We start from the raw sequence: 236,578 nt of genomic DNA on the forward strand, positions 1-236,578 counted from the left end.
CTTTTGTCCTATTTTATTGAGTTTTCTTTCCGCCTCTGGTAAAATATTTTTGCCTAGGTGTTTGTGCCGCTTATGCAACAGCACTGGGAAGGATGCTGTCACATGTTTAGTGGTTTCAACTTCTTTCCTACAGAATGAAGTTTGATTATACTACACGAATCACAAATTGTAGTAGAAAAAAGTTTTTAATTGAACGAGTCTTCAAGACCCAACTAATTTTAAATTAAAGTATACAGTCTTGCTGCTAATTTTCAAATTTATTCCCATTAAAGCCTTAAAACATTCATATAACTTTTAAGTATTCCGAAATGAAAATATTATGAAAAGATTTTGTTTATTTATTTTTCGAAGAAATTCAAATAAAATTACATAAATGACAGAAAATAAAATATGAAAGAAAAATAATTCAAAAATCTCTAGAGAAAAAAGTTAACGATGAAAGCTACAAATTGCAAAACAGCAAAGATTTATTTAAAAACCAAAAACCAGTGAAGTAAACCAAAACCAAAAGCAAAGCAGAAATTAAAACAAATTAGCATAAAAAGAAAATAATTAAATGTGCCTCCTATGAAAAGAGAGAGATATGAAAAAATATATATAAAATATATTATTTACTCAAAACAACACAGACATACATATGTACGTATTTAAAAAACCAAAAAAAAAAAAAAACACAAAACACACAACCAAAAAATGTACGTACTTAAACATATAAAAACATGTTGTAAAATGAGAAACAAAAAATCACTTCAAAATTTAACTAAATATGTATTTATTTATATATATGTTATAGGCGACAAAATCGCTCACAAATAATTAAAGAATAAGTTAGCAAGGCAAATCCAGCAAATGTATCCAATAAAGTGAAAACAACGCTAAGCATTTAAATTATTTTGCGAAAAAAATTTAAATTATGAAAACCAAAAACAACTTATAAATAAAATATACACACAATTATTATATGCAAAATATACAAAAAGCAAATCTTCATTTATTCATATTATAGCAAAAAAAAAGCTAATGAAAGTTATGCATTCAAGCAAGCAGCTACATTCGAAAAAATTAAAATCGCATTTAAATATTGAGTTGAAAGGACTTTAAGTAGAAGCGGAAGTATGAGTGGAAGGTGAGAGGTTAACTGCAAACACAGCATGGTGAGAGCTTTTTCAGTCAGAAATTGCACGAGAGCTTTTCAAAGCTTAAATCACATTTTTTTTTTCACACGTTTAATGAGAGGTTTTCAAAAGCACGCCATACGTCACAGAGAGAAACCGGCATTCACTCAGTAACCAACCGAAAGCTCACCGAGAGCTGCGCACGTATTTCGAAAGTGTATTACGAAATCACATTGCAGATTTTTGAGTTAAAGGTACGCTGTGATGTGTAGTAATAAATCAGCAAAAATTTCAAGCACATAAGGTAGGCTCGCTCACCACATGCCGACTAGTAAGTAAATGGCATTAAAGCTTAGAAGGAAAAAAGAAAGTTTACAGGAGGATAATTGCAGCGAGCTTAAAGTATTGTGAAAGCTCCCTAACGGACTCAAGAAACTAATAAAAGCTCAACATGAGTCCAAAATTTGATGTACGCACTTCAAGATAACTGCAGTGGGCTAAAAGTCATGTAAGTGTTTGCACAGAGGCTCAAATAAGCTAGCAAAAGATGAATATGAGTTTCAAAGTCGATGTAATAAACCAATTTTGTGAAAACTTGCAAATTAGTAACACTTTAGCATGAGTCAGAAGTTCTGTGTAAGCTTTTCAAGACAATTTTAGTAGGCCAAAAGCTTTATGAAAGCTTTTCAAAGCACTCATGAAAACTAATAAAAGTGGAGCATGAGTACAGTTCAGTGAAAGCTCTTCAAGGTAATTTTAGTGGGCCAAAAGCTTTTTAAAGCACTCATGAAAACTAATGGAAGTTCAGTATGAGTCTGAAGTGTAGTGTAAGCTACTCAAGGAAATTTTAGCAGGCCAAAAGATGTATGGTAGCTTTCTAAATCACTCATGAACACTAATAAAAGTTGAGCATAGGTCTAAAGTTTGGTGAAAGCTCTTCAAGGTAATTTAAGTAGGTTCAAAGACTTATAAAAGCTTTCTAAAGCACAGATGAAAACTAATAAAAGTTGAGCATGAGTCCAAAGCTTGGTGTAAGCTCTTCAAAGTAATTCTAATAGGCTAAAAGTCATGTAAAGCTTTCTGAAGAATTCATGGAAACTAATAAAAGTTTAACATGAGTCCAAAGTTTAGTGAAAACTCTTCAAGGTAATAGTAGTGAGCTAAAAGTTTTATAAGAGCTGATAAAACAACTTTGGCAAATACAGCGGAGAGTTTACAATGAGACTGACTGATAAAGCTCCTTAAGTGAAGTACAAGGCGAGGAAAGCTTTGTGAAAGCTAGCAAGCTTTTTTTTAACTTCAAAAATATTATTACAGTAAAGCCACAAAGAATTTTCATTAAATCAGAGCATTCACTATTGACTGCGTAGGCTTACAAGATAGGGAGTGCAGAGAGGATATAGAGCAAACTTTAGTGCATCTTCTGTATCTCTATCTGGCATTATCAAAAACGCGCTCGAAAATCCTGGGAGTCCCGCAGTTTTAGGGTCTAGAGGATATCTCAAAAATTAATCTTCCAGCGCTGCTTAGATTTGCTAAAAGCGTTGACGTCCTACGTGGTGTCTACTTTAAATCTAAATAGAGGTCAGTCTCCATTGGGTATCACTAGGGAACAAAAGGTCTATGTCTGTGAAAATGTATGAGTCGGGAAGAAAAAAGCTTTTACGAATAGAAATCCCAATAGAGGTATTTCAGTAGATCTTTTTAAAATAAATGTCAACCAAAAAGTTGTTAGAATAAAATAGTTTAACTCAAACTAAATAGTGAAGGCTGGGCAAGGCCAATTTCATTTAACTGCGATTGAAGTATAGCAATCACTAGTGGAAGCTGCAATGAAGAAAAAACGTAAGCGATTAAAAGAAAGTAGGAATATTAAAAGGTAAAAGCTCACTAATTTCACAAAAGCCCATTTGAAGCTAGACCCAAAATACAAAGAGAGCTCAAGCTCTATAAATTATGATGAGCACAATTTTCACTTGGTACAAAGCAGTACTGAGCTGTGACGCAAATGAAAGCATTTGCTTCATAATGAAAGATTCATTTAATCAAGTGAATTTAAAAAATAAGTAAAAGCTAATGAAAGAGGCATTTGAATAAAAACTACAGAGCAGTGAGTGGTTGTAGGCAAAGGGGTGCACTTGCGAAACGCCTGAATTTCATTGCGTCACAGACGGAATATGCTTTTATGATGATTTCAGTGAAGTGAATATTTCGGCGACTTAGTGGGCGTTAAGCAGACTTTAAAGCTAATTTATTAAATTGTGGAGCAGAAAAATTGGATAGGGAAAAAGAACGAAAGCTTGATAGAAGTAGTGTAGATAACTTAAATAACGAAAAATAGTGAAAGCTTAATGAAAGCTGCAAATAGAACGGGCTAAGCCGCATCACCATGGAAGCTGATAGCTAGGAATTGATGTAGTATTTGTTGTTGGCGCTAAATTGATATTTTCAGAAGTTTTTGTGGTATGCTAAGTAAGTGCAAAGGTTTATCGAGAAAAAAGTTTTAAAAAAGCTCTATACACACGTCACTTACTAGGAGAGGCCCTGTGGCATGATAAAAATAACCGAAAAAAGTAACCAAAATCCAGGCCAATTTTAGAAAAGCGGACACAAAAAGCGCCAGATATACTTTGTTATAAATTCTCAAAGCTTGAGAGTTGCCTGAGCAGCAATTTCAAATGTTAGAGCAAAGCTTAAATAGAGGAAGCTTCTACTTTTAAAAAAGTTTGAGTGGAGAAATTTCAGGAATTTAATTTCGCAAATATATTTTCTAACGCTAAAGCTTTAAATGTAGTTTTCTTAAGTGTTTGTTGTGCAAGTTACAAAACTTTAGTTCTTTTTTTCTGATTATTTTCATAGGTATGTCAAGTTGTAAACCGAAATGGTGGCGCAGCGTTAATGCAAGACTTGTTGTTGTTGTTGAGTTGTAGGGCAGCTAAGTGTATACACATACAATTAGGATATAGGAAGCGATTGAGTAAACACTAAGCCGTAGGTATGCAAAGAAAAAATTTTAAATAAAAACCTAATAATATTTATAATAAATTTATAAGCAGGGAAATGACCGATGAAATGGATTTGATAACGTAACGAAGGTACCAGTTGGAGGCAAGCGAAGATAGATAGAGTGAATAAAGGTTTAACAAAGAAGTTTGAATGAATTCAAGGCTAATGCAAAGGATTCGATTTGAGGGACGAAAATATTTTATTTTTTTAAATATATGAATATGAAAACTTTTTTAATTTTTCATAATACATAGAACTAGAATAACAAATTGCAAATTAACAGTAAAAAAAACAAATAAATAAAAACAAACACTACTACTTAGTGCTAAGACAGTAAATACATAGAAAACCAATTATAAACAGCAAATAAAAATAAAAAAAATTCAAGCTAATCAAGCAAATCAACCAAGAGCACATAGTTGGCGCATAACGGTAAAAACAGGCAAGATAACCGTAGTAAAAAGTAAATAAAAGACAATTTTAATAAAACAAACAAACAAACAATATGCAGCAAACTTTTAGGCATTCAACATCAGAAACTTGGCAAAAGAGCTTTCCAGCTTTTGGGCTTTCATTATGATTTTCATCACAAAAAAATCAACTCGTTTTACGGTTATTCAATCATTAAAACAGCAGCATTTAGGCAAAGCAAAACATACAAACAAACATAAAAATATAAAATGTCATACCTTTTTTTACGCTAGCAGTAAAAGTATACAAATAGACGCATACATGCACACACACATACATACATATGTACGAATATGAATAAATGTGTAGTGCTGAGCCAAAATAGCCGAAAATGCTGGCCGTGAGACCGTCCAGGATATCTTTTTTGTTGTTGTTTTTCTTTTTTTAAGCATGCACACATACCAACAAATTTTCGCAGCATACTTTTGGGCTAATTAACGTACAGGCAACAAATTAAGTTGAAAACCAACGTCGATTAAGCGAGAAATAAGCAAATATGTGATAATAATAATTTTCACACATAGACACACACACACGCACGCATACTAGATGAGATTTTTTTGCAAAATTTTTACAATAAGCTTGAAAAAAATTTAATTAAGCGGAAGAGATTCGAAAGAGAGAGCGGGAGAGAGCGCGCTGGTGTTTAGAGTTTCAAATTTAAGTGGGAGGCGAAGAGGCAGTTATAATGAATAATAAACGGCGGATTAGCGAGTTTAGTAGGTAGATATGCGAAAGTTAAAAAAAAAATGAAAATTTGTTTAGCTCTTAAATTTAATTTTTTTTATTTTATTTTAGCGAAAATGCAAAATTCATATGAATCTTTTTTTATATACATACAATTTTTCAAACAAAAGAAAAATTTTCTTTATATATACAATTTTTCAAACAAAAAAAATGTTTCCTTTGTATATAAAAAATATTCAAAGACAAAAAAATGTGTTTTCTTTATATATAAAATTTTTCAAACAAACAAAAAAATTTTTTTTTATATATAAAATTTGTATGTATGTATATAAAAAAATTTCAAAGAAAAACATTTGTTTTTCTTTTACACCCATACTTGATTTCTAATTGATAAGCATTTGTTCAAAATCCATTACTTACTTTGCATCTAAGCACTAACCTCGAATTAAGCCATTAAGGCTTAAAGTGCATGAGAATTGCAGGCGTTGGGCGCGAAATAATTGTGAGAAAGCAAAATTTGCAAAGAAAGAAACAAAAATAATAAAAAAATTGCTATTTAAGCTATTTACAATTACTTACATATATGCATCTATAAATGTTAGCAACAAAAGCGAATATAAATGAAAAATTAAGTATGAAAAAACAAAACAAAAACCGTAAGCGATAAAAAAAAAAATTTTTCAAATTTAATAGCAATTTTTAGCGACACCTGCGAGGTTTAAAATAAATGAAATGGAAATAGTACATTTATTATTGTTACTTCTTATAAAAGCAGATACTTAAGGACAGATAAGTGGTTATAAAAAGAAAATAAAAAAAACAATAAAAAAACTATAAACTCTAAGAAGCGGAAGCAAATTAATTATGGAACTAATTATGGAAATACAAAATTCTTTGAAACAAAAGTGCAAGCAATGCCTAGTTGTGTTGTTGTAAACGAGTTTCTAATATTTTTTTTTTGTAGCTGATTTTTTTGTTTTATTTTTTCTTTTTTTCATTTTACTAATTACAATAATAATTTTTTTACTCTAAGAAGCGAAAGCAAATACTAATTCTCAAAATACAAAATCCTTTAAATTGAAAGGGCAAGCAATGCCTAGTTGTGTTGTTGTAAACGAGTTTCTATTAATTTTTGTTTTTCTTGTTGTTGATTTTGTTATTTTTTTTATTAATAATTTTTTTTTTGTGTTTTTTTAGTTGACTTCTTTTATCGCGAACAAATTGCAATTACTAATATTTTATTGTAATAAAACTCAGCAAAAATATTTAAACAAGAAATTGCCAACTCAGCTCCTCTTTCGATTCCTCCAAAACCAAAGCTCTTACAGGCCTTGTGTACAAGTTGCAAGGCTTTATTATCTATAAAAATAAATAATGAAAATTTGAAAATGTTTCCGTTCGCCACAAGAGTTTTCGCTCTCTAAGATCTGCCGTAAGAATCTGAGTTTTGTGAATTTGCTGAATATTCGTTTTAAAAATTTTCGAGATAAATTATTATATTTTTTTTCAGTTCTTTTTTTTTTTTTGTATTTTATTTTATTTATTTTTTTTTTTATTTTTGGGTTTAAAATGCGCAATGCAACTTCAAAGCTGCCGTCGCAGCAGTGGTATATCAAAGACTAAGAAACTTTCGTATTGCAAACCAATTTCATATTCCATCTTTCAGGCGCACGTTGGATTTATTTTGGCAATTTTGCTTACGACACACACTGGCATCGCACTGCTACATTTCAAAGTGGTAAAAATAAATAAATTTAAATAAAAATAAAAATATTTACAAACGTAATAGAAATTTATAAAAATAAAGAGGCACTTATAAAATTGAAACTTAAAAACATACAAAAAATAATATATGAAAGACCGTTGAAAGGTGCAAAAATTAACACTAACTCAAAAAACTAAAAGACAAATGAAAATAAATTAAATATACTTAAAAAAAATTAATAGACAAAATCGTAACATCATTATCTGTTGAAAAGAATAGCAATATATGAATGAATGTAATTCAAAAGTGCTTGAATAATATTTTCCTTGAATGTATTTTCCATCTGAGAGGCTGGGTAGTTGCTATTTCAATATTTTTAATTTCATTTATTGAGCAAATATTTTTTTCGTTTTTTTTTTTTTGGTACTTTAATAGATAATTGTTTTTATTGATTAAACATAATGAAAGTAAATTAATGAATTGAAATGATTTTTTTTATTTGTTTTTAGTTTTTTTTACTTTACATCCAATTTAATTTATTTATTTCTTTAGCATAGTTTTTTTTTTTGTTTTGATTTGGCTTGTAATTATTTTTAATACGCATTCATTTTTAAAATATTTTTATGTTATATTTAAAGCTTTTTTGTTTTAGATTCTTAAGATGGTATTTCTATTTGTTTTTAATTTTTTTATTTAAATTTTTTTCACTTGCTGTAATTTCTTTTTATATTAGCTTTCAATTGTTTTTGCATTACATTTTTTATTCATTTTTAACTTTTGCTTGTTTTAAAAAATTATAACATTTTTTTTTATATATAAAATTTACTTGTTTTTTTTTTATTAGCTTTCAATGTTTTTTTATTTTGTTAATAATATTTCTTAATTAACTAAACATTTTTACATATTTAATTTTTTTTATTTGTTTTTTTATATCAGCTTTTAATGTTTTTTTATTTTCTTAATACTATTTTTTAATTAACTAAACATTTTTTTATTTAATTATTTTTTACTTGTTTTTTTATATCAGCTTTTAATGTTTTTTTTATTTTCTTAATACTATTTTTTAATTAACTAAACATTTTTTTATTTAATTATTTTTTACTTGTTTTTTTATATCAGCTTTCAATGTATTTTTAGTTTCTTAATAGTATTTTCTATTTGTTTTTAAATGTTTTTTTTTTTTATTTAAATATTTTTTACTTGTTTCTTTTTATATTAGCTTTAAATTTTTTAGTTTCTTGGTTTTATTTTGTTATTTGTTGTTGATGTTATTTGATGTTTTTCTTTTAATTAAATTTCTTTGCGCATTTTATTTATTAATGTTTTTTTTGTATATTAGCCTTTTTTTATTTTTCTTATCTTACTTAATTTCTTAATTTTATTTTTGAATTAACTACAATTTTTTTTATTAATTATCTTTTAGCAGTTTGTTTTTTATATTAGCTTCCAATTTTATAGTTTCTTGGTTTCATTTTTTATTTGATTTAAAATTTTTTTATTAAATTTCTTTACGCGTTTTATTTATTTATATTTTTTTTTGCATATTAGCATCTTTAATTTTATTTATTTTTAATGGTTTTTTCTTTAGTTTCTTAATTTTATTTTTGAATTAACTACAAATTTTTGTTTATTTAATTATTGTCTACTTGTTTTTTTTTATATTAGCTTTCAATTTTTTAGTTTCTTGGTTTCATTTGTTATTTAAGTTTATTAATTATTTTAAATTAAATTTCTTTGCGCGTTTTATTTATTTTTTATTTTTGATTTCTATTTTTTTTTTTGTATATTCGCTTTGTTTTTTCTCTTATCTTTCAATGTATTTTCTTTAGTTTCTTATTCTTGTTTTTTAATTGTTTGTGATTACTTTTTATATTTTTTTTATATTAACATTAAAATTATTATTTGTTTTGAAGTGTTTTTCTGTTTTTTTACTTCTCTGAATTTTTTTATTAGCTTTCAATATTAGTTTTGCTTCACTGAATTTTTTTATGAACTTTCAGTGTGTTTTTTAAGTTTTTTAATTTTTTTATTTATTAAAAATTTATTTTTTTCAGTCTCATTTTTTCGATTTTTAATTTTTTTATTTCCCTTGTATATTTTCCTACAGCTTTTTACTTTTATTTAACAAAACATTATTTTGGTTTAACAATAAAAAAAATACATTAAGATGACCTCGAATTCGAGTTCGAAATATTTATTGAAAATAGCAATAATTATAGCTAATTGCTATTTTCAATAAATAAATAAAAAATGTCAATAAATTAAAAGCAATAATTGAATTTGTTGTCTTACTCCTACACCGGCCTTAAGCTTACAAACTAATATTATGAAAATTTAATATACTTTTTTGTTTTTTTTTTTGTTTTCACTTGCTCTTAATTTTTGTAAATTTTTTATTTGTTTCTATTCTTATTTTTCTTCTTATTTTTATTTTTAATTAATTTTTATCTTTTTTTACTTTTTTTTTACTAATTTTTATTTTATTTGTTACTTGCTTTCTAGTTTCACTTATTTATTTTTTAATATTTGTAATTTTTTTATTCTCATTTTTTATTATTATTTTCTTTTACGCCTTTTTTATATTTCATTTGGTTCCAAATTTTTTTACATGTACTTATCTTTTAATTTTTTTTATTTGTTTTCATTTTATTTATTTTGGTTATTCAATTTTTCTGTAACATGTTTTTAGTTTTTATTTTACATATTTTTTTAATTCTTCTATTTTATTTTGGGTCTGCTTTTAATTATTTTAATTTTTGTTTTTTTTTTTTTGATTTTTATTTAAATTCTTATTTTGCTTTTTATTTGTTTTTAATTTTTTTTTTACTAACAAAACATTTTCATTCACAGCTCTCAGCTCTTTGTGGAAAAATCGTTTTAGCAGCTTTCGTTCCATTTCTTATAGTAGGTTGAAGTAAAGTCTTCACACATACATACATGCATATATAGAAATATTTTGCGATTGCTTTCTATTTTTCGAATAATATTGCCAATAATTATGTGTATATGTAAATGTATAGCGAGCTTTAAGCGTCATATTTCTGTCGAGTGAATTTTCAATTGCCTTAAAACTGCATGTGTTTGTTAAAAAAAAATGTTTTCTTTTCGAAAAAAAAAACTAAAAAGCTTTCAGTATAATATTTTTAAGTATATCAAAGCTTGTGAAAGTCAAAATGAAAGCATACAAAAAATTATAAAGAAATTATAAAAAAATTTAAGAAAAATCTTATAACAAAAAACCTTTAAACTTAACTTAATTGACCTATTAAAAAAAAAAATATATAAAATCCTTCTCTTGCAGCACTTACGCCAAAAGCATTGGCAAATCAAAAATTTAAAAACTGCTGAGCCCCCTTCTTTTAATTAAAATATAAACCATAAAATATATAAACTAAAAAACTACGAATGTCAGGCAGCAAAATTGTCATTTCCAAATATTTAAAGAGATATTTTAGACTTACAAATAAGCACAGAAACAAAGTATTCATGCAAAAGCAAAGCAAAAAAAATCCGATTGATGGTCAAAAATTGTGTAAAAGCAAAAACCCCAACACAAAAAAATAAAAAACCACAAAAGCAGGCATTAAAAAATATGCGATGTCTATGAAATTAATTATATTCCATCATTAACGAAAATGAATGAAAAAAACAAAATCAGAAACACAAAATACTTAAAAACTGAAACTCTAAAAATTGTGAAACCAAAACAAAAAACAAATGTCATCAAGCTTATCTCAAATGAAATAAATAAAAAACCAAATATGTGAAACACAAACGAAACTATATCTCTGAGTTAATACTTGTACTGATTTTGAGGCAGAGAGAAAGAAAGAGAGTATTCTTTTTCTTAATTGGCGCGATAACAGCTTACACGAGTTTATCAAAGCACGCCAGTCGTTTGTTTCCCGTGCTAACCGGCGTCAATTGGGTACGCCAAGTGAAGCCAAGTCCTTCTCCACCTGACCTTTCCAACGCAGAGGAGGCCTTCCTCTTCCTCTGCTACCACCAGCTGGTACCGCATCGCATACTTTCAGAGCCGGAGCGTTTGTATACATTCAGACGAAATGACCCAGCCAACGTAGCCGCTGGATCTTTATTCGCTGCGCTATGTCTATGTCGTCGTAAAGCTCATACAATTCATCGTTCCATCGCCTGCGATATTCGCCGTTGCCAACGTGCAAAGGTCCAAAAATCTTACGCAGAATCTCACTCTCAAACACTCCAAGCGTCGCTTCATCGAATGTGGTCTTCGCCCACACTTCTGCGCCATACGTTAGGACGGGCATGATGAGAGCCTTATGGAGTGTTAGTTTTGTTTGTTGAGAGAAGATTTTACTAATAATTCGCCTACTTAGTCCACAGTAGCACTTGTTGGCAAAAGAGATTCTACGTTCAATCAGTTGAATCAGCCGACGCACACTTATCGCCTTATTACGTATATCGAATTCGTGTCACATTTTCGCGTAAAATAAAAATTTCCCGGTAAGTATCATTGCATACATTAAAGCGCGACAAATAACTACGCGGCAATTTGAAATAGGACAATGGGGGACTTTTTATTTCCAGCCCCAATATACTACACCCAGTGGCTAAATACATATTTCACTTACCTCGACGCCAAAGTGGCTCTACAGCGAGGTCAGATTAACTGAACTAAGGCTGGTTAAACTTCAGTAGTGGATTCGTGCCTTTTATGAAGTTGATTATTCATACTACCAAGCCCTATGTCCGACTGGGGATGGAAAAAATTAAGAAAACGTTTCAAACTACTGGCCGCCAGATTTAAAAAGGTGCGAATAGGCGATCCATCTCTTTCTGCGGCTTAAAGCTCTTTGACTTCTTTAGTTACTTCTAATCGCGCTTCATTCAGGAATGTCACTGACAAAGGGCTCAGTTTCTTCATCGTTCCACTTATTCCACTTCTGCGCCATGTATGTACTAAAGTGAAGTTTTCATCGCTCCGTATTGGAAATATTCCATAGACTAACGTTATGGGGCCTCCATTAATATCATAATTCGAACTCACCTAGACCCTGGAAATATTCCTTGAGCTCCTAAATTTTTTGGTGAAATCTTCGGACGTTTTGGTGTCGAGTTTCTGGCTATTGGGGTTCACTGGCTCACGCGTATTGACGTCAATGCTAAGAGTTATAATTTCGCTGTGGTAGAAGACTGAAATACGGCCGCAGTAGCCAAATGGGTTAGTGCGTGACTAGCATTCAGAAGTATCGAATCTCCGTGCATGAAACACTAAATTGATATGAAAGTTTTTGCTAATAGCGGTCGCTCCTCGGCAGTCAACGGAAAACTTCCAAGTGTATTTCTGTCATTAAAATCTCCTCATAAAAAACATTTGCCGTTCGAAGTCGGCTTAAAACTGTAGGTCTCTCTATAGCATCAAGGCATACACCACAAGTAGGAGGATGAGCTCGACTTTTAGATTACTAAAACAATCTGGAAACAAACTAGTCAATGAGGCGCCACTCGAGAGTTCATTGGAGAGGTTTGTATAAGCTCCACGATGGGACTGAAATTTTTCAGGCATTTAAAATTCACACATTTTCGTTTTCTAAGTCAAACAGCGAGAAGAAACGGATGTGGTATTTTGAGTAACTCGGCCAAAACGCTTAGAATAATCAGAGGGGACAGAAAAATGTACCATGTATAACGCAAAGGGCACATCTGGAGGGGCTATAGTAGACGACTCAGCTGCCAGGAAGTATCTGCTCGAGTGATGCTTCCGATAACAACTGGCGTTGACGAAGTACTGCAGGATGTACCCAATGATGTACCCAATGATGTACGAGACCACTGGAGTGGTCTACAGTTGAATGCCGCCCCTGAACGGCAAATAGTTTTTATGAGAAGTGCTTTCAATGGCAGACATTCACGCGGAGGTTTGTCACTGCCTCTCGACTTTTCTTATCATTTACCCAGGAACTACAGAATGTGGGCTTGCAAATAGTCAAGCACCATCATCGGCAAAAGGTGGACGCCATTAAATTTAGTGAAATCAGCTATCAGAGCCTCTGCCACATTTCAAATTTTCTCATTCACTGAGGAAGTATTGGGGCGTCCTATATTTTTACCGTTCTTCTTTTAGCTAAGCTATAATGGGTTGGTGCGTGACTACCACTCGGAATTCAGAGAGAACGTAGGTTCGAGTCTCGAAGAAAGACCAAAAATTAAGAAAACGTTTTTTCTAAAGCGGTCGCCCCTCGGCAGACAATGGCAAGTGTATTTCTACCATGAAAGACCTCACATATACGCCTTCTAATCACCAGTATATTACTAGAGCAAACACAAACATAGTATCAGCAGCCACACCTCTTTTAAGCGGGCGGAAACTTATTACCATACCCAATATTTATTTATTGTATTTTATAATAAAAATTATGTGAGACTTCGAACAGGTTTACTGATGCTCCTATATCTCTGGGCGTAAAACAACGCTGGCCTTAGCAAACTTTTATACATTCTCTGTTTTTAAAAATTGTATGAGTATGACAAGATTTGTTGCAATCGCTGTACAGATCTGTTAAAAATTGAAAAAAAAAAAAAATTTTTTCATTACTTGTGAAAGCCACTGTTGCATACCCACAGGCTTACCGACATAATCAGACGCAAGTCCAACACAAAGAATTGCTTGGCGGTTACCTCGATGCGTTGTAGTTGTAATTGTGTTGATAGCTGATGCACCACAGCACAATAACGCTGCGTTCGTTGCGTCGAAGTGACTGTAATGAGTCTGCTAACCAAATGCGCAATCGTATTACCCTAAAAGTATGTGCACGATTTGAATTGGAAACCAAATACACAAAATTTTAATCCCATACGAACCAATTGTTTGCATTTGTCACACACATAACACAGATAGCAGACAATCACGCTAAACGGCAAAACGGCTGGCAAGCCCACCATATAATTGTAGGGCGAATCGTAACCATCCAAACCGAGTAGTGTCCAATAGACGTGGCAAGTGAAATCCAACATATGACCAAAAATAATGCCGAAAAGCGACCAACCAGCAAAATCGTTCAACAACTGTATGGCCTTAAAGATCAGAGCATAGTTCTCTTTGATGGCCAGTAGCAGTTCCATAGATTCCAACTTCCCGTAGTTGATATCCAATAGTTGGCTTTGCGGTGAGGTACGGCATGCGACTACCTGCCGCAGTTTGACACACAAGCACTCCAAATAGTGTCGCATGATGCGCGTATAGATCAGCAATTGAAGTATTCGCACACGGAAAGTAACAACGGACCAGGCCGCATGGAATGCGTAACCAATGTCGTTCAGCAAAACCGAGACCGTCATAAAAACGGACAGTCCAACAAATGAAAGCAGCCCCGTACCCAACAAGAGGCGGCTCAAGCTCATCAGCAGTTGTCGCTTGCGCACATCACACTTTAGCCGCAACTTCAACCAAACTTCGATTTCCTGCAAGAGCAGCAGAAATCGTTCGTGTTGTTCCCTCTTCCACAGCGCTTCCATAAATATGAAAAGATGCGTAAACACTTGCGAGGTATAGACTAAAGTAGCCACCAGCCAAGTAAGTGCCAGTCCATTTTCTATATCACGCATGTACAGCCCATGCACGTAGAGTGTACAGACAGTTAAGGCGAGTGCTGCAAGATATAGACGCTGCAGCAGATAGGTATGGCATATGGGCTGACTAGACCAAGCCTGACGTCTGGTGTTGGACGCTTGTACGATCTTTGACTTTGCCAATATCGAAGTGTTTTCTTCCACAGGACTCAAGTAGATGCCGAGAATTGTACAGCAGCGCAGCCAATTACGCAGGTGTCTTTCCATTTTGAGCAGGCAGACGTATCTGCGAGCTTAAAACAGAATACAGCGAGTTATTGGAGGCTCTTAAACTATTTGTCTTAGACATTTTATGCAATTAATCACATTTGTTTTGCGGTAATTAGAGCTGTAATGCACTTAGACAAATTTAATGGCAACAATTCTTCCAGTAATTGCCACCCCATGTAAGTTGCGTGAACTGTCCTATGACCATTTGACTACCACTGAATCGGTAATGACGGAAATAAAGTTAGGTAAATAAATTTTTGCGCGCCACAACTCAGGAGTTAACAGATGAAATGCCGCTTGCCATTAAGAGAGTGCAACAAGCGACTGATATCCACCCCAGATAAGTCCACCCTCCTCCGAGCCGTATGGCACCAAATGAGATTTCAGACGAGGTGACTTGGTGTCACGTGACTTGATGCTGGAAAAGATCGTCCGAGCCAATTATAGGCGTATGCCGACATTATTGACCCCAATCGCGTTGTTAGTTCTGTCTTTTTCAAATTGAATAAAGAAATACTGGTGGGGAACGAGAACAAAACGAAGTACCTCCTGCCATCACACAAATAGTTGGCGCACTCGCGTATCGGCACCCACGCGTATTGAATTCCAACAACAAGTGCTACTTTGGACTAAGTAGGCAATTTAATAACGAAGACCTCTATCAATGAACAAAACTAACACTTTATAAGCCTCTCATCATGCCCGCCCTATCGTATGGTGCAGAAGTTTGGACGATGACAATATTCGATGAGGTATCCCTTGGAGTGTTGAGAGAAAGATTCTTCGGAAAAGAGGAGGAAAACCTGCTCTGCGTCGGAAATGGATAAGGCTTTCTCAAGTTGGCCACAAAATTACCAAAGTTAATATTTCCCGATGAAATTCAGCCAACACTGAGTTCTATCATCCAGAATCACACTCAGAAAATTTTGGTGAAAAATTCTAAATAGTTTTTTTTTTATTAACTATCGAAGTTTTTTGCAAAGATTGAATAATTATCACATTTCTCGTAAAGTAAGTATCCGATTACAACGATTTTTCAACTGCAGATTGATAAAGGATGATATTTTCCAAATACGTTATTTTTGTTCCGAAACTTGATGTTTTGTTGTTGTAAATAATTTTCTTTAATACACAATTTAATATTTAACTAAATTCTGCGCCTCTGGGATGAAAAATGTTTAAGGATATTTACGTAATAAACATCTGTGCATTTATGTATGGAAGGAAATGCGTGCTATTCGAAAAGGATTGACTACAATTAATTTTTTTGTGGCAGGATGCGCGCTCTGACTTGCGGGGAGATGCGAACTCGGGCGCTCCCGCGACGCGCACGAACACGCAAACGGCGGCTCGCGGGCGGCTTGCGAAAAACCGTGTTTTGGACACGTCTCAACGCGATATGCTTCCGGAAGATCAGTTTTGCCGACTTTGCCATTACTGATGTTTAGTTGTTTTTAAAGATTGACCATATAGATAATTTACGTATGACAGCATTTACGCTTTGACTGACGCAAATACCAGGTGGAGATGGACTTGACGTTTCGAACATGCGCCTATTAGCATGAGGAAGAAACAACTGGCGGCCTTTGTTAAACTCGGTCAAAATTGCGTAAGCGATTATCGCGCTAATCAAGAAGAAGAAGGAAGAAGAGAATTTTGGTTAGGCGATGGTACGCCCAAAGCTACGCTTCGAGAGAGAAGATGCTGAAATGGTTCCATTATATCGTCCTACAAAAGGTTGCCACCATATGTGCTGGAAGTCATAGTGAGCCTCAACTCATAAATTTGGAACGGACAGTGTCCAATCAAGAGCTCTACTAACATATTATTATTATTAGAAGGCCATTACGCACTGCGACCAGAGCTGATCTATTGTGAAAGGCCTATTTTGTAACCCTAGAGTTTTAGGCTTTTTAAAAATTTTATTTTTATATAATTGGCGCGTACACCCTTTTTGGGTGATGGGCCGAGCTCCTCCTCCTATTTGTGGTGTGCGTCTTGATGTTGTTCCCCAAATGGAGGGACCTACAGTTTCAAGCCGACTCATGGCAGAAATACACTCGGAGGTTTGCCATTGCCTGCCGAGGGGCGACCGCTATTAGAAAAAAATGTTTCTTAATTTTTTTATCTTTCACCGAGATTCGAATCGACTTTCTCTCTCTGAATTCCGAATGGTAGTCACGCACCAGCCCATTCGGCCACGGCGGCCGCCTAACATAAATACTATGGTTGCACCTTTTTCTGATATAAGAGATAATCTCGCTGAAAAGAATATTACAACTTGCACGTCCTAGCGCTCGCTAAGCTTAAATAAGACCCAATTTTTCAGGAGCAGCTCACAGATCGTTCAAGATTCCACTACATTTAACATCTTCTGTAAAGATAACTTGAGAGTGTGGCGAGCATAACCAGAGCCGGATTATGCGTAATTTGGTATACGCTAGCGGGAGGAAAAACCTGTTTCATCAAACTCAAATTTAATTTGAAGATTTGTATTCTCAATGACGCTATCATCATTTTTTTCTATATATATTTAATTGGCGCTTACACCATTTACTCGGTGTTTGACCGGGCTCCTCCTTCTATTAGTGGCGTGGGCCTTACTGTTATTCCACAGTTTTAATTCGATTCAGAATGGCAAATGGTTTTTTAAGCCACTCCTTATGACTGTTACCTTTCAAAGAAGGTGGAAAAGAGTATGAACGCCTACGTAAATTAGGTGAAAGCTAAATATAAATGAGACAGAATTATTGTGGATCAGATTATTTTGGCTTGGGATAGTTTAGATAAAGTTTTAGGTGGACTGCTCTTACAAGTATGCGTTACATTTTCTAGATAATTCCAAAAAGAATTTATCCCACATACCAACTCTTTTTACTAATCGCGTAAATAGTGAAGGGGTGGCAAAGGCGAAGGTCCGTCCAGTTGGGGGACCTACCCTAACCCATCAGCGTTCAGAAGATGTTTAAGCTAAAGTCAAACATGTAAAAGGTGACATGCCACGGCGCAATATGTTCTGTATGTATATGTATGTATGTATATACTGATTGATGACTTTTTAGATTATATGCAGGTAGTTATACAAATAAGCAACACTCACGTCGTACGTAAGAGGTCTAGAAGAAAAACCGACAGCGAACATACGTTAAGCGTGTATGTGCGTATATCCTTTTACGTATGGAAAATAAACTTAGACACATTAATCAATATACACACACGCTCACACCTGTACGAATACGTATATTCACACATGTCCCCGTGCTTATGAAATTTCCGATTACTCACCTCGAGCACTTTCAATACTTTTCATTCCACACCTACAAAATGGAGCTAAAGTTTCAAATTTGGTTGCGCTTGTGCATGTTTTTCGATATTTATGTATGTTTTGCCGCCCAATCGCAATTATAGTACAAATAGAACTTCACATTTATATTAACGCAATCTCGAAAGCCCTCGCACTTCTTTGCCATGAGTAGCAAGAGCATCTTTATGCTCCAACGTCTCTATATTTCCATCCTAACACTGATGATTTGCGCGCTCTACGTGCATGGATTAGCAAGACAAAACGTCTCACCCACACTACAACTCACCTGGGTGGCGACTGTAATACTCTTCAGTTGCCAAGTCCTTACAAATCTTCTGATTGTCATGGAAGCTATATGGAGGCGATCCCAGCATGCCGCTTTTCTTATGCTACTCGAAGAGATTGAAGTCTCCTTTAAGTTGCGGCTGCGTCAGGATGTGTAAAAGTTGACTTTGCTGCGGAGTTTGCAGTGCCTGATCGGCTGCTTCGCTGCACTTTCGCTAGTGGGATTTTTACTCTTCATGGTCACTTCAGTGTGGTTGAACTACATTGGCTACTTTTGGCATGGACTTTGGTCTATACTAACAGTGCGTGTGCGTGTGATTCAGCTATTGGTCTATGTGCGCATACTACGCCACTATTTGGAGTGCCTCTGCGTGAAGCTGCGTCAGATTGTGGCCTATCGTATGGCGCCGGAACAGCGTATGTTGGATATTAATTATGAGAAACTGGAATCACTTGAGTATCTGCTGGCCATCAAAGAGATCTAGGGACTTATTTTTAGAGCATGCCAATTACTGAATTACTTTACCGGTTGGTCGTTCCTTAGCATTGTCATTTGTTATATGTTTGATATAAGCTGCAACATCTATTGGACGCTGATGAGTATGGATGGGTCCCCCAACCGGCTATACTTTTATATTGCGCGACCTGTGTCGTTGCTGCCTCTTATCACTATCATCTGGCATATATGCTACTTGTGCGTAAAGTTTTTTGTTTATTTCTAATAGGGTATTACCGCGACGGCAACAAATTTGGTAGTGCTTATGCAATTTCTAATGCTCTGGTTAGAATGGGCGGGGGGTAATGTATTGCGAAATTTTGCTGGCGAAATGAGTAGAGCAGACTACACAATCAATTTTATTCATAAAGTATAAAGTAGTTTGGTAGTAAGTAGAATGTCTAGGTGAAATATAAGCAAAACCTACTTCTTTGTATTTGTATTTAAAAGAACTATATCTTTATAAAAAATAGAAAAATAGTGGTGCGTTTATAATTTTTTAACAGAGTGTATATGAGCATAAATTGCAGATGAACTAGTTAATAATATAATTAGGGCAAGTATAAGGTGTTTTTATACCTGCATGAGAACTATCGTTTTCGATAAGTATGGTGGGACAGCTGAGAATGGCAAACGGTGTTGACATTTCTGCTCATTAAGGTTTTGCAAGTCATCATGAATCGTTTCACGCCAGAGCAATGCTTCCTAATTGTAAAAATTAAAAAAAAATATAAATAAAAAAAATATATTCGCCAAGTTAATAGAGCTTTGGTGGCATCATCGGTCTTTATTTCTTTCGAAATGAGGAAGGAGCTGCCGTTACGGTGAATGGCGATCGCTATTGAGCCTTGCCGACTGAGTGTTAATTTCGAACGAATAATCAGCTAAACAACGACGACGTTTGGTGGCGCAACTTGCTAACAATCGATTTATTGCAAATTCAAGCCACCATTCACGCCATAAGGCTATATTTATTGGAAACAAAATATATATATATATATGTATATAATTCCTTTAGATCCTGTTGGGGCATAGGGCCAGAACAAAATGACTGAAATCAGTTCGATTGTGAGCAAGTTGGTTTAAGGAATTCCAAGTAGAGTTTAAGTTTAATACATTCGTATCCACCATACGTCGTCAGGAGGTCTTTGGCCCTCCACGGTTCCTTGCACCTTGCGGATTCCACCACAGAGCAGCTCTTCAAACTTTGCTCAAAGTGTGGTCTATCCAGCCAAATCGTCTGCCTTTGATGATGAGCTCGATTGGAAGTTCATTGATCGAAATAAGCAAATCCTGGTTTAAAATAACACGAGGCCATTAGATTCTCAAAATTTTGCGTAAGCACGCATTGACGAAAGATTTCAACCTTCGGAGGAGCACGTACAGTCTGTGCAAGAAAAAAGGAGACGGGATTATTCATGAAGTATAAAAGATATATATTTAAAATTTTTTTACATGAAAGTATGTACAAAACTACAAATCGCAATTACTCAATAAGCCGTGTAGTCTTCTTCGTTGTCGAGTATAGCCTGGCATCTTCTTCATGCTTTGTACCAGCTTTTCTGCGTAGCTCGTCGACAAACAGGTTTTGCGAACTTTACGTACGAGTTGCTTTAAATCGTGGACTGGCTTTCGGGCAAGATGCGTTTTCTTGTTTTGTGTTTCTCAATGTGTTTTTCTGAGAGCAGTGGTTTTGATGATGTGGGACGCTAGGATATGTTCGCCTCCTTCAGTCGACGTTCGATCGCGTTGATACTCACATCTATTCCCTTTTTAGCAAGAACTGATCCTTCTTGGCGTAGTCACAAAGAAGGTTTCCGCTTAAAAAGTTACCGCTGCTTCCACATCACAACAATGTTTTTTAATTATACAATTACTTTTGCAGCCGCGGCGTAAGATAACTTCGGGCCTTTCCAATGCGGGCATGAAAATACCGCCTCAAAACGCTTCGCGTACTTCTCACACATTTTTGTTTGGTTGCGTTTACGGGAAACTAACCTGAGTTAGCACTGGCGTCGTAGCCCTTGAGTGGGACTATTATGCAGCAAAAAGCAGAACAAAACATATCTTGAAGTTACAACTTATAACCGGTTCTTTTCTTCTGACACAGACTGTATGTAAGCGCTCCGGATTCGCAGCAGCGATTGTACGTTGGAATTAAAGATTCGAAGCTTAGTTTATTGGAAAAAGTGGTCAACAAATTGGACCATATAAACTCGTTGTAGCCGCGGTCGGATATCATATTCAAAATTAAATGCCATGAAATTATCCACCAGTTTATAATAAAAAAAATTAATTCCAACAATATTTCTGTTTTGTATCATCATTTTAAGTTCTTAAAAAAACACCTTTTATATGCAGATATAAAAAAATAACACGAATTTCGGAGCGATTTTAAGGAATTGGATAGTGACATCCACTGCTCATTCTCGCTACATTTCCTGCAAGCGCCTAAAACTGTTTAAGTATCACCAGATGCATAGCCGTGGCAGTGCAAATCTAAAAAGAAATAAATTTATTCAATGTTACTTGTTTGTACCAAACGTTCTGTGGCTTACCGATATAATAAAACGCACATCTATAACAAACATATTTTTTGACGTCACTTCAATATGCTGGAGCTGCAATTGCATGGAAAAATCGTGCAATACTAGGCGATAATGTGCCGCTGAGCTTGAGGAGCTCCTGGTTATTATTTTACTTAACAAATGTGCCACTGTGCGATCCTGTAACAATGTATTAATTAGTTTAGAAAAATCTTCAAATAATAAAAAAGTCTTAATTTAAATTTCAAACATTTCAAATAATCAAATCGTACCAATTGCTTGCAACAATTGCACCAGTAACACAAATACCCCACACACGAGATGACCGGTAGGAACCACCACAAATCGGCCCAGTAGTAAAAGCTTCGATTTTCCGCACCGTCGAAACTTAGCAACAGCCAATAGAAATTTGAGCTTATATCCAACATATAAGAGATGACAATACCGAATAGCGACCAGCCAGCAAAGTCATTCAACAAACGAAATGCCTTGTAGATTAGCGTATAAATCTCTCTGGCGGCTATGAAATACTCCAAGGTGCCCAGTTTGCCATAGTCTACGTCCAACAGCTGCCGACTTGGTGCCACGCGAATGGCCACAATCTGGTGCAACTTCTTACACAAGCCTTCCAAATAGTGATGCAATACATACAGATATACCAGAAGCTGCAGTGTGCGTACCCGTATGGCGCATATGAACCACATGCCACGCCACAGATATCCGCCATAATTCACAAATATAAAAGAAGCCGCCATGCTGGGAACTGTACCAATCAATGATAGCGCTATTTGGTATATTAGAAAGCGCTGTAAGTGTCTTAACAGCAATGGCCTTTGCGTATCCCATCTGAGGCGTAGCCTCAATGAGTCTTCGATCTCTTGCAGCAATATAAGAAAGGTATCATGTTGTTGTTTTCCCCAAAATGTTTCCATCAAAATAAGTAAATTCGTGAGAAATCGTGACGTGAAGAGTATGGTGGACGCTACCCAATTGAATCTGATATCTGGTGGATAGCTATACCAATAGATGCTGGCCACGAACGTAACACATGAGCCACACCATAGAAAGTAGTTGTAGCAGCGTTGAAAATAGTAAGTGCGATTTGATTGCTGCTTTGTTGTCCAGCAAATTGCTGAGCCCACTACTATGAGATGGGTTGAATTATTGCTGGAAGTGTTCTTGGTTGCACTTATATAGATTCCGAAGAATACGCAGACGCGCAACCAAATGCGGAGCTGTTGCTGCATGGCGCTTTGGCTGTGTTGAAGTGCGTGTTAAACAGTCGACTTTCTGTAGCTTTCGATACACTTGACAGCTGAATTGATGAGTTATTGAATTATTGATTGCAGGAGATAATGAATAATAGATTTTCCCCTGCTGAATAGAGTGTGCTTGAGAAAATGGATAAAATTCCTTGCGTAAAAGAGTTGCCCGGTTAGTAATTGAAAGCGGCGGCGGTGGAACAACTCGGGAAGATACCATTTTATTTTATTTTTGTTTTTTATTTTTTTTTTTATTTTTTATTTATTTATTTATTTTTTTTTTTTGTTTTTTAAATATTTTTTTTTATTATTTCTTTTTCATTTCATTTTTTTGTTTTTTATTTTATTTTATTTTATTTTATTTTATTTGAGCTTAATCCATCTCGGCTATTGCCGGAGATTACACATCCCGGATAAAATTTTCAAGGGATTGTGCTCTGGTGGAGCGTAGTCCAAGTTCTACGCCCATGCGATTACTATTGCTTAAATATTTAAAAATCTACGAACTATTGCACATGTGTCCAGTATGGTCGACTTCTGCATGTCTTCTAAGAGGTGTTGGCAGTCATACTTCTTAAAGTTTTTTATTAAATGCTTAGGCACTAATCCAGTGGACGATATAATTATTGGAATTATATTCACTTCCCTCGCTTTGTATATTACATCTGTATTTTATTTTATTTTATTTTATTTTATTTTATTTTATTTTATTTTATTTTATTTTATTTTATTTTATTTTATTTTATTTTATTTTATTTTATTTTATTTTATTTTATTTTATTTTATTTTATTTTATTTTATTTTATTTATTTTTTTTTTTTTATTGCATCCCAAAAAAGGAGTGTTTTACATTAATTGGCGACAGCTTAGCTGCAAGCCAATAATTTATAACAGGTACAAAATATTACAATTAAATATATATATAAATATTATACAAAATAGTTAACAAATTTACTAACAAGAAAAACGTTTACTGTAAAAAGTTTCGGACTATATGACAAGAATTGAGTAAAGCTGCTTTCCGCATGTCGAAAATTAAATATTCTGGGAGTTGAAGAGTTTTGACGATGTCTGCTAAGTTTTTATGCACTAGTCCGTGGGTTGAGATGATAATTGGTAGTATGTGCACCTTCCTTAGCTTCCACTGGCGTTTAACATCAATGCCTAAGTCAGAATATTTGGATATTTTTTCTGCATATGTTTTTTGCATGTTTCTGTTTAGGGGAACAGCAATATCAACTATATAACCAGTCACTTGAGATTTATCAATAAGGAAAATATCTGGTATATTGTGGTCTCTTGTGGCATTTGTTAAAATTGTTCGGTCGTAATATAGAAGGTAGTTGGAGTATTCTTGAAGAGGTTCTGGGGTGCATCTGAAGTACGGTATTTTGCTTGGATTGAAGTTGTACATCTGCGTCATTTTATTTTATTTTATTTTATTTTATTTTATTTTATTTTATTTTATTTTATTTTATTTTATTTTATTTTATTTTATTTTATTTTGTTTTATTTTATTTTATTTTATTTTATTTTATTTTATTTTATTTTATTTTATTTTATTTTATTTTATTTTATTTTATTTTATTTTATTTTATTTTATTTTATTTTATTTTATTTTATTTTATTTTATTTTATTTTATTTTATTTTATTTTATTTTATTTTATTTTATTTTATTTTATTTTATTTTATTTTATTTTATTTTATTTTATATTATATTTTTGTTTTTATTCTATTATTATTATTTTTTTTTTTACTTTTCTCCTGATTACTCTTTTGAGGAGCATAGTGTCACTACAATGCTTCTTCAACGCACGCGGCTAGATGCTTTCGTCTTAGCATTGCCCAACCCAGTGTGTATGGAGGATAAGTCATGCAGATTGGAAGTTTTCCGCGGCTTCTGCTTCCCCGGGGATTCCAATCTAGCGCAATTATTGCGATGCTGTGGGGCGGTTTACTAAGAGCGGGGCCTATCCAACTCCATTTCTTGCGTTTTAGCTAAGGTAAGATAGGCTCCTCGTTCGTTTGTCTGTAGAGTTCTGTATTACTTATCCTCAAGCATTTATTATCCCCACCTTATTCGATTGAGTTAGTGCGTGACTACTATTCGGGAGTGCGCAGTTTCGAATCCCGCGCGTGAAGCACCAAAATGAAAGAAAACGTTTTTTTCTAATAGCGGTTGCCCTTCAGCAGGCAATGGCAAGCCTCTAAGTATATTTAAAATGGCAGTTCGCTTGGAACTATGTCGTCCCTAATGAACTGAGTGGACTTTATAGACACAAAAAGACTGTATAAAACTTAATCTAAATTATGTAACTCAACCTAAACTAAGCTCAATTATAAATAATCCCGTCTGGCTTCGAGTTCTTACTCTCTTCCACCTTCAATAGATAACTGACTTTAGAAAGAAGTTGCTTAAAATAGCAATTCGCTCGGAAGTCTTCTCTGTGATGAAAGAGTAGAGATTCCATCCAATATTCGAGATTATTCCTATTCTCCTTTGTCTTCAATCGGTAACTGACTTCAGAGAAATGTTGCTGACAACAAAAATTCACTAGGAGGCCTTGTTTATAAGACCCTGGGATGCTAGTAAGTGAACTCTTTGTTTTCATAAATAACTAACATAGAAGGTCAGAAATTCACGCGGAGGCCTTGTCTATTATGACCTCGGAGATCACTGAGCGAACTCTCTATAAGAATAATCCATCTAAGCATTAATTCAACCTAACCCAACCTGTAGTATGATTATAAGTCGGATATGCCTTAACATTAATATTCATAAACATTTTGTTTTGGTTTTTAATTTATTGTCCACTTCTGCATTCACTTTGCTGTGCCGTTTAAATAGAGTATCAAATTTCTTAAAAGGTTCATTACACTTGAAACTAAACGCAAACATAGCTAACGTAATTATTTTATGTGCGGCGCGTGAATGCTAGAATCATATTACATAAGTAAACACCGAAAAATTGTTATTGGCTTGCATTGACAAAAATTACTATAAAAACGCTTGTACGTAGTATGTAAGACACAAGAAAGAAAACAATCGTTTTACAAGCTGGATGCCCGGCTTGAAACGATAAATAAATAAATATATCAAAAACAAATAACAAATACTTTCTTTACAAACCTAATCTGGTCTAACTCTTAAGTAATCCGCTCTATCTCAGACTGATCTTCCAGCTCATTAATGTAGTCTTCCTACTTTGTTGCGCCTTTCATTGAAAACTGACTTTCGAGCAACATCAGAAATTCACTCGGAAGAGGTGTCTATGATATGCGAATACTATTAGAAAAACTCTCTGTTATTTTTGAAATTTATTGTCCATGAAGTTGCCAACGAATCCGCAACCATTCGCACTCAAGAGTCGGATTACCATGCGGCAAACATACCCAGCTGCGACAGTCAACTTTCTAGCTCTCTCGTGCGCAAATTTGTAGTTTGAGTGATTATTTTACATCAGCATAATTTTTAATTTTTTATTACACTAATCTAATCGCGAAAACAATAAATCATCTATTAACCTGTCAATGAAATCAATAACCATTTTAAACGCAATGAATTCTCTGACTTAAAAGTGCTGCTCAGCCAGTTAAGTGCAAGTTATTCAAGTGGGCGCATAATGGAGCAACAATTACGAGTCTGGCTACGCTACACTGTAGTATTAGGGCTCTATGTGAGTCCGCGGAAGCGTCCACCAGCCAAGAAATCACCCCAATTATCAGCTGAAGCTGCAGCATCAGTGCATGGCAAACGTGTAGCGTGGGCAGGACGCTCGAAACTCGGTTTTCGTTATCGCTTGAAAATAGTTTACCTTCATGCGCTCTTACCTTGGATTTGTGTATTGTATGTGAATGCGCTGATTTGGCATGAACTTGTAGGGGAGGTCATGCTCAGTTGGTTGCTCACCATCCTGTTCTTTAGCTCACAAGCCTTTTCGAATTTACTCATTGCAGCTGAAGGGATTTGGCGGCGGCAGCAGCATGAAGAATTTCTAAGGCGATTGCAAGAGATTGAGCTATCGCTGAAATTGCGTCTCAAACAGGATGTTAATGTGGGTTGGTTAGTGAGACGAGTGCGTTGCCTCCTAGAATATCTACTATGGCTAACGTTTATCTGTTACGCCTTGTTCATTTACTATTTTGCATCCATGCAATATGTTGGCTATTTCTGGTATTCCATTTGGTTTATCATCACAATGCGTTTACGTTTGATACAACTACTGATTTATGTGCGAGTGCTGCAGCACTACATGAAGTGCCTTTGCATGAAGTTGCAACAGGTTGTAGCCTATCGCATGGCGCCTAATCGTCAACTGATGGACATCAACTACGAAAAGCTGCAATCGCTGGAGTATCTCTTGGCTATTAAAGAAGTTTATGCGTTGCTCTTCAAGGAATTTCAGTTGCTCAATGACTTTGCCGGTTGGTCGCTGTTCAGCATCGTACTCAGTTACATGTTGGACTGTGGCTGCACCCTCTATTGGACACTACTTAGTGGGGAAGCCTATGAGGAACGCCGCAAATACCGAATTGCTGGCTTTTGGTGGTTTGTGCCGATGACGGCGATCGTCTGGCATCTTTGCCTATTGTGTGACAATTGTATGAAACTGGTGGGTACAGAGGCGTTGTGCATATTTTTGGTTATGCCAATTTTATAACATATTTTCAGGATCGCGTCATAGCCGAATTACTTAGTAAAATCATTATAACGCGCCCTTCAAAGTCCCTACATAGTTATCGGCTTTTAGTGCATCAATTCTCCACACAACTACAGCTGCAATATATCGAGGTGACGGGAAAAAGTTTTTTCACTTTAAACTTGCGCTTGATTATGTCGGTAAGCCTAAGGGTATGCTTCATAGCGCATATTAATGGGCATGTGAATCATTTCTTGTTCTTGTTTTTTTTCAGATTGGTATAGCCATATCGACGTATATGGTGATAGCAATACAATTCTTAACCATTTGAGGATATACACACATACATACACAAATACAGTCATGTGAAAGATAATAAGAATACTTTGCGATATTGTAAAGAAATACAAAGAAAACGAATATTTCCAATTATTTTATTTCCAAGCCTCACTTCATGCATGCTACGCGGATAGTGGCATCATGTGAGGATACCCATGAAATTTGAGAACAGAGATTTTGTTATCCTTAGAAGATCCCTCGAAGGTCCACGCGGAAGGATTTTTCGAACTTACCAGTTTATGTACTTGCCTAGCGCTCGCCGAGTTTACGCGAAGCCCATCGTTTCAGGAGTACAGCGCAGGTAGTCAAGAAGATCTCTATCCTTTCCTTTAGCGGGGAAACTACCGCACAGGTCTCTTGTCTGGTCAGCAGCTTCCCGCAATGTCGCTATGACCAGGTACCCAGAGGTGCCTTATGTCAAAGAATTCGGATGCGCTCGAAAGTAAAACCTGGAGATCTCTGACCAGTTTCGAATATTAAGCACAGGGCCAAAATTGCCGCTTGTCTATGGAAATAAATATTTAAATATATTCTTTGATTTCGGCTACCTCTGCTTGGGTCTGGTAGCTTGAATTTGAGTCTGATGGAGAACTCTACGCAGAATACTCCTCCGTCAAACCTTCCGTTCAACTTCGAGCCATCCGTGAACAAATTCACCAAACCCTCTCTCCAAGTCATGCACCCAGTCCAATTCAGTCCAGAGAATGTTCCGCTTGGATTAAGCGAGGGTATAGCCTGATCCGTTGGCAGGCGGAAGAACTCAAAGTTTCTAAGGATACTTCACTATCCGCCAGCGAGCTCGAGCCAGCAGCACGAACTTCACAGCCTGATTGCGGTACGTGCAACGGCAGGTTTGCCCGCGATATCGACAGGTACCACATTTAACATTGCGTTGAGCGCTAAAATAGGAGTTGTTCGAAGTGACCCACCGATTCCAATGACTGCAGACCTATGAGCTGTCCCCAGCTTCTTCACCGATGTCATCGTCTCCAGTGGGTTCCTCCAGACAATGACTCCGTATAACAAAATTAGCTTTATAATGTTATTATAAAGTTCAAAATACAACTCTACAGTACTATTGTTGCTTTCCTTCCTCTCCTCAATGTTAAGTTTCTACGTCAGTCCTTCCAGCTTACTATCAAGGGTTAGACCTAGGTAATTCATCTTGTCAGAAAGCACCAATAGAGCGCCCCCTAATGAGGGGAGTTGATCTCTAGGTATTTTATATTTACTCGTGAATAGGACAAGCTCCGTCTTGAGAGGATTCACCGACAAGCTGCAATTCCTTGCCCTTCTAATAACTATGTTCCGATACTCCTGCATCAAATCGTACAGGATATCTACTTGCTAACTTCCCTGTAACAGGTAGTGGCACGTTGTCTACGAACACTCAAAGGACTGACAAGTTCGTCCGCTTAGGAGAGGTGGTATAAAGTATAAATAGAGGTCAGACAAATTTGTGATAGATGTTTGTTTAAACAGTTTTATTTCCAAAACAAGAACATAAATATTAGAGAAAGTCAAGATTTTAATCAATATTTTTGCAAGAATTAGAAACCAAAATTTTATATACCGATATTCAAAATGATTTAAAAAGTCTAAAGTTTTAGCTTTCTGAGTTTTACCCTTAACTTCGAGATAAAATGTATTTGAAGATCAGTAAGCAGTTCAACACCCGAAAAGTAGCTGGGATTCAAAGAAAAATCTTTTAGTTTTCTTATAGCCGCATGAGCCTCTTTATAAGAAGTTAAGTTGTCGTCAATCTCATTTTCTATTTCACCCTCAGAGGAAATGGCCAGCGATTCTTGGGAAACAGTTAACATTTCATTTCATCAGCTTGGATTTGGCGCTGAACTCGATTAATAACGTTGAAGAACTGAGCAAGTGCTGACATAGGAAAGGGCATTTCTGTTTTCCCAAACCCAGCTTTAATAAAATGATTTTGTAATATCTGTGAACTGATTATTGATTTTGAAACCTCCATAACAGAAGATGGCGCTTCCATTCGAAAAAAAAATGTGTTTTAAAAATAACGACTTTTACTTGAACTCAAACTTTTTTTGTAACGCTTTGGTCAAGCGGTTAACAAAATGCTGTTATGTTTTCTGGGAGAAAAATAACTTTAAAATGTTTCTACTTTTGACCGCGTGGAAGGAAAACCGCATTATCTATAAGCAGAAGTAGCACGACATTCCGTTCTTGAAGTTGCTTTTTCCTATCGAACTGCACGGGAAAATCTGTCATGAATTAGACGTCATCCAACCCTTTTTGTTTAATCGCCACGTAACTGGTGAATTGGTCAAATTATTGTTGCGAAACACCATAGGTGCTGCAGATTCACCAAAAACAAAATGGCGTTCTATTTCTCCAGCCATATTGACGCATTTTGAGTCTATCCTTAAGCTATTTTCCTCCTGTGCATTTTACACCTTGTAATGCAAATGTTTTTTCGGGTAATGCTCGGAAAACCAAGCCAGTCTCATGTACATACATTTTCAATTCTTCGCGAATCATACCCTTCAATCAAATATGGTATTTTTTCGGTAAAACTTTTGACATCATCATGCTTTAGACCATCAGCTTCTTCAGAAATTGTATGGCAGGTGAAGTGATGCAGTTTTTTGAGCCTCTCCAGCCAGCCGGATGATGCTTTGCTCCTTATAAGTGCACCTGACAGAGCAGTACCATCTTCATAAGCCATTCGTAGCAGAGTTTATCAATATTGAGGCCTTTGGGCTTCAGCAGATTTTTTTTTTCTTCTTCTATATTAAGTTTTTAATTTTTAAGGCCTTCGCCTCATTTGAAATCGGGTTTTCTGGGTGTTTCTTCAAAAGCGTGTAAAACGGAAATGAAAAAAAAAAATTTATTTTTCTTTTCAGTTTTTTATTTCCTGATCCATTGTTAAAAAATACAAATTTTTGTTTGGTCATGCAAGGTTCTTTCAAAAAGTTTGTAGCCTTCAAAAACTGGTCTTCAGATGGACAATTTTTGTGAACGAACCTCGATGGTCAAACATTTTTTATTTTTTAACACTCGTTCAAAAAATAAATTAGTCCAAACAAAAATAAAAAATCTTGTTTCGTTTCCCTTTTACACGCTTTTAAAGAAATTCCCAAAACCACCATTTCAAATGAGGCGTGGGCGTTAGTAATATTTTTTCTGCAAATACATAAAAATATGTTTTGCCTATATTCCCACTAGACATTCTACTTACTACCAAACTACTTTATACTTTATGAATAAAATTGATTGTGTAGTCTGCTCTACTCATTTCGCCAGCTAAATGGTTGAATTAAACCAACCTACGATTTTCAGCGTTCCAGTGCGCAATACATTACCCCCCGCCCATTCTAACCAGAGCATTAGAAATTGCATAAGCACTACTAAATTTGTTGCTGTCGCGGTAATTCCCTATAAGAAATAAACAAAAAACTTTATTGAATGCAAACAATTTTAGTTTAAAACATAGATTCCCCCTCTACGTACCGTCACCAGAAGGCGCAACTCCAAAGCAAAGAAATTTTGGGCCGTTACCTCAATGCGTTGTAGCTGTAATTGCGTGGAAAACTGATGTAATACTAGGCGATACGGTACCATAGACTTAGCGGTGCTCATTATTTTCAATCTGCACAGTAAACAACCGATGTTACGCGCCTAAAAGTATGCTATAAAATATTGAAATAGTTAAAAAAAACAAATTCATCGCACATACCAACTCTTTGCACTTATCGCACAAGTAGCATAAATGCCAGATGATAGTGATAAGAGGCAGCAACGACACAGGTCCCGCAATATAAAAGTATCGCCGGTTGGGGAACCCATCCAAACTCATCAACGTCCAATAGATGTTGCAGCTAATATCAAACATATAACAAATGACAATGCTAAGGAACGACCAACCGGCAAAGTAATTCAATAATTGGAATGCTCTAAAAATAAGTCCATAGGTCTCTTTGATGGCCAGCAGATACTCAAGTGATTCCAGTTTCTCATAATTAATATCCAACATACGCTGTTCCGGTGCCATACGATAGGCCACAATCTGACGCAGCTTCACGCAGAGACACTCCAAATAGTGACGTAGTATGCGCACATAGACCAATAGCTGAATCACACGCACACGCACTGTTAGTATAGACCAAAGTCCATGCCAAAAGTAGCCAATGTAGTTCAACCACACTGAAGTGACCATGAAGAGTAAAAATCCCACTAGCGAAAGTGCAGCGAAGCAGCCGATCAGGCACTGCAAACTCCGCAGCAAAGTCAACTTTTGCACATCCTGACGCAGGCGCAACTTAAAGGAGACTTCAATCTCTTCGAGTAGCATAAGAAAAGCGGCATGCTGGGATCGCCTCCATATAGCTTCCATGAGAATCAGAAGATTTGTAAGCACTTGGCAACTGAAGAGTATTACAGTCGCCACCCAGGTGAGTTGTAGTGTGGGTGAGACGTTTTGTCTTGGTAATCCGTGCACGTAGAGCGCGCAAATCATCAGTGTTAGGATGGAAATATAGAGACGTTGGAGCATAAAGATGCTCTTGCTACTCATGGCAAAGCAATGCGAGGGTTTTCGAGATTGCGTTAATATAAAATTTGAAGTTCTATTTGTACTATAATTGCGATTGGGCGGCAACACATAAATACCGAAAAATATGCACAAGCGGAACCAAATTTGAAACTTTTGCTCCATTTTGTAGGTGTAGAATGAAAAGTATTGAAAGTGCTCGAGGTGAGTAATCGGGAATTTCATAAGAACAGGGACATATATGAATCTACGTACTCGTACAGGTGTGAGCGTGTGTGTATATTGATTAATGTGTCTAAGTTTATTTTCCATACGTAAAAGGATATACGCACATACACACTTAACGTATGTTCGCTGTCGGTTTTTCTTCTAGACCTCTTACGTACGACGTGAGTGTTGCTTATTTGTATAACTACCTGCATATAATCTAAAAAGTCATCAATCAGTATATACATACACACATATACATACAGAACATATTGCGCCTTGGCATGTCACCTTTTACATGTTTGACTTAAGCTTTAACATCTTCTGAACGCTGATGGGTTAGGGTAGATCACCCAACTGGACGGACCTTCGCCTTTGCCACCCCTTCACTATTTGCGCGATTAGTGAAAAGAGTTGGTATGTGCAATAAATTCTTTTTGAAACTATCTAAAAAATGTAGTGCCATGAAAGCCACCAAATGAAGAGTAGTTCATCTAAAACTTAATCCAACCCACCCCAACTGAAACTGATCTAAGTCTTATGTAATCCCATTTAGCTTAAACAGAGGCTTTGTTTTGTTTTTCATTGGCGAAAGATTTTTACGTGGCGGGTTCCAAACCCAGCGCACAACCAACTATCCTGGGTCATCAACAACACAGTCGGTGCACTGGCGTATCGGCACCCACGTCACTATTGACAGTTTTGGTTTCGGGGTTGTAAGAGGCTTCGTTTATTTAGTAACTATGTATATAATAATGTCAGCCTGGAAATCCAACGAAGAATCTCTCTTACGAAGGAGTGCTACTTTGGACCAAGTAATCAATTGAGTAGTAAAGTCCTCTTACGACGAACAAAACTAGCACCCTACAAGGCTCTCATCATGCTCGTCCTAACATATGGCGCAGAAGCTAGGACGATGACAACATCCGATGAAGCGACGCTTGGAGTGTTTGAGAGAAAGATTCTCCAAGATTTTTGGACCTTTGCACGTTGGCAACGGCGAATATCGCAGACGATGGAACGATGAGCTGTATGAGCTTTACGACGACATAGACATAGCGCAGCGAATAAAGATCCAGCGGCTACGTTGGCTGGGTCATGTCATCTGAATGGATACAAACGCTCCGGCTCTGAAAGTATGCGATGCGGTAACAGCTGGTGGTAGCAGAGGAAGAGGAAGGCCTTCTCTGCGTTAAAAAGGTCAGGTGGAGAAGGGCTTGGCTTTGCTTGGTGTGTCCATCAGGCGCCGGTTAGCATGAGTGCTTTGTTATACTCAGCCAAGAGCGCTTAAGCGGTTATCGCACCAATCAAGAAGAATGAGAAGCTTACATAGAGTTTCCAGCTAACTCATGGTAACTCTTCTTTTCCGCATTTCACGCCTTCCATAGATAGCTAACCTTCAAAGAAGGTTGCTTAGAATAGAAATTCACTCAAAGGCCTTGTCCATGATGATCGCGGAGATCACTGAGTGACCTCTTTGTAAGAGCAGTCCATCTAAAACTGAATCTAAGCTAGGAAAAGCCTAACTTACTTCCTCCTCAATAATTCTATAGGGTTTATACCGAGCTATCACCCAATTTGTGGTCTCCTTCTCGCTCTCTACTACCTTAAATAGATAACTGGCTTTAGAGGAAGGTTGTTTAAAGTAGCAACTCGTTCGGAAATGTTGTCTATGATGGCCTCGGAGATCACTGACCGAGCGCTTTATAAGTGCAGCCCGGTTCATACTTAATCCAACTTAAGCTCGCCTAGCTCTTATATAAACCTCTCTAACTTAGACTGAGATTCCATTCAATTGATGATAGTCTTCCATATTTCATAGATAACTGACCTTAGAGGAATATCAGAAATTCACTCGGAGGAGGTGTCTATGAAATGCGAATACTATTAGAAAAACTCTCTGTTATTTTTGAAATTTATTATTCATCAAATTGCCATCGAACGCGCAACCATTCGGACTCAAGAGTCGGAATCCCATGCGGCAAACATACCCAGCTACGACCGTCAACTTTCTAGCTCTCTCGTGCGCAAATTTGTAGTTTGAGTGATTATTTTACATCAACATAATTTTTAATTTTTTATTACACTAATCTAATCGCGAAAGCAATAAATCATCCACTAACCTGTCAATGACATCAATAACTATTTTAAACGCAATGAAGTCACTGACTTTAAAAGCGCTGCTCAGCCAGTTAAGTGCAAGTTATTCAAGTGGACGCATAATGGAGCAACAATTACGAGTCTGGCTACGCTACACTGTAGTCTTAGGATTCTATGTGAGTCCGTGCAAGCATCAGCCAATCAAACATCTGGTATGGGCAGAGCGCCCAAAGGTCCGCTTCCGTTATCGCTTGAAAATAATTTACCTTTATGCGCTCTTACCTTGGATTTGTGTTTTGTATGTGAATGCGCTGATTTATCGTAAATTTGTAGCGGGCGTCATGCTCAGTTGGTTGCTGACGATGGTGTTCTTTAGCTCACAAGCCTTTTCGAATTTACTCATTGCAGCTGAAGGAATTTGGCGGCGACAGCAGCATGAAGAATTTCTAAGGCGATTGCAAGATATTGAGCTATCGCTGAAATTGCGTCTCAAACAGGATGTTAATGTGGGTTGGTTAGTGAGACGTGTGCGTTGCCTCCTAGAATATCTACTATGGCTAACGTTTATCTGTTACTGCTTGTTCATTTATAATTTTGCATACTTGCAATATGTTGGCTATTTCTGGTATTCCATTTGGTTTGCCATCACAATGCGTTTACGTTTGATACAACTAGTGATTTATGTGCGAGTGCTGCAGCACTACATGAAATGCCTTTGCATGAAGTTGCAACAGGTTGTAGCCTATCGCATGGCGCCTAATCGTCAACTGATGGACATCAACTACGAAAAGCTGCAATCGCTGGAGTATCTCTTGGCTATTAAAGAGATTTATGCGTTGCTCTTCAAGGAATTTCAGTTGCTAAATGACTTTGCCGGTTGGTCGCTGTTCAGCATCATACTCAGTTACATGTTGGACTATGGCTGCACCCTCTATTGGGCACTGCTTAGTTGGGAAGGCTATCAGGAACGCCGCAAATATTGCATTGCTTGCTTTTGGTGGTTTGTGCCGATGACGGCGATCGTCTGGCATCTTTGCCTATTGTGTGACAATTGTATGAAACTGGTGGGTACAGAGACGTTGTGCATATTTTTGGTTATGCCAATTTTATAACATATTTTCAGGATCGCGTCATAGCCGAATTACTTAGTAAAATCATTATAACGCGCTCTTCAAAGTCCCTACATAGTTATCGACTTTTGGTGCATCAATTCTCCGCACAACTACAGCTGCAATATATCGAGGTGACGGGAAAAAGTTTTTTCACATTAAACTTGCGCTTGCTTATGTCGGTAAGCCTAAGGGTATGCTTCATGGCGCATATTAATGTGAATCATTTCTTGTTCTTGTTTTTTTCAGATTGGTATAGCCATATCGACGTATATGGTGATAGTAATACAATTCTTAACCATTTGAGGATATACAGACATACATACACAAATACAGTCATGTGAAAGATAATAAGCATACTTTACGATATTGTAAAGAAATACAAAGAAAACGAATATTTCCAATTATTTTGTAAATAGTGGTTTTATTTTGTAATTGCCTTACATTATTTTTACAAAACCGCGAACGTTGTCTGAGTACCTGGACATTGTAAAAATTTCTAGAATTTGCTTCGCAGTTGAACTGACTAGGAAGGGAACTGATCTTAAATCAGTCCATTCTGCCCAATACATGGGCATCCCTTTATCCTCAACCAAGCTGTGGATCAGGGCGGTCTACATCGTGCAATCCACAGTCACATGAATCACGGAGCCCACTTGTAAGATTATTAACAGGTTTGGCCTGGAAGGAATGCGCGCAGAACGGACACTGCCTCATGGGAAGGAACGAGGAGAAAGTGGTATTCCAATTGTAGCCGGTTCTAAGTTACAGGAGGGGTTCGGGGTTTTCCCGACCCAGGGTTGCCGCCCCAGTAAACTAGTCATGTCTAGTGTACCGTACCTCAGTAGGTGAAGAGTTTTATAGACCTTCTCTGTCACTGCTTCGCTCTTGCCAGAACGCAACGTTGCTGGCTAAACACTAATTTCTTTGGATGTCTTAGAAACTTGGAATCCGCAGCCATTTAGAGTATTTTATCTTTTATCCGAGAGACGAAGTAGTTTCGCCAAATTGGGAATTAGTGAGCGAACTTGACTCCAAAATAGTGGTATCACACTGGACCTCCTAAGCCTAACTCAAACTTTTCAAATTCCTTGGTGGAACAAAGGGCCTCAGACGGTTCTAACAGGGTACGTACATTCCACGTTCCAATAACTGTTCTTTTTTCATGCTGAAGGTCGTAGTCATTTTATCGGGGTTTTCCTATTTTGCTTGTTTGCTTTAGATTCATTCATCAAACTTTAAAGAAGCGTAACTGATTGGTCTTCTGCACCCGAGTTTGATTCCGAGAACGCCGCCCATACATCTAAGCGGGAAAAGGGGCGAGGCATTTCCTTCTCGTCGACGATAAGTTTATGCCGCCTTTTACTCGGTCGACAAAGCCTCGTTGGCGGATGAAACAGGGGCCACCAAGTTTTTAAAGTTGGTGAGGTTAGTAATTGAAAAGGAGTGCGGATCGCCTTCGCATTAGCCCCCCTTCAACTACGGCGTTGCGCTTCACACCATGAAAAACTATGAAGAAAAATGGTTGCATTGCTTGCAAATTACGCTTAATTTCACTTGGCCGCTATCAGATGCAGGATAAAATCTAAGCGTAAAGGAACATAAATACATATGACAGTCCGTGTGGCTTATCACGCGCCCGAAGTAGTGTTCACTTTAAAGCGGAAAGCGGAGGTAAAAAAGTTCATTAGTTGGAATTTTCCACGGCGCAATGGAGAATCAGCTGCGTGCATGGTTGCGTTATTGCATATTTTTCGGCGTTTACCTCAACGCGTCCAATGAAAGCGCAAATCAATCAACACCACCACCACCATCCACACTTGAAGCGCCGCGCATACAAAGAAATAACCAAGCTTGGCTTAAAAATACAAAAACATATTCTTGCAATTTTTTTCTCCAACGATTTCATGTGTGCTTTTTGCTTAGCACTCTTTGTGGGCTCTACATACATGGGCTGTACTGGCGTGATTATATACCGGAACTTATGCTAACCTGGATAGCGGCCACAATGATTTTCACTTCGCAAGTGGGCACGAATTTCTTCATTATAATGGAAGCCGTGTGCAAGAGGTCCCAACATGAAGCCTTCCTCGTGCTGCTGGACGAGATTGAAGTGGCTTTGAAGTTACGCCTGCGGCAGGATGTGCAACCGATTGCGTTAGCTAAGAATGTGCGTACGTCTTTGCTATACCTCGTAACATTGTCACTCCTTGCGCTCGGTATCTTCATAGTAACTTCGATGTGGTTGAATTACATTGGTTACTTTTGGCATGGGCTCTGGTCCATATTAACAATGCGTGTGCGCATTATACAACTCGTGATTTATGTGCGTACTCTGCGCCACTATCTGGAATGTCTGTGCGTGAAATTGCGTCAGATTGTGGCCTATCGTATGGCGCCAGAGCAGCGTCTGTTGGATATCGACTATGAGAAACTGGAATCACTTGAATATCTGCTGGCCATCAAGGAGATCTATGCGCTACTTCACAAAGCATTTCAATTATTGAATAATTTTGCCGGTTGGTCGCTATTTAGTATTACGGTGTGCTATTTATTTGATTTCACATGCAATATGTATTGGACACTGTTGAGTTTGGATGGGTATGCAAGGCGGCGGTATTATTACATTGCAGGACCGGCCTCGATGATACCGCTCATCGTCATTGTGGGGCATTTGTGTTATTTGTGCGATAATTGCAAAAAGTTGGTGAGTACGAACAATGTCGTTTAAAAAAAATGTAATGAAGAAGAGATGAACCTATTGTGCATACTTTTAGGGTCACACTGTTGCACATTTATTATGCAAAATAATGGTAACTAATTCTACAAAGTCGCTCAATTCTTATCGTCTGGTTTTATATCAGTTCTCTTCACAATTACCACTACAATGCATTGAAGTAACAGCTCAACATTTCTACGCTCTGGAAATGCATTTACTGGTGACGGTAAGCCTAACAATATACTTTTGTTGAGTTATTAAGCGGGTGTAAAAATGTTCGTGGAAGGTTTGAGAAAGAGGTATTCACGGAAAGTTACTCACTATTCTGTGTGGCTTCTAATACAGGTAGGTAAGGGAAATGGCTAAAGTACCACTCTGGCACTCCCCAAGTAGCACTAAAGCGCCAATTTGGTACCACAATGAAACCACCAACAGGCAGATATCTACAGCCAGCGCTGTTGATGCAATAGAGAATATTGATGGGATTTAGGATGGGGCACTGCCCCAGGCTGTCGAAGAAAGGAATACCCAGTGGCATTAATCGTCTAGTTGCCAAACCAGGATCTTTACAGGGAAAGGGCTCAACAGTCTCCTCATCTGAAGGGTCCCCACAGCTTCTGCAATGGGGGTTAAATGGTAGACTTAGCTTTACCGCTCGTCCAATGCCCGGTAAACACAGCTACGAGTTTGGAAATTGAATGGTGTGGAGTCCCCAAGATTTACTGAGTCCTTCGTCTATTGTACTGGTGCCAAAAGGTTTTCGAAATAGCACATGAAGAAATGGGGCCCTATAGCTTCTGCGATTTCCTGAGAAACAAGTAGTGCAATTCTACTTTAACAACAGTCAGGGGATCCCGAGACCTGGTCGGAGGTCTCTGAGACCAATTCAGTCCGCTTTCTGGCATGCTCATCAGCGATTTCATTTATCTCTATGCTCCTATGTCCTGGAACCTAGGTCAGAGAAATGATACCTGCACACCCAAGAGATTTGATCTCCTCCTTACCGGAAGTGACTAGTTTGGACGTTATCAGAGACTTGATGGCGACTTGGCTATCGAACAAAATGTTAATGTCTCCCTCGTTCCCACGTTTCCTAAGCAGTATTCGACAATTTGAAGGAAAGGATAAGTTAGCTGATTTAGGGGAAACCCCTTGCTACGACTCCCGATTCCATCTCGGAGCTATCAGGAAAGCTAGAGGTACCAGCTTCGGTGCAGATTTTCCCCACGTTCTAGTCCTGCCTACTTGGAAAGCTTGCCCTGGCACGACCCTCAAATTCCAGTTTGCGAATAGAGGGATCAGTCCGAAATTCAGAGAAATACGGTGTTAACTGCTCAAAAATGTCACCATGTCCCTTGAGAGGTTGCCTCCAGAGGCGAACCTGCTTTAACTTGATTGCACTTTGAGCAGCGATGGAAATAACGTAAAAGTCGGTGGGAAGTAAGTGCAAAACGAAATTCAGGGTAGCACTGGGGCAAGTTCTACATGCTAGAAGCAATAACACCTGACCATTGCGACATAGAGAGGAACTGCAGGGCAGATGCACTAGTGAGACTCGACACCAAGTTGACTAATAAGTGCACAAACAATGGCGACGACGTACTCGTACAGACAGATTATCTACTTATTCTTGCGATTTTATGTGAACGAAAAGATTGCGTGACGAACCCACCTGAAGAATCGCCCGACTATTGCAGTCGACTCTCAACACAAAACACACAGCGACTCTGCTAAGCCGAAATATGCATTGTCTTCGGGTCCCATCATAACGGGACGCTGTCCAAAGGAGAACACTCCCAGGAGAGATGAGGACAAGTTCCCATGTGATGTCACAATGGGCTGTGAGGCTGACTAAATCCCAGAGCGAGTAAACGCTACAGTCCAGCCTAAGTTTTGAAGAGGCATTTTTGACACATTTCTGTGTAACAAAGATGCGAAAATAATCGAGTTTCCGCATCTTTATTCTAGATGTGAATTATATCAGTAAAGACGCGAGTCAGAGATTAGTAAAGGAATGGAAGCAATCTACATTTCAATGAGCATACGATCAAGCGTGTTTGAGGCTGAATTTCTGGCTATCACAAGCTGCGCTGACATAAACCTCTAAAAGGGTTGAAGTGCGCTAATAACTATTTTTTCAGATAGCCAAGCTTTCACCTCTCTATCAAACACGCTTACCGCCAGTTTTGCTAAGAAGTGCGGCAATGCCCTTCAGCTGCTGAACTATGGTATTGAAAACAATTAGGTTGTCAACAAGTTGAGAAGAATTGGTAAACGTTGGGGCCGAAAACAATGCATAGCCTTAGCCTTAGTGGTCTGGTAGATTTTCAATTATTGAATGGGTAAATTTAGAGAGATGTTGGGCATCGATTTGGTGGAAACGAACTCAAATCGTTAAGGGGTTATATACCTTGTGGTCCGGTGAAATTAGCGAAAGTTGGGTTTTTTTTAAAGATATGTAGCAATAATTTTATTGTATAAAAGTTTTTATTATTGGATATTACAATGTTTAAAGAAAAAAAAAGGCTTTGTTTGTGTAAAAATATTTAAAAATGGCGGAGTTATGGCGTTTTCCCCCAAGACCCTTTTTTTGGAAGAGGCTTGCGGTGGACGCGATTCAAGTCCACCAAGTCAACTGAAATCAAAAAATCGAAAAGATTTCATTAGTATAGGGTTATATCTTCTTAGTGAACGATCAATATATTAAATATTTTGATTTTTGTGAAAATAGGAACATGTTTTTAAAAAACTCCACTTCTACAGTCCTAAAATTGGCATTAAAAAATTCATATCTGCAAAATAAAAATTTATACATAAAAAGTTGATCGTTCACTAAGAGGCGACATCAATTACGAACAATTTAAAAAAAATATTATAAAAATCGGTTGAATACTTTTTTTGCAATCGCGTCCACCACAAAAGCATTTTTGGAAAAACACGTTTTTGAGATAAACGCGTTTAAAGTTTCAAGCGCCGCATGAGGCCGTACGCTCAGGACGTGACGACGCACAATTTAAAACGCTGTAACTTTCGATCTATTGCTCAGATCTCTATAAAATTTTTGGAAAATGTTCTCAAGGGATTGTAATATACTTTACGATAAAGAAATAAAATTTATTTTGATTTTTTTGAAAAACACAAGGTATATAACCCCTTAAGTAAGGCTGTCAATAGTCCTTTGTGGCTCTCTAATCGGTGTCTGTGTCAGCCAGGTTAGTTATGTCTATTGAGGCAGATTGGCGGCTCGGTTTTAAGAATGATAAGTTGCTCGCACTCGACGCCAAAAACTACTGACATTAATCAGCTAATAGTATTTGAAAGAAAAATATTATATATGGGCCTGTAAGACTGCAAGACGGTACCTATCGAATTAGACATAATCATGAGCTGAAAACGGAATTGTGATAAGATTTATAAAATCTCGGGGGATAAGAAGGTGTTTAGAATGCTCAAAGAGAGAACAACTCGAAAGACAGTTGAATTACGCCCGGTTGGAGGCCGAAGAAGAGGACGCTCACGAAAAGGATAGCTCGAAAACGTGGAAGTTGACCTTGAAAAACTAAAGATGCAGCGGTGGAAAGAGGTAGCTTCAGATAGAGACAGATGGCGCAAGGTTGTGAATGAAGCAATGATTCACAAAGGGCTGTGATGCTAATAAGAAAAAGAACAAGTTGATCATTCATATTTGGAATAAATTTCCGCCCATGGACTAAGTTTGAAATATTTCCACTGCTTTATAGTCAATAGGAACAACCTAATTGCTTAGTTTTGCTTCTCCTTCTTCTCAGCTTTCCACCGAGGTTTCGACATATCGCTGGAAGCTTTGTTTCAAATGCGCTTTGTTAACATCCCATCTCCTTCTTATTGAAAACTTTCTAGCCTGAGGCTTTTCGTACTCCATAAGATGCATAGATTGAAGAATTGAGTACTTAGCATTCTTCTCTTCATAAACTACTAGAATTTTCTCATGTAATAGCTTACAACTAGAATCACCACTGGGTGCAACCAAGAAAGCAATCTCCTCGAAATATCAACAAATCGCGGATTGTAGATGGAGGGAGTGATAACTGGTTTCTGGTTCATAGGTGAGCAAGCAGCTAAAAGGGGTATCCCTTACAATAAAGTATATACTCTTGTAGCTATAATCAACCGAAGAAAAAGGAAACTATCGTCCACTTCCTCTATGAGTGCCCTGCCCTATAGAAGGCGACGATATTAACCCTTGGCAAACCGCTTTTTGAGAACCTGCAAGAGCTAGCTGATTTAGGCGTATAAGGACTCTCAATCGCACAGGCTGGATACAGTCGTGAAGGCATAACCCGCATAGCTTGTTGCTTTTTGATGGCGAGGATCTGATGGTGCGGAAGCGCTAATTAGATTCTTGGGGAATCACCACTTAAGCCAACCAACCAACCAAACAAGAATCAATTCATATCTCTGTGAATCCGCTCATCACTCGCTATCTCCATCGTTCACTAAAACTAGAATACATTTATGAGCTCCCGAAAATTTGATTAAACATTTACTGGACGAACATTTCTACTCCGTTTAATTTCTTGCCTACATAGATCAACAGAATTGCTTATAAAGGCTTATGAAGCACTAATTGATTAAAATTTTTCTTTAATTTCAGATGTTCACGGCGGTGACTATGAACTTGGTGATACTCATACAGTTTCTGACGTCTTAAAACCAAACTTTTGTTTTATATTTGCGTAACTTGAAGGCATAGAAATATAATTTACTTATAAAAAAAGAAAGAAATACTGAAAGACTTTGTGATCTGGCAGGTTTGAAATATAGTTCAGTTATCGATAGTCCAGAAAGATCCGGTACTCGTTTGCTAACTTTGCAGAGAGCCTGGCCCTTGAACCTGCCGTCTGAAAATCTAAATTCTTTCAGTCGAAGTTATATAAGGGTGAAAAACAAAAAAATCGGTTTAAAAAAATCGCACAAATGAGCCTACAGCCTCACACACAAATAAGAGAGTTGCTAAAACATTTCATTCTGATGGTAATGAGAAGTAAATAGATGAGAATTCGGATTGTAGCAAAGTATTTCGTTCGGATGATAGTTAGATGCTTATCCAGCGGATTGCATAACAGCACTTGGCAACTAATAACCCTCTCTTCTTCCTGAAGTCAGCTGGTAGCTCACAGCTCAAGTGTCTAAATATTATATTTTTCTTGCCTTGTCCCATTCATATCAAACTTTATGCACTGCCATGGTGCGGACAGCCTTAATCTACACGAGGATAATAATCAGCCAAGCACACGGAGCTTACAGCTCACAATAGAGCTACCTTCCGACAGTGGATGCTGGTAGAATGGGTAAAAACGAATATAACTGTACCGGCGATTTGAGAGTTTACGTCAGAACTTTATTTTTGAGAGAATCAAAGTTTTCAGCTTTTCGCAAATGCTTACGAAATTCGGCATAGGAAACTATAACCAAACCGCAGTCATGACCTCTGTTATGTGAGCTAATCAGCTGATACTTTCAAATTTGCTGAATCCCGGTAAACGGTCTGATTTTGACTACATCTCTGAAATCTTTTCACTGTGAGAATTAAATCGAAATGGAAAATGAATACAAATTACACAATTAACCTTTACAGATTTTCCACTATCGGAAACTTTTGTTTTTGTTTTTTTCTGATCGAAGACGTAAGATTCAGCACTGAGTGTGGTAGTGCAGTCTTACCCGTATTTCCAGCAGCACCTCCATACCTCATGCCCCGCACGCTTCACAAAATACTTTTAATAAGAGCTTTTATTAAAAGCGTTAGCTCATTCCTATTTATTTTTTATTTTGATGTCCCTGCCCTGCTGCCCAAAGAGAATGCAGCATAAAAAGTAAACAAAAGCATATATTTATGTATGTGTATGTGTCTATTTTTTACCGTATAATTACATACATACACTTGCAATTAAAGAAAAACAATTGAGACCTACGCTCGCACTAGTATGTCAATAACGGATGATGGATGGCCCCTCAAAATTTTCCTCCATAAATATTCTTACACACAACTTCTAGCGTAGACAATTGCATAGATGCCATATATGTTTATATATGTACATATATATATAGGCATAAGAGTGCACACCTCCAAACCCGGCAATAAAGCGAGTTTTAAGTGAGCGAAATGACTAGTTATATAACTAGTGATAAAAAACCACTCCTACCCCCATATAAGTTTGAACAAAAACTCAAAAAGAATTTTAAATCTGTTCATATAATTTTAATAAGGTTGTTTCCAGGCACTCAGATAAATAGGTAAACATAAAACTTGGGAAGCCACCTTAAATGACAGTAGTATGTGGTTAATACATTTGATCAATAGCCTTTCAGCGTCCCAATTGAATGTCAAAGGATTCTTGGAAACAAATTTCTAACACTTAAAGGTCTGACCATTTTTTGTATATCCCTATTCACTCCGCTCGGGGGCATAGGATCTCGACAAGACTCTTCCATCGTACACGGTTCGGCGCCTTCCATCATCCATCCATTGACATCACAATGTCAGCATCTGCAAGCTCGTGCAACATTGACCTTCTCCAAGTAATCTTTGGCCGACCGTGACCTCTACTCCCTAGCGGGTTCCAGTCCAGTACCATTCCCGCCGCTTTCGCGTTTGATTTGCCATAGAATGGGTTTCTCATTCGTTGATCTCCACAGCGCGTCATTGCTGATGGTATTCGACCACAATACAGATGGTGTGGAGGCATTTGTTGACGATAGATTGTAGCCTCTGTGTGATGGTATTAGAGACCAGCCTTGCTTCACTTCCGTACAACAATACTAAGTTCCCACATGAGCTGAGTATTCGCAGTTTAAAGCGCCTGAAGATTTGCGAACTCGCCCATACTGTATGCATTCACCTGAATGATGCCTTTGCTCTATTTAGCCTGCAGTTGACATATTCATCTGCTCTGCCGTCTATCGTAATAGTGTAACTGAGATAGCAGAAGCTTTCGACAAATTCCACCGGGCGCCCGTCAATCATTATATGTCTTGCTTTATTGTGGTTGACTCTCATAGTCTTCGTCTTGGCGATGTTGACCGTCTTCATTTGCATGCCAATGAGTTTGTGAGAGAAGAAGCTGATGTCATCGGCGAAGTCCAGATCCTCAAGATGTCTAGTGAAATTCCATAGGATACCTCTTTTGTGCAGGCTTAATTGGCTAATAACGTCGTTTGAGAAGATGGCGAAGAGAAGTGGCGACAGGGAATAACCTTGCCTTACGCTTGCTTGGTGCTGAATGGGTCACTGACGTTGCCGTTGTGAAACACTGCCAGTTCGGAGTTTTCGTAAAGGACTCTGATGATGCGGATTATCATAGCGAGAACTCACTTTCTACTTAACGCCAGCCATAGAGAGTTCAATTATTTGAACTTCTGTTTTGTCCCTTTCTACTCAACACCATCCATAGAGGAGTTGAATTATTTGAACTTCTGTCTTGTCAAGACATGACATTTACCTAAAACAATTAGGGATTGCGGTGAAACTTCAAGAAGGCGAATTTTTTTCAAAACATGATATCTTTGACTACGGTATAGCTACCTTGAAGCTGTAGAACTTCCATCAATCACCTCCCTACTTTATACTAAAATAGCCCATTGTTTCGTCGTTTCCCATTGTCCTTATGCCCAACGTTCCCCACTACTGGGATTAAGTTTTTTCTAATGACTAACGATTGCACCACAGACAAAGCTTCCCATAAAAATTCTACACTCTCCAAAGATTACAGAACTATGCGACTCTTCATTTGTGCGAAGTACATCAGAGGAAAACTCGAGTTCGTCACTACAATGAACTGAATCCACGACAAGGTAGAAATAGATGATACAAGGAAGTCTGCAATCCGTATCTGCATTGAACTGACTGATGAATTTATTTCATGGCATAGATCTATACAACTCTTACCCGGAATCTAAAGAGACAAATCAGACTAGAGACTTCCAGAGCGCTATAGTACGGAGAAGGTTGAGACATGTAGGCCAACTGCAGCCGGAAGAAATTCACTTACGCTCAATCCAACCCAGCTCTATCTTGAGTTTAATAAGGGAACATAATCTGGATGAGGGACTGTGAAGAGTGGAGGACACAAAAGAACAAGAGGTCATGATGCAAAGTTGGAAGTTATATAAAAACCTCTAGATGAGGCAGCAATTCCTGAACTCACTTTATTCATTAATACAGCGCTGCTTAGACGCCACTCTTGCAAAGTATTCATCTCATGGATTAGCTCTGTTTTTCGACGGAACTCAAAATGCGAGCGACCTCCCAGATAGAGAATAGCTGCGGACTACAATATAATCTGGCAACCACAGCTGAATTTGGAGTCATCTCGAACCCTACTATTCTCACGCTGAGGGTCCTTAACATAGAATATCTGTGGGCATCTCTAGGACACGGAGTAGTTTTTCGAACTATTCCCATTCAAGCAACCAAACTTATGTTGAAAAAATTTTATTATAGGGTCAGTGCGATATACCAACGTTCTTCATTCTTAGAGACCTCAGAATCAATATAGTCATTAGGGCACTGTTAGCAAGCCGGCAACTGTAGAGCGAAGGGAAGCTAAATGACCATAGTGTTGTGTAGACAGATAGATAACCGCGTTCACTGGCACTTAACTTCTCCATCAGAACTCTATAATTGTGCGCTGGAAACTAACGAGGAATTCACTTATTTCTTTTACGCGGAGATTCGAACGTACGTTATCCGGATTCCAAGTGGTAGTCACGTACAAATCCATTCCTATACGGTGACTGTCATTATATCTCCATGATTGTGGGCTGGAAATTAGCGAGGAACTCACTTATTTCTTTTACGCTGGAAGTGATGGGATAGTCGGAAAAGCTTTGACATGAGGCCGAAACTGCGTGAATTCACACAGAAATCCACAAGTTATTTTGATAAAAATTGCAATTTCGCGCTCAAAAAGTTAACAGAGACTGAGAATATCATCATCCCGTAAGGCTCCCCACGCGTAAATAATATCATAATTCGAAAAATGGAAAACTTACTTCTAAAATGAGTGTTGTGCTATTCAAATTGTGCGTAAGGGTGGTAAAATATAACCTTAATTACTTTAATTTCACTATGATTTACCTCTGGGGTTATTTAGAAAGTAACCAGTTAATAGACTACTTCTCAAACTAGTCTGATTATTTGCTGGGCGCAAATGGTTGCGATGCCTTTATCTGCAATGACTCGGTAAATATCAAAACAATTGTATTCACATTAGCTAAGAACAGAGCCCGCTGATGGCTAATTGTAAGTTGACAGTGGAAATGTAATACCAAGGACTTCTCAGTTCGAAGGTTAAGCTCGGTAACTGAAGTCGCTTTACGGGATAGGAAGTCATTGAGAAGTTAAGAAAAGGTGTGAAGTAAATGGAGGCTTTGAAAAATGGATTTCATACAAACAGCAGAAACACATAATAAAACGAGATTATATTAATTTAATATATAAAAAATATATAAAAAAAGCACAACACATCAAGGTGGTCCGCTTGATCAGAAGAATTCTTGTACTTATATATCATAAGAAGACTTTAAAAACTATCAACAAGTGGTTCGAACTCTAAAAATATTCTCTAAATTATTCTATATTAAATAAGGTAGTAATGCAAACAAAAATACCCAAAATTAAGAAAATATCTCTTTACTCGTCACATTTAGGGTGTGGATGATTCGAAAATATTAGGTCAATTAGGCCATATCTCACAGCACGTACATCGCATCGACCTACACTTTAAGATGATATTCTAATTCAAAAAAAGTTATCTGACAGTTTTGAGTTTAGCGAAGCCAGTTTTATTAGTTACAGCATTCCAAAGTCAACATAACACGATACACTCTTCAGTAACCCTACAACTAAGAAGAAAAGTCGGAGTGGACGGCCAAAAACAGGTATACTTTTTATGAACAGAATACAGTGGCGTATCAAATAAATAGTCAAACGGTAGTTTCAACAATTCCATTCTGTTCATATGGACGTTAAAGGTGATGATAACTCGGGTAGGCCAATCACCGAAAATCGGGATAAGATCAAAGAAATCGTGCATGGTAATGCGCATCTACTGAAGATTAGTCACAAAATCAGTGGGAACCATTTGTATAAGGCCGGTCTCAAAAAAGATAGTCGATGTATGGATGCACACCCAAAAGAAACTGCGGACCGAGTACACAACTTCGATTTTTTACTGAAACCTAATGCAGTTAACGCATTTTTCAAGCTGATCCTAGCTGGCGATAAAAAATGTGTCACTTACGAGAATAATAGAGAAAAAAGGTCGTATTCAAATCGTCGTTACTCGACCCAAATGATAGCCAGGCCCGAATTCATGGTCAAGAAAGTTTTCCTGCGATTTTTTTTGCGTGATTAGAAGCAAAGCATCCACTCTGAACTACCATTGGGCTAAACACTCAGTTTGGGCTTCTACTGCTAACATCTGACCAGATTGATCCATCGCGGACGAGCGAAAATAAGCGGAATAGTCGAAGAGGAGAGGTGCTGAATCTCATCAAGTCAACGCTACGCCGCACACAACTTTAATGGCGAGGCAGTAGCTCCAAGAACTTGGATGGGAAATTATATCGCATCCACCGTATAGATCAGACCTAGCGCCAAACGTTTGTAAAATTCAAGCATTTGCCAAATTTTCTTGACAGCACAAAACAGGCCTCAAAAGAGGTTTGCGCAAATGAGCAAATCAAGTTGTTTTTTTTTTTAATTTTATCGACGAAGTTATCAATAATAGGATGCCCACAAAATTCGAAAGCTGAGACTCTGTAGGACTTAAAAGTTCCTGCGAGTGCCTCCAACTGAGCTCCAGATGACGGATGATCAGAAAAATCTCGTGAACTTCATTTAACCTATATTCAAGAATCCAAACAGAGCCATTTTAATTCTATTTTGGCTAATTTTAACCACGTCAACAGTAACCATCTTGGTCGTAGCGCAAACAGCTTTAACGCCAAAAAAGTTTGATTGTCTGATGAGCTGTGTGACAAAATTCGCCATCCTACTGAAAGCAAAACTCGTTTAAGTTCATCTCATCCATTTCCCAAGTGGAAATTGTTTGATATAAAGACGGCAACAAACCTTTTACAAAGATTTCCTCTGAAGACTCCACTTTCTTCGATAGTCAGGCAGCACTAATAACTATAGCATTTAAGGCAGCGAACTCAAGACTTATGAAGAAGTCTTAAGCGCAGCAGCAATATCTGGGACACCTAAACCTCACTTTCTGCTCTCTACTACGTATATAGTCCGGCCCGGCATGGATCGGAAAAGCAATTATAATATGAGTTGTCCAGAGTTGGCTCGGAAATACAAATGAGTTAAGCAAATAGCAAATGAGTCGATCGAATCTCCGTGCATGTAACACCAAAATGGTAGAAAAAGTTTTTTCTATTGGCTGTCGCCCCTCCGAGTGTATTCCTGCCATTGTCTGCCGAGATCCTCAAGAAAAAAAATCTGCCTTGCGGAGTCGGCTTAAAACTGTAGGTCCCTCTATTTGTGAGTCGACAAATAGGAGGAGGAGCTCGGCCAAACACCCAAAAAGGATGTAAGCGCGAGTCATGTATAGCAAGTTTTTCATCTTAGCGCACACAGATGAGAGAGAAAAGAAGATCTTTCCTTTGTTTAAGGCAGACTAACTTGAAAAGGCAGATAGTAAAAAATATATTTGACAAACAATAACAGTCCAATTAAAATAACTCTATTAATCATTAAAAAAACTTTTCTAGGCACACGCGAGGTTAAAGTGAGCTATAACTAACCTAACCCCAGTCATCTACAATGGACATCGTGGAATCGTTGATTGCTTTGAATACCTGCATGCAAATTGGTGCACTCACCCAATGGCTGGTGGATGGTAAAAAGGGCAAAATTTATCTCTCACGTCTACTCGAATGCTATGCCGTTTGCACGATAATCGTCGCGCTCGTTCTCCTACTCTATGGCATTTTTACCTACGACGACGATTTTCATAAATCTGGCAATGATATTGGTCATACTGTGGACTATATACAAATAATTGGCATACGGGTGGCTCATGCGGTTACTATTTTGGAGGCTTTCCTACAGCGACACAGTCAAAGTCTGTTCGTCAAGCAGGTGCGAGAGATTGATCGAATATTCGAGTGTTCGCTAAATGTGGATGTGGATAATCGGTGAGTGGGTAAAAATGTGAGAAATAAAAGTGTGCAATAAAGAATACAAAATTTAGTTATAGCAAAATTCTTGCCATATTAGGGCGGTACTAACTTAGTTGCAAACCGATGAGATGCATGGCAATCGAATTTCAAAGAAGAGACTATTAAAATCGCAAGAGCCATGTGGCAATAAGTAGAATTTCTATCGATTCTGAACGCAAGTCTCAATCTCTCTTCCGTAAAATGTTGTTAAGCCAGTGGAAGCATAATGAATCCAGGAGGTGGTACACTTCCTGTATATGCTAAGGTACGACAAGGCCTTCAGATGGCTGAGTTGATAGACAGAGCCTGAAGTTGATTGTTTTTTCTTTTATTTATTTATCAAGCCAATGCCTATAATAGATTCTTATAGGCAAAGTTGACATATTTTAAAGTTAATAATAGGACTATTAATTAGTTCGTGCGGTTTTTTTTCGAAATTTGAAACTTTATTGACGTAAAATGGTTACAAATTTAATATTCAAAGTATTGTCCATCGCTTACTACTACTTTTTCCCATCTTTCTGGCAATTCACGGATTCCCTTTGTGAAAAATTCGGTCGGTTTTGCCGCAATCCACGAATCGATCCATTTTTTGACTTCATCGTAATTACGGAAGTGCTGGTCAGCCAGGCCATGTTGCATCGATCGGAAGAGATAGTAATCGGATGGCGCAAGGTCTGGACTATACGGCGGGTGGGGTAGGACATCCCATTTGAGCGTTTCTAAGTATGTTTTGACCACTTGTGCAACATGTGGCCGAGCATTGTCATGTTGCAAAATAACTTTGTCGTGTCTATCGGCGTATTGCGGCCGTTTTTCTCGCAGTGCTCGGCTCAAACGCATCAATTGTCGTCGGTAGACATCCCCCGTAATCGTTTCATTCGGTTTCAGTAGCTCATAATACACAACACCCAGCTGGTCCCACCAGATACACAGCATAACCTTCAGGCCATGAATATTCTGCGCCGACGTCGATGTTGAAGCATGGCCAGGGTATCCATACGTTGCCCGACGTTTTGGATTGTCGTAATGGACCCACTTTTCATCGCCAGTCACAATTCGATGCAAAAAACCCTTTCTTTTGTGCCGTTGAAGCAGTTGTTCGCATGCCATAAAACTGCGTTCAACGTCTCTTGGCTTCAATTCATACGGCACCCAATGGCCTACCTTTCGGATCATTCTCATGGCTTTTAAACGTTTGGAAATGGTTGATTGATCAACTCCCAAAGTTTTTGCAACCTCTTCTTGCGTTTGAGCCGGATCTTGATCGAGCAATTCCTCCAATTCGGTATCCATGAACTTTGGCGGCGCACCCTCGCGTTCTTCGTCTTCCAAGCCAAAATCACCACTTTTAAAGCGTGCAAACCACTTCTGGCACGTTCGCTCAGCTAGAGCATGCTCACCATAAACTTCCACCAAGATACGATGACTTTCGGCTGCTTTTTTCTTCATATTAAAAAATTCCCCGCAAAAACACATTATTTGGCACGAAATTCGACATTTTCAAGTGTGGTAAAAATATTGTTGTTTACGCTTCAAATAAAAAACTTATACTGACGTTTGTGCCTTACGACAGTAGCTCTCCAATGAATGTTTGGAAATGTGGATCGATGGAATAATAATCAAGTTACGCCATATGTTGTAAAACCGCACGAACTAATTAATAGACCTATTAATTATTAAAAAGAGAAAAAGGAAGTACAATTAAACTACTATTGGGTATGGGAATAAGTTTCCGCCCTCGTAAAAGAGGTGTCGCTGCTGATACTATTTTTGTGTTCGCTCTAGTAATATACTGATGAGTTGAAGGTGTATATGTAAGGTCTCGATCGCAATGGTTGGCATACGTTCCAAGCGTAAATCTCCTTTTTTATCTGATGTCAAAAATGTCTACGGCTCCGAAAAAACAGCATTTGCAGGAAGTCATGCTTCATGATTACCTTTTAAAGAAAAGTGCAGCTGAAACGTGTAGTATATTCATCAATATTTACGGTAATCACGCTCCATCAAAAACAACTTGTAAAGAGTGGTTTCGACGCTTCCAAAGTAGCAATTTCGACATGAATGAAGAAGATCGCGAAGGGGCACCGAAAAAGTTCAAAGATACTGAACTACAAAAAGTATTGGATGAAGACGCATTTTGAACCCTATATGATCTGTCTAAAGAGTTGGATGTTGACAGATCAACCGTTGGTAAACGTTTACACCTGCCACATCAATTAAAGGAGAGGGATATCGAGAGACGTTTGGGGACGTGTGAGATGCTTCTTGAACGTCAGAAAAGAAAAGATTTTCTGCATCGCCTCGTCAGTGCCGATGAAAAAATTGATCTAATAATGGATAATGGATAACCTTACGCGTCGAAAAAGTTGGAGTCTGCTACGTGAACCAGATCTATCAACAGCGAAAAAAAATTACTCATGCTGCAAAGAATATACAGTGCATCTGGTGAGATCAGAAGGGTGTCATCTATTATGAACTCCTTAAACCATCTCCGGTGATCGAGCTCTCAAAGAAAAGCAGCCGGAATGGGACGGTGGACATGACAAACTGATTTTGCTGCATGACAACGCCAGGCCACTCGTTGCTAAATCGGTCCAGAAATATTTAGAGGGACTGAATTGGGAAATCTTGCCACACCCGCCGCATTCCCCAGGCGTTGCATCTTCGAATTACCATCTGCTCCGATCAATACAGTTAGCCCTTATAGGAGATCCATTTCACTTCTTACGAGAGCATCGCAAACTGGCTCAATAAATGGATCAAGTCAAATGAAGTATGGGGTCAAGTTGCAGCTTCCAACGGCACATATATATATATATATATATATATACGGCACATACTTCACATAATATCATGTAAAATTTAATTGTTTAAATAATTCGTAACTTTGACTAAGAAAGGACGGAAACTTATTCCCGTATTTATAATAAATATTCAAAATCTTCAATAGGCTATATTTTGGAAATCAAAAAACTATCTAACTAAATAAATTTAGAGAGTTTGTCAAACTCAATTATGGCTCCAGTAATAAGAGCATTTCGAGCATAAAGAGATTTTAAGAGACCAACATAGATGGCCACCATGGCGGCGATCCAATATGCCGCCTGTCTTCTAGTTTTTTTTTTGTTTTGTTTTTTTTTTTATTGAAATGTTATAAATATTTAAATACATTTCATTCTATTACTCCTAGTTCACAAATATCAAGTAATATTATTTTATTAAATTCAACAGTATTTACAGGAAATACGTATATAACTGGAAGACAGCTGACAGAAATTTACATATATTTGTCAGTTATCAAAATTTCTGGAACAAGATCATTTGGTTTTTTTCGTTTAAGTCTCCGGCATTGGCCTGTCTTGTAGTGAAAATGAGAACACTGCAGAGCAGTTCCCTAGAATCAGACTTAGACTGTTGGAGTGCGATGTTCTGAGCAAGGATCAAATTCCCACTCTTCCTCTTCCGAATCTCTTAAGATTCATCAATGAATCCAAAAGATTCGCAGTGGAGTAACCTCCAAACAATTTTTCCGTCCCATCATCCGTACTGTATTTATCCTGTCCCTCTATTCCTTCCACTGTAATCTACCCGGGTGCGCTACAATGGTCTTCCCGACTGAGTGCTTGGACTTGTCTAACCCCCACAAATCTAATCTAACCTAATCTAATCTAATCTAATCCAAAAAACATAGAAGAACTCCGCACTACTAAGAGCTTTGGCTGGAATATAAAAAAAAAATCCTCTCAAGAAGCACCGTACAGACAACAGTACCACGGATCAAATCAAAAATAAAAGACAAAGATAAAATTATTCTCCTGTTCTGCAATGATTTTAAGTTAATCAGTAAGCATCGCGTTTCATACGTAGGGATAGGATCCGAAAAGCATAAATTATTCATTGCATTTTTTTTTATTATTTTCGCCACTGTTAGTTATGAAAATTAAAACTTGAACTTTTTTTTTAATATTCTTAACACAAAATTTTTCTTACCCTTCCAGCGCCCTACGCACTCAGCTCATACGTCGCGGCATTATTATGCTCGCCATATACTTAGCCTCCGAGCTATTTATACTCTTCGCGAAATTTCTCGTTAAAGATCGCCACTTCTCTATATATTGGTTATTCTATCTGCTACCGTTTTTTATTTGCGGTCTACGCTACTTTCAAATATTTGTCGCCATTACGATTATACGCCAACGTTTGGATAAATTGTTGTTGACCTTGAATGAACTTAATCTGTTAAACAGCAAGCAGAAGCAGGCTACAAATAGCAACTCTAATACGAATATAAAATTCATATCACAAACCTTGCCAATCTACGAAACGTCCGAGTACCTACATCGTCACTATGATATGGAAAATCCTGATATGAAACGTTTGCTAATCATACGCGATCTCTACAATCGTTTGTGGGAGTCAACGGGCACGCTTAATAGAGACTTTGGCATTTCGATATTGATAAATGTGGGCAATGACTTCATATCCATCACATCGAATTGTTATTGGATTTTCTTGAATTTTAAAGGTTACTCCGCTACCTTGAATGACTTTTTGCAAATCGCTAGTAGTGCAGTCTGGTCAGTGCCGCATGTCTTCAATGTGCTAATATTGGCATTACTCTGCGAGCGAACGGTCCAGAAGGTGAGTGGGGAACGAAAAAAATTATATGTGATTTTTCTTTTATTCTTTATTACTTACGTAGACAACTGCAATCGCACTGGGTCTTCATCGGATGGAAACAAATATATGGAACGATAATCACAATACTGTGGTGAGTAAGAAAATTAAAGTAAATAATTACGAGGGATCAGCAATTAAATTCAGGGAATTTCCAGTTCCAGTTGAAATTTGAAATCAATATTTGTGTTCATGTTTTTGGAATTAACTTTTAGTGGCGTCGTGAAAATGAATTACTCCCATTACGTGTTGTGATCCAATTTTTAGGGCAATCTGGCGCAAAACCATGGGAAATCCTTCGAAAATTTCAGGTTAAGCACGGATGTGAGTGCGTGTCAAAAGCGTACCACATTTTTGCGTATGCGAAGCAGTTCAGGGAAAAGCATACATCGCGCGTGACTACCATTCGGGAGTGCACAGGTTCGAATCTCAGTGCATGAACATCAAATAATAGAAAACGTTTTTTTCTAATAGCGGTCGCCCCTCGGCAGGCAATGGCAAACGTCCGAGTGTATTTCTGTCATGGAAAAGCTCCTCGTAAGAAATATCTGCCGTTCGGATTCGGCTTGAAACTGTGGAACAACATCAAGACGCACGTCACAAATAGGAGGAGGAGCTCGGCCAAACACTCAAAAAGGGTTTACGCGCCAATTATATATGTATATATATATATATATATATATATTAGGGCGGTTCGATTTAAAAATCGCTCATTGCTCTGTGAAAATCGTTTTCTAGGGATCAAAATAAGAAACTTTGCCGAAGGAACCATACCTCTAAAACGAATTCTGGTGTCCCCCAATTTAGGTCGAACGAAAAATCCCACTTTGACCCATTTAGAGTGCTCCAATCGAGTCCAAATGTATGACCGACCCCCAGTGGCACACCCCCTGGAACTTTCCTGGGAGGTTCCCCATACAATTATTTCAAAATATCACCATTTTTGGCCTTTACATGAGAAAAGAAACTAAAAAGTTCGACCCAAATTGGCCGACATCAGAATTCGTTTTAGAGGTATGGCTCCTTCGGCAAAGTTTCTTTTTTGATCCCTAGAATATGATTTTCACAGAGCAATGGGCGATTTTTTTGCCTCCCCAAAAAAGACACTAAAAGTTCGACCCAAATTGGGAGACATCAGAATTCGTATTAGAGGCATGGTTCCTTCGGAAAAGTTTCTTATTTTGATCCCTAGAATATGATTTTCACAGAGCAATGGGCGATTTGTTTGCCTCCGCACAAATCGACCCGGCCTAATATATATACATCGGTAGACGACGATCCGCGTGAAGGAGTAGGCGGCACCTCTCGTACCAACGCGAATGTCGGAATCTTCGCGCGCGCAACACGTTCACGTTCCTGCCTATGATTTGTCAGTTCTTTTCCCAGTCGTACTGAGTTCGAACTCTGAAGTTGCTGTGCGCATACATTTTCCGTAATCGGCCTGAACTCAGCGAGAATGCTTCATTCTTGATAAAATAATTGTCACTCCTTATACTCGTATACATAAGTACCTGTGCTCCATTTTCTGATGGTTTTTGCATTCGAAATATTCCCCGTTGTTCTTCTAAATCTGATAGCCAGACGGTAATCTAGACTCTATACCAACTGATGATGATGCACCCAAATTTAATCGTGGAAGGTCTCACTTCCCTTTCGCTTGCATATGAGTGGGCGTTTCCTTGCTTACCTGTGCTCTAGGAGGACATCGCGTCTGCTCAGAAAGAGGTAGGGAAAGATGCTAAAAAGTCAGGCTGATAAAAAGAAGGTAGCGAGATCATTTTCAACTCGTGTAGATTGAAGGCGATCAAAGGAGCTTCTAAGGCAGATAACACAATTCTCACGAAGGTGATGGTGCTCTTAATCGGGCACTATCTTATGGGCTTCCATTTTTGTGATGGCTGGCTGGAAAGTGATGAAGTTAAATCATCTCACTTTAAGTGCACAGCTTTTGTTAGACTGAGATTCAGACATTTCAGATATCAATTTTTACAATGACATTGGAGTTTTGAGGATTGGGTATCAACTGCTTGCTGAGCTCATCCATAAGCGCGCAGTATTTTTCACACGCGTAATTTCTTCCCTTCCTCTTGGCCCAGCTCTCCTTTTTCAATTGAATGGTCACAAAGGACGACTTCAAGTCATCAAAAGTGAGCTCTTCTTGCCAAATCATCTAACTTGACGGAATCTAACTTTTCAAATTCCTGTGGTCGGTATAATGAAACCACACTATCTAGTGGCTCTCATCATGCCCGTCCTATCGTATGGCGGTGGAACAATGAGCTGTATAAGCTTCAGCGGCTTCATTGACTGGGTCATGTCGTTCGAATGGATGCAAACGCTCCGGCTCTGAAAAAAATTCGATGCCGGTACCAGCTGGTGCTAACAGAGGAAGAGGAGGGCCACCTCTGCGTTGGAAAGTTCAAGTGGGTAAGGACTTGGCTCAACGACTGACGCGCTGTTAGACTCGGCCAAAATCGGCTTAGCGATTATCAGCGATCCAGAAGAGCTTTTGTACGTTACCTGCAGATAGTCGGATCCACGTTACCGAAACGACCCGGGCTTACTACATATCCGGCCAAGGACTATCACTCCAGCAGCACTCCCCGTTCATTTATGGGGAATGTTTTTGCTGCTAACTATTCCCACTCCAACCAACGCCAATGAGAACGACTACGCTATCAGAACGATTCGGGTTTAAATATGATGCATCAAACGACTGACACTTCAGCAGCACTCCCAAAAACTGCAAGTCGAATATTTTATGAGGTTACAACAAATGCAACCTTTTGTATTCCAATATCAGGTCTCTGACCGCCAATACCCAATACACCTTCAGGCTTCGCAATGAAGACTAACAGGTGATAACTAACTGATCCAGTCTTTTCGAAACATCTCGTTGTCCTCCAGGCAGTTCCATCCGTTGCAAGAGACTTACCCCTCCCTGAGTGTACTCAATTTCTTTAGTATTCTCCCAGACGTAGACCTGTTAAGATCTCACATTGGTTTCGTTCTTGAGAGAACTCGCTTGTTCTCCTCGTCCTAGCTAGCTGGAAACCTTGTTTCTTTTAAATGCGCCGTCGACAGGTAGATACATACCCAGCGTTAGTATATTTTTCATTGACAGCAGCTGATATGTGTCGATAGCATTCCTTTGCAAATCTTTATGGAATGGTGACATGGACACAGGCAGGAGCTCAGCATGGTCTTTAAGCAGAAGAGGGGTTTTTTTCTAATTTCAACTCAATTTTTATAAATTAGCACAGCACGTAAATAACATAAAATTTTCTTTCACAGATCGAGCAATTCTCCTTACAGCTGCTACATCAAAAGTTGGTCTTCTCTGCTGCCGGATTCTTCGATATCAATTGCACTCTGCTCTATGCGGTGAGAACTTGCAACATTTTTTTTTTATTTTTTTTTTATATTAAATTTTTCTTTGTAATCTTCAATAGGGAGAAATCGAAAGAACTGAAGTTGCATTGAATTTTTATAAAACTTGCACTGAATTTTGAAGCAACAGATTTTAAATGGTTATTTTTTAAATATTTTTTCGTGTTACTAAAAAATATTGATATACATTTTTTCTTATTTGTCCTATTGCAGATCGCTGGGGCCACCACAACTTATTTGATTATACTAATACAGTTCCATATGAGTGAAAATAGGGTAACAAGTTAAATAAAAGAAAAGAAAAGAAAACCGCTATTCCTTCGAAGCCTGATGACACAACTCAACAGTAATGCTGAATTATTATTATTATGTCTTGTCTGTCTGGAAGTATCGTAAAAGAATTTTTATGAAAATTTATGAATTAAGTGAATAAAAATTATGATTTTCGTTATGGATATGGTTTTTCTATTGAAATATCATCATCATCAATCATCAATTTCTTTCTCCCCGAAAGGAAAATTGGGCTCTAGAAGCTCGCAACGTCTGTATGAAAGCAAAAGGCAGCATGCACGTCAGATTTGGAGGTGCAGAATTGGTGTTAATTTCCATATAAATATTCCAATAAAATATGAAACTCCCAAATGCTTAAAGTTGGAATAAATTTAAAATACAGGGTGGCGCACGAATCGTGCTACAAAAACAAAACGTAATAACTTTTTTTCTAATCAATGTATTTAACTTTTTGTTTTTTTATTGTATAGATAATTCAATTTTATTTTATGTAACTAATTAGTTTTGAAAATAATAGAACGTAAATGACCTCCATGCTCATTCACGCATATGCGACACCTGATGAGAAAATTGTTCTTTGCGCACTGAAGGGTTGAAGTCGGGATCGCCTCAATTATTGTTGTAATGGACTGCTTCAATTCAGTCAAATTACTTGGTTTTGTTTTATACACCTCTTGTTTGAGATAACCCCATAAAAAAAAATCTGGTGCAGTGAGGTCAGATGACCTTGGGGGCCAGCGGAAAGTGAAATTTCTGGATATCAATTTATTTCTAAATTTTCGTTGGAGCTCCTCCATAACCGGTCTGGCTATATGTGCAGTTGCTCCATCTTGCTGGAACCAAATGCTGTTAAAAGGGATACGTCTTCGCCGCAGTTCTGGATAAAAAAACTCCTTCAACATGTTTAAATAACGGTCCCCATTTACAATCGCTGTTACACCGTTTTCTTCGAAGAAGTATGGCCCGACAATGCACCTTGATGAAACTGCGCACCACACTGTGACTCGTTCTGGGTGCAGTTCCATCTCATGGAGTATTTGCGGATTTGATTGACTCCATATACGGCAATTTTGCTTGTTTACATTGCCGTTTAGATCAAAATGGGCCTCATCAGACATAAACAAGCAATTTATGAAGTTGTTGTCTTCTTCGGCCATTTCAATAATTTTTTGGCAAAATTCCAGGCGAATAGGCAAATCCAGAGGGTTTAATTTGCTTGTGATTTGAACTTTGTACGGAAACAAGTTTAAGTCATCATGAACTATCCGCTGCAATGACCGTCTGCTAACTCCAATTTGCGCCGACAAGTTACGAGTCGAAACTCTTGGATTTGCCTGAATTGACGATGCTACAGCCGCGATTGTGGCCTCGACCCGAACATGGGGATCTCGATGGTACGGTCTGCGTGCGATGCTTCCAGATTCAGCAAACATGTTCACCAGCCTCATAATGGTCCATCTGCTCGGGGGAGTGCCGCCAAACTCCCGCCTAAATTCCCTTTGGACGGAAATGATGGACTGCAAAGCATGGTACCGCTGCACTATCCAAATCCTCTTTTCGGTATCCCAAGCCTCCATTTTTTGTAAATCTAAATACTAATCTGCAAAATAAAAAAAAAAAAAGCCGATTACTCACACAGAAAAAAAGTTATTACGTTTTGTTTTTGTAGCACGATTCGTGCGCCACCCTGTACTTTGTAAATCAATAAATTATGTGGAAATTTCAGTCGCCATACTCAAAACATCATTTTATCATCAACAGATGCGAGCCCATCTTGTCTCATCCTCCTCGTCATAAACTGGTCAGAGTACACTGTCTGAAATGCCCACCTTTTCCATGTGCTTCGCCCACAGAAAGTGGCCCGTTATCAGTCCAACCAGCTGTCTGCAGTCCCTTCTTCTTAATGAGAGTAGGATTTGCGACAGTCGGTCGGACATGACAGGTAACATCAGTTTAGTCGAACTGCAGCCTCTTTGCCAAGCTAGCTTGTGGGTTGCAGTAACCCATTTGCTAACAGTGGCTGTGATGGCTGCAGAAGGGAGTAGCAGAACAGGCCTCGGGCAAAAGAAGTTGGCCTCAGAGCCCATCCTAGCTAAGACGTCAGAGGTCTCGTTACCCACGTGTCGCGAGACTCATGTTAACATCAGGCTATTATGTCAACCGACAGCCTGGATTTACAAGTCTCGACAACCCCTGATGTGGTTGGGGGGCTGTCTAAGGCCATGAGCGCAGCTTGGCTGTCGCTGCAGACACATATAAATCTGCCTCTCCATCTATTTTCCACAACAAAGTTCATCGCTTCTTGAACACAGATACATGCTTTCTAAGAGCAAAGAGCAGTTTCGTCCCGCTAGATTCAATGTAGACCCCAGAGTCGGGAGCGTGCTCGTCCTGGAGCCATCCGTGAAAATGAGAAAACAGTGTTTGCCGGGCTCATTTTCAGAGTTTGACCACAATTGAGCCTCTGGCAGCACCACACTGTATCTCTTTTCATGTACGACACTTGATGGCATGGAGAGAATCGCTGGATCGAAGTCCACGTCTTCTCTGTTTTCCAATGCCGGACAGGGACCGTACCAGTTCCAATTGTGTTTCAGCCTGCAGATGGCCTCCTTGGATGAAAGCATCAAGTGGTGGTAGACCAACCAGAGCATCTAATGCCGGGCCTGAAGTAGTCGTAAGAGCTCCGGTGTAACAAATGGTTGATGGATGCGAGCACTTGCTATTTATTCGGTTCACAGATCGTCAATTTCGAACATTTCTATCTATTGAGAGCCAGCGGGAGATAAACAAGCGAATTATCTCAAGTTGAGTTGAGAAACGTTATAAATGCCCAACTCCAAAGTGGAATAACTTATCCGCAGGTATTTTGGACTTCAAGTTCCACTCTCTTTGTTCGATCAGGTGCGTAATTTTGGTAGTTATCCGCAGATATTTTGGACTCCAAGTTCCACTCTCTTTCTTCGATCAGGTACGTAGTTTTGGAACACCCGGTATTACCAAAGTAATTTTTAGCTCGCGTTCCCAAATGTTACTAAATTTTGAAATACTCTGTATTACCAAGTGAAAGGCTAAATAATTTTTGCACTACTTCAATAGTTGCAACAGCCTCACGTCGAGCAGTGAAAGGCTTAGGTAAGTTTAGTTTTGACTACCTATCTTATAAATGGTTCTCTCCTAAGATTATTTTGAGGTCATGCAAGAAAAATGCTATTTTCAGATCAAATCTCCTTGGTGTACAACCAACATTTCTCTGATCTGGGTTTAAGAACATAGCAACACAGAGGGAAATGAAATTGCTGGTGAGCTTGCCAAGAAGGAGACCTTCTACTCATGTCTCATGGACCTTCTAATCGGTCATCGGCGTCCCCCTGAATGTTGTTAAAGCGGAATTATGCTATTTTTTTCTTAGGAAAGCGCGGAAAAGAGGAGCTCCCACTTCGTCATGTGCTATTTCGAAAACCCTGTGGCCCCAGTACAATAGACGGAGGACTCAGAAAGTCTTAGAAACTCCACACCATTTAATTCTAAACTCGTAGCTGTGGTTACCGGTCATTAGAAGATCGGCCATTTAACTATTAACTCGCATTGCAGAAGCTGTGGGGACCTTTCAGAGGAGGAGACTGTTAAGCACTTTCTCTGAGGTTGAGGTACTCGTTTCTTCACCAGCAGTGCGCCATCCTAAATCCAATCAATATTCTCCATTACATCAACAGCTCTGGGTGGCTGTAAATATCTGCCTGTTGCTGGTCTCATAATTTTCCAATTTTTGTCATATTCATTTTTCTCAGCCTGTAGTGCTAGTCTCTCTATTGTCGGATTTGGCGACTATTAGCGCCTGGTGGCCTTTTCTTAAAATAGCGGTGGCCAAGTGGTGAGCATACAATTGACCTTCAGTTCAGTAGGCGATTAATCGATAAGATAAAACTCCATCATTTAAAAAGCATTTCCGCTCGAGCCATTAACGTCAAGTCATGTAATTGTTTTGAAAGCCAAAATAAATCTACGCATAACCAACTGAGCCAGTCAACATCGCACCACGACAATATAATGTGTTATCAGAAAATTTGCGCACATATTGCACATTACTGTTTCCAATTCTGGATGTACGTGTCACTCTTACAACCCCTACCACATCTACCGTGGCTCACGATAATCGGCCGAATAGCCTGGCTCGCATGGCTCGCAGTGCAGGCACATTCTATTTTATACGAAGTCGTAAATAACAGTTATGAGAAGCTTAGTCACTTTGTCGGCAACGCCTTATTCCTTTCCAATACTTTAACGAATATGGTGACTTTTTTCGAATTAATGTGTAAAGAAAAACACTACCACCAGCTAATGCGACTGGAACACGAAGTGGAGCGCTTACTGGAAAAACAAACCAACATCAGTTCAATTAAATCGAACGTGTGGTTCAAGGTATTTTTCCATATACTCATCCAAACCACCTACGATGTCATACATCTCGGAATCGCCGCTCGAAGTTACAGGTCACCTGTATTCTCTTACGTAATGCCATTAATAATAGTCGAACGTTTACGTTACGCCCAGATCTCCGTCATAATTGAGCGTCAAAATGAGCGAGCGCGGTGTTTGATTGCCGCACTCAAACTGTTGGTGCGAGCAAATCAACCAAAACTTAAATTCACAAGTGATATATGGCAGCCATATACGGTGTGGGAGTATGAGCATCTGAATTGGATACGTCTTATACAAGGACGCCTCTCTGAATTGCACCAATGTGTGAACAAGTGTTTCGGTTGGTCAGTCATTGCGCTATTCTTTAGCACATTCTTTACCATCGTAAGTAATCTCTTCTGGTGCATTGAAATTTCGTTGTATAAATTCCATCTGGGGCAATTCACCTACGATGCGCTCACCATGTTGCGTCTGGGCACTATGGTTGCAGTGCTGTTGGCCTCTGCCGAAAAAACAAAGACGAATGTGAGTCGCGAAGATAATGCTAGCTAAGGATAAGTAATATAATTGTTATCTATCTCTGTTTTATAGATTATGCAGATTAGCGGACTCATATTCAAATTGGCAAAACCTTTAGGCAACAAAGCTTACAATGATCTCGTATCGAATCTCTTACTGCAATGCCTGCATCAAAGATTCATCATAAACGTGAAGGGCTTTTTCACACTGAATATTTCGCTATTAGGAAATGTAAGTACCAAATACAGCTTAGAAGTAACCAAGTTTTGTAGTTTTTAAGACGGTTACACCATCCATAAAAGAAGTTGTTGCGAATATGCAAAAGGCATCGCGCATTGGGAACGGCATAAATCCGATTTACAAGGTGTGTTAAGCGGCCGCCGTAGCCGAATGGGCTGGTGCCTGACTACCATTCGGGAAGAGACGATCCCGCACCTTCTGTGCCACTGTCCGGCTCTATCCAGACGTAAACTCCCCATTTTGGGTAGACAATCCTTTAATGAATTAGAAAATCTCGGCTCTGTCTTACAACATTTTTTAAAAGTACACATTGATTTAAGGAGGAATAAGAGCTAGTTACCTACGCGGCATCACAATGGGCCATGAGCCTGAGTGTATCCCACCGTGGACAATCGCTTCAACCTAACCTAACCATTCGGGAGCGCGTAGGCTCGAATCTCCGTGCTTAAAACAGCAAAATGATAGAAACAATTTTTATCTAATAACGGTCGCCCCTCGGCAAGCAGTGGCACACTTCGGAGTGTATTTCTGCCATGAAAAAGCTCCTCATAAGAATCATTTGCCATTCGGAGTCGGCTGAAAACTGTAGATCCCTTTATTTGTGAAACAACATCAATGGAAGGAGGAGCTCCGCCAAACACCTAACAGAAGAAGTGTATACGCCAATTATTTACTTTTTTAGGTGTGTAGGTAAAACTCGTCCGCCCACTTACAGGTTAATGACTTTGTAAGTGATGATGGTGAGAGTAGGATGAGAATCCTTCGACTTAAGTCTGTTGACTTTTTAAAATCCCAGTTGGACTTGGACTGATTACCATGATTCTAACCATGAGAAAATACTTGGATCTCTTTTTAAATTGCGGGAGGTGCTGCTGAATTTTTCTCCACAGCTTATCGGCAATTTCGGTCGACTACTTAGGTACAATTTAGTACAACTTTGCTAAAAATACTTCTCTGTCAGGCATTAAAAATCCAAATATGGCCAAAAAAAAACTACGGGAGGGTTTTAAATGATCAGCTAGTAAAGAGACTATAGGCCTAACAGGACACAGGCCATAAATATTTGAAAAGGCTATTCGTCTTTCCTCATAGTTGACAATAAATGATACAGTTCGAAAGGGGAAGAGTGCTCGGCGATATAAGTAACCGGCTGAATCATAGATTCCTCACGATAGAGCTGCTCTCTGCTCACCACTCAAGAACCATTCGAGGCAACAGACTTGTCGTTGTACATCGACGTCGAAATAGGCTAAGGTGCGTATATCAACAACTTTTTAAGAGTCGACCAATGTCTTTCATATCAATTTTCTTGAAAAGCGTAAGAAGATTCTAATTTTATGGAAAGCGCGCTATGCCATTTGAATAAATTTCTTTGAAAAGGGGAAATCCACCTATGAATCTACTGCGCAGACAGCAAGAAATGGCTTGACGGTAAGAACTTTTTGGTCAAAAGAAGAGGTGATCAATGAAACCAAAGTCCAATGGAATTACTTGGAGGACTTTAAGTTTAGAGGACTATAACTTTGGAAGAAAAATTTAAGAAACGTTGTGTGAAGTCTATCGAACTAAAATGAGACTATTTTGAAAAATACACTTTTTTTAGCCAAAAGGGTTTCTTGTGAGTAAGACTTCGAGCAAAGTAAGCCAAACAATAAAATGTTTTCTTATAATAATATTTTATTAAGCCGCGTATTGTGGGCTCAGTTATGTTCATGGCAAGTTTGACAATGTGGCCTTCGTCTCTACGCATTGCGGGTTCGTATCATCTTAGCCTGCCTTCTCTCACTTTCTCCGTAATTGGTGCAATTTCATATACTCGTATACTCGTACCTTGATATTTTTCACTTTGTCTACGCGCGTTATCCCTGTTGCCCAGCGAAGCGTTTTCATTTCTGCCACGTGAACCTTCTGATTGTGCTTAGCTTGCGTTGGCCAACATTCTGACCCATGCAGCAGGTTTTGTTCACCTTTTCTTCAATCGTTAACGGCATTTTCCTGTCACATAAGACCCCCGTCAGGCTGCGCCACTTTAACCACGCCGTATTAACTCTGTGTGTCACATCTTCGTCTATGTTTCCATTTTTGCTCAGGATTGATCTTAGGTACTTGAAACTTGTTGTTACTGTTATTGGCTGCCGATTACTACAGGGGGCATTGGTTTGGTCGTTTGTTGGATTCGTTGGTCTGTTTCCTCTTCGCCAAACGGTAGGTGCAGGTATTCGGTTTTCACATTTATGCGCATTCCGTTGTTTGTCAATATTGCATTCCAAGTGGTTAGTTTTCTCTCCATGCAAGCGAGGTCCTCATTACTTAAGACTATATCGTCCGCGTAAAGGATGTTCCATAGCGGTTTGCCTTGAACTTTAGCTGTCAGATGATCCATAACACCTTGAACCGTGGTGCACACCGACCATCACTGGGAGCTTTTGTGTTAGTCCGTCAGGTGTACTCGTATATATGTACTTACATATTTGCGTGGTGGTTTCGTGGTACATGTCACGAATCAGGTTAATATATTGATCTAGTGTTCCTTTGGCTATTAAGAACAGCCATACTAATTGCCTAGGTACACTATCGTAGGTTTTATAGGTCAAAGTGTCTCTTATAATTTTTGTATTTCCAAAAACACTCATAACCCTACTTCCATTTTGCCTTCTTTTTACGGCGCTTTGCCTTCTTTTAATTTTCATGAACTTATTGAACTATTCTCACAATTTGATACCCCTGAGAAACTACTCCCCTTAAACACTCTTTAAATGCTTAGTTCCTTAAATGGTAATTTTCTAGGAATGTGCCTAAATTAGCATAATTAAAGACTTGTTGATAGGCGGCCCATATTTGCTTTGAATTCACATAATTGTAGCTCTTGGGTTGTTCCCAAGCCATTTCTCGTATACTGTATATAACTTGAAACTTCTTCTGCATATTGGTCTGGCACATCCACAATTTTTACCTGCCGCCTAGTTTCTTACTAAGCCTAGATTTGATTAGATTAGATTCTTTATGATGTTTGCACTCCGACCTCGTGGTCTTTTGTGCCCTCTTCTCATCACAGTGCCTCATCCAAGCCCAGTTCCCTTATTAAACTCAGGATAGGTATGTGAGCGCATGTGCCTTCCGCGCTGCATTCCAGGAGAAGGTGAATTGGAGTCTCCTGAGAGTGGTCGCAGAAACGGCAAGAGTCTGCAGACCAAATCCCGATCAAGTGCAGATGACTTCGCAGTTTGCAGTGGCTTGTGAGGATGTCCGTGAGCATTCTCAGATTATCCTTGGGGAGGATTATGAGTTTTTAAACCTCTTTTGGTTGTCTAAGAGGTTTGGTTGAGTAAGTCTTTTGATAATCCTAAAGCCAAACGGTATCTTTGAGCATAATTAATTTTTGGTTTATTTTCTTCCTGAATTCTGCTAAGAATTATATTTGTAAAAAAGCATTCATTTATTTATTTATTTTCAGATGATCGCCTCATCAGTCACATATCTGCTAATACTCGTTCAGTTTTTAGTCAGCGAGGAAGTTGATACGAAACAAACTTTAGGATATAAGTTGATGAGGAATGCAACGAATGGCTAGGGAAAATGAAAAATTCATGAGTGCAAAGTAATAACTTTGATGGGCATGCGCATTTCTATAACTAACTTTTTTCATAACCATAATTGTACTACCAGAATGGAAATACCTCGTAGTTGGTGAAGGCAGGAACTCGCTACACATATACTCGTACACATATTTTCATACATATTACTGTATTTAAAAATAATTTTAAAGAATAAAATTACGCCTTCTTAACTTTTCAAATTTACGAGTATAATAATTGAAATAAACTCTTTAACTGTCACCACGAACTTTGGGATGTACGGAGAATCGCATAGCGGAGAGATGAAAGATAACAGCAGCGACTCTTTATTCTTAAAAAAGACATATAAATTTACGATAGATATACATATGTAAATAACTAAACACCAACAACAAAGGTAGCTTAAAAATCCAGCGAAGAATCACTCACGTCAACAACTACTACTTTTGACTGAGCAGGAAGTGAAATAGTTAAGTTCTCTCCCGACGTACAAAAATCACACTCTACAGTATTCGAGAGAGACATTCGACTGTAATGTCATTCAATACATCCGTAATCGAGATACCCAGTATGCATGTACTGAATGTCAGTCAAGAGAGCAAAGTTGCCTAAGAGGAATGTATCTCCTTAACACGTTGACTGCCGCGCCGGCACCCATTGCCCGGCGCATGGCTTTTCAATGGCGCCGCGCCGGGCAATGGGTGCCGGCACATTGTTTTTGGTGTGGTGGTGATGCACACTTGCGGCGCTGTGTGATAACCAGCAAATTTCGCTCGGCAGTCAACGTGTTAATCAAACTATTGAATTGAAATTGCTTTAAATAAAATTTCTTTGTGTTGAAATGAAAGATGAAATATTTAAATTCTGTATAAATTTTGATTTCTCCCTCGGTTTCAATCATTTTCAATCAACCTGCACATAACTTACCTTTTTGGCTATCAAATTACACTGTGCGACAAAATGAGACGAAAAAAGACAAGAATGCTGCCTTCTTACCCGAAGCGTCACAATTTGCATTTTAGTTGCCTTAGCTTGGTATACAAATACATTTCCACTAATATTGTCTTTAAGAGTCTATGTATAATAAATTTTAGTGGCGCATATTTTTTCGGATGATTTTATACCAATATTTCCTACCTTTGTCAATATTTGGTTTTTAGCGTAGATGGAAGATTAAAATCTTCACCTGAAAATTTCAGTAGAAATCTTCCTAGACAATATTTAAATCAAAATTTAATAAAAGCCACCGATAATCTTGAATGGACTACTGTTTCTACGTATTTATAGCCCACTGTAATTCAAAATATATATATATAATCGCAGAACTAAGAATATGAAACATAAATTTTTCTGAGTTGTTGCTGTTTTTATTGATAAAATTCTTAAAAATTACATTTATTCTTGTAATTATTCTGAAATTATCAAATTTTTGAAATGCTTCTACTCGCTCGTTCTTACGGTGGTATTGCCAAAGTTCACAAACCTATTCACAATCAGTTTTGGCGCAGCTTTATTCTTGTCAGCGAACATGAACTGTACGAGTATGACCAGGTAGGTGACAGTGGATGCAATCATCTGGAAAAATAGGTATAGAATATTTTAAATATTACCCCTTTGGGAAAATCTAAGACAAAAATCGGTCCAGTTTGTTTAGCCTGATGAAAATAAAAATTAAAGACTGTAGTCCTTACAGTAGATCTAAACTGAACTAGCTTGCAACTAGTTTCGAACTAACGCCAACCCGTTTTTTATTAACAGAGAAAACAGAATAATAAGTATTACTAAAGACATGATTTAGATCTAGTTCCGAACTATTCAAAAATTGATCAATCTAAATTTTTGTTTATGCTTTTAAAAGAAAATGGATAAAACCGAAAATTGTGCTAAAGTACTAGTACTAAAGCATATGCTAAATAGTTACTATTGTAACTATTTCGTATAACAGCTAATCGTAATTAGTTACTATTTATAACTAGTTACTCTAGCTAGTCACTGTAACAATTAATTACTCCAATAACTAGTTACTTTTATACTGGTAGTAGTACTGTTGTATTAGTTGCTCTATTAACCAGTTGCTGGTGCACTAGTAACCAGTTACTATATTAACTAGTTACTCTAATAAGTAGTTTCAAAAATTACTTGTTACTATAATCACAAGTTACTATAACAACTAGTTCCTATAAAACTAGTTACTAGAATAGTAAGTTACCATAACAACTAGTTTCTCTAATAACTAGTTACTAATTAATTACCATAATAACTAGTTACCATATAATATCTATATATAATAAGTGTAAAACCTTTCCCTCCACCAAAAATTTACCAAATCCTAAAGCAGCCGTTCTCCCGTTAGGGCCATCAACTCTTATAATTACTTACACTGCCCAAAAGACTGAGATCCAAATTGAAGAATTGTTTCGCCGTAATGCTGAATTCTTGATGCAACACTTGCAACGAAAAATCAGTGACCAATTCATTGTAACTCTTATTACCCGACGGTTTAACGAGTTTATACATATTGCAACCAATTTGGTGGCTCTGAAAGTAAAAAACAAACAAGGCTTAAAAATAAATATTATATATCTCAAATCTCGAAGTAAAATACGTAACTCTTGATATTTGGGCTTTAAGCTATAGTGCGAGGTATGGCTACTAATTGTCCAAACTAGCGAATGCGGCAAATGTCAGTGACCGCTTGAATATATGCTATAATGGCAAGGAGGTGCAGCTTCCATTCCGTTCGGCTAACAAAACCTGGATACGAAATTCCACCTAAAAAAACCAATTGGAAGCATGTAATTAGATTCAGTTTAGAACAAATTAATTTTTGTGTGGTGCAATTCCCTGCCGGTGTTTGTTAGCAGAACGGTCTTCTTGTTTTTCTTATTCATGTTCAGTTTACGGTAAGACCTGCCCTTTCGAATGCAGTTATTCTCGCTTCTGTAAACAAATCATTGTACAAAATCATATTCTTCATCTTTAAGAATTAAAAATTTTCTTCAATTTGAATATTTTTATTTGCAAATTAAATATCTTCTTTCTCACGCAATTTAAGCCTGACTCCCGCTATACAGATTCCTGCTACACACTCACCTGTTCATGGCTATTTTGACACTGCCAACATAAAATCCACAATTGTACCACCACAATCATTAACATAATAAAAATTCTTATCATATCATTCTCCTCTTGGTTTTGTGATATAAGCCACACAACGACCCGATAAGAATTTATGATGACATAAAGAAAATACATCATCATGTAAAACAACAAGGACCAGCCGTAACATTCGTTAATAGTCTTGAACATAATAAAAATTTCGCCATAAAACTTTTTGTAGACTCTCAACTTTCGCTCATCTTCTTCTTCACTTGGCTGACTGGTCTTTGGTTTGACGCGTATAACATTCCCCTTTACAAATGATCGTCCAAGGAGATAAGGTCCGAAAACTCGACGTATATTTCTTTCACCCATTTCATTGAGATTATAACGCAATATAATAGCGAATTCATTCAAACCTGTTAAGTGGGTGATCAGCTCTAAGATCCGAAATTGCATAGCGAAAGCGCTAAGCAAGGCGTGCCACGATATGGTTTGTAATGTAGGTAACTCATAAACTGTCCACGAGATTATGATATGGACAATGCTTGTTATAAAAACCGTACAACATAGAATTGTCACAAGCCATCCCTGACTTTTGAAACGCCGATAATCATCGGTTGCGCATAATTCCTTATTAAAACGTTTTTCAAAGTCGACATATGTCTCATTGACGAGGCTGCATTTAGGACTCATAGCCAATGATTCCAGTATGACCATAAGGTGTGTAAACGTTTGGAATATGTAGAGTAGTACGAAAAGCTGTATATCCATGGAGAAAGCGGTACGATGCAAATCATGCGACAACGTAAAGATTAAAATAGATGTGATATACAAAATCCAATGCCCAGCGTAGACTTTATATACTAATCGAGATTTGGTGAAACTTCGGCAAGCAAAGAGCGCAGAGCCAAAATTTATAAATAATTTGAACGCTTTAAACAGGGTGAAAAGAAAACTTCTGTCTTGGTTGTTATTCGTGAGTGTCATTTTTACGCGTTAAAATAGTTTTGTACACGAAAGGATAACCGTTGAAACTAAAAACATCTGAAACCTGCAAGCAATACAGCAAACAACTATGGCCGCTTAAAAGGTTCTTAATTACATTTTTTGAAAGCGGTAATCAATCAAGTAATTATTATTTTCGAAAGTCATCAGATTTGTTCGAGCGCTCATACCAACTGTACCAAAGTGCGGTGCAGTTGATGGGAGTACTTTGCAGGCGATAATATTACTTTTGAGGAATGAACTAGTATTTTGAATTTTCTGAATTTATGTATTCCGGAAACTTTTAGATCAAGGTGGTATTTAAATGCCGTATAAATTTTGATTTCTCCCTCGGTTAATAGGTGTCGCTTTCCATAATTTTGAACCAACCTGCGCATAACTTGCCTTTTTGGCTACCAAATTATACTGTGCGACAACGTGGGATGAAAAAAGACAACAATGCGGTGTATAAACCATGAAAGTGGAAGAGCTATTTAGCCAATTTAACATAAGTGTCACAAATTCTTTACCGTGTATTGAAATTGCCTTAATTTGGTATACAAAAAAATAAATAAATATTTAGCGCGTACAATTCTGTTACGTGTTTTGCCGAGCTCCTATTTGTGTCGTGCGTCTTGTTGGGTTTCCCACAACTGGACGGACCTACAGTTTTAAGCCGACTCCGAATGGCAAATGGTTTTTCATGACAGAAATATACCCGGAGGTATTCACCGGAAAATTTTATTAGAACCAAAGCCACCGATACGCTTAAATTGACTCACTGTTTCTATGTATAGGACTAAGAATATGAAACATAAATTTTTCTGAATTGTTGCTGTTTTTATTGCTAAAATTCTCAAAAATTACATTTATTCTTGTAATTATTCTGAAATTATCAAATTTTTAAAATGCTTCTACTCGCTCGTTCTTACGGTGGTATTTCCAGCGTTCACCAAGCTATTCACAATCAGTTTTGGCTCAGCTTTATTCTTGTCAGCGAACATGAACTGTACGAGTATGACCAGGTAAGTGACAGTGGATGCAATCATCTGGAAATATAGATATAGAATATTTTAAATATTTCCCCTATGGAGAAAATCTGAGGCATTAAAGACAAGTTTTATAAGCGACAATCTACAAGTTCTAGTACAAAGAAAACTGTACGGTCCATCCAGAAACTAGTTCGGAACTAATCAAAAAAACATCAGTTCCAAACTTCCGTAGAGCTAAATATACGTACTTTATTCTATTAATATAGATAAGAAGATATAGCGAGTTAATCAATGCATGTATTATACCAGTATTATTTCAATGCATACTTCGCATATATGTGTACGAGGTGTGTTCAAAAAATAAGGTGAATTTTAATTTTTCTCAAAAAATATGTATTTATTCATCAATTTCTATTTTATCTCCTTCAAAGTAGTCCCCCCTCAGTTCTGATATGCACTTGGTCCACTTTTTGGTATGTCCTTAAGCTCTCTCAGCGATTTGGCTTTTATCTCCTCAATTGCCGCAAAATGCCGTCCTTTCACGGGTCTCTTCAATCTTGGGAACAGGAAAATGTTGCAGTGGACCAAATCTGGTAAATACGGTGCCTGAGGCATGATAACATTGTTGTTCTTGGACAAATAATCGTAGGTGCATTATCATGATGTAACAGCCATGCATTTTTATCCACATCCCACAAGGTAATACTCCTTATTTGTCGTACGACTTCGTGGTACGAACTCCTGATGCACTACGCCATGATAATCGAAGAAAACAGGGAGTAAAACCTTGACATTTGATCGAACTGGGCGTGCTTTTTTTGGTATTGGCTCTCTTGGAGTCCTCCATTGAGACGATTGGGCTTGGTTTCGAAGTCATAACCACACACCCATGATTCGTCCCCAGTTATGACCCTTTTAAGCAAATCTAGATCATCGTCGACGTCATTCAACAATTCCTGAGCGATGCTCATGGGACGTTGTTATTGGTAAAAATTCATCAATTTTGGAACGAACTTCCCTGTTACACGCTTGATGACCAAAATTTCCGAAGAGATTGCATGACATGAGCCAACCGATTAAATTCTAATAACAATTTTCTTCACTTTCTCAATATTTTCATCGATTGTTGAGGTGCTTCTCTTCTGTGAAAAGCTTGTACCACTTGCAAACAGTTTTTTGACTCAGAGAATATTTTACACAAATTTTGATGCAACTTTTTTTGGTTTCTTTCGTTAGCAGAAAATTGCCGAACACACAAAGCACTTGTTTTGTTAAGCCTCTCAGAAACAAACTAAACATGCCATATTACTAAAACCGTGAACATATCTTCGAGACGAGTGTTGGTTGTTTGGTTAGAGTGGTGATTCATCCAGAATCCAACTAGCGCTTCCGCACCATTTTGTTGCCACATCCTCGTACCAAATTGTTTAACAATTATTTACAGCAAGACTATATCCAGTCTGTGTGGTTTAGGAACCTTCTTAGGTTGTTGAAGTCTAAGCCAGACAGTTTCTCGAGACTCTCGAACAGCGGTTTGCCCAGGGTTAACATTCTGTCCTTCCATAGGGCAGGGCATTCACAGAGGAAATGGAAGATTGTTTCCTTTTTCTCCGGTTGTTGACAACTATGACAGTATGTGTTGTGAGGGATGCCCATTTTGGCGGCTTGTTTTCCGATAGACCAGAAGCCAGTTATGACTGCCATTAATCTGCAGGCGTCCCGTCGTTTCATGTTTATCAATGTCGACGATTGCTTGAGGTTGTAGATGGGTCATTAGAGACGAGTGTACTAACATAAAAAAAAAATAATATTCGAACGTCGAATGTGCGTAGCCCGAGAAATTTTAAACACTAGTTGAAACTAGTTACTATACTAACTAGTTACTTTTGTACTAGTAGAAGTACTGTTGTACTAGTCACTCTAATAACTAGCTTCTGGTCTACCTACTAGTAACCAGTTACTCTAATAACTAGTTATTATAATAACTAGTTACTCTAATAACTAGTTTCTGTAATCACTAGTTACTTTAACAACTAGTTATTAGAATAAGTAGTTACGGTAATACCTAGGTACTATAATTAATTCCTAAATAGAATTTAACCCACCATGAACTAAGAGGGAAGCTCCGTATGGGGATCGGTTAACCCACCACATGTATTACAACAAAAAACACATGGCCGTGATACAAAATTCAAAGGACGAATCACCTGTTAGGATGTTCTCGGCTAAACATCTCACGCAATCACTTACAGATCATTGGAAAGTAGGGCAGCATGCAGCCAAACAGGGGCGAAGTAAAGTCTTTTCCACTATTTATGTGAAATTCCGGGACTAGCTAAGGCACGACTCCGTTCCTTCGGTAAGCCTTTCTTACAGCAAATTAAGGAGATCTCAGACATCGAGATAAAGGATTTGCTGTTATACTTGGACTTCACTAAATGGATCTGACTTGGAAACAAAAACCAAAAAAAAAAGACATCAGCACACGAGACAGTGGTAGTAAAACGGTGCTGGTCACTAATTAGGATTACTCCAGTGGAAATATTCAACCACTTCAACAACAACCACAACAACAACATAACAACAAGGAACAATAACTCTAGTTACTAGACTAGTTAGTTACCATAATAACTAGTTTCTCTAATAACTCGTCAATAACTAGTTACTCCAATAACTAGTTGCAATAATAACTAGTTACTATAATAACTAGCTATCATAATAACTAGTTGCTATAATAACTAGTTACCATAACAACTACATATAATTTCTGTAAAATCTTTACTTCCTTTAGGAAGAGCAATCAACCATCATAATTACTTACACGGCCCAAAAGATTGAGATTCATATTGAAGAATTCTTTAGCCGTAATGGTGTATTCTTGATGTAACACTTGCAGCGAAAAATCAGTGACCAATTCATTGTAACTCTTATTACCCGACGGTTTGACGAGTTTATACATATTACAACCAATTTGGCGGCTCTGAAAGTAAAAAATAAACAAGGTTTAAAAATAATTATTATATATCTCAAATCTCGAAGTAAAATACGCAACTCTTGTTATTTGGGCTTTAAGCTACAGTGCGAGGTATGGCTACTAATTGTCCAAACTGACGAATGCGCCAAATGCCAGTGACCACTAGCAAAGAATGTATGATATAATGGCAAGGAGGTGCAGCTTCCATCCCGTTCGCTTAACAAAACCTGGATACGAAATTCCACCCAGAAAAACCAATTGGAACTAATTAGAGTCAGTTTAGAACAAATTGATTTTTGTGCGGTGAAAATTCCTGCCGGTGTTTTGTTAGCGGAACGGTCTTCTTGTTTTTCCTATTCATGTTCAGTTTACGTTAGGACCTGCCCTTTCGAATGCAGTTATTCTCGCTTCTGTGAACAAATCATTGTACAAAATCATCAACTGCACACCTCACAATTCGAGAATTAAAAAATTTCTTCAATTTGAATATTTTTATTTGCAAATGAAATATCTTTCTTTTCACGCAATCTAAGCCCGACTTCCTCTACTCAGATTCCTGCTACACACTCACCTGTTCGTGGCTATTTTGACACTGCGAACATAAAATCCACAATTGTGCCACCCCAATCATTAACATAATCAAAATTCTTATCATAGAATCCTCCCCTTTTTTTTGTGATATAAGCCACACAATGACCCGATAAGAATTTATGACGACATAAATGAAATACATCTTCATGTAAAACAACAAGGACCAGCCGTAACTTTCGTTAATAGTCTTGAACATAATATAAATTTCGCCATAAAACTTTTTGTAGACTCTCAACTTTCGCTCATCTTCTTCTTCACTTGGCTGACTGGTCTTTGGTTTGACGCGTATAACATTCCCCTTTACAAATGATCGTCCAAGTAGATAAGGTCTGAAAACTCGACGTATATTTCTTTCACCAATTTCGTTGAGATTGTCACGCAATATAATAGCGAATTCATTCAAACCTGTTAAGTGGGTGATCAGTTCTAAAATACGAAATTGCATAGCGAAAGAGCTAAGAAAACCGTGCCACGCTATGGTTTGTAATATAGGTAACTCATAAACTGTCAGCGAGATTATGATATGGGCACTGCTTGCTATGACCATCGTACCACATAGAATTGTCACAAGCCATCCCTGACTTTTGAAACGCCAATAATCATCGGTTGCGCATAATTCCTTATTAAAACGTTTTTCAAAGTCGACGTATGTCTCATTGGCGAGGCTGCATTTAGGACTCATAGCCAATGATTCCAGTATGACTATAAGGTGTGTAAACGTTTGGAATATATAGAGTAGTACGATAAGCAGTATATCCATGGAGAAAGCGGTACGATGCAAATCATGCGACAACGTAAAGATTAAAATAGATGTGATATACAAAATCCAATGCCCAGCGTAGACTTTATATACTAATCGAGATTTGGTGAAACTTCGGCAAGCAAAGAGCGCAGAGCCAAAATTTATAAATAATTTGAACGCTTTAAACAGGGTGAAAAGAAAACTTCTGTCCTGGTTTTTATTCGTGAGTGTCATTTTTATGCGTTAAAATAGTTTTGTACACGAAAGGATAACCGTTGAAACTAAAAACATCTGAGACCTGCAAGCAATACAGCAAACAACTATGGCCGCTTAAAAGGTTCTTAATTACATATTATGAGGCAATTAATCAATTAAAATGCTTCAATTACTGGCATGAATACTACACACTTTTATTATTTTCGCAAGTCATCAAATTTGTTCGAGCGCTCATACCAACTGTGCCAAAAGAATGCGCTAGTAAGAGCAGCATAACATCCAGTCTAGAGCTATGACGTGTGTGGCAAAGAAGAAAGATGTACCTATAAATCTCTAAATATATATCGTCGGCTTTAGTAGCATATCTTCTGATAATCTTTCTCCATTGTTTTACTTTATTTTATTTAATTATCTTAATTAGTATAACTTTCAGCATTCGACATTAACTGGCTGTAAAATTTTACCATTTTAAATTGTGTTCTACTTCTCACCAAGCAGAAACTGAATGAGTATGACAGAGTAGGTGATAATCGCACTTATCATCTGTAAGAGTAAATTATTCACTATTAATTATATTAATTATAAATTCTTAAGAATGCCACTTACGCTGCCCAGAAGCGTTCGATTTAAAACGCAAAAATGCTTAGCTTTTATGGAGAATTGCTGATGAAGTGTTTGAATTGAGAAGTTTGTAACGAGATCATTGTATGGCTTATTACCCAATGGTTTCGGCAGCCTGGAAATGAGACAGCCAATATAGCGACTCTGTAAATAGAAAATAATGGTATAAATTGTTAGGAAAATGGGAAAGTTTTTATTTACAATATAATGAACGACGCCAGTTGGACGCACCAAGTGAAGCCAAGTCCTTCTGCACCTGAGCTTTCATAAGACACTCTAAGAAATGTAACAAAATCAGGAGTACTCCTTCTGCAAGGCAAAACAGCCTAAATAAGCCTCCATATACTCTTACTTAAGCTTGCATAACCTAACCTCCCTGAATTGAGCTCACTGGTCAATAACAAGAGTGCTATTGTGGTAGCCGAAAGACCTAAACTTTAGACTCAGCATATCCCAATAACTCCCCTAAAAAGACGGTACTACGTAAAACAGTCGAGAACTAGAAGTCGGCCCTTTGGATGTCTCGAGTGGATGCGACTGACAAGACAAGATTGGAAGGCCGAAGTTTGAGCCTCTGTCTACACTCATACCTCCAAGATGGAATCGGGAGTCGGAGCGGGGGTTTTCTCTAAATCAGTCAATTTATCTATCTTCTTTAAACTGCCGATTAGTGCTTGTGTTTTTCAGGCAGAAGTCTTTACGATCCTGCAGACATGCAAAATGTTTAGGGAACACGGAACTAAGGGAGATATTAACATTTTCTCCGGTAGTCAAGCCGCGATCAAGGTTCTAACGTCGCCATGGTGCAGAACCAAACTAGTAAACTCCTGTAAGGAGATCAAATTTCTTGGGTGGGCAGGCAACGTTTCTCTGATCTGGGTTCCAGGACATAAGAACATAGACGGAAATGAAATTGCTGACGAGCATGTCAGAAAGAGGGCTGAATTGGCCTTAGGTCCCTCATCATTGGCATCCCTCTGATAGTTGTTAAAGCGGAACTGCACAAATTATTTCTCAGGAAAGCGCTGAAAAGATGGAGCTCCATTTCTTCATGTGCTATTTCGAAAACCCTTTGACCCCAGTACAATATACGGAGTAGTCTGAAAGTCTTGGGGATTCCACGCTATTCCATTTCTTAACTCGTCGCTATGTTTACCGGTCATTGGATGATCGGCACACACGCGAGGTTTACCATTTAACCCCCATTGCAGAAGCTGTGAGGACCTTTCAGAGAAGGAGACTGTTGAGCAGTCTCTCTGTAAAGGTCCGGGTTTGGCAGCTGGACGATTAAGGTAACTGGCTGCTCCTTTCTTCGACAGCCTGAGGCAGTGCGCAAACCTAAATCCCATCAATTTTCTCCACTACATCAACAGCTCTGGTCGGCTGTGTATATCCTCCTGTTATAGGTTTCATAATGGTATCAAAACGGCGCTTTAATGTTACTTGGAGAGTGCCCGTGTGCTACTTCAACCATTTCACTTACCTACCTACCCAGTCTGAACTTGGAATGATTTTCATTCTTCGTTTTTTCTCTGCAATAACAATGAATTCCATGACCCACTACACTGTACTTTTGTCTAGTTGAGAATTGGGATGAATTTGAATTCCTTATCACTCCTACTTCAAAAATACTTTTTAATTAAATATATTAAGGTTTTTAATTTATTTATTGGCATTTCAGTCCAGTTCAAAAATCATCAATAATTTGATTTGGCAGGGTGATGAAAATAAGATCTCAATAAGCAAGCAAAGTAGTAAAGGATATTATTATTAGTATGACTACCAAATGAAATGGCCTCTGGTGACGGTCAAGCATTGTTTGACAAGAACTTTATATGTGTGCGTGTCGGGTGCTTGACGCTAAAATCTAAAATTTTTGATTTTTACCGACAACAAGTATGTGTGACACGACGCCACCCGACTGCACTAACACATTCAAAGCGCAGTCAAGCATGCTGTATCGTCACCAGAGGCCAAAAGGGTTATTAAAGCGAAGGGTTTTGGGGAGGGTTTTAAGCCAGTGAATTGTTTCAACAGGGTTGCCACCTATGTAAAACTGAAAAGTTATTAAATAAGTCAAATAAAATATTGGGCTCAAGTGAAAGGTGTTTGGAAAGTCTTAAATACGAATATTTTTTTCCGTAAGATTGTCAACTGTCTAAAAATCAAAAATATTTAAATAAATCGACCAAAATATTAATATAGGTTATGGGTATCAAGTGAAAAGGGATTAAGAAAGCCTTAAACCAAACAATTTTTTCAACAGGATTGCCAACTGTTTAAAAATTAAAAGCAATTAAATAAATATGGCAAAGTATTAGGCTATGTGTTTGGAAAAGTTTCAATTCAGTCGTATTTTTAGGCCGGACTAAAATATTACAAGTACTCAAACCACTTGCTACATCATTAATAAATAAAAATATTTTCATAATTTTTTTTCGTGAAAAAGTTGAAATTCAAATGATGCAGTTGGTACTAAACGAAAGATATTTAAGAAACACAAATTTTGACGAAAGTCACCAATTTTCTTTAAATTTAGTAGTTAAATTAAAATTATATAATACATTATAATATAAAAAGTTAAATTCCATAAAGGTTTTGCATAATCCTTAAAAACAATTTAGTAGAGTGTCCATTTATTTTTTAATTACATATAAGAAATTCAATAATACCGTTTAATAAAAATTATTTCACTTCAGGTTGCTATTAAGAATGCTCATTGCGGTATTTTCAAGTTCCGAATATTTCGGGATTATCTTGTATTAATATCGGGATCCCGAAAATTTTTACGTATCGAATTTAAAGAAGTAAAGACTTCTTTACTTCAAAATTTGTTTACAATGTAAGCTGTATCATTGAAATTTATATATATTTATATTTATAAATAAATTAATTCAATCAATCGAACTAAGCAAACTTTTGTTGTTTACAAATTTTTACAAATCTAGATAAAAAAGCATTTAGCAAAACGAGTTCCATTATTTTTGCGTAAAATCTTTGCGCATATGGCTTCCAACTGTTTCATAGTCGATCTTTAGCGCCTGGGCGATACTTCGACTACAAATTCGATTATCTCTGTGATTTTATCGACATTTTCGACTTTTTCTTTAACATCAAAAATACCTGAACGGAATCGACAAAACCAAAATTGCGCATAATTAACGGTTACAGTATCGCCACCATAAACAGCATTCACAATTTCAGCGGTCTGGCTTGCATTTTCCCCCCTACTAAAGAAAAACTGTAAAATGTACCGAATTTTCTCCTTGTTGACTTCCATTGTTAACACCCTGTAACTCTGAACAACTGAATGGAACAAACGAAAAACTGCAAAAAACTATTTTTAGTGTGAAATGTCAACTGGACAAGGAGCTTAAACTTTCAATTCTTTGATCGATACTTAACAAGATATTTATCGATCTCTACCTTATCCACTAAGAAAAGAATGGCTCGCTTTCTTCCCAAACTAAAATTTTTCTACAATTATAATAATTCAAAAGCGTTAATTAGTCTGCTTGTAGGGAGAAAATTTTGCCATTTCAGGATTTCCATGACTTCAACAGGATTAATTTAGTATTTTACAGCTTTAAATAAATTCTTATTTAACTTATTTCTTAGTACTCACATAGTTTTCCACTTCAGAACCTATCGCACACAGCACCACTATTTGGAATCCTGCTTTTAGCGTTGACGATAAGTTGTAGAATATTTTAAAAATTGTTGGCTCTTCGAAAAACATCTGTGCACACCAATATAAATTACAAACAAGGAAAAAAAACTTTTCCATTATAAATAGAAGAATGCACCAAGCAAAACAATCATCCGCACAGCCATACGCCTTATAAAGGCGACCATACAACAGACGCAACAAATTCAGCTGCTCGTATTCCCGTGGCGTATATGGCATCCAAATATCACTGCCATATCTCGACTTATGCTTATTCTGTGCAACTAACTTCTCCAACAGTTTTGTGACATTTTGCGCCTCCTGATTCAAAGTCATAATGGTGTTAATGATTTGTAGGAAACGGGTTTGGGTGCCCAACTCAAGAAGCACAGAATAGTAGCTTACTGGTGTGCGGTAAGTCGTGAACATAACCCATAATCTTACTAATTCACAAAACAATGGCACGCTAAACACCAGAATCATACTCCGAACAGGATAAGCTGCTACTTCCGCTTTCGACAAATGATTTGCACCAAGTTCATGTAGTTGGCAACGCAGCGTAGTTAATTCACCAAAGCTGCGCTTCTTAACCATCGATTCGACTATCGCCACAACGTATATGAATAGGTCCAGATGAAAGTGTATCAGACCCAATATGTCGGCAAGATTAAAAATAACGTCTTCAAAGAAAAATGAGAACACCACATAAAAGTTGGCAGTAAGCCAAGCGAGCATAGCGAGACGTAAAAAAGTGCTGAGCAGTGGTAAATGCGGTATGGGCAGCAGTGTCGTCAAGCAACAGAGCGTACGTAGCACAGATTTTATTAGCCACTCCAAACGTTGCATTTTCGTTGATAATTGAAAGAAGACTGTTGAGAAAAGCAAATCATAATTGATAGTAGAGGAATACAGAATAAATGCCCCTTCTACTCTATGGAAGGGGGATATGCTCGGTCTAAAACAAGTTCATTCTGAAAATAAGTGAGGTATAATTATGCGTTTACACATAATAGTATATGAGTTGGCAAAAAATGGGGTAGAACAATGTAGTAATTAGCTAACAATTGGAATTTCTGTAGTTAGTAATAAAATTTTACAAAATAAAAGAAACTCGAAATAATTCATATCTAAACCTTGGAATAATTAAGTGTTCTAAGCAGTATATCCACATACATACATACATATGTATGTACGTCGCAGCCTAGTTACTTGCGCGTGGCTACCATTGGATTGGTCTCGAATTCATTTCCAGCATGTATAAAAATTTTGTCTTCAGAGCGGATACGCCTGGCAGCGTCAAAGATCCGGCTGTATTTCTGCTATGAAAAAACTGCTCATAAGAACAGATGGTTCTCATTCGGAGACAGTTTAATATGAACAATGAAATTACTAAACTTTTAGGAAAATCAAAAAGCGCGTCCATGAAAAAAAAGCGCGGCTAAAATCCTAATATTTATATTGGGTTGGGGAACAAGTTCGCAGCGTTTTTACCGAAGGCTTTTATTTAAACAAAAAAAATACCAGTCTAACGGTTAGACGCGATAGAAGTGAAACCTTCCGTAAAACAAACTGAGAGAGAATGAGACGAAGGCAGCATTAGGAGCGGGATAATTATAGGTTCATTATAATATTGCTATAAAGTTCATATTTTATTCATCCTCAATGTTTTCAATTTCAACAAATGATATGAGTGGCTTATGATAGCTAAAATATGATACAAATACTTTGGTTTCGATGTTGTCAACATCTCTTTGAAATACCGTGTCAATTGTTGTTTTTTTCTGTCGATATTCACGACACTTTTCTGCATAATTTTTCGGCATAATTGCGGTAAATGTTTAAAAATGAAAATATTTACGAATATAAAAATACGGACGCAATACAGCACACGCGGTTGCTATTATGAGCGTCGTAACGCGTATAATACACAGACGTACTAACATACACGCAAACATTCGTAGGACGCTTGGTTTGAATTTTTTATACATATGTATGTATGTATGCTATACTATGGCCTAGCCTATGTACGTACATACATATTTGTGTTCTGAACTTCCAGCAAAACAATGCTTATTAATATACACATATGCATCTACATACAACCGCACACACAGGCCACTCACTTTATTCCTGTAAATGCGTATGTCGTCCAAAGCTAAAATTCTATGCCTAGCGAGTACAAGAACAAAATGCATTAATAGGCGCAGGCGTAGCGGCCATCATCCTAGTTGCCATAGCGCTGAACAGTCGCGGCGGCGCCGAACAGTTTCAACTATTGTACTGTGCAACAAAAACTCATCATCAAAAAATTGATTTATAAATTCGAGCTCATAGTTCTAAGAGCAAGTACTTTCATTCATAAAACGAGCCACCCATATGCTAATTTTCTCGACAATTCGAAAATAGTCAATATTGGAATATTTCGCGTAGAATTATTTGCCAATATTCAATTTTTGTCAAGTCGAGTGCCCGCGGCTCCGTAAATATGTTTGCACCCATATATGTATGTAAATATAATATATGTTTCTAAATGCTCGACAACCGCAGCTGCCTGTTCAAGGTTACTGTACATTAGGCCGGGTCGATTTGTGGGAAGGCAAAAAAATCGCCCATTGCTCTGTGAAAATCATATTCTAGAAAATTATATTCAGAAATCGTTTTAGAGGTATGGTTTCTTCGGCAAAATTTCTTATTTTGATCCCTAGAATACGATTTTCATAGAGCAATGAGCGATTTTTAAATCGACCCGCCCTACTGTACATGCAATGCTGTGCCTATGAATGCGCGCTGGATTTCTTGAGAAATTTTACCGTATGTTTTGCTATATACATATATCCGCATATATTTATACATATATAAATTCACAAATTTAAATTTGCTTATGCCATCCTTCTGTGTGCCTGGTAATGAAGCATTTTCTATACATACATATATATACGTATATCTTTTTTCTTCTTCTTTTCGCTTTCTGTCGCTTTTTCGTTTCATCGAGTCTCAAATCACTGCCAACGATTCTAAAGAAGTTTTCACTTCAAAAACAATAATTATATCAATAAGTTAATCAATTATATATTCGCCGTTGCTGTTTACAACAACTCCCCACCTCTCGACCAATTGGTTGATGTCGTCCCGCCAAAAATCGCCTGGTCTGGTGTCAAAGAAATTGTTGAGCCAGTTTTTAAGAAGTTCTTTGTTAAGATAAGGAGCGGAAAAGATGTTAATTCGAGCTCTTTGAGTGTCGGTCTTGGTGTCTGGTGTTGTCGTGAATAAGTATGGTTTGAACATGTCGATCAGGTCTTTTCAGTCGAATAGCACCATTCACGCGTTGTAGTTGGCGAACATTTCCCAGTGCATCGTGGCCTCCCAGTCCCATCAAACACATATCATGATCTTCTTTGGATGAAGATCCGGCGTCACTCTCGGTTTTGGCGTATCTCCTGAGCCACCCACTCCTTTCTTTGCTACATATTGATGTATAGGCACCATTTCTTATCTCCCGTCACCATTTCCGGCCTTGTGTTGCTCGTTGGCGGGCGAGATGCTGAGAAGCAATTCGAAGAAGGCGACTTTCTTCGTTTTTTTCGTGGAGCTCGTGAGGCACTCGGGCTACCAATTTTTTGGTAAATCAAATTGAATGAAGGTGATTGAGAATACTTTTATGATCGCAGTTGTTTTTTCCCGAAAATTGACGACTAGTTTGGCGACCTTCTCTTTCAAAAGTGATTTGAGATGTTCCTCACCGCATTCAGAAGACCTTCCGTGCGGCGCGTGTCATCGACGTCAAAGTCGCCACTTTGAACTTTGCAAACCATTTACGTACTCTAGACTCGCCTATGACACCTTCTCCATATACGTCGCAAATGTCCCGGGCTGCTTCGGCAGCTTTTCACCTCAATGAAAAACAAAGAAGAGTAGGTGTCGAAAATGTTAATTTTTGTCTCCTGGCTATTCCATTTCTGAGCCTCAAAACTAATAAAAAATGCAATAACTCAAAAATACAATTAGCATAGTTTTGTAGTGCAGAAAGAGTTCTACCGAATGTATACTTACTTATTCCCCAACCCAATATATCAATATATCATACACTCGTAAAAAAAAGTTGCAAATTGAAACTTTGAATAGATGGCATCTTGTATTCTATCATCTGCTAAGCAGTGTTGCCCAACACCTAACGCATTCGTATTTTTCGCATACAGATAGCGCTATCTAATCGGACTACGGCCAACTCTCCAAAGCCGATCATAAATCAACAATGTATCGATGTTCTCCGGGCTCAACATCGATCTTTATGAACGATACATCGCTGTTTATAAACATTTGCATTCCTAGTCATCTACGCATAAAGTTGACAACGCTCAAAGCGCTTGGAAAGGAATGTTAAGGAAACTATTATATTGAAGTGAGTTAGTTGATTGGTGTTCAATATGAAATGCGAACTTTGCGACTCAGGCGAACGTGACGAAGTTCAATATGGCGAATTTTTCATTGAACACTGTAAAGCTGTGCATATGAATTGTTTGGTTAGTATTTGTATTCATAAATCGCCGAGTTATTTGTGGAATTAATCAAGTGTACTATATTCTGTTATTCTTGCATATTGTGTTGCGGATATGTAATCAAGACGAATCTATAAATATGTATGTCTTCGCCTTTCGGGGACTCCCGGTTTAGCGGGAAACAAGTGACGCTTGCAAAACACTCAAGTGTTGCCACTCAAACTAAAAATACAAAAACCATAACATGATTTCGTGGATCAGGAACTAATCTTGATGTTGGCTATCATATAGCATTTTTTTTGCATTTAATTTGCTGAAATAATTTTTTTTATCTGTTTCATGTTTCAGCTATTGTCTACTGGCTTGCAACGGAGGGGTTATAATGGTACTAACATTAACGGTTTTTTACTTAGTGATATTGCAAAGCAACGTCAATTGGCCTCTAAACACGTAAGTTGCAATAAAATAAACGCAATCATAAAAACAAACTTTGCTGTAGATTAGATTAGATTAAAAATTTCCAAATGAGAAGAATAGGAATCAATTATTTTAAAATATGTAATATTACTACATACAATGATGTTCAAAATAGTAGCACGCGATTTATTACTGAGCTTTGAATATTTTCTTTTTTAATTTTAAAATTTTTTATTTTTTTATTGTATAAAAATGTTTATTTAATTTTTTTACACAAATTTTTATTTTTATTTGTTTTTATTTATATTACTATTATTTTTATTATTTAATTTAATTTTATTTTATTTTAAAAAGCTTACATGACAATAAAATTATTAGGTAAACTGAAGCAAACGCAGCGCTAGCAGCAGAGACTTTCAGCTGGCTGGTGACGTGTATTTGGTCAGTTACGACAGAGTAGATCCGTGTCCTTTAGAAATTTATAATTTTTTTTACATTATCTTCAGTGGCGTCTTTTGAAAGTAGAATAGATAGTGGTGATATGCCATTGAGAAAAATATTCTTCATACTACAACTACATATTACTACATACTACAAGAAGAAAACGCATGTCTACAAAAAAAAATTTTTTTTTTTGTAAGTATTTTATTTGCAATCTATCTTAAAATAATGATATTCAGCAAATTAGGTCTTATTATCTAATAGCAGCGGTAGTATTTGCACAAATGCAAAACTACTTATAAAATTACGATATTTGTTCTAATATTTGATCTTAAATGTATTAAATTTCAATTGTACTAATGAGTTGCTTATCTTCATATAGGAACTTATGTATTTTGTTTTTTATTTAGTGTTGATTAAATAATTTAATTCAGGAAAATTAGAGAAATGGCAAGTCTAAGATATGATTACGCTTCAGTCGTATTGTTTCATTACTTGAGTCTAATAAGCATATAGCATTCGTATTTACATGGTTTGACAGCCGTGCAAGATATCTGTTAGAAAAGTTTGGAATTTCACTCTTTACAAATGGGATATCTAAGTCCTTATGCATTGCTTCATTTGTGACGAACCAAGGGGCGTTAACAAGTGCACGCAAAGTTTTTGATTGGTAGCGTTGCAGGATTTCTATATTCGATTTGCTAGCAGTTCCCCAAAGCTGTATACCGTAGGTCCATACAGGCTTTAAAATAGCTTTATATAGTCTTATTTTGTTTTCAAAACTAAGCTGAGATTTACGACCAAGCAGCCAGTGCATTCGCTTGGTTTTATTTTTAAACTGCTCTTGTTTGGCCTTAATATGGGATTTCCAAGTAAGGCGTCGATCTAAATGCATTCCTAAATATGTCACCTTGGTATTCATTGGTATTACAGCATTATTTAAAAATATTCTAGGGCAGTTATCTTTTCTTAACGTAAAGGTGACATGGGTAGACTTGTCGGAGTTAACTTTGATCCTCCATTTATCAAGCCAAATTTCTAATATATTTAATTGGTTTTGCAGCAAAGAGGACGCTGTTGCAGGTGAATCGCTAGAAGCTATGAAGGCTGTATCGTCAGCGTAAGTAGCCACTTCAACTTCTTCTGTTATTGGCATGTCGGAAGTAAATATTGTGAATAGGACGGGGCCCAACACACTACCCTGGGGCACACCAGCGCTAATATTATATATTAAAATTAAAATAAAAAAAATCGACGTTTCTTTTGAGCTACTTTAAACTTGCACAATATTAAACAATTTTTTTTTTTATTTAGAGTTGGTTTTTGTTGTAGTAAGAACTACATTTTTTATGAAAAGAAGTGATGAAAATTTGTAATTTTTTTTTTTAATTTAGAGTTTGTTGTTGTAGGATGAACTACATATTTTATGAAAAGAAGTGGTTACGGTGGCCATTTTTTTTTTTTTTTTTTTTTTTTTTAATATAATTTTAATTAAATCCAAATTGACGATTTGATAAAAATTAAAATTACTAGTCGAAAATATTTACCTTTTTAATGGATTGCGAACCACTATTAAACTGCAATGAAACTTCTTTCGAGAAAGAGGTCTCGCATGTGAAAATATTTTAAGTAAATATCAGGTCAATCCATAAGTTCTTACGTTTTTTAAAGGTGGTTTTAAAATTATATATTTTCCTTCATTTTTTACAATGTCTTCCCAACGTTTAGGCAAATTATTGATTCCTTCTCAAAAAATTCTTTGTCCTTGGAGCCAAAATACGCTTCGATATCCCTTTTTATAGCTTCTTTTGAGGAGTAGTTCTTGTTACTCGTATGGGATTGAACCGGCCCATGGCAGCCGGTTCTACGTACCGGAATGACTCGGGGGTTTTTCCCGACCAAGGGCTGCCGCTCCAGTATACCAGCCCTGTCTACTGAAACACACATCATCCCACCCCTTACGTCACGGGAGCAAACTCTCGCAGCAATCCTGCTCCAAATGCTTCTCCTCGGGGCTGGAATTGAATCCAACCCTGGGCCAGTGGATTGCGCAGCAGGTCCAACGTCGACAACCCCACGCGTCCCTCACCCCCCGAATCACACAGACCTCACCGAGAAGCTTCAAGCTTCTCCAATTCAACTGTAACGGACTTACGAGTAAGGTCGACGAGATAGTTGACTTTATGAGCTGGCACAGTATTAAAATAGCTGCGGTCCAAGAAACAAAACTGCACGCTAGGTCATCTCTGATCACCAAGGATGGCTATAACGTGCACAGACACGATCGCGAGCGAGACAACGGTGGTGGCCTAGCGTTTATAGTCCACCACACTGTACAGTATCGTCTTATCGATGAAGGAATCGACCGCAGGGACAGCACCTTAGAATGTCAAGGCATAGCTGTCCGGTCAGGCGATTCCGAGCTTGAAATATTTAACATATAAATACCCCCTGTCACCAGCAGCTCGCCTGACCTAACAATAGCTAGCGCGGGTCTGATAAATAGCATAACGTGGCGACCTATGCTATCGCTTGCATCAGACCATTTAACTTTAGAAAAGCTAATTGGGCCGGCTTCACGGAATTCACCGAGGACACCTTCGCCGCTCTTCCCAAATCCATTGATGTGCGCGTAGGCGAACGCGCATTCCGCAAGGTGCTCACATCTGCTGCGGCTCGCTTCATTCCAGCTGGAAGCTATAAGGACATCCGTCCTCATTTCCCAGCCGAAGCAGCCAGTTTAGCAAACGAGCGTGACCACCTACGCCAGGCCAGGGATCTCAATTTGGAGATCCGGCAACTGGTTAACCAGCATAAGTGGACTAAATGGGTTGAGCACCTGAAGACCTGCAACCTCACCTCTGGGATGAGTAAGCTCTGGTCCACCGTTAGGTCCCTGTCAAACCCGACGAAGCACAACGACAAGGTGGCTATCACCTTCAACGGTTGTACTTCGTCGGACCCGAAGAGATGCGCGAGCTATTTTAGCCGGCTTTTCATACTGCATCCTCCGGGCGACAGAACCAAACGTCGTGCTACCACAAGGCTGCACAAACTGACGAACGACAGTGCGCCACTTACTTTCTCCGGTGATGAGGTTCAGGGGGCCATCAACAAGTCGAAATCATCGAAAGCCATTGGCCCTGACGGTTTAAACGCGCTGATGCTGAAGCATCTGGGTCCCCTGGGAGTAGGATTCCTCACGAGGGTTTTCAATCTGTCCATGGCCACTCTCATCATCCCTGACAAGTGGAAAGCAGGGAGAGTGGTCCCACTACTGAAACCTGGGAAACCTGCCAACCAAGGGGAGTCTTATCGGCCGATAACTCTCCTTTCCCCAGTAGTGAAGACACTTGGAGCCCTCCTACTCCCTCTCTATACGAAACACCTGGCCCCAGCCCCACATCAGCACGGTTTCCGACGAGTGCACAGCACCACCACTGCACTCACCGCCATAAACGCCCAGGTAAATCGCGGGCTTAACCAAAACCGCCTCTGCGAGAGGACTGTCCTAGTAGCGTTGGACTTACAAAAGGCTTTCGATACAGTCAGCCACTCCACGCTACTAGATGACATTTATCAGTCGACACTCCCGCCAGGGCTGAAGAGGTGGTCCGCGAACAATCTGAGCGGTCGGCACTCGTCAGTGATATTTCGAGATCAAACGTCAAAGCAGAGAAAGATTAAGCAACGTGTACCGCAGGGTGGTGTCCTTTCTCCCTTGCTGTTCAATTTCTACATCTCGAAGCTCCCCCAACCACCAGCGGGAGTTTCCCTGATCTCATACGCTGACGACTGCACGATAATGGCGTCGGGCAATGACATCGTTGGCCTGTGTTCCAAAGTGAACAACTGCCTCACCGACCTTTCTCGCTTTTACACTGCGAGGAATCTCCAACTCTCCCCACTAAGTCCACGGCGACCCTCTTTACCACCTGGACAAAGGAGGTCAAGCTGTCCCTTAAGGTTAAAGTCGATGATACACCAATTCCGACGGTAAATAACCCCAAAATTTTGGGTGTAACCTTTGACAGCTTGCTCTCCTTCTCTGCGCACACAACCGCAATTTCCACTAAAGTCCAAAATCGCAACAAAGTCCTCAAATCGCTGGCCGGCAGCACTTGGGGCAAAGACAAAGAACTGTTGCTTTCGACATTAAGGGCAATTGGCCGGCCGGTTCTAAACTATGCTGCGCCTGTCTGGTCGCCTGGAACTAGTGATTCGCAGTGGACAAAGCTACAGACTTGTCAAAATACCGCCATTCGGACAGCGACCGGGTGCCTCCTGATGTCACCCATCCAACACCTACATGACGAGGCACAAATGCTCCCAGTAGTGGAGCATAACAAACTGCTCAGCAAGCAGTTTCTGCTTGGATGTTACCGTAGGTTTCACCCCTGCAGACACTTGCTTGAGTCTGAGCCGCCTCCCACGCACGTCAGGAGACATCTCCTAGACTACGCTGACGAAATCCAGGACAAAACTGACCGCAACCTACTGGACCGGACAGTATTTAGACAGTCAATAAACGACATTCATCGGGAGACCGTTACCACCTTCATGAACTCCCGTCCTGTGAATGCCGTAATCGGAGTCCAACCACCACCTATTGCAGATGAAGAGCTCCAGCTTCCCCGTGAGACTCGTGTAACACTGGCACAACTACGTTCTGGATACTTTAGCAGGTTAAACTCCTACATATCCAGAATCGACCCCGACATACCAAACACATGTCCGGCATGTGAAGGTACCCCGCACGACACTAACCACCTCTTCACATGCCCCCTCAAACCGTCTCATCTAACCCCCCTCTCCCTCTGGACCCAACCTGTCGAAACAGCATGTTTCCTGGGCCTACCCCTAGATGAGCTAGACGAAGACGAACGATGATGTGCCTACACTGACAGGGCTACCTATGCTGTTAAAACAACAACAACAATCACAGGGTGCAATATCCGGAGAGTATGGTGGATGCGGCATTAGCTCCCATCCGAGCTCGTTCAGCTTGCCTAATATTGCGTTGTCGTGGTGAAGCAAAACTTTGCGTCTATTCAGTAAAGACGGTCGATTTTTTTAAGTGCCTCATTCAGGTTTGATAGCTAATGGGAATAATAATCAACAGTTATCGTTTGGTTTGGTTCCAGAAGTTCATAATAAACAATACCTGTCATATCCCACCAAATTGACAGGAGAATCTTCTTGGGGTGAAGGCCATCTCTAGGTGTCGGTTCTGGTGTTTCATCTTTATCTAACCATTGATGTTTGCGAACAGGATTATTGTAAAGGGCCCATTTTCATCACCAGTAACGATACAGTTAAAAAAACTTTAATTTTCAAGCCGTTGCAGCAGCTGAGAACACACATTCACTCTCTGCTGAAAGTTGCCAGCTTTGAAACCTTTCCCAACTGAACCAAGTGCCTGTTAACTGTTCCATGCCATGAATTTAACCTCTGAGCTATCATATCGACTGTTAAATTCGGCTCAGTTTCCACGAGTTCGAGCAAGGCGTCGGAGTTAAAGACTTCAGAACGACCAGCGCGCGGGGCGTCCTCCACGTCGCAGTTACCACTTCGGAATTTCGAAAACCACTTTTGCGCAGTCCTGACACTCACGGTATCCTCCCCATGAACAGTGTTTATTTCTGCAGCAGCAGTTGTTGCATTTTTACCACTTTTATAAAAAAACACAAAATATGCCTTCGAAGATTCCATTTTATTTTTTAACAACATGTGCTTCTATCCGCGATTAAAATCACTTATTGAATGCACAATATATCAAAAAAAATATAAATAGTTCCGTTATATTCCGCGAATCATTTTTTGTATGCAAAAATCGTACAATACAAAAGAGAAATTATGGGTAAAATACGCACGAACTTATGGACTGACCTGATATGTATGTTTGTGCAACATCAAAATTATTTAGCCCTCAAAAATCCCTTAATAATATCAAAATAAATTTAATCATATGGACATTGTGAAATTCTTAATATATGTAAATTGTTTGGTTTTTGAGCAACAAATCTGCGTTATTGCATTCTTGAAAAGTTCAAAATGAAAAATACAAAAATTACGAGGTACTATATTTTAACAAAACACGAAAATTAAAAAAACAAAAAACATTTAAAAAAAATTAAGCGTTTTGTAAATAAAATTATTCTTTTTTTTTTAATAAAATTAATTAATTAATATAATAAAATTAAATTATTATTTTTTTAAACTAAATTTTTTTTTATAATTTTTTTAAATTAAATTATTTTTTTTTTATTGTATAATTTTCTTTAATTAAATTATTATTTTTTTATAATTTTTTTAAATTATTATAAATTATTATTTTTTTATAATTTTTTTAAATTAAATTATTATTTTTATTTTAATTTTTTTTTTTTAATTTCATTTTTTTTTTAGTTTTTTTAAATAAATTTTTTTTATAATAAACCTAATTTTGTTTTTGTAAACAAATTTTACAATTTTATTTTATTTTTCTTGCAAATTAAGAATAACAATTTTTTTTTTTAAATTAATAAACATTTTTGCTTTTCTTCACCTTTTTTTAAACTGTCCGACACCCTTGCTCAAAATATGGCCTGCCTCTTTTCACTTCTGCTTTCGTAATCTTTGTCGCTTATGTTCCCAATTAAAATTGTTTCACACCGAACTCAAGCTGTGTTTTTCAAAGTTATTAATACGAAAATTTTGGATGTTAAAAAAGTTGGGAGTGCCAAATGTACTCAGATTAATCAATTATACATACATACCTATCCTCAAAAGTTGCTCTTCGCTGCCAATGTTCTTCAGATTCAAGTGATGTCCAAGATCAGAAGATCACTGATTTATTTGTGACAAAGCCGAACTTATGATTGCGTGACAAGATACGATTCGAGCACGTTTACGGGCAGAAGACTCCAAATTCCGGAGCACATTGAAAAAACCGCTGCTTTCACCATAACATTGAAAAAAGGCTTGCATGAATTAAGGCAAATTAAGAACTGAATTGGGTAAACGTAATATTCACACATGAATCTCTCTCTTGGGCGAAAAGTTGCATACGTCCGTTCTGGTGCACTGCTGATAATCGATAACTTCAACGAACTGTTAAGCATCCAGTAAAGGTTCTTGTTTGGTGCTGCTTCTCGGAAAAAGGATTTACCAAAAACCATTTTTACCGTAAGCTGTGAAGATGTTTGAAAGAACTAACCAACCTTGGAAGGCACGAAGAAGGCAACGACCCCGAACATCGAAGCCGAAGGGTGTGTAGAGTCGCCTGCTGCCATCCCTATTAGAAATGTTTGGTCAATAGTTAAGCAAATACTCAATAGAAACGAAGTATGGATGGTCAGACAGTTATCAAGCCAAATTCGGCAAGATTACCTTCAAAACTTGCGCAGAAATTAATTAAAAGTATGACTCGTGAATGTGAAGCCATTATAGCTAATGGTGGTGACTAAATTTTATTGAAATATTGCGTATAATAAATATTATATACACATGCACAATGCAGTTTGTTAGAGCCGAATGGGTCAAATAGTTTTTAAGTTATGGCGGTCACGCCTGGAACAGACGGTACATAGGTCCTGCGACAAACGATAGCACAACAACATTTTGGCCGGTTTTGACTATTTTGTCGTGAATTTGTTATATGTGAGGAAAATGCGTTATTGCGCAAGGAAGGAAAAATATTATCAAAAATCAACTGAATTTTTTAGCAACTTCAAATTTGCACTTTCTTATTTGTTAAAATTAAGTAAGTTTTAAAACTGTATACCAAACATGTTTCACAAATTCTAATTACAAGCCGTTTATTGTGATAAAACATGTATGGAATTTATTACATTTTTGCATCGTATAAAATTGTATTACATGGTGTTTGTTAAAAGTTATGATTTGAACTAAAAAAATTGTGTTCATTCTAAAACAAAAAAAATATTAATCAAAAGCTGTCAAAATATTGATGTGCTATACTGTCGCGGGGTGTGTGTAATGTAATTATTTACCATTTCTCTATTTTGTGTAGAAATGTCATTACTGCGACACAGGAGGGGCTAATATTGCTTGTTGGAGAGTAAATTGCGAACGATGGTTTCACCTGGTGTGTGGCGTTAAAAACGGAGCCCGAAATCAATTTGTCGCACCCTACCGTTCATATTGCAATAGACATATAAAGAAGCCCACCTATCGACCAAAGCCCAATGAAATCTGTTGTATTTGCTATGAAAATTTGTTCACTGAAATGAATCGCTTTAATGTGGTGGACATGTTGCGTGCTCCTTGTTGCCGTAATGGTTGGTTCCATAAATTCTGCTTACAGAAATATGCTCAAACAGCTGGCAATTCATGTAAATGTCCGCTATGCAACAACGTAGAGATTTTTAGGAGCTGTTTGCCATATTGGGGCGTTGCTATCTATAACACGTGAGAGCGAAAATGTTTTGTGAGTAACAATTTTAACTTTTAATTTTTTCAGCATTCCTGAATGGGAATTGAGTTCCAGTGCGCCTGAGAATGTTGACGAACGCCACATAGTGTGTGGTGCCATTACATGCATTAATCAGTTGGGACGCAGTCACAATAGTGCTTTAAATCCAATAAATACTTGCATTATATGCGAATATGTGTCGCAACATTTTTTGTGTGCAAGATATCCAGATTCGCCTTTTGTGTGTGACTTCTGTATACAAGTTGGAAGGTATACGCGTAATGATAGGAGTGAAGAACTCATTTTATATGAAAATGACAGTTATAACAATTCACAAGAATCAACTGATAGCACTAGCAAAGGTTTGTATGCTTACTTTCTCGTAACTTGTCAAGAGCCTGATTTTCGGGTCGAGTTTCACTGGTTAAATTTTAAACTAACTTTGAAGAAACTTAACCAGCTTTTTAGGACTGATTGAACTGTAGCAAATTTTTAAGCTGAGAGCTTAGGATCTAGTTTTTCCGTGCTTGTTTAACAGTGAATCTCTAAACAGAATTTAAGCCTGCACATTTTAGTGTTTAAACTTAGTTTAGCTGAAAAGTAGAGTTAAACTTACGGTAAAAAAAGGAATGGAAGGAAAAAACGAATTAACTTGGCAGAAGTAGTATTTTTCGCCTATAAATATAGAATGTACACCTGTACAATAAAGTTTTATCAGTTTTGACAATTTTTTTCCGTAGTTTTCACAATTTGTTTTTTACAATTTTCATATAATAAATTTTTTTTCTGACATGTTGATCATATTTTTTTTTTCATATAACGAATGCGCACCAAAGTTTTTCCCCCATTAGGTGGAAAAATGATCTAAAATCAACGAAAATTTTGAACCACAGGGAACTTGCACTTTATTAATTAATCATCCAGTTTTGGTTTTGATTATCTTACTCAATTAAAACAAAGGACTTTGAATGGTGAAAATCTTGATTTTGGTCTGTACGTTGATTTTGATGACGTCCATTGACCTCCATTGCCTTGTCTGAATGTATACTGTAGCTCTCAAGTTCACAGGTGTCAAATATGATTGCAAAAATTATAAATCATCCGATGGGGTGATTCATTTTTCGCCACCTTGTACTAATCTTATTTTTTGTAATTTTTCCTAACTTAAGGGGGTGGTAGGGTTTAGCGCTAAAAAAAAACACTTTTTTTTGAATTTTTTACAGAAATATGGCTTAAGATACTTTAATAAAATCAGTTGCATGTTATTGTACATCTTTTCAATAAGTTTTTAAAAAATATTAATAATAAAATATTGACAAATAAGCCCATGACAGACTTTTTTTGGAGATATGTTTTTCGAGAGGTGCTCTACTGTGCCAATCGGCATTCGTCGTAGAATCATCTGAAACTATATTAATATAAAAAAGTCGAATTTTTCAGTTAAAGTATGACGTAATGCCCCCCCTCCCCATTAATAAATTTTTGGTGGCAAAAAAACTTAAAACGAGCACTTTTGGCGAAAAATTTCGCCATATTTGTAAGTGAAAAACAACCTTAAAAAAAAAAAAGATAAAAAAAAAAACAGTAGGGGGGGGAGGTACTTTTGATTTTGAAAACGTGTGCCAAATTTGAAAAGAATCGGTTGAATAGTTTCGGAGTTGTGATTGGCACCGACTTTTAAGAAGTCGTTTCGGGAAAAACGCGTTTGAAAAAATGACTCTGAAAAATTATCGATGCTCCGCATTCGAGGTAGAATGCCTACAAAGGCTATGACTTTGAGAGTTCTGCTCCGATCCACTTAAAATTTTGACACAACATTCTTGAAATGATTTACTATAAGATGAGTGAAGAAAAAAAATTTCGATTTTGTGACCCTACCCCCCCCTTAACTCTATACATAAAAAAATAAACCCCGGTAGATGAAGACAAACAAATTTAATGGGCACGCTATAAAACTGCGACCCCCATTTTTTCTTCACTTCGATAAAAAAAAATTGTACAATAGTTTTGATGAAAATTTTTAGAATTTTGTAAAAGTTGTCAGAACTGCTCATACCATGTATTTATTATTTTGCTCATGAGTGTATGTATGTATTTGTAAATACATCTAAGAAAATACTATGAGGCTTTGGTTTCTATACAATAAACATATTTTTTAATATTAGTGCCTGTTTTTGAGTGCAAGTTTGATTTCATTTTATTTATTTATTTTTTTTTTCAATATAAATTTCCACAATTTAGAAGTGTTGTTCTGGCGTTAAACAATTCATGATGATTTGCCAAACCTTACTGAAATGAAAATGTGAGCACAGTTTGTCATTCTCAACTAAAAAAACCTCCCGCTATTACAGTATAAGGCATAACTTTCTTATGAATTTCTTTTAACCACTTGCGCGTCTATCTCCCAATAGATTTGCATTGGTTCATCTGGATCGCTGACAATGTGGTCTGTCACCCTTTTATCGTACTGCGACGGCAATGCCAAATTTACAACGCTTCCAAGCGCTATCATTTACAGCCATTTTCTTTGGTGCCGATCATAATGCAATTGTATCGTCAAAAAGATGTCATCTCATTTTGGAATGGTTTGGGCGAATGCCTGATTTGCCGCTGCTTTTCGTGGGTATTGGACAAGATCTTCTACTTTTCCATAGGTTTGTTCAAATAAACATTATTTCATATTAAAATCATAAAGTAATTTTTCTATTAAATATTACAGAAAAAGATAACTTCTTCGGCTATTTCTTCGTTAAGAGGTATGCAATAAATGAAGCGAATTTGAATTTAAATAATGGAAATTTGCATTTAAAGCATTAACGTCGCATTTATGGTTTTTCCTAATATCGAGTGCTTGGTGGCTACCGTAGCCGGTACGGATAAATTGCCTATTTCACAACGGTTGCTACCGTGGTTTTGCATTTTTGTTCCTTGCCTGTGTATGGAAATCGCAAAAGATATATTTGGGTAAATCCAATAAATATGAATATGAAATATTTTTCGTTTATAATTCATATACCTACTTTTAGAGAGCTCATTAGAAATCGGGTATGGGCGATTATGCGAAAATCAAATCAACAGTTGTTTCAACGAGGAGACGATGGAGTAGAAAATCAAAAGGCGGAGATTTGCACAAATCTTATCACGCGAATTATTACCGAAATTGTATTTTATCCGTTTGAAACGGTTTTAAGTCGCATTCAGATACAAGGCACCAACAGCATTATAGATAATCTTGATAATGGTAAAACTAAAGTGCTTATACAAAGTGATTATAAAGGGGCCGTCGATTGTTGCCGAACTATAGTAAAAAATGAGGGCTTCTCTGGGCTTTACAAAGGATTTGGTGCCTTAACTTTGCAGTTTGCTGCACATATTGTCATCGTAAAGATTGCGAACTGGATTTTTTAAAAACCACGCTCAATACAAATGCGTTCTGTACAAACTAGAACCATTAACTGACTACAAATATACAATGGATACGGCTTTTAAAACGATAATAAATAATAAAAAATAATTTTAATAAAATTGAAAGAAAAATGTATGCAAAACAATGAAGTGGAGGGTAGATGAGTGAAGTTAGAGGTGTTGTTGTTGTTGTAGCCCTGTCACTGTAGTGCATATCACCGGTCGTCTTCATCTAACTCATTTAAAGGTATGCGCAGGAAACTTGCTAGTTCGACAGGTTGGGTCCAGAGGGAGAGGGATGTTAGATTAGTGGGTTAAGTGGGGCATGTGGAAAGGTTAATGTCGTGCGGGGGGCCTTCACATGCATGTCATATGTTTAGTATGTCGGGGCCAATTCTGGATAAGTAGGAGTTTACCCTGGTACAATATCCAGAACGTAATTGTGGCAGGTGAAGTTAGAGCTCTTACTATTCGGTTAATCGAATATTCGAATGCCATATGGTTCTTCTTGATTGGCGCGATAACCGCTTACGCGAATTTGGCCGAGTTTAACAAAACGCGCCAACCGTTTCTTGCTCGTGCTAACCGGTGCCAGTTGGACACACCAAGTGAAGCCAAGTCCTTCTCCACCTGATCCTTTCCAACGCAGAGGAGGCCTTTCTCTTCCTCTGCTACCACCAGCTGTAACCGCATCGCATACTTTCAGAGCCGAACCGTTTGTATCCATTCGAACAACATGACCCAGCCAGCGTAGCCGCTGGATTTTTATTCGTTGCACTATGTATATGCCGATGTAAAGCTCATACAGCTCATTGTTCCATTGTCTGCGATACTCGCCGTCGCCAACGTGCAAAGGTCCGAAAATTTTCAAAAGAAAATTTCTCTCAAAACTCCAAACGGCTCAAATAATTTTCGATTCTCCTTTCATGGTTCTTTTCCAAGACTTGTCAATATCTGGTCGGTTGTGGATTTTCCACGTCCAAGACCACACTAATAAGATCCAATCAGTTGGTTGATGGTCGGCTTCAGCCTTTTTCACAATACGCTCACTAGAAGCTTTCAAGCGATATTTAGAAGACTAATCCCGGCCGCCGTAGCCAAACGGGTTGGTGCGTGACTACCCTTCGGAATTCACAGAGAGAACGGCAGTTCGCATCTCGGTGAAACACCAGAATTAAGAAAAAGGTTTTTCTAATAGCGGTCGCCCCTTAGCAGTCAATGGCAAACCTCCGAGTGTATTTCTGCCATGAAAAAGCTCCTCATAAAAATATCTGCCGTTCGGAGTCGGCTTGAAACTGTAGGTCCCTCCATTTGTGAAACAAAATCAAGACGTGCACCACAAATAGGAGGAGGAGCTCGGCCAAACACCCAAAAAGGGTGTACGCGCCAATTATATATATATGTATATATTATATGATAGATTACCAGATGTGAGGGGAGCTTCGGCCTCCACGTCACGGGAATATTCGCCCGTTTTGGTATATCACTAACACATTCTTCAAAGAACTTCGCAAACAAACAAATTCATTACCCCTCTTACGTCAGCCCATCAGCTGATTCTTTTAAATTCGCTGACAGCCAGCAAACGGTCTGATATGGGCCACACCATTGAAAATCAATCTTGCAAAAAAAAATATCTTAAAATTACTAATGTGAAACATGAGTTTATTGCTGTGTTTATTAATACAATTGTAAATTAATTAATTATTTTGAAATTAACAAATTTTTTAAAATGCTTCTACTCGCTCGCTCTCACGGTACCACAAAGCTATTCATAATCAGTTTGCGCTCAGCTTTACTCTTTTCGGCGGGCATGAACTGGAGTATGACGAGATAGGTGACAGTGGGTACAATTATATAGAAAATATGTATGTAGATATGGAATATCTTAAATTTAAATTTAAAAATTATAAAAAAATTTATTAAAGAAATTTGGCTTGTTTTCATCCACTTGAAAGGAAATTTAATTAGAACATGAATGGAAAAGCGCAAATTGTGACTTTTTTGGAAAATTTACAATGAAATAAGTTTTCATAAAAAAGCTCATATGGAATAACTAGTTACCGTAAAATTTAGTTTCTGCAATAACTGTTATTGTAATCTTTTATGGTTGCTCTAATAACTAACTAGTTACTCTAATATGAGTTACTGTAATAACTCAGTACTAAAAGAAATACATACTTTAGAAACTAGCTGCTACAAAAATAGGTAACTGCAATAACTAGTCTCCCGACAACTAGTTACTATGAAACTAGTTACTCTGCATCCAGTCACTCTAAAGCTGGTTATTATAATATAAGTTACTGTACTACTTCACTACTAGTTACGATAATAACTAGTTACCGTAAAAACTAGTTTTTGTAATAATTAGTTGCAACAATTTCTACTTACTCTTATAACTAGTTACTATAATAAATAAGTAATAAATTAACTAGTTGCTACAAAACTAGTTACTGTAATAACTAGTTACTCTAACAACTAGTTAATCTAAACTGGTTAATCTAAAACGAGTTTCTGTTATAACCAGTTGCTAAAAACTAGTTCCTAGCTACTTAATATTCACTAGATAGTTAGTAACTAGTTACTTCATATTCAGTTATTGCAATAATTAGGCACTAAAATAATTGGTTACTTTAGAAATTATTTTCTGTAATCACTAGTTGCTGGAAAACTAGTTACTCTAAGAACTAACAAATCAGTTCTATCATAACTAAGTAATAAAATAATTAGTTGTTTTAGAAATTAGAATCTGTAATAACTAGTCGCTATTATAACTTTAGTAAAGGGTTTTCCAAAAACAGGTGTTATTTTAAATAGGATTGCGCTATCGTGAGATGATTAACGATTTTTTGTGGCCGGAATTGGATGGTATTGATCTGGACAACGTTTATTTTCAACAAGACGGCGCTACGTGCCACACAAGCAACGAAACCATTGATCTTTTACGGGAAAACTTTCCAGACCGTGTTATCTCTCGAAGAGGTGATCACAATTGGCCACCGAGATCTTGTGATTTAACACCTTGTGACTTTTTTCTTTGGGCCCACGTAAAAGAGAAGGTCTACGCCAACATCCCAGGGTCGAATCAAGACCTCAAAGATGGAATTCGTGAGGCTATCGAGGGCATAGGGCAGCCACTTTGCAATTCGGTTATGGAAAATTTCATGAAAAGGATATTGTCCTGTAAGCGTGGCCGTGGTGGTCATTTGCCTGATGTTATTTTCCACTATTAACGGCATACCTTCCTCTTTATAATGAAATAAACATCCGATCATTTATATTAAAAAATAGCATTTTTCTTTGAATATCAAAGTAACACCTCCTATTGGAAAATCCTTTATAAGAACCAATTACGGTAAATTTTCGTACTTCATTTGAAATCACTCAATTCTGAAGCAGTCCTTCTGTCGGTAGGGGAATCCACAAACATAGTTACTTCACGACCCAAAAGACTGATATTTACGTTGAAGAATTCTTTAGCCGTAATGATGAATTGTTGATGTAACGTTTGGAGCGAAAAATCAGTAATCAAATCATTGTAACTCTTATTACCCGACGGCTTGACGAGTTTAAATATATTACAACCAATTTGGCGGCTCTGAAAGTGAAAAAAAAACAAGGCTTAAAAACAATTATTATACATATATCTCAAATCTTCAAGTAATATACATACATAACACCTGATATTTGAGCTTCAAGCTACAGTGCGAGGTGTGGCTATTAAAGAACTACGCTAACGCTAGACTATGCGAATACACAAACTAACAGCTAAAGCCATTCTGCTAACAAAACCCAGTTTGGAAATTTCAGCACTCACCTGTTCAAGACTATTTTGGCTCTGCCCACATAGTATCTATAAATGTATCGCCACAATATAAATTTATCGCCACAATGGTCAAAAGTATCACATTCCTTATTACAATATCCTGCTGTTTTTTGTGTAGAATGAACAAGAAAGTGGAAGAATAGGAATTTTTGACGAAATAGATAAAGTATATCATCATGAAAACCAACAAGGACCAGCCATAATTTTCGTTAATAGTCTTGAACATAATATAAATTTCGCCATAAAACTTTTTGATGACTCTCAATTTTCCCTCATCCTCGTCTTCAATTGGCTGACTGGTCTTTGGTTTGACCCTTTACAGAGCTTCGTTCAAGTAGATAAGGTCCGAAAACTCGTCGTATATTTCTTTCACCCATTTCGTTGAGGTTGTAACGTAGTATATTAGCGAATTCATTCAAACCTACGATGCTGATGATCAATTCTAGAATACGAAATTGTAATGCCAACACGCACGGCAAAGACTGCCAGTTTATGTGCTTTAACAAAGGTGTTTGGGGAACTGTTGACAGGAGTGTGATATGAAAAACGGTTACTATTAAAGCAGTTAAATATAGGATTGTAAGAAACCATCCCTGACAACGTCGATAATCTTCGGTTGCGCATAATTCCTTGTTAAAACGTTTTTGAAAGTCGATGTACGCCTCATTAACTAGGCTGCGTTTAGGATTCATGGTCAATGATTCCAGCAGGACCACAAGGTGTTCAAGCATATGTGAAATACCGAGTAGGAGAATAATGAATCTCGGGGCACAGCGTAGAACAGCGTATAGAATAAATTAAATGTGATATACAAAATCCAATGGCCAGCGTAGATTTTATGTACTAATTGAGATTTGGTGAAACTTCGGCAGGCGAAGAGCGCATAACCAAAATGTATTAATAATTTTACAGCTTCAAATGGATGAAAGCTGAAAGTGCTTTCCTTTTTGTGGTTGCTGCATGCCATTTTTACGCGTTTGTACACAAAATAATAACTATTGAAACTAAAAACTTCTGAGATCTGTCAACAGTACAGTAGACAATTACAGCGGATGCTTTCCATTTCAATTCAACCGGGCTATTCGGGTCATGTTCTTCGATTTCGATGAAACTTAAATATGTTGCTCTCTGGTCAAAATAATGAGACACGTATTTTTTTGTTCGCCCGAAAAAAAATTTTTTCAAGAGTTATCGGCAATTTTTTTGTTCGGCTCGAACTCGATTTTTTTTAATTGTATACGAAAAAATTTTTTTTAAACGCCCATAACTTAGTCAAATATGAACCGATTTTAATAATTTTGGGTTCAAAATGATCGTAATTACTTACACGAGCGACTTCATGTAGAAACAATTGCAAAAAAGAAGTTGAAAATTTTTTATTTAGCAAAAAAGAAAAAAAATTGAAATTTTTTCAAAATTCAATATTTCAAAAAGTGTATTTTTTTTTTTTTATAACTTTTTCCAAATCAAGAGGACACCTCAAACTTCAATTAAGCTGAATGTCCAGTAGCTAAAATGAGTTGTTATTGAGTAATGAATTTTTGAGTAAAAAACCTGTTTCGCACTTTTTGTTTTTTGCAAACTAAAAAATTTTCAACTACTTTTTTGCAATTGTTTCTACATGAAATCGCTCGTGTAAGTAATGACAATCATTTTGAACCCAAAATTATTAAAATCGGTTTATTTTTGACTAAGTTATTAGGATTTAAAAAAAAAATTCTTATATTATTAAAAAAAAAATCGATTTTGAGCCGAAAAATAAAATTGCCGATAAAGCTTGAAAAATTTTGTTTTCGGGCGAACAAAAAAATACGGGTCTCATTATTTTGACCAGAGAGCAACATATTTGAGTTACATCGAAATCGAAGAACATGTCCCGAATAGCCCTTTTGAATTGAAATGGAAAGAATCTATATAAGAAAATTTTTTTAATTACTCATAACTTAGTCAAAAATAAGCCGATTTGAATGATTCTGGGTTCAAAATAATTGTAATTACTAACACGAGCGACTTCATGCAGAAACAATTGCAAAAAAGTAGTTGAAAATTTTTTATTTTGCAAAAAACAAAAAGTGCAAAACAGGTTTTTTACTCAAAAATTCATTACTCAATAACAACTCATTTTAGCTACTGGGCATTCAGCTTAATTGAAGTTTGAGGTGTCCTCTTGATTTGGAAAAAGTTATAAAAAAAAAAAAATACACTTTTTGAAATATTGAATTTTGAAAAAATTTCAATTTTTTTTCTTTTTTGCTAAATAAAAAATTTTCAACTTCTTTTTTGCAATTGTTTCTACATGAAGTCGCTCGTGTAAGTAATTACGATCATTTTGAACCCAAAATTATTAAAATCGGTTCATATTTGACTAAGTTATGGGCATTTAAAAAAAATTTTTTCTTATACAATTAAAAAAAATCGAGTTCGAGCCGAACAAAAAAATTGCCGATAACTCTTGAAAAAATTTTTTTTCGGGCGAACAAAAAAATGCGTGTCTCATTATTTTGACCAGAGAGCAACATATTTAAGTTTCATCGAAATCGAAGAACATGACCCGAATAGCCCGGTTGAATTGAAATGGAAAGCATCAGCGGCTTAAAAGGTTCTTAATGGAGGTATGAAGGGGCCAATAAATCATGTAGGTATGTAAAACAAAGTTAAGTACTGACAGTTAGAATTGAATGCTGCGCAATTACGTGTTTTTCGTGAGTCATTCGCTTGTGTACAAATTTTCTAATTCAGCATCTCCTTTACATACATATACAGCTCACTTAAATTTACTCGCTACATCAAATATGCCCTTTGAGCTGCCAGTGAGTCTAATTAAGTTTTTCTTAGAGTAATTGAGCTGACTCAAACTAATTTATTGCAGCTTTTAGTACATTTTAACTTAAATTGATCAAAATATTTGAGCAAATTCAGCACTATATTTAGTTGTCCAGAAATCCTAAAACTAGCTCTGATATTTAACGTCATTTAGAAAAGCATTAATTGGTGGTTGTAACTCAATTCAGCTTTCTTGAATGTAATTCAGCTGCCTTAAATATAATTCGGCTCGCATTTTCGTAGTTCATGTTATCATTTACCTAAATATCGTATAATTCAATTTACCAACAGTTTTTGTTAATACGAATTTTCATTCAGCTTGCTGTGTGCAGAAGTTTTAATAGTTAAGTAAAGTTAGTAAAGTTTTAATCTTACTTGAGCACCCGTCTAGTATTGCCGCGAATCAACTATATATGTATTAGGGCGGGTCGATTTAAAAATCGTTCATTGCTCTGTGAAAATCGTATTCTAGGGATCAAAATAAGAAACTTTGCCGAAGGAACCATACCTCTAAAACGAATTCTGATGTCCCCCAATTTCAAAATATCACCATTTTTGGCCTTTACATGAAAAAATCAGCTAAATGGCTATGTTTTTTCTTTATTTTTATTTATTTACAATATAATAATATTTATTATTTATTTATAATAATATCTATTTTTTCTCTTAAGAAATTTATTTAGTCAGAACATATGTAAATGAAAAAATTAATTTAAGTGAGTTATAGAAAAGAAACTAAAAAGTTCGACACAAATTGGGGGACATCAGAACTCGTTTTAGAGGTATGGTTCCTTCGGCAAAGTTTCTTATTTTGATCCCTAGAATATGATTTTCACAGAGCAATGGGGTTTTTTTTTTGCCTCCCCACAAATCGACGCGGCCTAATATGTATTTATGGACACATGATATATTCATTTCAAATAAGGAATTGAATGAATACTGCGCATGTCGCAGCATTTTAAAATGTTATAACTTAATGAATCAACACAATTGAACATCAAAACGTGGTAGACAATCGTAAAAGGTATATTCAGCGCATTTAAACTTAATTCGGCTGAATCTGTTTTGGGGTTACTAAATAATACTGCAAAAAGTGGTAGTCAACCTTAAAAAAAGGTCTATTCAGCGCAATTCAATTGAATTCATCTGAATTGGTTTTCAGCTCAGTCAACATTGAAAGGTCTATTCAACGCATTTAAATTGAACTCAGCTGAATCTGTTATGGGCTTTCTAAATAATACTGCGAATGTCCCAGCATTTTAAAATGTTATAACTTAATGAATGAACACATTTGGGCGTCAAAACGTGGTAGGCAAACTTATTACATCTAATCAGCGCATTTAAATTGAATTCAGCTAAATTTTTTGTGGGCTTACTAAATAAAACTGTGTTTAGTGCAACATTTTAAAAAAAGTTGAAACTTAATAAATTAACACATTTGAGTGTAAAAAAGTGGTAGGCAACCTTAAAAGGTCTATTCAGCGCATTTAAATTGAATTCAGCCCACTTAAATTGAATTCAGCTAAATTTGTTTTTCAGCTCAGTCAATATTAAAAGGTCTATTCAGCGCATTTAAATTGAATTCGGCTGAATTTTGTATGGGCATACTAAATAATACTGCGCATGCCGCAGCATTTTAAAATGCTATAACTTAAATAATCAACACATTTGAGTGTTATAAAGCGGTAGGCAACCTTAAAAGGTATATTTAGCGCATTTAAACTGAATTCAGATTATTTAAATCAAATTCAGCAGAATCTGTTTTCAACTCGTTTCATATTCAAATGCCTCACACTTTTAATAATTTAGTTAATGCACACATTTGTTAATCAGAAAGGAAAAACTTTGTACAACAAAATTAGTGCATAAATTTTCGAATTTAAAAATCCATCTTCCCAAAATGGCGTCAACTTTGAGCATAGCTGTCAGCAGAAATCGCCAGTAGAGGTTTAGAGCTTTGGCTCATAATGGTGTTTGGTAAGCTAAGCAGTGATGTAGCTTTTCGCGCGCTGTTGCCTATTTTATCTATGCTTCCATGCTTTAAAACAAATTAAATAAAAGTCAAAGGTCTTTGGTGATAACATAATTATTTATTTTTATAATAATTTAATATGATATTTTCGCATTCAATTGCATTTGTAAACATATTTGTATATTTATATGTATGTGTGTATGTATATTTTGACAATCATTTAAAATTTTTTTGTTTTGTGTAAAACAAATAAAAAAAATTAAAGTAAACTAAAAAACGGAAAACATTTAAAATAATTGAATTTAAGCAATAAAAAATTAAAAAATAAATATTTTTTTTTAAAGATATATAAAAATATTATAAAACGGTTCATATCTTTTAAAGAAAACAATTGAAAACAGAATGAAATTTATAAAAACAATTTTCATTAAAAAAAAAAACGTATAAAAACCAATTATAAAAACGATTCATATCTCATAAAGACAACAATTGAAAACACACTGAATTTACAAAAAAATAAAAAAGATCTATCAAAAAAATATTAAAAAAAAATAATTTTAAAAACGTTTATCTTATAAAAAACAATTGAAAATAGAACGAAATTTATAAAATTTTGTTTTAAAGATTTATAAAAAACATTTATAAAAACACTTCATATCTTCAAAGAAAATAATTGAAAACAGAACGAAACTTATAAAAAATTAAAAAAAAAGATGTATAAATAAAATTAAAAAAAAAGACAATAATTATAAAAACGGTTCATATCGCATAAAGAAAACAATAAAAACAGAACAAAATTTATAAAAAAATTAAAGAAGATCTATAAAAAACAAATTTTATAAAAAAAAAATTTTAAACGGTTCATATCTTATAAAGAAAAAAATTGAAAACGGAACGCAATTTATGAAAAAAAAAATTCAAAAGATTTATAAAATAAAAATTATAAAAATACAAAAAAACAATTGAAATCAAGTTATTAATTGTTTTTTTTTTTTTAATTTACAAAATATATAATTTATAATATAAAATAAATAAAAACAATTTTTTTATTTTTTCAAGTCGTAGAAGAAAGCTATATTTTTGTAAGTAAAAAACTAAAACACAGAAGATGATAAAGAAGAAGAAGCAAATGAATAAATGCAGCAGAAAATTTAAAATAACCTCGGCGCAAATTAAAGTTCAAAGTTATTGAAATGGAACTGCATATTATAAAAGACATGTGTATGTACATACACATACATATATATGTATATATTATATAAGCAAATATGTACTGATAAATAAATTGCAAATCCAAAATAAAGAAAAAAATTAAATTTTTGTATTATAAACTTTTTAAAACTTATATATTTACATATATTAATATTTCAAAATTCAATATTACACATTTTATGTATGTATGTATGTACAAATACAACTAGTAAATATGTGCACATACAAGTACACATATATTTTATATATTTCTATGCAAATTACGCATAAATAATTTTATATAACTTTTTTAATTCTTTTATTTTTATTTTTTTGTATTTTATTTTATTTATATTTCTTTTTTTTTTTGTCAGACAGTTTTCTTTAGCACATTTAAAATTCATAACAAACTTTTTTAATTTTATTTTGTGCAAATTTCGTTTGCTTTCAAGTGTCAGCTTCATGCAAATAGGGCTGCGTGTGTTTTCATTTTATTTCACACAAATTTTATGAAGAACGGTCACATGCATTTTTTCAATAAACCTAAAAATGGCATGAGTTTTTTAGTTAATTTGATTGATCCCACAAGCAACATTTACGTGAAGACTTTCACTTTTGTAAAAATAAAGAATTTTTCGAGGTTATCTCAAAGCATTTCGAACATATTTAGAGGCACTTTTAAGAAAAAAATATAGATATAAATTTTCTCTGCACTGTGTAGGGAAAGAATTTTTGAAAACTTTAGTTTTAAATGATACTTTTTTCTAGAACTTTTTCGACAAATAAATGTGTCAGTTATTACCACAAAAGGCCCTTTCAGTTTTTCGGTGCATGAAAAGAATTTCTAGGTAAGACACATATTAAAATATATTTGGTAAGCACGGTAAAGGCTCGGTGAAGTTATTAAATATGGTGCATAAAATTTTATTTGCTTGTTGTTATTCCCATTAAAGTTTTCCCCTTTATTTTTTGCGAAAGCTTTCAAAAAAAATCTGCTTGAATTTTTTAAAAATTAAGATTAAAATTTCTATATGCAGCTTTTTCATGAAAATTCCAATAAACACCTTTTCGAAAGTTTCTAATTATGATGTAAAAAAAGCTCTTTAGGTGTCTAAAATCTTTGCAAAATTCTCAATAGAAATTTAACTCTTTTTTTACCAATTAGTTATAGGCGTTACATTTTCCCATGAGCTAACGAAAGGTATAAAATTTTAGTTTGGAAATTCTTAAATTAAAACTGGTTATTTTTACCTTGATGCTAATTTTCATTCATATTTTCCACAAAGCTTTCTATTGTTTAGTTTTTTAAACTTTCAAAAAAGGAAACCTTCAAACTTTTAATTTTTACGATAGTTTTCATCAATATATTTTACAAAGCTTAAATTTGTTTTTCAGTTTTAAGGACTTTTTAAAAAGAAGCTGAAAAGCTCTTTCAAGTTATTAAAGATTGGGCATAAGATTCCAATAGAATTTTTTTTGCGAATTTCCGCACACGTTTCTCAGAAAGTCTTCGATCGCGCTTTAAAAATCGAGTAGGAATTCTTGGAACTCATAATGAGAGCTTTTCTCATGAATTCCAGATGCTATATTTTCAAGTGGGTCAACAAATAACTCAAAGTTTTAAATTTCAATTGGTAATTGTTTTTACTTACTTTCTGTTCATATTTTTGATAAAGCTTTGTTTTTGCTTCTAGAGCTTTCAAGAAAGCTCTTTGAAATTGTCCAAAAAATTCCATCGACACCTCTTCCAGTTTCATTGATAATTTTCTGAAAGCTTTCAATTACGATTTAAAAATCTCTTTGAAAGTTTTTGTGTGAGCTTTTTTATCAATTTCAAGAGTTATATTTCCCAGTGATTTAGTAAATAACTCAATTTTTTTTTTTTAATTTCGTGATAGTGTTCATTAATATATTTTACAGAGCTTTAATTTTTTTTACTTTCGTGATATATTAGTTTTCATTAACATATTTTACAGAGCTTTAAATTTGTTTTCCAGTTTAAAAAGCATAAGAAAAGCTCAAAAGCTCTTTGAAATTATTAAAGATTGTACATAAGATTCCTATCGACTTTCTTTCATGAGAGTTTCCGTAGACGTTTTTATGAAAGCTTTCAATTACGAATTAAAAAGCTCTTAAAAATATTTAAAGCTTACAGTAAGTACTTTTTTATAAAATTCATGCGATCATGTTCGAGTTGCTCAAATTTTTATGTCCATAGTGAAGTCATATAAAAGCAAAGTATTTCTAGTAAATAGAACAAGTCAGCCGAAAGCTTCGAGTTGAATTCACGAAAAGCTCTTTAAAATTATTAAAAACAGCACCAATTTAGTTTAAACATTATGTTTAGTAGATTTGAAAAGCTCATCTCAGCTTTTAAAAGCTTTTAATTTTTTTTGCTCGTAAACTTAATTTATATTTTTTATACTTACTCTCATGCCACAAAAAATATTTTTTATGAAGTTTTTAGAAAAAATTGCTTTGGCACATTTTTATAAAATGATAAAGTGTTATGCAGGTGTGTATACTAGTAAAATTGTGCATATGTAGAAAATAGCAAAAAGTCTTCCATTTCGCCCAACACAATTGATCTGCTTCTTCTTCTTGATATGTGCCACCTCCCAAATAGATTGAAAATAATTATTTCATGTACTCGTATGTATGTATGTATATTTGTATGTATGATTATATTTCCTTGTAAAATATTTCCTTGTGACTTTTGTTCTCTTTTATATAAATATATATGTATGTGTGCCTGTTTTATCATTTTTAAGATCTTTTACAAATACTTAATAAGAGTACAGTGTGTGAAATTTGTATTATGGCTTGTTAAAAATTTGTTTACATTCAAATTTAAAATGGACCATCAGACTATTTTTCTCTAAAAACTGGCTGACATTCGTTGGAAAAGCTCAAGCAATTTTTAGACAAAATTAAAGTACAAAAAAAACAAAATTTCGTTGTGTGAAAATATAATAAAAAAATTGTACGCATGAAAGCTTCATACAGCTTTGCCAAAAGCTTTTTTGTTTAAAGCAAAAATTAAAGAATAAAAACAGAAAAAAAAATGTGTAAAACTTCTGTGTTATTCTTGCACAACATTGGTATTTTTTTTTTTTTGCAAATTACATAATAATTATGATGTAACTTTTTTTGGTAATATTTATTGCTATAATAATTAACTTTTTTGCTTTTTGTATAAGTGCATTCGCGTGAAATATTTGTGATTAATTGGCTAATAGTTGTGACATATTTTAATTTATACTTTATTATTTGTAGTGATTTATTCTTTTTTTTTTTTGTAAATATTTTTTGCGCTTTAAAAATCTTGTACACCACAAATAGTATTTTAAGTCAATGCGCTTTTCACAAATAACATTTCAATTCTAAATAAATTTTTTCTGTATCTATGTATGTCAATTTGTGGAAGTACAGCGGTGAGCACACAATCAGCACAACACAAATATTTCATTAAATTTGAGAAATATTTCGTCACACCACGGTTTCGAAATTTTCTCATTGGTTTGTCAAGCTTTTTGCAGATTATTACGCAGCGTTTGTGGTAAAAGCTTCAGTGAAATAAAAATAAATCGTAAAAATATTAATAATCAAAGCATTGTTGCTAAAATTTATAAAAGCTTTCGGGAAAGATGAAAACTAAATAAATTTTACAAAAGCTTTCAAATCCACTTTTCGGAGTATTTAATAAATTTCCAAAGAAGACCTAAACGTCTACAATATATGCAAGTTTAAATGGCTTCTAAAATATTTTAGTGAGTCCTTCAAATCCTCTTGATGCCCCTAGAAAACACATAGGGAAAGCCGCATAGTGAATGAGAATTAAAATTAAATTAACGTGGCGAATGGGACATAATTATTTCTTCAATTTTTTCAATGAGAGAAGAAGCCTTTAAGAGCTTGACGAATTTTTAAACAAAGTTTTAAGCACAAATAAGCTTGCTCATATTGAAATCCCCTGTGAGGTAAAATTAGTTTGAAAACATACAAATCGGGTGTAAAATCATCTACTGTTATACTTTAAACACAAAAGCTTCGAGACGATTCAAAGCACAAAGGTTTGCAAAAATTTGCAAGATCATCTGCGGATACTTTTGAAACTTTTAAGCGCTAAAAGTGTTTATAAAAATTTTGAGGGCTTTAAAAAATATATAATATATATATTCAAGTTAATACTTGTAAATAAATCTTTATAAAATTACTGAACGCTTTCAAAAGGCGCATAAAATAATCGGAATCAAAAATTTTCGAAACCAAATTCCCAAAAATTATCTGTTTTATGTTTAAAAACTTCACAGACATAATTATGTAGTAAATCTTTCGTACTTATTTGACTTTTAGGCTGCCTATCTTGTGGCCGGTTACAGCTCTAGATCTTCTGAGAACACTTTAAACTACCAAAACCAGAAAACTAAATCTTTTAGAGCTAAAAAAACAACAACGCTTTTATAATGCAGCATAGAGAAAAAATCTTCAAAAGAGTAAAATATTAGCAAAAAGTAGCAAAATATTTATGAACTTATATATAAAATATTTGTTAATTGAAAGCTGAAGCTTTCATATGTTACAAAAGCTTTTCGAAACTACTCAAAGGACTTAAGAAACAGAAATTTTTGCAAAAACACGCAGGGTCAGCATTAAAGCTTCTGTAAAAAAAACGACCCGGATTTATATCCGGCCAAGGATTGTCACTCCAGCAGCATTCCCCGTATGTAAATATGGAGAAGGCTTATGCTTCTACAATAACAACATTGAAATATCGTATACAAATTTTGGTGAGCTTTTAAGCTTTCACTGATAAAATTTGTCGTTACGCAATATATATAGGTTGTATTAGGATGCTTTAATAGTTAGCAGCAGTTAGTCGAAATACGCGTATATATTTTACATAAACTTTGGGGGAGAAAAGCTGCAAAAAGCTTTATTTTATAAGCGGCCTTTTGGTGACATTTTCTCAACTTATTTTTTTGAAAGAAAATATAGAGCTTTTAGAAAAGTTCTAATTGGGCAAGTAAGCTTTGCAGCTTTTTTTCTTTTATAAAAAAAAACTTTTTCTCTTTTTTTATAAAAAAAACTTTGGAGCTTTTTTTATTTAAAATATGCACTTTCTGTGCAAGAGTAAAAAATAAAAGAAAAATGAAGAGATTTTAGAAAAGCTCTAATTGCGCAAGTAAGGTTTGGAGCTTTTTTTAATTTTTTTTTTATAGAAAACATACTTCTGTGCTAGTGTAGAAATATAAAAGAAAAATAAAGAGCTTTGAAAAAGCTCTAATGCAGAAATAAGCTTTGCAGCTTTTTTAATTTTTGCACAAGTAAACTTTAAACCGTTTTTAATTTTTTTTTTATAAAAAACGTACTTCTGTGCAATTGTAAAAATATAGAAGAAAAAGATAGAGCTGCGAAAAAATCTCTAATTGCGTGAGCAAACTTTGAAGTTTTTTAAATTGTTCTTTTTTCTTTAATTAAATATTCAACAATTCTCTAACTTCGCTCTTCAGTGTTACTAATTGTTTGCCCGTCACTGTACTGAAACTCAATTTTGCTGCTTTTATGAGATTTGCACTACATAACAAACATTTTCCTTTTCGAACCTACAAATACAATATTTTTTACTTTTTTATTTTGCCTTCAATATCAGTGTTAATATTTATTTTTAGTTAAAATGATTTTCATGTTTAGTCAGATACTCAACGTCACTCGTACCTAATATCGTGCTGCTGAGGCACTATAATTTGTGAATAAAATATGCAATTTGCGTTTGTATGTGTGAGTTTGTGTCAGAGCTTAAGTGCAACTGGCGAAGCGAAAAGTGCTTTCGGGATGGAGCTAAAAAAGGGATATTTTTCTTTTAACGCATTTTCATCAACTTTTCTGCTAAATTTAATTTTACTTCAACTTAATTTAGTATTATTTTCTGTTTCAACAAAATTACAGTTTTATGTTGTAAATTCCATTGTAGAGTTCGAGCTACTCGCTGATTGCAAAATGACTAAAAATTTGCTTAAAAGTTAATAGACATTTCAACAAATTAATTTTACGGAGCTTGCACGTTTTTAGGAGCACTTCAGTTTTTTGTTTTTTGCGTAAGCATAAATTGCGTTTTATTGAAAAGTAATTTTATAAATTCTTTCCTGTTCTTCTTGCTTAAACTTCGCCAGCTGTGCTCATAACACTTTTTCGTTTTATATTAAATTTTCATTTTCAATATTTTTTTAGTATTTAAAATTTTTCTTTCAATTTTTCTGCTTGGAATTAACAATATTTTTTTTTTTTAATTTAGTTTTCACTTGCAAGCAATGCCTCTACTAAAAATATTTGAGATATCATGAGAACAGCTAGCATTGTTGTAATTCTAAATTGTACTAAATTTAAATTTTATGTTTTAATAGATTTTTTTTTTTTATATTTTGTTTTATCTTTTTGTATATTAATTATTAAAAAAAAGAACAAATTAATTCAGAAAGCAGTCATGCAACTTTTCTACTTTTCGAAAAAAAATATTTTTCAGAAATATGCGTAAACTTGGAAGCGCTGCATAATAGGTCTGTTCCAGGGTAAATGCAGACAAAATTGTGCAACTACGATATTCGACAACTCAAACTTTGAAAAACAAAAAAATCCCTAATAAAGCTAACTTTTTATTCGTTGTTGAGTGTATTTTTAAACCTGTTAGGACACCACTTAGACGCAATCAAAGCTCTTTAAAGCTTTGGAAGACCATTTTTTGAAGGCTGACAACTTTTTGAACGAGCCTCGTATGGCCAAAATTTTTTTTTTATTTTTTAACAATGGATACAAAAATAAATAACTGAAAGCAAGAATAAAAAATCTTTTCTCGTTTCCGCTTTACACGCTTTTAAAGAAACACAAAAAAACCATTTCTCAAAAACTACTCCGCATTTATTGCTCTATTTTAGTACCGCGCAAATTCTTTTTCTGGGCCAACCGAAATAATTATAAGACCCAAAGCGCTTGTATTTAATTTAAAAGTGTAAAATATAATTTATTAAGTTGAAATTATTATATTAAAAGTGGTTTTGATCGCTTCAACTCGTTCTCATATTTATGTTGTTGTTTTGGTTTAGAAACAAAAACGCGTAAAAAATTTCCCTGAACTTGAAGAGGGGAAAAATATTAGCATATAGAAAAAGAGCCCTCTCGAGGCCTTACAATGCGAGAGATTGCTTCAAAATTAAAAAAAAGCAGAACTGTGATTTTGCATTACTTCCATTTGAAAGAAAAGTATAGATGTATTGTATTTGTATTTGCATTACTTCCATTTGAAAGAAAAGTATAGATGTACAAGTGGTGGAAAGCCAAAACTTACCGCCACAGATGTGCTGGAAATCGTCAGGAAACGTTTAGCTATAAATAAATCAAATAGCCCTGTTCAAATTAAACCCAGCCTTAATTTGGAAGTTACTACCCGTCGTGTGGAACAAATTGTGCAAGAAGAATATGTAAAATAAGAGCCTAAACCTAAGTTAACCACACGGCACAAACAGGCCAGATTAGCAATGCAGAAAAGTACCAATTTTGGGGAAACATTTTTTTTTAATTTTTTTTTAACTTTTTTTATTTTGAATTTTTTTAAATTTCCTTTTCTGTTAATTTTTTTTATTAAATTATTATTATTTTTTTTTAGATAATCATAAAAAAAAGTTAAACAATTTAAATTAATTTGAATTAAAATAAAATTAGATTTTTTTTTAATTTGTTTTTTAATATAACTTTTTTTATGTAAACTTCTTTTTTTTAATTTTCTTTTCTGTTAATTAAAATTAAAATTAAATAAAATTTTTTTTTTACTTTTTTTAATTTTTTTTTTACTTCTTTTATGTTAAATTTTTGTTTAATTTTCTTTTCTATTAATTTTGTTTTTGCTAATTTTTTTTTTTAAGCTTATACGACACTAATTTGAGAGCACATTTTTCCATGTTTCAACAAATCCCACACTCAATTTCAGGGAAAATAAATTCGAGTCAAGCATAAGAAAAGAGGAGCGTCAAACACACTCACACACAGTTTTACTAACAAACAGATAATTTAAAGAAAATTTTAAGACAATTTGGTCATATCCTGAATGCCTTTACATATTACAATTAAATACTGTTAACAAAAAAATTATGGTATTAAAAAATTTCTAAAAAATATATTAATGTAAAATGGGGGGAAAAATTATTTAATACTATATTAGCACAATAAATTAGAAAACGATGATTTAAATTTAATCATTTAAAGGATTTCGCGTTTTTTATTTATTAATATTTTTTTTTTTCTTTCAAAATCTTTCATCAAATATGTTTTGTGAACACACCTATGCTATGTTCAATTTAGTTCAATTCAGTGTTAAAGCTAAATGGTCTTTTATAAGTTAATTGGCATACAAAGTACGTGGAACGTTTTTGTGGAGGCGGACGTGCTAATAGGTGCCACCTAGAGCGAAAAATTGTTGCTTTCTTTTTCTCTTCTGATAAAGCACATCACAGTAAAACTGTCTAAATTCAAAATAAATTTTTAAGTAAAACATAGTACTAAACTAGCGCTTCACGTGAAATGGCTGTCAAAATCCTTACAAATTGAATTTCCGTGAAATATGCGTGAAATTTTCTATGTATCTCACGGCAAAGCAGTGCTCAGTTTATGCCGTGAAAACACCACGCAACATGATGCCAGCAAGATTGTAGTAAGCCGCTACAGCATCAACAATGCCAGCAACATTGTAGTAAACCGCTACAACAACAATGACAGCAACATTTTTTCACACCAATTTAAAATTCAAATGTCATTTAAAGTTGAGCGAAAACTGTCCGGGTTTGCGAGTGAAGTGTCTGAGTTCGCATACCCCGCAGATATGGCATTTTTCAGCGAAAAGTATTCGCAAAGAGTGTAAGTAAATCTTATTTATATATTTTTTGTGTCAATATATGCATGTATATATGTATTAATTTGTTTAAAAAGACGTTTCTTACCAAAATTTGCTAATTGTTTCTCGGGCGATACCCATAAATTTTACATTTCTTCTCATTTGACAATCAGTGTTGCCAGCAACATTCCACGGCAAATCAAATGCATATTCCCAGCAACATTTCACAGCACAGGTCTGTCACTTCAGCATCATTCCCCGTATATGTATGGGGTATGTTTATGCCACTACAACAACAACAACGGGCGTGTTATGTAGAAAGCGCTTTTTTTCTGAATAGGCTGCTTTACTGTTAGTTTTCCCAATTTAATACGCATTAGTGCAATTTAGAATAAAATTTCGGTCTTTGGTGTAATTACAATTATTTAGTGCATACAAATTTTGATAATGGCGACACATTTGCATGGTTTTTTTATTTTACTTGGTTTTTTTTTTGTGTTCGAGACATTCGAAAAAACAGTTTAGCACCTCACAAAATAATATAAAAAATAAATTACGAAATATTAAATAATACATATGTACGTGTTAGCATGCATAGGTGTGTACATATATATGTATGTGTGCTTAGACTTAATAGCATAAATAGCAAAATTGTGTATAAGACAATAAAGATATTTGCATGTATATAAAATAGAAAACACCTATAAACATATTTGGCTTTAATTTATGTATATTAAGGCGCGATAAATGAACAAAATGTAAATAGAATATCTAATTGCGTAACATTTAGGAGTGTTAATGCCCTTATTGCAGCAAAACAAAAAAATATTGTAGTTTAAAAATGTTTTAAACTTTCTAAAAAAAAAATAATAATTAAACCTAATTTTAAGTTATGAGGCTGCCTAACCTTCACACGGCTGACTAACATTTGTTTTGCTTACTCACATTTTTTTTACTTTTTCATTAAACCTTTAAGCACAAAAGTGCGCTATAGTAGCCTAAATAATACAATTTTAAACAATAGACGTCACTCTTTCGCTAAACTTCTCAAATTTTACATTTTTCACATAAGCTGGCAACAATATTCCAATCGTTAACCACATTTTTCTTGTACTCCAAGTTTTTACTTAACTCACGAGCCATTTTACACATTAAAATATTTCTCAACAGCCATCAAAACTTTTACGAATGCCATTACAATCTCTCAGAACATCACAATCTCTCAGAACATCACAAATTTTCAAAACATAAGCATAGAATAAAAAAAATGTTCATTTATCGCCCTTTTTGTGTTAATATTAACGCATTCACATATTTTATACTCTTCTTTTTACAATGTTTATTTTGCTGCAAAGGAATGTTTTTCACTTCCACAATTTTTTCTCTCAATTTGCGCCAACTCACTCTTTTACAAAAACAACAGTTGCAGCACTCCTACAAAACATTTGCATAGCAATTTACTTAACATCTCCATTGCCAGGTGTGGCGGAGAGCGCCATTTTCGATAGCGTAGCCAAGGAACGTTTGGAAGTATCCGAGGTGTCGGAAAACAGGCGGCGGAAGCTGGAAAGAAATTCATTGTTTAATAAAAATATTATTAGTGATTTGAATTTAAAACACACATATGAATTAAAATTTAATTTTATGACGGTTGGTGCATGACTACCATTCGGAAGAGCACAGGTTCGAAACACCAATTGATAGAAAACAGAGTTTTCTAAAAGCGATCACTCCTTGGCACACAATGACAACAAGCCGAGTGCATTTCTGCCATGAAAAAAACTCATCATAAAAAAGTCTGCCGTTCAAGGTCGGCGTAAAACTCTAGGTTCCTCCATTTGTGGAAAACTTCAAAAAGAACACCACAAATAAGAGGAAGAGCTCAACCAAACACCCAAACACGGTTTTTGCTCACAGCTACACCTACGTACGAAACACCTCTTCACAATCTACCACTCTCCACGCGGAAATGCCGAAAAGGTATTACCTCACGGAAGTGGTTAGCTCATAAGCTGCTAGTTATTACGTCTACAAAGCTCCACGCGTCTTAACTCATCGTAAATTCGCTTCCAGTTGTCACCCAATTTCAGCATAAAATGTGTAATATTTTCTCCGTTTAATATGTTACATGTTTCGGGAGCATAGCGTGGGCATTAGAACAAGACGTGATCAACGTCTTCTTCCCTCTCCGTGCAGATTGTGCAGTTTGGGGAACTATCATGGCCGAATCTATGGAGGTATTTTCGAAATACCTTGTGCTTTGAAGAAATCGGGTTAGGTGAAAGCTATTTCCTAGTTCCCTTATTAAACTTCAGATAGAGCTTGGGTGGACTGAGCATATGTGCCTTTCTTCTGGCTGAAAATGGCCGCGATTTCTCAACCTTCACTACGTCAAAGCACTGCATTCAAGAAGAAGGTGCATTGGAGTCTCCTGGGTTTGGTGGCAAAAACAGCTAGAGTCAGTGGACCATATCCCGATCATGTGCAGATGACTACGCAGTCTGCAGTGACCTGGTTGTACCCTCCCAGTAAGGATTTCACCTAGCTTAGTCCCATAGTTTGGTGCCAGCAAACCTAGTTTAGTCCTAGCTCAGCACTCATAAACTTCTCCTTGATGGTGTGTTGTCCCATAGCCTCTCTCGCCAATGCACCCCGCTATTTCGATCTCAGTGATACCTGTGTGTTCAGACACTCAAATTAGCCGGATGCGGTTGTGCGTTCCTAACAGATTAAGTTTCTCGATACACTCAAGGACCAGTGAAGGCTTGATCTCACAGGACGATAGGGCCGTGAGTGCCGCCTGACTGTCGCTCAGAATGACAATTCCCTAATTTCTCTCTAAGTTTATCTTTGTACATATACAGATGGCGTACATCTCCGTAAAGGGTACACTCCTGTAGTTTCTTTTCAAATGCAGGTCTACTCCTGTTTAACTTATCGTTCGGTTCAATTCTGAACTTCTTTTCGAAATTGGTGACTTAAGTGATGACTGTAGTGACTCTCAGCGCACAAGCGACCGCTCCATATGCCAACATTGGTCTTATTATCATGATGTACAGGATTTTATTGAAAAGTAATGAGCCTTCCCGCGCGGAGCATCTGCCAAGCGAGCAACTGAATCGGCTGGTGGGGACCGTTGGACCTTTCCCTTCCACTAGAAACCGGTCCCAGTTCGCTAGCAACAGCGGGGCAGTCAACATCACTCCGCGCGTGAAAGCTGTTTTAAAAGTGTGTTAGGATTTTGCAGTGACGAAAATGCAGCGATCATCTTTTTCGACTCTCGAGGCATGGTCCACAAGGAGTTTGTACATCCGGCATTTTACAAAGAAGTGCTCCTTCGGCTGAAAAACCGCGTCGCCCGGGAGCGGCCCGACCTCGTCAACAATTGCGCCCTCCATCACGACAATGCGCCGGCGCACACCGCCTTCCTCTGCACCTCTGCATTGACCAAGATAGGGGTTCCGGTGCTTTCCCACTCTCCCTACAGCCCAGCCTGCCCCCTCCGGACTTTTTCTTACACCCGCGCCTGAAACGAAAGCTGAAGGGGAGGCGTTTCGACTCCATCGAGGCGATCCAAAAAGCTGTGACAGCCAAATTGAACGCGATTCCGGCGGATGAGTTTACAAAATGTTTCCTGCAGTGAAGGACCGCTACCAGCGGTGTATTGACGCTCAAGGGTCCTATTTTGAAGAATATTAATTGTATAAGCCAAAAGGTTTAATAAAACTGCTTAAAAAAATAAGGCTCATTACTTTTCAATCAAACCCTGTATAACTATCTCAGGATTCTTGAGCTACAACTCCAGGATTTTCCTGCTAGACGTTTGCAGATCATGAGAGCCTTTGTAGCTTTGGACAAGGTGGCATCAGCATGCCTCTTCCAACTAAGCTTAGCATCCAGGACATAGACAAAATGTTTAACTTCGCTGACCAAACCAACAGCAACCCAGTCAATGCTGATCTCTTTACGCCTTGCTCTACCGGCGTGTTCTGATAGCTTTATACTCTCTGCATTTCTTTCGCCAAAATGTCTACGGCAACTAGTCATGCAATAACGAAGGAAGCGTTATCCGAAATTGTACAGAAGCCGCAGTTAGTCCGCAAAGTGCTTTGTTTAAATAGACGGCTATCAGTTTTTTTGTGCAGCTATTTATGTTCAATGCATCAGCTCAGATCGGTGCGGCATACAAAAACATGCAGGAACATCGCTTTGCCTCAATATACTGTACTTATACATGCCTTTGCTTGCATTTAACTTGGCATCTATTAAAGCCAAACCACTTTTCTTTATACAACAGTTACTCACAATTTGCGTATGCCCGATTCACTGCTCTTCTTCCAAGGAGCATCGTCTGGCTCGTAAGGTAAAGGCCCTTGTACGGGTGCATCATGGTCAGGTGGCCTGCAAAAGGTAAACGAACAAAAGTTACACGATAAATGGCTGAGCACATATAATATAAGGCCAAAAAAAAACTTTTTAAAAAGCAAAATTCAAAACAACAATGAAAAAAATTTAAACAAATGTAAAGAAACTTAAAGAAATATAAAGAAAAGAGCTTTAATTCGCACTAGCATTGTAAGGCACAATACGGGTAGCTACTCTCGCCACCACTAAAGCGTAGCCTACTCAACCCACACAGCAAAGTAAACTAAACGCCTCGTCACCCTACAAACTATTATCTGATTGTTACTCACGTGCCGCACTCCGCCTCATGCGCTTCCTGTGATTCATCATCAACCTCATCATCTTCGTCATCATAATCATACGAACTTGAATCACCACCACCACCACCGGCACCATTGTTGTTGCCTCCCCCACACGCTGCTGTCACTTTAGCATTGTTGGGTTTGAGTGCCTTCAACTCTTCGGTTAAATTGTCAACTGTACTGATTAATTCGTCGCGCTCACAAATTAACTCCTTCAACTGTAGAGTTGTGTACCGCGGACGATTCGGATCGTTCGGATCCTCGCTGCATGACTTTACCAAATCCTCATTCTCCTTTTCGGCCAGCCCAAGTTGCTTGCGTAATTGATTAATGTCGCGGTATTGGTCCTGCAGTTGGGCGAGAAAATCGGCGCGCTCCTCACACAGCGTCTTCACCTGAGACTGCAACATTTTGCGCCGACGATGCGCATCTCGCCCGGACGACTTTAACCGATCTATCTGTATGTGTAGCTGTAAAGAAATCAAAGCAAGCAGCAAGAATACCAAATAAATATAATAAATTGCCAAGGTAGTGGGAGTACAGGGTATGTAAAAAAGAGTCATAAAATGCCAGGATATACAAACAAATAAGAAAAAAAAAACAAATGCCCACACATTTAAGAATCCAATTATGGTGCGGAAAAACTTTTTCAAGTTAAGACTTCGTTGATGCTGCTGCACTGGCAGCTGCATATAATTGGCAACAAGTTGATTAAATTAGCAAAAGTTAACGAGCGTTAAATACACTTTATGATGACCTGAATAATGGGAAAAGTCGCCAAACTGCGCTGTGGCATAGCAGCGGTGACTAATTAATTTTTAGCAAAGTTTGAAAAGTTGTGGAAACACAAAAATGTGAAGGAATTGAGCGGGCGAAAAATGTAAATTTGCTTTAATTGATTAAAGTTTTTAGTTACGAGTTAGCAACGAACCATATTCATGTTAAGGTATTTCTTTCAACAGTGTGCGACTGGCGTTGAGACCTAAATATATATACAAGCAAAGCCAATTATATGAAATATAAATTTCTACTTAAGTCATTGTCTTATTCTAACTTAGAGAAAGATAGTAAAATTCCCATTTTGCAATGCACACATATCTGTGTAGTCCATAACAAAACTTATCTTCAGGCGCGTTATGGTAAGGGGTTAGGGGTAGTCAGAATTTTCAAAAAATTCAGAATTTCAGAATTCTTAAAAATATTGTGTGAAAATTTGAAGTGAATTCGACAAATAATTTTCGAGTTATTCAACAATTAACAAAGGGCGCTCGGGCAAAAACAAACAAAAACTTTAAATGAGTTTTTCTTAAAACTATGTTTTTTGAACTGGTGATCACCGCTCTACTAGATTTCAATAAAATGTATACTGCTTTTGAAAAAAAACACAAAAAACTCGTGCCTGATAGGATTTTTTTTTTCGCCAAAAATATCGATATTTTTTTAACAATTAATTGTCGATTTTTTCTCGAAAATCTGAAAAATATTTCCTGTCTATTAATAAAACTAATTTCTCTTGTCCGATTGTGATGATCACCGTAAGGGAGGTATGAGATTCTTAAAATGATCAGAGACTACAGGAGCAGCAATCAAAGATGTGTAAGCTGCTGCTTCATTGAGTGTTAACACGTTCCGTTGCGAAGTTCTTGTGATTGTGCACGAATTTTAATATGGATTTTTATAACCTCAATTATGGAAATTGTTTGAAAATTGTTGTACTTCCTTGCATTTTTTGGTGATTAGCCAGTAATTCTATATTGCCACCGCTTCAAATTAAATTAAATCCTCGCTCTTAGTATTGCACCCTTTATTTCGAACAACAAACTTACATTCTCGATTTCTCCATATTTTTCCTGCAACTCGTGTTCCTTCAGTTTCAACTCGTCACGCTGTTTATAAATTTGTTCCTTTAAACGTTGCAGTACTTGAGTATCCGTGAGCGCACTATTCAGTTCATTATTCGTTATACTAATAATACTTTCGGTTAAACTGGCACCTAGGCCCGATGACTGAGCCGAAGAGGATTGCAAATCTTGCGTCTGCTTGACGAGCCGCTTATTTTCATCTTGCAGAGTCTGTACCACTTCAACCAATTCATTGGTTTCAGTACGCCATTGTTCTTCAAGCACTTCCATTTCCTGTAAGCATAAAATAAATTATATAAATATGTTTATTCAAATTGTTCCACCATTGTTTACCCTTTCAAATCGCCTGCGATATTCGGCCTTTTCTGATTTTTCACTTTCAAGTTGTGCAATTTTTTCTCGCAATTCCTGTATAGTAGCATTTTCCCTCTCATTCTTGGTTGCCAGTGCCTCAAGCAGCTCCAGCGTATTGATGATCTTCGGCATGATTCCCGTAACTGCATCGGGTCCGTAACGATCAATAATTCTTTCATACTCCTTGCCAATATCCGATGCTAAATCGTAAACATCAACAACGGCGATGTCATCGATGGCATCCAGCACCATTTCGCCCATTTCATTGATGTGAAAACCGGGCATGTAGTTTTAAACTTGATAGAATATTCCCCACACACGAATCAATTGAAAGTTGTATACCAAATAAAAAATAAAAAAAGGAAATATTTTCGGTTTGAGATGTTCGCTTGCTACTATGCGACCGTTGCGCCTACAGCAAAATCCGCCTTGTCCGAGTTTTTTATATCTAAGGACGACTTTTATTGCGCGTGAACTTTTCAGCAGTAACACTTTTAATCTCTGCCAATGCACTACCGATACTACGCTGAGCCTACACTCGGAGCGCTATGGCGATATTCCTTTTAGTAACCAATTATTTTGAGGAGTATACACAAAACTTTTTTATAATAATTTATACACGTTTAAAAACTGGATTTCCGCACTGTAATATAGATTTCACGATTTTTCTTTATAAATATGTTCACTAAAAATTAGTTGTATATATAAGTGTTTAGTCCTCGCAGCAGCTGAAAATGTTTGACTACTCCTTTTTACAGTATTCGAAAAAATCGCATGAGTAATCTTTTTGGATCACAGATGACGACACACAGAGTTGCACTTGATAGTTGATATATACAATGAAAAATTATGAAAATTATTATAAAATTTTTAGTATTTAGCATACTATTTCAGGATAAATTAAAAAAAAATGTTGCCAACTATTTAGTTTCTTTAATTTTTTTGTATTTACTTCAATATATTATAGCGGTATTCACACCTAGCAGTTTGACTTTTTCCCAAGAACGATAGATTACAAGATTTCGCCTTCCGCATTCACTGCGATTTCATCGCTGCGAATATACAAACGAAAGGAAGGGAAATTACTTGTTTGTGACGAAAGCAATACAAATTGTCAAACACAAGAATTATACACAATCACACTTTCTTGTCACAGCATAATCGACAAAAAAACACAAAAGAAACTTCATTTGGAGGTATTTTTATAATACGTGCTTTCACAATTGAGCACTTAGAACTTTATTTTTATCAGTTTGCTTAATTTACTATTCCTAAATCTTAAAGTCATTTGGTTGCTTTTATGGGGTCACTCAATTGTCAAATTCACCATACGCAAATCAGCGATTTGCGGAAGGCGCCACCTTTTGTATTCTCTACATCGTGTTGAAATTTGGAGCTTGTAATGGGAAAGCACTCTTCATCTGTGTTGTTGCTTTGTTCGTTTGTTTACACTTTCATTGAAATTTTGATATACAAACCAACAAATTTTATAAACAAAATATATGTAAATCAGTGATGATAGAGTACAAGGCTGCGCCTTCCGTCCATGTGTCGTTAGGCTCCATGAATAAACAAACAATCGGAAGGCGAAATCAATAGGAACTACCAAACACAAGAAATTTTACATGCACACGCGCTCATTCTCGCCGCGGGATCATGCATATAAATTTGCAAAAAACTATATTAGGAGACTTTATATTCACTCGTGCCTTCACAATTTAAAACTCACAAAACACAATATTACCAAGCCATTCATTGAATTTCCACAAACATGTAATTTCTCTGCCTTGTGTTTGCTTTGTATTGGAAAGGAGCCTGACGTCAGATTTGCCGAACTCGTGAAAGAAATAAAGTAAGTGTTTCGGGTAAACGACACCTTCTGTAGTCAATTCGCCTTGTTGTGATTTGTGGTTTTGAATGTTAAAATGCACGGCTTCTTCGTTGGCGCTTTGTTTGTTTGCTAACATTTTCATTGAAATTTTTGTATTTAAAGCAACAAATTTTTAAAAACAAAATGCATGTAAATTTTGTTGTTGTTCTACCGAAGTCACATTCTATGAATTCGCCTTGCTCTGACCGTACGTCTGACAGAGAACGTACGTTATCTCGTTGCAATGTTGTCTGATTTGTTTTCTTCTTTGGTTTGCCTGTTTTAGTCGAGTGAAAATTTTTTAGCTCCTCTTAAAACTATCAATTCTAATTAGAAAAGTCATTGATAATAAAAACAACTTGTGTTTCGTGACAAAAGCAAATCAATTAAAATAAATGTTGAATCATTTGTGTGTTTTACAAACATTAAGGCGTGGTAGAGCAAATAACAGGAAATAGCTGGAAAAGCGGTGCTACGCGATCCCATTGTCTTTGTCTTGACATTCGTGGAATTTCATTAGCTGAAAACAAAGCAAGTTTTCTGTCTGCATATAACCAATCGCCAGCGACGCGGCGTTAAGTTTTATATTCCTTTTTTAAATCCTGTAGGCCAAGTTAAAACTGCTGTAAACAAAACGTGCTTCATAGTCTGTGAGTGTTGTTTTTTTTTGTTTTTGTTTTTCTACATATTAAACGTGTGAAAAATGTTCAATAAGAATTTATCGGTGAATTCGGCCATTATGGAAGCATTAGAAACGCCGCCTGGAATCGAGGTATTTATCAAAATAGATTATTTCTCAATTAACCAATAATATGTATTGCGTATGTACACAAGGTGCACTGGGTACCAGTTCAATTGCTTTAGAGAATAGTTCGTATAAGAAAAACAAAAACAAAACGTGCGCAGCAAATTGCGTATCAGAAATAAACCATTAATATAGTAAAAAGCTGCGATATTAATTTTTAATTCCATAAAAGAAAAACCATAAATATTACATGCTTTGTGATAAGTGAGCCGTATATAAACCACTAGCTGCGCTGATAACACAGCGGCTTTGACTAGTAAATTGCACGCTACTACAAAACTTACGGTAACAACAACATACAGTCGGTTCATGTGTTGGTATAGAAAGAAAAAGAAGATGAGCACGCATGCTGAAAGGAGGTGTGTCACGTAACTTCATACGTTTTATACATCACGTTCGTAAACTGTGCTGATAGCGGAGGATTTGCCTCCTTTGATTTCTAGTTTTCTTGCTAGAATAAGAATGCAGTTTTGTGCACTTGATAACCTTCTAGCTTGCACTGTCAATTAATATTGATTATTAAAAACACATAGATTCTCTGGGCGCAATACATTGCGAGAGTACATACAGCACGTGTATTTAAATAATGTGACAAACCTTCTTAATAAAAACAAAGGCGTATTTATTTTGTTTTACAAATATATATATGTACATAGTCGTACATCAATTTCCATAAAAGTAGCACACATTTACGTCAACGTTGGCACCTGAGTAATTTACCTTTTATGTTAATTTGGTATAAATATTTGCTAAATTTATAGTATTTGTATGTAACATAGTATTCCACCATGGTTGGATTGAGTAGGGCCTGTTGAAGAAAAACACGCATTCTGCAATATCAAATACTTCACATATTCTGTAACAATAAAAACAAGTTAAATCACATTAAAAATATTAATATTAAAAAAAAAAAACAAAGATTAGCCGTGTTTAATAACACAAAAATTCTTATTAGAAATTCGTAATATTTTCAAGTATCTAAGCGTTCGTTAACGCCGAAAAATTATCCACTACTCAAAAATTGAGAGGTTATCTATGATTGTGAGAGCGAAGTTGACATGATTGTGATATGATTGTGAGAGCGAAGTTGACAGTTTGATACCAGAGAAACGCTTATTTTATGCTAGAGAAGTTTCTAGCCCACAAAAATAGTCCGTCACGATAAAATTTGATCTGCAAGCATACGATTGAACTTTTTGTAAACAAACAAATGAAGTTTTTATGGAATTTCATATTTTGTGCGCATCTGTTCGGCTATCTGTCTTGCGCTGGTTTTCAAATGGGGGTTTATAGTTAGAAGCGATAAAGGGGAAAATGTATCAACGAGAAACCTGAGTATATAAAGTATATCTGTGGTAATTTTTTTGGGCAACTCAAGAATTTATAAGCCAACCCAGCTGATATATCTTCTTCTACCGGTTTTTGCAAGTGATGGCCAATTTTCCGTAACTTTTTTGCTTTTTCTTTATTCTCTTGGGAGAGAATTTTCACTTACGCTTTTGATTTTGATTGGTAGATGGTGGTGGCTAATTTTTGGTTTTGGAACATAACTATCGCGTGTTTTTTTAGCTGCGTGCGATCTATCGACATGAATAACTATTGTTTCATAGCTGAAAATGGCAAACTGTGTTCACATTTCTGTTCAGTAAGGTTCGGCAAGTCAACATGAATCGAACAATGATTTCGAATCGTGGAAATTTACTTTGAACAAAAAAAAAATCTGTTCTCGCAGTTCATAGAGCTTAGGCGGCATCATCGGTTCTTATTGCTTTCGAAATGAGAAAGGAGCTGCCGTTACGGTGAATGGCGAGTGCTATCGAGCCATGCTGACTAAATATTTATTTCCATAAATTAATCAGCTAAACATCGACGACATTTGGTTCCAACAACAATGGCCCAACTTGCCACACAGCGCGCTTATTAATCGATTTATTGTAATGTTCAAGCCACCATTGACCCGATTTACACGAGGAGACATCTGGAAGGGAAACATTTTGTTCGAGGGCGAAGGACGGTCGGGGAAGAGAGAAGGGATTTTGTCTCCCGTACTCGGCGACACGCTTTGCTCTTCTTATTCGTATTTCCAATCTTTCCAATTTTTGATAGTTGCTTCATTCGTTTTCTTCTTTTGTGGGAGAAGGTTCTGAGTTATGTGTTGGTTTTCAAGCAAACGGAAGATAACAACGATGACAAACATCCGAACGCTGCTTGGGTAATGCACGATTATTTTTGCTAGTAAAGTAGGTATAATTTAAAATATATTATGGGGCATGTTTATGTTGAATTCTAATTTTCCTCGCATTTCTAGTTACTCAAGTTAATTTTAAGTTAATTATTTACATATGAAGTATTTTTAATTTAATTTTTTTTATTCAAGTATAAGAATTTATAAATATATTTCAATAAAAAAACAACAAATTATTTATTATTTAACCAGTTTGCATTTTTCATTCATATATTTAAGAAACTGTTGTCGAACGCTCTCTGCTTTACATGTAAGCGCGTGCTAGAATACATCCGAACCAGACGATGCTAAAGTATTAAATGTCAAAATGTCGCGGAAACATTTTTGCCCGTGTGAACGCGAATGAAACTTCAAAAGAGAATTTCCAGTGTCTCCCTTCCAGATGTCTCCTCGTGTAAATCGGGTCATTGACGCCATACGGCCGGTTTTATTGAAAAAAGTAGTCAAAATATTGGACTGATCGAATGGACCATGTAACTCGTAGTAGCCTAGGCAGACATATGTCAGATATCATATCCAAAAAGTAAATACCATGAAATTATCTACCAGATTATGATAAAAAAATACATTACCATGGCAGTCGGTTCTACGTTACCGGAATGACTCGGGTTTTTTCCGACCAAGGGCCCTGTCTAATGAACCGTATAATACAAATATTTCTGTTCTGCATTATCGCTTTAAGTTCTCAAGCTTTTAAAAAAACTCCCGATATTATTATACGCTCTACTTCGTTACTACCGATGTACTACGTATGTATGTATTTACTTCAAAAACTGTTCAGTGTGATTTTTGTTATTTAAGTAACATTTTGTGGCTTTGACATTGACTTGCACAGCTGACCGAAACGTGATAACCGTATAGTGGTATTTGTATAAGTGTATCTACACACACATATGTAGATATTTAGGGTTAATTAACATGTTGCGTGGTTGCTTTTGGAAATATTTTTTGTTTATAAACAACCATATATTCCAGTTTCTTAGCTTGTGTTGTTATACCTAAATATGCTACTACTACATTAAAAAATGTTTGTTTAGTAAATAAACAATAAACTGTTGCATACATACACAAGTGTTGAATGATTTTACACGTGTATAGTGTACAATAGATTGTCAATAATGAAATGAAATTGAATAACTAAGTCAGGTTCATTATAAATTTGCTGCATTAAAATATGTTGTCAAATTGTAATAGAATTTAAATTTTAATTACCTACTATATATAAATATTTTGATCTTAAAAATAAGTTAAATTTGTTTATATTTCTGCATAATTTATAGGCTCATACATAAGTGCACTTGTATTTTAAGTTTATTTTACTATCACATTTATCAACTATCTTATATTAAAACCAGTTTTCAATGATTGCGCTAAATAGCGTTGGTGCGATTCTTTAAATTAAATTCAATAAAATGCACCAACGTAAGTGTGCATACAAAGGGTGTTTAAATATGATTAAGAGCATACCTATTGTACAGATCCATAAGTAAAAAATACTTTCAGCTGGTCGCCTAAAAATGCTCATAGCTATTATAAGATCACCTGAGTATGTAACATGGTTGCATAAAAAAATGATTAAATTTCATAGAAAATCGTATTAAAAAGTCCTAAAAATGTCGTACAATTTTAGATATTTCTTAAAAATTATTAATATTATTTATTAACAAATTAACTACATTCATATTGAATGAGGAAGGAGCTCTTGCGCAGTGTGCGCAGACTGGATGTGTCTCCCCGGTCAGAACAAGGATGATAGATACCAGGTTTGCTGTTGTTGTTGTTGTAACAGTAACTTTGCCCTGTCAGTGTAGTGTAATCACCAGTCGTCTTCGTCTAGCTCATCTAACGGTATACCCAGGAAACTAGCTGTTTCGACAGGTTAGGTCAAGAGGAAGAGGGGTGTTAGATGAGTGGCTTTGACTAGCTCTGTCTAGTGTACCAGTTTTCTTGTTGTTGTTGTTGTTGTTGTAGCAGCATAAACATTCCTCATACTTACGTACGGGGAATGCTGCTGGAGTGGCAATCCTTGGCCGGATATGAATCCGGGTCGTTTCGGTAACGTAGAACCGACTGCCGTGGAAACCAGGTTTGCTCGTTAGGTGTGGTGCAAAAAAATTTTTTGAGGGGAACTTTACATTCTACGTCATTCGTTTTGTGTTTCACAAAATTTAGATTTAGCTTAGGGAAACACAAAACGAATGACGCCGGCATATCTGTCAAATTCGCTCAGAGCCGAATAACGGTCTGCTAGGTAGTACACCTCTAAATATCTTTTCACCATGGGTGAGGACGTGCTCTTGAGTGTTAATACATAGTGTGGCCAAGTCGTAGACGGGAGAAAAGTTTTATTTGTGTTTTCTATACACCGGTGGGTTATTGTGGGGATATATGCTCTCGGTTTACAGTTTATTTTACATAGCAACCCAGCCAATAAGCTAAAGCAAAAAGACCAAGAACTCACGCCATCACACACCTAGGTGCATATCAAACTCGCACCTCAGTGCCTGTCAAAAAAATAGGAAGAAGGAGAGTGTTCTTACTTATTATTTTGTACAATGGAAATATCACCGTGATCATGGAATATATGGAATTCTGGAATATATTCAGAAAACTCAAAATGGCGCTGTGTGTCGGTGCGTTATCATGGTGCAGAATCCACAATTTTTTTCCCACAAATCCTTTTTTTGGCGAACTGCTTCACGTAAACGTCTCATAACGCCCAAATAATAGTTCTTATCAACTGTGTTGTTGTTGCAGCAAAAACATTCCTCATACATGAACGGGGAGTGCTGCTGGAGTAATAGTCCTTGGCCGGATATATAGTAAATCCGGGTTGTTCTTGTTACGTAGAATCTGTCTGACTTTCTGGTAAAAATTCGTGGTGTACAATGCCATTGTAATCCATAAAAATCGTGAGCGTCACTTTCGTTTTTGACTGAAAAGTGATTTGTTGTTGTTGTAGCAGCATACATATCCCCCATACATATACGGAGAATGCTGCTGATGTGACAGTCCTTGGCCGGATATATAGTAAATCCGTGTCGTTCCGGTTACCTGGAACCGAGTGTTGTGGGGACGATCGAAGTACTTTCTTTGGTATTGATTTAATCGGAGCTCTTCATTCACTCGCCTGATCTCTGGATTGCCTGTCGTATTCATAAATCCACGTCTCGTCTCCAGTAATGATGCGTTTGTTGATTGTTGGGTCGGACTCAACCTTGAAAATCATGTCTTTGTCGACAACAAATGTAACGATATTTCCAAAAGAGCTTGTGAATCATCAACGCCAATCAATACATTTTTCAAAATAAATTGAAATAATTAGCCTATTAATGTTGAACTGCCTAACAAAACTCTCCGGAAAATAAGCAAAAACTGTCAAATCGGCTGTCTCAGCCAATTTAAAGTTGTGCATCTCTAAAAAACAACCTATGTAATCTGTAATATTTTATATATTTGTGTATAGCAATCGCTATTATGATTGCTGATCGCTGGTGTCATAAAAATATAATGCAGTGATGTGTTTGGTTTCCTAGGTCAAATACATTTCGGACCATCTGCGTATTTTGTCAAATATTCATATGTACTATTATGTATGTATGTATGTATGCATGCCTGGATGCTCATACATTTTTATTTATATATGTAAGTGTATAAATGCATATTTGGGTTTTTGAACGCGCGCCTGTCGTTTGGCACGCCATATTTTGATAATTAAAATGTTAATTGCGCGTATTTATTGCGGTCTCATATATACATAGTACGTATATATACATACATATGTATGCATGTACTCTCTCGTATCTTAACAATTACAAAAGTAATTAAGTCTTTTGTCGTTAAAAGTTTACCCGCAAATTTTAAAAGGTGAAGTAATATACAGTCACTCACATTCAAAGTCGGGCAGATGCATACGAAAACTTCTAGTCATAATATCTATGTTTTGATGAAAGAAAACACTTTCTACCTTCTTCTGTTTTTTTACAAAAAGTGTTTTATTTAAAAGCAACAAAAAATATATGTATATTCCAAAGTCTCTTATAAAATACACACGAAGGCTTAACTTAAATAAGGTCACTTTTCAGTCTCACATTCAAAGTCGGGCACGACATAAAAAATCGAAAAAATTTGTACACAACGCAAAATTAATACTTCATTGCTCCACCTTTTTGCTTTTCAACAGTTTCCACTAACTTTTTGCAAACATCAGGTCTTATTTTATTCCATTCTTCCTGCAGAGCAATTTTCAAGAGTTGAATTGATGTACACTGCCTTTCCTGCATCCGGCGACCTAATTCACCCCACAAATGCTCAATGGCATTGAGATCGGGACTTTGTGCAGGGGTTTTTATTACCTTTGGACAGTTATATAACAACCAGCTCTTGACGTCATATGCGGAATGTTTGGGATCGTTGTCCTGGTAGAATTGAAAACTACTTTCGATGCCTAGTTTTCTCACGCTTTCTTTCAAATTTTGTTTAAAAATTGTTAAATAAACGTGTTTATTCATTATTCCATCAATGAAATGCAATTTTCCAACTCCTGACGCCGCCATGCATCCCCAAACCATTACAGATCCACCACAGTGTTTAACCGTTTTTCTTAAATTCTTGCCTTCCAGCTCCTTGTTTGGTTCGCGCCACACTTTACCCCTTCCATCACATCCAAATAAATTAAATTTACTTTCGTCAGTAAATAATACCTAAAGAATAAATATTAAAACCATGAAATTGTTATTTTTTCCCCCACTTACAGTGCTTCAAAAATCGAAATCCTTAGCCATATATTGGCGAGCAAAAACAAGACGGTCATTCTGGTTTTTCTTGCTTATTAGGGGCTTCTTCCGCGCAACTCGGCCGTGAAAATCATTTTTTCGAAGAAGTCTTCTTATTGTTTCGGGATTTACCTCCACCCCAGAAGCTTCTTTAACCATCGCAGTTAATTTTGGAGCAAAAATGAATGGATTTTTCTTCACTTCCCTTAACACCATGCTCTCATCTTTGGAGGAAAGCTTCTTTGGACGGGTTCCACGATGCTTATTTGCAATGAAATCATTTTTATTGTATCTAGCAATAATATCGTGCACTGTTGACTTGCTTTAAGTGCAGTTGAATTACTATTTTGCGTTCCTCCAATGTAGACTGTTTAACATTACGCGGCATTTTGCAAAATACTTTTATAAACTCACCCAATGATTGACAAGGCAAGAATGAACAATAACTTTTCATACAAATATAGAAAATTTAGAAATAACGGTATGCATATTTGCAAAATATGGTTTGCCCGACTTTAAATGTGAGGCAGAGAAGTGGCCTTTTTCAGTTTTTTATACATTAACATTTTATAAAGCAACTTGGAATATATTTTTTTTTTGTTGTTTTTAAATAAAACACTTTTTGTGAAAAAACAGAAAAAGGTAGAAAGTGTTTTCTTTCATCAAAACATAGATATTATGACTAGAAGTTTTCGTATGCATCTGCCCGACTTTGAATGTGAGTGATTGTATGTGTGTGTACATATAGGTACATACATGCAGGTACACATGCAAAATTAATATAAATAAATAAATAAAAGAATTTACGGAATAACATTACTACTCACTTTACATTTCCGATAAACACATTTTTTTTTTTTTAACTTGTAAAACTCTCGAGTGGATATAAATATTTATGTAAAGATGAAATTAGAGCGAATATACTCGTAACAGTTGTTGTTATAACAGCGCAAAACATTTGCCGTACATTTTTGGGGAATGCTGCTGGAGTGGTGTAAAGCCGTGTGTCCACTACCAAGTTTTCTTGCGGAAGTTGCTTCCAGAAGTCACGGCTCACAGAAGTTACTTGCAGCAATTATGTGGAAACACGAGTTTGTTGCTTGCTGGAAGTAACTTGAATGACTTGCTGTCAACTACAAGTGTTTTGAAGACTTGCAGAAGTAGTCGGGTATACGTTAGTAAACGGGTTGTGGTATTCTCTTCTGTTTTGAGTTTTGTTTTGTGTTTTTTTTTGAGTTCTTTTCAAAATTTATAAAAATGGACAAAAATAAATTCGTTTGGAGTAGTGAAAAACCTCATTTGTTAATTGAAAAACAAGAAAGTTCTCCTGAATTATGGGACACGTACTCAAAAGAGTAGCAATAGCCAATGACATAGACGCACCCGAATAAGAGGTCAAAAGGAAATTGCACAACCTCCGAACGCAGTTTGGTCAAGAAGTAAACAAAGAAAAGAAAAAAAAGTGGCCAAGGGGTTGATGATATATATGTTAGCAAGTGGGAGTTTTATAATGACATGAAATACATGACGTCATCTCATGTTCTTCAAGTAACGTATTTTGGAAACTTAAATCTACGCGCCGCAGGACCCAATTTTTCACCCAACACTTCTTTTTGTTTTTTTTTTTTTTAATTTGTTTCTTTTTAATTAAATATGCTGCGATGGCAGCTGCCAATCTTATTTTACCACAAGACATTTTTACACTGATATTCGTAAAAAAAGCAAACTACTTCAAGCTGTACTCATATTGTGTGGAAACACGTCTGCAATTTCTTACAGCAAGTTTGTCGGGATAACTTCTACAAACTACTTCTGGAAGCAGACTTCCGCAAGTTTTGGTTTGAATGGAAACACTTCAGCAAATATTTGCAGAAGTTCTTCCGCAAGTAACTTGCTAGTGGACACACGGCTTAAATACTATAGGGTTATTCAATAAGTGCGCTTCAACTTTTTTCCGATAGGGAGGGCGAACGACGCAATATTTTTTATTTTTCGCTTGTCATTTGTAAACTTCATTAGTATACATTTCATCAAGGAACGCTACACACTTGAGCAATGATTGCAAATCGTGCAAATTTTTTTATGAAAATAATCGTTCTGTTGCTGCTACTTTAAGAGCATTAACAAGCCGTCCCGTTTTGGGGTTATGTGAAGTCATTGGTCTACAGTAACAAGCCGGCGACGATTTGTGAGCCCAGAGCCAATATTGAACGCGAAATTGCTGGAATTTCGGCCGATTTATGCAAAAGAGTGGTCGAAAATTGGGTTCAACGATTGGACTTCGTAAAACGTGCACGCGGTGGTCATGCAAAAGAAATCGAATTTCATACTTAAATGTATATGTTCAAACTCGATAATAAAAAAAAAGTTAGTTAAAAAAGTCAAACCGTTTGTGTTTAATCAAAAAAGTTCAAAAGTTGAAGCGCTCTTACTGAAAAACCCTATATATAGATACTGGAAGTTAAAGCTTAAGAGGTCGCCGAAAATTTTTAGAAATCGTGAGATTTATCAAATAGTGAAATTTTTTTATGTAATTTTTGAATTTTTTGTGATGGTTTAAGGAAAACTTGAATGACAGATTTAGACTCCTAATTGAACATTGGAAATTTGTTCGTGCAGGTTTTGCGATTCATTTCCGACTGAATTTTAATGTAATGATACTTTTTTTTTTGTAATTGTTTTTATATAAAATAAAGAATTTTATATACAGAAACAGTTGTCTGTAGTATAAGGTAATGCATTTTTTAATTTACTGCCCCAGTAGAGGTTGGGTTTGTAGCTGCTACCTAACTTTTCTCAAATCAGTGTTTCATTAAGTGCAGCCATCGAGTTAGTCTCGTCATGGTCGTCATCTGCTACAATTAACCAAACTCAATCTTCTCATTTATGATCGGTCGTTAGTGCTCACCAATTACCGTCTACTAAGACGTTGATTGTCTCTCGGCTTATGACATTTAATGTTTGTCAATAGTTCGTCGCAAGGCGAATTTCTTACAGCTGATGGCATCCGCCCAGCTGATTTTTTCGCCGTGGACATGAATAACGTCAAAATTATTTGTTCTGTTTACTATAAATCTGTTTATTTACTTTGCTGATTCAAATATTATCTAAAATGAAATAATACAAAACCACATGGTGTATTGGACTTGAAAAACGTTAAGCGTGATAAAGAATCCGTTTTTGGCGTTCATCGAGGGGAACCGAAATGGCAATTTGGTGTGATGCTGATTTTGGGGTGATGGAATTCAAAAACCAAAAACAAAATACACGTACGCTTTTACTTATATGAGGATGCCGTCTCCTGTAATAAATTCGGTTTGGTTCGTCGGGTGTGGACTGTTGTGAACTTCGTATTTGAGCGTGAAGAGATTTTGATATTTCAGTAACAACATAAAACAATCCTCATAAGTTATTGGAAAATGCTGAAGGGAAAATGCTTGGCCGGATAAGAAATTTTCTTATTTCTTGCGATACTTAAAGCATGTGCTGATGGAGATGTTGTCTGAGTGACACAGCCCAGAACCAATTAGCACAAAGATGCCATTTTGATGCATCACTTGTAGAACCACTACTTTTTATTAGACGAACCATCTGGATTTGACTATGAATCTGACACTGGCTTTTTTCTTTTCTGCAATTTCTTTCAAGTTAACGATCGAGGATTCCCCCAGCATTCTTGTCGTAGAGAACCCCGACTTGGGCAAGCAAGGTTATGGGTGACTTTAAGGGGTTATTTACAGTTTGAAGGGCGAAAAAATCAAATTTTCCAGAATTTTTTCTGAGAAAACTTAAATTTATTAATCTAAAAATTTGTCCACATATTATGTTATCTTTTAACTGTATTTTAAGACTTAGTAATAGTAAAAATATTTATTAGGAAAGGAACTACAGCTGTCCTCCGGGAGCTCCTCTCAAAAAAGACGTTTTTCGGTGACCACTATATCTCTGAACTGGATCCTCTGAAATTAAGAAAACCAAGCAGATTTCGTTAAAGTAATGTTAAATCTAGTAATTAACCGAATGAATAAGCAAAATAAATTTTTTTGACAAAATGGGGGTTGCTCAAAAAACAAAAATCGATTTTTGACCAATTATACTAATGCTCCGTATAACATAATCGGTCTAACTATGCAAACCTCAGCTTGTACTGATAACCCTTCTACATTGTACCTCCAGTTAAACTTCGGATCTAGTACTACTCCTAGATATGTTGCCAAATTGATCGATGGTAGTCTTAACTGGGTAATATTGCTTTTAGTTGTAGATAACATTAATTGCGTTTTGCTTGGGCTAACATTAATTAATTAAATTTAACAAAATGTTTATAAAAAAACAGCGCGCTCCAATTAATTTTTTTTTTTTACCCTGTTTATGTCTTTTCCAATAATTTCGGTAGTTTTCGAATCAATCAGATTATCCCTGACCTTCACCCCAACTAAGCAGTTTTTGCTTGTGACTAACGCATATATGTAGTCGGAAGTAACACAAAATACCAACAAAATTGTTATCTGTAAAAGCGAAGTTTGATTGAGTGTGGAGAATATTTCTTAGAACAAAATAAACGATCAAGTGTAGAATTTCGTAAAAACGTAGATGAAACTGTATAGAAATGAGAAAGGTGTATTCACACATGGTAAAAGGGGTAAACACTGGCAAATTTTCCGTTCGTTAACTCGTTTTGCTTTTTCTTCTCTTTGGTGGAGAATTTTCACTTACTCTCTTAATTTTTATTGACAGCTGGTTTACCCATCAGTTGTCGAACACAATTATTAAAATAAGGGATTTTCGGGCCGAGTACGGTAACATCACAGTCACTCAATCCGCTGGTTAGCATTTGTCTCGATAAGTTTTATTTGTATACATAAAACAGTTGTTTGATTGGTTTAAATTATTTTTATTGACGGTCTGTTTTTATTATGAATTGCCATAGAAAATAGACGTGCTTTTTAAATTCATGCGCATGAGGAAATATTTGAAAAAACCTCAAGGTGGTATTTAAGGCGCTCGCCTCATTTGAAATGATGTTTTTTGGGTGTTTTTTTAAAAGCATGTAAAACGGAAACGAAAAAAAAGATTTCTTATTTTTGTTTTCAGTATTTTATTTTTCGATCCATTTTTAAAATATAAGGTTAAACGAGGTTTGGTCAAAAAGTTGTCAGCCTTCAAAAATGGTCTCGATTCTTTATTTTTCTTTCTTTTTTGTTCGCTCGAAAAATACCCTTACATGTGGAAGATGTGTGTGGTTATTGACCCAATTTTAAATACCAATCTACCTCGGATAATTGTGTTTGTATTATGTACCAAATTTCATTAAAATATTTTTATTTTTGCTTAAGCTATCGTGCGCACAAAGAGACAGACTAGGCTAAATCGGCGCCTCTTATCATTCTACGCCTTTTGGTATATGTATATGTATGTACATACATACATACATATGTATATATCAATGTTTGTCGCAATTCGCTCATGCTGTTACATATAACCGTTATGTGAGCAAAATTGTAATACTCTTGTGTACTCCACGTACACAAGTGCGTGGGTATAATGCAGTCCACACACGGAAAAAAAATTAAAAAATCTAAACAAACGGTTGAAGTAAATTTCGCCAAACACCTGTGGATTTATTGAAGATTTTAGTTTCGTTGCTGAGTAAACAAGGAACGCCGAAAAAAAATTTGTGTCAGGTATGTCATTTATTTGTGCTTGAAAAGAAGGGAGAATTATTTTCACACTTTATTATCGTTTATATCTGCTTCTTATATTTTTCTAATGAAATTTGCCACGATTTTAATTTAACACTTCTGTCTTTATATTCATTGCCCTTATTAGTCCACAACGATGGCTGGCTTTTGAATAAATCTATAAGTTCCTTTAAAAATATTTTGAGTAATATTGCCATTCGTCCGCTCTTGTGCACATTTCAAAATGATATGAATGAATTTCAAATGATAAAAATCGTAAACTTCGCCACACGCACGCAATAGATTGCAAATTTGAAAAAAAATGTGTCAATTTTCCAAGGCACATTCATTAAAGGTGGTGGCACTAGAGCAACAACAATTTTTTGTGCGTTTCATTGTCACGACAAAGTAGAAAAGAAAGAATAAATTCGCCTTGTTTCATCCTGTGCTGACAGTCACATGATACGGCGAAAGAAAAGAAAATAGAAAAACAAATCAGCTGATTTACCGATACCACCCAAGGATGATAGAGGAAAAGATTGTGCCTTCCGAATTCGCCGTGTCGTAATATCCATCAATAAACAAACAAAAGCAGGGGAAGAAGAAGAGTAGGCGAAAGCAATGGAAACAACCAAACGCAAAAAATTATACGCACATACACATACTTTCTAACCACGGAGTCTTCCGCATAAAAACGCAAACACACGGCGAAAGAAAAGAAAATAGAAAAACAAATCAGCTGATTTACCGATACCAACCAAGGATGATAGAGGAGAAGGTTGTGCCTTCCGAATTCGCCGTGTCGTAAAATCCATCAATAAACAAACAAAAGCAGGGGAAGAAGAAGAGTAGGCGAAAGCAATGGGAACAATCAAACGCAAAAAATTATACGCACATACACATACTTTCTAACCACGGAGTCTTCCGCATAAAAACGCAAACCACTAGATTTGAAGGCTTTATATTCATTTGTGCTTTAACAATTTAACACCCGGCACTTCGTGTGCATTAGTTTGTTTACTTTTAATCTCACAAATCACAATATTACCAAGCCATCCACTGAATTTTCACAAATATGCAATTTCTCCTACTTTTATTTATTTTGTTCGTTTGTTTTGTATTGCGAAGGGAGTTGACGTCAGAATAAAGTAACTTTTCAGTACTCAATTCGCCTTGGATACCACCTTTAATAGATTCGCCTTGCAATTTTCGATCGGTTTGCCATTTACGCCACACACAGCCCATTATCTCAATTTGTTTTTCGTCTGTGAACTGCATAATAAAAAAATCACAACAGCATGAAGTTGCGAAAATTATCATGTAAATTTTTTGTTTTTATCTTGCCAGCTATTCTGCCGTTTAAATAACGTTTTCCATTAACAGAATGGAAAAAGGTTTGATGCAAAATGCATTTTGTGTCAGTACTCAACGCTTTCCTCCTCATTATCAATCTCTCATTTTTATTTAATTTTTCTCTACTTTTATTATTATGTTATTTATTTATTTACCGCAACTCAGCTGTTCTTTTCTTTATTCATTTCTGTTTTCTTTATTTGTTAAAAGCAAAAGCGTCCTCTTCCAGCAACCAACCACAAATCGACAACAAAAACCTTTCGCTCAGCAAAACAGCAAGCCGCTCAAGTCAATGTTAAAATTTCAATTTTACTGTGCTGCGTATTAATATTTATTTGTATATTTATCGGTTCTTTATTTATATATTTTAATTTGTCTAATTTTTTTTTTGTCTTGTGATAATAATGCAATATTTTTCTACGATCTCAAGTGCAATTTATGACTGTAGATAAACGCGCACGCGAAATAAGGGTAATCAAATAGACAAATTTATGTCTGAAATTGTGCCAGCTTAGAATTTGAATTTCTTGTGTACACCAGTGCTTTATTATTGAAAAGAGTTTTGAAGTGCAGAAGTATGTGGTTTATTGTGCCGTTGGATGAGGTGGGTTGAAAAGCAAACTACTTGCATTTTGTAGTTTTTTGTTTACTTTGGATTTTTGCGTTCTAAAAATCCGCTAATATAAATCCAATGATATTTAAAGCGTATAAATAGTTAGTTTCATAGAATTTGTAAATCTATTCTTTTGATTTGCTAAAGAATAGCAATTTATGCTAAATACCTTAAATTTTAAATAAACCGCTAACGAAATTGATATGTTAGTATATTAAGTAAGAGGATATGTTATGAATGGTTTCGTAATTTCGCATTGTCAACATCCTGACATGTTGGAGTTAGGAGCATACGACATGGTGCGAATGTAACGGATTTTCGTCGTTTCATCCGATTGTATACGTCAAACAACGAAAAAAAAAATCAGCTGGTCTACCGGCACCACCTTTAATAGTTTCGCCTTGCTTATTTCCCTTTTATTTTTCGAATATTTTTCTCTTTGAGAGAGAGATGGCAATACCTCGGAACTTTGCTGCTAAATAATATCTACTGGAAAACTAATTGAACAAACCTATAATGAAGTGACATTTTTTTCGAGAACAAAGGCACCAATAAGTTTGAACGGTCAATTTTGTAGTTTAAACAAAACAATTAAGTTCGATACATTCCTCAATACCACTAAGGCTAACATGAAAACTCTGAGGAGGCGGCGAGAAATATGTATGCTTGCGGCTTATGAACCGAATTCAGCATCGAATGCAACAGCATGGAGGTATACCAACTATACCGTTCTGGGAATACGAGCGTTGAGAATTCTTGGCTTCACTTAATATTAAAGGGAAACATACTAAATATCACAAAGTTTCAAAACAAAGAAAAAGAACAAATATTTTATTTATTTTTAAATAAATGCATAACAATTTGTATATAAATACAATACAAATCTACAGTTTTATACCGCCTACGAAAGGTTTTTCGTGATAAGCTTTTTCAATGCAGAAATACACACGGAGCTTTGCCTTTGCCTGTCGAAGAGCGATCGCTATTAGAAAAACTTCTTTCTAGCATTTGTTGTTTCATGCCCGGGCCGAATGATGAGAGTCATGCACAAACCCATTCGGCTACGGTGGTCGAAAGTTTGAGTTGGTATTCGCAATTTTAAAGCTGCCATTAGTGGTGCCAAACTTGTGGGCATCGCTGTAAACGATCATAGATACTGCGTCATAACGCCGTAACCACAACCGTAGCCGTATGTGTCAATGCAAATGTTGTCATTAATTCTACTTAAATATCAGCTGTTTATGGATTTGTGTCAACATACATATTCACAATTGAATGTTCCTGGAGGGACGAAGTATCAAAAATATCGTGATTGTATGTCTTTAATTCAAAATGAACCAAATCACTTTCACGCCTTTCACAATATTTGGGAAATTTCAGCCCACATTAAGGCAAATTTTATCTAAAGATCTTGGAATACATCCTTACAAGTTCAAATTAGCTCAAGAAGTGAAGCCTTTGTGCGTTTAGAACTTTAAAGCTTCTCTAATTGGCCTCTGCAAAAGTCATCTTGCATCCCTATTAAAAAACCGCGTTACATATTTGTCAAGAAATACATTATTTTAATGTTTTATTTTGCGCAAATAGTTTTATGTGTTATACAATAGATCAATATGGTAGCAGTGCTAAAGGGCCATACCTTAACCCTTTACTACCATTTATGTTTTATAGTTGATCTTTAGATCCTTTGCGATTCTACGACTACTAGCATTATGGACATTTTCTTTAACATCAAATGTAGAATTTATTGACCTTAAAGCAAAACCTGTAAAATGTTCGTCAGTTGTTTTGCCAAAAGTCCACAGGTATACCTAATATACATTTCGTATACTCGTATAAACGATTTTTTAAGAACTCTAGAGAATCAATCAATTAGTACTTATTTTTTATGAGATATTTGGAATATATGGTAATTAAATTAAACTAATTTTCAATTATAAAAATCATGAATTTTTTATGGTCCATCTTGGATCTTGTTGTTGCCCTACAAATGAAGTGAAAAGAAATTTTTGCCGCACCGAAATTCGGAATTTTTTTAAAGAAATTTTTTAACTTTGTTTTATAAAATTTTGTTTATTAATAAATTTGTAAAATTTTTTTTTATATTTTTTTGTTTTTATAAATTTTTTTTCTACTTCTTTTTGTTTTGCTTTTATACATTTTTTTTTTTTTTAATTTTATTATACAATTTTTTAAATTAATTCTTTAAAATTATTTTTTATTCCATATTTGGAATATATTATAATTAAATTAAACTAATTTTTAATTATAAAAACCATTGAGTTTTTATTGTCCATCTTGTATTAGGCGGTTAGCGAAGTTTCTCGTCAAAATTATGGTGTGGATTTTGTTGTTTCCCTACAATTGAAGTGATTTGGAAATTTATACCGACTCCGAGTTTTAGAATTTTTTTACAAATTGTTTTCTATTCTTAGAAATATTTTTTATTAATTTTTTTTTTGTTATGTTTTTTTTTTATTAATTTTATTTTTTTATTTTTTTTATTTTTGTTTTGCCTTTATAAAGTTATTGTTTTTTTTTTTTGCTTTTATAAATTTTCATTTGTGTTTTCTAATTTTTTTTTATAAATTTATTAAATTTTTTTAAATTTTGGTTTTGTTTATGAGAAGTCTTTTCATGGCAAAAATGTGCATAATGTCAATGCTGTTAGCAAAAACTTTTTTTTATAATTTAATATTTCATGTGGACCACAGTGGACTTCGAACCCGGCCACCAAGTGTTAATCACTCAGAGAAGCCCTCTTCGATTCCATTATCCAACTACAGGGTGGGCCATGTAAAATTTGCTTTTTGAATCGGCTATAGAAAAAAAACTAATCAACTTTTTTTTTATTTTGAAGATTGAACATTGTCATTTATGAATGAAAAAAATATCGTTCAAATGACTGCCACGACTGGCTTTACAGTAGGCCATTCGATCAACCCAATTTTTAAGCACATTTTCGATTGTTTGGGCTCCAATTTCATGAATGGCAACTTCGATTTCGTGTTTTAAAGCATCAATCGTCTCTGGATGGTTCGCATAGCTTAAATCACAGCTCCGAGGCGGCCAATTGATATCGAAATTTCGGCTGATTATTCGGTTTTCAAAAACGGTAGCCAACAGTTCGAGTGTAACTTTGGCAGTGTGACAAGTTGCACCGTCCTGTTGAAACCAAATGTCGTCCATGTCATCCTCTTCAATTTTTGGAAACAACTCGTTGAGCATGTCACGGTAACGCTCGCCATTTACCATAACCGCAGCTCTTCGCTCATTTTTGAAAAAAATGGCCCGATGATGCCGCCAGACCAAAAACCGCACCAAACAGTGACTCGTTGTGGATCCATTCGCTTCTCTATAGTAACGTGAGGATTTTGTGAGCCCCAAATCCGACAATGTTGCTTATTGACGTAGCCACCGATGTGAAAATCAGAAAAGAAGAAGAAGACTCACCACTTTGGAAATAGGTTTTCAATATTTCCCAATTTTGTTCAAGCGTATAGCCATTTCGTAAATGACAAACATTTAAGTAAATTATGAACATATTTGACATGTCATTTGTGTTACCATTCTCAAAAAAATAGGTGGTTCAAAAAGCAAAGGCTACATGGCCCACCCTGTATGTGCATTAGAAATGCGACTGCATGATTTGCCACTAAATACATATATAATTTATTCAATCTAAATCCTAATAATTTTTTTTTTTGCCATTGTCAAAGTTGTCATTTTTATTTATAGTTGTTTGTCAATTATCATCATGGAACGACTCATGGGTCAATAGCGCTGCTGAATTCATGGAATCCCAATTTGATGTGGTCGCAGATTCTTTCTCTTTCTGAAATCCGTAGCCAGCAGACGTTATCACCGAATCATGATCAACAAATATGTATTCGAAAATCTGGTTACAAACGAAATTTAGTTTTAACTTCAGATTGAATGAGTTATAGGCGAGAGATAAGATCAAAGCATTTGCGGTCGAATTCCATTCATACAGAAACTTGAATGTGAGATTGGAGCGTAACGCGCGGTCGGTCAGTCGAGCGCTTTGTGGTGGAAAAAATGTAGTGTGGGAAAATTAGACTGACAGATTACAGCGCGAGGTGTTGATAATCCAGAAAAAATATATTCCACATATGTACCATACATCTACACTTGTGCTTAGATAATTAATTCACTTTATCATTTACAATATGCGCAATATTTTTTACGCTAAACTAAAAATTAATTCACTTTCTCTTTTACAATATCTGCAATATTTTTTAAGCGAAACTTTTTCGTAAATTTCTTATCAAAATATAGTTCATTATATAAAAAAGCTTAAAAAAAACAAATTTTTATCAAAATTTATAACCAAACCACAAAGGGTGCGTAGTTTTTTTCAACGGGTGTACTATATTTTATCGCTTTTTATATTTAAATTTTTTTTTCTTTTTCTTATTTATTATTTCAAAATGCAAATAATTTTTTATTATACTTTCTTCCCTTACACAGAATGATTCCCCTAATCGGAACCTGCCAATCAGCAATGATTTCAATTCAATTGATTGCTGCACCCCTGTCGCCAAATATGATCTACCCGACTACTCCACCGGTCAGTCGTTCTTGCTAATGGATGGCGAAGAGAATTTACGCATACCTACGCCAGAACTATTTCGCAAGAAACTCAAGTGCAACGATAATACAAAAATCAAAGTAATTTCCATATTCGGCAATACTGGCGACGGCAAATCGCATACGATGAATCATACATTCTTCGATGGTGCCGAGGTGTTTAAAACATCAGCTGAGCAGAATTCCTGTACGCTCGGTGTCTATGCGGCACTGCAACGCGACATGGATGTGTTGTGTCTGGATACCGAAGGCCTTTTGGGCACATCCCAACACAATAATCGACGCATACGTATGTTGTTGAAGGTAATGTGCTTGCAGATGAAGGTACGCCATTCCCTACATTTTCACGATTAATATTTTCTACAGATTCTCGCCATATCGGATATTGTTATATACCGCGCACGCTCTGAACGTTTACATAGCGATATGTTTCAGTTTTTGGGCTCAGCTTCGGAGGCGTTTTCCTTGCATTTTGCACAAGCACTCCAATCTTTGCCCGTACCAGGCACAGCACAGACACTTGGCCCCGCCGTCATTATCTTCCATGAGACACAGCACACAAATCCGCTTGTTGGTTGTAAGTAAACAAAAAGAAAAAAGAAAACCTTTTTTTTAATAAATATTATTTCTTTTATTTTTGCATTTGTTTAACTCCCAGCTGTGGCCGAGAGCCCCGAAGATAAACTACGTAAATATTTCGAGCGTAACCATCAGAAAATCAACGCTTTCAGCTCACTCCGTTATATTGGCATACAGACACCTAAGCATGTGGCCACCGATTACAGTAAACTGAAGGCGGCTATAAAATTGGAAATCGAAAACACCACCGTTCGTTCGCCACGGCAACCCAGCGTTGTATTCAAAGCAATGAATGCGCTCAATACGAAATTCTCCGGTGAAATTGTGGAAAAGTCAATAAATCCTTTTCCCGAACAATTTTTCACTTGTCCCATACGTTGTGAAGCATGCAACCAACGTTGCCAACGTTCTATGGGACATGTGAGCGATGGTGAATCGCACATGAATCAACAGCCGTGCAACTATCAGAATCAGTATGACAATAAGAAGTACCTGTGCAAAATGTGCTATAAAAATGGCAAAGAGGTGAGTGGAAACGTGGCCAAAATAAAATTAGTTTGAAGCTTTAAAAAATATCAAAGTGGGGTTGAAGTTATGCAATTCAAAGCAAAAAGGACTGGACTGACCTTTTTGTTTATTAATGAATTTACAAGAAAATCTAAGATGCCTCGCCCCCCAAAAAGATAAACAGAAGTTGCAAAGCTTTTTGGAGCTGCTGAATATTTTAACTAAATATGCACTCTTTTGCATTCAAATTTAACTTTTTTATTTTAATTTCAATGAAATTTCGCGCGCTTCACCCAAATTCGCTGATGTCCTATATAGGATAGGTTAGGTTAGGTAGTGCTGGCTGATCTGTTAAAAGATCTTACTTAGACCTCTGGGGCTCATTATGTTACCATGCTATGTATTTGGAGTCGAATTATTATTTTACGTAATTCTTGATGCACGTCATAGCGAATTTTAACAACCTATTCAGCCTTTTGTCTGCAATATCCTTCAAGAATGAAAAATATGCAGATCCTGGGCACATTTGTCGACTCCTATGTCCTACATACTTTTTATCTTTAAGTCCGTGGTTAGAAATGGACTTTAAAGGTAAACCTAAATTAAATGTTTATTAACACAAAAATTAGGGTCAGATGCTAATTTGATTAATTTGGCAAATATTTTTTTTTATCTTTTTTCTTAATTTTTGTTTTAACTAAGTTTCATTAAAAACACATACAGTTAATTTTTTAGCCAAAAGCAAATAAATTAAAATTTCAATCTTTGTGCAACTTTTAATTTTTTTTTTTAATTTCAACAAAATTTCGAACTTTTTATTCAGAACTAAAAACGAAAAATTTGGTTTGATTCAAAATTTGGCGCATTCATTAAAGATGATGGCACTAGACCAACAACAATGTTTTCTGCGTTTGATTGTCAAAGCAAAGTATTGGCAAAGTAAAAAACAAAGAATGAATTCGTCTTGTTTCATTCTGGACTGACAACCACATGGATACGGTGAAAGCAAAAAAAAATAATAATAATAAATCAGCTGATCACCTTTAAGGGGTTACATGGGTTTCGTCAGGTAAAAAAAGGCCTATTTTCAATTTTTTTTCTATATAAAAAATGATTTATTTAATTCTAACTTTTTTCTGTCTTATAGATACATATTTAAAGAATAATTTCTGAAATTTTCAAAAAAACAAAAATTTGAACTCCTCCATTGTGACGTCATTTCCGGTGACCCCTCGAAAAAAAGGTGCGTCCTCGTTGTCAGCATAATTCCTGACAGGATCATCTAAAATGAAAAAACAAAAATAAGTGTTTTAGTTAAGGCCATAAACTCCTGCTTGAACGAAGGAAAGAAAAAAAGTAAAAATTGGAATTTTGGCAGACATTTTACCAAAAAATGAAAATTTCGGTCAAATTTGCTTAAAATTTTTTTTTTTTTTTTAAATAGTTGTAATTGAAAAAAAAAACAAATCCTTCGTCCAAACACGAGTAAGTTGTATCTCGAACACCTGTGTAAAATTTCATCAAGATCGGTTGAGTAGTTTTCGAGAACATTTGACAACTGACTTTGAAATCACGGTTCCGAGAAAAACGTGTTTAAAGTTTTGAGTAACAATAAAGACTTCCAAAGGCTATATCTCTGAAACTATTATTCGGATCGACTTGAAAATTTAGGATAACATTCTTGAAATGTTGTAGAAATTGATAAGCAAAAAACATCGATTTTTTGAACCCAAGAAACCCATGTAACCCCTTAAGCGATTCGCACTGGGCCTGGGCCCATTTAATTCCGCTATAACTAAACTATTTCGAACATTCGCTGATCAAGGCGAATCTATTTGAGCTGGTGGCATTCGAGCAACAACTAGGGAAAGAGAATAGAGTAATGGAATAAATGACAACTAAATAAAATTAGTTTGTCGCTCATTCACAACACAACAACAAATTTTCGTCACTGCGTTTTACTGGCATTTCTAAAATAAAGGTGAATTGAAGAAAAAGAAATCAACTACTCTAATCACACCACCTTCTATAGATACGTTTTGCTTGTGATGTGGAATAAAAAGTCCGTCTATAAAAACAAAAAATGAATGAAAATGTTTAGCCACTTTAAACTCCAATAAAATACTTCTAAATTAAATACAAATATAAATCGGTGCCTACACCGTACTGTTGTTGTTGTTGTAGCAGCATAAACATTCCCCTTACTTACATACGGGGAATGCTGCTGGAGTGACAGTCCTTGGCCGGCTATAATATTCGGTAACGTAGAACCGACTGTCGTGGAACCGACCTACACCGTACAAAGAGGTGAGTGGAAACGTGGCCAAAATAGCATTAGTTTGAATCTTTAAAAAATATCAAAATGGGGTTGAAGTTATGCAATTCAATTATGTTTATTAATGAATTTACAAGAAAATCTAAGATGCCTCGCCACCCAAAAAAATAAACAGAATTTGCAAAGCTTTTTGGAGCTGCTGAATATTTTAATTAAATATGCACTCTTGTACATTCAAATTTAACTTTTTTATTTTACTTTCAATGAAATTTCGGGCGCTTCCTCCAAATTTACCGTACTGTTAGGCTCTAATGAAGTGCTACAACAACAACAAATGCGATATGGTGGGGGAAAGTTGGCAGGCTGTTCGAAAATATCGAGCGTTCCGAAAGTTATAATATGATCAGCTTCAATTGCAAGCTGCCCTCGAAAGTACTTTGACTTAAGTAAATTAATAATCGCGCATGAAAAAAATAATCATAGAAAAAAAAATTATTAAAAATCAACTATTGTGCACTAAATTTTTGTTTTTTATTCTGATTAAAAATTTTTCCAATTTTTTTCAAAGTTGGAAACTTAGATTTATTTGATATTTGTTGTAGAATATTTTTTATAAGTTTGAAATTTTCATGAAAATTTGTTAAATTTTTATAAGGAAGCTTAGATTTCTATGATATTTGGTGTTTAATAAGCTACTTAAAAAAATTAAAAAATAAAAATTATTAAATTTAATAAATAAATATATATAATAAAATAAAATTAAAATTAAATAATATAATAAATAAAAATTATAATATATTCTTTTTAATTCTGATTAAAAATTTTGAAATTTTGATGAAAATTTTTATAAATTTTTTTTAAAGTTTGAAATTTAGATTTATATGATATTTGTTGTAAAATGAGCTATATTTTTAATAAGGTTGAAAATTATTCGAATTTTCATAAGAAAGCTTTGATTTATTGGATATTTGTTGTAAAATAAACTACATAAAAAAATTAAAAAATAAAAATTATAATATGAAAAAATTATGAAAATTATTAAATCAATTAATATTTAAATATTTTTTCTGGTTCGAAATAAAAGGATCAGTAATATTTTTTATTTCTATATTTTTCTTTCTCAGAACGTCGTTTCATTTGGCACACAAGCAAGGAACGATAGCTCCTGGTCCGGACTCGCTAAATATGCCTGGAAAGGTGGCGTTATCGATTGTCCAAGTTGTGGAGAAATTTACAGATCACGCCAGTATTGGTATGGCAACAAGTCCCCGGAAGAGACATCTGTCAGGTAAAATAATTTAACAGATAAAATGTATAATTAAAAATATTTATTAAAATTCTTATTAAGTTGGTTGAAAAAGAGATTAGTGAACGACTCAGTGCAAGAAACCTAGGTTAGGTTAGGTTGAAGCGGGTGTCCACTATGGGGCATACTCAGGTTCATAGCCCATTGTACTTGTCTTTATTTTCCCTAAAATCGGTGTGTACTTTTAAAAGCTACTTTACAAGAAACCTAGAAAATAAATATATGAAACTTTTAACAAGCTGGAGAGAGAGTTTGCCCGTGATGACTTACAGATGCTTGCTAAGAAAAATCATTCATTAGATGTATGCAGTTATTTTCAAAGCTAAACAAATATATTTATAGTTATGTACAGTACTGAGAGAAAAAAACGATATATGTATGTATGTATATGTGTGAGCTTGCTAAGAAAATTGTGAACAAAAAGCAAGAAAATGGTAATTTTTCGCACAGAGCTTTTAACCCCCTTGTCTATAACCAACTTTTTCGACATTGTTCTATAACCGGGGTACCCGGGTACCCTCCTTATATAAAATGCGTATTTAGTGGTACCCACGGTTTTTTTTTATTGTTAATATAGGTATAATTGAAAGATCTGTAGCTACTTGAACAAGTACAGTATTTTTCAGATATTTTTTCTTTGGTCTATTCTTATAACGTGGGCGGCCGCCGTAGCCGAATGGGTTGGTGCGTGATTACCATTCGGAATTCACTGAGAGGTCGTTGGTTCGAATCTCGGTGAAAGCAAAATTAATAAAAACATTTTTCTAATAGCGGTCGCCCTCGGCAGGCAATGGCAAACCTCCGAGTGTATTTCTGCCATGAAAAAGCTCCTCATAAAAATATCTGCCGTTCGGAGTCGGCTTGAAACTGTAGGTCCCTCCATTTGTGGAACAACATCAAGACGCACACCACAAATAGGAGGAGGAGCTCGGCCAAATACCTAACAGAAGTGTACGCGCCAATCATTTATTTTTTATTTATTCTTATAACGTACCGGCTTTTCAGATAGTCGCACACTCCCCTACAAATGGTAGGCAGATGTGCGACTCCAGATGTGGGAAAACTCCCAAACTTGTTTTTGTATTGTATTTTAATTCTCTTGGAATGTGAGATAAACATAAATTTCGCGATAACTCTAATTATTAAAATTTCACATCTCAATACTAAATTTTTGCCTTCAATTACAGATCTATTATTGTTCACGTTTGGGAACCGAAAGGTCCCACACACTCGGCACAAATGGTACTGGATAAGATGTCAACGCTTGGCGAAGCACTACCAAAATTCCATCCGAATGCTGTAACCGGTTGGTTAGCCGATTGGGTCGCACCCAGCTATTGGAAACCAAACAGTGAAATTATTGTAAATATAAAAATAGAATAAAAGTCACATTTTATGAATTAATTTTATTAATATATTCTTTTTTGCAGAGCTGCCATGCATGCAAGAAAATATTCGAAAATACTGGTTTGCATAAGCATCACTGCCGCGGCTGTGGCGAAGGTTTTTGTCATGCATGTAGTCAAAAACAGATACCAGTGCCAGCGCGCGGCTGGGAAGAGCCAGTGCGTGTGTGTAATGCCTGCTATGCGCTGTTGCAAAAAGAGCCAAATGCAGTGCCGGGTAAGAAATGGGCACAAATAACCGGAAGATGAACTCAATAATTTTATTTAACCTTATAGATACATAATTAAAAACGAAATTATTCACCCAAAAAGAGCGCAAAGGACACGCTACCTAGCGTGAACGAAAATTGTAAAAGAAATTTTATTTGAATGATATTTTGAACATATTTTCCTTTATGAAAGTTTTCGAATTTAGTTTTCATACCCAACTACAGACTATTTTTCACACAACAGACGTATTACATTTTCCGTCAATCTCAAAGCGATGATTTAAGATTTGATTCATCCGTGGTAAAAAAAAAAATCCACTAAAAATATTTGTAACCGACTTGTTGTTGTTGCAGCAGCATAAACATTCCCCATATATATATATGAGGAATGCTGCTGAAGTGACAGTCCTTCGCCAAATATAAATCCGGGTCGTTCCGATTAAGTACAGGGTGAACGATATGACATGACAACAACACACTGCAGTTCAATATATTGTTTATAAGCCATCAAAAACATTTGCGTCTCAGTTTTGTTGAATTTTTTTTTTCTGTGATGGAATTCAAACGTAATAGTGTGATTGCGTTATATTTGGCTGGAAAATCACAACCAGCCATTGTTCGTGAGCTCAGTCACCTCAAAGTGAATAAAATGTTTGTGTATCGCACTATAAAACGTTACAATGATACTAGTAGCATTGCAAAACGCTATGGAGGTGGACCAAAAAAACCGCAACAACGCCAGAAATGGTTCGTAAAGTGAAGGCACATCTTGAACGAAATCCACGTCGCAGTGGAAGAAAAAGGCCAAAGAACTGAAAATATCGCAAGACAGCATTCGACGCATATTGAAAAATGAGCTCAAGGTCAAGGCTTACAAGTTCCAAAAAGCACACGATCTTTCACCCCAGCAAAAAAAAGTTCGGTGCGAAAGAGCAAAGGAGTTGTTGCGCTAACATTGTGTTTTCTGATGAAAAAAATTTCCCAATTGAGCAGTTCATAAACACTCAAAACGATCGTGTTTACTTGACCGAACGCTCATACGAGAATTTGAGCCTACGTATGGCCGCTCGAAGCAATTTCCCATCGCAAGTAATATTTTGGGCCGCAGTGACCGCTGATGGACGCTCTCCTATCGTTTTTATCGAGCCTCGTGTCAAAGTGAATGCGACTTATTATCGGGAAAATGTTTTAGAAGCTTTAGAGCCGTGGACACGCAAACATTTCGGTCGTAGACCATGGACGTTCCAACAGGACTCGTCACCGTCTCATAAAGCTCGTGTGAACCAAGAATGGTTAAAAAATAATGTTCCACACTTCATTTCGCCCACAGCATAGCTTTCGAATTCGCCAGACGCAAATCCGATGGATTATTCCATCTGGTCCATTTTGGAGAGCAAGATGAGGACTAAAAAATATGCCAGTATGCATGCATGCAACTCACTTTTTGACCGTTTGAAGGCTATAGTCGAGGCAAAAGGTGGTCATATCGTGCTAAAGTGAGTATATGTGAAATCAATAAAAACTAATTTCACACAAAAAAGTTATGGTGTTTCATATCGTTCACCCTATATAACTGACTGTCGTGGAAACGTATAACCCACTTGTAATAGACTTCTGTGTGATGGATGAACGAGTCATCACGAAAAGAGAGATCATACAAGAGGAGCGTTGCATTAACCAATCTTCTTAAGGACATAAAAGAAATTTTTTTGGTCATGTTGTTAGTAGACTTGAAGCTAAGGCTGTTGTTGTTGTAGCAGCATACACATTCCCCATACATGGACAGGGAATGCTGCTGAAGTGACAAGTCCTTGACTGGATAGAAATCCGAGTCATTCCGGTAACGTAGAACTAACTAACTGTGGTCGGAATGTTGAAGCTAATTCAATGCGCTCCCAGAAGAGCCAATGCCCTCTCTCCTATTCATTTGCAATTGCACAAAAGATTCACCAATTTTTTTTTTTTTTTTTTTAATGCCGGAGTGATGCTTATTAGCGTGATGTAAATCCGGATCGTTCCGTTGGCGTAAGCCCGACTGTCGTGAAAACTTTTCAATATTCAAAAAGCTGGCTAAAATTCTTCACGCGCACATTTATTTCTACTACAATTTTTCTTTTCGTTTCTGCAATTTAATTTCGTATTTTTAATTTTAATTAATCTTCACCCAACATATTTTCTAAAAAAAAAAATATATATATATATATGTATACAAATTTCTTATTGTACAGCAAATACAACCGAAGCATTTAATCATACCAATTCCAATTCAAATTCAAATCCAAATAATAATATCACAGGCCCACCAACGACTGAACAAGCTGACATAAGTGTACGCAAAATAGGTGAGGTAATCATCAATCCGTTGGGCAGCATAACCAAAGGAGCTTATGAATTTACCAAAGGTATATTTAGAATTTGTGTACAAATCAATAATTCGAACCGTCATTTTTTAATTATATTCCTTTTTTTTTGTCAACCGCTAGGAATCATCAAGGACACCGCTCGCCCAGGCTACTGGGTATCCGATAAGAAAGTATCAACTTGCTACATCTGTGAGACACTCTTCGGCACCGCTGAAGAGTTGGTCATTGCAAAAACAAAAGGTGTGCGTAGTAGCACGAGTAGCGCCGCAACAAAAACACAAGAAAATATTGCAAACGGTAATGTGGCGGAGAGTAGCACTAGCGCCATATCGAATACAACTTCAGAGATTGGCGATTGTCTACGTCATCACTGTCGACGCTGCGGTCAAATGGTATGCGAGCGCTGCTCACAACAACGTCAGACTGTGCCCGAGCGTGGCTGGAATGAACCAGTGCGTGTCTGTGATAAGTGTGCCGATCTGAAGCAGTGCGATGGGCAGACAGCCAGTGGGAGTAGTAATGCCAATGGCAAAAAAGAATGAATGTATATGCAACATTTCATGTGTCGAGTCTGAGGTTGCATTTAAAAACTGCGTGAGAGAAGAAGTCCGATGAAATTTTCGCATTTTTTTTGTTTTTGTTTCCTTTTTTATTTGGACTAAAAAACAACGAAAATAATAATCTCTCATAAAATTTCCATTTCTACATTTTTAAATTGATATCCATTTATACATATACAGTGTATTCTAAAACTATGCATGCATATACATACATATAAATATGAAGCGTGTAAGCGTTGACCTTTGATATTACAAACAAAAACCAAAAAAAAAAAAATTGCTTTTCGGATACCTTTTCTTTTAAATTTGGGAAGTCTTCATTTCGATTTCGCGGTTATACAAATTTTGTTAACGGTACAAAATAAGACTGTTAGAGGCACAAAATAAAATTAAGGCTTGGAAAAGTGAAAAAAGTGGAATGCATAGTAAATTTAACATAAAATTTTTATACATACATACATCTAGAATAGAAATTTCGTATTTGACTTTTTTCAAAATTACTTCTTTCTTACTGTTGTATGTCTACTTAAGTATATATACGCTTCATATTAAAAATTGGTTTAATTTACAAAGGAGAATGATTGTGATACTTGGTAAGAGTTTATATGTAGATATGTAGATGAATATGTATATATTGCATTTTGAAATGCTGATTTTTTTCCCACAATCTACTTACTGTTTAGTACTACGATAAGTGGTATGTAAAACGTGCATATGCACTCTCAGCGTCAAGAAAAGGGTGTACCGTATATTGATAAGCTTTGACTATTTATTTATTTATTTTGTAATTAATTTTTTTTTTTTGTTCATACTACAACAAGAACCATATGAAGCAAAGTTTTGAAGTTTGTATAAACCTTAAAAAAATCGGCAAATTTGCATCGAAATTTCAAACTTTTTACTCGGAAATTTTTCTGAAAATTCCGAGTATTCAATTTTATAGATCATCGAATCTTTTTAAAGTGCAGGTCGCAAATGGTTGAAAAATCTAATTGATTTGTCAAACTTTATATAAAATTTGTAAACTTTCGTCATATTTTCATCAAATCTTCAAACATTTTAAACAAAATGAGAAGTAGACGTTGAACGCTGAAAATGCGCAAGATCGCGACCGAAAAACATTCTCAAAAATCTGTGTGATTTTTAACCTACTTGAAATTTAGTGAGCTATAAAATGGCATACTTGAAATTTTTTCAAAAATTCTGCTTAAAAAGTTTGAAATTTTGATGAAAATTTTGTGAATTTTTATAGATTTCATACAAAGTTTGAAACTTTTCATTATATGGCTTTTGTAGTAGTATGAACTATGTTTTCGTATAAAATTAAAAATTAATAAATAGTCAAAACTTCTCAATATTTGGTGTGCACTTTCTGTCGACGTTGAATGTTGTGTATGTATGTAATGTTATTTGTTTGGCTAAAGCTCTACATAGCTGCAAATAGCTGTATATTCATACATACATACGCATAACAAAATTATAAAATTAAAAAAAAAAAATGTTTATACGATACTTTTATTAAAATGTTATGTTAATTTATGTAGTTAAAAATTGAAAGCAAATAATTCAATTGATTGTAAGATGAAATGAAAACTTGTCATGTATTTTAATAAATTTGTTTGCCTGAAAGTACGCTTCTAATATACATTTATACTTGCATGTGCATATGTTTGTGTGCTCTACATGGAACAGATGTTTGTCGAAACCGTAAGACTGACGGCAATCAAACTGTCCCTCTTACCAAACAAAAACAAAAAAAGTGTCTGTTACTACTCAAGTGAACGTAAGCAAAATACCAAACAAATATGGAAAATGAGTCAAAGCGAGCTTTTTATACCCAACGCAAATACTTTGCTAGCCATAACTTTACTTTTATACGCACACAGGCAATTATGTTGCCTGGAGAATAGTAAACGCGATCTACAAATGCTACGGCGTATTTTCGCAGTTAAACAGATCTACTTTTGGTAGAGTAATTGTGTATGCGAGAAAAGGAGATAGCTCTTAAAGGTTGTTGTTGTTGTTGTAGCAGTTCACTAGACCCTGTCTGTGCGATGTAGTCCCCAATCGTCGTAGGCCCAGGAGAGGTGCTGTTTCGACAGGTTGGATCCAGAGGAAGAGAGGTGCTAGGTGAGTGACTTCAAAAGGACAGGTGAATAGGGGGTTAGATGTCGTGTGGTATACCTTCACATGCTAGACGTATATTGGATATGTCAGGGTCGATTCTAATAGGGGTTTGACTGCTACAATATTCAAAATGTAATTGAGGCAAAATGAAGCTCTTCGTCTGCAATGGGTGGTGGTTGTAGTCCGATAACAGTATTCGACGATTGAGAGTTCAGGAAGTTGGTGAGCGTCTCCCAATGAATGTCGTCTAATCTCTGTCCGATCCAGTAGTTGCAGTCGTGTTTGGCCCTGAAATCTTGTCAGTGTAGTCGAAGAGATGTCTTCTGACTCACCTGGGAGGTGGCTCAGGCTCTAGGCAAATGTCTACAAGGGTGATTCCTACGGCAATACCCAAGTGTGCTCCATGACCGGGAGGCATCCCGTGGCACCCGTCCTGGTAGTAGTGTTTCTTAAGTAAGTAGTCAAATACGGACTAGAACTACGGTAAGATCCAAATTGGTATTTTGAACTAGTGAACTATGAACTTGCGCCTACTTCCACCACCACAACGTTCATGACCCTCCTGTCTTCAAAGGAAGAGTGGGAACGGAACGATTTATGACACGGCGAGTCCATTCTTATATGCACATATGATTTAGAGCTCGAGGGTAAGGTGGGTGTATTTCCCGATTATCTGGAGATTGCATGCCCGAATGAAATGCTTCTCTTTCATATTAACCATAACAGTATTAACTGCAGCCTTCAGAGAAAGAATGGTGTTATGAGGATGCTTATCAGCTTCGCGCTCAACTACGCCCCATACGTAGTACTCCAAAGGATTAAGATCTCGGGAGTTAGGTGCCCATAAGTACGGTGCTATGTGGTCATGGAAATCCTAACTTGTATCGCATTCTCACTGAAAGATTTATGGACTGTCTTTGCGTACACTATCAATTCAGGATTTCACTACCACCTCTAGAGCTCACTCAAAATCTATGAGTAAAGTAAAGTGTGGCGGGATGACCTTTCATTTGTTGCTCACAACACCTAAAACCAAAACAGTACCTGGAGACTTCGTGTGCATGACAACAGGAACCTCTGTATGATTGGCACATAGCCATCCGTCATTCTGGTAATATCTGCGCCAAAGTCTGTTACAACCTCGAAATCATAAATGTTAACAGTGACTCTACAAGACTGTCATCATGCCCGTCCTAACGTATGGCGCAGAAGCTTGGACGATGACAACATCCGATGAAGCGACGCTTGGAGTGTTCGAGAGAAAGATTCTGCGTAAAATTTTTGGACCTTTGCACGTTGGCAACGGCGAATATCGCAGACGATGGAACGATGAGCTGTATGAGCTTTACGACGACATAGACATAGCGCAGCGAATAAAGATCCAGCGGCTACGTTGGCTGGGTCATGTCGTCCGAATGGATACAAACGCTCCGGCTTTAAAAGTATTCGATGCGGTACCAGCTGGTGGTAGCAGAGGAAGAGGGCGGCCTCCTCTGCGTTGGAAAGATCAGGTGGAGAAGGACTTGGCTTCACTTGGTGTGTCCAACTGGCGCCGGTTAGCACGAGAAAGAAACGAGTGGCGCGCTTTGTTAAACTCGGCCAAAATCGCGTAAGCGGTTATAGCGCCAATTAAGAAGAGAAGACGTGGGTGCCGATACGCGAGTGCGCCGACTGTTCGTTTGATGACAGGAGGTACTTCGTTTTGTCCTCGGTCACCACCAGACCCATTCGCTTTGCCTCGTTTTGATCTTGATCAAAATATTGTTCAGCAGAAAAAAACCATCATATCTCAGGGGATTCATGGTGTTTAAGAAGTTTTGTTTAAAAGGCGTTTTGATCGGATAACTCGCTTTTCTTGTGTTTGCTCCGACTTAAATTTTCTTCTGCGCATAACGTAGGATTTATACCGGAAATTTTCATACACAACTCGACAGAAACATGAAGCTCTCTCCCAAGGACTCTCGTTGATATTGACGGGTCGAAGAAATTCTGCAAATCGAACAGTGTCACAACTCGTATTTCTTCAGTTTCGCAACAGATTCGGCATCGCCGCCTGATGCTACCAATTCACGGCCAGCCTTATGAACGAAAGAACGGGCGCACTTAAGAAAATTAGAGATTTCTAAATCGGCGTAATTTACACATATAGCACGATAACGGGCATGTCTTTTAATTTCTTGAGTTTAGTTGCAGTGCTTCATGTCTTATCTGGAAAAGAGCAAAAAGAAAAATAGTGGGTGTGGGAAGTTGTAACTCCTCAAATGCGTACAATCATCCTACACCTTGCTGGGAAACATGTTTAGAACATACATACATACATACAATTCTTTTTTTATTCGGTAAACCGGCTCAAAACCTTTGCAAAGTATGTTGCGGCTTTTTTAGTGAAAACAAAAACTGTTTCCAATGCACATTTGGTAAATATCTTTATTTTCGTCTTATACAATTAAATTCAGGAAGTTGTTTTTTCTTCATTTTCATAGAAGCTCAAGAGTATTTGATTATGTAGCTAGAGGCAGTATACATTTATAGAAAAAATATATATTAATGTGGGGGTGGGGGGATGTGGGAAATTATAAATTATTAAAGTAAAAGTAATTGCGCGCTTTAAAAGAAAGGAATCTAATTTTGCTATTTAATCTATAATTCAAAAAAATTTTTTTTGAGATACTAAAGTTTACATTTTTCAATTAGTTCTGATTTTTTTTTTATGTATTAAGTGAAATAAAACAAAGAAATGCAATATTTAATATTGATTGCTATTTGATTTTATAGCTTACCACAAGACATAAGGAAGATTTGGTTTCATTTAATTTTTCAGATTTTGAAACAAACCAAAAAAATGTATCATATTATATGCACCGTTTATTTTCTTCTTAAGCTACTTTTATCCTTATCTGCGAGCAACATTCGAAAGCAAATTTGAATTGTTAAGTAATTTTTATTCCATACCGATGTCTCGAAAAATCTTACATACACTATAGTTTTTAAGTTATTTGATTTCAAAATTTGTAAAATTTACCAAGAATTCTCCTATTTTGGTTATTTCAACAAGCAGAAGTGCTGCCAGACATCTTATAAATAAACAATATAAAACATTTTAGATGGGTATGGGTCGCGCGCAATTATGAATGTATTTTAAGACGTAGCCTTATTGTGGTGCAGACATCAAAAAATTTCACACCACAAATCTGGCATATTTTTAGGATTAGCATCTAGCAAGCAACGCTTAATAACTAGATAAATACTCGTAAATAATGAGCGTTCTACTAAACTAAAAAAATATGCAAAATTCTTCGATTCAATATAGCCGCGAAGCTTAAACTATAAATCCTACTTTCTATTTACTATTTACAAAATAAGCGCCAATAAATTACAAATAATAAATAATAATTCAACGCACATGAAAACGATGTCAAGTTATTTGTTTCAAGGCGTACGTTTTACACACTTCACTACTACTAGAGGCAGTCTAAAAATACTTAAAAAAAATACATTTTCGTTAATAATATGCGTGTATAAAAACTAGCACTCTTTGCTGCTGTTTAGCATTAGAACTAACTACGTATCTAGCTAAATTAACGTCATAAACGCTATCACTTGTTTGAACTCTGTATGTAGTCTAGACATGAATTAATTTTTGTTGGTATGCCAAAAAACAAAAACCAAGCTTAATTAAAGTTGCTTTGTCTTCTCTATGTAACTCAGTATTTTTGGACGTGATTTAAATGTGCCTTTGAATATGACAGCCGCATCGATTATCGCCTTTTGTGGTTCGGCATAGACATTCGCTTCATGTTTCTCGAAAACTTCTAAATCACCTGCCGTCGAAGAGCCACTATTGCTACTATTCGCCGAACTATTGCTATCGTCATCTGTGCTAATGCCCAAGCTTAGCGTTTCGTTGATGAGTTTGAAAATGTCTAAAATGTAATTATCATCGGCACGCATCGCTTCAAGTTTATCCGCTGTGGATTGCAGAAAGAGTCGCTGCGCCATGGTCGCGATAACGTTTGCTAAGAGGAGACAACGATGGTGAAGGCGAAAAGAAAAATAGATTATTATTATAATTTTTTTTCTAATTAATTAATATGCATCCTATACATACTTAATCCAATACTCTCGGGTAAGTTCGTTAAGACGACTTTGGCTGTAAAATCACGTATCTCGCTGTCATCATCCATTAGTAGCGCCAATGTAAGGCCAATATATAAGCGTAGAAAGGATAATCTCTTCTTCTCCAAAGCTTTATAAAAATGTACAGCTATGTGCGACAAAATTTTTGCGGCCTTCAATCTGGAAATGGAAAAGAGCATTTTTTTAGGTGCTTAGGTGCTTAAAAATTTGGTAACTTTAGATGCTCCTATGAGCTAAATCGTTAACTCTTCATTCCTAAACTAGTCAAAACGAATTGTCGTATACTAGGCTGTTCAATAAGTTATGCGGTTCGATTGGAAAAACAGAATTTTATGGTTGAAAATACACTTTATTATTCAGTATAGTCTCCCTGAACATCAATGCACTTGTTCCAACGAGATTCCAATTTATGAATTTAATTGCTAAAGTGAGAATCTGGAAGGGCTGCAAAATACGCTTGCACAGCTGTTATGACCTCATCACTTGATGAAAACCGCTTTCCACGCACGCATTTTTTTAGGGCTGGAAACATATGGAAATCGCTAGCGTCCAAATCTGGTGAATACGGTGAATGCTCCAACAATTCGAATTTTGATTCATGGATTTTAACTATTGTCAAAATGCTCTTGTGACACGGTGCATTGTCCTGATGGAAAAGAATTTTTTTCTTTTGCAAGCTGAGTATATTTTTTGCACGAATTTTCTTCCTTCAGCTGGTCTAATATTCAGAATTTATTGTTTTACCAGTTTGCATATAATCCACACACAAAATTCCTTTCGCATTCCAAAAAACTGATGCTGACACCTTCTTGGCCGATTTCTACATACGAACTCGTTTCGGCGCCAAAGAACCAGGTTCACAACACTCTTTAGCTTCTTGTTTTGATTTAGGATCATGATGAAAGGGCCAAGTCTCATCCATAGTAATGAATCGATGCACAAAATTCACTTTAACACTCTAAATGTTGCCGAGAAAATCACATTCCAATTTATTTTCGATCCATTGTTAGCGACTGCGGCACCGGTTGTGCACACAGCTTTCTGCAACCCAATACTTCAGTAAAAATATTGCTTACACTACCCAGTGAGATGCCTAGGGCTTCTACTAAATCTCCTTCAATCACTCGACGTTTTTCCAATTCGATATCGTGTATTTTTTCTACGATTTCTGGTGCTCTCGTTGTTTTTGGACATTCTTGACGTGGATCGACTTCAGGGCTTGTACGACCACGTTTGAATTCAGCAACCCATCTTTCTACTGTACTAATTGATGGCATGGATGTACGTACCTCCCCTACATTTTTGTGAAAAAACATGAAGACGCACGCCACAAATAGGAGGAGGATTTCAGCCAAACACCTAATAGAAGTGTACGTGCCAATTATTTATTAATTTAATTGATGGCAAAAAGTCCTTATACACTTTCAACATAAAAAATAAATAAATGATTGGCGCTTACACTCTTTCTCCTCCTCCTATTTGTGGAGTGCGTCTTGAATTTGTTCCACAAATAAAAGGGCCTGCAGTTTTACGTCGACTCCGAACGGCAAATAACTTTTATGAAGAGCTTTTGAAATACACTCGGAGGTTTGCCATTGCCTGAAGACGGGCGACCGCTATTACTTTTTCTATCATTTTTGGCGTTTGATGTACGGAAATTCGAAGCTACGCATTTCCGAATGCTAGCACATTCGGCTACGGCGGCCAACATACGTCGCTACTAAATGGCTTGTAAACAAAGAGTGAATTGACAGATTGAATTGAAACTTCACATGCGTTCATGTGAAGAGTGCACCAATTAAGGCGCATTCATTAAATGTGGTGGCACTAGACCAACAACAGTGTTTTGTACGTTTGATTGATTGTCAAACAAATCATTGGCAGAATAGAAAACAAAAAAAATAAAAATTTGGCTAGTAGCAATGCAATCTCTTATCGCACCGCAATACTTATTGAAAAACCTTGTATAAATGCTTTATTTGCGATTTTTCATTTTTTTTTTTTGTTTTTCTTTGCTCACCTCAAACAATCGGGATTCGATGCTTGCGCTATTTCCAACAAATACTCCAGACATGATTGTGAAATCTTTGAATCTACGCCACCTTGATTAAGCACCGCACGTTCTACGCACATCGTCAGCGCCGATTTAACATCAGCCGGATGCTTTTTAGACTCGTTCAGCAATTGATTTAGCGTAAAATCAAAATGATCCATTGAACTCAGTATTGCATACGCTTTCATCACACACTCCGGATAGAAGACATCCTTTTTGAGCACATCTTTTAATATACCATGTAAAACTTTACTCCGACGCAACTCTATGGCCAACTTTTCGCGTATTTCAGGTGCTAAAGTCTGTACAAACCACTGCTCTTCATTCGATATTTCAAACTCAGCCACATCCAATTCGCCAACCTTTAACAGCAACAATATAATATTAAGGCACACTTCCGCCTGTTCTAGTGGCATTGAGGCATGTGTAAGTGGTAGGCAAAGCAAATAGTTGGAGATTGCGCCGTATGGAAGTGTTAAGCGTAGCGTGTGTAAATTGTAAATATAGAAAGATTTGTGCAGCACCGGATAGTAAGAACTCAGTTCGGGAATTTGTAGCTCCAAGTGGGAGGTGTAGTAGAGCAAACCTGCTATAGTTTCCTGTGAGTAGTTGAGGTTCGAGTGGCTGCAAGGCATTGATAGAAAACAATTAAAAAGTTAATTCAATATATTTAACATGATTGACTTACTTTTGTAAAATCTCTAAGAAAATATCCATAATTAATTTTAGTATGATGGCATTTTTTATTTGCGTTTTTCCTTGAAAAGAAATCAATGTGTGTACAATATCGCCGACTAGCTCAGCATCAGGTAGCTTGTGCGCTTTTAGTAACATGTAAATCTGAATAGAGGAAGAAAATAGGTTATTTGTATTATTTTTTTTTTACTTGTTCACTCCTCTCGGGAGCATAGGGCCTCGACAACACTTAGTCTTGCGTTGGTTTCGTTAATCTATTTTCGTTTCTGACAGGGTAGGTGATTAGCCTGCCGCTACCAGTCCTAAGTAGTGGGAATGCCCACCTGTCGTTGCTTAGGAACAACGCCTTCTTACTGTTTTGAGCGCCATCTGCGTTTCACATTTTTTTGGCAGAAGGATCACACAGATGGTTGAGGACTTTGCTAAATTTGGGGTGTCAGCGCTATTACCGCGGTTGCCCGCTTCCTCTTGCTGGCGCCACTGATGCAATATAAAACTGTGTGTTTTTCTTTGTTTTGTTTGTTTTAGCAGTCACAATGCAAATAATGCGCTGACTATTGTGCGGGAGTAAGGATGGAAAGGATAAGGTTTTGGGGTTGAGGAATGAGATTGTTTTTTTTTAGTAACAGGGAGTTCTCTTCATTAATTAAAATGAGTTAATTTCCGCTTTTCAAATTAAATTAAACTCCTACTTTTTTTCAGATGCAAAATGACTTCTCGATAAGGTCGCATAGACTTTAGTTAAAAAAAATAATAAAATAAAATAAAATAAAAACTTAATTAAACTCAGTTCAAAATATAACTCAGTTCAAAATATAATAATACAGATAAGTAATATTCCATCGGACTATATAAACTAAAATAGGAAGTAGCTGCCGATATAACGTTTCTGTGAGCACTCCCAGGAGACTCCAATGCACCTTCTCTTTGAATGCAGCGCTATAGCGCGGAGAACGTTGAGACATTTCGGCCATGTGCAGCCAGAAGAGAGGCACATACGTCCAACGCAGCTCTAGCTTAGTTTAAGGGGAACTGGCTAACTATAATGAGGGAACTGGATCTGGATGAGTAGAGGGAACATCTAAAATCTAACATCTCAATCGAATAACTGAATAGACGAGTACAGTTTTATAAAGAAAAAGTTTTATAAAGAAGGGCTTGTGGATTTTCATCCCGTAAATAAAAAAAAAAAGGTTATCAGATTGTGGTTATTTTTCCAGGGGGAGTTTTTGACACGTCACGTGTGAGTACTGTTAAAACAACAACAACAACTGCTAAACTAACTACATAATTTTTTCCAGTATTGATTCATCTCTTTCTTTTCATCGTGGAAAAATTTACGCTTCAACGTTTACAAATCGTACGATTGTATTACGAAAATCGACGCGCTGTGCTCATCGCGCACTCAGACTAACTTATGGTGTACGTGACCGTCCTACAGGACGCACTATTCGGCAAACCATCGGCAAAATTGAGAATAATTTTACATTATTGCAGGATACTCGACCGATTAGACCACAATGAAGAGGATATTGCGGCTGTATAAAAGAGTTTTGCCGAAGACCCAGAAGAATCCATTCGGCGTCAATCTCAACAACTTGGCCTATCTTTGGGCACTAATTGGACGATTTTACGCAAAGATATTGGTTCGAAAGTTTATAAAATACAACCAGTCCAAGATATGAAGCTGGCCGATCTACCAAAGCGTCCGTCGTTAGGCTCTTGAAAAACTTGTCAAATATGCAATGAGGACCATTTTTGGCTTAAGGCCTACGTCAAAAAGCAAAATTGCCGTATTTGGGCTGAAGAGCAACCGGAAACCATGCAAGAACAGCCATTACAGCCATTGAAAACAACGGTTTGGTGCGGCCTATGGGATGGAGGAATCATCGGCCCATTTTTCTTCAAAGACGAGGCCGGCCCCAATGTAACAGTGAATGACAAACGATATCGCGCCATGATAAACGATTTTACTGCGTCGTTGTTTCGGTGAGCAATTTATCTCTCGTCTGGGATCAATGGTTTGACCGAGCTCCTCCTCCTATTTGTGGCCTACGTCTTGATTTTGTTTCAAAACTGGAGGGACCTACAGTTTCAAGCCGGCTCCGAACGGCAGATATTTTTTCATGACAAAAATACACTCGGAGGTTTGCCATTGCCTGCCGAGCGCAGAGAGCCCTACACCAAGAACTCTTGATTCAGCAGCATTCCACAAACATGTATGGGGAGTGTTTATGCTGTTACAACAACAACTTCTTTATATTATTATTCCAATTACCTGTATTAGTTGCCCATGTAATATGTTCAAATTCAAAGTGTTAGGACTATCGGCCGCTATCTGCGAATAAAAAAGAAAGAAATGATGGGTAAGAACTATGATGAAATTGTGTTAGCCCCATATAAAAGTTCACTAATAAATGAACAGTGCAATGCGACACTTTGACTCAACATAACAAATGCCTAGTTTGAAGCTATTTATTCGTGTGCAAAATCGTTTCTAACCTAGAAGTTAAAAAAAAAAAATTCGCGAAATAGGAAAAATGTAAAAAATGCCACATTTCTTGTAGTCGAACTCAGAGCGTATTTTTTATGCACTTTTATTAATACGCACCAAAACTTCAGCAGACATCCTCAATATTGTGGCCGGTATTGCATCTATGGAGATAAGCGCTACCACTGCTTTGGCCGCTAGGTAACGCGTTTGCATTTCAGGACAACTGGCACAACTCGAAATATACGGAATAAACTCGGTTAACTGCAAGAAAATACCAACAAATTTAATTTAAATATTATTAAGTATTTATTTCATTAATTCCAAGACACTTTCAAGCCCACCTTTAAACTCGATTCCGTACCCTCCAGCGCTGACGGATACAGCCGGCTAAATATAAGCAACAGTGAATGCAATTTATGAGCCTTCTGTTGTTTTTGCACCAAGTCGCTTGCTTCGCGAAGCTGCGCAAGGAAGAAATCATAAAGTTTGGGATAGCGCATAAAGAAAACACGTCCGGTCATTTTGTTGCGCACATTTAAATTCTCCGAATCACGCGTGCGTTGCACACCGAAAATTCGAGTGATGAGCGCCGAAAAGAGCAAAGTGGCAGAATTTTTTTCCGACCATGTTTCTGCCTCGTAACCGCGTATGGCACACATGACGCCGTCGCATACATACTCCACCACAGCTTCGTTCAGATCCGTACAACGGAAGAGCGCGCGCAATATGTTCATGGCATGCGTACGTGACTCGGCGCTGCGTTCACGTGAGGCACACAACTGCAGCAGATGTACCATGCAATAGTAGAGCGACTTTGTCGAGCCAACTTGTAATTCGGACGTGATAAGAGCCTGCACCATAAATGGCACACCAGCACTGCGACGTGTGGCGCAAATTTTTTCATTTAGTTGTTCATCTTTCGATATGATTGTGAGCAGATCACGCAACCATTGCATGGGAAGGGAATTCAAATCGACCACCTCTAAGCGCCAAAGGCGGCAACAAAGTTTTGAGAAGCCCACATAGGCTTGTTCGAAGGCACCACGGTGCTTTGTTTCGGCTAGCAGCTGCTTAAAATGTTCGGCAATTTCGAGTAGCTGTTCTTTGGTGATGAGAAACTGTTCGGTCAGCTTACTAAACTGTAACGGTGAACGCGATACGATATCACCGAGTAACAAAGAGACTTCCTTAACGGTACGCCAAGCGCATAGTAACACCATTTGTGGTGTAGTCTTAACATTCGACAAATCTGATTTCGCTAGTTTCGAAGAAAGTATTTTGCAGCTGGCGCCGGTGTTCTCTTTCTCGTTAGTCGTCGGTTCCTCGCCATACTCGGCGGGCAATTTACTGAAATCATTCGGCAAATGCCCTTCAGGTGATGAGCTATTCACTACTGGCGAAACTATCGTTGTCAGCTCCTTGCATACTACAATCAACTCAGCAATAACAATGCGCCAGGGAATCTCTTTTGCCAGTAATTTAAAATCTAATGTCTTTAACAAATGTCTTATTGCAAATAAAATGCCGTATAACGGATTGAATTTAGCCGCTTGAAGCAGGCTTTCTTTTGCCAATTTAAGTCCAGCTTTCAGTTCCTGCAACAACCAGCGTAGCGCCGCATAGTAGATGGCATTGTAGTTGGTTGGTTCGTATTTGCCAAAGCTACCGATATGTTCATAACGTTCGCAATAAAACTCCAATTGATATGAGCCGGTTACAGAATCGATTGGACGGACCGAGGTCAAAAGAGTGCAGATATGTGATAAACTGATATTTAATTTATGCTCCTGTATGAGATTGGAATTCAAACGTTGCTCGATGACTTTCAAAATATTCACTGCTAGTTCTTTATTGGCTTCGTATGAGTCTGAAAGCATTTCAGCTAACACTTTAACGGTATCTTTTGGTAGTATGTCATTAAATGGGATGCCACAATTACTTGAGATCTGTACACTCTGCTGCAACAGCTGTAGACATATTGAGCGGCGGCTGAAGTTAGCGCCCTAAAAGAGAGAGTATTTATACATACAAACTGAGGATACATACAAATGTTAGATTTTAATAAATACGTTATTGAAAAACATGAATTGCAATTCTCCTCAAAAATACAAAAAACCCATGCCAAAAAACAAACATCGTTCAAATAATAGGCTTCTATTCGCTATGCTCGATTAATTTAACGAAAAGTATTCCTATGAAAGCAACAACAAAGTTATCGAGTAAGATACGCCACTAGCGAGTATGGCTATACCTCAAAAAACTGGTAAAACTCACTATTTTACAAACAAATGTAATTTTGGGCAGATCTATTCCAGCCCTGCCAAGATATGCTTATTTATACCAGTTGCTTCATCTATTCGCCACTTGCTAACTCTTGACAAAAAGAAGAGGCCTAATAATTGATATTAGCCATCAAATTTCGACTTGGTAACAAAAAAAAACATTATATTGACTAGTAAACAAAAAACAATCGGAATTTTCTATAGCATCCAAAGCGAATCTGTTAAAGGAAGTATCGGTAGATCAACTGATTTGTTTTTTTTTTTTCTTCCGCAGTCCCCAGGTGGCAGTCACCACAGAATGAAACAAGGCGAATTCATTTTTTGTTTTCTACTTTGACGTAACAATCAAACGTTCAAAACATTATTGTTGGTCTAGTGCCACCACCTTTAATGACTGCGCCTTGCTCGTTCCCTCGACAGTCGGTTCTACGTAATCGGAACGACCCTACTTTATATCCGGTCAAGGACTGTCATTTCAGCAGCATTCTCCGTATTTGTATGGGGAATGCTTATGTTACTACAACAACAACAATAACAATAATGCTCCTTGTTAGCCTCTAAAGGAATTGCTACTCACCTGAAACAGATTTGCCACAAATTTTTTAATAATATCTCGCAAAAACTTCAGGTGCATCGGCGCATCATCGCCAATACCACCGCCTTTTCGCTTAGCGCCAATTGCTTTGGCCGGTTTATAATCCTTCATCGTTTTGAATAAATTCAATTCACAGCGTAGTAAAGCTTTGGTAAACAATGCCAACATCTTTTGGCGCGTTGCTGGACTTTGACAATTCGAATTGTATTCCAAGAAGTTAAGCAAGTTTTCACATTCCACTATCGTCAATGGCTCAGTGGTCTTATTTGTTTCCACCAAGAGGCGCAATGCCATGATACGTGTTTCGTCGAAAATCGAAAGTATACTCTGTATGAGATTAAGCTCGAATTGCTTCATAATTTCATTGAAATCCTCAACTTTAATTCCTGCTTTGCGTACTGCCGTTAGCGCCGATAATTTTGTGCTGATTGGTATTCGGGGGTCGTTATGCTTAATGATATGTTGCACAATTTTGGGTTCACAATTAACTGCTTTTACAATTAACATTTCGGTATCACCCAAACGAGCATCGTTGAAGATAGCAACTGCAAGCAGGTATTCAACCCAAAGACCAACCCACATGTCGTAGTTCAACTCCTTATAGCTGGCATACATAAGCGCTTTAAAAATACATACATATATAATTTGTTATGTGCGAAATTTTATGGTTCTATAATTCTTTATTTCTACTTACTCTCAAACAAATTATTCACCATGAAATCTCGTCCAAGCTGTTCGGCGAATACCGTTTCAAACAGCTCAGGACAATTATGTATTATGGCATCCGCCCCCACAATGGCTGTAGCCTGCTTCAATACCGCACATTTCATTGAAAGCGATAGGCGCTCAGAATTACAGGCATCATAGATTTTTTGTATGAGGAAATCAAATTTAATTTTCTTTGCAGCTGCGACTGTATTGCGCAGCATATCGCGACACAAATGCCGCACACTATCCATATGATGTTCCAAATAACCAAATGTGAATATTAAAAGCTTTCGCAATATCAGCTTGGCATCATCTGTGGACGGGGCTTGAGCCTTTAACTCAAAATTTAACAAAATTTTTGAGATCTGATAAAGTGCACGCGTGGCGCAAAGTAATATGTGTGATACCGTCGCATTAGCATTGGCGATTTCGTCTATCTTGCTACAAATGTCACGTATGTCAGCAGATATTTCGTGAAAGTCATGTTGATCAAAAGTGTTTACGATGCCCACACAAAGTGTAATCTCGTTAGGATTTTTGGTTAGCTTAACTTTTTGTATGAAGGCCTCGTAATTGGCATTCAATTTGGCATTGTGAGCCAAAAGAATACCACAATTAGTGCGCGGATCCATTGGCATTTCGTCGTCTAGTACGATTTGGTTACACAGTGCACTTAACTGTTTAAGCGTGTCAGTGTGTGCATCCCTGAGTTTGGTACCATGTTCTTGTATGCAACACAGAAGTAGACGTACAGCGTTGTGCACATAGAGATAATATTCATTGAGTACGGAAGGCGAGCTGAGCACGCTAAAACAGATTGGAAAGAAAATTATAATTATAATAATTTTATTATTTTTTCTTAGTAGGTATACCCCATACCCCAATTCGGTGAGATACTTCTGTACGGCTGCGCAGAGAAAAGGAAATATCTCGTCTATGCTTTGTTGAAATGCCCTCCGACCACATTCGAAATTTTCAAAGCATCCATTCATCGAAGTAACGGTAAAGTTCCATACGCTACTCTCGGTCTCTGCTCTGGTTTCCTCTACCAATCGCTGTAATGTTTGCGACAATGCGTTTTTAATAGATGATTCATCTGTGTCACCTGTTCCCACTTGCGCAGCTGTAATTAAAAGCCTGTTGGAAAGGAGAAAATATTGATTTTAGCTGCACAATCATACGTTGCTGAGATCAGCATTTTTTAATGCAATGTTTAGTATGTACGTGCATACATACATAAGTCACGCAAGCCTTGCACCTCGGTACTTACTTTACAATTTGATTACGCACTGGATGCTTAAGCGGGCAATGGAAGCATAAGTCTGCCAGAAATTGTAGCGCTTGCATATCATGACTAAGGTTTTTGAATGTCTAACCAAGTAAAAATTACTAAAACACATTTTTTATAGCAGATATATATGTAGCGGCAGCAACAACTACTATTGCACCCACCTCTCACCAACAACACTTACGTTTTTAACCGCCGCCACCTGCTCCGGTATAGATTTGGCGTACTTTAATTCCAGACAGTAGCTTACCTCGGCTGTTTTTTAAACAAATATTAAGTAACATTAATCATCCTAAGCATGTAGATACAATTTATTTAGTTCATGCTTGAAACTCACAGCTTTCGTAGTGTTTGGGCAACGTGACCAGCGCTGCGCGCAGCTCCGCATTTTTCTTAATATTCTCTGAAGTTTTCACCGTTGACACACGTAAATTTAAAGAATTCATTGCAGATTTTCCACTTATTTTACATTTATACCTGATTTATTGTTTAATTTTTTGCTAAAATCTTAAACATTAATAAGTATACCGATCCAAAAAACTAATAATATTCCAACCGCCAACAAGGCGAATGAGCAACCTATAACCGCAATAACGGAACCGACAGCTGTGCTGACAATGTTGCGAATCCTATAGTTGTTACCCGGTTTTTAGTTCAGATTAATATTCCCATGCTTTGGCAAGAAGCGGCAGCACTCGTGCAAGAGTCAGCTGTTGATTGGAGAGCTGCCAACATCTCGACATATACATAAATTACTGTAGACATACATTTTCTTGCAATAAAATATTTTTTTCTAAATATATATACGTATATATTCTATTATCTTTCCTTCCAGATCGTTTTTTAGAATTTTGCTTCGGTTTATTTCGTGAAGTTGACATAATGTGTGCAGTCCTTCAAATGCGTTATAAGAAGTTGGCAGGGCTGGAGTTTAGAACAGTGCCGATCTTGGAATTTCTGGCAAACTATAATGTTTTTTTTAATGAAACTTGGTGGAGATGTTAGTGAGGTGTTAAGTAACACTCTTTATAACTTTAAATTAATCGGGAAATAATAATTTTTTAATTATTTACATTCAAAATGCCCTTGGGAACATCAGTATAATTTGCCACATTACACTCTATATTTTTTAACATTTCACTATAAATCACCAAATATACACTCACACGCGTGTTTGTACCGATTTTTATGCTAATATTCTAATTATATCTATTAAAATTAAATGCAAATTCATTTCCCTATGCAATCACATTCCAATTTTAAGCGCGAACAAGAAGAAGTTGGAATTACAACAGTATGGTGTTGCCGGATGCCTACAAATGAAAACAAAAATTAAGTACTTGAGTTTAGTGTTAATGATGGGAATGGGGGTTATTGTGCCTGCTTACTACATACACGCATATGACGTTTTAATTTTGGGTTCAATGGTTTTAATACGGAAAGGAGTTTTACGCAAAAATACTGTGCATTGCGTAGCCGGAGTTGGACTGATGAGGGTTATTTTTTTGAAGTGCGGCCGAAGGCCGCCCACGCGAAAAGGAGTTTAACGCAAAAATACTGTGGATTGCGTAGCCGGAGTTGGACTGATGAGGGTAATTTTTTTGAAGTGCGGCCGAAGGCCGCCCACGCGAAAAGGAGTTCTACGCAAAAATACTGTGGATTGCGTAGCCGGAGTTGGACTGATGAGGGTTATTTTGTTGAAGCGCGGCCGAAGGCCGCCCATGCGAAAAGGAGTTCTACGCAAAAATACTGTGGATTGCGTAGCCGGAGTTGGACTGATGAGGGTTATTTTTTTGAAGTGCGGCCGAAGGCCGCCCACGCGAAAAGGAGTTCTACGCAAAAATACTGTGGATTGCGTAGCCGGAGTTGGACTGATGAGGGTTATTTTTTTGAAGCGCGGCCGAAGGCCGCCCACGCGAAAAGGAGTTCTACGCAAAAATACTGTGGATTGCGTAGCCGGAGTTGGACTGATGAGGGTTATTTTTTTGAAGCGCGGCCGAAGGCCGCCCATGCGAAAAGGAGTTCTACGCAAAAATACTGTGGATTGCGTAGCCGGAGTTGGACTGATGAGGGTTATTTTTATGAAGCGCGGCCGAAGGCCGCCTACGCGATAAAGAGTTCCACGCAAAAATACTGTGTTAATTAATTTAATTTAATTTTAATTACCTTATTATTTTTTGTGATACGCTTAATATCATTGTTTTTAAGTTTAAATGAGTTGTATGTTTTTATTTTCAAATTCATTTCTCAAGTTTAAATTACAGCAAAAAATACTGCAGTTTTACAATGAACCTTCCACTGAACATCCCTGCGTGCGAACTTCGTTTTCATTTCAGGTGTATGGCAACACCAACTTTTCGCTAAATTATAGAACTTTAACATTAAATTACTTAAAAACTATAAGCCTCCGGCAGGTTCTGTTTTCAGTTTTAAGATGGGGATACACCCCTCTATCACCCCCTTTTTACCGTTTTTTCCAAAGCGATCGGCACTATACTAAATTCTAGCCGTTGGCAGCCCTAACCATTGCGGTAAAGACTACACAACACGTGCATACCTCGTTTTTATTTGGTTTGTGTTTTTGTCGAATTTAGTAATTATCCTTTTCTGCATTGGACATAAATTTGGCCAAGTGTTTATTTAATACCCAGTTAGCAATATGGGCAAAAAAACTAAAGTTGGAAAAGCGCGTAAAGACAAATTCTACCAGCTCGCGAAGGAGACAGGTGAGGAGGACTCTTGACATGTATTTGCATACGCATTTTTTACTTATATATTTTTTGGTTCTCCACAGGCTTTCGTTCGCGTGCTGCTTTCAAATTAATACAGCTTAATCGTAAATTCGGCTTCCTTCAGCAATCACAAGTATGTATAGATTTGTGCGCCGCGCCTGGTGGTTGGATGCAGGTGGCCAAACAGAATATGCCTGTATCCAGCATTGTGATAGGTGTGGACTTATTTCCCATACGCCCTATACCTGGTTGCATTAGTCTTGTTGAGGACATTACTACGGAAAAGTGCAAACAATCCTTAACCAAAGAATTGCAGTCATGGAAAGTTGATGTTGTACTGAATGACGGTGCACCAAATGTGGGTCGCAATTGGTTGTTTGATGCGTATCAACAAATCTGCTTGACATTGAACGCTTTAAAACTAAGTACGCATTTTTTACGTGGTGGTGGCTGGTTTGTTACAAAGGTGTTCCGTTCAAAGGATTACAATGCTCTGCTGTGGGTGTTGAAACAGCTGTTCAAAAAAGTACATGCCACTAAACCAAGTGCTTCACGTAAAGAATCCGCCGAAATATTCATCGTTTGTCAAGGCTATTTGGCACCTACACGTATCGACCCTCGTCTGTTAGATCCGAAATATGTGTTTGAGGAATTGGATTTGGAAGGCAATAAAAAGAACTCTCTGTTACATCCCGAAAAACAGAAACGCGTTAAGGCTGAAGGCTACACCGAAGCTGATATAGCGCTGCGTAACGATTTGTCTGCTGTGGAATTCATGCAGGCAAGCAGCGGCTTGGGTGCGTTGCAAGGTATTAGATCGATAATTATTGACGATGAGCGTATAGCAAAGCATCCGAAAACAACACCGGAAATACTCGAATGCTGTAAAGATATTAAAGTGCTGGGTCGCAAGGATATTAAAGGACTATTGACATGGTGGAAAGCAGTAAAGGAAGACCTATTTAAAAAACCAGAAAAGGAGACAAGTGTTATAGAAGAAGATACGTCGAAAAAAGCGCTAACCCAAGATGAAATCGAGGATATGGAAGATGAAGAGTTGCAGCAGCAAATATCGGAGCTTGCTGTGGAAGAGCAACGTGAGTTAAAACGGAAGCGTAAGAAGGAGCTCAAATCAAAGCAAAAATTGCACGAGAAAATGAATTTGAACATGGTAATCAAAGGAGACGCTGGACCACACGAAGAGGCTGAATTAGAAATATTCGATTTGAAAAGTATCAAATCACAACGTGAACTAGACGAAATGTTGGACGTGGTGCCGAACTTTGACGTTGAGGCTGAAACAGAAGAATTGCCAAAATTACCAAAATATAAAGCATACAGCAAAGATGATAAACAGCTCGATGACGACGCCAACTATGAAAACGACGATGAACCAGAAGTTTCTGCTGATGAAGCTTCCGAAAGTGATTATGAAAGGGACGGTTTGGGCCTGAGCGAAGATGAGGATGACACAGATGAAGCGCAAAAGAAAAAGAAACGAAGCGAGCATCCGCTTATAAAATCAGGGGACTTCAGAGATAAGGATACAAAACGTCAACAGCGAGTGCAACTTTGGTTCGAAAAAGATAACCTGCAACAAATAGATACTGAAGACGACGAGGACTACGATTTGGATCGCTTGGCAAACGAATATAAGAACAAAGGTGTCGCAGTGTTGGGTGAGACACAGCAACAAGGTGATTCAGTGCAGTTACCACTAGGCAGGAAAGCAAAACGACGTGCTAGACACGACAATGCAAAAGAAGCGTCGACTTCGGAATCGAGTGATGACAGCGACTCGGAAGCTACAGTAAATGAAGATAGTGATGAAGGAAACACGAAAAAAACTGCCGGCAATATGGCTAAAGGTGTCTGATCGATTGAGTTAATTAATATAATAAGTAATATTTTAATTTTTTTTTTCTCTTTTATCGCCGTTATTTGTACTCTAGAGGCAAAAGCAAAAAAGGTACGTCTTTCCGAGGAAGAGCTTGCTCTTGGCGCAATGATGATTAAAGGGAAAAAAACTCGCCGGGATCTCATCGATGGTGCTTGGAATCGTTATGCATTCAACGATGAAAACCTACCGCATTGGTTCGTACAGGATGAAGACTTACATATGAGAAAACCAGTGCCAGTACCAAACGAAATCACAGAAGAGTATGAACGGAAAGTGCAAGAATTAAATGCACGTCCCATCAAGAAGGTTATGGAAGCTAAGGCACGAAAAAGAAAGCATGCACTCAAACGTTTAGCTAAAGCAAAGAAACAAGCTGAGAAAATAATGGACGATACAGATGCAACAGCACAAGAAAAAGCAAGACAATTAAGAAAGATCTACAAAAAAGCGCAAGAGAAGAAGAAAGAAATTACTTATGTGGTAGCGAAGAAGCATCAAGCTGCAAAACGAGCGAAACGGCCAGCAGGGTTAAAGGGACGTTACCGTGTAGTCGATCCACGCCAAAAGAAGGATAAGCGGTCAATAAATGCGAAATCCAAACGCGAAAAGAAGCGTAAGGGTAAAAAGTAGGAAAAAATGTATTTAAGTATGAAAAAAAAAAATTTTGCTTATAAATATTATGGGCAGAATTACGTAAATAGTTGTAGTTAATTGATAAAATGTACTCATACATTCATTTATCTCGCTTATTTTTGGAATGTGGCCATGAAAAACTGGATGTTTTGTCATTATTTACCTCATGAGCCAATTGAAAACTGGGTTTGAAATAAAAGGTATGTTCATAAAGCAAATAATTTGTAACAATTGCTACAAACTGTCAAGTTTTGGTGTTCAGGTATCCAAAAAAAAACTGTTAAAAGAGGGGGAAGTGAGAGAGCAAAAGGCATTTCATTTTGAGGGAAAGTTGCAAATTTTTACTGCATACATTTTTCTTCTTAATTCGCGCGATAACCGCTTACGCGATTTTGGCCGAGTTCAACAAAGCGCGCCAGTCGTTTCTTTCTCGTGCTTATCATTCCAGCGCAGAGGAGACCTTCCCCTACTACCACCAGCTGGTACCGCATCGAATATTATCAGAGCCGGAGCGTTTGTATCCATTCGGACGACATGACCCAGCCAACGTAGCCGCTGGATCTTTATTCGCTGCGCTATGCCTATGTCGTCGTAAAGCTCATACAGCTCATCGTTCCATCGTCTGCGATATTCGCCGTTGCCAACGTGCAAAGGTCCAAAAATCTTACGCAGAATCTTTCTCTCGAACACTCCAAGCGTCGCTTCATCGGATGTTGTCATCGTCCAAACTTCTGCGCCATACGTTAGGACGGGCATGATGAGAGTCTTGTAGAGTGTTAATTTTGTTCGTCGAGAGAGGACTTTACTGCTCAATTGCCTACTTAGTCCAAAGTAGCACTTGTTGGCAAGAGAGATTCTACGTTGGATTTCAAGGCTGACATTGTTATCGGTGTTAATGCTGGTTCCTAAATACACGAAGTCTTTTACAACCTCAAAATTATAACTGTCAACAGTGACGTGGGTGCCGATACGCGAGTGCGCCGACTGTTTGTTTGAAGACAGGAGGTACTTCGTTTTGTCCTCGTTCACCACCAAACCCATTCGCTTTGCCTCTTTATCCAGTTTGGAGAAGGCAGAACTAACAGCGCGGTTGTTAAGGCCAATGATGTCAATATCATCGGCATACGCCAGCAATTGTACGCTCTTATAAAAAATTGTGCCTGAGCGATTAAGTTCTGCGGCTCGTACGATGCTCTCCAACATCAGGTTAAAGAAGTCACACGACAGCGAGTCACCCTGTCTGAAACCTCGTTTGGTATCAAACGGCTCGGAGAGGTCCTTCCCAATTCTGACGGCGCTGCTGGTGTTGAACAACGCCATCTTACATAGTCGTATTAGTTTTGCGGGGATACCAAATTCAGACATCACGACATACAGGAAACTCCTTTTCGTACTGTCGAATGCAGATATGAAGTCGACGAAAAGATGGTGTGTGTCGATTCTCCTTTCATGGATCTTTTCCAAGATTTAGCGTATTGTGAATATTTGGTCGATGGTAGACTTTCCAGGTCTAAAGCCACACTGATAAGGTCCAATCAGTTGGTTGACGGTGGGCTTCAGCCTTTCACACAATACGCTCGTTAGAACCTTATAGGCGATATTTAGAAGACTAATCCCGCGGTAATTGGCACAGATTGCAGGATCGCCCTTTTTATGGATTGGGCAGAGCACACTTAAATTCCATGCATTTAAAATTTAAATTTAACTAAAATTCTGTATGCACCTTACCAGCTCCTCGCCGCCATGTCGCGCCCGCGGCTTTGTTGTTCTCTAGACGCGTTATCGCTATTCTCACCTCGTCATGATCGGGTAACGGAACGACAATTCCGTCAAGGTATCGGGATCTGCACATTCTCTGTGACATGCGTAGCTGTCACTATTTAAAAGGTTCGAGACGTGTTCCCTCCATAATTTAAAAATGCTCTGGATGTCTGTCACCAGATCGCCGTCTTTGTTCTTACAGGAAAACGCCCCGGTCTTAAAACCTTCTGTAAGCCGCCGAACTTTCTGGTAGAATTTTCGGGCGTTGATCCTATTGGCCAGCATCTCAAGCTCCTCGCACTGACACATTTCGGCCTCTCGTTTCTTCTGTCGGATAATACGTCTCTCTTCCTTTCTTAGCTCTCAGTAGCGATCCCACATGGCTCGCGTTGCGCCCGATCACAGCGTGGCTCTATAGGCAGCATCATTTCTTTCGGCAGCAGCATTACATTCCTCGTCGTAACAACTGTTTTTTCGGGCTAGCCGGAATCCGATTTCTTCTTCGGCGGCGGTACGTAGAGAACGAGAAATGTTGCTCCATTGCTCGTGCATGGCGGTTTTTTGGGCACTACTCTCTGAGAGCAGGAGTAAGAGTCGAGTGGCGAATCTTTTGGCTGTCTGTTCTGATTGCAGCTTTTCGATGTCGAACATTCTTTGTGTAGTTAGATGTACGCTTTTCGCTGCACAGAGGCGTGTGCGCAGTTTGGCTGCAACAAGGTAATGATCCGAGTCGCTGTTGGGTCCTCGGATCGTTCGTACATCTAAAACACTAGAAGCGTGTCTTCCATCTATCACAACATGATCGATTTGGTTTCGCGTTTTCCGATCAGGAGACAGCCACGTTGCTTGGAATCTGGTGCTGCAGACTACTATGTTTTGGGCTCCGGCGAAGTCGATCAGCTTCTGTCCGTTACCGGATATTTCGTTATGCAGGCTGAATTTTCCAACTGTTAGACCAAAAATTCCCTCCTTGCCCAGCCTGGCGTTGAAGTCGCCAAGCACGATTTTTATGTCGTGGCGGGGGCAGCGCTCATAGGAACGTTCCAAGCGCTCATAGAAGGAATCTTTGGTCGCACCATCCTTCTCTTCCGTCGGGGCGTGGGTGCAATTAGCGAGATGTTAAAAAACGGGCTTTGATGCAGATTGTTGCGAGACGCTTGTCCACCGGAGTGAACGACAGTACTTGGCGACGAAGTCTCTCTCCCACAACAAAACCGACACCGAATTTTCGCTCCTTTACATGGCAGCTGTAGTAGACGTCGCAAGGGGTTTTAAGTGGCGGGTCCCAAACCCAGCGCACAACCAGCTATCCTGGAATGTTTCGCCTTCTCACTTTAGCTCACTGCCGAACGGGTGTTTGAAAGCTACCCAGAGGATACTTGGGCTAATCCCGGGAGTTGTGAGCTGCTTGAACCATATGCAGAAGAATCGTCTTGGCCACGCCCAAGTGAATGGCGATCAGTAACATTCATACATTTTTACTTGTAAGAATTTGCATGTGAGAAAAACAACCATCGCATGGTAAAAATACACACAAATTAAAATTTGCAAATTGAGTCAAAATTCTAAATTTAAATAAATATGGTGATTAAAATGGAGAAATTAAGTATATATATTTTAGATAAAATTTATAAAGTTTATTTGATAATTTGAAATATAAATCGACCGATGATATAGAGATATGTATTTCTGAATAACAGCCTCCAGTCACTGTTGCTGCAGTTTCCGAAATACAAATCAAACGCATTGAAGTATCTCTTGTGTTTTAGGCTTGTACTAACTAAAAAAACAGTATTATTCGAATAACAAAAACTTAACAGTCAACAGAGTATTAAAAAATTAGCGGCTAACCGACTGGTCGATAGCGTTCAGCTATTCGATTAATGCCTATCGGATAATTTTATTCAACTAATATGGTATTCGAATATTCGGTTCACCGCATAGTAAGCGCTCTAGTACCTATCCTCAACTTTATTATTTTACATACAATACAATTATACAATTTTCTTTACTAAGCCCGTTTTCATTGAAAAGGGTTTTCCAACAACAGGTGTTATTTTGAATAGCCCGCTATTTCGGTAGATGTCACTTTTGAAGCTGTCATTTTTTGATATTTGACAAGTAGAAACTACGCCATTAATAAAAATGGAACGATTCACGCTTAAACAATACATTGAAATTATTAAAATTCACTATAAAAATGGTGAAAATCTGGCAGAGACGGTTCGTAAAGCTCGAACATTTTTGGATAATCGTGAAGCACCTTGTCGGGCCGCAATACAGAAATTGGTGAACAAATTCGAGCTGTTGGAACAAGTTACTGATGTGAAGAATAATATTGCTGTTGTAGGCGAAAGTATTGAAGAAAATCCAGGTTTGTCCATTCCTCGTCGGTCTTTGGAATTAGGCATTCCACAAACGTCATTACACCGTATTTTGCATAAAGAATTGGGTCTTAAGGCTTATAAAGTCCAGTTAACACAAGAACTCAAGCCGGCCGATCATCAACAACGTCGTATGTTTGCTGATTGGGTAGTTGAAATGCATGAAAATTATCCGGAATTCCATCGAAAAATCATCCTGAGTGATGAGGCCCATTTCCAACTCGGTGGTTTCGTCAACAAGCAAAATTGTCGGATCTGGGGCTCAGAGAATCCAAGAGTTATTGTTGAAAAGCCTCTCTATCCTCAACGTGCGACTGTTTGACGCGGTTTATGGTCCGGTGGAGTCATTGGATCTTACTTTTTCGAAAATGAAGCTGGAGCCACAGTTACGGTGAATGGATTGCGCTATAGAGAGATGATTAACGATTTTTTATGGCCGGAATTGGATGTTATTGATCTGGATAATGTTTATTTTCAACAAGACGGCGCTAGGTGCCACACAAGCAACGAAACCATTGATCTTTTATGAAAACAACACCTCTTATTGGAAAACCCTTTATATTAATAGTCAGTTAATGGTTCTAGTTTGTACAGAACGCATTTGTATTGAGCGTGGTTTTTAAAAAATCCAGTTTGCAATCTTTACGATGACAATATGTGCAGCAAACTGCAAAGTTAAGGCTCCAAATCCTTTGTAAAGCCCAGAGAAGCCCTCATTTTTTACTATAGTTCGGTAACAATCGGCGGCCCCTTTATAATCAGTGCGTATGAGCACCTTAGTTTTACCATTATCAAGATTATCTATAATGCTTTTGGTGCCTTGTATCTGAATGCGACTTAAAACCGTTTCAAACGGATAAAATACAACTTCGGTAATAATTCGCGTGATCAGATCTGTGCAAATTTCCGCCTTTTGATTTTCTACTCCATCATATTCGCGTCGACACACCTGTTGATTTGGTTTTCGCATAATCGCCCATACCCGTCTTCTAATGAACGCTCTAAAAGTAAGATAGGTACATGAACTATAAACGAAAAATATTTCATATTTTCAATGGATTTACCCAAATATATCTTTTGCGATTTCCATACACAGGCAAGGAACATAAATTGACATCAACGGTAGCAACCTTTGTGGAAAAAGCAATCCATCCGTACCTGCTACGGTGGCCACCAAGCAACCGGCATTAAAAAGAAACATTACTCCAACATTCACACTATAAATACAAATTTTGATTATTTAAATTAAATTTCTCTTCATTTATTGTTTACCTCTTAACCAACAAATAGCAGAAGAAGTTCTCTCTTTCTGTAATATTTAATAGAAAAATAACATTATGATTTTAATATGAAATAATGCTTATTTGGACAAACCTATGAAAAAGTAAAAGATATTGTCCAATACCCACGAAAAGCAGCGGCAAATCAGGCATTCGCCCAAACCATTCCAAAATGTGATGACATCTTTTCGACGATACAACTGCATTATGATCGGCACCAAAGAAAATGGCTGTAAATGATAGCGCCTGGAAGCATTGTAAATTTGGCATTGCCGTCGCAGTACAATAAAAGGGTGACAAAGCACATTCTCAGCGATCCGGATGAACCAATCCAAACCTATTAGAAGATAAAATAAATTCATAACAAAATTATGCCTTATATTGTAATTGCGGCTGTTTTTTTTTTAGCTGAGAATGGCAAACTGTGCTGACATTTTCGGTTCAATAAGGTTTGGCAAATCATCATGAAATTGTTTCACGCCAGAACAACACTTCTAAATTGTGGAAATTTATATTGAAAAAAATAAAATGAAATAAGTAGTAAAAATAAAGCGAAGTTCATAAATCTTTGGTGGCGTCATCGATCCTTATTTCTTTCTTTCTTCTTCTTCTTCTTAATTGGCGCGATAACCGCTTACGCGATTTTGGCCGAGTTTAACAAGGCGCGCCAGTCGTTTCTTTCTCGTGCTAACCGGTGCCAATTGGATACACCCAGTGAAGCCAAGTCCTTCTCGACCTGATCTTTCCAACGCAGAGGAGGCCTTCCTCTTCCTCTACTACCACCAGCTGGTACCGCATCGAATACTTTCAAAGCCGGAGCGTTTGTATCCATTCGGACGACATGACACAGCCAACGTATTTATTTCTTTCTACTCTCTTCTAAAAAGCCCGCAAATTTTGGGGCTGCAAAGTTGAACCATTGAACAATTGATCCGAAAGACCGTTACTTAATGCTTCGGAGTCAATACCTGTTCAAGTCCAAGTTTAAACCTTCGATCTTGCAGTGTGAAATCAAACTTGCACTCGAAAACTGGCACTTATGTATACTCTGTCAAAAAAGTACCGGGAATTGTTCAATAAAACGCAAAATATTTGTTTATTCATCAACATTTATTTTGTCGCCTTCAAAATAGGCTCTATTCGAAGCAAGACACCTATTTCAAGTTTTTTGTCAAAAAAGTGTTCACAATATGAGCATTGCGAGACGGTGCGTTATCATGGTGCAAGATCCATTAGTTTTTTTTCCACAAATTGGGCCGTTTCCAATGCACATTCTCTCTCAAACGTCGTAAAACTTCCAAATAATATTTTTTATTTACCGTAGAACCATTTGGAACGAGTTCCGAGTGCAAAACACCATGATAACCAAAGAAAAGGAGTAGGATGACTTTTACTTTCGACCGACTTTGACGTGGTTTTTTTAGGTTTGGGCTCATGTGGAAAGCGCCATTCAGCCGCTTGTTAACTGGTAGGCATGTCAAACTCATATAGCCACGTCACATCACCTGTTATGATGCGCTGGATAAACGTTGAGTCCGTATTCACTTGCTCAAGCATGTCTGCCACTTTCTTCCGATGAATTTTTTGAAAGAAATTCAACCCTCTTGGAACGAGTCGAGCAGTCACGCGTCTCATGCCCAATTGATGGTGTAAAGTGTTGCGAATTGATTTGTGAGACACGCAAAAGTCACGAGCTACCTCCTTCAAACTTAAATTATGTTTTTCCAGCACCATTTCTTTGACTTTGTCGACGTTTTCATTCTCGGCCCTCTGCAAAAGCCTTATACCACTCGTATATCCGTGTTTTTGATAAATCACACTCGCCATAGGCTTTCTGCAACATTTTCAATGATTCGGCACACGAAATCCCGTTCAAACACACAAAATTCTTTCAATTCAAATTCAAGATAAATTCTTTGTTCGATATTTTTATCCATAATGAAAATCGCAGAGCACACCTGCGGTCGACTAATATAGTTAAATGCCAAAAACAAGCTAACTGACAGATCACGCTCAAACTCTGCGACACTATAGAGGACAGTTGTTCCAACATTTCAACAACAAAAATTTAGACATATGTGTAACGCGCGCTCTTTAAATGAACAATTCCCGATATTTTTTTTAACTGAATGTATATTAAAAAAAGTTTATTGTATAGAAATCAAAACCTAAGGATATCGTAATGGTATTTTCTTAGATGTATTTACAAATACACACATACACTCATGGGTAAAATAATAAATACATGACATTTTGACCGGTTCTGACTTTGTTTTTGTAAAATTTTTTTGTTTTTCTAAAAATTTTCATTCATTTCATTTAATCAGAATTGAAGAAAAAATGGGGTTTATAGCCTGCCCATTAAATTTGTTGGTCTTCATCTATCGGGATTTATTTATTTATGTCTAGAGTTAAGTTAGGAAAAATTACAAAAAATAAGATTAGTACAAGGTGGCGAAAAATGAATCACCATCGGATGATTTATAATTTTTGCAATCATATTTGATACCTGTGAACTTGAGAGCTACAGTATACATTTAGACAAGGCAATGGAGGTCAATGGACGTCATCAAAATCAACGTACAGACCAAAATCAAGATTTTCATCATTCAAAGTCCTTTGTTTTAATTGAGTAAGATAATCAAAACCAAAACTGGATGATTAATTAATAAAGTGCAAGTTCCCTGTGGTTCAAAATTTTCGCTGATTTTCGATCATTTTTCCACCTAATGGGGGAAAAACTTTGGCGCGCATTCGTTATATGAAAAAAAATATGATCAACATGGTCAGAAAAAAAATGTATTATATGAAAATTGTAGAATTAACTATAGTTAAAAAAAAAAATTGTGAAAATTACGAAAAAAAATTGTAAAACCTGCTAAAACTTTATTGTAAGGGTGTACATTCTATGAAAAAATACTACTTATGCCAAATTCTCAGAACAAATTTATTTCCTTTTTCGCCTTCCGTTCCTTCTTTTCAACGTAAGTCTAACCCTACTTTTCAGCTAAACTAAGTTTAAACACTAAAATGGCAGGCTTAAAATCTGTTTAGAGATTCACTGTTAAACAAGCACTGAAAACCAGATCCTAAACTCAGTTTTAAAATTCGCTTCAATTCAATTAGCCCTACAAACTGGCTACTTTTCTACAAAGTTAGTTTAAAATTTGACCAGTTGAGCTCGGCTCTTGACAAGTTACGAGAAAGTAAGAATACAAACCTTTGCTAGTGCTATCAGTTGATTCCCGTGAATTGTTATAACTGCTATTTTGATAACCCGGATTTATATAGTCATCGAAAATTGATTCTTCACTCCTTTCACGCGTAAGCCTTCCACCTAGTATACAGAAGTCACACGCAAAAGGAGAATCTGAATATCTTGCACACAAAAAATGTTGCGTGACATTTCCGCATATAGTGCAAGTATATATTGGATTTGAGCCACTATGGTGAGTGCGTCCCAACGGATTAATGCATGTTAGGGCATCACACACGAAGTTACGTTCGAAAACATTCTCAGGCGCATTGGAAGTCAATTCCCACTCAGGAGTGCTGAAAAATTAAAATTAAAAATTAATACTTTTACTTACAAAACATTTTCGCTCTCACGTGTTGTAGATAGCCACGCCCCAATATGGCAAACAGCTCCTAAACCTCTCTACGTTGTTGCATAGCGGACATTTAAATGAATTACCAGCTGTTTGGGCATATTTCTGTAAGCAGAATTTATGGAACCAACCATTACGGCAACAAGGAGCACGCAACATGTCCACCGCATTAAAGCGATTCATTTCGGTGAATAAATTTTCATAGCAAATACAACAGATTTCATTGGGCTTTGGTCGATAGGTAGGCTTCTTTATATGTCTATTGCAATATGAACGGTAGGGTGCGATAAATTGATTCCTGGCACCGTTTTTAACGCCACAAACCAAGTGAAACCACCGTTCACAATTTACTCTCCAACAGGAAATATTAGCCCCTCTTTTGTCGCAGTAACAGCATTTCTACACAAAATAGAGAAATAATAAATAATTATAGGGTTGGGGAATAAGTTTATCGCGTTTTTATATTTTCTTTTATTTTACAATGATTTGTTTGCTGTTTGGCAAAGAGTAATTATTCATTCGGTAGAACTCTTTCTGCTCTACAAAACTATGTATGCTAATTGTATTTTTTAGTTATTTAATTTATTATTACTTTAGAGGCTTAGAAATGGCATACCCAATATTTTCGCCACCTGCTCTTCTTTGCTTTCCATCGAGTTTAAAAAGCTGCCGAAACAGTCTGGGACATTTACATTGCCCAGCTACACCGCGTGAATGAGGCTATTTGAGTGAAAAGGCCTGATCGACTTGTTCAAACCAAACTCCTTCACGACAACGCCAGCATTCCCATGGCAGCCGGTTCTACGTACCGGAATGACTCGGGTTTTTCCCGACCAAGGGCTGCCGCCCCAGTATACTAGCCCTGTCTAGTGAAACCCATACCATCCCTCGCCTTACGTCACAGGAGCAAACTCCCGCAGCAACCCTGCTCCAAATACTTCTCCTCAGAGCTGGAATCGAATCCAACCCTGGGCCAGAAGTATTCTACTGCTGCGTCTGCCACAAACGGCTTCACCCGAACTCCACCTCGGTTAGGTGCAACAAGTGCAACGGGTGGAGCCACCTTAAGACCTGCTCGGGTCTTAAGTCACATAGGGAGTGGTCCACACGGTATGTGGCCACGTGTTGCTCCCGCCAGCAGGCGTCTGATGCCTCCACGGCTAACACACCCCCTGATAGGCCGGCACTACCAACCGCCACCACGACAAACACCTCCACGGTGAGGAGCCTATCGGAGCAACACAACTCCCCCTTAATCCCTCCCCTTCCTTCCAGCTCCAACTCCAGTGCGGGGACAAACCAGCAGCTCCTGGTCCCCCGCACAGTCTGTTCCGTGTGTCAGGTCGTAATACCTCGGAATCTGGTAACAGTCCAGTGCAATTCCTGCAATGGCTGGTGCCATTTTCGGAGATGTTCCGGCCTGCGCACCACCCGTGAGTGGACAACTGCCTACGTTGCCCCCTGCTGCAGAGCTCTGCACCCACAACCGCCCTCGGAGGCGCGGCCGCCCACCACCATCAGGCCGCAACAGCCACAGTGGATTGCGCAGCAGGCCCAACGCAGACAACACCATGCGTCCCTCACCCCCCGGATTACACTGACCTCACCGAGAAGCTTCAAGCTTCTCCAGCTAAACTGCAACGGACTTACGAGTAAGGTCGACGAGATAGTCGACTTTATGAGCCGGCACAGTATCAAGATAGCTGCGGTCCAAGAAACAAAGTTGCACGCTAGGTCATCTCTGATCACCAGGGATGGCTATAACGTGCACAGACGTGATCGCGAGCGAGACAATGGCGGTGGCCTAGCGTTTATAGTCCACCACACTGTGCAGTATCGTCTTATCGATGAAGGAATCGACCGCAGGGACAGCACCTTAGAATGTCAAGGCATAGCTGTCCGGTCAGGCGATTCCGAGCTCGAAATATTTAATATATATATACCCCCTGTCACCCTGCTGCCCGGCTGGATATCACCCTGATATAGGTGCGCTCCTCAGAGGTGAAAACCGATTGGTTGTAGGTGACTTTAATGCGCATCACGATCTTTGGCATTCAAGCCTGCCAAATGATCGTAGGGGACAGCAACTGGCAGAGCAGATAGACGACTCGACATTCAGCACAGTAAACGACGACGCCCCCACCAGGGTAGTGGGCAATTGCAGCAGCTCGCCTGACCTAACAATTGCTAGCGCTGGTCTGATAAATAGCATAACGTGGCGACCTATGCTATCGCTTGCATCAGACCACTTGCCCATTATCGTCTCGATCGAGAGACCTGCCGACTTCGTTTCCGCGAATCACCGGTCCTATTTTAACTTTAAAAAAGCTAATTGGGCCGGCTTCACGGAATTTACCGAGGACACCTTCGCCGCTCTTCCCATCCCCACCGATGTGCGCGTAGGCGAACGCGCATTCCGCAGGGTGCTCACAGCTGCTGCGGCTCGCTTCATTCCTGCTGGAAGTTATAAGGACATTCGTCCTCATTTCCCAGCCGAAGCAGACAGTTTAGCAAACGAGCGTGACCACCTACGCCAGGCCGATCCCGGGGATCCCCGCATAAGGGATCTCAATTTGGAGATCCGGCAACTGGTAAACCAGCATAAGCGGACTAAATGGGTTGAGCACCTGAAGACCTGCAACCTCACCTCTGGGGTGAGTAAGCTCTGGTCCACCGTTAGGTCCCTGTCAAACCCGACGAAGCACAACGACAAGGTGGCTATCACCTTCAACGGTTGCACTTCGTCGGACCCGAAGAGATGCGCGAGCTATTTTAGCCGGCTTTTTATACTGCATCCTCCGGGCGACAGAACCAAGCGTCGTGCTACCAGAAGGCTGCACAAACTGACGAACAACAGTGCGCCACTTACTTTCTCCGGTGATGAGGTTCAGGGGGCCATCAACAGTTCGAAATCATCGAAAGCCATTGGCCCTGACGGCTTAAACGCGCTGATGCTGAAGCATCTGGGACCCCTGGGAGTAGGATTTCTCACAAGGGTTTTCAATATGTCTATGGCCACTCTCATCATCCCTGAAAAGTGGAAAGCAGGGAGAGTGGTCCCACTACTGAAACCTGGGAAACCCGCCAACCAAGGGGAGTCTTATCGGCCGATAACTCTCCTTTCCCCAGTAGTGAAGACACTTGAAGCCCTCCTACTCCCACTCTTCACGAAACACCTGGCCCCAGCCCCACATCAGCACGGTTTCCGACGAGTGCACAGCACCACCACTGCACTCACCGCCATAAACGCCCAGATAAATCGCGGGCTTAACCAAAACCGCCCCTGCGAGAGGACTGTCCTAGTAGCGTTGGACTTGAAAAAGGCTTTCGATACAGTCAGCCATTCCACGCTACTAGATGACATTTATCAGTCGACACTCCCGCCAGGGCTGAAGAGGTGGTCCGCGAACTACCTGAGCGGTCGGCACTCGTCAGTGATTTTTCGAGATCAAATGTCAAAGCAGAGGAAGATTAAGCAAGGCGTACCGCAGGGTGGTGTCCTTTCACCCTTGCTTTTTAACTTCTACATCTCGAAGCTCCCCCAACCACCAGCGGGAGTTTCCCTGATCTCATACGCTGACGATTGCACGATAATGGCGTCGGGCAATGACATCGATGGCCTGTGTTCCAAAGTGAACGATTACCTCACCGACCTTTCTCGCTTTTTCACTGCGAGGAATCTACAACTTTCCCCCACAAAGTCCACGGCGACCCTTTTCACCACCTGGACAAAGGAGGTCAAGCTGCCCCTTAAGGTAAAAGTCGATGACACACCAATTCCGACTGTGAATAACCCCAAAATTTTGGGTGTAACCTTTGACAGCTTGCTCTCCTTCTCTGCGCATACAACCGCAATTGCCACTAAGGTCCAAAATCGCAACAAGGTCCTCAAATCGCTGGCCGGCAGCACTTGGGGAAAAGACAAAGAACTGTTGCTTTCGACATTTAAGGCAATTGGCCGGCCGGTTCTCAACTATGCTGCGCCTATCTGGTCGCCTGGAACTAGTGATTCGCAGTGGACTAAGCTACAGACCTGTCAAAATACCGCCATTCGGACAGCGACCGGGTGCCTCCTGATGTCACCTATCCAACACCTTCACAACGAGGCACAAATGCTCCCAGTTGCGGAGCACAACAAATTGCTCAGCAAGCAGTTCCTGCTCGGATGTTACCGCAGGTCTCATCCCTGCAGACACCTGCTTGAGCCTGAGCCGCCTCCTAGGCACGTCAGGAGACACCTCTTTGACTACGCTGGCGATATCCAGGACAAGACCGACCGTAACCTACTGGACCGGACTGTATTTAGACAGTCTATAAACGACATTCACCGGGAGACCGTTACCACCTTCTTGAACTCCCGCCCTGTGAATGCCGTAATCGGAGTCCAACCACCACCTATTGCAGATGAAGAGCTCCAGCTTCCCCGTGAGACCCGTGTAACACTGGCACAACTACGCTCTGGATATTGTAGCAGGTTAAACTCCTACATATCCAGAATCGACCCCGACATACCAAACACATGTCCGGCATGTGAAGGTACCCCGCACGACACTAACCACCTCTTCACATGCCCCCTCAAACCGACTCATCTAACCCCCCTCTCCCTCTGGACCCAACCTGTCGAAACAGCATGTTTCCTGGGCCTACCCCTAGATGAGCTAGACGAAGACGAACGATGATATGCCTACACTGACAGGGCTACCTATGCTGTTAACAACATAACAACAACGACAACGCCAGGCCCCATGTTGCACAAGTCGCCAAAGCCACACTCGAACGGGAGGTCCTTCAGCATCCGTCGTATTCTCTGGACTTTGCACCGATCGCTTACCATCTTTTCCGCTCCTTTTAATACCATATGAAAGTCCATAACAAAGAGATCCTCAAAAACTGGCTCAACAACTTTTTCGACACCAGACCAGGCGACTTTTGGCGGAATGGCATTAACAAATTGGTCGAGAGGTGGTATTGTTTTTGTTTGGGCGTCCCTTGAAATCTGGTTTCTTCTTTTTCATGTTTCTCGAAACTAGATTTTTCAACACGGTGGATATGAAAGTCAAGTAGTATTCACCCGATGGAACTAAAAATAGGTATACATTTTACCTCGTATGTATGCCCAGAAGGTAGTATAATTTTTTCGATTGGTTAATTAACACAGCAAAAAAATAAATTTATAAGTGCTCCTGTTAAACGGTTAGGTCACTTTGTAGACAATTTGTCAAACTTTACTTTTAGAAGATAATTGTTTCATTCAAATATATATTTATTTTATAATGTGCAAAAATTCCGTTTTTCATTTTGACTTTTTCGAGAATGCAATACCACAGATTTTTTTGCTCAAAGGCCAAATACTTTACTTATATTAAGAATTTAAAATTTTTATGTGATTAAATTTGTTTTGCAATTTTTAATGAATTTGTTAAGGTTAAATAATTTGGATGTTACACAAACGTATTTACTTAAAATCTTTTCACATGGGACACCTTTTTCACGAAAAAACTTTCAATGCGGTTTATTTCCAAGTCACTTTTAATAGTGGTTCGCAATCAATTAAAAATGTATATATTTTCGACTAAATTAAAAAAAATTAACATATTTTCATCAAAACCCGTTCAGTTTTTGTATTTTTGTGCCAGTTTAAAGTAGCTCAAAACACACGTAAATTTTTTTATTTTCATTTTTTTTTTGTTGACAATGCGTTTCTTCGATATATCGAATTCTCTATCTTTTTGCTTTTTGTTGTAGTATAAACAATACTTTTATAAAAAAAATATTAAAAACAAAAAAAAAAAATTAACTAATTAAAAAAAAATATTTTAAAATAAATAAATCAAAATAAATAAATAAATAATAAATAAATAAATAAAATAAAACAAAAATAAATAAATAAAATAAAATAAAATATTCAAAGCTTAGTAATAAATCGCGTTGCTACTATTTTGAACGTCACTGTATGTAGTAGTATTACATATTTTAAAATAATTGATTCCTTTTCTTCTCATTTGGAAATTTTTAAACTTTTACTTTTTCTCTATGACAACTGAATTACAATATTTGTTAATTTATACCAAAGTTTGTTTTTATGATTGCGTTCATTTTATTGCAACTTACGTTTTTAGAGGCCAGTTGACGTTGCTTTGCAATATCACTAAGCAAAAAACCGTTAATGCTAGTACCACTATAACCCCTCCGTTCCAATCCAGTAGACAAAAGCTGAAACAGATAAAAAAAAATATATTAAGCAAAGATGCTTTCAATTGCAATTCAACCGGGCTATTCGGGACATGTTCTTCGATTTCGATGTAACTCAAATATGTTGCTCTCTGGTCAAAATAATGAGACACGTATTTTTTCGTCCGCTTGAAAAAATTTGTTTTCAAGATTTATCGGCTATTTTGTTTTTCGGCTCAAAATCGATTTTTTTAATTATGGTTATACAGTAGGTTCTGTTTTTATGCGGCTTTTTTTTATGCGGTTTTGAAATAGTGCGGTTTTTTTTTTTAAATTACAAAATGCATGTCGACCTATCGGGAATTATACATATAAACAAGATTCTAAGCCAGCTAAGCAAAAACTCATCACAGATTACATCAGAAATGCTAACCCTACAAGTATGGAACAGCCTGCATAACTATCTAGATCAGACGTGTACATTTCCTCAAGTGACGAAAGTGATTTTACGCCAAATCCTAAACGAACGCGCAACATGTGGGTATTGTCTGATTTTATTTCTGATTAATTAAATTTATTTTTCGATTCTGACGTTTCTTAAATAAAGATATAATTTTCAAAAATACAATATTTTGTTTGCGCGATTTTATTTAATTATTTCAGATTTATGCGGTTTTAGCACTTTTGAAACGTATCTATAGTTTTACTATAGAACTAGTAGCTTTTTTTATGCTGTTTTTTTTATGCTGTTTCTTGCGGAACGTATCTACCGCATAAAAACAGAACCTACTGTATAGCATTTTTTTTCTAATTGCTCATAACTCAGTCTAAAATGAACAGATTTTAATGATTCTGGGTTCAAAATGATCGTCATTACTTGCACGAGCGACTTCATGTACAAACAATAGCAAAAAAGTAGTTGAAAATTTTTATAATTCGCAAAAAACAAAAAGTGCGAAACAGGTTTTTTACTCAAAAACAACTGATTTTAGCAACTGGGCATTCAGCCCAATTGAAGTTTGAGGTGTCCTCTTGAGTTTGTTTGTACATGAAATCGCTCGTGCAAGTAATGACGATCATTTTGAACCCAGAATCATTAAAATCGGTTCATTAATTTTGACTAAGCTATTAGCAATTAAAAATAATTTCCTTATATAATTAAAAAAAAAATCGATTTTGAGCCGAAAAACAAAATTGCGGATAAATCTTGTCAAAAAAAAATTTCGGGCGAACAAAAAAATACGTGTCTCATTATTTTGACCAGACAGCAACATATTTGAGTTACATCGATATCGAAGAACATGTCCCAATAGCCCGGTTGAATTGAAATGGAAACAGTGTTGCCAACGCCAATAAATCTGAGTGGCTAGAGCCAATATCAAAAGTCGCTAGAAAATCGCTAACTCCATCAGGGTGGATCCTAAATCTCATTCTGAGAAGTGCACAAGAGGCCAGCTGTGGACTTAAAATTTTTAGATGAATAATAATGAAACCAGTAATACCAACTCTACTGAAATTTGAGATCAACGGAAGTTAGTTTCAATCTCCTGAAATACTGGTTTTTTTTATTATGATTCGATAAATCTACTAAATTTTCTAACGCTTTGTTAATTTGTGTCTGAAAAACATTCGTATCTTTAAAATATCATTGGAAAGCATGAGTGATTCAAGCAATGTTGAAAAAGTTATTCACGAAGTTGATCCAGTACTGGACTCAAATGGAAATTTGAAAATTTATAAAATTAATAATATTAACTATTATAATAAAACCAGACAAATCATATAACAATTTACTATATTTTTATTATTTAAAGTCTTGAAATAGATTTATAAAATATATTTAAGCATAGTAAAGAAAAAGTGGCATAAAAAAGCTACGCTTTAAGGAGGAACACCACTGTGACAGCCAAAGAAATAAGTGATTTTTTTAGGGGGAAAATGAAGGAATTTGTGGATCGGATTTTTTTATTTTATTAAGTGTCCATTAGAGACTGTCATCCTAAATTTTTATGGAAAAATATTAATTTATAAAAAAAGTTATAATCTCGTGGAGTATTTCCTCCTCCATGGTCGCATCGATTACTCAAAAACGGATCATCTGGAATTAAAAATTGAAACTGCTTGTTAATTTGTATAAGTGTAGTTATCGTTGTACGTACGGAATTTCGAAAATTTTCATATGAAAAAAAATGGCGACGGATTGCGTTATTTTATCTATAGTCAGTAAATTGATACTCTAGAGTATGGAAGGTTAAGCGCATTCACGGGTAATCAAGTTGACAGAAAAGTATCTATTGCCTAAAACGGTTTTGATTTGCTCTCCAAAAGTCGTCAGATAAGTCGCTAAATTATTTTTGTCGTCAAAACTTTTTTTTTGTCGCCAAGACTCAAGCAAAAGTCGTCAATTCTAGCGACAAAGTCGCTAAATTAGTAACACTGAATGGAAAGCATCCCAATTAAATGCAAAAAATATTCTATATGATAGCCAACATCAAGATTAGTTCCTGATCTGCGAAATCATGTTATGGTTTTTGTATTTTTAGTTGTGGCAACACTTAAATGTTTAGCAAACGACACTTGTTTCCCGCTAAACCGGGGAGTCCCCGAAAGGCGAAGATTACAGACCCATAATCAAGGCGAATTTATTATAATAAATCCATCTTGCCCATAACACAATATACAACTTTCTTGTCGCTTAGGTAAAGGGAATTTAACGTTGACACACCGTGTTCGATGTATACAGAATACACTTGAATAATTCCACAAATAACTCAGCCATTTATGTATACAAATACTAACCAAACAATTCATATGCACAGCTTTACAGTGTTCAATGTAAAAATTGCCATATTGAACCTGGTCACGTTCGCCTGAGTCGCAAAGTTCGCAATTCATATTGAACATCAATCAACTAAAACGGAATATATGCACTTCAATATTAAAACTTTCTTAACACTCCTGCAAAGCCATAGATGACTCCCAATTGCTTTACGCCTTGTCAACTTTACGCATAGATAACACTTCAAGTTTGCTACTTCTAGGGATGTGTAATTGAAACAACTATGTGTTATAATCGATAATCCAAATATAATGGGTTTTTCAGTAAGAGCGCTTCAACTTTTGAACTTTTTTGAATAAAACACAAACGGTTTGACTTTTTTAGCTAATTTTTTTTTTTATTATCGAGTTTGAACATATACATTTAAGTATGAAATTCGATTTCTTTTGCATGACCACCGCGTGCACGTTTTACGAAGTCCAATCGTTGAACCCAATTTTCGACCACTCTTTTGCATAAATCGGCCGAAATTCCAGCAATTTCGCGTTCAATATTGGCTCTGAGCTCACAAATCGTCGCCGGCTTGTTACTATAGACCAATGACTTCACATAACCCCAAAACGGGACGGCTTGTTAAATGGACCGTAAAATGGCCGTAATGCTCTTAAAGTAGCAGTAACAGAACGATTATTTTCATAAGAAATTTGCACGATTTGCAATCGTTGCTCAAGTGTGTAGCGTTCCATAATGAAATGTATACTAATGAAGTTTACAAATAACAAGCGAAAAATAAAAAATATTGCGTCGTACGCCCTCCCTATCGGAAAAAAGTTGAAGCGCACCTATTGAATAACCCTGTATATAGTAATACGGTTATATCGAAGTGCTGTACAAATAATCGGACATCGATGATTCGAAACATTTTATCCGCATGAAACCTGAGTAAACTGGGGTATTTTAAGCCTCTGGTGCCCAAATTTTATTTTTGAATGAAAAAAATTGCTTTGAGTGGGGATTATGGTAAAATTATAGGTTCTTTATCAAGAAAGTGAAATTTTGTTCCTTGATCCGATTATATAGGGATAAAACCTTACCCCGCCTGCAGGCGGCTTTGGGAAAGAACGGCAAAAAAAATTTAAATGAAAAACTTGCAAATTCAGTGTATTACGTACTTTTATTGAACAAAACAGAAAGTTTTTAACAGAAATCAATACAAAACAAACAGTCAGTCTTATTTCAAATAGTTTTAGAAAAATGTGTACAAAAGAAAGGCATGATTTTGGGCATAAATAGGCAGTTGGTGCAAATTATTTATGGTGAAAATTATGAAAGCAGTCCTTTTGCTGGGGGAAACAAAGATTCAGATTACATTTTCGGCACATGATTTGAGTTTTGGAGGTGCAGCCAGGATATTTGCACCTCTTTTTACCGGTGCGTGATAAAAACTTTGCAAAATGTCCAACTCCGTCGTAGCGAACGTCGTCAGGAGGTAAGTAAGCTTTTCTTCCAGTAAATTTTAGTTGAGGAGTTTGTCATGGACGACCTGGAGCTCTTGGTATTGAAGAATATTGTTGTTTGCAGAGTACGTATGCGATCTCTGCCCGGAAGTTCGGCAGTTGGTACTGCCTAGCATGCGTGTCAATCTTGTTAATTCTTCTGAACAAAACATAAGCGTTTATCATGGCCATATCAAGCAGATGTATAAAAAGTCGGTTTGTGTACTTATTGCTCTTTACCGGAATCTTATATCGCCCAATTAGTCCATCCATGAGGTCGACGCCCCCCATAAAATAAATAAATAATTGGCGTGTACACTTCTGTTAGGTGTTTGGCCGAGCTCCTCCTCCTATTTGTGGGGTGCGTCTTGATGTTGTTCCACAAATGGACGGACCTACAGTTTCAAGCCGACTCCGAACGGCAGATATTTTTATGAGGAGCTTTTTCATGGCAGAAATACACTCGGAGGCTTGCCATTGCCTGCCGAGGGGCGACCGCTATTAGAAAAATGTTTTTATTAATTTTGCTTTCTCCGAGATTCGAACCAACGACCTCTCTGTGAATTCCGAATGGTAATCACGCACCAACCCATTCGGCTACGGCGGCCGCCATATGACTATTATGTTCACGGACTACATTGAGGCAATCGACATCAACAAATTTTTGAAGTGAAAACTTCTTTAGAATCGTTGGGAGTGATTTGAGAAAAAGTGAAACGAAAAAAGCGACACTCTTGGCTACGAAGCGAATATAAACGTAGCGACGAACTAAATAACTTTTAGGCCAGCGCCGACAGCATGGCGCGATAGCCGAGCGGCTAGCAATGTGAGCTTCCGATCCAAAATCCTTGGTTCGAATCACAAGAAAATTTTTTTTTTTATACAGTTATTTTATTTTATTTTATGATATGTTTATGAGGAGCTTTTTTTTGGCAGAAATACACTCGGTGTTTTGCCATTGCCTGCTGAGGGGTGAGCGCTATTAGAAACATAGTTTTCCTTAATTTTGGTGTTTTCACCAAGATTCGAACTGACGTTCTCTCTGTGAATTCTGAATAGTAGTCACGCACCAACCCATTCGGCTACGGCGTTTGTTTAATTTTACTGATGCAAAAATGAGGAAAAATATATGAATAAAGTTTGCTTACTGTTTACACATTTTCCAAAGGTGACGGAGAACCAAAAAAAAGTCGATTTTCAAACAAATTCGAGTGCATATGTGTAATTGTGTTAGAGTTTCGCAATTATGTCGAAAAATAATGCAGAAAAGTGTCGTGAATATCGACAGAAAAAAAATCAATAAATAGCATCACGGAATTCATTCACGAAAATTTAATAAAGTATACACCAGAAGTATCGCGGATACTTAGAAAAGATTACAATAAAGTTCCAATGATTTTAAGTGGCGATTTTAACGTAAATTTTGCATTGGACACAGCGGTTCCTTTAATTGACGTTCTCAATACAACATTCAATTTAAAAATGTGTAACAATCGCACTGAACCGACAACACGATCAAAAACAACAATTGACGCGGTATTTCAAAGATATGTTGACAACATCGAAACCAAAGCATTTGTATCATATTTTAGCTATCATAAGCCACTCATATCATTTGTTGAAATTGAAAACATTGAGGATGAATAATAATAAAATGAAGAAAATAAAATATGAACTTTATAGCAATGTTATAATGAACCTATAATTATCCCGCCCCTAATGCTGCTTTCGTCTCATTCTCTCTCAGTTTGTTTTACGGAAGGTTTCACTTCTATCGCGTCTAACCGTTAGACTGGTATTTGTTTTTTCTGAGCGGACGAACCACGACACCTTGTTTATAACATTTGTTTCATTCTGGAAGGGCTTTTCGCCTGCGTAACTCGATGCGAGTCGCACTATTTTATTGTCTTTCCAAACTGATAAAGAAATGTCAACTCCTAAAGCTGATCCACAAAATTCAGTTGAATATCCACGGGGTTGTTTCCTGAGAACAAGATCTGTCGGAAGTTTTCAATTCGGAATTCGATTTGAACGAATAGTTCCCAGCGAATGTATTCCGCGTGATTTAAGATAAACCAGAAGTGGCAGTGACGTGTAATAGTTGTCCAAATATGTTATATGGTTTTTAAAATCTGGAATATTACGGAACAATCGGACCACCACATTCGCTGATGCGCCAAGATCCGGTGTATCAGTCAGAACAGCATTGTCTCCTGCGCCGCAATATATTTCGAAGTTATAACAAAATCCAAAAGAGTCACACAAAACGAAGAGTTTTATACCCCATTTATGTGGTTTATCTGGCAGATATTGTCGAAGGAAAGTCCTTATCTTCGTTGCGCACATTTGTTCATCGACACATAAACGTTGAGTCATCGGAATGGACTGAAACCTGTTATTGAAATGATCCACGATAGGTCTTATTTTATACAAACGGTCGTAATCTGGAGCATTTTTATCAGGTAACTTATCGTTATCATTGAAATGCAAGTTGCTTCTTATTAGATCAAATCGATTTCGTGACATTGTGTCCTGAATTATTTGGAGCGCATATTCACCCCAGTATGAACGGACGTTTGGGTAGCGAAACACGGACATATAAAATAAAATACCAATATATTTTCGTATTTTCGAGTTGGTTGTTGAAAAGGTAGTGCTAATATTCTTTTGAGCGCTATAGAGATTGGTTTGTTCCACGATATGGTCGATGGCACTGTCGCCCAAAAAGTACTCGAAGCACTTAAAGGGAGTGTCAAGACTTTGTATATCATCACCCAAATCGGGTTCAGAAAAACCAATCGCTGATTTATCTAGCACTAAGTTCTTCTTTCGCCACAACATTTTCTTAAAGATCTGCGATTTAGGATCGATATCATTAACTGGCCCAACAAACTCACCTGGATCGGTTATGATAGTTTCAATACGTTGACCGACAACCTGCTCACCAGGAGCTTTGCGTTTGCGATTCTGTGATTGCGGAATATTTGAGGAAGTCGAAGTAGATGGGGATAATACATGTGCAAACGACGCGGGACTTCCATTTAAATTGACACACACTTCTGATTCCAGCATAGAATCTAAAAAATTTACCGCCCTGTTAATCACCTCGTCAATTCCAGTGTCGATAGGTAATTCTGCATCGTCCACATCTTCGTCTAAAAGATCTTCCAAATCTTCTTCCACGTCTGTATCATCGTCGATTTCTAGTAAATCCAAAAATGTTGCAATATCTTCATCATTGAGGGATGATAATTTACACTTTTGTCGTTGATCCATTTCTAAAAAACCAAAACTTTAGGCTTAGCCCCCCTCTAAAAATATCAAAATTTCAAACTTACCGCATAAAAAAAAAATAAATAATTGGCGCGTACACTTCTGTTAGGTGTTTGGCCGAGCTCCTCCTCCTATTTGTGGTGTGCGTCTTGATGTTGTTCCACAAATGGAGGGGCCTACAGTTTCAAGCCGACTCCGAACGGCAGATATTTTTATGATGAGCTTTTTCATGGCAGAAATACACTCGGAGGTTTGCCATTGCCTGCCGAGGGGCGACCGCTATTAGAAAAATGTTTTTATTAATTTTGCTTTCACCGAGATTCGAACCAACGACCTCTCAGTGAATTCCGAATGGTGATCACGCACCAACCCATTCGGCTACGGCGGCCGCCTTACTTACCGCATAGTGTTATTTATTCCGAGTTTTCCCAGGGCCGCCTCTAGACGGGCTGTCTTCAAAGGTTTATAAAATACAGGAAACACTTTTTTTTTTGTTATTATTTTTAACTTTCGTATTTTGAACACAACCAGCAACACTATGATAATTTTTATTATAAGCTAAATACACTTCTATTATTTTTATTTAATTTTTAAAATACATCACTTTTGCAGAATAATTAATTTGACCGCACTTCACTATTTTCCGACTTCAAATGACTATGACGGCTGATTAAAAAACAAGACGCTGCTGCAAATGCACCAGCAATAATTTTGGGACTTCCCCGAATTAGAAAGAGTTTAAAAACTTTTGAAATGGTATTTTAAAAGGGAATAAGCGTAAAATAAACTTAGGCCGTCTACAGGCGGTCTTGGTTACTAGAGGGTTAACTTTATGTATGTTTGCGCCTACGTACGCGAAGATAAAAACAGCAGAAAAAGGATGTGTCGACCATTTTAATTTGATGATTTGATTTTGATGGTGCTATCGATAATTCAATATTGTAAATCTACGGCGAATCCTAAACGTTCAACAAATACATACAACAATATTTGGATCGGCGAAAAAAAATTCGATATTTGCCGTTTTTGATTCACCACTTCTCTGTTCGCCAAGTGAAAAATTTATTTATGAAAGCAACAATAATTTAGCGATGATTAAGCGACTTTGTTTATAACCGCTTAACTGGCTTATATATACAGTATTATATTTTGCATACTTCAGGTGCAATGAGGTAAAATACAATGAAATTATAAAACATTTTGAGGCACTTATGATAAGGAACAAGATGCTTGTTCGAACCATTTTTCACACTTTCAGGTGGGACGCGTTGAAAAGTAATGCTAACTGCTTTCAGTGACCAACACCTATGAGTAGTGAATATAACAAAAAAAATGTCCTTGAATCCAACGTTGCATATTTTGGTTTTTACAGGAATGGCCCAGCAAAAATGATTATCATGACTACCTTTTATAGATTCGCCTTGAACTATGTTCGTGTGTTACTTGATGTTGTCCATCAGTTCGAAACCTACAGGTATTTTCTTCATGAACATTTGTTAACGCAAAAATCAAGGCGTATTCATTAAAGGTGGTGGCACTAGACCAACAACAAAATTGTGTACGTTTGATTGTCAAAGCAACGTATTGGCAAGTAGAAAACAAAGAATGAATTCACCTTGTTTCTTTTGACGTGATAACGTCTTATAATTCGATTTAACAGGCTGCACGCACGAAAAAATGTGTCGTTACCTTGCTCATTGCCGTTACCTTGCTCATTAGTGTTACCTTGCTCATTGCCGTTACCTTGAATGAACTGCAAGCGAAAGCGCGGAACGAACAAAGCAAACGAACGGCAACGTTCGACATCTTGCTCTCTCCTACTTAAGTGAGCGTATATATGTATGTATATGCGCATATGTACATATATAAATTCACGTATTTGTATTTGCATATGCCTTCTTATTGATTATTATTAATTTGATTCACTTGAAGAATTTAAAATAAAACCAAGTTTGTTAATAATACCTGTTGTTTTAATGTTATTATTATTAATTTTTTTATTATATATGAAGGAAAAAATGTATGGTAATATTTACCATATACCTTATAAGATATGTTGTCTATACTAATATTATAAAGAGGAAAACTTTGTTTGTTTGTAATGAATAGGCTAAAAAACTACTGGACCGATTTTAAAAATTCTTTCACCATTCGAAAGCTACATCATCCACGAGTAACATGAATTATATTTTATTTTGGAAATAGGGCTCGAGATATAGGCCAAAACGTGGACACGGGTAACCTTCGGATGTGTATGTACAATATAGGTATCAAATGGAAGCTGTTGGTGAATGCTTTAGTCCAGAGTATTTTTCATGCCGCTCCGTGACTAGGGTCTCGAGATAGAGACCAAAACGTGGACCCTAGAATGTGTTTGTACAATATGGATATCAAATTGAAGCTGTTGGTGAATGCTTTAGTACAGAGTATTTTTCATGCCGCTCCGTGACTGGGGTCTCGAGATATAGAACAAAACGTGGACCCGGGTAACCTTTGGTTGTGTATGTACAATATGGGTATCAAATGAAAGCTGTTGATAAGTGCTTTAATACGGGGTAATTTTCATACCTATTGATGACTAGGGTCTGGAAATATATGCAAAAACGTGGACCCGCCGTGTCTTTAAACCGAATTAAATCAAACTTACACACATTGTTAAGGAGGTATTGCAGATGGTTTCTGTATAGTTTGGATACCTATTGGTAGATGGGGTCTCGAGATATAGGTCAAAACGTGGACCCGGGTAACCTGCGGATGTGTATGTACAATATGGGTCTCAAATGGAAGCTGTTGGTGAATGCTTTAGTTCAGAGTATTTCCATCCACTCCGTGACTAGGGTCTCGAGATAGAGACCAAAACGTGGACCCTAGAATGTGTTTGTACAATATGGATATCAAATGAAAGCTGTTGATAAGTGCTTTAATACGGGGAATTTTCATACCTATTGATGACTAGGGTCTCGAAATATATGCCAAAACGTGGATCCGCCGTGTCTTTGAACCGAATTAAACCAAACTTACACACATTGTTAAGTAGGTATTGAAGATGATTTCCGTATAGTTTGAATACCTATTGGTAAATAGGGTCTCGAGATATAGGTCAAAACGTGGACTCGGGTAACCTTCGGACGTGTATGTACAATATGGGTATCAAATGAAAGCTGTTGGTGAATGCTTTATGATATCTTATGTTATGTTATGTTAAGTTATGTTATGTTATGTTAAGTTATGTCATGTTATGTTATGTTATGTTGTGTTATGTTATGTTATGTTAAAGTATATTATGTTATGTTAATGTTAACTCATTCTCTATATCCATACAAAATATCTATCAAACAAATAAAATTAAAATTTTCTTTTGAAAAATGCAACCATTCAATCAGTATTTTCTTATGACGTAATCACGTTAAACAATCGTCAGTAAACCGACTTTACAGACAACCTCTTTTTTGGTCTGACAGACACATGGGCACGGCGTTAGTCAGCTGATTTACCGAAACCACCTTTAATAGATTCACCTTAGCAAAAATGCACTCGTATGTTTGACATTAATTACCAGACCGCCATCAGACAAAATATTTCTTTTTTAAAGTTTTGTTTTTTTCGAACCTTAATGAAATTTAAAGAAAAAACCCGAATTATTAAGGAATTCGAAAATTCTCAACCATTGGAACTTACGAAAAGGAGAAAAATAATTACATTTTATAATTTTATTTTATATTTATTTCAGAATGAAAATACTTACATTTATATTGTATAGATTACAAAAGAAAACTGTGAAATTCATGTAAAAAAAGAATTAGTTGAAAACTATGCTAAAAAATTCTTTTTTGAATTCACTTACGAATTTATTTCGTACTTATACATTTTAATTCATTAAAATTAAATTATTAAACGGCGAGAGCATAATCTACCGAGTTTCAGAGACTTTTCCTGAGTCTAATTTAAATCTTCGTACATGCGTCGAAAAATCTCACTCTATTTGATCTACGAGATTCAAGAAAAATTCATAAAATATTGAAAATCGTTCTTTTTAACCCGTGTTAAATCAAATTCGTGTAAAACGAGAATTAGGTGCATTACATACCGAACACACTTGGGTTAAATTTTCTTAGATCTACTTTTCTTATATGTAATGAAGATAATAATATAATAGTAAAAGTAATAACAAAGCGGAGTGAATGAATTAATTATATTATAATAATATACACCCTTGACAGGTTTGGACCGGTTTCTCTTTTCTTTTGTAGTTGTTGTCATAGAATAAAACATTCCCCATAAATTTTAGAATGTTGTTGAAATTACAGTCCTTGGCCGGCCATAATTCCGGATCATACCGATAATGCTGAAAAATATCCAAAGGTTGTTGTATTGGATATTAGTAATTGAAAAAAATAAAAAATAAAAATAAAAAAAAATAAAAAATAAAAAAAAAACAAATAAAAATAAATAAAAAATAAAAGCAATTCAATTTAAAAAATATGAAATAAAAAAATAAAATTAAAATTAAAAATAAAATGAAATATAAATAATAAAATTAAAAAAAAAATGAAATAAAAAAATGCTTAACGTAAAATAAATCTTCTCCATATTTGTGCCAGTGTTAAGATAGGATTTAACCCGTCACAGCCTTCCAATCCAGCAACAATTTTTGGCGACTGATTCATAATATTAAAATAATAATATAACATTTTCAATAAGTGCAATTACGTGATATTATTTTCTAAACTCGTTTATCTTACGGCTTAGTTTAATTTTGCTCTGCCATTCAAAAACAAAAAAACAAAAAAAAAGAGTACTAGTAAATCGCCTTTCATTACGGTTTGAATGAATATTTAATAGCTTCTATTAGTTTCACAAATGGATCTCCGTGTTTTCGAGAAATGGATTTGCGCCACAAAAACTCAACAATCATATCTGCAAAATTGGTTGAATTTTTAATATAATTTCTATAATAAAAGCGTTTTACAACCCTCCACTGAGAGTCAATCCTTTGATGTTTGTCCGAATCAACTTTTTGGTACTGATACCCACTATTCACCAACGAATCGCAACTCTCCCAAAAATCTGTACGTATAGTTGTGCCTTCCTCCACATGTTTTTTAATTAAGGGTAAAATCACCTGCACAGAACGAACATCGTCATGGCACGATTCTAACCTGAGATCTTCACTGCCGTCCTCTATTATACCCAGTAACCAGTGACCCTCTACTTTACCGCCTAAAATATGTAATCATATTATTTTTAAGATTTCTTCAATTTTACATAAAAGCCAATTTTTAAACTCGAATTACCTTTATTTTGGTCGCGCTTAGCAAATTTAATCTCATCGATTTGCACTTTCTTGCCAGGACCACCAATTTTTCCTATAGCCTCCTGCTTGTCAATCTGGTAGCAAACGACCGCTTCACGGCAGTAGTTGTACCAGTCCGTAATTGTTTCACTTGACAAGACCGAGTCACCAACGAAATTCTCCAAACGCACTGAAGCATGAGGCCAGTTATGAGCATAACAATACATAAGGTAAAATATGAGCGGTAGGGATAGTCTGGAATTTTCAAACCAGGTTCCCTTAGCTCTTGAAAATCCACTTTTATTTCGGCAAGAGCGTTCGCGACATCTGAATGTACCAAGTATACTATTTCCACGGATGTTATGACTCATTGGTATTCTGTGTGTACTGCACAGTTTTGACCGCAATATGAGACCGGTGTCCTCTGCAAACTTTACACATTGTTCAGGCGTACCTAGATTCGCTGAAATTTTCATTAGATTCCACATGCTCTTTATTTCGGCTGTCGAAATGTATTTTCCATGGCTGGAGGAAGGTATATCGTTATCTGTAAATTAACTTATTATGCTATTTGAATATAAAAGCAAATAGTAAAAAATACCGTCTTCCATTTCCTCCATGTTAAAAAAATTACTTCTAATGCTGTTTACTTGTTTAAATTCAGTTTCAATAATAAATACAGAGCGCTATCTATGACAATACTATTAGATGCCTAACGTTTGTTATCCTATGTCTGCAGGGGCAATCGGTTATTTCCTTTACTAATAGTGTTTTTTACACACTATCCAGTAAAAACTTGAGAGACATATTTGGCTGGCGTTTTCGTACGCCAAAACTTGCAAGCTTTACTGCATTTTTACATCTCATGAAAAATAAATAAATATAATAATAATAATAAAATAAAATTCTACAACTGTTGCAACCGATTTGTAACAAAAACAATGCTTTTCTAGTATACTTAAAGATTGGCAAAAACCAGTACAGTGTTGGAAAGCAAAAGGAAGCTATTGAAATGTTAATTCAAGTTAGTGATCAATTCGAATGTTGTTTAGTTTCATTACGATATATTTTATAACTCTCAATAGTTACGATTATTTGGATTAATCACGCCCTCTATACTACACAAACACATATGACTTTTTAATTTTTTTAGACAAATTTTCTTGAAGCGCGGCCAAAGGCCGCTTACACGAAAAAAATACTGTGAGTGTTTGGAACTGGACTGTTAGAGAGTTTTTTTAAAACGCGGCCGAGCGTCGCGTTTACAACAACTCTTCTAGTTTCATGACTTTAAAAAATTCTAAGGACCTGCATACTAACTTCATTATATTCAGATATCTGGCAGCACCAGACAATTGTGCAGCACCAGACAAAAAAAAATACTTAAATACTGTTAAACTTCGAAGGGTATCGTTTTCAGTTTTCGGATAGCAAAACACTTAACTATCCGCTTATCACCCTTTTTTCATATTATTATATTAAATTTAATTGACCGATATCGAAATTCACCTTTGACTAATAATACGTTCACATATGCATTAATCACCTATAAATTCACCAAAATAATCTACCCGTTCCCATATGGCAGATTGCCTGCAAAATTGACAATGAGCTGTCAATACTGCTTTGAGGGGTTTTTCTTCATAGAATTTTTTTTTTTTGTGGAATATTTCGGTGTTTTTGGTTTCTTTAATTACACTGTGGTACAAAAAAAAAAGTTGCGAAAAAACTTTGGATCGGACATGGTGAGGGTTGTAGCTTATGAAAAACTGAAAAGAATGGTATAGGAGAAATTTCCAATACACCCCCAAAATCTCAATTTATGGCCATAAAACCGTTTTTCAGTAGGTTGATGTGAAGAATAACTCCTAACTTCGCCAATTTCCATCCGATTTCGAATTTGCTTTTTTAGTTCGAAAGAACAAAAACAAGCCTTTTTGACAGTGTGTTAACATTTTTTCTGAAATGACAACTGACGAGACTGTAGACGGAAGTATTTGGAATTTTTTTATTTTTTCTCTATTTTTTGAACTTTGGCATAATTTTTACGATATTATCCGATATTGAGGATTTTTTTTAGTACCCTACTGTGTTAGTAAATTTAATTTTGCGTCAAATGAGCTATATTTGACTGTAACTGAATTAAAATTAGTAGAGTTGTGCGAGTTTTAAGATTTTTTGTTTTTTTTTTTTTTACTAATTTGGAATGTTGGTATAGCTTACGCTAAATGGGAATAAGGACGTGTTTTGATGCGTTATTATAGATACGTAATATTTATTGTAGTGTATATGTATACATAAGAGTACACTGTACTGCATACAACAGAACTGGTTAGAACTTACGAAAATATCTGACATATTATAGCACATTTTTTTTTTCAATAGAAATATGAAAAAGCTCCCAAGTGTACCAAAGTTCACACTGTACATTGATTAACAAAAGAAGTTTGTTATTATAAGTTAACCTTATTAAAACGTCAAAGTTTTATTGTTTGTTTCATTGAAATTCATAAGATATAAATCAAAACGTTGCCAGAAAAGTCAAATTTCTCAATATTCTCCGATGATATGGCATCATCAGCCTTATCATAAACCAGATGATTGTTATTTTTGTAAAACGGACGTAAACGGTCATCATTATAAAACTCGAAAGCACATAAAATATGCTGATGTTGCAACTCTTAAGAACCCCGTAGTCTTGGACGATATGATTGACTCAACTGCAGGTCATGAACTGAAGGAAGTTCAACTCATTGCTGATGATGATCAAACTGATAACAATAAACCTGATGATGAAGAGTACTTTCCGTCTGGTTCTAAGTTTTCAGAACGAGACATTGTATTAAATTCAGATTTTCAGGATCTTTCTCGTGATTTACATACTTCTATCGGGAAGACAATCTGAAACGCTCGCTTCTCGATTTAAGCAATGGAATTTAGTTGATGACGACTTCAGATGAATGATGATGATCGAATTTCTTACAGAGAAGTATTCAAAACTGATGAAGAAATGACAAATGTACCGTACCATACTAAACTCCAAAGGGCCGTTTCTAATGCATTTTTAAGTTTGGAACCAGTGCCGTTGTGTACTGCACCGCACCATACCGTACAGTGCTGCACTGCACAATACTCCAATAAATATTATGCGTTTATAATGACACTTGTTATTATTTTCATGCTTCGAAACGCATACCAAATCTCGTAGTAAAAAAAAAGAAAAAATCTTAAAACCCACACAACTCTATTAATTTTAATTCAATTACAGTCAAATATAGCTCATTCGACGCAAAATTAAATTTACTAACACAGTAGGGTACTAAAAAAAATCCTCAATATCGGATAATATCGTAAAAATTATGTCAAAGTCGAAAAAATAGAGAAAAAATAAAAAAATTCCAAATACTTCCGCCTACAGTCTCGTCAGTTGTCATTTCAGAAAAAATGTTAACACACTGTCAAAAAGGCTTGTTTTTGTTCTTTCGAACTAAAAAAGCAAATTCGAAATCGGATGGAAATTGGCGAAGTGAGGAGGGATTGTTCATATCAACCTACTGAAAAACGGTTTTATGGCCATAAAATGAGATTTTGGGGGTGTATTGGAAATTTCTCCTATACCATTCTTTTCAGTTTTTCATAAGCTACAACCCTCACTATGTCCGATCCAAAGTTTTTTTGCAACTTTTTTTTTTGTACCACAGTGTTATTTTTAACGATATGAAGAAAATTCAAGGAGAAGGAACAGCTAATTTAATTGCGAAATTATATATATATATAATTAGCACGTACACCCTTTTTGGGTGTTTGGCGGAGCTCCTCCTCCTATTTGTGGTGTGCGTCTTGATGTTGTTCCACAAATGGAGGGACCTACAGTCTCAAGCCGACTCCGAACGGCAGATATTTTTATGCGGAGCTTTTTCATGGCAGAAATACACTCAGAGGTTTAACATTGCCTGCCGAGGGGCGACCGCTATTAGAAAAATGTTTTTCTTAATTTTGCTGTTTCACCGAGATTCAAACCGACGTTCTCTCTGTGAATTCCGAATGGTAGTCACACACCAACCCATTCGGCTACGGCGTCTGCCGTAATTGGCTCCTAATAATAAACAGTTGGAGGAAATCCGTATGCGACGTTTACTGAGGTTGCAAAAAATTATGGCAGCAATCGCATGGGATATTCTATATGACATTTTATAATAAGTAATAAGAGGACAAAACGTTTATGTGTATAACGTACACGGTTTTTTCTGTAAAATGAATCCCTAATTAATAATATTTAACAACAGTTTATTAGAATTATGTTTACAGACCTGTTTTCTTTGCCGGTATTCATTTCATTTAGTTTTTAAAAAAGTATCGTTATTATCTATGATTATTTTATAATCTCAGATTTTGGGACAGAAATTTTGTATGAGAAATCGCGCATTTTAATTAAAGATTTTGAATTAAGCGCGAAAAAGTAGATCATTTACTTATATGTGAACGTATTATAACATTACCGCTTTGTCGTATTCTGAAAATTAAGTCTGGCAAGGCCAAATGTGATTGCGCTATCGGTCATCTGGTGCGAATAGAAAACATTAATAAATGAATAAAAAATAAGTTCAATCGGTATTTTATTTTAGAATTAAAATGCTACGTACACTTATCATTGATCTTAACAAATTGCGGTAAATGTTTAGATATTTTTTAGCACTGTAATATGAAAGTACACTCTTGAGATCTAACCTCAAATTCTACTCTTAATTCCATCTAGACTAAGTCCAGTTGTGGTTACACAAGTGCGCGAAAAAGGACATTTAACGAGGCCTCGTCTAAGGAACCCTTACTGGTTTGTGCGCAAAGAAAGATTGGTAAGGAAAACATTGGTATACATTTTGCTATCGTGTAAATAAATATTGTTCTCTTGCATATTTCATACTCAAGGCTCGTGACACAACTGTAACACCAGAAAACAAAGCATTTCTCAAAGAAGTGATAAAAGATAAATACGGTCCACCAGCGCTTATAAAGGGTATACCTTCCTATGATCAATCGGCTTTAATAAAAACTGAGCGATTTGAGCGTCAGCCATGGCATGAGAAAGCCCGCCGTTGTGGTCTTATTGCACGAAAAATTGGACAATACCCGCTTTGGCTAAAAAATGGCGAACGCATACGCACCACGTTATTGCAAATTGTTGACAACCATGTCATACGCTACATACCACCACATGAATATCAGCCAGCACATCGACCTAATGTAGCCAATCTTAGTAAATATGGTTGCCTCATGGTGGGTGCCGAATCAGTCGACCCTTCAACACTAACCAAAGAGTATTGCGGACTGTTTCGTGATTCTGGTGTGATGCCAAAACGCAATCTGGCGCGCTTTATAGTTTCTCCGGAGGCAGCGATATCTGCTGGCACACCCCTGAATGTGGCTCATTTCAGAGTCGGCGATTTTGTTGATGTTCGGGGAAAAACGTAAGTGTCATGATATTAAGGAGTAAGACCACCCTGACATCATGAAAATTATGCGGTTGGAAATATGTATTTTTTTTTATTCTTTTATAAAACTTAAACGTAACGAAATTCTAGAAATATATTACAAAAAATTAGATTAGTGGAGATACATGGCTGCGCATGAGTTGTTCACAACATTCCTTCATGATGGGCGAGAATAGGTGCTGTAACTTTTATCTGAAACAGCTAAATGAAGCTTTTTTGATAATATGACCTCTTTTTTTAGAAAATAGATAAAGAAAAATTATTAAAAATGTTTAAACTAATTAACCGAAAAATTCCACTCCACTCAATGAAGAATGTATTTAAGGAGATCGGGATGTAGAAGATTTTAAGCAATCGGTTGAAAACTTTTTCGAGTTATGAACCGATTCGAAAAATGAATTTTCCAAATGCAAAAGAAAATAAAAAAAAATGTTTGCTCTCTGGCTCTCTCAAATAATCATAACATACAAGTATCTAATAATTTATTGAAAACATATTAAGATATAATCACGAAAATGTCCTTTAAAAAACAACAAAAACAATTCCTTTTTTTTTTTAATTACCCATTAAATTTGAAGGTTTATAGACAAATAAATTAATTCATACAATCTTTACAGTGTCGATCACGGATTTCAAGGTGTGGTGAAACGTCATGGATTCAAGGGTATGCCCGCATCACACGGTGTAACGAAAACGCATCGTCGTCCTGGTAATATAGGTGGTGGTGGAGAGAAAGGACGAGTTTGGCCAGGCACAAAAATGCCAGGACATATGGGTAACCGCTGGCGTGTAGCGAAAGGTATGCGTATCTGGCGCATCAATACAAAATACAATGTCATGTGGGTGCAAGGAAGTGCCATACCTGGACCTACCAACGGTATTGTGTACATTTATGATACAATTTTACCGCTACGAAAACATAAAACAGCACCACCTTTCCCAACAACTTTTGAAGAAGAGCTAGAGGCGTTAACCGGATCAGCAGATGACATTTGGTATGAGGATGTGCATAATTTTAAAGATGACACTATCAACTTCCAGCCAGAAACTAATTAGTTGTGTTAAAATGTTTAAATATGTACTTCAGCGATTAAAGTTGTTTAGAAATAATGTATATACGTGGTAATATTTGTACAAATCACATATGCATTTTTCATATTATACTTATAAAAATAGTAAATCTCGAACCCACTCCCTATTTACACTTTAATCACATTATAAAGCACTGCTCTTTTGATATTCGTAATATTTTTCATCGCTTCTTGTTATTAACTTCAATTTTCCTTCACGCTGCAATTTCTCAAGGTGATGTCCAACATTGTAAGCAGCAGCAGGCCATAATTGTTCGGGTGTTTCTTTGTATACATCACGTACTACATCCATAGCTTGTAGAGGTTTATTAGGATGGCGATTGAAGAAATCTATAATTTGCTCTTCGCGCTGATTTCGATGGCTGATGTAGAACTGAATTTTACTCATAGGTTGCTGCAGAAATATAACATAAAGAGATAAAGATTCAAAACCCCTTAAGTTGTATCATAATTACCTCGATAATATTGCCATGTGCCGGATAAATGACCTTAGGTTTCATTTCCAATATTTTATGCAAACTTTTCATATAGTCATATAATTCTTCAAATACAGCAGTACCCTCGCCTATAATCATTTACCATACAAATAATGACAATTCCTATTTGTTTTATGTCTTACCTAAAATACAATCGCCACTAAAAAGTATGCCATCGTCTGTGGTCAAAACAACATGATCTGTTGTATGGCCAGGGGTATGCCTTACTTTCACTTTTGCACCATCTACACTTAGTTCTTGTTCATCCTGCAGAGCATGCACCTTAATATCAACGGGGATCTCTGGACACACATCCAACGCATCTGTTCGTGGGAATTTAAAAACCCGACAATCTGGGGATGAAGCAATGGAAAAGAACTAAATCTGGGAATGTGTGTATATATCTTAAAAGCAAAATATGCAGGCGGCCGCCGTAGCCGAATGGGTTGGTGCATGACTACCATTCGGAATTCACAAAGGGAACGTAAGTTCGAATCTCGGTGAAACACCAAAAAATAAGAAAAAAAAATTCGAATAGCGGTCGCCCATGAAATCGCCATGAAAATGCTCCTCATAAAATATCTGCCGTTCGGAGTCGGCTTGAAACTGTAGGTCCCTCCATTTGAGGAACAACACCAAGACGCAAGCCCCCAAAAAGGGTGTACGAGCAATTATATATATATATATATAATATGCAGCAAACCTAATTTTCAATTAAGTATATGCAAATACAATTTGATTACAAAACCTACCATCAGCAGCACACGTCTTTACCACATCCTTCACGCCACCCACATGATCGTGATGCCAATGTGTCAATATTATGGTGCTTAATTTTGCCTGTTCTTGCTTTAGAACTTCGTGCAAATGTTCGATATAGTCTGGTATGTCTACATCGCCGGTATCTATCAAAAGGCGTCTTGCAAAATAGAAAAATTTAAAGATATATATGTAATTAGTATGAATATGCACATATTTTCTTCTACCTTGCGCCAGTGCCCAACAGATATGTATTTGTGCCTTGCAGTGTCATTGGACCTGGATTGCATCCTAAAATACGTATAATGGATGAAGAAAGACGTGTTACAGACGGTATCAATGTCATTTTGCAAGCTTAGTATTTCACTATATTAAAGTATTTTAGCAAATTCTGCATCACTCAAACCATAGATAATATAGATAATCCCAAACGTATGAGATATGTTCTTATCAGCAAAAAAATAGAAAGAAACATATGTTGGTTTAGGTTCTCGCTGCGAAAAACTTTATTGTACGCGAGCAGCACAGGATGATACAGCAGCCAGGAATCATGAACGTAAGCGACTCAATAAAACTTTTAATTTCGCATAACGCACCATAAGCGCGCGCATTATGCTAAGTTCCATGGCACGTAGATTGTTATATGACAGCGTAATTCTCTCACGGTTCTCAATCTAAATCGTAATTCACTTTGGCTCTTGTTCTTGTTCGGGGATGCTTATATCGGCGGTCAAGAATAAAAGTGAGTTAAAACAAAGATTTTACTTTATTTTATAGCGAAGTTTGTAAATATTATGATGTGAAGCCATTATAGCTAATGGTGGAGACTATACATTTTACTGTAATTGTCAATTAGTTTCTAAATTATGGCAGTCAGCTTCCATTAAACAGACGATATATGTGAATCTATGGATAGAATAGTCCCATATACATATTTTTCCCCCTTGTTCACTCCTCTCGGGAGCATAGGGCAGGTCATGCAGATGCATGTTGCATGTTTAGTCCATAAAAGCATATTTCGATTTAAAATGCATGTTTGCATATTTTTTGAGTAATTTTAAGAAATTTAAATCATTCCTCTAACCAAAACATAAAGAAAAACAATTCGCCGCTAAACTTTCGTTTATCTGTTTCAATTTTGTTTTATTTCCTTTCTCCAATGAGGCGACAATCTTGTTTATAAAAAGAGGTTGCAGAGAACGTTAAATATAGAGAATTCTCACGAGCTACGAATAGTGTGAATTGTCAAAAATGAAGTGAAACCGCGAACACTATTTCACCTCGCTTAACTCGACAGCGGGGAACTTCTTAACAGGGCTGATTACAGTGAATTATGTACAAGTACATTGGCTCTGCTCAGTTTTTGGTTTCTGTATGAAATCAAATTGACGAATGCCGACGGCATTTTGCAAGGCATTTGCTTGTGCATTTTTATGTTCCCTTGGTAAACGAAAATTTATTCAATTTGTATTTTCAAACAAAGGTGATGAAGAAAAATGATTGAAATTATTATATGCGCCAACATTTCAAATCAAAGTAACTTTATATTTTGATTTAATTTACCTCTCACATTTTGGTATGTGCGTTTTAGTAAATTTAAAACTAAACAAATTTGATGAAAATTTTTACTAATATTTTGAGTCGAAATTAATTCATAGCATACAAGTGTTTTCGTATATCGACATATGTACATATTTACATTTGAATATGCATTTTTTGTTCCTTTGGCAAACCAAATCTTTTTCAATTTACATTTTATTACAGGGAATAATAATATACATACATTTGTATGTATGCATTTTCTAGATAGTATAAAACTTTAAAATAAATAAAGGAAACAAAGAAACGTATTTGCATATATGGGACAACTAAATTCAATTGCATCTTTATTAAATATATATGTATATGTTGCACGCATATGTGTGCACTGAAGCAACATGACCTACCTCACGAGCATCGCCTTATATTTCATGTAAATAACCTAATGATCAAATTCCTGCCTCACAAAAGCTAAAACAAATTTCTTTTGAATACTCATGTACATATTTGTATGTGCGTATGTACACTTGGTGCCCATATCCCTTCAAACAAATCAAAAAATTCTGTATACAAAACGCTTCATTACCAGGCACACAGAAAGATGGCATATGCAAATATAAATATTGAATTCAAGCAAAACAATGCTTATTAATATACACATATGCATGTACATACAAGCGCACACACAGGGCATTCGCTTTATTCCTCAAAATGCGTATGTCGTTCAAAGCTAAAATTCTATGCCTAGCGACTACAAGAACAAAATGCAGTCATAGACGCAGGCGTAGCGGCCATCATTCTAGTTGCCATAGCGCTGAACAGTCGCGGCGGCGCCGAACAGTTTCAACTATTGTACTGTGCAACAAAAACTCATCTTCAAAAAATTCATTGATAAATTCGAGCTCATAGTTCTAAGAGCAAGAACTTTCATTCATAAAACGAGCCGCCCATATGCCAATTTTCTCGACAATACGAAAATAGTCAATATTGGAATATTTCGCGTAGAATTATTTGCCAATATTTGATAAATCTTCAATTTTTGTCAAGTCGAGTGCCCGCGGCTTCGTACATATGTATGCATCAATATATGTACGTAAATATGTGTATATGCACAATGCTGTGCCAATGAATGTGCGCTGCGCCATGCGTGCGCGCTGGATTTCTTGCGAAGTTTTACCGTTTTATCTTGAGCTGTGGCTGGTGAGCACACATACACACAGCATATACATATGCGCAAATGTATATAAATTCACATATGTATATAAATTCACAAATTTACATTTGCATATGCCATCTTCCTGTGCGCCTGGTAATGAAGCGTTTGCTATAGAGGATTTTGATTCAGTTGAAGGGAATTCAACAAAGTTTTACAGACACCACCAGACAGACAGACATTACATATTTATATAATTTTGGATTATTTGGAAAAATTCAAATATATAGGTCATATTAAAAAGCTACCTAACATTCTTTGCTTCTAATCACCAACAAATTCTTATCGACTGCTGCTAAATTTACATAATTCAGCCCCTCACTGTTAATTTTTGTTGAAAAATCTGTCTATGGTGAATTGTCTTCGCGAGACGAGTACCCCTCGAAAATGAACACTTTCCAGTCATTAAGACTTCTCTATTCATTAACGTTCTCTGGAGGTTGTCTGTAAGTCGGTTTACTGAAGATAGTTTAACGTGATAGCGTCATAAGAAAATACTGATTGAATGGTTGCATTTTTCAAAAGAAAATTTTATTTTTATTTGTTTGATAGATATTTTGTATGGATATAGAGAATGAGTTAACATTAACATAACATAATATACTTTAACATAACATAACATAACATAACATAACATAACATAACATAACATATCATAACATAACATAACATGCTGTTCAAGCAAGGTAACGACGCATGAGCAAGATAACGACGCATTTTTTGGTGCGTGCAGCCGGTTACATAGAATTATAAGACGTTATCACGTCAAAAAATAATAATAACATTAAAACAACAGGTATTATTAACAAACTCGGTTTTATTTTAAATTCTTCAAGTAAATCAAATTAATAATAATCAATAAGAAGGCATATGCAAATACAAATATGTGAATTTATATATGTACATATGCGCATATACATACATATATACGCTCACTTAAGTAGGAGAGAGCAAGATGTCGAACGTTGCCGTTCGTTTGCTTTGTCGTTCGTTCCACGCTTTCGCTTGCAGTTCATTCAAGGTAACGGCAATGAGCAAGGTAACGACAAATGAGCAAGGTAACGGCAATGAGCAAGGTAACACTAATGAGCAAGGTAACGACACATTTTTTCGTGCGTGCAGCCTGTTAAATCGAATTATAAGACGTTATCACGTCAAAATGTAACTTGAAAATTTCCACGAAATCAGTTTGGCGCAATAATTGGTTTCTATGATTTGTGAAGAGAGCACAACGACAAGTGCTAAAAGTTATTTTTCTCAGTTATTGCATGGTATTTGAAGTAATCGGTTGATTGAAAATTGGGTTCAGATGACAAAAGATAGAAAATAAACGCCGGGTGAATTTATTGTGCGTATGAAAAACCAATTTCCCAATGTTTTTCGGTCGGACAAATCAGTTTTATTTTGTTCACATTGCAATTGTTTGGTTTCTGCGAAAAAAATATTTCAAGTCAAACAGCACATTGATTCAGTGAAACACAAGGATGCTCAAGAAAGAAAAAAACAGATTTCTGAACGTGAAATGAGCCAATTGTTAACATCAAATTATCAACAGACACATGGGCCAAATCTTTCGGAATTCAATTTGGATTTATGTAAAACTTTAATCGAAGCCAACATTCCATTAAATAAAGTGAATCATCCGAGTGTAGTATAATTCATAAAAAAATACACTTCACAATCAGTTCCAGATCAAAGTACACTTCGTCGTAATTATGAGCCACATTTGTATGAAAAATCGATTGAGAAATTGCGTTTAAGAGCTGATGGAAAACATATTTGGGTTACTCTGGATGAAACAACGGATATTGAAAAAAGATCAGTTGCGAATTTTGTTGTTGGCATATTGGATAATGAAAATGAGCGCGCGTTATTTGTTGAACGTTAAAGAATTAGACAAATGCAACGCCAACACGATCGCAACATTTTTTACTGAATCATTGTTTCTTTTATGGCCTAAAGGTAAGTCTTTTCCTAAACACTCGAAAAACAACTCAATTTTGAATTTTGACGTGATAACGTCTTATAATTCGATTTAACAGGCTGCACGCACGAAGCGTATATATGTATGTATGTATATGCGCATATGTACATATATAAATTTACGTATTTGTATTGGCATATGCCTTCTTATTGATTATTAATATATTAATTTGATTTACTTGAAGAATTTAAAATAAAACCAAGTTTGTTAATAATACCTGTTGTTTTAATGTTATTATTATTATTTTTTTATTATATATGAAGGAAAAAATGTATGGCAATATTTACCATATACCTTATAAGATATGTTGTTTATACTAATATTATAATTTATACTAATATTATAAAGAGGAAAACTTTGTTTGTTTGTAATGAATAGGCTAAAAAACTACTGGACCGATTTTAAAAATTCTTTCACCATTCGAAAGCTACATCATCCACGAGTAACATAGATTATATTTTATTTTGGAAATAGGGCTCGAGATATAGGTCAAAACGTGGACCCGGGTAACCTTCGGATGTGTATGTACAATATAGGTATCAAATGGAAGCTGTTGGTGAATGCTTTAGTTCAGAGTATTTCCATCCGCTCCGTGACTAGGGTCTCGAGATAGAGACCAAAACGTGGACCCCAGAATGTGTTTGTACAATATGGATATCAAATGAAAGCTGTTGATAAGTGCTTTAATAGGGGGTAATTTTCATACCTATTGATGACTAGGGTCTCGAAATATATGCCAAAACGTGGACCCGCCGTGTCTTTGAACCGAATTAAACCAAACTTCCACACATTGTTAAGGAGGTATTGAAGATGGTTTCCGTATAGTTTGGGTACATATTGGTTGATATGGTCTCGAGATATAGGTCAAAACGTGGACCCGGGTAACCTTCGGACGTGTATGTACAATATGGGTATCAAATGAAAGCTGTTGGTGAATGCTTTATGATATGTTATGTTATGTTATGTTGTGTTATGTTACGTTATGTTATGTTATGTTATGTTATGTTATGTTATGTTAATGTTAACTCATTATCTATATCCATACAAAATATCTATCAAACAAATAAAATTAAAATTTTCTTTTGAAAAATGCCACCATTCAATCAGTATTGTCTTATGACGTTATCACGTTAAACTATCGCCAGTAAACCGACTTTACAGACAACCTCTTTTTTTCTTTGCGTTTCTTTTGTATTGAAGGAATTCAATATGAAAATGTTATGTTCGTTACTACCGATGCTGCTGCATATATGATCTCGGCAATGAAGTCTCTTCAAGTTTTATTCTCAAAACTGCTACACGTTACATGTTTTGTCCATGGATTGCATCGATTGGTAGAATTTATTCGTTCAGAGTTCCATGAAGCAAATTTGTTGATATCAAAAGTAAGCTAAGTAACCTAAGTAAGCTACCTTCGTCAAAGTACGTTATGGTATTTTTATCTATAGCTCAAATTCTTATATTGAAAAAACCATTAAATTCCTTCACAGTCAGCAACTCGACGACAGCTGTTTAAGCAAGCAAATTCGACCATTCGACTGCCACTCGAACCAATTGTCACTAGATGGGGAACTTGGCTACAAGCATGTGATTACTATGCTGACAAATTTGACGCTGTAAAATCGGTTGTTGATTTTTGAAGAAGTTCGAAGAAGTGTTATCTCGCAATGTTGGATATACATAGTTCTTTGCTTGAAATAAATGATATTTTGAATGGAGATTCACGAGCTAGTGATTCAAATGAATATATAACAGCATTGACACCATGTGAAATAACATTTTTGACGTGATAACGTCTTATAATTCGATTTAGTCGGTTGCACGCACGAAAAAATGTGTCGTTACCTTGCTCATTTGTCGTTACCTTGCTCATTAGTGTTACCTTGCTCATTAGTGTTACCTTGCTCATTAGTGTTACCTTGCTCATTTGTCGTTACCTTGCTCATTGCCGTTACTTTGAATGAACTGCAAGCGAAAGCGCCTAACGAACAAAGCAAACGAACGGCAACGTTCGACATCTTGCTCTCTCCTACTTAAGTGAGCGTATATATGTATGTATATGCGCATATGTACATATATAAATTCACGTATTTGTATTTGCATATGCCTTCTTATTGATTATTATTAATTTGATTTACTTGAAGAATTTAAAATAAAACCAAGTTTGTTAATAATACCTGTTGTTTTAATGTTATTATTATTGATTTTTTTATTATATATGAAGGAAAAAATGTATGGTAATATTTACCATATACCTTATAAGATATGTTGTATACTAATATATGTATATAAACATGCATATACATATACAATTTCGCGCAATTTTCAAAAAGAACAAATCTATATGTAAAGATGCATACAAGTCATATGGACATATCAAATATACGAATCTATTCCGTACGCAAGCAAATGTAAGCTAATGTGCTTGAACTGCAAGCGAGAGCGCGGATCGAACGATAAAGAGCACAATCGGCCCCCGCGTTCGGCAACGTTCGACATCTGGCTCTATCCTACTTGAGTGAGCATATATATGTATGTATATGCGCATATGTAGGTATAAAAAATTCACATACTTGTATTTGCATATGCCTTCTTCCTGTGTGATGGTAATGAACCATTTCTCTGTTGAGAATAGGACGATGATAGAAAAAGTAGGAAATGAAAGGGAGTGTTTCGAGTGTAAAGTGTCTTGAAAAAGGCAAATCGATGATGGTGCCTCTTAGTGTTGTTGACTTATTAACGTCTGATGCACAATCGAAATTGAAGATATCTTTCATGAATTTGATAAATGTTTCGTCATTTTTCACGTTTGTGTAAATGTAACTTGACCTATTCCATTGCAATTCCATTTACCTCCTCCTCTATATCCATACAAAATATCTATCAAACAAATAAAATTAAAATTTTGTTTTGAAAATTGCAACCATTCCATCAATATTTTCTTATGACGTTGTCACGTTAAACTATCGTCAGTAAACCGACTTTACAGACAACCTCTTTTTAAATTTGCTGTTGCTATATCGGTGGATGTAGAAAGTTCCTTCTCAACCTACAAGTCAATTTTAACTGAAAAACGGCGGTGTTTCTCATTCGATAGTCTGCAACAACATCTTGTTTTGACTTGCAACAATGAATTACTATAAGTATCTGGCTAACTAAAATCAAAATGTTTACTAGCCCAGGAGAAAAAACTACCTTTCTGTATTTTCGGTATTTTTTGAGAGATTTTCGAATATTATTTTGGGCTTTTTTTTGCATGTTTTCATACATATTTTCGTGCATATTTTGTCTTTTTTTGCATTTTTTCGTGCTTAATCCAGAGTTTTTCATGCATTTTTGCATGCATATTTTGTCCTTTTATTTTGCATGACTATCACAGCTCTAGTGATTAGCCTACCGCTTGTAATCTATTTTCATTTCTGACAGGGTAGGTGACTAGGCTGCCGCTATATATTGTATATACATAGGTATATATGTATATATTTAAAATTCCAAATTGAAAATTTGTCTACTTTCCGATCACAATTGTAGAGTTTCTTCACTGATTTGAAACTGAAGAATTATTCAGTAAATATTTTCGTTTGTCACACTTACATTCGTATCTGTTTAACTTCTTTTTGAGTGCAATTAATTTAATTCTTTCGTTTTATTTTGAATAACTATTACGAATTAATAAAAAGGAATATGTTTTCCTCCATAAATAAATTAGCAATAGCTGAATATTCTGCTGAATTGATGGTATATTTCGAGAAACATAAAATAATTGAAATTGTAACGGTAAAAAGCAATACAAACCTACATACATATAGGAGTAAAATAAGGAGACAAATAATTTTGATTACAGCGCTTGATGGCTGAAATCGGTCTTATCCGCCCGACCGATCCACAACATTGGATTGCCACAAATATTCGCCGAATCGCCGATGAATTTTATCATAAATGCCTAAAAGCTAGCTATACCGGCAGTAAAATCGGTAAGTAAAAGGCGGGATAAATAGATTAAAGGCGTATGAAATGTTTTTTTTTTAAATACTCCTTAGACTATTACCAACTGCCTCGACACTTTCACCATCGTATAGTTGTATTCGGGCGAAGCGGTTCCGGTCGCAAAACTCAAGCAATTGCCATGGCAAAACGTTTCAATCTAATTTATAGTAAGTGTCCGTGCTGTTGTTATTGTAACATCATAAAATATTCCCATTTTATGTTATACGAAGTAAAAACTCTCCATTCCCATGACAGTCGGTTCTACGTTACTGCAAAGACAAGTATTTACATTCGGTCGCTCATTCCTAAAACATTTATGAAAAATGTATGTGCTGCTACAACAACAACAACTAACGTAGACCCGAATGTTATGGTTGTCTTTAATTACTGCGTCAAAGTGAAATATAACAAATAACATAATTTTTTTTTAGTTGACGCCGAACAATTGATTTATGCAACTTTCTTTCGCAACGACAATTTAGCACAAATGCTGCATAAAGCATTCGCCGATGATGTGGCAAAGGATAAATCAGCTGCTTTATGTAAAATCATACAGCAACGTTTAATACAAATGGATGCCTTACGTCAGGGTTGGGTTCTGATAAATTATCCACGCAATGTTGAGGAATTCACTGAAATGTTTGAAAAATTCAAAATCCCACCCAACAAAGTAGTGTACTTGCAATGCCCCGAATTAATAGCAATGCGACGCTTAGTTACAAGACCCGATTTGGGATGCCCACAAAATACCTGCGAGTACATAGAGCAAGAGGTGAGAATGAGAAAACAACAGTTATCACATACTATGTAAATATTTAGGTACTAGATAGTATCTTTTTACCATCTACTCGTTGAATATGATTCCAATTTAACAAAGTTTTGGCATTAAAATAATTTTACTATTTTCTATATTAAAATAGATGACATATTTCACCCGTAACGAACCAGCTGTAAATGAATATCTTGCACGTCGCCACGAGACAATCTATGTAGACTCAACACCTTGTTTCGAGGCGGTGCGCACAAACCTGTGGACACAAATGGAGCGTTTGCCTTATGTAATGGGGTATAAAGCTTGATAGCCGGCTTTGAAATTGCTAAATTTTTATGTAGTTTATAGAGGCGAAAAAAATAAAGATGCACCTACGTATTTCACACTGCATGAAGGTATATGAAGATTAAAAAATGTTAGCAATATTACATCTAAATTCAGCGTTAGTTCTAACATATTGAAAAGTACGAGTATTGCTTTAAAAAATAAAACTAGCAGAAAAATTACAAATGTTTATATTTTAAATGTACTTGCATTCGGTTTAAAAATCGATGCAATCCGAATATAATGTTACCCACAATTTCTTTTTTTTTTTTTTGTTAAATACAATGTTTTTGCAAAAAGTGTTGTTTTTTTGTTTGCTTGGTTTGTTTTTCTTACGACTATACATTTAAAATAATCTTGCATAATAATTTCGGTAATTTTCTCATATTTTACAAATAAACTTAACTATTATTTACCAGGTCTTCTGATGTCGATCCTGCACTATTAAAATATTGCTGCCGGCATAGCTCTTCCATTACTTCGTGATTATAGGTGGAATGCAGCATAAGACCTAATACGCCGGCACGTGAAGCCATAAGATGGCGTATGTGCCTTTCTTGCTCGAGCAACTCGTCCATTTTTAGCCACTGACGTACTCGTTCTAAATCGATTTCAGCGCGTCGTATCTTCTCCCAAACGTAGTGCTTGAAACAACTCTTTTTGGGTGCACGACAAAATTCACCGGTCGGCTTGAAGACATTAGCTACCAGTGGACAACCGCATACGTCACTGTCACTAATTTTTGGATCTTTACAGTGTTCAGGACAAAGAACGCGCAAACGCTTACAGTACGTTTTGCTAGCCGGATTAAAAAAGTCACAGAACATGGAATTGCCGTCAATGCGTGTCTTAAAAATACTGCCGAAAGACGCTTGGGACTCATATTTATTAAAACATTTCTCCATGTGCTTGATTGCAGTACGTGAGTGTATCTCATGACCACATGTAATGCAGTACATCGATTGCTCATCTTCGATGTCATTGTTATCTTGTGTACGATTCGGATCCAGCGTGCTGTGCTTGGCACGTTCCACAATCATATCCAATTCCATGTGCCGCTTGTCCAGTTCGGCTAATGCAAATCTCACCACCGCTTGCTTAGAACGTATCTGGTCTAGTTGCTTTTTGTTCTCTTCTTCAGCGCGGCAACTGGACAGATTCCATTCTTGGACACGTTGTGGCAGTACCTATATTACAAAAAAAAAAAAGAAATAATAAGAAGTTTCGTTGAGAGGTTAATAAAAGAGGGAGTTAACCGAAGGGATAGTGAAATTAGTTTATATGGAATTTCTTACCAAAAATTTATTAGCTGGACTATTAGCAACTGAACATAATAATCATTGAATTTTACTTAAGATTTAGTGCAGCTGAAATTTATTTCAACCTTACCTGGAAAATGCGATTGGTCGCCAAATTAATACCGCACTCGTCGCTACAATACTTTGATTGAGGTCTTGCGTTATGTTTACAACGAGGTCCATAGCATTGACGCACGCCCTCCAAATCGGGATTAATGAATACCTCCGGGCTTAGAGAACGTTTCCATTTCCGTGACCGTTCTTTTGGAGGTTTTTCTTTACGTTTGTGACGACTGGCTGCTTGAGTGGGCGCTGGAAGAGAATTTGTTTGTTGTGTTTGTAGTTGGGATTGTTGTTGTTGTGATGCTATTGACGGTGCCTGGCACACACGCATTTCACATCTTGGTTTATGGCCACCAACACGTACGCGGCACGATTCGCAAATTCCGCAGTTTGGCGCGCGACAGCCTTCACAATTACCGCAGCTATTGGAGAATTGTTTGTTCGCAGCAATTGCTCCAGTTCCTGTAGTGCTCTCGCGAGCTGCTACTTGTTCTTTGGACTTTTTACGTTTGTCTGCGTCATTAACGCCAGTAGCGCCACTAGGCGCCGCAGTCTTGTCAACTGGCACCACTCGGAAAACAGTTTGCAGGCTTGGGTCTTCCTCTTTGCAACGCTGGCAGTAATAGTGCCTAATGTGTTTGGCCTCTTTCTCGGTGATATTGATGCAGTCACCATGATACCACTCCTCACAACCATCACAGCCGCTATAATAGATACCGCCAGCACATTAACATATAATATTGGTATTTATAAATTAGAGCTTACATCATGAAACGTGAACAATCCGAAGTTCGACATATGCAATATGCCTGACCATCCTGTTTCATAATAGTGGCGATTTTCGACTTTCTTTCGGGCAAGTCGAATTCCCGTGCAATCTCTTCTTTCTGTGTATATATAAAAATATTTTTTATTCATTATTTTACTAAAAGTAGAAATATTGCTTACCGATTTTTTGTTTTTTCGCTTATCAGCCATCTTCTCGAATGCCAGTGAACAGAGAACTTTAAAGTTTACTGTATATTGGTAACGTTCTCTGGTGATTCTCTGCCAGTGAAATCGGAGGAGAAAGTAAAGAGAAAAATCAATCAGCCGTTGTACCAGCGTTGCCATATATGTGTGTAAATAAATAAATAATAAAATAGTCAATCGGGGGTGTTCTGATATCCGATTCCCATTAGAATCGGAATTGAATCAATCGGGTTGATGGTAGTTGTTTAATCGTGTTCAGTAATCCTATCGATTTTTATTTATCGGAAAATTCTTTTTGAATACATCCGAAGAGATATTAGTTAGCGAAATTATTACGATTTTTTTAATTTCTTGGTTCAGCATACAAAATAAAAAATTAAGAATGCACCAAAAGTGCATCGTTGTTCGGAATTTATAGAGACTAATCTAGACATAAATACAATGAAATGGACAACTACATGAAAAGGCAAGTAGAAGCTAGTCTAAGCTTGTCTAGCTAATCTAACCACATGCAAAACAGCAAAAGTCAATTCGTACTTATGCTCTCGCGAAAGGACTGCAGAACTATCATAGGTATGCTAATAGGTCATAATCTACTGGCTGCACATGCGTACAAGATAGGGATTGCTAACACGGACAAATGCAGGAAATGCAGAGAGGATGTTGAGGAAACTTTAGAACAGCTTCTGTGCGTTTGTCCGGCATTATCAAAAACGCATTTAAAATGCCTGGAAGCCACATTGTTTGAGGGTCTGGAGGACGTCTCAAAAGCGGATCTTCCAGCGCTGCTTAGATTCGCCAAAAGCGCTGACATCCTACATGATGTCTACTTTCAGTATTCATAGAGGTCGGTCTCAATTTGGTATCGCTAAGGACCAAAAGGTCTATGCGTGGCTTTTTGCCTACCAGGCTAACCTTACCTAACCTAACCTAATCCAGACATAACCAAATGTTATATCAAAGAAGATAATGTAAAAGTAGAGCAGCAATCGATACTAAATTTGTGCATTAAATTAAATAAACTATTCATTATTTTCTTCTTTACTGGTGGCTTAAGCGATTACATTACTTATTTATAAACTTTTCATTAAGAAATATTTACTTACAATGCATCACAAAGCTTAGTGGTTTGCTATGGTCATTCAAGCATTTGTCTTTTTATTTTCTCCATTTTATTTTGCTCTCTGATATCGCTGACAATCGTAGCCCCAAAAAAATTCCTCATTTTATCAAACAAAATGTTGGTTATGTCTGTGTTTAAAATCTATGCAAATACAAATAATGGAGGCATCAACAGAAAAACTATCTGCCAGTTCAAATGGGATTTACATTCGGTTCGAACTTCTCATTTTTGAATTGGCAAACATCTTTCATATTCCAAATTCATACGAAATCAATCCGATTAGATTTCGGATCTAGTCCTAAAGTGGTTTTAAATTGCAATTAGTAATTATCTATCTCTGGTACTTATCTCATTAATTTTGATTTTGAATATTACAACTGCTATTCGAATAAAAATGCCTTGTAAATCAAGAAATTATAACCATGATGTTGATACCTCTATTGGGTTTATTAATACTTTGGTGGCGATTAAATTATTATTCTGCAGATATGTATTTTTTTTTCGTGCTGTTTTGGATTGCACAGTAAGAAAACTTGGTCAGTACCAATATCGCTCTACAGACGACGTTTTCTGTTTGAGGGTTCAACAATTTTGAGCGTGGATAATAAAGAGATTTAAGTATTATCAAACTACACCATTTAAAACTTATATCGAAAGAGATTTAACGGCCACACATTTTTGCATTCTTCCTCCGTTCTGTAATTTTAGATTTTTTTTTCAAGAAAAATTCGTTCTGAGGAAGAACGAAAAGATTGCATAAATCGACCTTAATAAACTATTAAAAAAATTCTAAAAAGTTTGTCTTCGTTCTTGAACAAGTCATGTTAAGCAAGGTAGAATTGATAAATAACTGCAACTAGCGTGCATCTTGCCATCACATAAAAAAATAACAAATGATGTATTATAATACGTTCACATATAAGTAGATGATCTACTTTTTCGCGCTTAACTCAAAATCCGTAATTAAAAAGCGCGATTTCCCATACAAAATTTCTCTCCCAAAATCTGAGATTATAATTTAATCATAGATAATAACGATACTTTTTGACATACAACCCTGGGTTTTCTGTGTTATCGATAATTATTATTACGAATGTTAGGAGAAACTTAAAAATAAAAACTAAATGAAATGGATGCCGGCAAATAAAACAGGTATGTAAACATAATTCTAATAACATTTTTGTTAAATATTATTAATTTACAGAAAAAAGCGTGTGTCCATAAACGTTTTGTTCTCCTTTTACTTATTATGAAATGTAATATAGAATATCCCATGCATATTGCTGCCATAAGTTTTTGCAACCTCAGTAAACGTCGCATATGGATTTCCTCCAACTGTTTATTATTAGCAGCCAATTGCGCAATTAAATTATCTATTCCTTCTCCTTGTATTTTCTTCAAATCGTTAATAATAATTAAAGAAACCAAAAACACCGAATATTCCACCAAAATAATTTTCATGAAGCAAAACCTCTCAAAGTAGTATTGACAGCTGGTTGTCAATTTTGCAGGTAATCTGCCATATGTGAATGGGTAGATTAATTTGGTGGATTTATAGCTGCATATGTGAACGTATTATTAGTTAATAGGTGTTCTTTTTCTATTTTGCCTTATACTGCATTTGAGTACCGAACTCTAAACCTTTGAATCACATGATAGGGCAACACTAAATATTTCTATGCAACACTGCTGGTATCTTTTTTTGTTTTTTTTGTATCGCGATTTTTCATCTCAGTTCTCCGCTTCCTCTATGTGTAGATTTTGTTATGTGCTGTAAATTGTATTTTTATAGCGATATTAAGAGATTTTCACAAATATTTTTCTAAGCAATTTAAGTCGACAAACATAAGAAGTGAAGTTATGTTATATTGTATTGTTGAATATTATTTTTTGTGGTACAACGGCAAATGAAAGCTGTTTGCCAGATGTGTAGCAAGTGAAACTGAGGGAAAGCAAAAACAACGCAACAGCAGCCGACTAACCCTCCAAAATTCAGGTTTTTCGCACATTTGCCGCCTCTTTTGCCGCGTATAAAACACGCTTCGAGTGGACAAAACTTAAATAAACAAGTAGCGGAAGACAAAAGTGATTAAAAATTAAGTTGCAAATTATAGAAAGAAAAAAAAAAAACGTTTAAAAAATAAATCATTTGGTGTAAAAAGGCATGGTAAGTATATAGTTTAATTTAATAAATCCCTTCTGTATGTAGTGAGTTAGCTCGGTCAGGCGCGAAAAGTATGCATATATTCACGCAGCTACTAAAAGCAATATGCGACTTTGGATTATTGCATGGCCTCGTAAGCTGGTGCTTTGTTTGGAGATATGTCGTTTAGGTGTTGTGTATGACAGAAGGAAAGCGTTCAAAGTGATTCGAGGTTAAACAAAAAGAGAAAATTGCACTGGAAGCGGTTTTAATTGTAGCTTGTATCCGGAAAAGATGCAAAAAATGTTGTTTAGTTTTGACCATTGCTTGCTTTCTTGCATGAATGTGTTTAATTCTGTCAATAACTTAATTTTTCTTTTCAATAATTTCTCGTGGCACAAGGTCGTGCATTGTATGACATCTGCAATGAGATCAAGCGCATTATGAATTGAGCACAATCATTGAAGACTCCAAATCAGTAGATGTAATACATAAAATTAGCGGTGGCACACTTTTTTCATCCGCGACATATCCTATTATTCTCACGTTGCCTTGTTTGAAAAAAAATATACTTGTTTCTTCATGCTTATATGCATACTTGTAAATTGTTCTTGTTTTTCAGACTCAGTTGTTTTGTTGACAAAAATGCAACCATATGCTAAATCAGCTTTTTTTATGCTTGGAAATTTTTGTTGGGGAAAAATTTGTCCAAAGATAATTTGCAACTTCACCTCAAAATAAATGTCATTATGCTCTGCCGATTTCCCTTTCCTTTCAACTTGTTTGGACATTGTGCACGCGATTTTATGAAATTTGTGATAATTCGTAATAAATTATAATTTAATCGGCCACCTCGGAGCTGCGATTTGACGTCGTTAAACTTTTTGTGGGTTGCGGCCAAGGACCGTTAGCATGTGAGCAATGCATTCAAGATCTATGCCCTTAAAGCAAATATCGAGCAAGCTACTCGTGAGATAAGGCCAAAAATAGTTACCAAGATCTTGGGGAAAACTGGGTTAACAGGATGCGCTACTGCGAAGCCAGCCGAGACAGTCGCATGAATTAAATCGTGTTCCATAAATAATGTTAATTTTGGTTATTTTGATAAAATTAATAATATTCGGGAAACAATACTTTTCTTAATGTTTTAGATGTATTAAAAAGTAATGGTGATATGAAGCACCCTGTATATACATAACAATATGAACAAAACTATTTTTTGGTACTCAAGCGCGTTTAACACAATTACCCATGGCTTCTTTAACGATTCCCGACGTTTTCTCACAAAAATTGGCAAGTTAACACCTGATAGAGCTTTAATAAACCTAAATTAAATATCCCAAAAACATCAACAAAATTAATTTTATTTTTTTTTTTTTTCGTTTATTTTTTTATTAATAAGAAAGAAATATATCCACATTTACATATATATATATATATCCTCCACAAATAGGAGGAGGAGCTCGGCCAAACACCCAAAGAGGGTGTACGCTCCAATTATATATATACATATATATATATACATATATGTATATATATGTTTGATGTTGTTCCACAATTGGAGTTACAGTTCAGTACATACAGTTTCAAGCCGACACCGGACGGCAGATATTTTTTTATGAGGAGCTTTTTCATGCCAGAAATACACTCAGAGGTTTACCATTGTTTGCCGAGGGGCGACCGCTATTTGAAAAAACTTTTTCTTAATTTTGGTGTTTCACCGAGATTCAAACCGACGTTCTCTCTGTGAATTCCGAATGGTAGACATTTACATATCCCATAACCATATTGATCTTTCCAATTCAGGCACCGCTTTGCTGGGAAAAATTTGTGCGGCAAAAATTTTACAACTTCCCTTCAAAATGAAATGTTAATTTGCTCTCCTAGTTTCCATATTTTTTTTGGATACTGCGAACACGATTTGAAAAAAATTTGTTATAATCCGTAGGTAGGTCCCTACCCTACCCTACCAAATATTAACGGACAAACTCTCTCACTATCACCCCGCGCAAGGTACTTAGGGGTAATTCTGGACCCCAGGAAGGCAGAAATTGCTTTATATGCCTGTAAACGTATGCTTGGAAGAAGATGGGGTCTTCAACCTAAGCATACATTATGGCTGTATAAGACGGTTATACGGCCTATTTTATGTAGTAGCATAAACATTCCCCATACTTACATACGGGGAATGCTGTGGAGTGACAGTCCTTTGCCGGATATAAATCCGGGTCGTTTCGGTAACGTAGAACCGACTGTCGTGGAAACGACCTATTTTATCGTATGGTTCGGTAGTTTGGTGGAAAGCTCTAGGGAAAGAGTACAATACCAAATTACTCGGCAGAATACAAAGATCAGCCTGTGCAATAACGGTCGGTGCAATCAGATCAAGTCCCAGAGAGGCTCTCAATGCACTGACACACGTTATTCCAATAGACCTACATATTAAGAAGACAACAACCATGAGTGCATTTAGGTTAAATGAATCGTGTCGCTGGAGAGAAAAAACTTATGGTCATACTAGTCTATTATTGCGACAAACTCAGTTAATATCGGCGAGAACTGACGAGTACATCGTCCCGCCGGTAACATTCAACAGGAATTTTGCCACTATCTTTCCATCTAAGGAAGAATGGAATAAGGGATTCTGTCTAAACAATTTCGACACTACAGTCTATACGGATGGCAGTAAAATGGGCTGGGGTGTTGGAGCTGGTATACATTCTCACAGACTTAAAATTAAGAAATCTATGTGTCTCCCTAATACCAGCAGCGTCTTCCAAGCGGAAGTACTGGCAATTGGGGAAGCTTGTAGGCTACTAATCACAGATTTCTCTTTTAAGGGCACTATTGCTATTCTTTCGGATAGCCAAGATGCAATCCAGGCACTGGGTTCGGCAACTACAACCTCTAAAATGGTGGAACAAACCAGGAGTAGCTTCACCATCTTGATTGAAAATCATAAAGTTAACTTAATCTGGGTCCCGGGACATCGGAACATTGAAGGTAAAGAAAAAGCAGATGAACTGGCAAGAGGGGAATCTGCCATTAATAACGTTCTTGCAGAATCGGTATTCACACCATTAGATGCAGTCAAGAATTCAATTTCCCAAAAATACCTTCGAATCGCGTATTGTAGGTGGAAAGACCAGACGAAATGCAAAATTAGCAGAACGTTATGGCGAACCTACAACCTCAAGCAATCGTCGGCATTAATAAGAATGAATCGACGGGACGCCTGGGTTAGTCTCCAGCAGTCATAACTGGCTTTTGGTATATCGGAGAACAAGCAGCTAAAATGGGTATCCCTCATAATACATACTGTCACGGTTGTAAACAACCGGAGAAAAAGGAGACAATCTTCCATTTCCTCTGTGAATGCCCTGCCCTACGGAGGGACATAATGTTAACCCTGGGGCGACCGCTGTTCGAGAATCTCGAACAAGTTTCCGGCTTAGACGCCAACAACCTAATAAGGTTCTTAAACCGCACAGACTGGATAGAGTCATGCTGTAAATAACCGTTAAACAAGTTGGTAACGAGGATGTGGCAACAAAATGGTGCGGAAGCGCTAGTTGGATTCTGGAAGAATCACCAATTAAACCAACCAGGTAGGTCTCGGTGGGTCTGGTGGCTGCCAATATGACACACTTAGACCTCTCATAGTTCCATTGTGATACCATCAGTGATAATCCGTAACAATTATTTCGATCACGAACGCACCCACTCGCAGCGCGTCCAATTCTCTGTTCTCTCGTGTTTGATTTCTCTTGCGAGTGTTTTTTGAGTATTCGAACGCATTATAAGTAAACAATATTTTTTGGATACTGAACAAACCGAATGATTTAAAAAAACTCGGAACGATTTCTGTAGGAGCATACCGTAATTTCTTAAAATTGGCTTCTTTGATTTGCCTCACTTTTTTGAGCATATCCTACATACATACATATGTAATATATATACATCTCATAATAATCATAATTACTTTCTTCTTTTATTTTCCGCAGACATTACCGGGCAATTCCAAGATGTCTGCTGTTCAGTTTAATCGGTATGATACGATGTCCTATTCGCCTTCAAACAACGATTCGCTTTTAGATGATCGAAACCGTCCAAATGTAAACGCAACGCCTCTTCATCAACAACAACAACGTTTAGCGTTACACGCAGTGCAACAAACATCGTCAACACCAGCATCATCAACATTACCACAGAATATAACAATGCAGCAGCGAAAACAAGAATTATCGCATGAAATGCAGACAACAACGTGTATACAACAACAGAATTTATCACACCAATGTGAACAGTCGTTCACACAATTTCCTACATCCACCGCCTCGGGCACTGTTTTCTCCTCGCTCGATTTGGCTGTGGAGAATGTGATGCCAGGAATTTATCTAACAAAAAATTTCATAGTTTGGAATGAGGAAAATTTACGCTCACATGGTTTTACACACATCATTATCATTGATAAGCACATACAGGAATTATACTATCCGTCGCCGGTATTTAAACTCTCCACTGACAATACAACTGTTGATGCATTTGACACCTACGAATACTTTAACCATCCGGCTTGTACATCACTCAAATTTGGCAAAGAATTTGAGGCGATCGATTTGAACTTTGGCGAAAAATCGTATTTGACAACTGTTCTGCCGAATTGCTATCGCGCGGTGAAATTCATAAATAAAGCATTTCAAGCGGGTGGTACTATCTTAGTGATTGACTGTAATGGCAGCGAGCAGAAATGCCTCACGATTATCGTGGCATATCTCATGTACAAACACAATATAAATTTTAAGTGAGTTCTTTTTGTTATACATGCATATGTCTGTTTCGCAATATTAATTATAATATTTTTCCTGTGTAGCAATGCTTTTGCGCGCCTAAAAGAAAACTATGAAAAGGCTGATTTGGACCGATTTTACATGACACAATTATATGAATATGAACCTATACTTCAGGTGCAGCGAACACAATCACGCGGTCAGAGTTGTTCGCGTGATATGCATTCAGCCATATTAAAACGTAAACAAGTCGACGATGATGTCACCAGCGGGACTTCTATCACTGGAAATGATACCAATGGCACAACTGAATTTTTTAGCACATTTAATCCATTGTCGAATTTTAATGCTACAACACGAAATTGTTATAAACCAACAAGTACACTAAAACACTACGCCCAACATCCACGGCTTAGTCAACAACCAGACATTTCTCGTCAGCATCAACAACCAGGAATTTATAAGAGCAGTGATTGTGAGGCCGGCGATGATTATGCCATGGAGTAAAAGAAAGAAAAATGTTAGCTTAAAATATCTATATATTTAAGATAAAATTGATAAGTTGCGAAAAACTAGAATCAATTTGTGTACTCTTCATCCGAGTAGACAATGGCGAAAATTCTAGGCTAGTAATTCCTGTAAATACATAAGCATAGTATTTATATAAACATACCATAAAAGGTGCGTTACTGTTCCACTAGAAGATTGTACAATTTACCTTTTGCATAAATGTTGATTTCTAGAAAAATTATGCAAACGAGACCAAATAAGAACATTAAATTAGACTTGATATGATTTTTCATAAAATATAAAATAGTATGCAATGACTTTTTTTGCTTATATTAATGGTGAGGTATGTTATTAACGCGTTGGTTGCTAGTGCATTACTGGTGATCACATCGAAAATCTATCCATCCGTAGGAACCAATTCAACACCGGTGATACATTTCTGATCTCTATAATTTCGGTTCTACCTCTGCAGTTGATCGAGTATAAGGAAACTTATCTAATATATCGTCCCCTTAGTATAACAATAGCCTATGTGCTCATAGGCTATTATTTTTTTATTGAATTTTTGGATTCTCCATCGTCGATTTTATATGTGGTCAAAATTTTGTCAAATTCTAGTTCCACAAAGTGGGTCAAAACGTCAGTCAAAAAATAATAAATATTTACAGACATAACGAGATTTGAGTGAGAGCCACTTTCGACAAAAAGTTTGAAATTCATTTTCTCAAAACATCAAAAAATTTATAGGCTATTTTAATACTAAGGGGACGATATAAAAGACAAGTGCCGCGCTCCTCACCACATGTCGCTCAAACTATTATGTAAATGCAGTGTTTTTTTCCGTGGCATCTAGCGATATGTAATTACTGTAGTGCATAAATTTTGAGATTTTGAAACGGGGATTATATTGGGCACTTCATTAACAGTTTGATATTGATCTTAAACCCAATGCACATGAGCGCGCTTCAAGTGTGGTTTGAAATCATTGCCTTATTGATTCAGGTTTATATCTGACCAAAAATGTGTCAATCCAGCAGCAATATTTTTTTTTTTTGCTGTTTAAACAAAATACCATTTTGAAGAATTTCAAAATAATCAACTGCCTGTATGCACTGCATAGGCTCAATACCATTATATCAAAATGATCATGTTGTAGCAGTTATAGCAGCATATGAATTCCCCATGCACGGGTAATGCTGCTGGAGTGACAGTCCTTGGACAAATATAAATCCCGGTCGTTCCTGTAACGTAGAACCGAGTATCGCGGGAACGTGAAAATGATCCTCATTTGTTCATATTGTCAGTACCGGGTTTAAGGATTTTTATAGGATTTTTTTGTTTATATTATTCGAAGTGATAAACACCCAGATTTGAGAGAAAAAAATCGATTTTTTGAGAATTCTAACTGTATATAACCTTTTAAATGAAATAAGTTATGTTTGTGTCGTTAGACCAAATTTTTTCCTCCCATTGGTCTTTAAACTAATCAACATGGTTATCGCAAGATTTTTCAATCTTCTTCGCAAGGTTTTCTTCACTTTGGTGGGGCAGCGATTTTTATACTTCGGCAATTTTTCATGAGGGGCAATAAAAATATTTTTTTTTTTGTGTTTTCATATTTTCAAGATTCTTAACATTAATCCTTCTTTTTTTCGACATTCAAAATACAGTCTAATTGTTAGACCTGTTAAGTGAAAATATTTTATATTTTATTGGTAGAAAAGTTTTTAGTATGAATGCATGATTATTGTTAATATTTCAACTTCAAAAAAAAAAAAAAACGATAACCGTTAATGATTTAAGTCCGTTGAAATTAGTTGAAATTACTGTTCTAAATACACAGTTACAAAAAATGCATGCGAAAGTTTAAACAGGCTCGCTTAACCTAACCTCAATTTCATTAAAAAAAATTATATGTATACTTCAACTATTTGCGAAAGTAATATATACATATATATATAATTGGCGCGTACACCCTTTTTGGGTGTTTGCCCCAGCTCCTCCTCCTATTTGTGGTGTGCGTTTTGATGTTGTTCCACAAATGGAGGGACCTACAGTTTCAAGCCGACTCCGAACGGCAGATATTTTTATGAGGAGCTTTTTCATGGCAGAAATACACTCGGAGGTTTGCCATTGCCTGCCGAGGGGTGACCGCTATTATTTCTTAATTTTGGTGTTTCACCGAGATTCAAACCGACTTTCTCTCTGTGAATTCCGAATGGTAGTCACGCACCAACCCATTCGGCTACGGCGGCTGCGAAAGTACTACTTATCATAATATTAAAATAAATTCATCACAAATTATTGTTATAAAGAATTTTTGAAGACGTTTGTATTTTAATATATTTAATTAAAAACATTTTAGCCTCACGTGGTTAGGGGTAGTCAGAATTTTCAAAAAATTGGATTTTTTTTTTTTTGCATTATCTTAAAAATATTGTGTGAAAATTTGAAGTGAATCCTACAAATACGTTTCCAGTTATTCAACAATTAACAAAGGGCGCTCTGCAGCTCGATAGCAAAACTTTAAATGTGTTTTTCTCAAAACTATGTTTTTTGAACTGGTGTTCACTGTAACTTAAAAACTGCTTGGTAGATTTCAATAAAATTTATACTGCTTTTGAAAAACATAAAAACTCGTGCCTGATCGAAGGATGTTTTTTTTTTTTCAAAAATGTCGACTTTTTTAATCAATTGTCGGTTTTTTTTCTCGAAAATCTGAAAATTATTTCATTTGATCGAAGGATTTGTTTTTTTTTTTTTTAATTTCGGTTTTTTTAAACAATTAATTGTAGTTTTTTTCTCGAAAATCTGAAAAATATTTCCTGAGGCCGCTATATTGTTAATTTTGAA

At 36.6% G+C, this 236,578-nt stretch overlaps 22 protein-coding genes across 29 annotated transcripts; 11 read left to right on the forward strand and 11 right to left on the reverse strand.

Annotated features, from left to right (window-relative positions):
• Positions 1 to 13,453: 13,453 nt before the first annotated feature.
• Positions 13,454 to 14,799, reverse strand: LOC129238368 (putative gustatory receptor 39b). Its single transcript, XM_054873394.1, has 3 exons — positions 13,825 to 14,799; positions 13,594 to 13,761; positions 13,454 to 13,519 (listed from the first exon to the last, which is right to left on the reverse strand). The coding sequence occupies exons 1-3, from the start codon at positions 14,797 to 14,799 to the stop codon at positions 13,454 to 13,456; spliced, it is 1,209 nt and encodes a 402-aa protein (XP_054729369.1).
• Positions 14,800 to 21,338: 6,539 nt separating this feature from the next.
• On the reverse strand, positions 21,339 to 22,680 carry LOC129238369 (putative gustatory receptor 39b). Its single transcript, XM_054873395.1, has 3 exons — positions 21,706 to 22,680; positions 21,446 to 21,613; positions 21,339 to 21,386 (listed from the first exon to the last, which is right to left on the reverse strand). Exons 1-3 carry the CDS (start codon positions 22,678 to 22,680, stop codon positions 21,339 to 21,341), a joined length of 1,191 nt encoding a protein of 396 aa, XP_054729370.1.
• Positions 22,681 to 26,319: 3,639 nt separating this feature from the next.
• LOC129238370 (putative gustatory receptor 39b) lies at positions 26,320 to 27,667 on the forward strand. Its single transcript, XM_054873396.1, has 3 exons — positions 26,320 to 27,309; positions 27,369 to 27,536; positions 27,611 to 27,667. The coding sequence occupies exons 1-3, from the start codon at positions 26,320 to 26,322 to the stop codon at positions 27,665 to 27,667; spliced, it is 1,215 nt and encodes a 404-aa protein (XP_054729371.1).
• Positions 27,668 to 30,954: 3,287 nt separating this feature from the next.
• On the reverse strand, positions 30,955 to 32,365 carry LOC129238371 (putative gustatory receptor 39b). Its single transcript, XM_054873397.1, has 3 exons — positions 31,388 to 32,365; positions 31,162 to 31,329; positions 30,955 to 31,086 (listed from the first exon to the last, which is right to left on the reverse strand). Exons 1-3 carry the CDS (start codon positions 32,363 to 32,365, stop codon positions 30,955 to 30,957), a joined length of 1,278 nt encoding a protein of 425 aa, XP_054729372.1.
• Positions 32,366 to 34,563: 2,198 nt separating this feature from the next.
• LOC129238372 (putative gustatory receptor 39b) lies at positions 34,564 to 35,922 on the forward strand. Its single transcript, XM_054873398.1, has 3 exons — positions 34,564 to 35,571; positions 35,631 to 35,798; positions 35,866 to 35,922. Exons 1-3 carry the CDS (start codon positions 34,564 to 34,566, stop codon positions 35,920 to 35,922), a joined length of 1,233 nt encoding a protein of 410 aa, XP_054729373.1.
• A 1,405-nt stretch (positions 35,923 to 37,327) lies between these two features.
• On the forward strand, positions 37,328 to 43,025 carry LOC129237106 (putative gustatory receptor 39b). The gene is made up of 3 exons (XM_054871536.1): positions 37,328 to 38,323; positions 38,394 to 38,561; positions 42,969 to 43,025. The coding sequence occupies exons 1-3, from the start codon at positions 37,328 to 37,330 to the stop codon at positions 43,023 to 43,025; spliced, it is 1,221 nt and encodes a 406-aa protein (XP_054727511.1).
• Positions 43,026 to 50,121: 7,096 nt separating this feature from the next.
• Positions 50,122 to 58,906, forward strand: LOC129239502 (putative gustatory receptor 2a). Its single transcript, XM_054875020.1, has 5 exons — positions 50,122 to 50,524; positions 54,550 to 55,192; positions 55,254 to 55,322; positions 58,523 to 58,612; positions 58,832 to 58,906. Exons 1-5 carry the CDS (start codon positions 50,151 to 50,153, stop codon positions 58,904 to 58,906), a joined length of 1,251 nt encoding a protein of 416 aa, XP_054730995.1. The 5' UTR covers positions 50,122 to 50,150.
• A 4,314-nt stretch (positions 58,907 to 63,220) lies between these two features.
• Positions 63,221 to 67,661, forward strand: LOC129238373 (gustatory receptor 23a-like). Its single transcript, XM_054873399.1, has 3 exons — positions 63,221 to 63,856; positions 63,923 to 64,081; positions 67,545 to 67,661. The coding sequence occupies exons 1-3, from the start codon at positions 63,221 to 63,223 to the stop codon at positions 67,659 to 67,661; spliced, it is 912 nt and encodes a 303-aa protein (XP_054729374.1).
• A 1,444-nt stretch (positions 67,662 to 69,105) lies between these two features.
• Positions 69,106 to 71,484, reverse strand: LOC129238374 (gustatory receptor 23a-like). Its single transcript, XM_054873400.1, has 3 exons — positions 70,759 to 71,484; positions 70,045 to 70,203; positions 69,106 to 69,240 (listed from the first exon to the last, which is right to left on the reverse strand). Exons 1-3 carry the CDS (start codon positions 71,482 to 71,484, stop codon positions 69,106 to 69,108), a joined length of 1,020 nt encoding a protein of 339 aa, XP_054729375.1.
• Positions 71,485 to 77,746: 6,262 nt separating this feature from the next.
• LOC129238376 (gustatory receptor 23a-like) lies at positions 77,747 to 82,400 on the reverse strand. The gene is made up of 3 exons (XM_054873402.1): positions 81,513 to 82,400; positions 77,873 to 78,031; positions 77,747 to 77,809 (listed from the first exon to the last, which is right to left on the reverse strand). Exons 1-3 carry the CDS (start codon positions 82,398 to 82,400, stop codon positions 77,747 to 77,749), a joined length of 1,110 nt encoding a protein of 369 aa, XP_054729377.1.
• A 3,415-nt stretch (positions 82,401 to 85,815) lies between these two features.
• LOC129239282 (uncharacterized) lies at positions 85,816 to 98,835 on the forward strand. Its single transcript, XM_054874673.1, has 8 exons — positions 85,816 to 86,074; positions 86,399 to 86,500; positions 94,923 to 95,320; positions 95,373 to 95,686; positions 97,736 to 97,978; positions 98,044 to 98,080; positions 98,136 to 98,288; positions 98,351 to 98,835. Exons 1-8 carry the CDS (start codon positions 85,979 to 85,981, stop codon positions 98,730 to 98,732), a joined length of 1,725 nt encoding a protein of 574 aa, XP_054730648.1. The 5' UTR covers positions 85,816 to 85,978; the 3' UTR covers positions 98,733 to 98,835.
• An 18,653-nt stretch (positions 98,836 to 117,488) lies between these two features.
• LOC129238497 (RILP-like protein homolog) lies at positions 117,489 to 125,123 on the reverse strand. The gene is made up of 5 exons (XM_054873532.1): positions 124,324 to 125,123; positions 123,955 to 124,263; positions 122,117 to 122,598; positions 121,728 to 121,823; positions 117,489 to 118,985 (listed from the first exon to the last, which is right to left on the reverse strand). Exons 1-5 carry the CDS (start codon positions 124,627 to 124,629, stop codon positions 118,880 to 118,882), a joined length of 1,299 nt encoding a protein of 432 aa, XP_054729507.1. The 5' UTR covers positions 124,630 to 125,123; the 3' UTR covers positions 117,489 to 118,879.
• Positions 125,124 to 126,473: 1,350 nt separating this feature from the next.
• On the forward strand, positions 126,474 to 157,131 carry LOC129237047 (zinc finger FYVE domain-containing protein 1-like). 4 transcript variants are annotated; one of them, XM_054871438.1, is made up of 10 exons: positions 141,282 to 141,367; positions 141,504 to 141,544; positions 146,178 to 146,600; positions 146,664 to 146,874; positions 146,956 to 147,401; positions 150,783 to 150,946; positions 152,152 to 152,326; positions 152,395 to 152,587; positions 154,808 to 154,981; positions 155,063 to 157,131. In XM_054871438.1, the coding sequence occupies exons 2-10, from the start codon at positions 141,512 to 141,514 to the stop codon at positions 155,482 to 155,484; spliced, it is 2,241 nt and encodes a 746-aa protein (XP_054727413.1). In that variant the 5' UTR covers positions 141,282 to 141,367; positions 141,504 to 141,511; the 3' UTR covers positions 155,485 to 157,131. The 4 variants fall into 4 exon arrangements, with proteins under 4 accessions (XP_054727412.1, XP_054727415.1, XP_054727413.1 ...); XM_054871437.1 differs by lacking the exons at positions 141,282 to 141,367; positions 141,504 to 141,544 and adding an exon at positions 126,474 to 126,986; XM_054871440.1 differs by lacking the exons at positions 141,282 to 141,367; positions 141,504 to 141,544 and adding an exon at positions 126,474 to 126,986 and having other exon boundaries at positions 154,877 to 154,981.
• A 2,898-nt stretch (positions 157,132 to 160,029) lies between these two features.
• Positions 160,030 to 172,476, reverse strand: LOC129237048 (thyroid adenoma-associated protein homolog). 2 transcript variants are annotated; one of them, XM_054871441.1, is made up of 13 exons: positions 172,220 to 172,476; positions 172,067 to 172,137; positions 171,865 to 171,965; positions 171,474 to 171,731; positions 170,581 to 171,401; positions 169,869 to 170,506; positions 167,351 to 169,012; positions 167,127 to 167,270; positions 166,794 to 166,853; positions 164,508 to 164,659; positions 163,787 to 164,443; positions 161,738 to 161,925; positions 160,030 to 161,645 (listed from the first exon to the last, which is right to left on the reverse strand). In XM_054871441.1, exons 1-13 carry the CDS (start codon positions 172,326 to 172,328, stop codon positions 161,305 to 161,307), a joined length of 5,202 nt encoding a protein of 1,733 aa, XP_054727416.1. In that variant the 5' UTR covers positions 172,329 to 172,476; the 3' UTR covers positions 160,030 to 161,304. The 2 variants fall into 2 exon arrangements, with proteins under 2 accessions (XP_054727416.1, XP_054727417.1); XM_054871442.1 differs by lacking the exon at positions 172,220 to 172,476 and having other exon boundaries at positions 171,865 to 171,983.
• A 1,944-nt stretch (positions 172,477 to 174,420) lies between these two features.
• Positions 174,421 to 177,395, forward strand: LOC129237049 (pre-rRNA 2'-O-ribose RNA methyltransferase FTSJ3). Its single transcript, XM_054871443.1, has 3 exons — positions 174,421 to 174,608; positions 174,677 to 176,482; positions 176,567 to 177,395. The coding sequence occupies exons 1-3, from the start codon at positions 174,542 to 174,544 to the stop codon at positions 177,142 to 177,144; spliced, it is 2,451 nt and encodes an 816-aa protein (XP_054727418.1). The 5' UTR covers positions 174,421 to 174,541; the 3' UTR covers positions 177,145 to 177,395.
• A 3,101-nt stretch (positions 177,396 to 180,496) lies between these two features.
• Positions 180,497 to 195,395, reverse strand: LOC129237050 (solute carrier family 25 member 46-B-like). The gene is made up of 8 exons (XM_054871444.1): positions 195,151 to 195,395; positions 192,292 to 192,393; positions 186,182 to 186,579; positions 185,793 to 186,124; positions 182,667 to 182,909; positions 182,565 to 182,601; positions 182,357 to 182,509; positions 180,497 to 182,293 (listed from the first exon to the last, which is right to left on the reverse strand). Exons 1-8 carry the CDS (start codon positions 195,253 to 195,255, stop codon positions 181,912 to 181,914), a joined length of 1,752 nt encoding a protein of 583 aa, XP_054727419.1. The 5' UTR covers positions 195,256 to 195,395; the 3' UTR covers positions 180,497 to 181,911.
• Positions 195,396 to 203,599: 8,204 nt separating this feature from the next.
• Positions 203,600 to 205,910, reverse strand: LOC129237512 (uncharacterized). Of its 3 annotated transcripts, none has more exons than XM_054872314.1 (4): positions 205,794 to 205,910; positions 205,194 to 205,739; positions 205,059 to 205,119; positions 203,600 to 204,244 (listed from the first exon to the last, which is right to left on the reverse strand). In XM_054872314.1, the coding sequence occupies exons 1-4, from the start codon at positions 205,810 to 205,812 to the stop codon at positions 204,184 to 204,186; spliced, it is 687 nt and encodes a 228-aa protein (XP_054728289.1). In that variant the 5' UTR covers positions 205,813 to 205,910; the 3' UTR covers positions 203,600 to 204,183. The 3 variants fall into 3 exon arrangements, with proteins under 3 accessions (XP_054728289.1, XP_054728288.1, XP_054728287.1); XM_054872313.1 differs by lacking the exon at positions 203,600 to 204,244 and adding an exon at positions 204,468 to 204,816 and having other exon boundaries at positions 204,872 to 205,119; XM_054872312.1 differs by lacking the exon at positions 203,600 to 204,244 and having other exon boundaries at positions 204,468 to 205,119.
• Positions 205,911 to 209,722: 3,812 nt separating this feature from the next.
• Positions 209,723 to 211,795, forward strand: LOC129237513 (39S ribosomal protein L3, mitochondrial). The gene is made up of 4 exons (XM_054872315.1): positions 209,723 to 209,862; positions 209,949 to 210,045; positions 210,119 to 210,657; positions 211,299 to 211,795. Exons 1-4 carry the CDS (start codon positions 209,825 to 209,827, stop codon positions 211,735 to 211,737), a joined length of 1,113 nt encoding a protein of 370 aa, XP_054728290.1. The 5' UTR covers positions 209,723 to 209,824; the 3' UTR covers positions 211,738 to 211,795.
• On the reverse strand, positions 211,772 to 213,469 carry LOC129237514 (beta-lactamase-like protein 2 homolog). Its single transcript, XM_054872317.1, has 5 exons — positions 213,235 to 213,469; positions 213,001 to 213,167; positions 212,392 to 212,601; positions 212,228 to 212,337; positions 211,772 to 212,166 (listed from the first exon to the last, which is right to left on the reverse strand). The coding sequence occupies exons 1-5, from the start codon at positions 213,351 to 213,353 to the stop codon at positions 211,897 to 211,899; spliced, it is 876 nt and encodes a 291-aa protein (XP_054728292.1). The 5' UTR covers positions 213,354 to 213,469; the 3' UTR covers positions 211,772 to 211,896.
• A 7,873-nt stretch (positions 213,470 to 221,342) lies between these two features.
• On the forward strand, positions 221,343 to 223,074 carry LOC129237486 (adenylate kinase 8). Its single transcript, XM_054872265.1, has 5 exons — positions 221,343 to 221,520; positions 221,588 to 221,717; positions 221,784 to 221,897; positions 222,162 to 222,502; positions 222,651 to 223,074. The coding sequence occupies exons 1-5, from the start codon at positions 221,428 to 221,430 to the stop codon at positions 222,807 to 222,809; spliced, it is 837 nt and encodes a 278-aa protein (XP_054728240.1). The 5' UTR covers positions 221,343 to 221,427; the 3' UTR covers positions 222,810 to 223,074.
• Positions 223,075 to 223,081: 7 nt separating this feature from the next.
• LOC129237483 (CXXC-type zinc finger protein 1-like) lies at positions 223,082 to 225,212 on the reverse strand. The gene is made up of 4 exons (XM_054872262.1): positions 225,136 to 225,212; positions 224,953 to 225,074; positions 224,216 to 224,891; positions 223,082 to 224,013 (listed from the first exon to the last, which is right to left on the reverse strand). Exons 1-4 carry the CDS (start codon positions 225,163 to 225,165, stop codon positions 223,228 to 223,230), a joined length of 1,614 nt encoding a protein of 537 aa, XP_054728237.1. The 5' UTR covers positions 225,166 to 225,212; the 3' UTR covers positions 223,082 to 223,227.
• A 2,806-nt stretch (positions 225,213 to 228,018) lies between these two features.
• Positions 228,019 to 234,034, forward strand: LOC129237484 (uncharacterized). Of its 2 annotated transcripts, none has more exons than XM_054872263.1 (3): positions 228,019 to 228,449; positions 232,430 to 233,229; positions 233,299 to 234,034. In XM_054872263.1, exons 1-3 carry the CDS (start codon positions 228,447 to 228,449, stop codon positions 233,720 to 233,722), a joined length of 1,227 nt encoding a protein of 408 aa, XP_054728238.1. In that variant the 5' UTR covers positions 228,019 to 228,446; the 3' UTR covers positions 233,723 to 234,034. The 2 variants fall into 2 exon arrangements, with proteins under 2 accessions (XP_054728238.1, XP_054728239.1); XM_054872264.1 differs by lacking the exon at positions 228,019 to 228,449 and adding an exon at positions 229,321 to 229,339.
• The last annotated feature ends 2,544 nt before the right edge of the window (positions 234,035 to 236,578 follow it).

The sequence above is a fragment of the Anastrepha obliqua genome, chromosome 2 (assembly GCF_027943255.1).
Source record: "Anastrepha obliqua isolate idAnaObli1 chromosome 2, idAnaObli1_1.0, whole genome shotgun sequence".
Lineage (NCBI taxonomy): Eukaryota > Metazoa > Arthropoda > Insecta > Diptera > Tephritidae > Anastrepha > Anastrepha obliqua.

What these genes read in the sequence shown, in the direction of transcription:
- LOC129237483 (XM_054872262.1), bottom strand. Translation starts at nt 225,165, where the DNA reads ATGGCTGATAAGCGAAAAAACAAAAAATCG. An exon ending in AGCGAAAAAACAAAAAATCG is followed by an intron (nt 225,075 to 225,135) that starts GTAAGCAATATT and finishes ATATATACACAG; the next exon opens with AAAGAAGAGATTGCACGGGA. An exon ending in CGACCAATCGCATTTTCCAG is followed by an intron (nt 224,014 to 224,215) that starts GTAAGGTTGAAA and finishes TTTGTAATATAG; the next exon opens with GTACTGCCACAACGTGTCCA.
- LOC129238374 (XM_054873400.1), bottom strand. Translation starts at nt 71,484, where the DNA reads ATGGTCATACTGGAATCATTGGCTATGAGTCCTAAATGCAGCCTCGTC. An exon ending in GTCAAAATAGCCATGAACAG is followed by an intron (nt 70,204 to 70,758) that starts GTGAGTGTGTAG and finishes TTTTACTTTCAG; the next exon opens with AGCCACCAAATTGGTTGCAA. An exon ending in ATCTCAGTCTTTTGGGCAGT is followed by an intron (nt 69,241 to 70,044) that starts GTAAGTAATTAT and finishes CTATTTTTCCAG; the next exon opens with ATGATTGCATCCACTGTCAC.
- LOC129238376 (XM_054873402.1), bottom strand. Translation starts at nt 82,400, where the DNA reads ATGCAACGTTTGGAGTGGCTAATAAAATCTGTGCTACGTACGCTCTGT. An exon ending in GTTCTGAAGTGGAAAACTAT is followed by an intron (nt 78,032 to 81,512) that starts GTGAGTACTAAG and finishes TTCTATTTACAG; the next exon opens with AGTCGCTATATTGGCTGTCT. An exon ending in ATCGAACGCTTCTGGGCAGC is followed by an intron (nt 77,810 to 77,872) that starts GTAAGTGGCATT and finishes TTACTCTTACAG; the next exon opens with ATGATAAGTGCGATTATCAC.
- LOC129238372 (XM_054873398.1), top strand. Translation starts at nt 34,564, where the DNA reads ATGAAGTCACTGACTTTAAAAGCGCTGCTCAGCCAGTTAAGTGCAAGT. An exon ending in GTGACAATTGTATGAAACTG is followed by an intron (nt 35,572 to 35,630) that starts GTGGGTACAGAG and finishes ACATATTTTCAG; the next exon opens with GATCGCGTCATAGCCGAATT. An exon ending in ACTTGCGCTTGCTTATGTCG is followed by an intron (nt 35,799 to 35,865) that starts GTAAGCCTAAGG and finishes TGTTTTTTTCAG; the next exon opens with ATTGGTATAGCCATATCGAC.
- LOC129239502 (XM_054875020.1), top strand. Translation starts at nt 50,151, where the DNA reads ATGGACATCGTGGAATCGTTGATTGCTTTGAATACCTGCATGCAAATT. An exon ending in AATGTGGATGTGGATAATCG is followed by an intron (nt 50,525 to 54,549) that starts GTGAGTGGGTAA and finishes TTACCCTTCCAG; the next exon opens with CGCCCTACGCACTCAGCTCA. An exon ending in GCGAGCGAACGGTCCAGAAG is followed by an intron (nt 55,193 to 55,253) that starts GTGAGTGGGGAA and finishes TTACTTACGTAG; the next exon opens with ACAACTGCAATCGCACTGGG.
- LOC129238497 (XM_054873532.1), bottom strand. Translation starts at nt 124,629, where the DNA reads ATGCCCGGTTTTCACATCAATGAAATGGGCGAAATGGTGCTGGATGCC. An exon ending in ATCGCAGGCGATTTGAAAGG is followed by an intron (nt 124,264 to 124,323) that starts GTAAACAATGGT and finishes TTATGCTTACAG; the next exon opens with GAAATGGAAGTGCTTGAAGA. An exon ending in CATGAGGCGGAGTGCGGCAC is followed by an intron (nt 121,824 to 122,116) that starts GTGAGTAACAAT and finishes TACCTTTTGCAG; the next exon opens with GCCACCTGACCATGATGCAC.
- LOC129238368 (XM_054873394.1), bottom strand. Translation starts at nt 14,799, where the DNA reads ATGGAAAGACACCTGCGTAATTGGCTGCGCTGCTGTACAATTCTCGGC. An exon ending in GTGACAAATGCAAACAATTG is followed by an intron (nt 13,762 to 13,824) that starts GTTCGTATGGGA and finishes ACATACTTTTAG; the next exon opens with GGTAATACGATTGCGCATTT. An exon ending in ACTTGCGTCTGATTATGTCG is followed by an intron (nt 13,520 to 13,593) that starts GTAAGCCTGTGG and finishes AATTTTTAACAG; the next exon opens with ATCTGTACAGCGATTGCAAC.
- LOC129237106 (XM_054871536.1), top strand. Translation starts at nt 37,328, where the DNA reads ATGGAGAATCAGCTGCGTGCATGGTTGCGTTATTGCATATTTTTCGGC. An exon ending in GCGATAATTGCAAAAAGTTG is followed by an intron (nt 38,324 to 38,393) that starts GTGAGTACGAAC and finishes GCATACTTTTAG; the next exon opens with GGTCACACTGTTGCACATTT. An exon ending in AAATGCATTTACTGGTGACG is followed by an intron (nt 38,562 to 42,968) that starts GTAAGCCTAACA and finishes CTTTAATTTCAG; the next exon opens with ATGTTCACGGCGGTGACTAT.
- LOC129239282 (XM_054874673.1), top strand. Translation starts at nt 85,979, where the DNA reads ATGAAATGCGAACTTTGCGACTCAGGCGAACGTGACGAAGTTCAATAT. An exon ending in GTCAATTGGCCTCTAAACAC is followed by an intron (nt 86,501 to 94,922) that starts GTAAGTTGCAAT and finishes TATTTTGTGTAG; the next exon opens with AAATGTCATTACTGCGACAC. An exon ending in GGCTATTTCTTCGTTAAGAG is followed by an intron (nt 98,081 to 98,135) that starts GTATGCAATAAA and finishes TTGCATTTAAAG; the next exon opens with CATTAACGTCGCATTTATGG.
- LOC129237484 (XM_054872263.1), top strand. An exon ending in AAACACAATATAAATTTTAA is followed by an intron (nt 233,230 to 233,298) that starts GTGAGTTCTTTT and finishes TTTCCTGTGTAG; the next exon opens with CAATGCTTTTGCGCGCCTAA.
- LOC129237049 (XM_054871443.1), top strand. Translation starts at nt 174,542, where the DNA reads ATGGGCAAAAAAACTAAAGTTGGAAAAGCGCGTAAAGACAAATTCTAC. An exon ending in CCAGCTCGCGAAGGAGACAG is followed by an intron (nt 174,609 to 174,676) that starts GTGAGGAGGACT and finishes GGTTCTCCACAG; the next exon opens with GCTTTCGTTCGCGTGCTGCT. An exon ending in TGCCGGCAATATGGCTAAAG is followed by an intron (nt 176,483 to 176,566) that starts GTGTCTGATCGA and finishes TTTGTACTCTAG; the next exon opens with AGGCAAAAGCAAAAAAGGTA.
- LOC129238373 (XM_054873399.1), top strand. Translation starts at nt 63,221, where the DNA reads ATGTGTAAAGAAAAACACTACCACCAGCTAATGCGACTGGAACACGAA. An exon ending in CCGAAAAAACAAAGACGAAT is followed by an intron (nt 63,857 to 63,922) that starts GTGAGTCGCGAA and finishes TCTGTTTTATAG; the next exon opens with ATTATGCAGATTAGCGGACT. An exon ending in ATATTTCGCTATTAGGAAAT is followed by an intron (nt 64,082 to 67,544) that starts GTAAGTACCAAA and finishes ATTTATTTTCAG; the next exon opens with ATGATCGCCTCATCAGTCAC.
- LOC129238370 (XM_054873396.1), top strand. Translation starts at nt 26,320, where the DNA reads ATGGAGCAACAATTACGAGTCTGGCTACGCTACACTGTAGTATTAGGG. An exon ending in GTGACAATTGTATGAAACTG is followed by an intron (nt 27,310 to 27,368) that starts GTGGGTACAGAG and finishes ACATATTTTCAG; the next exon opens with GATCGCGTCATAGCCGAATT. An exon ending in ACTTGCGCTTGATTATGTCG is followed by an intron (nt 27,537 to 27,610) that starts GTAAGCCTAAGG and finishes GTTTTTTTTCAG; the next exon opens with ATTGGTATAGCCATATCGAC.
- LOC129237048 (XM_054871441.1), bottom strand. Translation starts at nt 172,328, where the DNA reads ATGAATTCTTTAAATTTACGTGTGTCAACGGTGAAAACTTCAGAGAAT. An exon ending in GGATGTCTGCTGAAGTTTTG is followed by an intron (nt 166,854 to 167,126) that starts GTGCGTATTAAT and finishes TTTTATTCGCAG; the next exon opens with ATAGCGGCCGATAGTCCTAA. An exon ending in TACATGGGCAACTAATACAG is followed by an intron (nt 164,660 to 166,793) that starts GTAATTGGAATA and finishes TCCTCTATTCAG; the next exon opens with ATTTACATGTTACTAAAAGC.
- LOC129237486 (XM_054872265.1), top strand. Translation starts at nt 221,428, where the DNA reads ATGTTTTCCTCCATAAATAAATTAGCAATAGCTGAATATTCTGCTGAA. An exon ending in CTATACCGGCAGTAAAATCG is followed by an intron (nt 221,718 to 221,783) that starts GTAAGTAAAAGG and finishes AATACTCCTTAG; the next exon opens with ACTATTACCAACTGCCTCGA. An exon ending in GCGAGTACATAGAGCAAGAG is followed by an intron (nt 222,503 to 222,650) that starts GTGAGAATGAGA and finishes ATATTAAAATAG; the next exon opens with ATGACATATTTCACCCGTAA.
- LOC129238371 (XM_054873397.1), bottom strand. Translation starts at nt 32,365, where the DNA reads ATGGAGCAAAAGTTTCAAATTTGGTTCCGCTTGTGCATATTTTTCGGT. An exon ending in GCGATAAGTGCAAAGAGTTG is followed by an intron (nt 31,330 to 31,387) that starts GTATGTGCGATG and finishes GCATACTTTTAG; the next exon opens with GCGCGTAACATCGGTTGTTT. An exon ending in AGTTGCGCCTTCTGGTGACG is followed by an intron (nt 31,087 to 31,161) that starts GTACGTAGAGGG and finishes TATTTCTTATAG; the next exon opens with GGAATTACCGCGACAGCAAC.
- LOC129237047 (XM_054871437.1), top strand. Translation starts at nt 126,918, where the DNA reads ATGTTCAATAAGAATTTATCGGTGAATTCGGCCATTATGGAAGCATTA. An exon ending in CCGGAAGAGACATCTGTCAG is followed by an intron (nt 150,947 to 152,151) that starts GTAAAATAATTT and finishes CTTCAATTACAG; the next exon opens with ATCTATTATTGTTCACGTTT. An exon ending in AGCTTATGAATTTACCAAAG is followed by an intron (nt 154,982 to 155,062) that starts GTATATTTAGAA and finishes GTCAACCGCTAG; the next exon opens with GAATCATCAAGGACACCGCT.
- LOC129237514 (XM_054872317.1), bottom strand. Translation starts at nt 213,353, where the DNA reads ATGACATTGATACCGTCTGTAACACGTCTTTCTTCATCCATTATACGT. An exon ending in CTGTTGGGCACTGGCGCAAG is followed by an intron (nt 213,168 to 213,234) that starts GTAGAAGAAAAT and finishes CTATTTTGCAAG; the next exon opens with ACGCCTTTTGATAGATACCG. An exon ending in TAGTGGCGATTGTATTTTAG is followed by an intron (nt 212,338 to 212,391) that starts GTAAGACATAAA and finishes AAATGATTATAG; the next exon opens with GCGAGGGTACTGCTGTATTT.
- LOC129237513 (XM_054872315.1), top strand. Translation starts at nt 209,825, where the DNA reads ATGCTACGTACACTTATCATTGATCTTAACAAATTGCG. An exon ending in TTGTGCGCAAAGAAAGATTG is followed by an intron (nt 210,046 to 210,118) that starts GTAAGGAAAACA and finishes TTCATACTCAAG; the next exon opens with GCTCGTGACACAACTGTAAC. An exon ending in GTTGATGTTCGGGGAAAAAC is followed by an intron (nt 210,658 to 211,298) that starts GTAAGTGTCATG and finishes CAATCTTTACAG; the next exon opens with TGTCGATCACGGATTTCAAG.
- LOC129237050 (XM_054871444.1), bottom strand. Translation starts at nt 195,255, where the DNA reads ATGTTCAATATGAATTGCGAACTTTGCGACTCAGGCGAACGTGACCAG. An exon ending in TATCTTTTACTTTTTCATAG is followed by an intron (nt 182,602 to 182,666) that starts GTTTGTCCAAAT and finishes TAAATATTACAG; the next exon opens with AAAGAGAGAACTTCTTCTGC. An exon ending in TGCTATTTGTTGGTTAAGAG is followed by an intron (nt 182,510 to 182,564) that starts GTAAACAATAAA and finishes TTGTATTTATAG; the next exon opens with TGTGAATGTTGGAGTAATGT.
- LOC129238369 (XM_054873395.1), bottom strand. Translation starts at nt 22,680, where the DNA reads ATGCAGCAACAGCTCCGCATTTGGTTGCGCGTCTGCGTATTCTTCGGA. An exon ending in GCAATTGTTGCAAGCAATTG is followed by an intron (nt 21,614 to 21,705) that starts GTACGATTTGAT and finishes ACATTGTTACAG; the next exon opens with GATCGCACAGTGGCACATTT. An exon ending in ATGTGCGTTTTATTATATCG is followed by an intron (nt 21,387 to 21,445) that starts GTAAGCCACAGA and finishes ATTTCTTTTTAG; the next exon opens with ATTTGCACTGCCACGGCTAT.
- LOC129237512 (XM_054872312.1), bottom strand. An exon ending in TAAGCGCGACCAAAATAAAG is followed by an intron (nt 205,120 to 205,193) that starts GTAATTCGAGTT and finishes TACATATTTTAG; the next exon opens with GCGGTAAAGTAGAGGGTCAC.